This window comes from Chaetodon auriga, chromosome 14 (assembly GCF_051107435.1).
Source record: "Chaetodon auriga isolate fChaAug3 chromosome 14, fChaAug3.hap1, whole genome shotgun sequence".
In the NCBI taxonomy this organism is placed as follows: Eukaryota; Metazoa; Chordata; class Actinopteri; order Chaetodontiformes; family Chaetodontidae; genus Chaetodon; species Chaetodon auriga.
Window position 1 is genome coordinate 14,324,151 of NC_135087.1, and position 284,127 is coordinate 14,608,277.

Consider the following 284,127-nt stretch of genomic DNA (forward strand, 5'->3'; position numbering starts at 1 on the left):
TAATCATGCATTTTTCTGCATGAGGGGAGAACTGGAGTATCTGTGCCGAGCTGGCTCCTGTGCCCCACAGTTCTCCGCCAGCCCAGTCAATCAATAGTGCCCATGCACCACTGTGTACACAACATGCACATGCACACTTAAAGACACACAAGCACACAAAGACCGATACGCACAAAGAGTTTACCTGTGTCCCATTTAGGAGCCCATGCTTATTCTGTCCATTATTCAGGCCAACATGCTTTAAACCATTTCCTTATTGTCATCATGGTTTTTAATTAGAGGAGAGTGGGAACTAGTGGATGGGGGACCATACCTCAATAGTTCAGCCTTCCAGAGACTCAGGGACAAAAGGGGCATTTTTCAAGGTCTAAACCCACCCTCCCCTCATACGCACAGCCATCTCTAAGTCCCCAGCCACCCTTGAGAGGGAAGTACAGCCTTCCATGTGCATAAAGTTGAAATAAACTGCAGTCTGTATTTTCATTGGGGAAAGTGAACCCAATTTACACGCTGCTCCATTGGAGATGAGCACTCTAGCGTACCCTAGCTGGTAATCTTGCCCAGATTCCCCCTTTGTGTCCTGCATTATTGTTGAAATAAATAACCTTTCACTGCAATCAGTGTGGGGATCTTCACTTAAATTATCGCCCCACAGATAGCTCACTCATGATCTGCTTCTATATCCATTAACTATCTGGGAAAAGTGATTTATTGGTGAAGGGTAAGAAAAAAAAGGAACGAGGAGGAAGGCAAAGGAGTCGGTTTGGTTAGACAATAGTGCCCTCTACTGTTTGCAAAGTGGATCTATTTGACAGAGGTGGAAACTGTCACTGATAACATCTTCAGCACTGGTGTGCATGAAGTTGTGGAAAGGGGATCTGTATGTCTTACAGCCAAAAACCAGTTTAAGAGAGCCTTTAAGCACAACTATCTCCAATTACAATGGCCAAACTGAAAGAGGGGATGATTCAAACAACAACAACAAAAAAAAATCGGCATCCAGAATACAGCACCAGAAAAGCCGATATAAACAATTCTCTGCTGCATGAAAGGTATAGTTCAGATGGAAGTGTAGACATGGACATTATGCCCTCTCTCAGCAGCAGTTCAAGCCAGGGCTCCAGTACCTAACCCCCCTCCATCCCTCCATCCCCTCCTCCGCAGTCCCTCCTTCCCCACACTCCTGTGATGTGTCGTTACACGCTCGGCTGGCTCCTCTTCCATGACAGACTGTTACTTCCTGGAGCGGAAACGCATTTGATTGTTAACATCTGGGCCATTACAATTGCAAACTAGGGCTCTGTACATCAATCAGGAAGTGATTTCAAAACAAAGAGACCGTCCTCCAATCAATCTATTGGGAAGCGGGGGCATTACATGCTCCTGTAATCCCGGCTAATTAGCGGGATAATGGGAATGAGATTTATGAATCTGCTGAGGAGAGTGGAGGTGCGAGGGCACACTCAAATTAGCAGGGATGCACGCCAGCCAGGGCTGCAATAAGGAGGATGTGCTGTTGGTTTTTATCAACTTCTTGCTGCCTGGCCACCTTTGGCTCAGTGTCACTGTGAATAGAGCGTCACCGTGAATAGAGCATCACAGGCACCATATAAAGCCAGCACTGTTACAGCACTTGAACACTTTGTTGACATCCACCTGTTGTTCAGATTTATTTGATCAAACAACACATTTAAACTAACACCAATGTTAAGTGCAATAAGAAAGGTCTGGTCTAAGAAGAAAATAAACCATCAGTGTCATAGGTTACTATTGTATGTTGCTGACTTTAAAATAAACAATATATAGAAATGGGAGAGGTGTTACACTGACAGCTGCTTCCTCATCTTGTTTTTCGTGTATGCCAGGGATGAGAAAACCAGCTCACATAGACAAGATGTTGGGAGCAGCAAAAGGCACAGAAGTTATGAAGTTAAATATGGATGTGCTGTTGATAAAATGTACAGTGAAAAATGAATTTTTTGCAGCACTCTCAGCCCATCCTTGAGTTAGCGATGACACCCACAGCGGTAGCCACAGTTCCTGATGTCAGTCAGTATTGATGTGAGGATAGCACCTGGTGACCTGGTTGCCTGCAGTTAAATGATCATCTGTTTCCCATAAACTTGCCCATCTTTCTAGACAAGGGGCAAAAAATAATGTAGAATATAATTGAGAAAAAGGTTGATCTTCCAATTTCACTCATCCATTTTCGTCTGACTAACTGAGGTATTTTCAACAACACAGCAGAATGTGACGGGATCCACATTCATCCCTCTCCCAGAATTATTTGCAGACTGGATGCATGAGGGAGAGTGTATGTTCAGCACTGACTGTGAGGCATTGTAACCCTGGAGGTGGCTGCCTCGGTGCCACCCTGAAGCCTCTTCCTCCCCAGCGGCCCCAGGCCTGACCTTGCCCGCTGGCGGGGGACATCTCCCATTAAAGCAGCGCATTGTGATAAGGCCATTTCTTTTCCTTCAGCATCCCTTTAATGTCATCCCTGAAATATGAAGTCATTAAGCGATATTAAAACAGTGCTGACAAACTAATTAACAGAAGACATTATACGGGATGGGCTCGATTAATCCGCTTTAATTGCTCTTTTAAATGGGGGCTCCAATTAAAATTAATAAAGATTTACTGGTGATCACACCAAACTACACCAAGAAGTGGTTGTCTGAAGGGCAGCCTAAAGTCAGCGGCCTCCATTCTCAAGTTGCACTCCCTTTTGCTCCCTGCGCCCTCCCAGTGTGAGCCTGCCAAAAAGCCAGTATCTCTGAGCAGGAGATTAAACAGAGGGACTGTCCCAATGCCCCCTTGTCCCCCAGGATCAAACATTCCTGAGCTGGAGACAAAAGGGTCTCCAGCTCAGGGATGTCTGATCCTGCCTTTGTCTTTCCAGGACCCTGCTAAGGAGACACTGGCTCATTTTCCCGTTAATATTAAACCTCAGATATACACTGACTGTGCACAATCAGCCATGCTCTTTTTTTTTTTTTTTTAACTTGTAAATGTATAAAATATGACGTTGACAATTATAAAAGATTTCACGGTGTCCGCCTCCCTCAAGTCCTTGCAGAGCTGTGTTGAAAGTGCATTTCAGTTTCTATACAGGGACAAGTGCACCACTCTGTGGAGAGTATTGTACATAGCAGATTAATTTCATTTAAAGGCTTGAAACTGATTTATAATGTATAAAAGATTGCTGATATTGGCTAAAATGTTTTAAAAAACACAATTTATAAACACCAAAGAATATGATACTTCCACATTTGGAGACAAATGAACATGCTTTGATGCGAGCTGGGCTGTGGGAGTTACAGAGAGGATCACTAGATGATGCTGTTACTCTTTTCTGTTCATCCATCTCCAAGAAGTAAGCAGCTCTGATTGAAATTCTCTTTATTTTGCCTCTTTCAGTGTGAGAGTGAGAAAAGGAAAGCTCAATCAAGATGTGCATTTTGTATAAAAGTGTCTATCCAGGAGGTTAAACACAGAACACAAAGCATCCGCTCAGACGCAGTGTTTTTGTTTGAATTTGATCACGTCCTGCTGCCTTTTGCTTTTCATTTCATCTTCATTACAGAGCATGCTTTGTTTTATCTGAGACTCTAATACAGAATGTAATTTCATCTCATACTGTTTAAGTTGAAGCCTTGTCAGCCAGAGGCAGTGAAACAACTGAAGGTATTTTCTTTGTTTTCTTTCATTATATCAGAGGTGACCAAGTCTTGTTCAGAAAATGTTGCACAACAAATTAATTTGAGCAAAGCACTTTGGTTCGACCAGAGGCATTTTAATTGAGTTGAGAATGTAAATCAATTTGCTGAAGAAGAAGACAGATCTAATTGAAAAGAAATGTCCATTAAAAGATTAGTGAGGTTTATTGTCTCCAGTCTTTGTCATCAGCCAATCCAACTAATGTTTTAATTTCCTTAATGTTATCATTTCTGATGTAATTGGTGCTTGGGTGCCTAACAGGTTTTCCAATTAAATGTTTTGGTTTTGGGCAATGACAATGTAATCTCACACAGTGACAAGAAACAGTGTACTTTCATAGAGGTGGATCATGCTGTTATGCATGGTGCATACCTATCTTTGTTCTTTTATTTTAAAGGCACTGTGTTGCCTTTTTGTCAAGGTTTCAGTTCTGAGATTACTTTTAAACATACAATAACAGTGTTTATGTGCTAAATACTCAACGCTGTTTATTGACAGTGAAATGTACAATTGGAATTTAATCACATTTAATTCACTGCTGTGATTTTCCGGTTTGCGCTGAGCTCAAGGCATCAAAAGTAGCTCATCTGTGATTTTTGTGACATCACCAAACTCTGTGTGTGTGCGTGTGTGTTTTGCGATCAGTGTGCTTTGAGTGGGTGCCTGGAAGAAAGCGTCAACGGGTTTGTGGAATTTTGCTTTGGTGGCACAACTGCGATATGAGGTCACCTCGGGCATTAGTCATTAGGAGGGAATGCATTGTGGCTGTTTTTAAGACATGGCAGTTGTCTGTATCCGCAGCGGCCGCACAATGAATGCAGGCCTTAGAAAGTTGACTTGAATTGGCTTGGGTGAACAATGTGAACAGCATAGTTTGGGGGACATTTAACAGCTGGCTGCTGGACGTGGATTAGAGGCACCTTAGGGGCTTGGCAGTGGCACACAGTATTTTCATAGTCAAACATTTGCACCTAAAAACAAAGGATTTACCTGCTGTGTCTTGTTTCTTTAAAAGTGAGTTGAAGTAGGGATTCTCGATGAGGAAGACCATCACACACGAATTTGATATTATAATTTAGTGCATCTTTAATTTCAATAATCATCCAGTACAATGTCTGTGACTGAAATGTCTGAAAATGATTGTACTTTACACGACCTTTATACATGATAATAAAACCCATGACAGTCAATGGCATTATTTTCACATGCACATTCTGTCAAGCTAATAGTTTACAACATAATCATAGAACATTACGCAACATACGACAGCGGCACGTGTACATTTACACAACGCACACAGCTATGCAAAGAAATGCAATTAAAAGCAAAGTAATACTGACGGTAATGCCCCCCCCCCAAAAAAAACCTCTTCCAGTTCAACTTCATCAGGCTACACTATAGTTTAATAATATCAAAAAGCATGATTACACGTTGTAAACATTTTTACACACCTACAAACTCAGTTACTCTCAAAATGTGTTGAGGCAGATTATATAAGCAAACACCAATAAACAGAGTAAACCACAAGAGCATTAATATTTATCTGCTTGTCGATAAAAGTAGAACATACAGAATTTCAGGCTAAAGATAAAATGGTGTGTGTGTGTGTGTGTGTGGGTGTGTGTGTGTGTGTGTGTGTGTGTGTGTGTGTATGTGTGTATGAGTATGAGTGTGTGTGTGTGTGTGTTTTTTTTTACAGATCTACAAAATAATTAATTATGCAACATCTACATTTCACCTCACTAAAATGCACTATAAGAAAGGATGAAATAATACTGCCAAGTGACTAACTTCAATTCCTTCACTGTTATAACTCTCCTCTCACTTCGGTCTATAAATAGGAAGATGTCTTGAACTCCTCGGGGACGTCGCTGTCCAGTTTACAGATCACCTTGTATATGGCCTTCTTCCAAGAGGGGTCTGAATCTTTGGTTGCAGAAATGGCATTGTAAAACTCATGCAAGGTGATCTCAGCAACCTCCAGGAATCTGTCTGGGACCTGTAACAGAGGGGAAAAGTAGAAACTTATAAGTGAACTCAATCCAGTTATTCTAATCGTGAGAAAGTATTTCATGCAATGTTAGAATCTGTCTTCGGCTTTCTCAAAGTCAAAAACACATGAAATGAAGACCTGTAGCACAATTCTTCAAACACTCAAGCTGATGAAAGGGAGCTCATCTCTTTGTTCTCTGCACACATACAATAAATGCAAGACTGCAATCATTAACTTTCATTTAGAGGCCTTTTTGATTAGCTCATCTTGTTTTCTTGAACATAAATGGACCACTGCTGAGAATTCTTCCCAGGGATTCTACGCAGCACTGTCAGGACGAGTCAACAAAGCATGATTATGAATTTCAGCAGGAATATGGCCAGAAGCTGAAGATTAACGTGATCTTTGATAGGACTTGATAGAGTGGTTAGATTTAGGTGCAGGCTTCATGATAGTTGTGGTTAGGTAAAGGATCTGGTGTGGTTAAAAATGGGGTAAGAATCTAGGAGTGTTGGCTCCAACCCTCAGCGATGGTCACAAGGTTTGGGTAGTGATTGAAATGATGAGACTGTTGATAAAAGAAGCAGAAATGAGCTTCCTCCATAGGGGGGACTGGGCTCAGACTTAGAGATAGGATGAGGAGTTCAGACATCTGGAGGAGCTTGGAGAAAAACCACTGCTCCTTCTTGTCAAAAGGAACTAGTTGAGGTGGTTGGGGCATCTGACCGAGATGCCTCCTGGGCGCCTCTTCTTGAAGGTTTTCTTCACATGTTAGACTGATTAGATATCTTATCTGGCCTGAGAACATCTCAGGATCCTCCAAGAGGAGCTGGAAAACATTGCTTGGGAGAGGAACATCTGGACTACCTTGATTAGCCTGCTGCCACCCGACTAAGAAGATGAAAATAAATGGATGGATCGATGAATGGATGGGTGGATGGAATCTGCGAGAGAGCCATAACTACAGCAGGATCCATAAAAAGTCTAGATGCAAGGGGTGCTGGGAGAAAACCGCCCTGCAGCCCTTGTTTCCCATCCACTGACCAGTTAGCACAACAGTTGTTGGCATAAGTTATTTTTCTTTCCCCTCATCTCCTGACACAAAAGCATCCCTGGGAAAGGAATGTCTTGGTCCCAAGGTAAAGAAAACGGTCTCGTCCCTTTCCCACCAAACGGCCTTCTCCCTCGGAATCCACAGCGTCTTTCTCAGCATTCCGCATCAGTAGCAATCTCAGTCTCGCTCAGGCGTACTGGTCCTCTAATCCTAAGTTGTTTTAGTGGGATTTTGCGGCTTCCTCTTCCCACAGTTTGATAAAGCATCACTCTGGAGTTTAGATAATGGCTGTAAAGGCTGGCCAGCCACAGGTGCAGTGTGACAAACAGGTCAGCACACGGACATACGTGACCACAGCTACATGCTGACAGGAGGACATACTTCAGTAGGTTACTAACTGCTGTGATGAATGTGTCAAGTCCAGTGCTTTAGAGGAGGAGTTCAACATTCAACACGCTTATTCGCTTTCTGGCAGAGAGTTAGATCTCTCTCATATCTGTCCATTAAATATGAAGCTGGAGCCAGTTAGTTTATCTAAGCATAAAGACTGGAAACAGGAGGAAACATCTAGCTTGGCTCTGTCCAAAGACAACCAAATCGACCTAACAGCACCTCTACTGCACCTTAATCATATAATCATTTGTTCAATCCGTGCAATTCATGAGTGCCTGGAAAATGCTCAGGATTTAAAAAATTAGCTACAACGTGTTCATTACTGAGCTCCAGATGTGGTGCATATTACTTACGTTACTTTTGGACAGAGTCAGGCTAGCTGTTTCCACCTGTTTCCAGTCTTTATGCTAAGCTAGGCTAAGGTAATTGGCTGCTGGCTGTAGCTTCATATCACACGACACTCTCTCTCTCTCCGCTCAAAAAAATAAGCCTACTTAAAAAAAGATTTTAAAAAAATTCCAGATGGATTACCGACAGAACTGAAACAATTTCTTCCAATTAAACAAAACCTTGTTAATCTGTCCTACAGTGTATGTACACAATGAGAGCAGGACCTCCTTTGACAAAACCTCATGAGCAAAAAAATCAGCTAGAATGATCTCGATGCAAACAAAACAATGGGCAACATAAAAGAATGGATGAGTAATGAGTGACACTTACGTGGAAGTCATTGGCTTTATTGTAGTGCATATTCAGCGCCCGGAATAGCTCTGAGTCCCTGCTAACTGTAATGTCTTTGACATCGCTGATGCCGTCAACGATGGACTGACGGGCAAACTTCTCCATCTGGATGTAGTAGAACTCCCTAAAGTTACTGAACCACTTGATCAGCTGAGAGGTGATGCAGCGGTTGAACTGGAAATAGAGAGAGAAAAAAAATACTTCACTTAATACTGCTCACAAGTTTATAGCCAAAGATTAAAGGGACCATCCAGCAAACCGAAACCCCTGCATTCACAAAAATCTGCTCAGCTAAAGCATCCCTGAGCAAAACAATGAATATCCAGCGGCTGCAGGAGTACTTTTATGACCTTTGATCTCCCTGTGAAGAGGGCAAATGAAAGCACAGATCGTCCTTTTCAGGATAAATGAAATATGTAATTTCAGAATTCAGAATTTCAGTGAGAGCACGCAGAAATTTCAAAATATTAATCTCAAAGGCCTTTCAATTAAAAACCAAACCCTTTCCATAATTAAGTGAAAACCTGCGTTTGGTACCTGTAGGGCAAAACGCCACCAAATGGTCTGTCGCTCTACGCGACATTAATTGTTCTGATCCTTTCCCACCAATGTTCGGGGTAAAAAAACATCTGTCAGAGCTCTGTATTTCTAAACTCAGTCTTGACATTAGTCTTGTTATTCTATCTCCTCATCCAGAAAGACAGAAAAAAATGCCTAAGGGCTGGGCAGGCATCAAAGACGCTTCTTCTCTCTGGTGCGGTGGGTGAGAAAGCGGCAGCATAAGGACAGAAGGAAGCTTCCCTCTCATTGACTCGGGCTGATAGGATGGAATCAGACACTGGGATTAGGTGCCCTTTTGTTCAGTGCCACTTCCCACCACAGGATTGTAAGCAAGGAGGAGAAGTTCGCAGGGCTGCAGCGACAGCATCCTCCCCCCTGACCCCGGGGGTCAGAGCAGATTGAGAGGCAGGGGCCCGCACTGGCCCAGAGACCCAGGGCCGTGGTGGAAGGAGAGGTGATAGGAGAGTGGATCGGAGAGAAACTTGAGAGGTGTTTGGAGAAAACTAGAAGGGAGGCATGAGCGGGAGCTTGTGCTGTAAGCGGGAGTGATATACCGTTCCTGCTGGAAAAGACTAAAAGGAAGGGAGTGGGGATAAATAGGGTGAATGAGACGAGTGAACGGCAGGACACAGATAAGGAGACAAGAGAGAAGACAAAAAGAGGAGATAGAGGAGGAGGCATGACACGAGACCAAGGCCAAAATACACAGGATGTTGTGTTTAGGGCCAGCTCACCGCCGCCTGGTTGCTGCCGCACAAGTCTCTAATACCAACTCTCTGTTGACACTCAATAGTAATGCCTTGCCTACAGAGTCCTTTGTCACTCCATTTGCTGACTGGAGTGGCTTTTTTAAAGAGAGAATGCCCCCGTATCTCCCTCTGCCCCCAGGACACACTAGCAGCTCAGTGGCTTTGTTATTTAAACCCTCTGCGTTTTTGTTTCTCTCCTCCGACACACTGCTGAATTTTTCTGTCCCAAACACACACTGACAAGTCGATACCGGGGAGCGAAACGCAGGACAAACAATCCTGTAGGTTGTGTGACGCGTTCAGTAAAACACTTGTTTTATATTTACATGTAAAAGCGTACCTTGACATCAGGGAAGAAGGTTTTCAGCACATTGGAGCTGGGGTAGCGGGTGTAGAAGAACATTAGCTTTGCCTTCTTCAGATGGCTCGGGGTGAGACCCTCCTGGATGTTCACAGTTACGTTAAGGCAGAAAAGCTGACAATTAAATAAAACACAGTGCATACAGTCGTGTGCAAAGTGACAGCAGACCAGAGTATTGTGTTGCCTCAATCTTCAGCTAAATTGAATTTCCCTAAAGAACAGCTCGGCATTAACCAGGGAGTCAATAATGACCCTAACATGTGCTTATTGGCAAAACAGAATTACGAATTAGATTAGGGATTTTTAATTAGAGCGCGAAGCACTTCATGCCTGGCAGTTAAGGCGGCTTGTTTTGAAATGTTTTGAAAAAGGAGCTGACTTGATTTAAAGGCGACATATGTCACCATATATATTTTCCTGGGAAAAAAAAAATGGGAAATTTGGTCAAATGTTGCAAAACAAAAAAAGATAAAATTAATATATATTTTAAATTGTTTCTTGGGTTATGTGGTATATATAAAATTGTGTAAAATTGTTGCTCAACAAATTGGTGTTCAGCACATTTTAGAATGTATATTTCCTTTATTGCAAATACGAATAAATTCAATACCTTCTCAAGTTTTCCCCCTGTGGCAATGAAGACGCTCTGGAGCATTTCCTCTGTAGTCCACCACCATGCCTTAGGTCATAATATTTCCTTATCAGGTCACCACACCATACATTTTATTAGGGAACCCTACCTTTGAAATAAGGAAGTTGGGATGAAAGATTTATGTGGCATTGTTCAAAGAGAAGCAGAGCTCTTTGCACTGTAAAGATAAAGCGAATCCTGAGAGGCACCACATAATATTCCTCTCTAACACAAGAGAATCACAAATCTGAACACTTCTGGGAGAATTTAGGATGTTTTTCTAAAACATCATTTATGTAATAATGAGAGATAGAAAAGAAATTAATTGTTTAATTGAAATTAGGCAAAGAATGGTGAAAAGTAAATATTATTAAGATCCTGTTGATCATGCATGTCAACATCCGCATAAATTAAAAAAATGTAATTTCCAAATATTGGCCAAATTTTTCCCTGAATAGATCAACTTACAGTATTTCTTTGAGTTCCTATGAGGCGGAATACTGTTATCCTGCAGTCCATTTCAATCATGTACATTCTGACAAAGGTATCCAACAACAAATGCTCAAGACAAGAGCTCAAGTGTTATGGTTGGGAGGCACTTTTGATTTCCACCAGCACTCAGATGTGACCTTTCAGATGCACCCCTATCACTCTGATGATGGAGAAATAGATCCTGCACCTTTTCAAGTCTGAAAAAACGACGCTTCCTGAAACAGAAACCGATGCTTTCTCTGCCTTTGAAAAATTGGCTTTTGTTCCTGGCAATTCTTATCAAAGCCTTGTATTCCTTTTTATTTGTCTTTTTCTAAACTTAAAGTCATTACTCTGCTCAGATTAAAGAAGACGCTGTAATTTTCTATGGGGTTAGCAAGATCAAAGAAAAAATTCTCCTTGAAGTTTGTTACTGGAACTGCCCATGCTGCAATGAACCTCAACCAGCCATTGTTCAGATGAGAGCTGGAATATAGAGAGTTTGTTTAAAATAAAAAGGTGGATTCAGTATATAAGACATTATCAAACATACTCTGCTGTAATGAGGAGTGTAGAGAAAACTATGAGGTTTCCACTGCAATTTTTTTTCCATTTTGTGCAGGTAGATTTCTGAGTAAATTAATTTCTAATAAAATGTAGTCGCTCTGTAAAAGCTGTTTTGCATTTATACAGTAAAGTCAAGGTTTTTTTAACATCACTGCACTTTCAACCCACATACATGTCAAAAACAAACGCCTGACTTTCTTTCTTTCATTTTTTTTTTATCAGTATTAAACAAAAAGCAAAGGCACTCTGGCTGCTATTTCTTGTTTTAAGTGAAAGGATATGTTGAGTGACATGTAGGGGTTTCGTTCAGCCATGCTCTGCAGTTCACCGCACTCAATCTTGACGTGAGGGAGACACAGATTCTCGACTGTCACTGCCCCCAGGGCGGAGGGACGAGGGTGGTGGCCGAGGTGGCTGGATGTCACCTTGGACCTCATGGCGATGGTGTCCCAGGGCAGGTCCACTGAGTCTGGGGAGGTCCGGTCCATTGATGGGGGCATGCAAGGGAGACCACCAAAGTTGGAATGGGGCCCGTACTTAAGTAGATGCTCGAGGATCTGGCTGTCATGCAGAGGGGTGCTGTAATTGAACTGAAATGGCGTCTGGTGCAGAGGATAGGGTCTCTTCACTGTCGGGGTGACTGCGCTCAGAGGGGTCACTGCAGGCTTGCGGACCACCAGTGACAGCGCCTCCGTCTGGTCCTGTGGGCTTTGAGCCTCGGAGCTTTCATAATACTCCAAAGAGCGGGGTTTCACTGCTGCCTCCTCCGCCTGGGGCTGTTCCTGGGTGGAGCCGGCCTGCTGGCTCTTCCTGTCCATGCCCATGCTGATCTGCATCTCTGGAGAAGAGCACACGCGCTGCTGAGGGGACAGGTCCAGCCCTGTGGAGGACACCTTCTTGAACACCCTGTCCACACAGTCATTCACAGCCCTGGAGAGCTCCTGCTTCAGGGTGTCTTGCAGGTTCTGACTCTCTCTTTGGTGTACCAGATAACCAACTACTTTCATTCGGTCCTTACACTCTGCAGTCACTCTGCTGTTCTTCCTCTCAAAATCATCTTCAGTGCTTATGTAGTGTGAGGCTATGCTTTCTCCCACAGTGTCATGCTCAACAGCGACCTCCGTCTCGTCTCTGTCGTTGTGTTCAGGGTCTTCCTGGTTGTAAACTTGAAGGAACTTTTCCTGGAGCTGACGCAGGAGCCTTTGCATGCTGTGGAGCTGCTCTCTCAGCTTGTGACACTCCTCATCCTTGGTGTTGCAGGTATCACTACTGCTGCTACCTGGTCTTCTGTTAGCCGGTCCTCCAACACTGTGTTCCTGATGCTGAGGCAACCTCTGTTTACGTTTGTTCTCCCTGTATGCTTCTCTGGCCTCTCTGGTGTCTCTGGCATCCACATCAGACCTCTCACCGTCTCCATGCTGCCTGCTGTTGGGAGAGCCTGCCATGACCCTGATAATGTTCTCCACCCTGGCCCTCTTGGCCTGCAGGTGGTCAGTCATGGGATGCTCCCCTTCTGGGCTGGCTACCGTAGAAATGTGAGCACTGGGAGAGGCAGCTTCCACCGTGCTGTCCTTTGAGGAGATGCTGCTCTGGTCTTCCTGACCGGAGTCAGCAGCAGCGGAGCCGGAAAGGTAGAAATGGCTTTCATCTAGTGCCCTCTTGTTGTGGATTGTCTTGCGGAGGAGTTGAGAGATGATGGATCCGTTGGAGTATGAAGCCAGAGACTCGTCATACATGTTTCTGCGGAAGCAAGGCAACATGACGTCCGGCTTGTCGTCGTCTAGGCAGCCTTCACTGGAGCTGTGCATGTTCTGGTCGGGATGACTGAGGTTCATCCTCACTGAGAAAACTGGTTCAGGCTTCGGCTTCACACGTTGCAGAATCAGAGCTCTGTGAAATGCAATAATCTGAAATGACAGAAAAAAACAATTGAGGTCATAAATAATGCAAAAACACATTTAAAAAAGACAAAAATGATAGCCTTCACTATTTTCAAATCCTGTCATTTTTCTATTTTGCTTATTGTCTCCTTTACATTTCAAAGGAAAAAAAAAACATCTTACTGTTTTCTCTGTATTTGCCTGCATTCAGATAAACATGACGATCGCATGTAATGTCTCTTGACGCTTTATGTAGGTAGCAAAGATAAAGTCTGTTCATTTGTAATGATAAAATGAATACATTAATGTAATAGACACAACATTCACAGGTAATTTTGTCATTTTGTTTCTAAGACTTGACACTACAGTTGTGATTTTAAAATTGTTATATTAGCAAATGTTGAATAAATACGACAGAAAATCAAAGAACCCTAAATTATTGGAAGACACTCGGTTGTGTAAAAAAGAACGAAAGAAAGAAAGAAAAGTCCTTGAACTTAAGCAAAGAAGGTGAGCTGTCTTTTATATCATTTCATCTTGGGGTTGCAGTAATGGTTAACATAAAGGATAAAAAGAAAAATGTGATGTACCCATGAAAGGTCAATTTCAGCTTATGAAAGCCACAGACCATGCACAAGAAACGGCTCTATATATGTATTATTTACAAGAGAAAATATCATGAAAACCGCTTTATTTTTCATGGTTTTCATCTTAAGGGATGATCAAGAGATGATCTTCAGAACTACAAATAAAAGCTTGATAGTCTGGTTCTGCTTCATTCCCTTTAACTGTTTAAAACATTTTCTGTGCTGTAACACAAACTATACTCACACAATTGGCTGCATGTGCATTGTCAGACTAATTAAAAATACTTCTGCATGAAATAGAACGGGCGGACTTGTAAAGAAAAGATTGTACTTTATGTTTCTACAGTAGACAATTGATTTTATATCAGTCAGCCTTTAGTTTCTATTTCTTACTTTCAATATAAATAAACCTTTCATTAGAGAGACCAAACTGCTTCGGAAGAATATGTAAAAAAAAAAAAAAAGAATAGTACTCACTTTTCCCACAAAGCAAAATCTGAAATAATTTAATTCTCCTACAATTTCTGGAGAAAAGGTGTAATTTGAACGTTTCCTTTGCTACTACTGTGTGAATAAATGGTGAATTAGCTGATATCAACCGCCTGAAGAGGAACATACAATGTACAACTTGAAACTAATTTAAGTGAAGGTGCAGACTGGTTTGAGTGTCCAGTTTTATTCAGATAAAAATCAACTATACATGAACCCAACAAGCAAATCAAATAGGCTGTGTTTGACTTATAAAACTTCAAACACTCACTTAGCCGTCAATGAACACTTACCGATAACTAATTTAAAAACTCACCAAGCAAGTGATTATAGTTGACAGCTATTACTGTAAAAGCATGCGTGAGATTGTCAACAATTAAAAGAAAAGAAGAAAAAAAAAAACACCCACAAGTGCAAATCTCTCTCATGACAAACCATGAAACTGAGGAGGCTTTTGAAGCGAAGTGAGACGCAGGCATGCACTTTGGCACAGTCCTACAGAGCTGCAGTGTAACCGCAGAGTGAGAGATGCTGGCGGGACCTTACCTGTTGCGCCGGGACGTGGTGCCGAGCTGCTGGCCTGCGCAGACTGTCAGCCGGACAGGAGCAGTGCAGGAGAGTCGATGCATCACACGGAGCTGGGGCGTGGCCATGTGAAAGCAACGAGGTGGTCGCACGCCACCCACCCACATCATGTCAGGAGGAGGAAAGTGTGTGTAAGGTGTTGGAGTGACAGTCTACTCATTGTGGTGAGCCGGGGGCATTCAAAAGCCTGCAATGGCAAAGAATAATAGTGGCTGAGGCTGTTTGGAAATGTGCATGAACAACTCTGTCTTCCCTCAGGAGTGGAAAATAAGAAAAAAGTCTCAGAAAAAAGTCTATAAATATAGACTCTGCCTTTCATATCGCTATTCTTTAATCAGGTAATCACTGTATTTGTCTCCAATAGACAGCCCAGCAGTGAAAGAGAGACAGGATATAACACAAAGCACACATACACACAAAGAAGACAGGAGTGGAAACCAGAGCACACAAGTTTAAGAGTTTGATTATGAATTAAAATGGAACCGTCCTCTGTACTTTACAGCATCTTTTTAAAATTGTTATTATTTTTTATACTGATATGGGCCCATGAGTCTGGAATAAAGTTGTATTGAATTTGAGGGTAACAGCATGATTAGCTTTGTCAGTTGAAAAAGTTATTTTAGCTTATCTTTTCACTATTCTATTCTATATTTTTACATCATTACCTGCTGGCATTATCTTATCTTATCTTATCTTATCTTATCTTATCTTATCTTATCTTATCTTATCTTTTCTGTATTCTATTCTATGTTTAACATTGGTATCTGTACACTTTGTCTTGTCTCTATTCTATTCTATTCTATTCTATATTTTTACATTGTTACCTGTACACTTTCTCTTATCTCTATCGCAGTGAGGACTCCCCCTCCCCCCCCTCCACGGCGCACTTGGTTTATCCCATACTACTTCCTCGGTTCTTGCGCGTGCTTGTCCTAGCTTGTCGGTGTGACCATAGTTTCCCTTCCGCTGGTAGGCTGCTGTCATACAGCCACCATGTTATCCCATTCCCGGTGTCTCACCAGGAATTTTGGCCGTTCCCTCTCTGCCATCCGCCAGGTAGGGAACAAGCAAATAACACGTTGTCGTTGCCACTCGCGACAGTCCTCCTGGTTGTCTTTGGCAGTGGGTGAAAGTGCAGCTTCTTTCTGTTCCGCTGTATCCGAGCTAGCATTAGCATTAGCCAGCTCGTTGCTGTAGGCCACGGACAGGCCGCCGTAACATTGCAAGCCAAGGACAGTATGACACTTTCCTGTACAAGTCATTGCTGCAGTCTGTATTAAAGTTAAATGCAGTGCCCTCTGTGTTGGGTTGGCTTCGAGTTTTGACAAGGAACCTTAGAGGTGTTTGGCCAAAGCAGAAAGTAACTGGTCCATGTTCAAGCAGTTAGCACAAACTTATCTACTATTATTTATGTAGCTAGCAAGAACATGCTAGCTGTTAAAGCTAAGCGTACAATTAGGTTAGCTAGGCGCTTTTAGCTGTCATGCTGAGGTCATATTATGGTTAACTGAATGGAAGTGTACAGGTTATGCTTTTTTATAGTGCAACTTTCTGTAGCTGCTGCATTAGAAACTAAGTCAGCAAAGTCAAATGCTAGTAAAGTCTTAGATCACATAGTGTGTAATTGTCATCTTGTTTTAAAGATTAGCAGTAAAGCTAGAGAATTAAGCTGTGATGAACCTGTTCAATTAACGGCTCAATTATAAATGTTTTCATTGATTTGGTTGGCTCAGTTCTCATGCAAAGCCACACAAGCCACTTGTTTGATAGTTACCTTTATTGATTATGTCAAAGGTCATCGCCCAGCTTGTAGAAGTGACCTTTGACCGATAGCACTGACTTCTGTCCTCCTGTTGACTCTGTTGCAGTTTATGCACAGTTTTAACTGTATCACTGGTAGACATGGTTGTTTAATTTGTCTGTAATTTGAATTTCTGAGCTATATTTACCCGGAAATGCTAAGCTTGTGAAACGGTAAAGAGTTGTTATTCTGCACAATACTTAACACTTAAAGGTTGCTGGCGTTTTGTAATGATTTACTGTACCTTTTCACAGGGCAACAATGTGTTAGCTCGTCGGGCCACGGCAGGTAAGCGTGCTTACTGTTCAAGCATTAAATCTTAAATCCCAGTCTGCTTTGGGTTTGTTTTGCTGCGAGAATTTATATTAACACATTGCTTTTGTCCATTTTCCTGCAGCTCTATCAGTTAGCCATTCTGTCACTGTCAACAACAACGTGTAAGTACACTGACTAATTCATTTTACCATTCATAGTGTAGACATGAATCAGCTGTCAGCCCACCAGTTGTAGCATTTACCACCCATGCACTGAATGAAGCTATTTTCCAATTATTAATCAAATGATACAGCAAATATAGCATGCACCATTCCATGCACACTCACCAAATCTGAATAGTATTTTTTTTATGCCCTGGATGATAAATGAACTGTTTTTTTTGTTTTTTATTACTTGTCTGATTTCATTTTTTCTGTTTTCTTCAGAAAAGTTGATCCCCGGTCCAGCGTCTTCCAAATCCAGTACTTCAGGACGTCTGTAGCCTACAGTATGTTTGAACCTGCATGCTTTTAATTTTACAGTTATCCAGATTTGAGGCACCACCGCCGATGTGTGGCCTGACAAAATTTACTTCCTTTCACTTGTCTTTGTTCTCCAGGAGATGAAGTTGTCACAGTTAAGACCCCTGCGTTTGCAGAATCTGTCACAGAGGGGGACGTGAGGTGGGAGAAAGGTAACTTCTTTTAACAATGAGTAATCGTTTCCAGCCGAACCACAGCCAAGCTAAACAAAAGGCAGTCACTTTGTACTCAGATGCTAAAACATGCTTCTCCTTACAGCTGTTGGAGACACCGTCGCAGAGGATGAGGTGGTGTGTGAAATTGAGACTGATAAGGTAAAACATGTACTAAGTTAATGTCACATAAATTCCCAATAATTATGTTTGCTGGTAATTGTTTGGGTTGTTTTTTTGTTTTGTTTGTTTTCTTCTCAAAAATAGCATCACACTTATTCTTAGTAAATTTGTATATTTTATTGCTGACTTTGTGGGAGAGATAAGAAAAAGGGCAAATCATGACTTAAATGTCTCCTTTCATATATGTCTGTATATATTCTCGACTGTGAATATTTTTTCAATAATGGATAAGAAGGTGTAACAAAAGCATTGAGCTTGCGATGATAGTTGGCTTAACACTTATTGTAAATAAATGCATGCATTCATTAGTTTGGCACCAGCCAAATCACAACATATAACAGTGTATGCTATTCAGATAATACCCTAGAACTTTTTACATTTCTGTTTTAAACTTTTCTTTTACACTTTTTATTCTGTTCCTTGCAATTAGACATCAGTGCAGGTTCCCTCTCCTGCTGCTGGGGTGATCGAGGAGCTTTTGGTCCCTGATGGAGGGAAGGTGGAGGGAGGAACTCCTCTCTTTAAGCTTCGAAAAGGAGGTCTTAAACATTATATTTTTATGGAAAACATTTTTTTAAAGTGTATCAAGATAATACTCTTAAGTCAGTTTTATCGTAACTGTTCATGTCTGCATCTTTAGCTGGTGCTCCCAAAGCTGCAGACGCTCCAAAAGCTGAGGCCTCAGCCGACGCAGCCCCCCCACCACCTTCTGCTGCTCCTCCTCCTCCTCCTCCTCCCCCTCCACCTCCTCCCTCCTCAGCTGTGGGCCCCATTCCCACCACTATGCCCCCTGTGCCACCTGTGCCAACACATGCTATGGACACCAAACCAGGTTAGTTGTAATAAAACAGACGGTCCATGTCATGTGAGAACTGTTTTGCTTGACATCTGTGCTCTTGACCTCTACCTTTCATGATTAATCATTGTTTGGCTCTCTGCAGGCAGCGGCTTTCGCCAGTTCCACTAAGCTGATGTCTCGAGATACTAACTGCTTCTTTATGTCTTTTTCATAGTTTCTGCCATCAAGCCCACTGCTGCTGCAGCTGCACCAGCGGCCCACGCAGAGGGTGGAGCTAAAGGTTCCAGGACAGAGAGCAGGGTAAAGTGCAAAAATGGCTAAACTGAAAATAATATTTCAGGATATCTGCTGACTTTAACATTTGTTTTATGGTCTAGTAAATTAGAGTCAGAGTTGGGAACTGTTCACAGAGTCTGATGATTCTTGTTTTTTGATTTAGGTTAAGATGAACCGCATGAGACTGAGAATTGCCCAGAGACTGAAGGAAGCCCAGAACACCTGCGCTATGTTGACCACGTTTAATGAGGTTGACATGAGGTAGGAAATTCTAATTTAGTTGACCTACATTATTCAGCTCTCAGTGCTATTTGAGATAAGAAATGTGAAAAGTGCTCTGCTACGTTAACGCATATAAATAGAATCCACTGTGGAGAAAAGACTTTACAGGTGTAGGCATGAAAAGCTTTTAAACATGTTTGTAAATGCGCTTTGTATGTAGTATACAGGGTGTATGTATGTTGTGTTACAAGCCAAAACAACACTTGCACAAATGGTTATAGATTGGAATCTGCCCAATAGGAAAAGCTTTTTGAAACCCGAGATCCTCTTAAACACTGGAATGTAAATATTTGGTCGTAATGTCATCTAAAACGAAGATAAGAATTGTTAAAACAGGTTTTATTAATTTACAAGGAAATATTATTGTCTGCACTTGCCCCCTGTGCTGAAGAGGACACTTTGAGGATTTCTTTTCCCCGCAAATGTGTGGTGTCCGCTTTCAGCTATTCAGGGTTTTCTATGTATCCTAATTGGATTGACATTGACGGTCTGGAGGAAGACTTCCCAGGCTAGGGCTCATCTGGAGCCGAAGGAGCTAGTCAGAGCAGGAGGCTGGAGCATCTGTAGGGGCCCACAGAGACCTGCGCTCTGAGTGAAAGAGCTGCCTCAACCGATATGGGCTTTTATGACAGCCCAATAAGATTTACAGGCTCTAGAAAGTGAAGATTTTTATCGCTTCTTCTCTCCTTTCTCGTAGAGTCTGTGTCTTGGGAGGGGCTAATTGTGTTAGTGGAGAAACCCTAGAGCTTCAACAGGGTTAGAGACAGGAAAACAAACAATTAAAAAGAGAGATACAAGAGAAAAATGAGCAACGGTGAAACGATTAGCAGGCCAATTTCAATAGCTTTAATTCACCGTGATCTGTACAGCATTCTTTTATAGCCATGAAAATGCATATATATAGTTTTTTTTTTTTTACTTTAAAATTGTTAAATTTGTATCTGTTGTAACGTGGTTACAATATTTGGAAAAGTTGTCCTGGAGTTTGTGTTTTCTGTGTTTGTGTTTCTAGTGTATCTAAGAGTTTAGTAAACCTGAAGGCTTCTCTATAAACATGTGACCTGTTTCAAGGGAAAGATTATGGATCCGCTTATTTTTGCTCATAGTTACCAGGTTTTTAATCAGAGTTTTTACAAATGCCTAAAACCTTTAAAACCTGTCGAGTATATTGAAAATTATTTCAATAACATGATAAACCGTTAAACATCTGTCTGAGGCTGTAATCGATCCATCAGTTTGATGAAGCACACATGATTGGTGAGGTGAATTTCAGTGATTCACAGGTAAGGCAGACATCTTTAATAGAAAATTATGGAGGGGGGTTGCTGTTAAAAGTCATTCTTAGGTAATGACTATCATGTTTGGTATGAATATGTATAAATCCCCAATTCTGTTGGCCCACAGCTTTTCACAGCTCCTATCAAATCCAGTGTCCCATTATCTTCACTTCCTCCTGTTGACTTAATGTCAGATTGTCATTTGATCCAAGTATTTTGTTCCCTTTCCCTGCAGCAACATAACAGAGATGAGGAAGAGTTACAAAGACGCTTTCCTGAAAAAGCATAACATCAAGTTGGGCTTCATGTCTGCGTTCGTGAAGGCTGCTGCCTACGCTCTGGCTGACCAACCTGCTGTCAATGCTGGTATAGATTTCGCTTCGAAAGACTTCGCTCTGCGGTGTCACTTTGACTGTGTCTTTGCATGTCTAGTATCAAGTCATTGCAAGTGTGTCCTGTGAAGAAAACGATTTAAGTTTCGGTATACTGTCAAACCTCAAAACCAGCACTAACTTATTTACTGCCTTTAGACCACCCTGACCTACTTAGATAGACCACAGTGAAGCAGGGGGTGGTCTATATTGCTGCCTTTTAAAGAACTGAAATAGTCTGTGGGTTTCACCTTCAACAGCTTTACTTGCTTGTTACTGAAAATGGCACATTTGAAAAGGAAATCAATGTTGGTGGAAAATTAGTAGCATTAGTGTCGCAATGATTTACAGTTTTTGTAGAGATATGTTTATCTGTGTACAATATTAATGCTTTCTTTGTGTTTTCAGTAATTGATGACACAACTAAAGAGATTGTGTACAGGGACTATGTCGACATCAGTGTTGCTGTGGCCACGCCAAAAGTAAGACAAGTGCATTATATTGTTATGTTCAGTGTAAGTGCTTCATAGCCCACTTGTCTCTAATGTGAAGGGCAGAAAATCCAGTAATATGACTTCTCCGGCAGGGTCTGGTGGTTCCTGTAATCCGAAGCGTAGAGGGAATGAATTTTGCTGATATTGAGAAGGCCATCAATTTGCTGGGAGAAAAGGTAATATTTTATATTGTGTATTCTGAAACATTTGATATCACATGTTTATTGTAGTTGTTAGTTCTTTGTTTAATTTTTTGTTTGTTTGTTCTTTCTTTTCTTTTTTTAAACACTTATTGTGAAAGGTCCTTCTCGTGAGATTTCCTCATGATGTGATTGGTATTAATTGTGGATGCGTGTTTGTTTGCAGGCCCGTAAGAATGAGCTGGCTGTTGAGGATATGGATGGAGGAACCTTCACCATCAGCAATGGTGGCGTGTTTGGGTCCATGTTCGGCACACCTATAATCAATCCACCGCAGTCTGCTATCTTGGGCATGCACGGCATCTTTGACAGGCCTGTGGCAGTCGGTGGCAAGGTTTGTCTCATCAATGTTAAACATGCAAATACACGTCATTTTCAGCTTCCTCTTTGATGCTGCTTACCTTCTGGCACCTGCTTGCTACCTTTTTGTAAAATCTCAAACTCACCTGTGCACTGTTATTGGCTGAGGGCTACACACCCGCTGCCCAAAGCCTTCAGCCCAGAAATGTCCTAACCACAGCAAAATAAAAACAAATCCAGGCAGAGGGCAGAGTCTGTGCAGATTAATGCGCTGCTACCCACTCTACTGCATCATAAGGGATGATTGAGAGGGATTCCTTTTGTATGAGTCTTATTTTTTAGGAAAATCCTGCGTAGTGTGCCTTTAACTTGCCAGCAATTCTGCGCCCACTTAACAAGGAAAATACTCTGAATATTCGAGTTGAGCACATTGCGAGGTCTCGTGTGCTTTCCAAGCCGACCAGTGTGAAACTAAATGTTCCAACCCTGATTCAAAGATCGCATGATAAATATAGCTACAAAGGTTTGAATAGTAGACTTAAGTCAAGTTTGCTGTATCCTACTTATGACCTCAGGCTCAGCTTGAAGAAGCCAAGCCTTTTTCATCTTTTTTGCCTATTCTGTTCAGCATATTAGAATTAGGTCTCAGTGATTTTCTCGTGTGTAGGTGGAGATCCGTCCCATGATGTATGTTGCCCTGACGTACGACCATCGTCTGATTGATGGAAGAGAGGCTGTCACTTTCCTGCGCAAGATCAAGTCAGTGGTGGAGGACCCCAGGGTGCTGCTCCTCGACATGTGAACCCCTGTGGAATCCAGGCTCAACCAAACAAACCACCCTACACAAACAGTGGCTATACTCACCTGACGAACATTACCGTAACTGCAGTTGATGTTTTGTTGTATTGGTTAACTAGAAAAAAAGGATTTTTGGAGAACAGTTGGGTTGTGCAATGGACATTTGTGAGGCGGGCAGGGATAAAAGGTTTGATGCTGTTGTGGACAAATGTCTGGGTCAGGGGTTTCTGTGGTGCTGGTCTCTAGATCAAAAAAGATATTCTATAACTCATGTGCGCCATATGTCATTTTCTACATACAACTGAAACGTTTTCAACTTATTGTGAGATGAATGGCAAACATAGACAAAACTGCTTTGTATCATTTCATTATTTTGGTTGAGAGAAGAACAAGGAGCACATATTGGGCCAGAAACCAAGAAACAAAATGTTCTAAAATGTCCAAAGTGAATAAATCCTGTGAATTTATGCCACCTGTTTCACAAAAATTCTGGATATGCTGTGTACGAAACACTATTTAAGAAAAAGAAAGTTTTAAACAATAAAAGCTGCATTGCTCGACTGTAGTTTTTGGTTTGGATTTTTTTTTGTGCTGTCGTATTGATAGTGTGGATTGTTATATTTACAAGAAGGAATCCAGGACATTGATAGGTTTAGAGGTGGTTCATCACATAATGCACAGGTGGCTGATGTAAAGTCAGTTAAGTCTTACTCAGGTGGTGTTAGGCGATGAACTGCTCATCTGAGGCAGTGTATCTGAATGGAGCTTTTGCAATCTGACTCCATTCATTCAGGTTTTTCATTTGATTGATAGGATGAAAAAGGTCTTACTGCCTTAAATGAAAGTTTCACCTGTTAACTTTTCATGATAAGGGTGGACCAAAGACCGTGATGTCCAAAGAGGCAAATTCTTGTTTGACTCAAGTTTGTATGAGCAACAACTGGCTTTAGATGAGATATACTTGGTGCTGGCTGTCCAAGATTTTGATAAGGTATGAGGTTTATTTCTCCTCATCTTAGATCGACAGTGATAAACTGTCAATGGTATCAGTCCTCTTTGGGACATACAGGCTATAGATGAATTGGAACACATATAGAGAAAGGCCTCAACAGTGAGTAAAAACCCAGAGTTAGAGAGGAAGTAACAATTTATTGCCTAATGTCCTTGTTTTTCTACAATATTTGATGGCAGACAATCCAAACATTTGTAATAGAATGTAAAATAATGTAATAGTATAACATCCATTTGTTTCACGTTTTGAAAGGAACACGGTTCACTGGTTCTGTTCATGTTTCAGTCTTTATTACGTGATTTTTCTTTGGGAAGCACAAAATGCAAAGGAAACCAGGATCTGGTGCTGCATCCATTTTGGCCACACAAGGATGGTCAGAAAGTGAGTGTTCACTTCCAGTGCAGGACGGAAGGATAAGAGGTGCAGCAGCTGCACCTGCTAGCAGCTCAGAGCTTTCCAGGAGACGCCGCTGAAGAAGGGATGACACTTGATGTCACTCACACCTCCACCTCCAGAGCCCAGGCGATAGCCAGCGTCAAACTGAAGCAACTGTGGAGCAGCATAATGGAAAGTGGAGACACACAAGATTAAATTACACTGCGTGTGCTGTGATTTCATGTCAGTCAGCAAAATATTTAGAACAGAAGCCTTGCGGGTGCTTCAAGCCTTAAATCCGACCTCAGTAAGCAGAGACGCAGCTGCAGTGCTCAGGTGGTCAGGGATGAGCAGCTGGGTGTGGGAGTGGATTCCTGCAGGATGGAGCTGCCACAGTGGCTGGAGGCACATTAACAAGAGTGTGAGAGAAACCATGACCCAGTGACAGAGAGTTTACTCTGTAGGACTGAACATGCTTGTAGTGCATTCGCTTACCATTCCTGTAAGGAGTTCAAACAACAAGGCCCCAAGACTCCACCAATCACATGCCTCTGTCACCCTGGAGACTCCACCAATTTCTATCAACATACAATGAGCTGAGTTTAGTTGCATTCATGCACAACATTTCTTTATCATCACATATAATATGCTGTATGTTGCCACTTATTCAGAATAAGGTGGACCAACTAAGTCTTGCCACTAGGTGGCAGGTTACACCAAGAAACATCCACTGGTTTCAGCTGACAGGAATGCACATATTTACCTGGGGCACAGTACATCTGTTCCATGGCTTTGGAGCAAACCTCTGACTGAACCTCACTCCACTGGCCAAAAAATGTCAAACACACTTTCCCTGTAAAAACATTAAAATTAAATTGGCAGCAGAGTGGTTATTGTACATGACACATAACTGCAATGTCATAGGTTCAATTCCAGCTGGGGCCTTTGTTACATGTCACACCCCACACACACTTTAAGGGTATTTGATGAACTCACCGTTGCTGGTGAGCAGAACATTTCTAGGGTTGAGGTCTCGACACAGGATGCCTTGCTGATGGAGACTCTCCAGGGCTAGCAGGATCTGAGCCCCCCACACGCGCACCTCTGCCTCGGGAAGCCCCCAGCAGGTCTGCATGGCCTTATCTGCTGGGGAGGACTTGACAGGGAACCGAGGCAGGTGGCACCAGCCATCCACCTCTATGATCTGGTCTTCCCCCTGCCCCTCAGATCCTTCTGATTTAAGGAAAGCATCCATGTCCTCTCTCCTCCTGTGGGGTGGGTCTCCACGGGGGCCAGTCGAGAACCAGCTCACAAATGATCTCTCTTTAGCAGGTGCCACTTTCTCTCTAGGACCCAATTCCCAGGCCTCCTCTACACTCTCTGTTGCCTCACTGGACCGTGTTTCCCCTTGGTACTTCAGGCCTGAGAGGGCCAGGGGAACTCCTGATAACGTCCCCTGTTTTCCTACAATGCTGTGGCAGAGGAAAGCAGGGGAGGGCCAGGAGTTTTCTGAGGTGGTCCTTGTGTCTGTGTGGTCAGAAAATACTGCCCTGTCTGTGCTTCTGATGACTACCATTCCATTTCTTTCCTCTGTGGTAGGACTGCTGCTGTCATGCTTTGAGTCTGTAACCATATCTGCAGAGGTACCGCTCAAAACAGATCCTTGGTGGCAGCCATTGGTATCCCATGATGCCCTGCCACGGATCTGGGTTTGGCAATGGAGAGGAAGATGCAAAATGGCAGGTGACGAACTCAATCCATTTTTTTCACTGTTCAGTGATCCTGCTTTTATAAATGAGGTCTGATTTGTATGAGGTGCAGTTTGTCCTAGCGTGCGATGTGAATGACTGTCAGTCACTGCATAGGGGTTTGTTTTCTCACAGTTTTGTGCTGGATCGGCAGCTTTCCAAGCCAGTTCAAACTCCGAGCTGCACTCTGTCAGTCCCATTCCAGCTGTCTTTGTGCGGCATTCTGACATGACATCGAGTGCTAGACTGACACGGGCGCAAGAGAGAGGAAGAGCAGGCTGTTCCTGAGTTTCACCGGAGTGCAAACACAAACTAGGAGCTGGTGGATGGATGCGGGTGTTGACCTGTGTCCTCATTGAGCCGGAATGCAGAGTTAGCTGATCGAGCTTTGTATAAAACGATGCTGCGGAGCGTGTGTTCTGCAGACACCCCGTCTCCTCGATGTAGGAATGAGTCCCGCAGCTCTCCAGTTGCTGCTGAGTCTCGTCCCACGACGTGGGGAAATCCGTATCTGGGCTCTCGTCACATAATTTCTCTGGAATCACTCCTGTGCTCCCTCTGTTGTTGTGCTGGTAGTCTGTGCTGATTGTGGGTGAGGTGTAGCTGGTCTTCAGCTTGATGCTGTGCTGGCCAGAAGTGAAGCATTCTGGGTGTTCCTTGGCCTTCTCCTTCTTCAGCTTGTGCAGTTTGGAGAAGAGCCTCCCACCTAAGACAATAGAGGAAGGAATACTAGATCAGCAGATAATAGGAGCAATGATGCTTTTCACTGCTACTAATGCACAGTGTAACCTTGCTTAAATGCTCATTATGGGAAAAAGACCCTCAACATCCACCCAACATTGTCCATCAGAACTGAGGACAGAGCAGCTGTGGGTGAGCAGCTCACCTTTGACATGCTCGAGATGCAGGTACACGGCATCCTCACTGACGTAATATCTTAGCAGCTTAACCATGTATGGCACCCCCTGAGGAATGATGGTTGGCTGGTCCCTGCTCTCCCAGCTCGACTTCACCAGACTCTGCAAGAACATACACATTGCAACTGATCTTTTTAAAAAGGGGGAAATTGATGTATTAATATGCAAAAACTCTTTATTAAAACACACTGATTAAAAGTAAAAGAAAAGACTGACTACTGCTTGGATTGCCCCTTTAGAGATCAGTGTTTAGCTGCTATCGTGTCCCTCTGGTCACTGAAATTTGAGGTGCACTTGCACTGGCTAAAAGGGTGAGAGCTTCCAGGCAGATCAATGCTGGGTGATACTCAGGAAGACAGGATGGAGAGAGCTCCCATCGACTGGCCTGCCACAGAGTACAAGGACTGGCTTGCTGCCAGACGGCAACCCCCAAAACATCTCCTCTGTTAGTGGATAGATGTTGGCCAATGGACCTGTCTTTGATTTAAATGGAGTATAACTCAAATCAATGCCTAATTATTATTTTACTCTGGACTAATTTTCTTCAGTGGAGAACTAAACTTGTGGAAGAAAACAGACTACTCACCTTCACAACAAATGTCTCCTTGTTGACCATACTTTGGACAATCAGGACCTTTTGAATGAGAAATAACATTTTTAGGCTGCTGTAGCAAAGCAGGTACAACAAAGCCAGTGCTGAGACACACAGATCGGGTCTCACCTTATCTGTCACTCCCACCACTTTACACATCTCCAGGTCCTCCACAGGCGAACTCAAGTGTCTGATTGGACGGAATCTCAGACTGCTGTAACCCTGGTGGGGAAATCCACAGAGGACATTAGCGACAGTACACTGGAGCATGTCGCAGAGCAAGAAATGCATCTTGTTTAGATGAATGAGGCTCTAGTGTACATATCAAATTATATAGTGTATAAAGGCAGAAGCAATAGAGGAGGTGCTCTTTTATGTTCTTATCAACTTATCAATATTAGACTCTATTATATTTTCTCGACACTACACTGAAATTATATTCACCATACATTTTGAACAAATCAGTGATGTCTTGAAGTAGCCAATAACATTTACTTTTCATAAATGATCGTAAAGGATGATTGTCTTACCCCTAAATGAGAGCTTCCCTTCCCGAGGTTGTCCTGCAGATGTGTTATGAAGATTTCTTCAGCTCTCTTCAGATACTGGGTTGTCTTCCTCTTCACTGCCTCCCGACGATCCTTGTTTGGGTCCACTGTAAAACAGTTATGCTCTATCAGACACTATTCAGAAAAACCTGTCCTCACTAAACCTTGGTCTTTATCTAGGAAAAGGTCTGGTAACACACAGCTACCTACTGACACCATGGGGAAAATGTCTGGCCAGCAAGGAAATCTGTGTTTAATCTTTGGTTTATGACTTCCCCTTTTTATTTTGGTCCACATGCTTCCATCACATGCCTTGTGCAAACACGCCTCTTGAAATTCCCCATTTGCCGAATCACAGGGCCTTAAATACTTGTTTCAAAGATGAAATCTTTTCCACTCACACTGAACCCCATTCAGCAGCAAGTCCACCCCATTCTTATAGTAACTGAAAGCTGCCTCGTAGTCCTCATTGACCTCGCTGTCCAGCGCCATGCGGATCTGCTTGGCCGCCTCCACCAGGTAATCCCTCTTTGCCATCGCTGCCTTGTTTTGGACCCGTCAAGGACCAGATGGGCCTGAGCACAGCTTAAAAAGTAAGAAATTACTGTTGATTTCAGCTGGGCTAAATTGATATATGGCAGATCGTAGAGGGAACAAGCTACTTCACTAAATTAGAAAGAGAAACTAAATCTAAAGCTGTTCTAAGTGAATCACATCGCTGCTGCTGTTTGGCTCTGAAAGAGGCTCACCTTTGTTCATCAAAAGCAGGACACATCTCTATCTGTTGCCACCAGGCTCGGTGTGTGTCTGCCACCAAGGCTCAGGTCTTTGCGGCAGAGCATGATCATCTGAGCATGCAGGAAAAAACAAAGAGTTAACATCCAGAACAGGACAGGAAGTGGGTACAAGCTTGTACCGACTATTTCTGATGAATGGAAAGAAGCAGAGTTGCAAACGTACAAGATGACAGGGATGACTCACAGCACTAAGGCACATTGTGGGATGTGTCTGGTGAATTACGCAGGCATTTATTCCTCGAGGATGATGGAAACCTAAAGTGTACACTGAAGAAGGTGTCGACACCCAAATCTTAGTTATTCCAAATGTAGGCTCCAAAAAAACATCTATGTACTCTACACTGCAGACACACTGATACAGTCAACAGTGTGGAACCCACACACTTAATGCAAATCACATGACATTGATTATCTCTAAGCAAATTAATATATTTGCTGACAAGATTTTTTTTTTTTTTTTAAATCACTAGTATTATGCAATTAATCTTTATGCCATGATGCAAATGTATTACCAGTCAGGTGGTGAAGGCCAATGCTACAATAGCTCTCACGGATGTTAAATATAACCGTTTTCCTACAATTCGGCTACAGAGTGGAACACAAACATCACACACATACACACCCCGTCCTGGTTACAGTCATGGAGGCGACATCATCTAAGGAGTGTTATGAAACACACAAAGCCATCCTCAGTCTCCTCCACCATCATCCATCATCTTCTCAGCATGCACCTCCACAACCGGCTGAGCAATCCACCATAGCAAATAAATGAACAAACAGCACAGAAGACACGCTCAAATACGCACACTGTACCTGATGTGAGGCGAACATGCCCTGGACCCTCCGCCCCAGCAGCATCAGCAGCATCGGCAGTAGCCACCCGTGCCTGAACGCACTCGTCTCAGAGGCAGGAGAGGAGGAGAGAGCTCAGGCGAGGCTGCCGATTGGCTGAGCATGATGTCACTTTAAGGTACCATTTCATGCAAGGCACTCTCTTCCCCCCCGACAGATGCTGACCCATTTAAAGACACAGTACTGTTTTTGTGCGCCCTTGCTTAAGACCCTGACTTACACTTCTAAAACGGATTGTGTTTTGTTTTGAGTGTAAAATGCTCAATTTATTAAAAAATATCTGATAAATTACTGTATTTTTTTTAATGCCTCCCATCCACTATGAATGGAGGGATCACCCTGCCCAGAATCCTTAATCTGCTGACTCTTGGTGCTCAGTGCCAGATGGAGCCAGGCTCCAACCACAGCACAAAGGAGAGTGGTTAGCCGCCCTCCCAAGGGAGGGCAAACCTACGGGGGGGGGGGCTACAGCATGGAACAGGATGGGTTGGTGGTGGAGGGGTGTAACTCTAACCCCTAAGATGTATCAAGTGCTGCAACCTTATCCAAAAAGGATGGAGTCTCATTTATCACAGGGCTGAGATTATTTTACGGCATTCTCAAATGTTCATTCGTCCTCAATACCAAATGATTTCTCATCTGTCTTTGCAATGACAACTTTACCCACATACAGTTTCCTCTTTTCACTCAGTTTGTACTTTAATTAGCTCGGCCTGTTGGTTCAGTATTAATCTCAAAGCTTTCATTACACCCTGAAGAGGAACTGAAATGTAATATAAGTCTGACAAAGCAGCCCATTCTTGAATCACTGCAACCCTCTAGATTGGAAAAGCAGCCACTGACATGTGGACTATGTCCACTCTGTGTGCTTTCAGAAAGATACGGTGATTGATGGTCTGCTGAGGTGCATGCACATTTTGTACTTGATTTCACATCTGTAACATTCTGTGCATCTCTGTTCTTTTGGTTCTGTTGCAGTATTAGTGTGTGTGTGTGTGTGTGTGTGTGTGTGTGTGTGTCTCTGTGTGTCTGTGTGTCTGTGTGTGCGTGCGTGCGCGCGTGCGTGTAATTTTGCAATTGCACCGAGTTAGACCTCCAACTTACCCTCATAGCTCACCAACTGGAAGAGTGAAAAAACATGAAATAGCATGATGATGTTGGGGTTGAAAAGCTCCTGGTGGCGTCTCTCACACTCCTCTAGTTGCAGCTGCATCTTGATGAACTCCCGACGTGTCGCCAGGACCACATTCTTGTCATAGGTCTTCTCCAGCCTGTTCAGGGCCGCCACCATGGCTGTGATCTGAGCAGAAAGACATGGGTCGGTGGTGGATTGGCATTATGTGTATCTGATTGATGCAGTGACCGCCGCAGGATGCATGCAGGACTTACCTGTATGCGCAGAGACTCAAAGACAGTGGTGGAGCCTCGGATGGAGAGCTGCAGCTCTTTAATCAGAGCCTCTGCTTGTTTCATCTCCACCTTTGTGTCATCCTTGTCAGCTTCATTGTAGGCATCAGGATTCCTCTCCATTTCTTCAATTTCTACTGTCAGCTTTATTATCTTTTCTGCATACGCTGTCATCTTGGTTTCATAGTCTTGCAGCTGAAATTAAGGATAAAAGAAAAAACATTTTACACATTTTTATCTAAAATCATCATCCTCTATGCACATGCTTCTAATGTGCCTGAGTACCTTTCCCATCTCCAGCTCCAGTTTGTGTGAGATCTCCTCCACTGTCTGCTGCACCACCACCAGGTCTTTGATAGGAAAGGTAGAACTGGGCAAGAAAGCATCACAAGTGCACCTGTCCCCACTGCTACCTCCTGTCTCATTCCTCCCCTCGCTCCACAAGCCTACACGCTGAAGAACAAAGGGTCATATGAACATACTGTAACAGCTTACCTCTAATGTGGAAAGAGCCCCAAAGAATAAAGATGAATCAGATGATTGAAGTCATGCTATACATACCCCCCACGCCATCATGGAGCTCAGCAGCGCTAAGAAATACAGAGAGCCGATCATTGTGGCGCAGAGTCGGTATGATTAGGATAGCTGCATCTCCGGGTGCTTTATATAGCCTGTTTCAACATCTTTGGTTGCAGCACCTGTCCTAGTTCACAGCATTGTTAGCAAAGCCACATGCCAGGATATAACACAGCAAACAGAGAAAAAATACTGCAATGTTTCATAAAGTGATGCATCAATGTTTGGGGATGTATCAGAATTCAGATAATAAGTGATTGGTGAGTCCATCTGACAGAGTTACCAAGTGTGGACCAATGTTTTGTTTCCCCAGATGGCCCATCTCATTCAGTTTCCTACTGAATGAGATGTTGACTGAGACACAAAAGCTAAATATGACATGTATTATTTTTAAAGATTAGATGCAAGATGAATAATTAAAATCTAATTTTATTTATTAATTGTGTTTAACACAGCGACCAACAATGTCAGGCAAAAAGAAAAACAACATTTCACAGCATTATACAGAGTGTGGTTGTCATTTAACAGTTTGTGTTGCATTCTTTGAGCCTTTATCCACACGTTTCGTCACTTTCTTTTTCTTTACTTTCTTGGTTTTGGCTTTAACCTCTGGCAGCTTGGTATTGAGAGCAGGCCTGGACCTGGTGAGGTGGTTAGCAGTGGGGCTCAACTTGCTGTGACCCATCTCTGGATCAGAGTGTAAACCCTGAGCTGAGATGGATTTGCTTGGAGCAGAGTGAGGGGAGTCATCCAGCAGGTTTGGCTGGGAGTACGAGCGCATAGCTGGGGAGCTGGTGGGACGGTAAGGTGTGGTGCCTCCCAACATTGGCAGGTGGACGTGCTCATTGCTCAAATTGGAGACAGAGTAGCGACTGCTGTTGGACATGACGATGTGGTGCCAAGAACTGAGAGGTGTGGCAGAGAAGTGCTGAGGTCCACTTGAATCCTCTTTGGTACCTCCTGGAGATATGACCATGGAGCTGCGTGGTGTTACAGCCTCTACGGCACTCTGGAAGGTCTTGAGGATGCGGTCACTCTTCTGCTTCTCTTTCTTCTGACGGGACTCAACCTTCCTCAGCTGGCGGCGGTGATCCCTCATCATCTGTTTCCTTGTATCTGCCAGTCCCCTGCACAGAAACATCAAACAACCCTGTGAACCTCTTGAACTTCTTTGTGGAGCCAAACATTAGAACTGCAGCCAGTTTACTGCAGGTTCCTCTCTGTGCCATACACAAACATCACTCTTTTGCAAAGCTATTTGTGAATGGTTACGCAGGGTGAAGATGTGGACAAATTCCCAGCTCATAAATAAAACACACTTTTTAACTATGCCATCATTGAAACTGTGGTCAAACAAGTGGCTGTAAAAATTCACAGCAGCAACATTACTCAGTGTTCTGTAACAATAAACCTTAACACATTACAGGCCTGCTCTGTATAGCTTATGTAGAATGAGCAAACAATGGGAGACGTGCTCACCTATAGTCTACCATTCCCGTCCTGTCACGATCAAGTCTCTGAATCAGCTCCTCAATCTGGTAGCGATTCAAAGGAATACTTGATTGCTATGATGGTTTCACAGTACAGAAGGAAACAGAAGGAAAATGTCAGTCAGTTACAAAGTTTTGTCTTTCTGTACTCATTACAGTATACTTTAACTGATTCACTGCATGCTGTTTGTTGGTCAATGACCGGCATCAGAAAAGATTTGTGAAAAGGACAAGAAGAGAGCTCATCATGCATCATTTGCGAGGACGATTTCAAGATATTCTGTCCGTGAACTTCATCTGCGCACTGCTTCCTGCAAATGTCACTGACTCTGCACAGTTCAATAAATCAGTCAACCTGCACCGCCTTCCTGAAGTCAGCGACAGGGACTCGCATGGTGCCATCTTTGTCAATGTTCCGAAAGAAATCCCACAGGCGTAGCTTGCGTTGATCCAAATAGTCCTGCAAAAACATTGGGAGAAGATATTTTGAGAGTTTGGAAATTCATACACGACCAAACAAAGAAGAAGTTGCCGTCGGGTTTCCCAAATTAATGAATGGCTAACATAAGTATTAGACACTATACATGAATATGAGTTTGCATTTATTACCACTTATTTCAGATTTTTAGGACAATTGATTCTCATTAGGTGACCAACCAGACCTGAATGACTTTCATTGGATCAACACGTTTTGGAGGCTTCTTAGCGATGAAGCCTCCCACCCCTCCATACTGTACATCCAGCCCAGGATGCTCCTGACACGTCACCTCCAGCAGATGTACAAAGTTCTCGTTTACCAGCACATTCTACTTGGTAAAAAGGTAAATAAATAGATAAATAAATAAATAATGGTGAAAGATGTGATTTGTTAGAACTGAGACCATAAACAGATTAGGATATGAGATGGTGCCACAGTGACTTACACATATGTTGATCTCCTCCAACGCAGTTTTAGGTGTGTTCTTCACCACATTAACCAGAGCCAGTGCGCCCTCTACTGTTAAAGAGTTGTAAGCCAGCTACAAGAATGGAAGAGAATAAAATGAATCTGTAGCCATGTCGATGATGCATGCAAGCTTAATACGACCTAGTCCACCTACCAGAAGGACTTGGAGAGTGTCATTAAATTCAAGACCCCTGCACAGCATGGCGACACCCTCATTGGTGAGGCGGTTGTTGTTGAGGTTGAGGTGCACCAAAGTGTTGTTGAACTTTAAGGCCTCGCCCATGGCCAGGGCGCCTTCATTCCCAAACCCGTTCCATGATAAGTCAAGGTGTTTTAACATCATATTCACCTAGGTACGTAGAAGGTGATCAGATGCTGTATACTGAGTCAGTGATGATTCCTCATACAGCACATACCTTGAGTCCAGCAGAAAAAGCCACAGCCCCTTTCATTCTAAGATGGTTCCAGCTCAGATCCAGCAATTCAAGACCCTCATTGTTTGCTGAAGAAATGGAAGGTTAAGTCAGAGAAAAGCACCGGGATCCTGTGTCCACTTTTACTTGGTTCATAAAGTAAAACAACGCATTTGAAAACATCTACAAAGACATTAGCTGAGGGAATTTTCACCTTACCCAGCAGTTGTCCCAAATGTTCCCCTCCTTTTCCACAAAACTCATTATGGCTCAGGTCTAGTTCCTTTAATCTGGAATTGGTCTACATGCAAAAATATTAGCAACATATTAATGTTAAAAGTAACCAAATAACTTACTAAAATGTTCGGATAACTGAGTATTAATCACTTACAGACAAGGCGTCTGCAAAGTATTTAGCATCATCATCAGTAAATCCATTTCCTGTTGGGACAATTTATTATATTTTTAAATATAATTTTCCAATTACTGTTGTTAAATTCACTGCTCTTAAGCACAGGGTCAACCATGACAAGCAGCATGATCTGGTTGAGATACACTGTTTGATTATGGACTCAGTGGATGCTTAAGACTATATCCATCATTGTGTCTGGCCTGGTTTCAGTGCAGCATCCTACAGTTCAACGCTGCAAATGTACACAATACCTGAAAGCTTCATAGATTTTAATGAAATGTTGTCCAGCAGAACTTTAGCCACACACTCAGCTCCTGCAGACTGCAGACAGTTGTTGGACAAATCCTGAAAGCAAAATAGATGCTGGTATAGTACACTTGCTGTAAAAGACAAGTAAAATGTCACTTGAAAACTACTTGTGCCCTCTAGTGTTAGGTTTGCATTGTGACATACCAGGTGGTGAATGGTGAAATTAGCTCTTAACATCTCCAGAAGGTATTTGGCTCCCTCAGCTTGAATGTGATTGTCTGCCAGTTCCAGAGTGTTGATATGCATATCCGACTAAACACAAGAGCTTGTCATAAACGGCCTATTTAAATAAAGTGACCTTCATGAACACACATGCATTTTTAACTTACCACTAAAGCAATAGCAAGTGCCTTGCACCCCAAAGGTCCTAGCCCATGGTGGCTGAGGGTTATGGTTGCAGACTCAAGGTTTCGTAAAAAGTAGGAGACTGGCACCACACCCACCAGCTTGCAGGCCTGGAGGTACAATTCCGATATAGACATTTCCTTGTTGCTCTCCTCTTTTTCTGGAAATGAGCAAGCCCATGCATGAGTGTCACTATACTTTATAGGCCCTTGTCTGTAAGTAATGAATGTGTTTCTCATGGCAGTGCTATGTCAAAACAAGCCATTTAGTTGAATTATTTCTGGAAATTAGGAATGGAATTCAATGTACTTACCATCTGACTCTAAGTCTGTGTCAAACTCATCCTCCATGACCTGGAGTTGAATTGGGAATGAACAATCATCATCTTTCAAGCAGAGGGACTCAAAAGACAGTGTCGACATTGCCGTCTGCTGCCAGAGCCTATGTCCTGCCTGAAACAATTCCCCAGGCTCAATGCCAACAACGAAGTACAGTCTTCAGGTTGTTCGTTCAAGTATTCCTGTTAGTTCTGTATGCGCTAGCCCTGTGAAATTAAATAGGCGTATGCATGGTCAGCCCGTAATTCTACCCCTTAGGTAAGGTGCTGTGTAGTGACATTAACAATTTATACCTCAGTGTGGGTACAATTGTGTAAACTCCAAGCAAAACTGCACATAAGGTGTGACACACTATGTGAAATATATTAAGTAATATTGCATTTTAGGATATTGTGTATTTCATAGTATCTTATTTCTTTTTTTTTTTTTGGTGGTGGTGGTGGGGGGGGGGCGTTATCGGAATAATACAATTAAAAAATAATGGGGAAAAAAAATATGAGTGAGTAAACTGTGACATTTGACTGCACCCCTCTCATGTCAAACCACAGACCTATCTGCAGCCCTGAAGGACACGCCCACTGCTTGACCTCAGAACGCGCATGCGCCGACCACAGTACAGAAACATGATTGGCAGTATGTTATTTCACATGCTCTACCCGTTATCCCGGTACTTTATCAGTCGACCCTCAGGTAAATGTTGCAGAGATAGCCGTGTTTAAGTCTTTTAAGTCTCAGGGTCGGCTGAGCAGCTTGTGTTTAAATCAAACTTATGCGTGCGTTTGTCTCCGGTAGCTGTTAGGAGCTAATGACTGCTTACGTCAAAGTGAGGTCGCTGCTGACTGCGCTGTTTGGTTGAAATGTGCGTTTGCCTTTAAACTTGTGTTTCATGGCGAGCTTGGTGTGACACGTTTCTAGCGGTTCTCCAGTGTGCCTCCTTTGGAAAAACAAGAGCGAATGGATCATTATGTTGTGCAGTTTAGCTAACTTAGCTAACTTGTGAACTTAGCTCGTGGAAACGTTAACATGCGTCTGTTATTAGCTTGCACTTTTTCGGCGTCCCTCATGACGTCACCACGCGGGACCGTTTTGCTGTATGATTAATGTTCAGTACAAGAAAAAGGGATTATGAGACTTATGTATACATTCATATATGTTTACACTTATGTTTTTATGCCTTTATCTTTTAATATCGCAACTTTATATCCTATATATTTATGTGCTTATATTTTGACTTATATGTGCTATTTGGTTTCCACCTCAGTTCTTTGCACAATATGTATTTGTCAATAAATAAGAATTTATGTTCAACAAGACAAGGTTTATATGTGGCATTTAATGCTAGTTGTCATTATTTCAGAAAAATCAGTGATGCAAGATAAAGAGCTCAGTATGTTTCAGAGTGTAGCCTTCACTGTTTTCTGACTCTAATCTTGTTTTCTAGAGGCCTCAAAGAAGGATCTCCCTCCTGAAGTGGTTAATGGCAGGGCAGTGTGGGATGGTGGTGCTGTCACAACAAGGACGTTCACCCAGTCTCAGACAGCCCTGTTGGACCAGTGTCTCAGCCCCAGCAGTGGGACGACGGGAGAAACGAAAGAAAGGATGACAGAACCAAGCCCAGAAAAGGAAGACGATAGAAGATGTGACTCGGACAAAGAACAGCTGATGGCTGTCCTACATGGAGACAGAAAGAATGTGGCTGCTTTAAAGAGGAGTGAGGTGCAACCTGCAGTGAATGATAACGAAGCAGAGGCCAGAAGTGGACCGCAACAAGACAAAGTAGATGCTCAGAAGCAAGAGGAGGGGGAAATAACAGTTCACCATGAGGTGTCCCGTAGGAAGGACATTAATCCAGAGCAAGAACTTGTGGCACAATTAGAATGCCTGCAAACAGATGAAGACTCAGTAACTCCAGCTGAACGCAGAATCCAAGACACCACTGGTCCAGTACAAATCCAGATACCAAGCGTGGAGGAGTCAGTGACTGCAGCTAAAACTACAGCTGCTACAGCAGCAGAGTGCTGGGATGAATATGTACTTGCTACTGCTAATGACATGCGTGGTGGGGAAAGCTCTCACCTGGTATTTGCCTCCCTTCTCTCTCACACTCATTCCCACTCTACACTCAGTGGGAAACATGATACACAAAGTGGCTGGCATTTTCCTGCAGGACCTGGCCTGGCAGAAGAAGTGCATTGCCCACTCTGGCAGTTTCCACCAGTGAGCTATTACCCACCAACAGAGCCAACAGTGCCATTTGAAGGTGAGGATCTGAATCTTTTTACAATTATAATATTTCCACTGACTCACCAGCAGTTTAATGTCCAGCTGTTGCACGGACTCATATGCATGTGTTTGTTTTCCATCCAGTAGTGTGGAGGGTGTGGGAGGGGGTGAATGAGAGTGCCTCTGCAGCTGAGCCTACCCAGATGCTTTTCCCTTTCACAAAACCCTCGATGGACTTCACTGTTATGTCCTACAACATCCTGGCGCAGGACTTACTGGAGGCTAACTGGGAGCTGTACACACACTGCCCCCTGGAGGTGCTGGACTGGAGCTACCGGTGCAGCCTGCTGCTGGAGGAAATAACGAAATGGACACCAGACGTGAGTCAATTGTACATTTTTGTTTCTGAAACAAGCTACATTTTATATCTAATCTGTGCGCTAATGAGTTGTTTATTCCCCCTTTGTAGATTCTGTGTCTCCAAGAGGTTCAGGAGAACCACTACCATGAACGCCTGTATCCAGTCCTGTCTCAGATGGGTAGGTCATCTGAGACAATGTAGAGGAACAGTGTTGTTGGAGGATATTATGACAAAGACATTATAGATATTATCTTCATGTTGTCACTCCAGGCTACACCTGTGTGTACAAGCGGCGTACAGGGACCAAGACAGACGGTTGTGCTACTTGCTATCGTAGCAGTTGCTTCTCTGAGCTCTCAGTCACCCCACTGGAGTTCTTTAGGCCTGAGACGGAGCTGCTGGACCGGCACAACGTTGGCATTGTTTTGCTGCTTCGGCCGGTGGTTACCCGGGGGTCAGAGGTCAAGGCGAAGGGCTCACCTTTGTGTGTGGCCAACACCCACCTCCTCTTCAACCCTAGGAGAGGTGATGTGAAGCTGGCTCAACTAGCCATAATGCTGGCAGAAATCAACAGCGTGATCAAATCCTGTAAGGCCAAAGGCGAACACTGTAACCTCATACTGTGTGGGGACTTCAACTCTGTCCCCCAGATGCCTCTGTACCAACTGATCACCACCGGTGAGCTCTGTTTTGAGGGTTTGCCAGCGTGGATGGTGAGACTAAAACACTGCAAAGACCAACAGTATGATCAGTACCTGGAAAATATCTAGCTTCTCCCACATGACTGTCGAGACTCTGTTTCAGGTTTTCTGACACAGCAGTTGAAGGAATGTCTCTGTAACCATGTGCGTCTTCACCATATCCAACAGATATCAGGTCAAGAGGACCTGTCCCACAAAGTCCATTGTCACAGACTGTCTGCTCCCCTGTGGCCCAGCGGGCTGGGAATCACTGACACCTGCCAGTACACGACTGTCAGCGAGATTTTTAAGAGTCAGAGTCAGAAACCAGGTCAGTGTTTAAGTCAGAACGTAATGTGAGCCAGACTAACTCCAGATACAGTCGCAGATCTGATCACATCCCAATCACAGTGCACTCACACCTTGCATTAACATGCATTTTTCCTTATCTGGGTAACGTGTGCGGATATAGATCGCATTTTAGTACCAGGTGGTGTAAGCCTTTTGTGCTTCATTTGTTCTGTCACTTCACTTCCTGTCCTGTATTTGTCCTTCTTTTGCAGGGAAATGTCAGTACAGCCACGACTTCCTGCTGCAGCTGCGCTTCTGTCCAGCTGCATGTGTCCGTCCTCTGGACTTGGAGCTGATCCCGGGTGTGACTGACAACACACCAGGTACAGTCTGTAATACAGAAACCACAGCATCACTTACAGTTGTTCAACCGTTTGAATGTCTGGATCTTCTTTCTTTTAATGCTCAGATTCTTCGAGGGGAAATCATCCATATGATAAAAGGTCAGTATATCATCAGCCAGTTTCACATGACACTCATCACACATAGAGTAAATGTGCAATGTGCAAAGAAACAAGATATAAAAAGGGGGAGTAAAGGCTCTGTTAGGTGGAATTGAGGTGTGATTTAAATCATAAACATCGTGTCGCAGGTTCAGCCACACTATCAGACATCAGTTAGACTTGGAGTCGGTCTACAAACACATTCTTCCAGGCTCCGGCAATCCAGAAGTCACGACCCTGCACTCTGAAGGGGGGGCTACTGTCGACTACATCTTTTACACTCCAAGACGCATCCTAACTGCTGATCAAAAGGGTACGAGGACATGACACAATGGACAGTGTTGCAGAAACTGTAGATAACTCATTTCATTTCTGTTTTTTTCTTCTCAGCTGGTGCTCACTTCATGAGTGCGGGTCTGAAGCTGATTGGTTCTCTCTCCCTCCTGTCAGAGGATGTCTTGTGGTCAATGAATGGCCTTCCCAATCACTTATTTCCCTCCGACCATCTCAGTCTTCTGGCCAGATTCCAGCTGGACCTGACTGCTGCATGAGTGAAGGAGATGTCGGAGGATAAGCATATTTCCGTTCAGATGATTCAGGTCCTGCTCTGCACATTTGTTTTTCTTTCTTTCTTCTTCTTCTTTTTGTTAGTATGAATGCCATTTCTTGTGGTTCACTCCTGGCATCACAGCATCATAGTTTTCTAATTGAATAGAAGTAAATGTTTTTTGTTCTAAAGAGCCAGGAAAAATAACGGATGCCAATATTCAGTCTTGTTTGGTGTGGTTTTCATTAGGTTAATGATGCCGAGCTATGACTGAGATATGACAAATCTTAGTAATGATGATGCTGTAATAGTTAATTTAAACAATGAAAGCAGTGATTGCTTCAGCTCGTACTGATGTGATAATACCGTGACCTGTTCATTTTGCCGTTGACAACCACTCCAGCATGTTTTAATTTATTTTAAACTTAATTTTCAAACCGATTAGGAGTCAATTCTATTTTTTCAGATGGAAAGAAAAATATCAAATAAATATTTTCCATTAATTTGTGGCTCCTTTGTGATTCCTGCTCGTTAGCGTGTTAGAGAAAGCTCAAATTCCGCCTGGATTCGTAATGTCGCACTGTCAAATGCACCCACCGGCACTAAATCCTCCACTTGGTGTCTGGCTCCCTGTGTATCCTGCTCGGTCTAGCGATGAGCTTGTGACCTGAATGTTGGCCCTGCCCCTGCTCATCCCAACACACTGAGGCACTCTTGTTTGCCAGGGCCAAGATGTCTGTGTTTATGCGGGTGTGTCTGCTTGATGCACGGATGAATAATTCATGTAGATGGTTGAATGTTCATGCATGATGGAGCTCAGTGAGAGACCTTTGTGTTATGTGTGAGCTGTAGGATATCTGCGAAGGTGATTCCCATTAGTCTTCCCCTTGTCTTTGTGCTTTGTAAATATGTTTGCTGTATAATAGTCATCTATAAGTTGTAAACTTTACTGTATTGTGAGTTTCTTTACTCCCTCTGTCGCCTCAGATGCATGCACGTTAACAAAGTAGGTCAGTAGGTTTTTTCCCTTCTGTTTCTTTCAGATACAAACACTGGTGGACACAATGTTTGACATCTGGAATACACTGGAGGGGAGCATAGGGATTTGTTTATCATTACTTCTATCTCTTCATAATTCACCATTGGCAGCTGCCACAACATTCAGTCTCGATTCAAGGGGCTCACTTCAGATCTCGCCACGCTCTCTCCCACAGGTGTGGCTTTACAGTGGTGCAGTTGTAACATGACTTTCAGAGGTACGTTACTGGCTGATGAGTGAAAGTGGTTCCTTGCTGGCTGGTTTTCATTGAACGCAGCAGCCATTAAGCCGTATTAGCAGATGGCTGTGATGCGAGGTGGACTGGCATCCATCCGCTCGGGGATCCATTTAACAGCAGGATCCCTGATCATGTGAACACATGCTGCCAGCATACTATTATTGAAATGACTGCAGCACTCACTGACCACCGAAACAGCATGATGAATGGAATAATAATGACAAACAAACTCAGCTTACTTTTGTCAGCACAGTTTTTCCACTGCAGCTGCTGCGAGGGTTTGATAGATCTGAGATCTGGAGGGTGAACATGTCAGGACTGTCCCACATGGTCTGACTGAGTGTTTTAATTCAGTTTAGCTGCACACAGAGGCTTTTTCTTCCCTTTTAAGGGGCTGTTGGTGTTACGTTTTCTTTGTATAAACCCAATGGGTGGTGCTATGCGATCTCCCCAGTCTGCTCTCGTCATCAGTTGCCCTGGTGGCAAAAGCTGCCCTTAAACCGAGGACACCCTGTGATCAGTTTGAGAGAAAACAGGCTTATTCACTACCTGAGAATTAATTACAGCATACATACTGACTTTTTGGACATAGACATCTCCAATAAAGGCAGTAATTACATCAAAAATCCCCTTTATCACAAACTGGAGCAAAAGAGCGAAACTGTGTTACTGCGATCCAAGTGAGTCTTTATTGTGATCTTGTAAATCAACAGTCTTTTGGTACAAAACAATTGTGTTACAGAGCACTGAAATAAAAGTGGACAACGCCTAAAGTCCTGTGCACATGAAAATGTTGACTGTGGCAACATAATCAAAACAGTGCGTGGTAAATATGAAGTGGTCCACTGGTGGTCACCGACACTGAAGGAAGTATAAAATGACAGGATTTCTGATTAAAAAAAAAAAAAAATACAAAATGCAGATAAAAGTGCTGTAAACAAACGTTCTCACACCTTAAATGGAAGTCAGTTGCTCTGATACCGCTTAAGGCAAGTGAAAAATTGGGTAAAGTTGCTACAAATAAAAGTCGGAAACACTGTATATAGAAAGCAGTTATACAGTACATATAAACTGAGTTGTCGTCACTTTACATCTACATTAAATGCAGATCAGGTCAGTCAGCTGCGGTGCCCTACGTCATTTTTCATTTCCTGTTTCTCATATTATCACTCAACAGATGTCTGTATACTCTTAAATACACTTCTGTATATTGTGTATTCAATCCCATATTCAGTCAACTTCTCAATAAGGTAAATAGCATGCTAAACATACTAGCGTCTGGATATTAGACAAATATCCAGACAGTCCAGATATCCAGATATTAGACAGTCAAAGAACCGTCTCACACAATTCATTTCATCCACTTTCAGTGTTTTGGAAGAGCAGAGATTACACTGCTTTGTGTTTAGCTATGCAATGACAATAATGGGCTGGATAGAAAAGAGTCGTTTTCTTCTCTTTGAATTTTCATACAAGGCACGAGGGTAGTGGTTTGCAAACTAGTCACTACACAAGCAGTTGCTGCCCAGCAGAGCCTACGTGGATTTAAAAACACATCACATGGATTTGCACACTTACAGTACGACGATACAGATTGCAGACGAGCCTTAAGAGCTTACAGCTATACAGACACCTATGATATGTTCAGTAGCAGATTTACACTGAGTGGTAGTCTTGCCCAGCGTCAGAGAATCATGTTTCTCATTGTGTTGAGTTAGCAAAACTCTACAGTTAATTAAAAATCTTTACAAAGTACTGCACATTAGACACCATTTTATAATGTGGGAACTTTGCCAGCACCAACTGCTATCTACAGGACAGCTCCAAGACACGCCTCCAGTAACACAGACACGGGGAAGCTGAATGAGGCGTTTGCTCTGAGAGGAAAAGATGCTGGTGACCTACTCAACACTGCATCCTGTGAATAGGCCAATGTGTGTACAAAGAATTAAGAGTAAAACAATGGCCCCACGAAACAAGTGCTGTGGTACCTTGTGACTTTACAAGCGAGCTAAAATTCTCCTTCAGACTCGAATCTGGTATCCATTTAGGTCTGCAGACGGTTTTTGCTCCAAAACCTTCTTCTCTCCGGAGGGACTGCAACAAAACAAACACACAAATGAGACAAGACAATGAGTTTTATTCACACGAGAAGGAAACTGTGACTAACTGATACAGAACTTCTCCTTTGCCTTAGATCATGAGACCGTTGCAGTCTCAATATTTTCCAGTGACTAAGAGCATTTCACGTCGGTGGACTGTATTCTTAGAGAGGGACCGAGCTATCTGGAGCACATGATTAATCATACCGTCTCTCAACGCGGCTGATCCTGCGTATGGGGCTGCTTTGTCCTCTGAGGGGGGAACCCATGCTGTTTCTCCTGTCTTTGGTGGGAGAGGGCGGTGCAGGCTTTCCTATCTGCAAAAAACAATTCACACATCACAAGTTGCGTCACTTTCAAACACCACGTACGGTTAACTACGCCCGTGTCCTTGCTGTACAGGGAGAGGCTCGGCGTCAGTGTCTGAAACCTCTCTGTGATTTTTAATGTGATTGTGCAGAGCACTCACTGTAAGAGATCGGCTATTGATGGACTGAGCCAGCCATGCATGAGGCACCGCACAGCAGAGGCGAGCTATCGCATTAGCTTTATTACACACAGAGCTCAGCATCAAGGCTGCCTTCATTATGTTAGCATGATGGGTGATGAGGGAGCATCGTTTGAGAGAAGTCTCTCAGCGAGCAGCAGGTCAGCTCGGCGTCACTGTGAGCGAAGACACAGCACATCAACAGGAATCTAATAAGCAGTCAGGAGAGGCAGCACCTCTGCTCAGGTTAACTTATACTTCTCATTGTCTTTAGTCCCGCAAGAGCGCCACCAGCTTGTGCTGTTGTCAGGCCAGCAGAACTTTAAATATGCACAATTTTAACATTTGATTTAAACAATGCAGGAAGAAATGACAAGCAAAAGCTAAACGTGCATCTGCTTTATGTTTAAAATACAGTTTTCCGGCACTGCCATTCACAGCGGTTGTGACCACTCCACCATCGCGCTGTACCTTCAGCCTCATGTCTCGAGTGTGCCTCTCCAGCTCCTTCCTTAGCTCCTCCTTGGTCAGCTTGTCCACATCCAGTACCGAATGCTTCCACTCTATCTGCTCCACGCTGTGAGGGTCGTGCGACACGTACTGGCCGATCCTGACCTTGCGCAGGGTGTGCCAGTAGCCCCTGTAGGCTGCTTCAAACTCTTGCACCAAGTCCATCAGTGTCCGCAGCTCCAGGGGCTTGAACATGAGGTCCTCCCTCCGGCTGATGCCCAGCGCGCCAAAGCGTCCCCCGCTGTGGACTCCCAGCACGATGTGGTGGAAGTGGTTCCCTGAGAACTGAGACTGAAAGCTGAGGGGGAAGCGCTCCACACCTGGCATGTTGTTGGTGAGGTAACTGAGTGAGAGGTGGGGTCAAGGAGTCTCGAGTCAAAAACACATGACAGCCTATTAACAAACCGCATCTGCTCAGTGCATGTGTGAAACAGTGGTGTCAGCCTCTACAGAGATTGCAATGAAACATGCAGCAACACAACTTTAGTAATTTTCCACAGGGGCGTCCAGGTGGGTCCATACTCCTACCCTGACTGTAAGGATACATCCCCAGGATCACCGCCTCCAGGCATTTGATTGGCAGAGCCTCCCTCGTCATCTCTTTAGCAATGTCCATCAACCTGTGCAGAACAAGAGAGCAACACTTTTACTGCTTATCCACGACAGAAGACACTCACACACTACTGAGTGCACTGCGAATGACGTGAACACAACGTTATTGATTTTCATGCAGTCAAACAAAAACATTTCCCATGAGCCAGGGAAATGAAATCTGTCCTACTAAATCTAATAAAGCAGGGATCTTAAAACTGTTCCAGGCCTGTGCTGCTTGACGTTAGTCAGAGATACAGTTAATCCACACGCATCAGCAGCACAAGCTATACCATAAGAAATCAACAGACGCCGTCACTGACATCCCGTGACCGCTGCCACAAAGCTGCATGAGGCTATCGCGGATGATCAGCCTTGGGTTAAAAATAAAAAGTGCTTACGCAGTAAGAGGCCGGCTCTTCTTGATTTCAAAAAACTGTGTTCCTGTGTGATTGTACCTGTAGGGCACAGTTAAGGTGATAAAACAGGGAGAATGCTCTGCTGCATGCAGCGGGGAGGAGAGACGACCACTTAAAGTGCTTTGTGATATTCATAGGCTGTTGGTTAATTATGGATGAATCTCTGCTCTGACTGGAAATCAAGCTTAATTTGGAATATAGTATCTACAGTGGCCTACTTTCTCATGTTTGGCCCATATTTGTCCAAGTGTGTGAAAACAGTGTGTCAGGGGGATTAGCAAAGGGTAGTTTTTAATCATTGTGTTTATATCTTACATCCATTTGAGTACAATTAGTGGGTAAAACGTGTCTTTCTGACTGTGAAGACAACTGCTTTAAGCCCACTGTGCAGCCAGTACCGACTTAGTCAAAGGATACTGCAATTCCCTGATGTATTTCTGTATGGCTTCCAGGCGCTGTGGGATCGTGGTGGTAGGTTGGTATGTAGGCACACTCGGTATTGGAATCTGCAGGACAGAGCATCCAAACAACTGCATTACAATGACACAATCCCAACATGCACTGCAGCTCCTGCGTGACCTCTATGCTCCTCTCTGCCCAGCATAGCAGAGTTATCTTAGTTACTCCTCAACCATTCCGATGAGGAACCAATGAAAAGTCTCATTCTTCTGCCTAAAACATCTGTGGCATTCAAGTGCACTGTGAACAAAACAAGCAGTGTGTTTTCCTACGACCATGTCATTGGAAAAAAGAGGTCAACGAGCATAAATAATCACTTACAGTGGAGTGTTTGAGGCTGATATAGTGGCACATGGCTGTCTGTATTTCTATCAGCCATGTGGGACTGCATAGTAACACTGTAGCTCACATGCGTGGAAAATTGCTTCACTATGTGCAGCCAGTTACTCCTGTCATGTGGCATCAGCTGCACCTTTTGCACATCCATCACTTTTACCTTGGGCAGGTCGGTGGCACCCCGGATCTGTTTCCCCACAGCCTCACCATTGGGGTGTATGCGAGCCACATGGCGCCACATCCTCTCCCAAGTCTCCTCATCCACCGGGAGGCCTCCTCTGTTCACGTAGAAAGGCACGCCTCCGTCCCTCAGCTCCTCTTCACCTTCATCCTCCTGCTCCTCGTCCCTCTCCTGGATCGAGCCCCCGGTGGCCCTCAGCATCCCTCCTCCGCCGGGAAGCCAACTGAGTCCAGGCACACAACGACTGACTCCCTGGACCTCTCCGCTGCTTAATCTGCTTGCAGGTTTAAATAGGTTCGCACAACAGATGGCCAGCTCATGACACCCAGCAGCTTGTGCCACCAGTGTCTCAAAACAAAAGCCAGTGTCTGTGCTCTCTCAAATCTAACGGCGATCTGCTGTAATGAAGAAATAACTCACCTCTATGGTTGGAGCAGCTGGAGATTTCACAAGTGACGGACGAAAAATACCTTTCTTTTGGGATACAGAATGATTTTTCCGGAGGGACTCAGCACTTTGGGGAAATCTAGTTGACCACAGGCCATTCAATAATTACATATTCAAGTCAATAAAGGACTTAAGACACTGAGGTGGTTTCGCCTTTAGATGTGGAGCCTTTTCTGATGACGATGCTGTGAAAGTTCATCCACAAGCAAACACAAGCCCGCCGATGTACCGCTGTCACAGTCTGTAAGAGGATTGACTCTGCAGACAACAAAGTATTAGAAATTCCTAATTCCCTGCACCGTTAGAGGTCATCCACACTCCAGATAGCCCGCAAATCTCTGCTGCTGGTCAGTCCCATCACGTCAACACCCCGCAAACGTCCGCTTCAGCTCCGCTTCAGATCATTTCCTTCCAGGTGAGCCGGCCGGCCGGTTCATTGTTCACAGATGCTCCTGGGTTCAGACACGGCGGGCTGGATTCACGAGCCGCTCAGACACTCCCAGACCCCCGTCTACTGCGCATGCTCACTACCGAGCGGATGATCTCAGCCGTGACAAATGCTGCATTCAGGTGCTCCCCGAAAGGTGATTATCCGGCAAAACGCACGATTTCGTGGTTTCAATTGACTAATCTAACAGTATAGTGTTTGGTGCGTTGGTGAAAGGATGAAAAAACACATTTCTGACAGTTCTTCAAGATAACATGAAAACCACTGAAAGAGACATGCCAGAAGAGATGCCAAAGAATTGTTTTTTTAATCGATTTAAATTCCAATATACTCTGGTCATGTCGCAGTCCACTTAATTAATGACTGTCATTGATATATTAGTTAAACTAGTGTAACACATCCCCAAAGCAACTAAAGACCTTAAAAAAGTTAACTACGTAACCTAATATTCGGTTATGTTTTGATGGTAAGTTAGCATCTTTGCTCATAAACATGCCTCTACACATACGGAGTGTTAAAAAAAAAATGAGACTGAAGACGACGTGCATTGCAACAATGAATTTAATCTTATAACAAAATGTTTTATAAGAACCACAAAACTGAAAAGTATTTCGCAGTTAGATCAATCACACCCCATCATCACCAAATCAAACTTCAAACCTCACAATAGTTTATATATAAAGAAAAGGAACATCAAACAGAAACAGGTCTATTTACAGGTCTGGCTCAGCTGTAGAAATATTAAAACCTTGGGGCACCATAGTCATCAGGCATCCGTTCAATATTGTACCTGTATGGGGAGAGGAAAAAAATTAGTATGAACTGTGTTTGATGAAGCACGTACTTCCTAAAATGTTACGTTTTATGCAAAGAAGGCAAACACAAAAGGGGCTGCCGTGTCTTTAAGGCTACATTTCAAACAGTGTTACCTGTGGTTTGAGATGTACATGATGGGCACGCCGGGGATCTTCCTGACCCTTCTCTTTAAATCTCTGTCCACAGTAGCCAGGATGTAACACTTGTGCTGTGAAAATATGTTTATGTAATTAAGATCCAAAACTACACAGTTTTACATGACATACATTAACCACTATGAAATGATGACTGCTGTGCCACCAGCGTTTGTTGTCAGTTGGGTGCTCCGATTTGTTACATCCAGCCTTTTGTCAAATCTGTGACAGAGCAAATATTGCCAAGTGTCTTTCACCTACAATCCAAATGACTTTATTGGAGTAGTATATACACTTATTATACTATACTTATTACTGCTGTTATGTGACTGTGGATTTTATGAATCCTTAATTTAGTTATCTTGCCATCAGTTTATTGCTAACCAAGCTAGTTATCATACTAGCTAGCTGTCTGAGGCTAATGTGTTGTGTATTCATCTTAGCCTACATACTGTACACGAATAAACATACACTCTACATATTTGCATGTTTACTAGCCTCAGTACATGCTGTGTTGTTAGTCCCTTGAAGACTTTCACTGGTGAGTCTTTATTTCTAGCATGGGAGACAACATAATTTGATAATTTAACAGCTAGTGTTAGGGTGCTAAAACGCCTAACCTGTTTAGTTCAGCTGACATGGGCTGGTGTGACAGTATAGTATTTCATTTTATCTCATCTTTATTCACTAAAATTGATTTCACACCGATCAGTTCTAAAAATTGCTTCCAGCAAAAACTTCAAAAGCCAACAAGTCTTCAGCCTTTACTGAAAACATGTTTAGCTTCACACATTTCTGCATGTATTACTACATCCGAAATGTTTTTTTTTTATATTTATTTATTTATTTATTAATTTTAAAAGTCTGATAGTCAACATATTCCGGTGTTCATAATGAAGTGTACAGCTACAGCTGTACATTAAGCACGTTACCTGTGTTACTCTTTGGACTAAACAGTCATCAGCGTATGTTCCCTTGTGTGTGCACGGCAGACGCTCAAACCTCGGATCCTTTGCTATCCTGCAAAAACAAAACATGCGAATAATGTAATAATATGTTTGAAAAAAAAAAAAACTCATAAAGAAACAGAATAGGTTCATGACACTATATATTTCATATTTAGTAGACTGTACCTGAGTGCGACTCTGTACTTCATTCCAAGCTTTTCAATCTCAGCCATTACACAGTCGGTGATATGTGGGATACCTGGATTGGACAAAATTTCAGGGGAAAAAAAAAAAAGAAGAAATTTCTATCTTCATTCAGTATTGATTTACATTTATTATAAAAGGTTATTACTGCAATTAATACTTCCCACTTGGCAACAGCACTTACATTTTGCATACAGGCAGTCCATCATAGACTGAACAATGTCCAGTTTGGCCTTGATGGAGAAGTTGATGAAATTGGTGTCGACTAGAATGTGGTATGGTGGACCCAGCTGAGTGTTGTACTGGAAGAACAGGCATGATGGGTGTTTCGGTCTGTGCAAAAAGTTAAAAGAAATCAAGTTAAGGAGCCTTCCACCACAAGCTAGCATCCAATTCAAGCTTTTGTGTGGCCAACTTACACTTCTCTCTGCTTCAGCTCTGATGGATCCTTCTTCTTTTTCTCTTTTCCTTTTGCACGGTCTTTCTCTTTTCTACAAAACAAGCCAATAATTTGAGTGCTTGCACACAACTTTAAGATCCCCACATGACTCCTGAATGCTTTGCATTGTTAGTTTTTTTATGTAACTGCTATCTGGATCACGATGCTGGACAGAGCTCATGAATGAGATGGTAACACTAAGGGTGACAGTGGCCAGAAAACAGACTGTAATTATTGAAACTCACATTCTATTATCTTTCAGATTGATCATTCTCTTCATCGCAGCAAACTTCTTTGTTTTCTGCTTCCCCTAGATTGAACAAGGTAAAACACACATTAATTGGTTACAACCAACAGGATCTTTTGTTTTGTAGCAGGAGCAGAGGTTGTTTGAACTGTGTTAGTGGATGGATTGAGTCTACCTCACAGCAAAAGCTCTCTATCGATTCAACAGACTGTCAACTACCGTTTCTCACAGTTTACTATGAGAACTACTACTACAAAACGCTGAAAACCTAATTTAGGCCACATTTATGGCTACAACAGTTTAGGGAGACAAGTGCCAACTGAAATTCATAAATGTCGTGACCAAGATCTTTAGTGATTCATCTAAATTAACTATATATTTAGATTTATATTCCATTCAGTAACGTTAGCTGTACGTTTAACTTAGCTTAGTTAGTTTACTTAACGTTTAGACGCTCGGTTAGCTAATTTAGCTAACTCAGCCAAAAAACTTAATCGTCGCATTAATACTACACAAAATTGCAATCTTCAAGGGACACCAACAATCCAGACAGCTGTGGTGTATCTGTAACACAGGTAGAGGTTACATACCATGTTTTAAATTTGAGAGAACAGAGCTCATTCGTAGTGTAGAAATTGCTCCCCTTCCCCTCGTGTATCGATGCGATTACAGCTGACGTCATCAAAACTCGACGCCTATTCTGCGCATTTTCCGGCTGCTAAGCTAATGTCTGACAGACGAAGGTAGATGCAGTGTTTAATAGCATAGATTAAGGACGTTTTTGCATTTGCAGTTTTGCTCTCGGTAGCTGTATTATTGCAGGCGCTGTCTTATGAATGCGTTGTGGTGTACATCTTGATAACCGTCATGAGTTGGCGACCAGCTTTCTGAAATTACGCCGACATTGTTGGCTAACGTGGCTAGCTGTTAGCATTGTGCTGTCGTTTGCTAGTCAACTGATGCTACTGTAGCGGTTTGTCAGCACCGTGCTAACAGTTGTTAGCCTACAGCTTTACCTTGCGCTCCTGGTGTCAATAGACCAGCGAGAATTGATGATGTTGCAGCTAGCCTGTTGTTCCTCTCCCGGTGTTTTCTGGTGTTTGAAACGTCGTTGTAACAGCTGTCCGGTAAACTTAACTAAAGCTGAATGTTTGGATATGTTATTTAGTTAGCTATGTAATTGTTTATGATAGTGGCAGCGGATGACATTTGGAAACGTTTTGACACCTGAGCTAGCACGTCAAGACAGCTCATCAATATCAGCACCATCACCATCATCTGGACGATTGTTGTTGAATGGGATCTGGATTGTAATTAGACTGCAATTGACCTGGCTTCTTTGATTTCGATAGTTAGTCCTGGCTTAACAGATGCTCGTGAGAGTTTATGACTGTTCTGTAGCCAAGTCCTTCATGCATATTTCAGTGCTGTGGATTACATGTAATGTTATTCTCCCATCAGAGAGCACTTCTCCAAGGTGACACTTAAATATTCATGCTTTCTTCGCAGAGCAGGTTATAGTGAAGCTTACAGGTTTCGACAAATTTGACTAATGCTTCTCATTAGAATCCATTTGTTGAAAATTGTTTTGAACTTAAGCAGTTTTTTCTTCAGTTGTAGGAGTTCAGACTAGCCCCCTGGTGAGTGGCAGTCGTCCTTTGAGCCCAGAGGGGACAGAGTGAAGGCTGAAAGATGGTCTGATGGACCGCCGCTTCTTCCTGACCTTCCTCTTCTGCTCAGTGTCGTGGATCTTCTTCTGGGAAGTTCGCTGGAAGAAAGGAAAAGAAAGTCAGATTGAGGAATGGCTCCAAGGACATAGCCTCTCTCAATACAGCTACTTATTTGAAGGTCAGTGGGTTGCAGTCATCTTCACTTGAGATTTACCTGACCATTGCATCGAAGAAATTTGGTTGATGGTCTAATCCAGGATGGAGTAAGCAGAGGTAGCTTCAGTGACCTGCACAATGACACTTCTGCAAGACAGGTTATTACTGCTTGAAACTTTCTGGCTATGATGGTTTCTCTAACCATGAGCTTATCCAGCACCTTTCAGAGCTTTTTGTAGAAATACCAGAGATTAGTGTCATGTTTAACTGGACTTGAACTCTTTTTAATACAAGTAGATTGTGTTGCTTATTACTTTGACTCTCGTCATATTTTGGTTTTGAACACTGAAGTTTTAGGCTTATGAAATACATGTGGCATGCATGGACAATCAGTGCAGGCTTAAATACTCATTACAATAGACTTTAATGAGTATTTAAGCCTGTGCTGGGGCACTGCTGATGCTCATTTGTTGGCCGGTATGTGCTGGGGGATTTTCATGTGCTGTTCATGTGTCATCCAGATGTACAGACACTGGAGGAACTGAGTCTGAGTGTACTGAGTCGTCTGGAAGAGGTGGTGAAGGAACAGCAGCGCTGGAGGGAAATTGCAGAGGCCCACATCCAGCTGCTCCGAGACTTTGCCTTCCAGGAGTGGCTTTGCTCCCAGAACCTGGAGCACTACTACCATACGTAAGCATTGAAAGGTCCTAACTTTAACATTTACACCAATCTGGCACCAGTCATGCTCAGCTTTCCTTTTTTTCTGGAAATAACTACTCATTGGCATGTCATAAATGCAGGCTTTTCCTGGCATGCTTTTTTTCTTTTCTTTTTTTTTTATAATGTCTTCAGTTGGTTATGTGGTATTGGTCATTATCTATGCTGGTTCAGACAGGCTATATATATGTACGGCCACTTGAGGGCACCCTTGCCTTTCATGGTTAGCTGAGTTTGCTGACACTGAGCTGTGGAGGCTGCAGTGTTTCAGAGGGTCACTGCAGTAAAAAGTATTCTTTAGAGACTGTCACTGTGAGACCCTGCAGCAATGCAGATGTTTGTGTACTGTGTGTGTTGGGTGCGCTCCGCAGAAGGAGCTGTGATAAGTAGCTGTTGATGTATCAAAATGTTGCCCTTTTGCCCTGCTTCCCCTAAACGGAGAGCCAGCTGTAATGTGTCTAAAGGTCAGCTGTTTGTCTCACATAATCATGAGATAGTTTTATATTTTTAAGGAAAACATTTATAATGAGGCACAGTGTCACATTTCTGAAGGTCATGACTGTCACACTATCACTACCTGTGTTGCTATTTTGACTGAGTGAACATTCAGCCTTTATTGTTCACATAATTCTGGCTGAGCCTCCATTCAATGACCAACTGTGTTGTAACAGAAGATGGTCTTTCATTTGTTGGCTAAAAATATTGCATACATGCGGAAGTTGCATAAGCCTCTCACTACTTGTCAAAGAACGGAGAAAGAATGAAAAAAAGATATGATTATATTAAAAAAAAATAATTAAAAGCACAGTAATTGCAGCATGCAAGTTAATTCACATTTTGTGTCAGGAAGTTGAGCTTTGTTGGAAAAATTCCTGTTGCCAGAGGAAACTGGCTATTGGGGGTGGTGTTTTCTGTGTGTTAAGTCACTAATACTTAAACATTAAATATACTGTCTGCCCTGCTGTCATAGTTAAAGAGTTAAGCTTGAGCTTAAGTTTGAGGTTCCTCTTCATTCAGAGTTTCACAAAAACCAGTCTTTGTTTTGTCTTTGGGACAACCTTTTGTGCAATTTAGCCTGCAGACTTGCTCAGTAGATGTGGCGCAACATTTAGCAGTCATGGTAGGGTTGTATTTCTAATGGCTGTACCTAAAATAATTAGGTATTGCTGCCATTTATCCGCTTCAAATGCTTTCACTTTCGTTTTCTGCTGCAGGCTGAAAACCTTGGGTTGTATGAATCTGGATGATCTGTCTCAGTTTGACAGTCAACTGCAGCTGTCTCTAGCTGCCTGGGGCTACTACTACGACGACTACATAAGGTTGTCTACAGGCATCAAGATCCTCCAGACATCCAGGGGGATTCGTGACCAGGACTACGAGATCCGGCTGGTGCACAGCCTTGCTGAGAGGCGTCTGAATGAGAAGTGGTCAATTGGTGAGATCCATTAACATTTAACCGGCAGGCTCAGAGCAGGAAATGTGTATTGCCTTCATTTTAATTATTCTTTGGTACATTGTCTACTTGTCTTTTCAGCGGGAGCTCTCATATTTGGCTGTACTGTGGCACTGTGCTTCTTGATAAGGGACCTCATGTTTTACGTGATTGGTGAGTCCTGTGTTGACTTTCTGAATTGGGGTTGATATGGCTGGTTCTGGAATTGCCACTAAGTGAACCATTTTTATTCTTCCTGCAAGCATATGCTTTGATCTTGATGTGGTACTACAGGATTTACAAATTGTGTCTACAGCCTAAGGTTTTGTTCTAAACTTTTGGTCCCATAAACCTTTGTTAAACATCAAACTTTGCTGGGTTTTAGTGGTGAATCAACTTCTTTCATAGCCAAATAAATACCTTTCATTTATTGCAAACACATGTTCCAAGAACCTGTCTCCTTTGCTTCTTCCCTTCTTGTTTCAGGTGGAATTACTGTTTCCATCATAGCGTTTGTCTTCACCATCAAGTTCCTCTGCGAGCTTGCAGCGAGGGTGGTCAGCTTCCTGCAGAATGAGGATCCAGGGCGACGCGGCGACCGCAGCATCTACGATTATGTCCGGGGCAACTACCTGGACCCTCGTTCCTGCAAGGTGTCTTGGGACTGGAAGGAACCGCAGGAAGTGGGCCAAACTATGAGCTTCAGAGTTCAGGTGATAAGTGATTCCTCTTGTCTCTTGCTGAATGGATTTTCTTCTAAGTGGCTCATGCTTTCAGTAGTGTCAATATGTGGTGAACAAAGCGAAAAAAATCTGTTCTGTTTCTGTCTTAAATTGTACCCCATTTGTGCCTGTGTCTTCTCAGCTGTTCTATAAGAATGGCCAGCCTTTCCCGGCTCATCGGCCTGTGGGACTGAGGGTCAACATCACCCACATTGAGTTGGCTCTGGACATTCCTGTTACACAGGAGGTTCTGCAAGAACCAGAGTCAAATGTAGTCAAAGTGGCCTTCACGGTACGCAAGGCCGGACGCTATGAGGTTGCTGTGAAGCTGGGTGGCCTCAATGTGGCCTACAGCCCTTATTACAAGATATTCCAGCCAGGTATTAGTACTGTTTCAGATCTCTCTCATATTTTGCTGTATGTAATTATTGATTTAACACCTTTGAATCACTGATTGAGTGTTTTCTGTTCTTTCCTTCACTTCAGGTACAGTTGTCCCATCCAAAACCAAGATAGCCTACCATTTCTCCACACTGGTGCTAACAAATGGCCAGCAGCACACTTTGCAGATTGAGCCCAGGGACGAGTATGGAAACCCCACCAGTAACTCCACATCTCTCACAGATGAAGCCAACTACAGCGTCCATGTGCACTCTGTAAGGCAACAAACATCTTCTCTATTATACATTATACTGTAATTTGAAGATTTATTTCTTGATTGCCATTCTAAAAATGAAAGCCAGCATTTCTCTTCCCCCCTTCTGTTGCCAATTGCACAGTCACTAGCTTCACAGTACAGCAGAACAGGTTCTTACTGGTCATTTCCAAAAGTCTGAGCCGGGAGTCATTTTAGTTTTCCTGTGTCTTCCAGCTGGGCACAGTGGATGATGACAGTCTGGAAGAGTACTACAGTAAGTCAGTTTCACTCAACAAGCAGCAGTGCCAGGTTCTGCTGAGACTGACCCTGAGGAGGACGGGCTGTTTCAGGGCCCGCATCTCCTACAAGGCCCAGCCGCTCAGCAACGGGGAGTTTGACATTATTGTTCTCAATGGTGAGCATCCTTTCCAAGCTGAAATGAAATACTCTCTTGTGAAAAGACTTGGGCCCATAAATGCAGTGTGTTTGATCCAAGTCTGATCCATATTCTCATTGCATATTTCAGAGAATGAGAAGGCCTGTGTGGAGAAGAACGTGTCCACTCCAGGCATCAGTATCTACTTTGAGGCATACCTTTACAGCAGTGGGAACTACAGCAGTTCCTCGTGGCAGTTACCAGCCTCCTCTTTGCTAGCTCCCCATAGGAGGCCCTCCATGGGAGAAGAGGAGGATGAGCATGACTCTCCTGTGGAGGGACAACCTGAGAAGGTCAAGAAACCAAAAAAGGTCTACTGTTACATATCGCCAAAGGTAAGATCCGACATGTAAGGGTCAGGGTTAATAAGTATGGTTTTTCTTTTGGGTTTGTGAACATAAAAAAGTATGTTTTGTATTTGAGAGGGCAGAACTCAACATGTGTTAATGGAACATGACTTGGACTTTTATGTCAAACAGCAACTCTCCGTGAAGGAATTCTACCTGAAAATTATTCCGTGGCGCCTTTTCACCTTTCGAGTATGTCCAGGAACGAAGGTGAGCAGAGCTTATGTCAGAAAAGCCTGAAGAACGGCTCACTTTCGTTTGGTTTGACGCTCACTGTAATCTCCTGTTCTCTCTTCAGTTTACCTATTATGGTCCTGACCCGGTACACAAGTACCTCACTCTAGTAGTGGATGATGGGATACAGCCTCCTGTTGAGCTCAGCTGCAAAGACAGGAACATCATGGCAGCCACTTTCATTCGCTTCCTGCACAAGAACATTGGTTCGTCTCAGTCTGATGTGATCACTGTGGCTTGAGCTGCACCTAGTAAAAACTGTCTTTTGTGGGGTCTGTAGCAGTAATTTGATGATGTTGTCCATAGGTGGCTCTGAAACCTTCCAAGACAAAGTGAACTTCTTTCAACGTGAACTCAGGCACATCCACTCCAAGAGACCTCGCACCAAGACCTGCCTAAAAATCACTCGACACTCCATTCTAGATTCGGTGAGTGCTGCTTTACTGTGTTATGAAGCAGTTTCATAAGCTGTGCATTATGAAAGTAGGCATGTAATCACAACAGTCATGTGGCCCCTGTGATAATTTTAACTGTCTCATTTGTCTGTCCCACTTGCTGTTGTTTAGTCCCTGAAGGCTACAAGGAACTTCTCTGTGTCAGACTGGAGTAAGAACTTTGAGGTCGTGTTTCAGGATGAGGAAGGTAAACAAAACATCTGAATATAACTGAGTGAGATCCAAGATGGCTGCACTGTGTGTTAGGTTTAAAGGGAAATTTCAATATTAATCATCCTGAACCCTAATTTTCCCATTTTTGTGTCTTAGTTACGAATGGGGACAACAATTTTTAAAATCAGTCCAGTAGTGGACTTTGATAATGTCACTGCTTCTTTCAATGGAGTCTGGTGGCTTTGAGGAGAGTAGCATAACTGGTTGAACAAAAAGGATTTTCCTCTTGAACAAAACGCTCTCTGTAGGGGCCGTGTCCATAATGTTGCCAGACACTTTGAATAACAATCTGAGCCTGTCAGTGGTGAAAACAAGCGCTTTTACTGGATGAACTGTGACGATGTGCGATTGCCCCGAAGGACAGAATTGCAGCCCGTTCCGTTTCGCTCTCACTCAGTACTGGAACGATTTCAAAAATGTTTGTCCCCATTAGGCACACAACATGGGAAACAAGTTTTTGCTGTTGCAGCAAGCACTTAAAAGCAAAAAGATCTGAAATGACATCCTAATGAAAGGTGACCACTAAAACATTAAGTTTCTGTACAGCTTTGGACTGGGGAGGGCCTCGCAGGGAGTGGTTTGAGCTGATTTGTAAGACCCTCTTTGACACCTCCAATCAGCTGTTCACCCGCTTCAGCGACAACAACCAGGGCCTCGTAAGTTAGGCTGTTTTTACCACTTAAGCCACAATTCAGAATCACTTGTCAGATGCTGTTTGAAAAATAAGAGCATGCTCATCTTCATTTTCCAGGTGCACCCAAACGCTGACCGGCCAGCCCACCTGCGTCTAAAGATGTATGAGTTTGCAGGTCGCATCGTAGGGAAGTGCCTGTATGAGTCAGCTCTGGGTGGGGCCTACAAACAGCTGGTGCGAGCTCGCTTTACACGGTCCTTCCTGGCTCAGATCATTGGCCTCAGGATGAACTACAAGGTATGGAACATAGTACAGGTCATGTTTTGATTGTTTACCTCGTGCTGTCGGCTGGTCCGTCTCATCACTTTAACATTCCTCACAAAGCCAAGAAACCTGACGTGTTTCTTGGCTTTGTTTGTTTCATGGAGAACAAGCCAGCATGTTTTGCTGTTTATCCAACTTCCCAAGATTCCAAAGTTGAGAACTAAAGCCGGCCCAATCATCTTTTTATCCCGCCACCGAGAAGATGAAGCACTGTGTTTATTTAAAAAAACGTCATTTTCTTTGTGTTTTCGTTTTGTTTTCGACGCGCAGTACTTTGAGACAGACGACCAGGAGTTCTACAAAACCAAAGTCTGCTTCATCCTAAACAATGACGTGAGCGAAATGGACCTGGTGTTTGCCGAGGAGAAGTACAGCAAGTCAGGACAGCTGGAGAAGGTGAGGCAACACTTTGGAAGGGAACATCCGCTTTTATCCCTGATGTAATTTCACAGGAGATAGGAGCAATAAACCAAACAAAAGAAACCATATTGATTGTTTGGCAAGTGTCTAGTTTTTCTTTAAGGGGGGGGAGTGGTGAGTTTACATAAAGGTGGAGTAGAGTCGAGTTTGGCACCCTCGGCCATTTTTAAACTTTGCTGCTGGCAGCGTAGCTCCCCGTGTTGAAACAAAGTTTAACCTACTTGTTTTTAATGAGAGACATATTGCTCCAAGCTGACCTTTTTTTTTTAGACTTAGATTAATTGCCCAAACATTTATACAAATTCTGACAAGTATGTGACAGCCAAACACACCCGCGCGTTAGACCTGCATAAATAGATTTGACAGATCAAGAAGTTTCTGAACTCTTCTTGAACTCATGTTCTACTTCTCTGCCGTCTCGCCTCTTCTGGCCTTTGTGACCCACAAAATAATAAAATTTAAAGCTCTTTCATGTCTTTTGTTGTTTTCCTGTTTTCCATGTTTTGTCTGACATGTGTATCCGGCCATGTTCTGTTCATTGTGCAGGTGGTGGAGCTGATATCAGGGGGCGCTCAGATCGCTGTTACCAATGAAAACAAGATGCATTATCTAAACCTGCTGGCTCAGTACAGACTTGCCAGCCAGGTGAGAGATGAGGTGGAACACTTTCTGAAAGGTAAGGAAACTAGCACAGCTGCACTCTGACATTTTTTTGCTAATATCCCTCATTTGAGATCTCCGGTAATGCACATAATTAGCGCAATTTCCTGATTAATTGCAGGTTTGAACGAACTGGTTCCAGAAAACCTGCTAGCTATATTTGATGAGAATGAGTTGGAGGTATGTGTGATGTTTATAATAAAATCCTGTTGATCTTTCAAAGGCCACTGGGTAATTCCAAGTTTTCTGTTTCATCTCCTCAGCTGTTGATGTGCGGCACAGGTGATATAAATGTGCAGGACTTCAAGGCCCACGCTGTGATTGTCGGGGGATCGTGGCACTTCAGAGAGAAAGTAGGCCACGGAAATTCTCTGTTTCTGTGCTCTTTGAGCAGCAGTCCAGCGATGAAAATGTCTGAATATGTTAATTTTGTGCACAGGTGATGAAGTGGTTCTGGGCCGTCGTGTCCAGCTTCACCCAGGAAGAGTTGGCTCGTCTGCTGCAGTTCACCACCGGCTCCTCTCAGCTTCCCCCCGGGGGGTTCAACACCCTTTGCCCCTCCTTCCAGATCATCGCCGCTCCCACGCACAGCACCTTGCCCACTGCACACACGTGGTGAGTAGGAAAACACACAGATACACTTAAAGGATGAGATGTGAGGTTTTTTCGGGCGGCACGTCAGTCTGTCAGCCTGCTAATCGGTTCTACACGAGCAGCTGTTGTACAGACGTTCATGGTCCTCAGAGGATGACTTACTGATTTTGGTGATTACTGACTTTTCATGTAGTGCCAACATGGCTTGGCATACAAACTTTGCACAGACATTCGAGGTTCCCAGATGATGTATCCTAATGATTTTGGTGAACCTGTGGCTTTTCTCCAGTGCCATCATAGATAAAAAAAAATTTTATTTGTCTTTGTCGGATGGAGACCGTCATGCTCTCCCTTGATTCCTGTCGTCTCTACTCTATCCCTGTTCAGTAGAGCCATAAATAAGCCAAAAAATAATTTTAAAAATTGCGACATCGACCCTCAGATGTACTTTGTGTTTAGTTTAATTAACAAATTTTTAGCATGCTAATACACTTAACAGGGTCATTATGCCTGATGAACATCAGCATGTTAACGTCGTGATTGTGAACGTTAGCCGATGTTAGATGTTGGTACAGCCTCACAGAGCTGCTAGCATGGCTGTATCTCTTCTTCTCTCTTCTTAAAAAAGTTTCCCAAAACAGCTGGGCACTGCAGTTTGCAAAACTTACCCAAAATGAGCAAATAGTGTGCTTCTTCTCCATCTATTTTCAGTGGTGGATTTATACATATGTGCTGCTGTAGTGTGTATTTTCAGCAGCAGGTTGGTGTGTCTGGTAAACGTGTCACCCAGCACAACAGTGTGGTTCATTGTTTTAAATCGTTTTTGGACAACGGTGGAGCTCTATGGCACTGACAGACCCAGACCGGCCAGCGGCAGCACCGGGAGAATTCCCAGTGGCCTGACGAGCTGATTGGCCTGGAGTGTCTGGCCAGTGTTAAAAATGCTCAATGAAATGGTTAAAGGAAAGAGGAAACAGGGCAGCCACAAAACTGTAGGCCGTCAGTTTAACCCTGATGGTTTGATCTGTCTGTCGTCACACACGTTTGGTCACACACATGTCAACACAAAGTTCAGTCAGTGCATGGAGTGCGCATGGCCGCACGGTGTACATTAAAAGGAGAATAACCAGAGAGGAAAGTGCTGCTGCATGCTGTAAAATGACTGATATCTTCACAAGAAAGGCACGTGGTTTAGAAGAGAAAAAAACGTACCAGCAGGGCGACCCAAAGCACGCCATGTCACAGCTACCTCTCCTGAGCTCATTCTGTGCAGTGGTGGAAAAAGTATTCAGATCCTTTACTGAAGCAAAAGTACTCATACCACACCGTGAAAATACTTCACTAAGTAAGTAACAGTCCTGCATTCAAAAGTTTACATTACAAGCAAAATGTAGTTAAAGTATCAAAAGTACTCAATGTGCAGTAAAGTAGTCCCTGTCAGTGTTTTACTATTATATATATGATGTTTTTGCTTTAATATTACTCCTGCGTTTATGTGTTTTTTGCGTTTTACTGCTGTAGATGTTTAAGGTTGAGATCATTTCAACAACTTAATACACTGATGGGTAGTTTAATCTACAGCAATGCATCAAATTCTACAAGATCGTCATATGTTTGTATTGTCACTGTCCATGTTGAACCGTGTATCTCTAAAAAGTCAACACTTTATAGCCCTGTTTTCATTTTTTTTTTTAAATGTAATATTTCTATGCAGGAGATATATATGCATGGGAATATTCTGGAAAATAAAGACCTGTATACTCCCTTCTGTCAGGTGGAAGTATCTTCAGTGACTCAGAGCTCCCAGAGCTTCATGATGATAAACACAAGTCCAGTCGGAGCTCTGAGGAAATGCCAGGTGCAAAACAAACAAAGTGCACAAATATGATATAGATGAATATTTATTCCTGTTGCCTGAATTATGCAATAGACTAACTATTGAAACTGAAGACACCTGGCTGCTTTTTAATTATTTTGGAATTAGTTTTTCGACCAAAAGAAAAACATATGTCACTGGCATAAACAGTAAACAGAAAAACTATTTGAACAGAATGCTTACAGTATGCATGGTCTGCTGTGAGCAGGGGGAATGTGGAGATTGGCCTGGACCAGGTCGTCATCCCAGTCCGCCCCTGGTCACAGAGGTACAGGACGGATCAGGCCAGGAAACTTACGATAAAGCCATCGCTGGTTTTGGCCTTTTCATCGGATTTGTCAACAATAACAGAAATATAGAATATCACCCGACTTTTGATGTTTAGATCCGCGAATGTTTTGATCGCACGTTACGTCGAGGATAAATGTTATGTAAATGTTTTATCAGGATCTAAACATTAGCTCACTGCTCCGTGGTCCGCTCTTCTGTCTAGTTTTAACCAGCTGTGCCTCCCTACCTACGACTCCTACGAGGAACTGCACAAGATGTTGAAGCTGGCCATCAGCGAGGGCAGCGAGGGCTTCGGCATGCTTTGACTCTGCCGTCGCTGGCAGCGTGGTTCCACTCGTCCAAGAGGGGACCAGCACTGCCCGCTCCGGTGCACCGGTTCCCTGCATTCATCTGCGTTAAAGAGAGGGCCAGACTCCCATAAATACTCTCTCCGGATCAGAGGGTGTCACAGGAAGTCCCAGAAGGCTGACCTGAAACCGGGACTCAATCAAATGAACTGTCGTGCTTCTGTATGTATATAAAATATCTCACTTTTGTAAAAAAAGAAAAAAAAAAAAAAAAGGAAACCACGAACTGCTGAAGAAGGTGAGGTTTGGGCTAGTTTTATTTCTTAATGCTAAAGTATTGCTTAGTTTTATATGTTTGGAAGACATGACGCTAGAGCAAAGGCCTTGAGTATTACCATATAACTGCTTTTTCCTTTTTTTTTTTTTTTTTTTTTTTTTTTTTTGTTGCATTATGCATTTTGCAAACTGAGGAACACTTAAGTGCAACAGCAGCCTACATGTGATGTGGGTGACATGTGCATCGACAGCACTTTGGCCTTAATCGATCAGGGACTGATGTGTGTATGTAAATATATAATATCTCTCTTTTATTTGAATACTTGTACATAGTAGTGTGTATACATAGGTTTTCATCTGGTTACCTTTTTGATTTGACCTTTGAGGAGAAGGGATTTCTTTATTGTTGCACGTTTGATGGGTTGAGAGTTTATGTAATTTCTATAAGCTTTTTTTTTTTTTTTTTGGGTCGGAAATGAATGGGTTTTAAAAGAAGCCAAGTAATTTCTATTGTTTATACATGTTTTTAACTTATTGCGTCTTGAAACCGATATTTGTGTTGACCCCTACTGTTTAAATTATGTTCGTCCGGAGCGGGAAAATGTTTCTGTTTTGTTTTATAACCTGCCTTATTCATCATACCCTTTGCCTCTGATTGTATCCAGAGAAGTGCGTAGGTGAGAGAAGCGTAGCCGACAGGTAGTAGATGCGTCGTGACATTTGTCCTTGTACATGCAGGGGTCACTGTGGATGCGAGAGCCCTTATATAACAAAGGTTTTGTTGTATATGCTGTATGATTTTTCCTTTTCCAGTCACAGCCTTTTATGGGTTTACCTCAGAATCTCCTATGCCACCTTTGCATCCTCTGGCACATGTTCAAGCACACGTATAGCAAAGCATACACATATAGTTCGTTGATAGTTGCCTCCTTCCAGTCCTCACTCTACAACCGTTAGCCATATTGTCTCATATTCTCAGTAAGATAAAGCATTCGATCAGTTGCGATTGTGCCCTTTATGTTAATGTAAACTAAGTATATTTAATGCTGTTAATATTGACAATATCCTGAGCCAACAGAGTTGTTTTTTCCTCTTGATAACTGTGTAGCAATTCCTTTGCTGTTCCAGAGTTTACATGTTCATTAGCCATTTTGTAATAGTGTGTGCTGCCAGTGGGAGTGTTTGTAGATCGTTTAGGGAAATTCATGTTTAGGTTCAGAAGCAGGAAGAAAACATTCACGAATGATTCTTGTCAATGGGGTTTTGATTGGGACACGAGCACTCTGGATGCAGTTTTACTCTTCACGTTTTTCTCTGGAAGCTTGACTGAAGAGCCACGAAGAGATTTAAGTTTCGAGGCAGAGATGTGTCATTTTGACTGCAGGTTGGGATTAGCTGCATTGATCCACCCAAGACAATACAGCGCCCACCTGGGATCTGATGAGTATTAGCTTGTGCTTTAGCTGGCTTTATACAGTGTCAAGAGGTTTATAAGAGGGTTTATGGATTTGTGTTTGTTTGGGAAGTGCAATGTTGACCTAATGTGCTGAAGAGAGCAGTGAAAACGTTTCGTTAAGGGTGTGTTTTCAGCACCGATACCAATGGCTGATGTATTTATCTGAAGTAAAGGTAGTCTAAGCATTATGCGTGTTAGTTGTCCCGTTAGATATGTCCATTACAAACAAATATGAAGGAGGTTTGTCTAGTTTTATGTTCTTGTTTAATGTTTTGTTTTCATGAGCATCGACTATGTTTTATGTTTGGTTGTTTCTGGGTAAAATGACCTGAGTGTGACTTTTAGCAGTGTAGATATTGTGAAATATTTGCCTATGACTTTGAAGCTGGGGTACTTTTTTCTTTCCTTTTTTTAATGGCAAGTCTTTGCTGATGAATGTTTGAGATTCTCTGCACTGCAGGCCCTTTGTTTATGGGAATAAATAATGATGGACTGAACTCTGACCAGTTTATCTCACTTTTTGTGCATCTTGGCATATTTTATGAGGCCATTTTATGACCATTTGAACACATAAAAACGTGTCAGCTAAACCGTCATCTGTATAAATTCCACTTCATTTCTTGGCCAGCAGAGTGCATATTTTAGACACAAGAGGGCAGTGGCTCCACGTGACGTGAACAGAGGACACATACTTTCCCTGCTGTCATCCCTCGGGACATCTTAGCGACAGTAAATCATGAGGAGCTTTCCTGTCTTCATCTCACCCTCCACACTTCAACACAGAGAGTAAAACTGAATCCCCTCCTTTTCAGACATTTCTCATTTCCCTCACACACTTACAATACATACCTCAGGAAGACATGAAAATAAATAAAGTTCATTCAAACCTGCTGGTTTCACATAAGCTGAAGGTGTAATCAATCTTTTGAGAGCGCTGCTGTTTATGGAATGTGATCATACCTGGAAATCAGGGGCTCCCTTTCCTTTCACCGTACGCACACGGTGGCATTACTGACAGCCATATCAGCACAAGACGTGATGAGAACACACTGCTGCACGACTGAATGTTTGCTTCCTGAGTAATACAGTGTCTGATAATGGACTCTACAAGTAAAAAAGCTTTTTTAATTGCTTTGCTTGAAGGCTGTGGACATGCAGGCCCCATGACCCTCCGTGCTACGCCCACATGTTCCTGGCTTGTCTCCTCACACTGTGGTCTGAACATTATCAGAAGCAAGCAGAAAGGCATCTTGAAGTACTTGGAGGCAGGAGTCCAGTTATTTGGTCTTGGCATGCACCTGTGGATTTGCATAATGGTCTCGCTCAAATTTCCCCCAGGAATGCTTGCTAAAGAGGGACCACAAATCAGAAAGTCATCCTCTGGCGATCACTTCGAGTAATGTACCATGTTGGAATGGTTGTCCTTCCCCAGAGAACCTGAGGGAGATCACTCAGCAACAATACTGTGCATTTTACAAATTCATCCGATGATACTAATGCCCTGGGAAAACATGTTTCTTTGACAAATTTTCCATGTACTATTCCATAAACATCTCCAGATCTGACTGCAGCTTGGTTTTGGGGTTCAGGGTTGCCAAGTTCCAAGGGGAGTCCACTTATGGGTGGTTCTCCTCAACTAAAGAATTTACATAATCAAAAATGCAGAGCCTCGTTTCCCATCTCTGAGTCAGACACCCTGCCTCTGAGGAGATGTCCATCAGTTTCTCTGATCAAAGACAATTTCACTGCAGACGTTGATCTCCACAAGACAGACAACACAAATGTGGCACGCCTTAAGTATCTTCAGAACATGACCTCTCAACAGCCGTGGGGTTGTCTGCTTCCCATTCCAACATGCAGGTTCTCATTACCTGATTGGACGCCACTGATTAACTGCCAACTGGATTGGCTGCAGGTATTCATCATCTGTGATGATTGGGCCGATTTAGAGGCCAATCTTAATCAGGGTTGTTGAGGGACAGGACAGCATAGCTCCAGCAGCGGGCCTGGACTGAAGCTCTCCTCAGGAAGTTTACTCTTTTACTTTGTAGTATACCGACTCCATGTTAAACGTGAACGGTCCTTCAGGCCTCAGTCTAAACACTGGCAAACATCAGGGCTGTGTGTGAGCATGCAATGTCCTCCTCCAGAGCAACCATGAAACAAAGACAAAAGAAAGAACAGTTCTCCTGCTTCTTTCACAACAGCTGACCACTGAAATGGCTTTGTCTGTTTGGCTTTTGGGGGGAAATTTCTGCCTCATCCATGTCTTCTGCAGTTGCCGTCTGAGCTGGCTCCTTTTATGACTGGTGACAGTGTGGTTCTGCAGTCGACATGGCTGTGGATTACGTGGAAAATCGTTGCGAGAAATGATAATGGTCTGGCTTCTAAGAGCAGCAAAGGAATGTATGGATGGGATGCTGCTACTGATCAAAGAGATTTTACCGCCTATATCTTGCTATTTCACAGATTCTCCATTGCCCCTATCAATCCCCTGTGATTTAAGTGCTGAGACCTGGCTCTCAACACTGGAGCTGGGGTGCTGCGAGTCCACACCGGACAACATGTCCAAGCTGCCACACACGGTTGAAAAGACCTCATTAAAATACATTCCTCTATCAGAAGGATATAAACGTCCACGCTGAGGTCAGAGACAAGCAGAAGCTTACAGCCGCAAGCAGTCTTGGAAAACTGCTAGAGTGGAGATTAAGTGTCCCCGAGCTGATGGCTGTCTGTGTTATATATGATGTTGGAGAGAGGCTATTGATTCATGGGGTTAGTTGTTCTGCTGGGATGTGCAGCTGCATTACATTCGGTGTGTCGGCAAACATTTCAGTCCTTATATTTCCTCTGTGAGGACAGGGCCTCTTATGTAGACTGTCCAACTGTATGACAAACACCACTGTGTCTCTCCGCCCTTGCTGTCAGTATGGTTGTCATCATAGCAGGTATGCAGTGAAGTGGGATTCATCCTGATCTCTAGCTAAAAGAGCATTTTCATCCTCCAGCAACATGCAGCTGAATCGGGTTCTTCTCAGTTTGTGGACAGCAAACTTCCAAGGGGAGAAAAAGGGACTCCAGCACACTGACTGATTTGCAGCCTTTAATTGTGCAAACAATTAAAGTCAGGGAGTCGTCCTGTTTTCTGTCATCCCGATTCCACCTGTAAGTGTACAGCGTGACTGCAGCAAAGACTCAGTGCAGAGGAAATGTTTTTAGTCATGCTAGCAGCATTCCTCCAGGGATGGCAGTGTGAAGTCTGTAGGTCTGCCAGATGAAATATTTCAACATGTATTTCTAAGATTGCTGTGAAATTTTGTACAGACATATATGGTCCCCAGAGGATAAATCCAACTGACTCTAGTGATCCCAAATTTTTTTTCTCTTGCTACATCATGAAGTTGTCGTTTTTGTTTTTTAGTGAAGTATCTTGACAGCTGTTGGATAGATTGCCACAAACTTTTGTGCGAGCATTAATTGTCCCCAGAGGAAATCCTACTGACTTTGATGATGCCTTGACTTTTCTTGTAACATTACCAGCGGGTCAGCGTTATCACTTAGGCTCTGAAATATCTCAGCATCTATCACATGGACTGACACCACACAGTGTGCAGTCATTTATTGTTCTCAGAGGATGAAGTGTAATCTCTGCTGATTCCCTGACTTTTCCTCGAGCGCCACCGTGAGATTTTGTACGGAATATGTAAGCAACTATTTGGATGGATTGCCATAAAATCTGGAATGGACATTCAAGTCCTGCTTAGGATGAATGTTACACTTTTGGTGATCCCTTAACTTTTGATCTAGTGCTGTGAACAGGGCAACATTTTAATTTGTGCAATACTTACAATACCTGCAAAACTAATGACATTCTCATCAGTCTCGCCTGTGCTTTGTGTTTAGTGCTAAATGTGAACATGCTACTGAGCATTTAGCTCACAGAACCACCAGCCTGGCTTCAGACTCTTAGTCCTGTCTGCCTGTCTGCTCATAAACTTCATCATGTCAAATTGTCCCTTTAACTGTACATGCATGTAAAATTCTTCATACAAATCCTGAACCACAGAGAAGAACAGGGTAGTTTCCTCTACATCCTTCCAATGTGGTGAAAAGCTCTGGCTTAGGGTCACAAGGTCAGCACCAAAGTCATTAATCCTGACTACTGCAGTTATACACATCGAAAAATAAGCAAGACTTGATGGGATGTTTGCCACCCTGAAGGTCTTGAAATGTGCCAAAGTCTGGTTGGCATTGGCCTTCTTTCCAACCACAGCAGGCCAGTAAAGAGCTCCAGGCCACTGGTTTGATCCTCAGCACTGTAACTCCTTTCCAGGCCAGACTCTGTCTCCAAACAAATCCGGCTCAACAGAGTGGTCATATTTGGCTCTACATGCTGAGCCAGGATGCTGTGTTTGTGGAACTGTCCAGTCTCTAGTATGTACATTGATGCATACGTTGCTAATTTGTGAATTTTTAGGAATACTTACCACAGATCATCGAAGGGTAGATGAGTATCATCTCAGACAGAAGCCTTAAATGTATGGAGCTCTTAAGAGTATCAACAGATTTAACATACTGTTTATTTGAATTACATTACACATTCATTACATTGCACATTAAATTTTAAGAGTTTGTTATCAAGCCTGCTGTTTCTAAGTTACCTTCCTGCTGTGAACCTAATAAAATAGCTGGACATGGAGTATCACACAGAACTACACCACAATACCTAAAGCTCAGTATTTGTGAATGAACCACTGCGTTGGTCTGCGGTTTGGGCTACATCACAATGTGGAACTTCTACAGCTTTTAGTCATCATTTGAGCTTAAAGTCATCACAGAGTTTGTCAACTCAGAGGGGAATTAATTCATTCATACTTTCTCCAGTGAGAGGATGAGGTTTTTAAATGGCTTCCACTGACCACAACCGTGCAACCACAACAAGAGCAGCCACATCTGGCCTCCACATGTGGCATCTCTTTTTGTGTACAGATCAGCAATGGCCAGCTTACAGTGTGTTTACAGTGCAGAGCCACATATCACCTTCACCTCCGTGCTGTGAAGTCGAATCTGCTGAGAGAAAAACAGTCTGACAGGATGGTAATAAGACTTTGCATTGGCACACATTTAGCTTGGCTCAGAGATGCTGGTCAGGGTGTGCTGGCAACACATGCCACACTACATACTATTAGGTGTACTCAAGGGGAACTGCCAGGAGCCAGTGAGCTGAGATATGGATGAAAGAAAAGAGAGGTACAGCACACCTGCTGGAAACTGCTGATTGAGGGAAGCGTGTTTCTGTCCTCTGCCAAGAGATGGTCAGCACTGTATGGACCACCCCGGTGAGAGAGGGGAACAGGGTGAGGCTCTCTTCGGACTGACTGAAAGATTGACTGCATCCTATCAGCTGCTGCTTCCAAAACGCGCCCGGCTCTCAGTTCAGATAATGGCAGGCTGCCTCCCAAACTCTTTGAAAAAGAGAGCATGTTTTCAGCCTGATTTCATTTCAGCTATGTTCTCATGAACAGCAGATTCACATGACTGTTCAGGACAGTGATTGCTGCATGTAAAAGTCAGATTCAGTGTATGTATTCATGAGGAATAAACCTCATAATATTTTCACAAATCTGCTCTTCTGCAGACCCCCCCTTTCATGAAGTTATCGCGTTCCAGGTGCAAGACAGCCTGAACAGGATATGATGTAACTCATCCAGGCTCCTCTGCTCTCTGTGTTAGCACTGTGGGTCATGGCAGGAGTCCCTTCCTGTTTAAGGGTGTCAGCCACCCAACGGGATGATGAGGATACCATCCAGGACACTCTGGGGAGGACATTAAAGGCCAGAAACAAGTGAGGACATGAGAGAGGCCACGGACATGGCAGAGAGTGTTTGCTTTGCTCTGGGTGTGAGCTATGCGAGGATCGGCCTGTATATTTTTCTTTTTATGGTGACTGGTTGAAACGAGGCTCCGTCGAGGAACCCCCATCAAGGGTCACCACAGTGCTACACCAAGAATATCAGGGAGAAACATGTAAACAAATCTGTCGTTTTAACTATACCTTTAAAGTATGTGAGTTTAAAGACCTTTTGCCTCGTCTCATTTTCTGAACACATGACTTCACAGATTTGTTTACATGATGAGAAATATGACTCATTGTCTTTGAGTAACGAAAAGAGCCATTTGTGTTTTACGCTATAAGCAAGAGAAGTTATTCTGGGTCTTTGTGAGCAAAGATAAGAGTCATGTGGTGCTAACAAAACAAAGAATGCATTTAAGCTTAACAGTTTTCAACACATATCAGCAAAACAGAATGCAACAGAGTCTGATTGAGATCCAATAAGAAGAGGGATTGTTGCTGTGAAATTCTGCACAAGGTCAGTCAAAGAAAATACAGATTCCCCCTCTGGCCTGATAGACAGAAGAGAGACATGCTGACATGTCTTTGATTTATTTGCTTCATTTGGACAAAACTGAGGATTAGGGAAGAGGGCCCGACGGTGACAGTGTCCAGGTTGTGAGCGCATACAAAAACACATTTGTATTCATTGTATCTTCTGCCATTATATTGTCATCATGGTCAATCAGATTGGCTATTAACATGTTGAAGCCCCCCCACCCCCTCGTTCTTTGCCTCTTCCCCAGCTCTAGCCTTCCAATCACCCAGCATATTTCAGGGATCTGATGGAATCCCCCAACCTTTGAAGGCATCCATTCCGGCCTGCTGTCATCATTTCAAAGCCGCAAGGACATACACATTTAGTCAGATACCCAGTGCTGTCCAGGGGCTGTGGTTGAGATATTTTCCATCCACTGAATTGATCTGTGATCTTGTTGCAGTCATTAGAGAATGCAACAGCAAGATTTTTGTGGCAAAGTAAACATCTGCCCAGAAAGATGTGTCCGAGGTTTTGCATGGAAACAAACTTCTGTGAAAATACGTAAGTCTTAAGTTTTGTCAAAATTCACAGACACCCTGTATTTTTTACCACATAGCTATGAAACCTTCCATTTTCTGTCGTTTGTTAAGTATGAAAATGATATAATAAAGGCCGTTATGCAAGTAAAGGAGTTCCTGGGTGTTTGTGACATGAAGATTGAGCTATTTTCTGTTTAGGTTTGTGATTAACAGCCCTCAGGTTGCCTCCAGATGTGGCTTGGCTGCAGACACACACTGAGTAAATTTTTTTGATCAATTCACCAATAAAAGAATGACCCTACACGACACTATCCATCATCATAAGGGATGACGCAGTGATCTAATAAGTAGATCCGACTCCTCGCTGCAAACATGGAATCATTCTTTATGCTAAATGGTGGACAGATGGTTGGGCCCTCTGCAAGCAATCACGGCCAATGATTACCAAACTTCTCATCACACACTATCAACTAGCAAGAGGAAAACAATAAGGTGGTGGGAAACAGTAGTAGGGCTAAGAGGAATTTGACCATCACAGCCTCTAATATTAACCAGGCATTTTATGGATAATATCACTGACTGCATCTGTCTTTGCTGTTTTGTTAGAGCGCCACAGAATCTGTTTGTTTTCAGGGGGAGGCTTAAAATATTCGGGATCAATCTACAAACAACAAACACAGACTGAGTTGTTTATGAACATCAACTACACCCTTCCATTCCATTCTCTATTTGCCCATTATGAAATCTCCTGCAGCCTTGGACAATTTCGAATTAAAAAATAAAAAAACTGGTACGGAGCAAAATATGCAGGATTTTAAGCCAGAATTTGCTCTGAAGCATCCCACGCAGACTGAATTTATATTAAGGTTGTCATGCAGGTCTTAATATACAAGCCCTGTGATTGATTCCTCTAGGTTACCTTATCTCAGGGGCCAGCGCAGTTAAGTAGAAACAGTTGAAGGACAATTTGATGGCGTAATCCTTTGTTAACAGCTCTTGATAATTGTCATGTTTGTCATCATGTATTTTTCGATTCGGTTGTGATACTATTTTTATTCATTTAGTAACTGACCTCTTGGATAAACACTGGTCTAGACTGTGCCAAGACTATCCATGAAGAAAGGAAGCTGGGTACTCATTCTGCACAGAGAGCACGTTGAGAGTGCAGAAACAACACTGAGATCAGTTATCATACTAAATAATGACAGTGTGATTAAGTACAACCTTGATATGCTCTTGTGTTGTCCTGTTTCATTACATTATATATTGCTGCTGTCTTGCAGCGTCACATTTGTCATGGAAAACAAACCAAAGCTCCACTGCGGAGATCATGTTCTTATCTTTGGACTGCAGACTATAATTTGTTTAAATAAAAAAGCTGCTTTTGGACTTTGTTGATAGATATGATACAGTTCCAGTTCAGTTTGAAGATGAAAAACAGCGGTGGAATGTAACAAAGTCCAGTTTGCTCAAGAACTGTACTTATTTATGAAGGAAATATATACCTTTCACTCCTCTACATTTATCTGACCGCTATAGCTTGGCTACTTGTTACTTTCCACATTTAAGGAATAGTTTAGTATTTTGGGAAATACCAGTATCTTGCCGAGTTAGGTAAGAAGATGGATGCCACTCTCATGAAGCTACAGGCAGCAGCTGGTTAGCTTAACTGAGTACAAAGATTGGGTGGGCTGGACAGCTAGCTAGCCAAGAATAAGTCTAGCACTTGTCATGTTAGGCTTGTCATTTCTACACTTTGTTTAACCTGGTAATTAGTGAACATTAGAAGTGTTGATAGCCATTTTTATTCCTTAGTGAAAGACAAAAGCAGGCTAGCTGATTCCTCATGCTTGTCTTTGCGCTATGCGAAGCTAACCGACTGCTGGCTGTGCCACTATCTGTTAAAGTGAAGGTACAGCCAGCAACTGGTTAGCTTTGTGCTAATGCTGCTTACATTTCACACTCACATGGACTGTTCTGCTGCATAATAGGTAGTTTTACTTTTTATACTTTAAGCACACTTTGCTGATATATGTACATACTTAAGTCAAATCCTACATGCCAGACTTTTGCTGGTAATGTAGTATATATATTTATTATTTACTTTTTATACTATTATATTGCCACTTTTACATTAGTAACAGATCTGAATGTTTCTTCCAGTGCTGATGAGAAAATAAGAGTGTGACAGCTGATGCTGGTTTACATTCAATAGCCTGCTGGGAAAATATTTTTGGACAAGTGGATGATGAACACCTGTCACTCTCTTTGCCCTTTGGCAAGACATTTAGGCTTAACCTAGAGTGTAGCTGCACTGAGCTGGTGTGAGTCAACTTTCACTTGCACTTATTTAATGCATTTCACATACTTAACTCTCTGACCTGAGGGAAAATGATGTGCAGTTGGTGACCACTGGGTCATCTATATAGATGCGTTGCTCATGATGCCATGTGAAGTCACGAGGATCAGCAGGATAAGTAAACTCACCTCTTCTGGCACTTGAGGCTGTTTAGCAGCATGTCTGTCTGCGGGCTTATTAAAACTTGGCTCCCTAATGAACATTCGCCCTTGAAGCCTGCTGAGTGCTTAGTGCTGCTCAGGAGACGGGGCTCTGGACACACGGGGCCTCTCTTCCTGCTCCCTACGGAGCGCTCGAGTATAAAACTCAGCTGTACCGGCAGGCTGGGGTAGAGTCATATAAACACTTTTACATTACAGTGAACTGGAATGTTAACAAAAGACAGTCCGCAGAATAAATTCTGTGGTTCTTCCTCCATGTTTTATTTTTGCGGAAATTAATTTCGCGAGCTGGGGAGAGCAGTTTTATTGGCACTGCGACTGTTTTTTGTTTATGGTTTTGTCGTTGTCATTTTGTCATCTTTGCCTTGGGTGATTTAAACCCCACTGCTGCGGCATGGGAGAGTGGGAGGAAAAGGCAGTTCCACATGGGCTGACTGAGAGCTTGCAACCATGCCATGACTTCATACTCCATCGTGGACATGCCAATTTATGTTTGTGTATGTGTATGTGTGTTTATGTGCAGGCAGGACAAAGCTGAGCGTGGTGTGGGCTTGTAGACAGAGTTGCACAATAACACGTCCAACTGAACAGCTCCCTCAGGGGCGTGATTTACGAGCTGGGCAGTGACGGAAGACATCCAGGAACTAAGGCCTACTTAGCAGACATGGAAATCCTATTCCGAATAATCTACTTGTCTGTCTATCCATGTATCTATCTACGACTCTGGAATTTATCTATTTCATTGAACTTCTGTGGTGCTGGCTAAGACTAGTTCCACACGAAAATAAAAAAAGCAGTTCAAAGAGATTCCTCAAAAGTGCCATGATGAATGGGGCAGTTTTCTGAAACATCTGTCAGAGGCCTTGGTGTGTGTCTGCCCGGGGGGCTCTTGCAGACAGGTCAGCGCAGTCAGAGAGGCTTCCTCACACGCCTATTCTTCGCCTCAGTCCTGCTGCTGTGGATCCCATGGTCATAACAAGGTTTCATTGATGGCCTTCGTACCGGCTGGACTGAAGTTTGGTCTTTGTTATATGCTGCTGTTGATGTTACCCTATTGACCCTCACGCTGGAGGGATCCCCACCCAACACTGGTGACTGATAATTAACGAAAGCCCGTGGCAGAAAACACTTTGAAGTCATCTCGGCTAATTGTTGTGTCATCCCCTTTTTCCTTGAAGCGTGCTCGCGGTAAGCAGAACGTAGGTTACAGCAGGCCAATGGTTTGTTCTGACTAAATGGACTATGGGGAAAGGGTTTAATGGATTGAAAAATAACAAATTTATCATGCTTAATAGGAAGCTATTCAGGTCAAATTGACCTCATGCAGGGGGTTAAATCGCATCATAACTTTCTGGCGCTCGACCTTCACTGTTAATTGGGGGCAGTGAAGAAGATTTTTCATTCACCTAACTGTTGCTGAGGAGAAAGCACATGATTCTCTGCTCACAGCTAACCAAGCATGAGGCCCATCCAGCGGGACCAGCAGCCATCAAACAGGAACATAGCATGAAACTCAACGCTACATATGGGAAGGAGAACACTGCTTGAAAACACAGCTAGCAATTAGTTGGGCCCAAACTACGGCACCATACCAAGCTGATGTGCTGTCATGTCAGAGGCTGGAAGGCACGTGTCATCAGTGAGTCAACCAGCAAATGTGGTTTATGCATCATCCATTCCCAGCAGAAAAGGTAAACAGACCTCAACCTGCATTACTCAACAGACTGCACTCTAATATCAAAACAAATGACAATTTGCTAAATCTTTCCTTTATCCTGCGTGCGGTCAGACGGTTGAGTGGGTAGCTCAGGGATCAAATGAAAAAAACTGTTTTTTGTTGTCAATCACAGTTTCTGTGCCACAAATGTTTGTTCTAGAAACCCTAATGTAATTTTGTAAGTCTAGACAAGCGAGAACATACAAAACCTTCACTTCCACAAAACTGCCAGGGTTGAATTACAGCAGACACCGTTGCAAATACACTTAGATTACAAGGCAAATGTTTGGGCATTCAAAATATAGGTTTTACTTTGTACATGATCAGCTTTATAGGCTGTTTTGTTGATAGCTTCTTGGTTGAAAATGCGCTGAAAAAGGACTGACCCTCTGGAGGCATTTAGGTAGTTAAGTGAATGGAATATAATGTTTCTGTGTAAGTGTGAACAGTATTTTTACAGGTCCTGGTTCAAAAATAAAGCCACTTTTATAACATCTCCATGACACTCATTAAAATTAGATATAAAACTAGGAAGCACTTCCACTGAAGCCTGCTGACTTGGTGAAAAACTGGGGATTTGTTTTACAATATGACCAGAGAGGCTTCAAAGAATCCCTTTGCACTTTACTACACCAGTTCCATGTCTGAAAATTGTGCACACCGGATTTAGATGGTTAACTACCGGAAAGTCATTGGCAGTTTGGTGCCAGACAGTTGGCCTGAACTCAGAGGTGCCTGTCTCACCTTTGCCCCAATTTCTAAAATATCCCATCTAATATTGCCTCTGCATCATTCATCTAGTCTGTTATGAAACTGTGTTGAATAGAGCCATCAGTTAGTACTTTTGCGAGATAAGTGTGTGGAGCCTTTTTCTCTCCTGTGGTGGGAGGGGGATGTAGGGTAATTGGAGCAGATATCCATTTCTATCCTCCTGGTAAAGCTGCTAATGTGGAAAATGCTTGACCTTGATTTTCCATGGTCGGTTGGTGGAGACACCGTGAAACAACGTGAGCAGGGACTGGGGATCTATCACCCCTTCAGGACAGAAAGCAGCTGAGCCGGTCCAGCAGGCCTTGTGGCCAGGTCCCAGCCAGAGGGACCAACAGGAGGAGAGCCCATGGGGCCCGGGCCAACAGCTAGAGAGGCACACTGAATCGAGGGTGAAGGGCCAGGAAAATCGAAAGGGTAGGGGAGAGAAAAATGGGGAGAAGGAGGAAGAAAGCTCCGAGTGAAAAGCCTGGATGATCTATCACACACATTAACCCCTCCCTCTGCCTTTTCTTTTGTCAATTCTTCCAAGAGCCAAAGAAAACACGATGACTAAACACTCAGAATTTACAAGAATTCATGTCGAGAGGGCACAATCTCCATCCCACACTTATTTAGACATTACTGCCAGTATTGATTTATGCTGTGATTGATTTCATGTGATTTTGAATGTTTTAGGATACATCTGGCTAATGATTAGAAGGCCCCACATCTTTGGAAAATGTATGTTGTCTGGAAAGTTATGGCAAGTTCTTATTTGACTTAATTGGCTGCCAGTATGATCCACCCTTTGAATCCACTCCAGTGGCATTTATCATGCAGTAGCGTGACATCATTCTGTGTATTGTTCATATGAGACACCCTTAAATCAAACTTCAACAGACAGAAGGACTACACCACAAAATTCAAGGCTGAAGTGGAGGATTTAGAGAACATTTACGGAATTGAGCAGTAGATTTTCTAACTGACCAGAGCTGAAGACATTAGCCAGTGTGCATTTCAAAAGCCCACCAAGCCTGCCATGGATAAAACAATTTTAATGAGATAAAGTAGAACCATAAATTCTAATAAATCCACAGGAATCTTCCTCCTTCTGTGTTTGAACCAACTGCCTTGCTCCAACAAATTTCACTTACAGTTAAATGTGGAGAGAAATGGACAGTGGTGATCAGATTTCTTGGTCATAATGTAATGCAGTTTCCTGAATTACATTTCAAATAACAGAAATGGTTCTGTCAGCTAACCGACCCTGATACAACATGACTAATGAGAGAACTGTTTTTCGTTTGGCATATTTAGCCCCTAGATGGAAGCAGAAGGACAGCATCTGCCTCTCTGTCTATCTTTCTTTAAATTCCTATCTCAGGACCCAGCGACCATGAGAGCAAAGGTATTCGGGGCACCAGCTCTGTGGGGGTTCATGTGCCAGTGGATACCAGCAGTGGCTGCCTTGCCCTTGTCCACCACACAGTTTATTACACCAGCAGAAAACACACAAATCTGCCATCTGAGCCCCTTCTGACTAACCCTGAACTTGTTTAGCCGCCATCAAGTCAGGCAACAAACTATGGTTTCGACCTCATCCTAAACCTTACAGACCCATACTGATAATATCACTGATTCATATGATATATCAACAAAGCCTGCAATACAGGATGATGAATTTAGTCTTTCTTGTTTCTCCAGCATGACCTCGGACATTAGGCTTGACTTCATTTGATGCAGTTGGCACTCGGTTGGCTATTCTTCTGCTTCAAGTCCATCCATGTAACAGACTGTGCTGTAATGCATGATGTGTAATGATTTCTGTATCAAAGCCAAAACCGCTTGTCCTCTGGTAAAGCTTTTCAGAAGGGCCAAATGTGTAATTTGTAAAAGGGAAGTACTTAATCTCATCTTTGTTTCAGTTTTCTTGCCGATTTCTTTTAGCGCTGACATCCCAGGCAGCTTAAAGCCTTTGTTAACTTAACAACTCACACCCATAAATGAATGAGCGATCATTCAGCCGTGAAGTCATGCAGGGTGGATGCATTGCCAGTGCTATGACATGCATCAGAAACATAGCCAGTGGTGCTAAAGTCTGTCTAACTTTAACATGTTTCTGGATGGCTCCACCATTTGGAAATGTGGATGGAGTTCATAGATTTTCCCTTTGTCTCCAGTATAACGAATAACAATACAGGCTTGCATGTCCAGTGTGGCTTTGAAACACACACATTCAATTCTCAAATTTTTTCTCAAGTGTTTTACAAGTTTTTTCAAGCCAGCACTCGCAACACTCATATGAAAAGAAAAAAAAACAAAAACACAAGCATGAATATCATGAAAGGCAAAGTGGAAGTGCCTGTCTTAAATAACGCCCATATGACCTACTTCTATTACCCAGCTGACAGCACCTCATTCATACAAGCTGGGAAAGACCCTGTAGTCCTTGGCCTAAGCACATTACATTTATCCTCCTCTATCTTCAACTGTTTCCTCTTGTTGCGTGAATGCCTGTTTTATATACACTGCTCAATCTGTTGCGAAGCATGGTGGAGGTCTTCTGTAACATTCCTTCCAAGGGAAAGCTGTCATGTTCAATGAAAAAAAAAAAGCCTACATTAATAAAGCACATAATTTCAGCTTTTACGAAGTGCTTCTGTGCCAAATGAACCTCCCTTTTCCACGTTTTCCACCAGGTCCTCACGGTTGCCCAGTCTGAACAATGTCAGTATTATGTTAGCTCCTGGGCAAAGAGGAAGGAGAGCTGAGGGCTTTGATACAAATAGAAAAAGGTAGCTGACGAAGAGATTGACGTTCCTTGTTGGTTCTCCCCATTGAAAGTCATCACAGAGACCGATTCACATGGATCACTTAAAATTCTGCAGGCAAGGCTAAGAATACACTGTTGATACTTGCTTATAATGAGAGCCCTACATTCTGGGTGTAATGATACTGTTTGGCTTTCTAATGGGTACACTTGAACTCCGACCCTTCACTCGCTCAACGGTGACGAGGCAGTCACTTTCAACTAAATGGATGCAAATGTGTCTCTCTTGGGAAGTTCTTGCTGACAGGTAAAATGTTGAGTTTGTTCTCATTGATAGGATTCATTAGAAGGCATCAAATCTGTGTTCAGTCGCTTCAAAATATTTGCCTCACGACTATACACTGAAAACCATGTAGGAAACGGAGCAATTAAAAGCACTAAGTAGTCTGGAGACAAACCAAATCCACCTTGAGCTTTCTTTGTCAAATACACACACGCATACAAGTTGTTTGCATCAGTGTAATTGTAAGACTTGGATATTGTTATTGTTACTACGACCCTGTGCTTTGTAAGAAACTGTGCAGTGTAATGCAGTTATATGTCTGCTCTGCGTTTGAAAGATGATAGGAGTGGCTTGGTTGTCATGCCAGAGTTTTCAAAGGACTCTTTGTGTAGAAGCGTTGGTCATAGCCAGAGACATCCTCCTGGTATTTATTCTAGAGTTCCTCCAGATGCTGCAAATTGTATCAAATTGGGCCACATTAAAGACCACTTTCATAACATGGATAGCTGCTCCACAGATCTTCAGTGATTCCCTACCAGGGGGTAGTTCTACAGTAGCCACAAGGAACATGAAAGACTGCTAAACAGCTCAAGTTATTCATTAAAAATACATCCACAGAGTGTGTGAAAAATAATAGTTAGGTAAAAGTAATAGATTAATAGTTATGTAATGTAAATGGATGAATGTTGAAACTATTTTAGCTTGCTAGGGCAGCTGGATTCACAAGCTCACGCAAAATCAAGCCAGATCACGGCAGGTGAGCTTGTCAGGTTAGAAATAGATAGGCTAGCTAAAAAGTAAATTGAATAACATTTGACACAGGCGGGTGAGCTAGTCATAGGCAATGAATAAATACTTAAAAGTAGCCTAATTGATAAGCACTTGAAACAGCTAATGTTAAATGTAATGGATAAATAGCTGAAATACTTGAATGTCATTGGTCAAATGGTTTAAATAGTTAGCTAGCTAAATGAAGCCTAATGGATAAGCACTTTAAATAGTTAGCTAGCTAAATGAAGCTTAATGGATAAACACTTTAAATGGTTAGCTAGCTAAATGTAGCATAATGGATAAACAGTTGAAATGGCCTAAAATAATGGACGAATAGTTGAAATAGCTAAATATAATTGGATGAATGGTTGAAATACCTAAGAGTAATGACATTGTTGAAATACACTCAGTAACCAATTTATTAAGTCGACCAAGCAAAAACTGATTTAGCCTAATACAATAGCCCTGCAATAAATCATCATCCCATGTCGCTTACACTTCTCATTTTTTAATTAAACCATTTTAGAGATGTGTTGATTCAGTTATTTGATCATTTTGTGGTGCTGTTGAAATGTATATGTTGAAGTGTTTATTTAGCCTACAGCAATTGAAAGAAATGAGGTGAACAAAATAAACATCTTTCGGTATGACGCAGATAGTGTCAATATAATAATACTCGAAAATAACTGAAATGTCCAGTCTATGTTACTCCAAGTAGTAGTAGTAATAGAAATGCAAACTCAACCGTATTGACAAAATCATATGGAAATATAACTCTACTTTTTTGTACTTAATAGTGTTAAACAACATCTTGTTAAAAGTCAGCACAAATGAACACATTTGGAACGTGACAGGTGGTGTTGATGAACTTGGATTCTACATGCGGAGGAAAAGCCTGGGACCCACCGCTCACTCATACACAACATAAGGCTTATAACATGATACAGAAACAGATTAAGACACTGATTGAGACTATAGTACAGAAACAACTGAGCTGTAGCCAGCTGCTCATTCACACAGTCACTGAGCAGATAGCCCTCGTGGATTTGTCTGTGCATGCCGTGGTTACCCTCAAGGATGCTGGGAGCAACTGGCCATGATCTACGAAGTCGACACCAGCCAGGCTACATGCCTGGGGGTGGAGTGAGACTGTTGGACAGTCATAAAATGCAGCCTCCTACTCTAATTAGATTTCTCACGGGTTGCAAGACAAGCTGTAATCAGCTGTGGTGCCTTTCCCGAGTCTCCAGACAGATATGATGTTTCCTTGGAGATCTGAAAAGAAGATACCGCTGTCTTCTCAAAGTGTTCATTCAGAAACCTTTTTTTAAAAAAAGTTTTCCTAGTAAAAATTCCCCTTTGAGAGGTTTGTATATCTCAGCTGTGGTGGGAAGGAGAATGAATGGGCAGACTACTAGTCTTCCTCTCCGCTGCTGTGTGTTTTGGATGGCAGTCCTGTGAGTGGTAATGGTGCTCGGGGACTACTCATGAGAGAGACAGGCGTGCATCTTTGTGGGTTAAATGAGAGGAGGGAGCCAACTCTCTTTGGGTTGTTTAAGATCTTATGGAAGAAGAGAAATGTGTTGTTTCCAGACAGTCAGAGGGAAAGTGATGATGCAGCATGGATGAGAGGGGGAGATGAATGGGATCTGTTACATAACTTGACCAGTTTTCCAAGATTTCAGTTTGAACTGTGAGCTTCCTATACCTTTTTACTGCTCAAAGCACATCTGTAAGCCAACAAATGGCCAGGATGCACATTTCTGCATGTTGTAATCTATAAAAGTTGAACTGCAGCATTGTAAATTGAATTCAAAAGGCGTCACACTGTGCTGTGGAACTGTAATAAGACGAAATAATAAGCCCACACTCCATTCAAATCATCATAAAAGAGAAGGCATTAACTTAAACAATCCAGCAATCAGTGAGTCTTAAAGCAAAACATCTGGTTTCTAAATTTTTATGATATTGCAGTAGCCTGTCAATTCAAATCCAAATTGAAGGTAACTATTAATGCAGCTGCACTCGTGATCATTCCAGTAGTCTTGTTCAAAGGAATCAGAGAAAAAGGCGCTCAGTAACATGATGTAACTTGGCAGAGAAAGTGCGTGTGGGCACATGGACCGAGCGGTGCCGTGAGTGAAGCAACAATGCAGCCGACAAGGGGGAGTTTCTTCTTGCAAAGCGCATGCAATCCCTACAAAAATTCCCGGTGACTTCAGATCCAAGGAGGTGGTGATATTCATGGGAGCACGATTCAAACTCTCTCACTTGGAGTAGGAGAGCAGCTTCAGCAGCCCTGGAGCCAGCGCGCTGCTCTCTTTGCGCCTCTCTTCTTGTTAAACATAAACTAAAACAGATGGATTAATGCTTGCTTAAAATAACATTTGTTTCAGCGCTGGAAGAAAAAAGGTTAGAGGTTCTCACTTTGGACTGAAGTTAGGTGCTGATTTGACAACCTGAAGACATTCTGCGCAAAGTCTTACCTGGGCATTATGAAGAGGTATCCAGGCATTTTTCATTCATGGGAGAGGATGCCGTCTTGCTGAACTCGTGTAGCCTTGTCGCGTATTTTTTCAATTTGCTCATATTTCAGTGGCTGTCGCTAAAACTGTAACGCGATCTGCGCTTTTACGCGGTAGTTTCAAAACTTTGCATGCCCAAAATGGACCGTGCAGGATTTACCGTGTTAATGGTTCTGGCTGTTGCACTGGTGCGACTGGGTGACAGTCAAAAGGACACAACAGGTGGGAGGAAAGAGGGTGCAGGGGCAGGCCGGGAGGTCTGGGACCAGCAGCATTCCCGGCTGAGGAGTCAAGGTCACTCTCCAAGAGGACCAGAGGACGGTGCATCCTCCAGACCATTCGGTGAAACTTCGCCCGGGTCCAGCCGCTCTAGGCTTCTGGTCCGCTTGCCTAGAGGCACCTCATCCCAAGGGGATGGCAAGCATACATCCGTTCACGCTGCAGGCGCCTCCCGGGAAGACCACGTCTCTGCGCCGCGGGATGGTGCGCTGCGCACTGCCAGACACCCGACCAGCCAGCAGCACAGAACCAAAGTGAACCGCAGGCAGAGCAGCAAGCCCAGCTCTGCCAGCACAAGGAGACTTGTTGGGTAAGAGTGACAGCCATGTGCTATACAGTCTACTATAAAAATGTTTTACTTCATCAAGCTGTTCAAGCCACTCAGTTTCATTGTATGAGTATCAGTGCTTTCTCAAGAATTTGTGTGACCCGTTTTACTGTACATGAGCACATGTGGTTTACTGTAAAGTGGCGGTGGCCCACTTCAGCAGAACCTCTCTTCCTGTAAGGCAAACCAAGAAATGATGTAACATAACAACCCACAGAAAATGGCTACAAAGTTTTGCTCCATATTAATACAAAGCTTGGATACAGTGCATGGAAACTGTCATCCGGTAGCTGAAAGAGCTGCACTCCAACCAAATGTGAATTACTCTAATATATGTATTTTGTCATCAGGGTTATGGCAGGACGTGGAATAATGACTGAGGTTAAATACTGTGCTGATTACTGATAGTGGAAGCTTATACTGTAATGAACAGCAAATGTATATGAATGGGTGAACTGCATTTGAACTGTTTTGAGACTAATGCAACTCTGCATTATCACCATTTCCTTCCATTACTACACATTACAGTATATTTTAATCGTAGTAGGAGAGTGGCTGCAGACTACTTCATTGTGTGTGCCCCAGTTTTGTACTGTTGCCTGTGGCCAAGTATTGTAGTGGCTCAACCGGAGCCTTGGCTGGTGAACATTTGCAATTTTGCCTAGTGATCAGAAACACCTGTTTCTCCGATGGCCCTCTCTCAGTGCTGCAAATCCCTATTTATTTTTTTCCTTTTTTTGTCTCTATTAAACTCCAAACAGGACGATGGGTTGTTTCCATATTAAAGCCCTTTTATTTTTGTTAAATGAACCCTTGTGCCTCCAGTTCTGTTTGTTCCATAGGGGCAAAGCATGAGGAGGGGAGAGTGTTTACATAATAATCAGAGAGGGATTTGAATGGCTCACCTTGGGTTGCAGACACTGAAATATAAATGAAATATTTCTTTTGTGTGTCATAACAGAGCCTCCTGCCTTTGGGAAAAGGATTATTTATATGGCCAATTTATGAGGAACACTTTACAAGCAGTGGGAGGATTCAGCCAATTGGTTCACCATCTGTAGGCATACATATGATGTGCATTCACCTGCCTGAAGCCTAAACCATGATGAAAACCAGGGGGAAAAGCACTAATTGACTATGCATTTAACTTCATACTTAAGTTTTAAGAGTCCCCCCCTCTCCTTTCTGCTAGCTTTCAATTCTTTCTGTTGAGATGGCTTAGAGAAATGATGAACAGGGGTGTTGTCCAGCACCTATATCTGCATTTTACTGACTCTCTCTACGGAATAAATGTGTCACATCATTCACCTTTAACATGCCCTGATAGATCACACCTTAAAAACAACATTTCTCAACGTATACGTCAGTCAGTCAGTTGCACTTATGCATGGTTGAATTGAGGTGCTGTCTATTTAAAGCTGAGCATGAAGAAAATAACTGTCTTTAGTATTAGATCCAACATGCTTTATTGCAGCACGGGGCCAATGCCTTGCTTGACGTTGCCAAAAAAACATACTCCAGTGTTAAATGAATGGGGCTCTTTGAGTTTCAAAGAAGCATAAAGGTGGTGTTACGTACAGTAACTCTGCAGGAACATTACCTTATAGTAGTCTGCACCGTAATTTTAACACTTTGACTCATTAGCTTCAGATGAATCATCTGCTGCTTGTTAGAGAAAGTGTTTTCATGACACATTTCCTCTTGGAATTCCCACTCAGCTTAGTCTTTTACTGTACCCTCCGGCACCGGCAGCACTGGGTGCACTTACTCTCCTTTACATTTGCGTTGACTCAGTATGACTCCCTTTCTGTTTTCAGTGCACCTGTCAGTTGTTTGACTGATTCAGATAGCTCAGCGGTGAAACAAAACTCCACTGCCTCATGTTGGTATTTAAAGAAAAATATAACTAGGTGTGAACATGGTGTTATCTATATTTTAACCTGGGGCGTGATCCTCATTATGTTGTATAAAGTTATCCGTTACATACATATATATCCCGTGATGGAATCTGAATGTGATGACTGATGTCTTTGGCACGGGCCTGGCCTGATGTGTTTGATTTATGACAAAGGTAAGCCTGCCAGAGGGCCCAAACAACTCTATGTTATCCCTGTGACGCCTCAGTAATACTCACAGAATCTAATGAGCGCAATCCAACTGAGGTCAACGAGTCAATTCCCGTTATCTCCTCGAATCACCATGAGTCAGACATCCACTTACTGTAATATCTTGTGAAAAGATGATGGGGCACAGATCCATGCCAGCGCGTCGACTGTTGCCCTGAAGTTGCTCTTGCGGTCTGGTGCCTTTTCATCTATCTCGCTGCAGAAATTGGCCTGCGCTGCAAGTGCGGATTAAAGAGTGCAAAGAATCCAGTTAGAACTGTTTAAAACTTGTCATCTCTCATTTGCTCAGTGATTTATAGAAGATGCAGGGTGCTTTTCATGTCCCGTGTGTCTCGCGTAATCCTTTCAAGGCTCGGATAACTCTGTATTTGTTTTCGCTCTCAGAAAGAGGGACTTGTGGGTCCACATTCAGATAGAGTTTCGTGACTTGCCCTAAAATTTTTATCGAATAAAATGCAATTATAGCGCTGTCTCCAAGGTGTTCATATCAGTAGGCCAGCCACATCAGAGTGATCCGAAACTATAACAGCGCTCGCAATCAGATCAGTTTATCATGCAACGGTTTGAGGCCTTCCGCCCTCAGTGCTATTTCTCTAGGATTATGAGGCCCTCTGTATTAATGCATGCTTGACACAGTACAGTAATTGTCTCATGTTAACCCTGGTGTCTGTATATGTCTTCCTCTGCTCAGGCCTAATGTCTGTGGAGGTCATCAGTGCTGCTCAGGCTGGGCTTTGGCACCAGGAACCAATCGCTGCATAAAACGTAAGTAAAGTAAAAAACTTAACCTATCGTATGTCAGATTTAAACATATTCTTTTTCATTCAGCCACTAAACACAACAGTTTTATTCTTTACATGTTTATGAAGTTTTGAAGTACAGGCATGCTGACAGGCATTATGTATATTAGAGCTAGTAAACTTCGCAGACAGAGAGGTTTTACAATTCTAATGCACACAGACTGAAAAATAACACAGTAAATGGCGACTAATGACTATCCTGTCAAGTGGAATTGCCCAATGAAAGATTTCCTAGGGTGTTATTGCCTCCATGGTCATGTTCGTCATGTGGTGTTTGCCTTTTCTTTTCATGAGAGATCCTCGCATGGAAATTACCACCACTTAGCACTTGGCTCTCTTTTTGACACAAGCCCTTAATTATGGGTGGAACTGCTTCTTCTTTTATTTGACCACAGCAGTATTGGATATCCTAACTGCCAGATAATTAAAAGTGCAACAGAAGACACCGGCTGTGAATGAATAATTGGCTGCTTCTTTAAACGCAATATCGACCTAGAAAAATTGTTACACCATTGATATTCTTGTCTTTAACTTGCATGCAGACTGTCTTATGTGTCTTATCGTTGACCTGACTTGATAAGGGACCCAGTTCAATACAGAAATGGCTTCAGTTTTTGCCAGACTTTTCTGTTGCGTGTCGTGTTTCAATTTCATGTTTATGACTTCCATTGTTTGCTGCAGACTGAAATAACAGGTTGGAATTGGAGCTTTTTTAGAGAGAGTTATCTTTAAATTTTACGAGTGAAGTAAAACCCACACAGCAGCTGGCATTTATTCACTAACACACTTGTCTTTTGCTTTTCCAGTCTCCTATTATCTATCTATCTATCTATCTATCTATCTATATTTATTTTTTACTTTTTTACTGGTTTCCGTGTTTCTTCTCTGCTAATTATCCCCCCACATGCACATACAGTTAACACACATTTCAGTCACTCGATTACACAACAAGCTGATTGGCCCCAGCAGCCTCCTAATTAGATCTCCTTCCCTCCTGCCCAGTGCAAAGCCTCCTTCCATTTTTTCTCAAGTCCCAGCTAAAGGCACACTTACCAAGGTGTAAATTACATCTAACATGGAGCTGCAGTTACTCAAATTAAAAGGGTAAATACTTTTAATCTGCCAGAAAGTAACAGGTCCAGTCTAATGCGCCTATGTTAAACAAGGAAGTGCATCTGCGCAAGCCAGGGGGCTGTCCAACCATCTGGACCCTCTTACAGCTTGGCCCTCACCCAGGTCTGACTGGAGGCTATGCTATCATCAGCTGAGTGAAGCCCCACGGCCGGCAAGGTGCCAACACAAAGGCCCCAGACTGGAGCTGGGACTGGAAGCCCCCACCTAGAAGACCTCCGTGGAGGAAAACAGGCTCAGGCTATCTTTATTCCATCCCCGCCTGAGACCCGGGCTGCTTTATTAGGAGATGGCAGCATGAGAAAACATGTTCACAGTCGGGGAAAGAAAAGGAACAAACCTGTCGAGCGGGAGCATAAGTAAAAACATATAGCGCCTGAGCTGCGTCTAGGAAATTCTCGCTGAAGGGATTGAAGTAATGTCTAATATTAAAAGTGTCAGCTGCAGGCTTCACCCGTGAGGCTGTATTGGGTGTCTAGAGTTATGGCTTCCTAACAATACCTCCTTGTTCAATTGGGTTGAGCTCAGAGCAAATATATGACAGGAATTGGATCACTAGTTGTCCAGGGAGTGCGCCTACACATCCTTAGAAATGTGTTTATAGAGCGGTCTGCGTCTGAGTCTCCGTGGGTCTGGTTGGAGATTGTTGTCTGGCTCTCTTAAGGCTCGGTCCTGCCCATGGCCTGGCAGGTTTGGTGCAGACTGTCTCTGTTTTTGGCTTCAGGATGGATGGTTAGCAGACTTGTTTGTGTATTAAAGTAAATTCCATGTGCTGAAAATAGCCAGGGTTGTGTGTGATAGAAAGCTTTGATCCATTAAGAGGAACAGAACATTGCATTTCCACTGCTGCGTCATGTTTATTTCTCCTCTAGTTAAGTTAACCGCTGTAATTAGAGATAGTAAAACTTCATAGGTTTTTATGACCAATGTTTTACCTGACCAATATTGATTTTATTAATGGTGGCCAAGAACCAAAGGTGTGTGTGTCTTATGTTTGGCTAGTAAAGTGAGGCCAGGTGTAAGCTTGGCTGCACTTCCGTCTGTTTACTTGCAAGCAGGATTGAAGCTCCTGTCGAGATGAATGGAGCATCTTGTTTTTAGGTCAGCACTGATACTTATTCCCCACTGTGCTGAGATTCACATCTGGTCATCCGAAAGTATTGTTGCTAAGAAGAAGAGCAGAGGGAGGTCACAATGTAGCCTCACCCAGTAACTGTCCAGTAGTTGTTCTGTCTGAGTTATAATAGAAGACCGTCTGTCAGCAGCATTACTGCAACTCTGAACTCTGTCTCAAGACAAAAACTGATGAAAGGTTCATGCAGATCTCTGTGGATGCTCAATTCAGTGGCCAAAATGTCTTCAGCCCTAATGCATATCTCTCTACTGATTCTCATGGAAGCAAATATCCCTTTGAACTGCAAGAGAGCAACAACATCTCTCATAAAATACACTTGTAACAGCAAGGCGTGGGAATGTTGCACACCTGATAATAATCAGCAAAAAGGGGGACCAGCAAGTTGGCTCAGTAAAATTTCTACCATCAGTTTGCATTGGGAGCAGCCACAGAAATCTGTTTACAAAATAGTTAGCGGCTTAGCTGTGGAATTAGGATGAAAGTTTGAATTGCTGACAAGTTTTAGGATAAATACAGAAACCTTCAATTAGAAGTGTTGTACATCAGTGTCGAATTACTGTTTTGAAGTTTTGGTTTACAACATTTCTTGGAAACAAAAAAAATCCTTGAAAAATAAAGTACGAAAAAAAAAAAAAAACATTCCTTGGAAAGAAACCAAGTGAGAACTTGTAAACCCACTGTGACCGGAGAATAGATTTGAATGCTACCTGTTCTCTTTTGTGTCTGTTTTCAGAGGCTTCGCTCTTATCTTTGCACCTTTAAATGCAGCTTTCACTCATACCTTGAGGTAAAAGGATTCTTTGATAAGCTACCAGGAAGAACACAGACAGTCTGAGCTTAAGGAGTTCTTTGGCAAATGCACTGTAGATACAATACCTACTACTTTACAATGAGTCTACAGCAAGCAAGCAACTCTGAGGCTTATTGCAGACACTGTGGTGCTTTGAGCTAAATGCTAATGTCAGCATGCCAACATATTCAGAATGACAACATTGCTGATGTGTAGCCTGTTTAGTGTTTACATGTTCACTAACTTATGTTAGTGTGTTAGCATTTGCTAATCAGCACCAACACAAAGCACAGAGTTTCGCAGGCATTTGGCCATAAACAAACATTAGACAACCTAAAATTTCGACCTGACGGTGGTGCTCCATGACAAGTTACGGATCACCAAAGTTCTTCCAATTCATCCTGAGGGGGACATGAAAACGTGAACCAATTTTAATGGAACTCCATCCAGTATTTATGTTGCTAAAAATGACAAATCAACCTCATGGTGGCGCTAGAGGAAAAGTCAGGGAATCACAAGGGAGATGTGAGCTCATTGGGGACACGAATTTCTATTTTAATTTCAACTGAACTTAGTCAATAGTTATCAAGATATGTCAGTCTGGACCAAAGTAGTGGACTGCCTCTATAGAGCATGTTGCTAGCATGGCTGATAGCAAGGAATGCTAGGTGTTGGCGTAGCTCATACTGACAGAGTCACTATGCATCAGAGTTACGTTGATCTGGCTTCCTCGGTTGACATGGCTGTTTTAGTAATTGGATTAATGGCATGGTCTACCACACACAGAGTTAATGCAGGGGACAATATAGAATACCTCAGACCGGGGAACAGAGGGAAAGACTCCCTGCAGCACAGACAGGAACTGGCTTCACATTCAACCTGAGCTCATAGTGCTCCCTAAAGTGCAGGCTTCTAGATTCTACAGACGAATTCATTTCACCACACTATACATCACAGCGTCTTGACGAAAGCATGTGGTACATATGGCAACTTGCTGCAAGTATAGCCAACAGTTAGAGCACGACCCTCCAGAAAAAAAGCACACAGATGGCTCTTGATTTAAACGTGTTACTGTCTTAGAGAGTGCAGATGAAAGGTGCATCATTCACGTGGAGGAATAAAGTTGTTTTCAGTCTCTTAAGCAGTTGGTGATTGACAGAGTGAAACGCGGTGGAGAGGAGTTTCTTTTTGATTGCCTTCCAGCTTTCTTTGGCCTGCTGTGCCGCTCAGGGCCCCATCCCTAACCCTAAAATAACTCCTCAGGCAGAAAGTCTCTCGCTCTTGCTTACCTCTTTCATCACAAGGTAACTTTCTCCGTCTTTCCAAACAAATAATACCATCATGTCCCCATTGTAGTTTGAGTAGTAGCGTCATGTACAGTAAGTCATGTTAAGGGCTGGCCTCAGCTGTTCACCATGAGATCATCACCATCACAATGTGGGTTTTATGTGGATTAATTAGTGAAGTAATAGTATATTCATAGCAAAAGTCTAAAATCCACCCTTTTTACTTTATTTGTTGAGTCATTTATCACAGTTGCTCTTTAACTTAAGACTTAAACTCGATCGTGTGTGTGAGACACATTTTTTTTTTCTTTGCTACAACATGTGTGAAGCAGCTGGTAAAGTATCAAGGACATAGATGTGGGAATGTTTTCTGACCTACAAAACAGCACCCTCAAAAACCCCACCTTATAGATACAGGCCATCTCAGTTTGCTTTTTGTTAACCTCCCTAACACACAACAGAATATTCACATATACTGGCCCCTGTCTTACAGTAAGACTTGTCCTCATTCAGATGAAAACTCATGCTGCACTTCAAGAAATTAGTTCAAAGGCAGCTGCACATCAATAGGGCCATGATACTTGCTCTCATCTACACTAGTCACATGTGTTTGCTTTTAATGGTAGAGAGGAGATTTGTTGTGCATAACAAATGTTTCAGCTGAACTGTATAGCGTTTATGGCATGTGCGCTTCCTAGGATAGTGACACGCAGCTAGAGGTCATGAGCCAGAGTCAAGCACATGATGCCGTGTGCGCAATGATCCACTGAGTCACCAGGACACCAATTACAGCCTTGCTAAATACATTAGCTTTTCAGTGGAGTTACTCTAGATATGATATGAGTCATTATCCTGCGGAAAATGTGCTGTTAAATCCACAACATCCGATGGGCAGCTGAAGAGATCAGACTTTGCTTTTCGGTTCATATGATAGACATGAATTTTACGATGGCCAGCAGTGATTAAATCATACGCTTGCTATTCTGTAGCACTGAGATGTTTAAATAGAAGCAATAAAGAAGAAACATTGTTTTCCCAAAGGTAAAAAAGAAGAGAGACCTAACACCGATGAGAGCCATGTCTCCTGAGCGACGTCCTCTGTTTTACAAGAACAGGAGGAGGCTTTTTAAAAGGCTGGCGTCTCTGGTGACGTCATTGAAATTACTGCTGCACAGACAACCACAGGGCCCTCCTCAGCTTTATATGTCGTGTGTGGATTTGTGGGAGTTGCACAGTTCACAGTTCACGGGCATAACACTCCCTTGGCAGCCCTGTAGAGAGTTATGGCCCATTAGACAGATCCTGTAATCAATACACACCCCATCATCCCAAAACCCATCATTAACATGGACGTTGGACAGCTTGCTCTGAGTTTGTCTCCCTGAAGCAGGAGTGCTGCTTTCTCCGCTCCAGCTGGTTTGTCTGTTTGTAGGTTGGAATTGGGTCCTGTTTTGGCCTCCTGCACCACATGTTTTTCTAATTGCTACCATAGACTAAAGTGTGGTGAAAATGAGGTACTGCTCTGCGTCTGGACCTTTAGATGTCTTTCCCTTGAATTTCTGCCTTGTTTATATGTCTTTGTTCATGAGATGTTATGATACGGATATAATGAAGAGAGCAGAACAAACTTGTCCTGGGAGAATATTGAAATGTGTTCCTCAATAACATGTTTGCTCGTCTTTTTTCACCGTGTCATGGTGCATAAAAAGAAGACACACTCTCACAGATCTCTGCGCAGTAAGTCTTAAAAGCAAGACTCATCTTGATTGACACTTACAAAAGAACATTAAAAACAAGTGCCCCCCTCCCTCGGTCACACACACGCTTAGGGAGGCCGCAGTGTTTTTAGGGCAGCCCATAGCCAGCCATACATCATAGCACCCTCCTGCTTAAAGACCATATGGAAGTTGTTGGGATGTGATCCCTCAGGAGGATGGGGTTTGTGGCTTTTTGGTGAACACCACGTCTCACAGAGTCAGCTTTACAAGTTGCGGGCACACACCCCCAGATCCAGATATCCTCCGCAGAGCGCCCCAGCATGTGGCTCATTAGAGGCTGCATGTTGGAGTTTGAGGGGTGCGGTGGAGGCACGGTATAGCGTGGCTGAAAGTAATGTACACAGTGTCATGGGTCAGCTGTAGGTTAACAAAATCCCCCCACAGAGCTGAGGTGGGATAGGAGAATAAAAAGCTCCAACTACTGTATTGGACCAAAAAACCCACAGTGTGATTGAAAAATGTGCATCTATGACAGAGGCACCTTAATCTGGTGAAATACAACCCTTGTAAGATTCACCACAAAGAGAAAATAAATGATCAGTCAAACAGTTTCAGCGTCTCCCCCCTTCTGGTCCTGATTAGAACAATAGAGAAGTTTTGATTCTGAAGTTTAGAGTTACGGTAACAGCACTTTGGTTGGAGACAACAAAGTTAGCGTTTGGCAAGCCTCAAACGATAGCACTTGCACCACCAACCATGTGGAAATCACATGTTGTAAAGAGATTAACACTCACTTGAAATGATTAGCATTGGGAGGCAATTGTATTAACTGCTCAATAGACCAATCCTTCCCTCTCCAGTGGATAGTGAGTCTGGATGAGAGGTGAATTTTTCAGCTTGTCCTTCTCGGCTGCCTCCCACAATCTGAAACACTTGACCCATTTCATGAGATCTGTCAGGTTCTGTGGTGACTCCTAAAGAGAGGCTCCTGCTGTCATCACAGGACTTTTACCAGACTACGTTTTCAGACAGGAGTTTTACACTTGTCTGTGATGTTCTGTACACTTGTGTGCAAAGTTGTAGCAATTTTTATAGTCTATTTTAAACTAAATCAAGGCTTTAGCCTGCCACATGCATGTATATACACACGTTCTGCCTGCAGTGTTAACATGAGTATTTTGACCTTATCCACTAGAATAGATTCAAAAATGACCACGCTACAGCAGCCTCTTATCAGAGGTAAGTTGCTGCAGCCATAATTTCTGATGCCATTTTATCTTTCATTTTTGTTTCCCATTTCCTGTCTCTCGATTACAGGGTTTGAAAGGGCCTTTAGTGAAGCCTTTTGTCATATTCTACCAACTTCTAATCTCCGCAGCAGCTCCCAGCCTCGAAAATCTCATAATGGCACATAATGGGCTCAGCCTGCAGGGAGTCCTTCAGTCCATGAAAGATTATTCCGATTATGCTTTCATTATCAATATTATTTTCAAAAATGTCAAGTTAGGCCTGGTGACACCGTTGACCTGCGTAAAGTGAAGAGATTTCTCGACATGTTTAAGTTATTTCAGATATTGGTTTCAAATTGCTCCTCGCTGAATGAAATGACTGTAAAGGTTTGATGGGTTCTGTTACTCTGAGTCAGAGAGAGGGGAAGGTGAATCTCTGGTGGATTGTAATGGACTGGAAATGAGCTGGAAGTTGGAAATGAGAGTCCGGTGCAGGGGGGACGAGAATGGCAGTTCTCCCTGGATATACCCGCACGTGCAAAGCGAAGCTTGTAACAGGTAACTGTAACCCACTAGAGAAATTATGAGGAATACTTACCTCAATAAAGACCCCGGGGTGACTTTAATATAAGTGCAGAATTACTGTGTGATTGCATCAAATCCAACTAAGAACTTGGACAATATAAATAGCTTTGTTTTACAGTCTATATTATTGGAAAAGTAATAATTTAACCCCCAAATGAATATGCTATTTGCAGAAGGATGGATACTTGCACTAACCATAGCTGCCAGACATCTCTTTAGAGATGTTACTGGTAGTAGAGACTTCTGTAAACTATCCTTATGTAGCTGAAGGTTAACAAGACTGGAAGGAGAAGAGATACTCAGACTTCACTTAAATCTGAAGTTTAAGACTTTTTAGTGAAGCCCAAAGAAAATGCTTCTATATTAATTATGTGTTTTATAACTGATTCGTCTGGATCAGCATGTTTGTTTGGTAGGTTCAAAGCTGCCAACAACAGTCTAATCGTCTCCCCTTTTCAGATGACTGGATCTGGACACAGTCTCCCAAAACTTGGCCAGGCTGTCTTAGTCGTAATTAAGGCTGAAATGGCAATGCCAGGAATGTTTGCCATTTCTCTTCTTTTATTTCCGATGGATTCCCATTTTATTATTACTCTCGCAAAGTAATAATTGCTGCACATATTTGTGAAATGGATGGAATGTGAGGCAATTAGTTTTAATGATGTGCAAGACAAATCTGCATGACAGCAATTACTGCGACAATGTGTGCAACAGCCCAGAGGCAGGGCCCAGAGACAACACAGACAGGCAGTGATGGTGTACGCCATGGCCACGCAACAGGCTTCATGTGGGGCACATGTCAGACCCGGAGTCACTGACCTGTCCTCTCTATTGTCAGCACAGGCGACACGTTTGTCTGGTGTCAATTCTGTCGGCGAAAAACGGGTCACACGTCACACGATTGAGCACATATCCCGTCGTAAGTCAGCCGTGAACCTCCATTTATTGGGTTATTTTTTTCTGCCCCGCGCTGTTTCTCATTTCAGACGGTTTATTTGAAGAATGCAGTTTCACACATTACCGAGTTCTCCCCCTGCAGCATAATGTCACAGGAATCTGTGGCCTGTTTGATCCGCCGCTTCATCCCCAAACTTGAGGTTAAACAGACTCCGGACAAGGCGGTGGCACCCCGCCAGCCCGTACTTTAGTTAGATGATGTATTTAACTCCTTGCCAAACAGAGCTCAGGCGATTCCTATTTTATCCCATGATGGAAAATTCGGATCACATACCAAGTTATACAAATCCACAACCACATTTCTCTAAATGTGTATGCTTCATCAAAAAAGGGGCTACATTTTCCTCAGAGCAGTTAAAAGGAAATGCTTGAATGAATTTGTTGGTTTAGAGAAAAATTGCTTCGCCATAAAGCAGAAGAGAGTGGTGATTGTCTGATATTTAATCCTCAAATTGTTAGTTTTTCTCATCATACCACAGGCTGACGATACCTAATGCAGCGGTCTTTCAATTAGCATGCATTGTGATCTGAGAAAACTTAAGTACAGAGCTTGATTTGGCTTCCTTTGTGGGAATGTGTCTGTGGAAATACAGCCGTTACGCAGCGCTGTCATGCTTCCTTCTGTCACTTCAGTTTGGAGCTCATGTCATCGGGAACAGCGTTTTTGGGGGCGTGCTTTCACTCAAGACTAAAACAAACATGAAGTGGCCCCAGAGTCTGAGCAGTATCGCAATAACAGGAAGCGTGCAGCAGGTAGAGCGCTGTTCGCACCCAGTGGGGCCCTTTTCGACTGCCAGCACTCCTCATTGCCAAAAGCTGTGGCAGCGTTCCTGCCTGCGATCTGTCAGTGTCCACAGCATCTGTGTCAATAGCATTCCATAGCCCTGTTGACAGAGCGCCGCTGTTTGCTTTAGCCACCACAGGCCAGTGGCCTGATTTACTGTTTGAGGACAATGTCATAAATCCTCAAGTGCCGTCCACTACATACATTTGTGTCACAAGATCGAGAGCTCGTTTACTTTAAATTGTGTGCCGTAGGTCTTTCGGTGCTTCAAGTATCTGGAGTGCGTTGGGAGGATGTGGGGGTGGGCTGGTAGAGTGACACAGATTATTTTTCCATGACCGTGAGATGACCTCAGCGCTGTGTATTTGTAGACTATTGATAAATATTATGCACACATCCCTCTTTTGGGTACAGTAAGCCCCTTCAGATGTCGTTTGTTTTTTTCAGGAAAGATGCAGCTCTGCAGGCCACCGCTCTGATGAAGTGTCAGCTATTTGCACTTGGCCCTCAATAACCAGTTTTTCCCATTCGCTCATTTTTTAATGACCTTTTGCTTTTATTGCCTTTTTAAGCTGCTGTGTTACAGTGAAAGCACACGCTGGATTCTAGACCAGTGACCAAAGATATTTTTAGGAAGTCGCTCCGTACAGAAGTGCCGGCGGCACTTAACTGAGCCATGAGGAGTATTAGCTTTACCTCAAAGAGAAATTGGATAAGGATTTAATGTAAGTGATCATATACATTTTGTCTAAACAGGGCAGTTAAAGACTCAAGAGAAATTGAACATGACAGCCCCTCCAGGCTCTCTGCTGAATGAAAAGGATAGACAGAGTTGAGAAGTGAAACTAATGGCCCCTTGATTGAATCAATTTAAAGTGAGCCCCAGTGTTGAGATCAGGGAAAGCCATTTCTGCTACTGCTCCTTCATACAAGGGGGGCACGCTCTAACACGACCCACTGAAAACTTGATCTCCATCTGTGGTCTCTCTTCAGCTGACTGCCAGCCCCCCTGCCAGAACCGTGGCTCCTGCAGCCGGCCACATACCTGTGTGTGTCGCTCAGGCTTCCAGGGGCCCCGCTGTGAAGAGTTGGCTCCAGAGCAGGTGTACATCCGTGACGGAGGCAGCCTGAGGCGCGTTCAACCCGGGACCAACCCTTTCCAGAGAGACCAACCACGGAGAAGGCCCTCAGAAAGGCAGGCCATCGATACCACCAAGGTCCAGACCCCACGACCTGCGACCACCAGACAGCCTGGCCACACTGTGTAAGTGATGCAGCTGTGCTTCCCTACCTTTGCCTATTATAGCCTGAAAGCTTCAGCTTTGCCAAATAAGGATGAGTCAAAAAATAACATTTTAAGTGAGGTCTCAAATCAACTTGAAATTACGGCCTGGCCACAAGAGAAAGTGGTGACATATTGCAGGTAATTACTGTAGCTGGCGAGCTAACGGCTATCACATTACCAAGCCAGGACCATGCTAGCACATGTCAGTCACAATCACAATCACAATTGTTCTCATGATTGTACATTATTTCATGAAAAAAAAAAAAAGGTACTGAAGATGGTTAAAAAGCTCTCAGAACTAGCTAGCTTGTCATCTAGGTAACACTGGTGCTAACTGTCAAGAAAGCTTGTTGCCCGGGAGTTCATGCAGTTTAGACGTATTTATACCATCAACTGTCTGCAAACCTTTCCTGTTTTGTGGAGAAGTTATACGTCGACAAAGAGGGATAAATAGAAGTGGATGGAGGAACACAGCTAGTAAGTTATGATAGTTTCCCCTATTTAAGGCTCTTTAACACTCCCTTCCTTGCTGTTCTTGCTGCTCAAATCTCACTACTGTGGTCAACGATTTGTGAGATTTGAACTTGATAGGAAATATTTTCACAGATGGCAGCCATTCCATTAAAATGAACCGATTTAAAGGCTGGAGCGACTGGGCCGTTATGCTCATTTTGCATTCAGTATTTGTGGTTCTTAAGTTGTCTTTCTTATTGTGGTTTTGAGCATGTCGAACTTGTAAAAATGATGTGACATGAGACCTTCTAACATGAGCAGGGTTTATATTTCCTGTGCTGTGCATCATTTAAACGTACATGATGATTCTTTATTTGACAACGATCCTATAGAAAACCGCTTTTTTTTCTGAATACATCTTAATAGACATCAGTATTTTTTGGGTTTTCACTGCTTCGCTTTAGCTACCATTACTGTCACACAGGCCGGCTTACACAAAACAAATTGGTACACTACTCTATTAGAAATTATTTAAACACTCTTGAACAAACAGTAGGTCATTACACTCACACTGTTCAGCACTGGCTGTGTTTATTGTTATAATAAATCAGACCAGATGAATGGGTTCACATGTTAAATCTTTAATACGCTCTATGAAAAACAAATATGAAGTAAAGCAAGTGAGCATTTGCTGCCCTTTGCTGCCATGCTTAAAAAAGCATTAAAGTAAATCGGCAAAATGTAGGAAACTATAACATGATTTACCAGACAGAAGTATTACACCATGCTATTTGCTATGAAAATAGAGCAGGAAGATTACATTTTCTTTAGGCTTTCAGTTTTTGGTTTTTTTTTACTGTGACTATAATGCGTCCAGCTGATAATTGCGCAGATGAAGGCCTCTTCCAGTGCATTCAGCAAATTCTCCAATGACTGCTAATCAGACAGGCCTAATAGTTTCTTGGCTTGAACATCTGACTGTTTTAGTTCCAATCTTGTTGGAAATAACATTTTGACTTGATTAATCTCTTAACCGTGGCTAGAACCATATTGTTGATCAAGGATGTTGAAAGGGAGTAATTGTTTCCGGGAATATTTTGATGGACGGTTATTGCTTACAGGTTCAGACTTATCTTGTCAAATTGTGCTCCATTTTGGACTCGCGCCCTGTGCTTTTCTAATCCGCTCGCAGTCGGTTAAAGAGCCATAATTTGTTTGGGCACTGAGGTCATCTTTCACTTTTCAGCCAGTTTGTCATCTGGGTAATTTCTCTCCACCAAACCACTTAAACATTCTCAATTACATTTGACATTTATGGTGCCCCCATGCTAATTGGGAGGGTCTTGTGTCATTTTTGTGCTTTTGCTGGTGTTATGAAATTAAGCCGGATGAGCCATCCGCATGTTTGTGGTAGCTCAGTGAAACTCGACTAAATGTTTTGGCAGATTGTTCATGAAAGAGTTTTAATACATCCTCCTTCCCATAATGATTATTTTGGAGTCATAGTAAATGTTCTCATCAATACAAGACCTCTGCAGACTGCACAGTTGCTATGCATATGTTTTCTTTGTTCTTGACTCACAGGACATTTTTGCGTCCTGAGTCACAGATCTGGGACAAATAGACAGAAACGAGGCTGCAGGTTCAACACTGTAAGAAGCAGACAGTGTTGTTGAGTCACAAATGCTCGTGCTATGACTGTGTCCACTTTTCATATTCCTGCTGAAGCTGACTAACTGCTCTGTTAAGTTCAGGATAACTCATTTCCCTCCCGTCTGAAGTACAAAACATTTCCAAGAAAACAGCTCAGACTAATCCAGTCATTAGTTGTTGTAACTGACAGATTTTTCAGAAATTTGCAGGAGAGAATAAAGACAAAATTGCAAAATGTCTGCATTTAAACACAAGCCAAAGAATTATTGGAATACTTAACTCTCTTTCATTGGCGCTTCCAGAAAGCTATTTGAGCACTTGTGTAATTCACATTTAAAGCTCAGCCCCTGTGAACGGCTGCAAATGTTCCGCATTCTCTGGGCCCAGAATGATCTTTTAGGGGTGGAACAATGTTCCCCCTGGAGAAGTGGTGGATGCAAGTCTTGGTTTCATATATCAGGCTGAGGTTCCACTGTTCGCAAGGCCAGGAAAGCACGAGCAATGTGAGGTCACAGAGAGTGAGAGGCAGATAGAGAGACAAGACCAGTGCCAAGCCTCAATTAAGGAGTAAGAAGAGGAGCAGGGAGGACAGATGCTCGGGCTCAGATAGATATTGGTCTTGCACCCACATATATACTCAGGGAGCAAAGGTCAGCCCGTACATGCAGCACCCAGACTGTCTCCTTTCATTTCTCCCCACTAGAGAAGGTGTGAGGTACTATATATGTCTTTTTTGGAGCTGACTCGGCTTATTATGTCAGCAGCACCCTGTTACTGACCTAGCCTGTCAAGTGGTGCCAAGAACAAGAAATAGTGTAGAGAAGGAATGAAAAAGACAAGGAGGGAGAGAACAAAAACACTGATAATAAGAGAAAACGTTGATTAGAGAGAGACAAAGTCATCCGTTCAGCTGAGAAAGGTAAAGTGATAGTTTGGTGTCAATTCCACCATATAGTCGAAAACCAGCTGAACTGGTTTGTGCTTTACAGACCTCACCGTCCAGTCAGCCGTGGTTCACAGCTGTGAAATCCCACCCTGTGCACATGTCAGCGAGTGGCCAACACGCAAAGTTTAGAGTCTATGGTGGTTTTTAAGAGGTTTGTCAACAACACAGTAAAGATGATGCTGAACTGGATTTTCAGTAGGCCAGCACCACAAACTGGTGCAGCTAGAACGCTGATGTTTTCGATCAGGCATTGAGCAATGAAGAGAGATTTTATGGTCGGGTTGCTCTATTGAGGGTAAGTGTTTTTTACAAAACTATTCACACAATAATCAAATGAAGAGGATTTCAACATTTTCCTGCTGTCTCCATGGTTGCCAGCAACAGGGCTGCTTTGTTAACATCTGCTTGAAGTAGCTCTCTCTTCTCTTTGGCATGGCTTTGTCAGTGTGTGTTTTTAAACATCCTTTCTGACACACTGTATATCCAACCGAAAACAGTAAAAAGACAGCATGTTAATGTGCTGTAGTCTGATGAGGACACATTTCAAATAGTTTTTGGAAATCATGGACGTTGTGTCCTCTGTGCTAAACAGGAAATCCAGATTGGCAGCGTGGCTTCAGAGTAAAAGAGTGTGGGTACTAAACTGAGTGCCTGCAGTCCAGATCTGTCTCTCATTGAAACAGTGTGCTGCATTATGAAGCACAAAGTGTTGAGCACGCGACTGCTGAGAAACCGAGGTCGTATTTCTCTTTCAAAACTTCCAGTTAGTGTCCTCAGTTCCCAAACACGTACTGAGTGCTGTTCCTCAATCCTCAGTGCCTTGCCATGTCTCACTACTGTGTGTGTGTGTGTGTGTGTGTGGGTGTGTAGTTGTGGGTGTGCACATGTACATACGGAGGGTGGGAGGGATGGGTTTTCTCTGTTTTTATGTTTTCCTTTATAATGTTTTTAACTGTTGTAAAGCACTTTGTGTTGCATTTTATCATGTTTGAAAAGTGCTATATAAATAAAGTTTGATTTGATTTGATTTGAAAAGAAAAGCTGATGTGACACAGTGATAAAGCTTGTCAGTTTGAACATAAAATGAGCATCTCGTCTTTGTGCTGTTTTGTGTTCTGAATCACGATTGTATTGGGTTGAACAACATTCTCATGCATCATATAATTATAGGGTCCCGTGGTCTTGTAGTAGCCATACTTTTTGACAATTACCCAAAGCAATAATTCAGAATTCTAAGATTTATGGTACCTCGCCAAAATGTGGAAACAGCTTTTCGAAACATTAAGATGCTCAGATTGTATGTCTTCTGTCCGAACAAATCTTCAGAATGATTTCTCCATCCCCTTTGGCCACATCCACAGTGACGTTCCCGTGCCTCCAGAAAACGTTTAACCTCTCAGTCCCAGTCAGCATCTTAATGACGACTGACGTGCTGTCAGTCCTGTGTGGGCACAGCTGCCTTCTGAAATGTAATTTTAAAGAATGAACTGTTTCATGAATAGTCCTACTCAATGAATCCAGCACATTTATGAGTGACTGCCGAAAATAAAAATCCTGTTGGGATGGACAAAACATATGAGGAGTCGTCTGTTTAGTGGGATTCTGGGACATGGGAATACAACTGCATACCCTACTCCCTCTTGTTGTATTCCTGTCTTCCACCTCTCCTCTGACCGTTTCTTAACTCGATCTCCCAGCTGCCTCGTCTGTGGGATTAAAACTGTAAAATTTAAAATAGGCACAACCTATATGCAGCTGGCAAACAAATAACTGCTTCCTCCTCTGTCTTCCTCTGTCTTGCTGTGGAGCAAATGCATTTCACTGTAAACCAGCGTTTCCTGTCAGCGCTGTGCACAGCAGCAGTGAAAGGCTTGTCCCTGTCGACGCAAGATCCTGTAGATCACAGTTTGCCTGTCAGCTCCCAGTATGAAGGTCAAGGCCAGTGGTGAACACTCCTGGCTAAGCTGGAACTGCGCACAGAGGACGTATTCAGCACCTCCTATGAGTCCTTCATATCAACTCCATATCCCCACCGTTCTCTGACATCAGTGCCCTGCAGGAAACAGAGCCAGGCCGAGCAGGATGTGTGTGTGCGCAGTGTGCAGGCCGTCCCTCCAAAGGTCGTCTCTCTCTGGTCTCTGTTACATAATTAGACCAAGGACAGCCGGCAGCAGCTACCTGGGTAACAGAACTGCACAGACATACTGCATATACTTCAAGTTGTCATGGTTCTTGTAGTAAACATACAGTAGATTTGATACTAGGGATATGTTATATTCACCTGCCTAATGCAAATGTATTTCATGATGAGGGAGGCACAGGTCAGATACTGACCTCGTTAAGTTGATTGGGTATCTGCAATTACCAGTGCACATTAAATGTAATTTCTTCACACAACAGAATTTAAATTTGGGCAGCGCAGCAGATACCTGAGTTGAGATATTGAATCAAAAGAGAGAACGCTGAATCAGTTTATTTTGATTTATCACCACTGGCTCTTTATTTGAAATGTTTCAAATTGAATTTTAAGGCTTCGGTGTCTTACTTAAAGTAATTGCTCTGTAGAATTTTGCAAAGTGCAATTTGCTTCAGGAATGATTACAAATGTGGTCACACCCAGTAACATTTTGAGATGTTGAATAAAAACAAAAACACCCTGTTACATGGAGCAGAGCGACCCTAAAGAGGGTGATGCATACGGCGTTCTCTGCATTAACTGTTTTGCTTATATCAGCCCCACCGTTTGCCCGGTGACTAATAGGGCTGGTGGTTATGTGGCTTGTTGACTCAAGGCTTTGCACATAGCCACACTGCCGTTTCTCAGAGGAAACTGTGGTTATAGTGGGAGTTCTCCATGTTAATCATGGATCACTGGTTGCTTTCACTCCCACTCCAGACAAACCACACCACCAGCGCTGACGGGAGCCACTGTCAAAATCCTCTGGGTGAACTCAGCACCTGTACAGAAATACTGTTTTGCTATCATCACCAATGTTCTCGGTCGTAACGATGACTGAAGAAGCTGAGATATCAAGTGTAACAGAAACCCAGAGCTTGAATAAAATATGATCATAAATGTTGAAAGGCGGGAGTGGAAATTCGCTCAACAATGTTCTCATTACTCAGCTGAGAGGATAATAAATTAAAAGAGTAGCCCAAATCCCACAGTAGCTTTCCATCTCATAATACGCTTGATGCCTCTGACTTTGATCAGATATGTGTATTCTTAAGACTGAAATATGTCTCTAAACATTCAGCCTGGGAAAGTTTTCCTACTGTACCACCTGGTAGTCTGCTTTGCTACTCATAGAGGACGTGTCCAGAATCATCCTCTTGTCTCCCTGTTTCAGCTGCTGCCAAAGCAGAGGAGGCCTGCAGGCGGGGAGTCTGGCTAAAGTAGAGTAGAGGGGTAAAACGCAGGGTAATTCCCACAGGTTGTATGTGCTTCCCTCTCCTGAATAGGGCCCTCTCTCGCCTCTCACCCAGGCATATGACAGTGCGTCTGGAGCTGTGATTTGTATCCCTGCATGGGCAGACTGGGGATGAACTTGAACAGGGTCGGGTTAACTGGCTTTCTGCTTGTGGACTGTAGGCATGTTTATCTTGCGTGCCGCCTCTACAAACTTTACCTTTGCCCTGACCCCAGTCCCTGGTGAGCATTTTCACTCGTCTTATGAATAGGATAGGGCTTTCCGGAGCATGGTTGGACAGCTTCTGCCATGGTTTTGTGGTGTTGGGGAGGAGGGGGGCACTGTGCATCTCTGCTGCTGTGGGTATAACATCAATAAACTGCAGACTCAGCTGTGGAGGCCACCCTGTCCTCAGGTGAACTCTCACGCTACTAAAGGCAAAGCATTGTCTTATTTTGCATAGCATATGATGGTAGAAAATGAACCAGGACTGATCCACCATATGCTTTAGACTTTATAATACGTGTGTCTAAATCAACTGTAGATTTTTGAATTAACACACAATGATATTGACCGGCCAGGGCAGGAAGAGTTGCTGTGATTCTTTCTACAAACGCAGAGCCAAACGAGTCCCATGAGTGTTTGGCTTCCTGCTGGGCCAGAGGGAACAAAGGACCATAGAGAACTCAGCATTCAGCTCGGGACAGATATGTCTTTCACTCTCTCCATCCCAACTCTCCAAAGCCCCATCCGAAACACACTCTCTGAGCCGCAGTGCCAGCGCGCTCGGCGTCCGCAGCCAAATCCTTCTCATCAAGTGCGCCTGTACAGATGCAGCTGTTGGAGGGACAAATACTGTACAGTAGTTACAGGAAGAGGGATGCCTATCCCAGAATGCACTTCAGCCTCCAGCTCCGGAGCTGAGGCAGATGAAGACAGCATCAATCAGGCTCATCTCCTAGATACTGGCCATGGTGTTGAAAGCATGAATAAGTAATATGGCTGTGCATGGAACCACTTAATCCAGTCAGATGTCAGGATGTAGAGTTCCCGTAGGGGTTGAATGGTGGAGAAGACCACCAAACACACACACCCAACATACTCAAGTCCCACACACATGAATGTCTTCTTTCATATCCAGACATCAAAACTCAGCTTCGTTCTGGCCTTCTTCATGTCTGTTCTACTTGAACCTCTGCTAAACTTTTTATTGCTCCTTAAACTGATGTTACAGGCCTGTTCAAGACTTCCCTCAATGCCTTACTGCCTTATTGTCTGACATATGACACTGACCAGCGTCGGCACAGCCTCAGTCAGCACTTTGTAATGGCTCTTCCTGCTGACCTGTCTTGTGGCATTTTAGTAAGTGAATGATCAGAGCAACTACAATAAACTAGAGAGTATTGAATAGCCTCTCAGCTCACCATGTCTCCAAGCATTTTGATTCTGGTCCCCAAACCACAGCAACCACACTGCTTTCTGGATTTCTTAGAGCTTGAAAACCCCATCTTAAGAATGCTGATGTGAAAATAGGCAGATTGGCACTGCTACTGACCCCCTGGAGATAAAAAAAGCAACTGTTTATTTCACAGCTTTTGGCGTATGATCGAATAGATGGCAGTAGTCGTCTGTTTTGATCACAGAGTGTCTGAAAACCTCAATGAGGGCGACTTTACAGAAAATCTATTTTCATGCAGGCAGTGGGGGAAGTTATACCTTTGAAATTAAGTGGAACTTCATCTCTTCATTTGTCTGTGCAGACCTTTGGCTGATCCAAATAATAGTCTTTGCTAAATAAATTTCTCAAGAACCTTTGCTGCTTTCAATTCTGCTCTAGGCCCAGTTGTTGCTCTAATATAAGCCTCATCCCCTGGGGCAAGAAAAAGAAAGCTTTCTGAATCAATCCAACCCCACTGTAATTCATTTCACCCAGGCTCTGGCTGCTACTTGCGGGATTCCTGGAAGGCCGTCCAGACAGAGAGAACATGATTTAATCCAGCCTCTGTGGCTGGTGCGATAAGCCCTCAGACACACCCAGATTTTCACAAGGGGAAATATTCTGCCAGGACCCACAATTATCCAAGTCATAATGACTAGAGATGTTATCAAAGAGAGACTGGACCTTAATTGCTCACTGATGTTTGGCCTTATGCGGCCACGTTTTTGAGAAGAACTTGTCCTTGTTTCAGGCGAAAGGAGCTTATCGTTAAAGCGCTGCACATGTTTCTGTGACTAGGTGCTTTCCTGTTATTCCTGGTTTATTGTATGGGACACGTTGGACTACTGGCAATGTCAGAGGACATTTCCATGGAGCATTCATTTAAAATTCCATCATTTCATGTTCATTTTGTGTATTCAGACGCTTCACTGAGCACTAGGAGATGACATTATCTCTTCATTATTTATGTAGCCAAGAATAAATTCTGCTGTTGTACGCCCAGACATTTTTTTCATTTTACAGTCAGCCTTATAGTAACTATCACCTCTCCCAAGGGTAACCATAGTTTAGTTTGATCACACCACGATAAGGCTCATATATTGTGAGTATCTACTTGCACCCAGGTGAGAACAGTCACCCAGCAGCTATTCAGCTATTTACACCTGTCACCAGGTGATGTAGTATGAAGAATGACGAAGTCTGTAAAGGGAGGAGGTTGTGGTGGATAAATTTCTCAAACGCAGGACTTTCACTCATTAGGCTGGGGTTTGTATCCGACATGAAACCAAAAGTCAATGCTTACTTCTTTTTTATATGCTTATTATTTTCAGTTTGCAGTAATTTGATCAGGTTTGGGCACCAAAAACTACTTGGTTAGGTTTAAGCAAACAAAACTGCCCAAACGTTTTTGGAAATATGCTTGTTTGCTTTCCTGTCGAGAGTTAGATGAGAAGACTGATACCACTCTCTTGCGAGGTTTAAATTTCTCTAATCTGTAAAAAAAAAAACAAAGTTTTAAATTGTCAGTTGACTCTTTCACAAAAAGTTAGTGTATTTGCTGGACTATTTGGCTGAAGTCACAGCTCCAGGCCTAGAAATAGTCCAGCACATAATCACCCATAAAACCACAATTTGTCACTTTTACTCTAGTTTTTATGTGGATTAAACAAACAATATGTATCATGTTAATTAGTGAGTTTTATAGATCCTGGTTGACAGATATTTTTTTTTACCTTTGAAAAGAACCAGGCTAGCTGTTTCCCCTGTTTCCAGTCTTTATACTGAGCCAAGATATCTGCCTGCTGCCTGCAGCTTCATATTTACCATACCAGCTTGAGAGTGCTAGCAGTCTCCTCATCTTAACTCTCAACAACAAAGAGAAAGAGTGTATTTTCCGAAATCGCAGACTATTCCTTCAAATTATCTGCAGCTTTTTCCAGTGAGTTTTAACGATGCATGAAGAAGTTCACGTGCAAGTTTTAGGATTATCTTGCAAAACAAGCTGTGAGAAAAGCCAGTGGACGTTAAAGCATTTACTACCAGGGATTAAACATTCACAAAAAGCTGTAATTTAGGGTAAGACTTTAATGTGACAGAGGCTGGTGTCGAGTTATTTTTGAATTTCCAAGGAACACAAACTTTACTGCCATGCCATTGCATGACCATGTTGCTATGAGGAACACACAACAACAGCGAGATGAAAATGCCCTTGGGATTGGATATTATATTTATTGGTGCATGCAAAGGTTCAAACCTCAGGATTTTATTGAAAGAAACACACAGGGACCTCAGCGGTGAATGATGAATGGATGAGGGCGTTCTGCATAAAGCCTGAGGAATGATATGTATGACCACAGTGGGATTTGACCACTGGTGGTGCAGATGGTTCGGTGCACTGAGTGAGTGGGTAAGAGAGGATTAATTCTTTTTCAGCCCGCAGAGACTTTTTTCACCTCCTAAAATACACCAAGGCTGTTAAGAAAGACCAAATTCTGAATTAAACTTTTCCCCTCTTTGCATGTGGGCCCTGAGAACGTGATCAAACATGGGAAAACAAACCCATCCTCTCAAAGTACAAATAAGACTTAAAATATCCAATTAGTCATTAATTTCTTATCAAATATCAGATAGAAAAGCTGACATTTTGCTAAATCAAATTCTGAGGCAAATAAGTCATACTTGGAGCAGGACTCCAAATCAACCTGCGATCGGTATCTTTCCTGATAATCTGGAATGTTTTCTCTTTTCATAGCGACATCATATTTAATGTCTTGGACGTCACAGAGATTCATAACACTGTTGGCCTTTGAATAGCAAAACATGAACAAGAGTCAAGTGTGTGTGTCTTTGCTAATGTTCTTGAATAACACCCCCTGGGACCAGTTTCAACAGTCTGCACTCTCCTTCCATGTCTGCAAGCTTTAGTCTGTGAAATGTAGAACACCATCTGTTGTTGAGCTTGTTGCTGAAAAACATCTCTCTCTTGACATCCTCAAATTTAAAATCAAGAGCAGAGTCTCTGTCCGTTTGGAGGTGTTAACGGTGGTCTCCTTTGAAAAGTGTTTTGGGAAAGTCATTGAGCTGCATGGCTGCAAACCATATCTTTTAACTGTTGCTTTGCTGCTCGGTAGGGAACTCTTTGCTTTGGAATAGGGCCAACATGCTTTGTTGCATCCAAAAACTGTTTGTTCCCCTCACACAGTGCTCCTTATAGCTCGCAGTCCTCCCTTTTTTACTACAAAAGTGCATGTTGCAAATATGCTCATAAATCTTCTCATCCTTTGTTGCCAGCAGTGTTTGCAGTGGTTGTGCAGTACAAGGTTTTCATTGTTTCAGCTGCTGTTTGGACAATTTTTTCGGTTTCTGCTGTTCCCTCCAGTTAGACTGATGATCTGCGTATCCCGGCACAGACCTGGAGATGAACAATAGTCTTTAACGCTTTCCCTGAATGAGATGAATGTGTGTAGACTTTGATTTTCACTTAGTCTTTGATGACCGTCATTTACTTTCCCATTTACCAAGTACCCTTCAAATTGCCCTAATTATGTGCAGTTCTTATGTAATAAGGGTTTTTTGGCTGACGGTCCGTGTTGGAACGAAGTAAATGGAACCATTAAACATTTTGTTTAAATAAAAAGAATAATGACTCGGTTTTCCTCAGCAGGATAGAACAACTTTTGTGTTGATTGGTCGTAAACCTGCCGATGGTTCCAGAGGTTTGCCACTCGTCACTCTAGAGGTCATGTCCAGTCCAACACAAAGAGACCTGTGACGGAACAATGAGCTATCAGGTTGTGCGGTGTGACCCAGACTGGGATGCTCATGCCAAACACTTCTGCCTGCTGTCAGACTGTCTTGTTTAGACAGCCTGCTCAAAGCCAAATGGCTCCATCCAACAACGAGGCAAGCTCTTCATATCAGTCTATTTTCTGCATTAGCTGCCATAAGCCAACAATCCAAGCCATTAGATGTGGGTTTGGACTTTGGTATTCTCAAACAAATCAAAATGAAAAATGAGCTTTGCCAAGGTAGACTTGTGCTGAGCCTCAAGAGCTGAGAGAGCTGGTGAAAAACCATTTAATATCACAATCCTTTACCTCCTTCCAACCTATTTGCCATGCTAAGCCCCAAAAAACTAACTTCTCTGTCTTAAATAGAGTAAATGTAACTGACAAATGCCCTGTATTTCATATGGAGATTTATAGAGAGAGAAAATACTGAAAGCACCTCAGCCTAAAATGTTAGTGAATGAATCCACTGTGGCCCATAGGTTACTGTGCAGTGCTTCACATAAACACTTTTCTGGCCTCGTCATGCAGACTGGGCTACAGAGATGGTTTAAGATGTAAACAATAGGCCTATTCCTGAGGATCTGGGTCACTGCGTGCGTGAGTGTGTGAGTGTTTGGGGTGAACAGGATCAACAGATAAATCCAGAATTTCCCTGTATATCTAAGAGGAAGAGTAGTGTTTTCCAAGCCCCCTCAATGGAGGGTTCCTGGCACTTAAAGCCACCTAACTGAATTCATCACCTAACTGAATTTCTCAACGTAACCCTCCCCCTCCCTCCCAGTCAACTTTCATCAGAACTTGAAAGTACACCAAGCGTTGTGCTTTGCAGTCTAATTCATCAGGATCCATGAACAACATGGTTTATGTACAGCATTAGCAGAAGCAGCAGAAGAGATCAGAGGGTTTGCAGCCTTTTTGACCCTCCTCCAGTTCTTGGTCCTGGCTTGTCTTTCCACAGTTCTTGACTGTGTGCTGTTTGTGCTCTAAAACTGCCTCCTCTCCAACTGATCTGGGTCAAGAGGCGCAGCTGGAACTGCCATTCATGCTGCCTGTCATTCCTTCATGAGAGCTAATATTCACATGTCGTAATACAGAGATAAGTTCAAACATACGTAGCAGTTAAGTGCCAAGTTATAATTTTGCAATGCATTGGAACCCTTACAGTTGTTTCATGCACCATGTGCATTCTTGGCCATCATTGTGATTTGTAATTTCCTCAAATTGATGAGGTTCACTTTGAATTGCTTTCCGTACATAAGAAATGAATGATGATGATGAGTGAAAATGGACAGCGCCAATAGCTTTATGTCTTTATTGGAGGCGTCCTTTGCTATCAGATGTAAACTGATGCTTTGATCAAGTGTTTGGACTGAGATTTATTGGTGTATATGAACTGATTGTTTATCTTTGGATGTAATTATTCAGCAAATGCTCTGAAAGTGAAATAATAAATGTCATGTCCTAAACGCAGTCAAGCCTGACACTTTATGCAAGTAATCAGAGTAAATAAATTATACAACTTAATTTGGCCTCGTGATTTCAACATCACATGTGTCTATAATGCTTTTTATTTGGCCATTGCTAATTTATTTCATTACAGAAATTGTTCATTTTTGGAAATTTTCTCCTGCACTTTTATTCTTAGAGTTAGAGCTGATGACTGATGCCAATGTCGTGTCTGTGTGTCAAGTATGGAGCTCGAGCCAGGTGGCAGTTAGCTTAGCTTAGCATAAAGACTACAGGCAGGCTTAGCTTTAGCTGGACTTAAAATGTTCTTTAACTAGTTAAAATTGTTAGTTAGTTAAAATGTTAAGAAGCAGGTTAGTTTCTCTAAAACCTCAAATTGTTGTCTTTATAGGTCTGTTAGCTAGTTCTGACCAGGGAGTATTTTTCAAGGTGTATTTTTGAACCTTGGACAGAGCTAGGCTAGCGGTTTCCAGTCTTTAAGCTAAGCTAAGTCAATGTTGAATGCCTCCTGGCTCCTGCTCGGTCTCTGATGCACAAACTTGGAGGGAGGTATTCATTGTCTTCACCAGCTAATGCTTCTGGCTAACTGGGTCTTGCCTATGCTGGTCAAAGCAATTTCACCGACAGCACTGATGAGAGCTGTGAAAGTTGCAGGCTGTAAAAAACAAATGAGCCAATGAACTCTCATTTCTGCATGTTTAACATCTGCTCATTCAGCAGCTCTCTTATCAGCACCATCAGGACTTTAATTAAAACTGTATGGCCATCATTTGATACCCAAAACATATTTTCCGTCTGTTCTGTCTGTTCAAACCATGTTCCACGTAATCTTGGCAGAGGTCTTCAAAATTGCTTTCAAGTCATCCAGAACAAGGTGGGGGAATGGTTCCTCCTCGGATCGCCTTGAAGTTCCTAATGATGACATCAAACACTCAGAGCAAGTCGTGCTTGCCCTTGCCACCCCCCTGATCTGCAGGCAGAGAGGGCAGTGATGAGCTCATGCTGGGAGGAAGTCACTTTGCCATTGACAGTGAGAGAGACAAAAAGAGCAACATCTGGCTGAGCCTAGGAAGTCAGGCAGGATGCTTCAGGCCAGGTGTCACTGTTAGTGATGGAAAAACCCAGTCATAATTTGGCGTGCATGGTGTATCTGGGTTTAGCCACCTCCTGTAAGTCCTCACCACCTTGACACCAACACCTCCTGTTTCCCTGTGTCACATCCTATCCCCAGGCCCGCCCTGGAGATTCAGGATCTGGGTCAGCAGCTGTCATCTTTATGTACTGCCTGTCATCTTTTGAAAAGATGACGTGAGAAAGCATTATCAAATGTTTGTCTCCCTTCTTCCCTTCTCATTTAGTGTCCTGTTCCCCTTGGCAGCAGGAATGCAGTTTGTACTCTGTGAATAAAGAGACATGTATAGGCTTGCGCTACATCAGGCACAGCTGGGACAGGGTGTGTGTGTGTGTGTGTGTGTGTGTGTGTGTGTGTGTGTGTTTGTATGCAAGTGTGTATTCATTTCTGTGTATCAAGCACCCGTGTGTTTATTTGCCCGATTATTGTTGTGTGTCTGTGGGTCGACAGAGCTGGTTCAGTGAGTAAATACGTGGTGTGTGGCTAAAAACCACATGTAATAAATGTTAATGCATGGTTTATATTCTCATTTGAGGTTTGATTACAGCCTCAATTACCTTACAGACCACAGGTGTGCTTTGTAGAGCTGTTCCTCTGATCTACCCGCCATGGTCCGTCTTTGTCTTGCTCTGCTGACTGTCTGTCAGGGTAGATCAGTGGGATCCAGATGTTCTTTTTTTGCAGGGCTGAATCACAGCACTCCCAAGCTTTCTGAGACCACCGGAGCCAAGGTAGTCCCGTCTGCCTGTCTGTCTGAGAGGCACGCGCCTCCCCCAGGTTGCTCACATGAGCTCAGCTTCCAGGTCGTGCAACACAGGCTCAGCAATTGACCCAAATCAAATGCTCACCGGTAAAAACTGTGGCCCTCGCAGCCCTGCTTGAGCTTTGTTCTTCGACCCTAGGTTTAATACTTCCTCCAGCCCGGTGCAACACTCGGGATGTTGCTCCCTGGTTGGCCACAGTCAGACAGAATAGGGAGTTCATAATCTAGTCAAGCAGACACAATGGGTGATGGAAAGGTTTTGTAGTCCTGATGGAAAGATCTAATGTGTTTAATCACACACTTCTCTCTGAGGCAAACAGACCAGCCCCACACACACACACACACACACACACACACACACACACACACACACAAAAGAAAAACCTGAGTCCTGTGAGTCTCATTCCCTTTGGTTGCCTGATATTTTATTTTTTGCTAATCAGTGATGAAAAATCTTCTCTTGCGAAACTCCTTTAATGTCGAACAGAATCTCTCAGTAATTAGTGAGGTACAGCAGATGTTTGTTTTGAAACCTTATGTGCTTAAAGAATGATATGGTATTATTAATTTGATTAAAACAAAATTATTTCCAAATCAATGTGTCTCATCTATAAAATCAATTAAGCAAAGCTATGACCTAAGACAGCGTGTTTTGCTCTGAGGAATATTATTTTCTGTTGCACACACTGACCACGCTTAAATTGATTTCACGGTGATGCACATACGTTGCTGATGGGTGTATCATAGAGAGTTTATATATGTGTGTGTGACATTAGCCTTTGAGGTCATATGTTTATGGTCTTGTGATGATGTGATTGACAGGACCCAAGTGAGACGGGGACCCCCTGACTCCTCCCCTCAGCAGACTGGGACCTCCCGTACTGTGAAACGTTATCCATCATCCTCTGGGCCTATTACCTCCAACGCTATACCCAATGGCAATGGCTATGCTAACGGCCATGGCAGTGAGCACAGGAACTGGTACGGACACAGGAATGGACACAGCAACGTGCAATCGTTTAACACTCACAGGCCTGCAGGTGACAGCCAGCTCCAGGGACAGTTCAACAATGTGCTATTACCAGCAGGTAAGAACAAAAAGCTAAACCTGTCTATCGCACCCTGTGAAATGAATGTCAGAAAACTTGGATCTGTTGCCACTTAACATGCATATTTACCATTTCCACTCTCCCTAGCCACGTCAAAACAAACACACAGCACTCTGGCTCAATTCACAGAGGCTACAATACATACATACACATCCTGTGGTGTCATCGTTAAATGGAACATTAGCCACAAGAAAAAAAGTTGGCAGCTTCTCAGGCTGAACTTCCCTTCTACCAGTGTCCACCCACCCCACCCCCTCTGTGGTCTGCATCACCAGACAGACAGACGTTTGATATCAAAGCTGTGTGCAGTGTGTGATCATTTGTATGTGTGCTCTGCTGGTCCACAATCTGCCAGGGAGGAGTATGAGCAGCGTGTGTGTGTGTGTGTGTGTGTGTTCTTGTGTGTTTGCACAGTTACATGCTTTGATATCTTTGGGAATCTGCGCTGTCACCTCTCTGACATGACAGGCTCTGAATCCTGGCGCCTCTACCCACAACAAAAAGAAATGTGATCTTGTCTTTCCTAATTTTTATTTTCCCTTCACTACTTCATCCTCCTCTGATCCACTATCCAGCGTACACAGCTGTCTGCTGTTCAAGCTTCTCTTGTTTTTTAGCCCTGCACCAGAGCAACGGCTTTTGAACGGCTTCCCACCATTACACAACGTTCACTTGCACTCACGCTCTCTTTGTCTCCTTCACACATACACACATCCAAAACACCTTCTTCCAAAGATAAAGGGCTTGGATTTCAGCCCAATACCTAATAGTATTCTCTCCCTCATTTGCTGGCCTGTGGCACATCGCTCATTCAGCTGCAGCGTGCCACTGGCCAGCCGTCAGCACACACCCCGCACACTTATAAACCTCCCTTTGCCCAGATGGGGAGTGTGTCACATTTAGGCTGACGGAGGAAGGATGCAGCTTGTCTCCAGCCTGCCTCTGCTGCTGCTCCCTCTCATCCAGGTGTGTGTGTGTTTTCCAGGGGCCAATCTCACCTCCAACCTGGACCGCATCAAGATCGTCTTCACCCCCATGCTGTGCCGCAGGGTGTGCAGTGGCGGGCGCTGCTACAACAGCTGCGAGAAGGGAGACATCACCACAGTCTACAGTGAGACCTCGCAGCAGCAGCAGCAGCAGCAGCAGCAACAGCCAAAGAACCAGGGCTTCCGACTCTGTGAGTGTCGACTCTGGGCCCTCTGATTATCATTAACTCTTCTCTTTCCTGTCTGCTTCCTCTCGTCACTTGTCTACCCTCACTGTCTCTCTTGCTTACATTTTGATTCTCACACACCTCCCCTGTGTCTACATCTGACTCTCTCATTCCGTTTTTTATGGGGTGCGCTTGACAAAATGTGCTCCCAGTAGCATGCTGTCTGTTCTGAATACCAATCTTGGAGAGGAGGCAGAGTTGTGGAGATGAAAGCCGAGAGCTATGCTAAAAACTCTCACTGTCACAGAGAAAGAGAGACAGGGAAAGCAGGAGAGATGGGGGTAGACCAGATTAAAAGCGGGCTCTGTAAAAGGGGGCTAATCTCCCCTTGCACACACACATACACACACACACACACACACACACACACGTGGAGCTGGTGGTCCCACGCTCCCAACACTTAGCCCCATCTCTTTGCGGTTTACACCTCGCGGTTGGCCCCGCCGTTAACCATTTAACGTGCTCCCTGGGAGAGCAGGAATGAATGAAAGAGGAGAGGGAGAGGCAGAAAGAGAGAAAGAGTAGCAGCATGAACAGGATTTTATAGGGATTACATTAAACCTTCCATTTATCCAGGGGGCTTTGCTCCAAATTCACACAGGAGTGTCCATGGGAAGGGAGGGGGCGGTCAATGCCAAGGGGAGGGTCGTACCCCTGCATGTTTCTTAGTTTTCTCATCAGTTTTAAGGGTCCAGCTAAGGCTCAGACTAATTACTACTTGTGGATTACAGAGTGCACATACCACACACATACACATGCAGGTCCTCTCCAGTCACAACTCACATGCATACAAACTCAAACAGTCATACGAACATGCAACTTCACGTGGGTGCAAAAGGCTCTTTGGGGAGGACCTAGCTGACTTATGAATATATAAACAGGTTGATGTTGCAGATTTATGTGCCCATTAATGGGGTTTGGAGCATGGAGTAGATATTCCAAACACTTCATCGTCCTGGCAGAGGCCACACACAAGATTACATTCCTGGCACCTCCGCTTCTTCCTGAGCAGTGGTGTGTTTTTATGCCCCATTTTCAATTTTCTAGACGTCTCCCTTCATTATGTAAAAGCATGTGTTCTAGAGAGTGTTAAAAAGAGATTGCTTTCCATTTAGACTTGCATCCTGTTTTTGCTTGGGTGTGCGTGTTCATCGAGGAATGTCAAGTGGACAGCAAACAGTTATGTCATGCTGTTGTTATGTTCCTTAAACGGTGCAGTAAAATCTGCCTGGATAATTACAACAGGCTCCCTTGATACGCACCCTGTGTACGACACTTATTTAAACCCTGATATTAGAGTGGGTAGAAGTCCTTTTTATTGAGTGAGAAGTGTGTGTGTGTGTGTGTGTGTGTGTGTGTGTGTGTGTGTGTGTGTGTGCGTGTGTTTGGTTGTTCAAGGTTGTTAAATGGACAGACAGATAGGCAGACAGGGAGCGTGGTGTGCAGTCGACAGTAGGTTGTTGTCTAAGAATAGTTCCTGCCCCATGCTGGGGTGGGACCGGCCTGACGCAAACCAGTGCAGACCTGCATCCCACAAGGATTTAATAGCCTCCTTGAGCTGATAATTTAACCAGCATGTCTAATCACACGAGTGTGTGTGGACACCAACCCTGGACCTCTGTCTGTCTTTCCTCATCAGTCTTCTCGCATTGTTTGTTCCCTCTCTCTCTTTTCTGTTTTCAACCTTTTCTATTCACATTCTCCTCTCCTAATCCCTTTCATTCCGTATCTGTTGCTCTTCTATTCTTATTCCACCCCTCCCTCTTCTACCTCCTCCAGACTCACTGTTGTTAATGCTCTGTGACAGGGAGCTCATTCCCTACATGCCATCGAGACTGTCCAGCGTCTCCCTGCTCCCTGTTTTCTCCCTTTCAGTGTGTTACAGTCTGTCTCGATGAGGAGAGGGGATGCAGCTCCCAGCATGTTTCCATCACTAGCGTCCTCTTTCATCTCGTAGTATGTTGGCCATCTGTATCTCCAACTGCCTTGTAAAGTAGTAACTGAAAAGTGCAATGCTTCACTTTTTCATCCTTTGTGTCCCAAAATTGTTCTTCACGGTCGGATAGATTATTTTCATTCGATAGTCTTTGATGTTTTGAGTTAGGTGAGGTCAGGTCAGAGGGAATCTGTATGCGAGCCAGCCCAGGTATGTAGGGCTCTGGGCTGGCACCCATCCCTTATGCCAAAAGATAAGACCAATGAAAAGGTTGTGAAAGCAATACTGTCAAACACCATCTGGCCAGTACCGGCCTTTCCTCTCTTTCTCTCCCCATGCTAAATTACAAACTATAAATCAAACTGTAGCACGTTTTGGGATTCAGTTTACTTACATGGTTAAGAGCCAGTTGCCCTCCTTTGAAGATTTGATAGTTTGGGAAATTCTTGGTTTCTCTTCAGCTGCCAGCCAAGCGAGTATCCACACAGATATTCATGCACTTGTTATTTTCTCTGTATTATTACAGGATGAATCATCACTCATCACTCCACACAGGAGTTTGTATTTACTGATGTGAGGCAAAACGTGCCAGTGAAGGAGGTGCAACACGAGACAGTGCCATGGCTCTGCCCTCAGAACAAAGTTGAAACTTTCTAAACGTCATGTGGAATGAGGTGTCTGGTAGAGTCAAAGTAGAGAACAGCGTGACCATTGCTAACCATTTGCAAACAAAGCCTATCCACATGAAGCCTCAGCACATGCCCTTCCTATTAGGACTGCTCCTTCTGTTTCTTATTAGCGGATCCATCTGTATGAGGATGCATAAATCTGTGCAATTAAATGTCATGTGTTGTTTAAGCTAACGAATCTCTCACCTAAGGAACCCCTTCATCCTTTTTTCTTGGCCTCTGACCCCTGTGTTTCTCCTCACTTCCTCTCTGCAGTCTTCTGTCAGATACCCTGCCTTAATGGAGGCCGATGCATTGGCAGGGACCTGTGCTGGTGTCCATCTAACTCAACAGGGAAGTTCTGCCATCTGCCCGCTCCACCTCCTGTCAGACCCACTCCTCACGGCCACAAGGATGCCAGCCGCCAGGGACCGAAATCTCCCTCTCACTCCATGTACACTCTCCCGCTCTCCAATCAGCAAGGTAATTCCCCAACTCTGTGACCAATGGGAGGCCAGCCTTTGCCCTCCCACTGACTTATTTTAAGGCCAAGTCACAGCAGAAAGTGGGACGGCAAAATTCATGAAATATGTGGCCCACGAAATATAAGCATATGGCCTGTTGGCGGACTACTGTAGCTGGAGCGCTAGCCATTATCATGCTAGCACCTGTCAGTCTCAATATCCTTTTTCTCTGCACAGTTGTGTTTACTACCCCCCTGATATTTTATTCTGGGGATTGTACATATTGAAGAGAGCAACATAAGTTCTCAGATACTGTCAGTTAGCATGTCAACAACTGTCTGCAAACAGTTCCCCTTTTGTAGAATAGTTTCTACTCTATTAGAGGGTTTGAAGGGGATGGTACAACACAACTAACTCACTTGTCCCATTTGAAATTCTTTGGCTCTTCCCTCCTGCAATTTCGCAATTCCACTGAAATTAATTTTGCTTTTTTAAATGCTGGTGCGGTGGGGCCACACAGACCGCAAATGCACACTAGCCCACTCCTTGATTTTGAACACTGTTTATCATGTAGTGCTCTGCCTTTGCTGGCGAACGGTGAAGGCCAGACTCTATTTTCAGCAGATTAAGTAATGGATGAGTCAGTGGAAGTCCTCATTTTGTTCACACAATGCTGTTTTTATCAAACAGGAGTGGATATTAGAAACAGAGCACGGCAACATCATGAACTTATAAGAAAGAATAGAAGAGAGAGAGGTCTGTTCACTTTCCTTCTCGATCAACCTTGCGTCTGACTCAGCATCTCGCTCTGTCTAAGTAGAAGCAGAAGCTTTGTTTTAGATAATTTATAATCCAATCAGAAATCTTCCATCCTGCTCCATTTTGAAGTAAATTGCATAAATAATGGTAATTAAATGGCACCAGTTCAATGTCTGTATTGTCATGTAACACCAAAGAAATTATCTTTCCTCCCTGTATACCTTATATATGCACAGAGGCAGTTTTGTGTCCAGGCCTCTCGATAAGGTCGACTTCTTCTACTTGGACTCTCCTTGCCGTCTGTCTGTGAGACAATGATTTATGAGAGTGGGTCAGGATTCTGGGAAAAAACCCTGGCACTCCCTGAAGATAGATGCTTCCCCTCTGTCAGAAGGACAAAAGAGCTCATTCTCCACATTGCAACATCTTCTCAACTCCTCAACAAATCTGTTTTTGGTCTTTAAAATGATTTGATTTAAACCAGAGAATCCAAAACTCTTTGTGTTGTTGTTGTTGTGTAGTATCTTAATAACGTCTTCTCTGCCGGGAATTCCCCTTGTAGAGCTTGTAACTGTGATGAAGCAAGCTTAAGTGTGTGTTGAACAAGTGTGTGCAGGATGTTCGCCGACAGCTCACAAACTGCAGTATCTATAGCTTGTAGACCTTGGCTCAGGTTGTTTCCACTTTCATTATTCAATATTTTAAAAAGATAAACTATCCACCGCACTGTTTGAACATGTGGATGCCTCCTCCTTCAGTGTCTCTCCACCCATCCTTGGTAAACGTCCACATTCAGCACCCTCCAGAGGCCGAAGTCCACATCCACCAAGTAGCTCGGGTCCAGCCTGGGCAGAGACCTGCCACCACGGAGGGGGCTCATTCAGTCCAGCAACGCTCGCAGCCTGGCAATGGACATGAACCCACCACTGAGCTTAGCAGCAGGCACCCACACACCAATGGAAATGGTCATGGCCACGGCAGACTGCACCACCATCAGAACGGACATGTGGGAAGATGCTTTCAGGAAACAGTCGATGGACAGGTATTGCGTTAAGTCATTAAGACACACCATGTACACTGTCAGCACTAGTTGATGGAAGCCATCTGGTGTATCCCATCCCATCGTAGGTGTTGAAACCACTGAGAGAAAATGTTATTTTACCACAGATACCATTAAGTTCCCATCCCACCACCTTCTCTGATACCTGCTGTCTCAAACAGGATGTGAGCCTGTGGCTATGATTTATGTCATGTCCAGAATGTATGTTCTCTGACCGTGCTGGTCATCTCATGTTCTACCAGTTCCCCCAACATAGGCGTGTTATGAGTGCATCCAGAGGACAAAGGTTAAGTTTGAAATTTAGCCCATATGCTCCTCTGTAGTTCAAATGGGAAGACTTTCGTGGTCTGTATGGCACCGTGAATACAGTCTGGCACGCACTGCAGATTTACAGGACCTTGCATGGTCAGGATAATGTATGGATGTCACAACAGTCATGCATCATAGGGGAAGAAGCTAGCAGAGACAAGGCCTTAAGTGGCAGTGCGTGAGCTTGGCTAATCTGAGGCGTGATAATGCATCTGTTTACTTGGCTGTTATGAGGCGTTATGTTTGACTCTTAGCCTTTAGGTTTGCAGTTGCAACAGTACAATGATCTGCAGTAGAGCTGTTTTTGCCAGCATTATTCCTTGTTTGTGCTGAGCTGCAACTCCCATTTTCTCTACTCTGGTTTCATAGAGAGCTTGAAATTAAACCTTCCAGTCAGTAATTTTTCAGAACCCTAATAGCACTTCCTCAGAAAAGGAGCGTATAAAAGCTTTATCCTGTAGTTTTCCCTCTTCTCCTGCCAGTATGCCAGTGTGGTGTTCTCCAGAAGAATGTCCTCTCTGTCGCGTCTTTAATTTCATAAATGTCTATTGGCCAGAAATCCAATAAGTAAGATCTGATAGGAATCTCTCTTCATAATTAGCCAAGTGACTTAATGAGGCATGCCAGGAGGTTCATAGCTGTTCTTGAGACACAGTGTTTATGTCCTCCACCAACTAACTAGTCTCAGATGTGTCTGGTTCACTTTGTCCTTCCCGATAGGTACACACACACACACACACACACACACACGCACACACACACACACACACACACACACACACTCTGAGACGAACACATGTACAAATCCTGCCCTTGCCAGCGTACACACATTATTTTGCACGCAAACAAGCATGCATGCACAAACATGTAACACTCATTCTCAAAACTCATTTCTTAGATTTAACACAGATGTGTGTCGTTTTAGTGTGGCAAGCCTCTGCCAGGCCTAACCAAACAGGATGATTGCTGTGGAAGTGTGGGTGCCTCCTGGGGTCTCAACAAGTGCCAAAAGTGTCCAACCAAACCAGGTAAACCCTCCTGACTAAAGCCATCAGATCTGAGCAATTTTTTTGTTCCGCTCTGTTCCATTACATACTTAAATCGAATCTATTCCTAATCCAATCGAATTCTGTTGGTATTATGTTCTGTTGTGCTATTGTTATGTTGATCTCTTGGTATTCTTACACTGTTATTCACATTGGTTCAAAACAGCAAGATGCAGCTGGGCTCCTCTTACATAGTGCTGCATATTAAGGTGTTTAGTCAGTAATGCCTGTTATATTCCTTAGCAGCAGTTGTTTATGCTTGGTGGATTTTTACAGCATTTATCACAGGCCTAAAAAATACTGAATTGATGATTGCCAAGTAGCAGTCTTCACTGGATTTCTCAACTCCTCTGAGGTGGCTGTGAGATTCGCCCATGCACCCAGTTGTAAAAAGGAATTTGTCTTTGCTTCTATTAAACCACCCTAGGAAGCAAATGAAAACACATTTAGCATGAAGATGAGAGCCTGGCAAGAGTGCCACCCACCCTGCGGGCAGATTGAGCCAGCGTGGCCTTGAAAGAGTGAGGAAATGAACTGCTGCAGTTCAGCTGCCTCTCCCAACAAAGCTGCGGTAGGTTTGAGAAACAGCAGCAGGGTGGTGGTACACCAGCAGGCAGAGTGGGTGGTGACACCCTTCACTGTAGGTGGAGGCCCGCTCTGCCTGACAGCTCTGCGTGTTATTTTAAGGCCTCTCAAAGCAGCTTTGGTGGCACATGGGGACACTCAGCTTTTTCCTCACACTCTTACATACAGTCATAGCACTGCCATGCCTGCAGCTGTCAGTTGGCTGTCAAAGTGCTTGAACCATGTTTAATGTCTGACTGGACCTTAATCAGAAGCAGACATCATCCCTCTCTGTCTCCCCCATCTATCATAGATGCTGATCCATTCTTTTCCCTCCCACTTTCTATCTCTCCCAGCATGTCAGATTCCTGCTCTTCCTAAGTCCCCGGCACGATCTCTTTTGGCTCCCAGATGTTTTCCTCTGCTCCTTCCTTTGAAGTTTGGGGGAGAAGCTGAGTGAATACTCCATTTGCTCATTTTTGTGGATTTTTTTGGGGGGGAGCATACTGTAAGCCCAGGTCCCAGGTCGCACGCAGGCAGGGAATAGAGAGAATGAAGGAGAGGAAAAATTAAGTCAAAATGAAGTCATGTACTATGTCCCAGAAGTCTTGGAGGGAGCTTTAATAAGAGAAATGCTTTGAATTCCTCTGGAGTGTTATTGTTCTCAGTTTAGACACTTGGCGAGATCTTTCAGCTGCATTCCTCCCCTACTGGCCAAGACCTATGCTTTTTTACGTGTTTGACAGCAATGATATACAACCTGGAGACAACAGCCCCTGAAAAATGATGCTGTTCTTTTCATTTCATAGTGAATGAGCCACTCGTCGACTTGCACTGTGGGGAAAAAGTCATATAGCTTTATAAGAGTCTCCTGTGTCTCTTGTTGAGTATGTGATAATGATGTCATGAAAGCCCAGTTTGTATTTAGGGGTGTAACGCTACCATAGGTCAGTTTATGGCTGGTTACAAAGTGCACTGCTGACTGAGAGCAAGCATTGCTACTTCATTTATTTTATGACATTTATAGATGCCAACATGACCACACTATGACGGCTACAATTCTGTTACAGACAGGGTTTTTAGTAATTCAGATATTTCTATTATCCTATCCTAGGCCCAGTCCACCTCCACATCGCTGTCAGTGTATTTGCATCAGCCTCACTTCATATAGTGAATGTTACAGTGTCGACTGATAATCACCACAGTGATTTATACAAATAATATGAACTCATAATATGTTGAAGTCTGTCTCTTTGTGAAGTCTGTGAATGTATATGACGACATTATATAGCTGAGTATTATTTATTACTGTACACCATGGACTTTATGTAACTGTTGTGGCAATATGGGAGGAGATTATGCATGTGTGTGATGTGTGTGATGTGTGTGTGTGTGTGTGTGTGTGTGTGTGTGTGTGTGTGGAGGGCTGACGTTATGGAGGCATGAATGCCAGCGTGTCCCATCTCAGTGGGAGCTGAAGCCTTTAGGAGCCTTTAAAAGTTACATGCTGAGGATTCCTTGGTCGTAATGAGATCCAGATCAAGCAGAGCAGGCTGCAGTCAGCTCCGTCCCTCTGGTTCTGATGATGAGGTGGAGTGAAAACAGCCTGCACTGCAGTTTTAATCTAGTTCAATCTACGTACAATTGCACCGGATGAAGTTTTCATGATGCGATGACCAAAATATCATGGTATCACTGTACACAATATTATATTATTATTATTATTTTTGTTATCAGTTACAATGACCCTGAAAGGAATGTGTTTTTTCGGTTCGCAACACTTCATTATTTAAGCTAACCAGTGGCTTGATGAGTCAAGTGAGTCGGTTGGTGAGAGGTGCAGGAAGCAATTTGGTTGTAAGTCCTGTAAGAACTGCATGACTGAAACTGAGAGGAAGTTCATTCTTGAAAAGCAAAAAGCCAGCATAGTGTCATTTGTGCAACTCTGGAGATTACTTAAGGATCCCTTTCGATCAGTGAAGTAATCTGATGTTCTGATGATGATAAGACAACTGAGGGCCATTTGCTGTGGCCCTAATCTGACCCATACTGTAGTGCTGGCATAACTGTGTAATTGTGCTGGCAGCCCCTCCCTCACTGCGAGTTTCACAGCTAATGGAATTCCACAAGCCGTTTGTCTCCCCATCTGTCATTGCTGGGCAGCTTCCCCCTCTGTGACTCTCCCTGTCTGCGATGCTGGGAGGCTTCCCAGGGAGCCAGATCAGGCTTCCCCAGGGCCCGAAGTAACCACCACGCCCACAGGAGCCTTGGCTTCTTCCTCTAACTCTGCCTCCCTGGGTCATCGAGGTCATTATGATGTCACTGCCCTCGCGCTGTCTTTGCCCGCCCTCTATTCCACCTCTGTCTGTGGGAGTTGTCTGCCTGTTTCACTCCCCCCTCCTCTCCTTATGTCTCTGTAATGAGGACACTATTCTTCATGAGGTTTAGATCAATAAAGTCAGATGAGGCAAAGAAGGAGGGGGCCCATAGTGCTCTACGACTTTCAGATCTCCCATGAACTCATCCCCCCTAAATCTCCCATCTATTCCCCAGACATTTAATCTGATATCCATCGAGGGGCCAAAGCCCGTGCATATTGCTTTTTATTAGCACTGATCAAACATGAACACTTGTTAATGACCAACAAAAACCAGAGATGCAATGACTTTGCCTCAGAAATAGTCAGCTCGAGAACAGATGCACTGGAACAGCTCCACAGCAGCTTCTTATGGTGATTAGATAGAGACGTCACATATCTTTGACAGCATTTGATTCATTGATGTTGACTTAGTGTTATCCCTTCACGACTAGAATTATGGAATCCATTAGCCGGGCAGCAGTGTAGCTAATCAGGACTGAGCAGACCTAACCACTGCGAGAAATAAAACCCAGTTGGAGGCACATGGATATGAAGTTTGTGTTGCATTTCTTAATTGGATACAAGCGAAGTTAAGCACATTTTTATTGGGAAAATACCGTGGCATGCCTTCTTTTGGAACAATCCCAGGTGGTTAATATACCACAGTGAATTGCAGATTATAGAGGAATGTGGGTCTGTTTTAAATGTGTGTTTGATGCGGGTTGCTTTGCCATCAGCATCTTTGAGAAGGGCGTTAAGCAAAATTGTCAAACTACAAACAGAGATGTAAAATGCATACTTTCATGAATAGAAACAATGAAAAATATGTTTTGAGTAAAGATTTAATGTTGCAGAAGAATAAAATAATCTCTTCAAAGCCTTTTTGTTGCTGCTTTACATGCGCTGTGGCATGGTAGCATTGAAGCAATGTGATACAGATACACAAGTGAGACTGTTAATGATTGTAGCTTGTATGTTGGTTCTGTGTCTATGTTTGTATCAGCAGGAGGATGTTGATATTAGTCCCATGTGTCCTAACTGATTAGCCTTTGCTTCACTACCAGCGACACATTATTTATAGGGCATGTGATATGGACCATGCCAAAATGGCAACTGTGGCGCGTGCCAAGAAGACATTCTGTTTTGACAGCAAATGACTTCCCTCTAAGCTGTTTGCTCCAATCAAGCATTGGCTCAAAGGCCAAGAAGAGATGGCTTTGCCATCTCAGAGACTCAAAAGACCTGAAACCCTCCACGGTGATTAAAGAGCTCTCTTTGCTTCTGGTTTTCTCTTTGCGGCACCAGTTTGTCCCATGGCGGCATGTCAGAAAGTAAATTGCTGGAAAGGGTCCTGACGAGGACTTGGCTTTGGACGTGGGTTGTTTTCCTATGAGTGGCCCCCAATGGAGTGGAAAGGAAGTCTCCTGTTCCCGTCCTGTGGATGGCATCAATCCCTCCTCTCTCTTGTCTCCCACGCGTTCTCAGCTTTTCCAGCAAGCTAAGGGGAGAAGTCCAACACTGAGGTTGCCTCCCAGACAGGTCCTTGGGGATGCTGGTGAAGGGCTCTGTGCCCTGTGATTGATGGACCAGACTTCTCGATCTCCTTAGAAGAGCAGCCCCCGGGCAGGGTGGTCTGCAGAGTGATTATACCAAATTAGCAATTAGAGATTTCTGTACAGCTGAAGAACATATAAAGTTTCTCCGTTCTCAGCCTCCTGCCTCCTTCTCTCTTTACTTTCTCTCTTATTTTGCATAAGCTGTCCTTTCATTTGAATACCCTTACCCCTTAATGTTGAAAGGAGACTAAAGGGATTTATTCAGATTTAATTTTGGACTGCGCCACTAATCAAGAAGCTCCAAGGAATTTGAATTACATTTTCAGGTCAGGGAATTCGAGCAAATATTATTGAACAGTTGCCAGTGGAATGCACAACACAATTGAATGGAGACGGACAATAAATTAGTAAGGGGTGACAAAGTCTTTTGTTGAACAGGGCTAAATGGATAGACAACAATTGGGAGTTTCTGTCTGTACCCTCGGTGGATACAGACCAGTCGGGGTCTACAGTCTTTGTAACCAAGGGTGACGCTAATGATGCGCAGCTTGAGCTCACTCTTGCAAGCCACTGCCTGTAGAACTCTGCTTTCTACACAAATGACTGTAGAAACTAGCATGAGAACGGGCACATCATTAAATCCTCCTCAGATAATGTAATTCTCAGCTTTTTGTACAACAATGAAAATTGCATGGCCAAGTTGTCCCTGATTTTTAGTCCTGGTGCTTATCAACTTGAGGTGAATGCTCAGAAAACATGGCTAAGACTGATTTGCTGGTATAGCAGCCTCGGAGTCAGACATAAGACTCAACAGCAGTGATTTATCAAACCTCACTCCAAAGTTATAAAATTGCTGAATTAATCAAGCAGCCAAGGCTCTCTGTATCTTCTAATAAATGCATCCTACAGAAGGCCACCAGTATTTCTGTGGGCTGTGGTTAGGGCTGTGGAGTTCAGGCAGCTGGTTTTTAAAGCTTACTTCAAACAAATTTCCCCGAGGGAACAATGCAAATCTACTGAATTGAACTGTGATAAAAGCATTTTTAGACCCAGGATGCACATGAGGAAAGGTTGAGTACAGTCTGCCAAATTAGATCCAATGTGCAAATTAAGTTTTGCAAACTGTATATACGTCTGGTGCATGGGGAAACATGCCAACTTTATATCACTGTTTAATGTCTATGCAGTACTTCTTACGTAATTAGTTTTAAAGCTCAAGACTTCGGCAACATCTCGTTCTTTTCTCTCGAGCCGTTTTAAGACAAGTTGAGTTTTGAAATGAGCTGTCTCTCAGATTCATTTTTAAATTGTTACTGACTGCAGAGGTCCTCACCTCCCTGCTAATAAGCTTTATTGAGACACCCGGACCTCCCCCACTGGGCTTCCCTTGGCATGTGCGCCCTGCTGTCACTCAGACCAGACTTTCCCTGATCCCATCGCTGCAGGAGGGCGTGCCCACTGCCCTACCACAACAGCTCATTACTCAGAAACTTTGAAAGGGGGATTAGGAGCGTGCGGAGGAAGATGAGGAGGTGGGCAGACAGGAACAGGGGCGTCGCTTTGACACAGTTCCCCCCTTTTCACGTTGCCCCCTTCATACTGACCCACTTCTGCTTTGTCAACCCTCAGGTACATTGACCCTGCCTGGTCCACTGGGTCACAGCGGGACCAAAACATAACTCAGCTTCCAGGACTGTGTTCCCAGAAAGCCTCTCTGTGGCACACATTCCAGTCACTCCTGGGAAAATGACACAAACTTATGACTGATTGCTGGGTTTTGCATTGATGCTAGATGTTTACAGGATGGCTATGTTGGTATTCTGTACATACTGAAGGATGATAAAGTCTTGTTTTCTTGCCACAAGGTTTGGGACCTCAATCCATACACTACCTAATTCTTTCCACTTACTCACAAATGTATGCTTGTGGGAATTCGTTGAATGTGTTAGATATTGCTTCTAATGTCTGGAGGCATAGGTGGCTGAAGAGGACAGATGGGCTTCAGAGATGCGATCTTATCTAGTCCTGCTTGCACACAGTCAGACATCCAGATCACCATTTACATCAGACCAGAGCTCCCTTTCAGTCGCTCACAGGTTTTCTGCAGCTTTGGTCATAAACACAGTGAAACTTTTCTCCCTTTCCCAGAACACTCTGCCAGGGAAAGAGATGTGTTTTCTTTGTGGCAAGGCTATTACTGTAGTTTCTTGCATGCGTCACCTCTGTGTTCAACCCTTCGTCACTGTGGCAGCAAGTTCAAAGCAATGTTGTACTTTGGTAAACTCGAATTTTTTCTGGCCATCATGTGAACCCAAAGATTTTCATCACTGTCATTTCTGCTTTCTCTGAGCCTGAAATCTTGGATACTATTTCTCTCTGCATTTACTCTCACTGAATGATGATGCAAGTCAAAAGGAATGTGAAGGTGTGTGTCAATCAAGGTCTGTTTCATGTTTTGGAAAAGTTAAATGCCCATTCATGTTCATGAATTTGAAAAGTCTGCATGATCTGAGACATAACAAACTTTGTTGTACATACACCACCAAATATTTTTTGGAAATCTTGGCAAAAACGACATTTTTCCAGTTCATTTGTGGGCCCTAAAGTGAAAAACAGAATTGTGGCTATCATGATTAGCAAGGTTCTACCTTCATTGCTGTAAGCTGCCTGATTTATGACTGTAATGTGAGTAGACTGTAACAGTGAGAAACAGTTCTGTCATTCTAATAAGCACGTCATTATTCATGGAGCTTTCCTCACCCAAACACACATTTTTCCCTCCAAAATCAGAAGTTAGATCATCTCCTTTCAACATGATATGAAACCAAATTCTTCATCTCAGTTTATGTCATGGAAAGATCTGCAGCTAATAATCACCCTGCCTCTGTTTAGAAACCTATAGAACCTTGTACACACCAGTTCTTTCTCTCAGTCAAACACAAACAGAGATTGGCTCTTTACCATATGATGGCCACTTTGACCTCTCTGTGCATTTAACATAGCATGCTGGGGCTTCGCTGGGTGCCGAATGAGTAATAACATAATGTTTTCAAGCCTCTGTCACTATGACTGCACTGGGGCGTTAACAGACACACCGTGTTATTTACTGCAGGACTTCTGTGAACTTCTAATGTACACACCTGAAGCACACACCACATGAGTTTTATTGCTTTGCCAAAACAAGCAAAAAGAAAAAACGCTTGGGGCAGTCACCTTCCTCTAAGTCGTACATTAATCGTCATTCTATTCCTAGTGTGCGTAGTTAAAGCATTTGTCTCTTGTTTAAGTAGATTCGCACTGTGGTTGATGATTAAGGTCAGGGCTGTCACGTAGGTTTCCTCAACATATTTATGATGTAAGCACTTCCTTGGTCTGTCCCAAGGGGTTGAGGAGAGTTATAGGTAATATGATTATAAATGACGTCGAGTGTTATCGTTACATTCTGCTGGATGGCAGTGCTGTCTTATAAATGTGGTTGATGGGGATCCATTTCCATACACTCACTCTAGAGTCCCACGAGGCCCAGCTGTGGGTCCCCTCATTTTTCCCCTTGCCAAGATGCTCACATCTGTAAGTTATATGGTCCCCTCCTAAAGCTGCGCTCCTCTCCTCCCTCTGCAATGAATGCAATGCTTTGTGACAGAGAAGCACGGTACTGGAGGATCATTGCACTCTTCTTAAGCTGTGCTTTCTCTTTCTGTTTGCAGCATACGCAGTGATTGCAAACGGACAAGTGGAATGTTCCAAAGGTTTTAAAAGATTGAATATCACACACTGTCAAGGTAAGCCATAAGAAAGATAAATATGTTGAAGAATGTGTTCAGTATTTCCTGAATGTTATCACATGAATCAACCCCCTGCATATTTTATTAGGTAGCTTACCCATAACAAAAGTATATTAAATATAATGCCGTAGATGAAAGCTTAGTGGCCCTATGTTTCCATGCTTACATGGACCCCTGGGCACCTCTCTTAAAGTATTCCTTGCTGTACGTATGGCCTCTATGGGAACGAGGTCATGACTACAATTAGCCTTGGTCCGGGGTTAGAGTTCAGCAGCCAATAAGCACCTGGGGCTGCTGTTTTAATTGGTCTTTGTGGTTCTGAGTGGAGACTGGTACAGCAGGCTGTGATTATGGTAAATGTGGCTCTCTGAGTATTTGGAAGGGAGCTTTAGTTGCAGACCTGTTTGTTGCTCAGCCTTCCTAAACTGCCAGCTCACCCAGCCATTTGTATGTAAAAACAAACTTAGGTCGCTCTTGAACATACACTATGTTTTCCTCTATTGGAGCATTTCAGAGGTGTTTAGTTGTCAGCTGGAATTCAGTTCAGTAACCACCCACAGTGTCAACACTGTAGATGGCCTTCCACAAGAGGCTTTGGGCTATTTATATTTGTTGGTGGTATTAGTATACATCACCAGAATTAATAGGAATGAACAAATAAACCTCGGCTGAAAGAGGCAGGAAAAATGCGCTGCTTAATCTGTGAACAATGCAACTGATGCTGACACTTTTAATAACAATATGTGGCCTTTCTGACAGCCTACTTGAGCTGTGTCAATGACTTGATTAATGGTGTCATAATCCAAAGGGCAATGCTCACTGAAGCCTATTAAGTGCAACAACATAACGGTCCAATGGACAGCTTTGACTACATCTCTAACAGGCCTCTTCCACTGGTTCAGCAAGTTCAACATGTTTTCTGATCTGCACATTACAGGCCTATTGATATTTTCAGGTAACGATTGAGCTGGGAAACATATTTTAATAAAACAGGGACCTGTGGACAAGGACGCACTTATTTTCCAATTGTGTGTCAACTAGCCAACAGCTGTGGAAATGTATCTTTCTATTATTCATACTTTTCATTTCTGATTGTTTCAAGATGTTCTTCCTTTTCACTTGCTCATTTGTGGAGTTCCAAAAAAGCAAAGCTGACAGTTACCCACAATATTTACTGGAGCGCTTTAAAGAATGTGTCCCGTTCAGCTGCTCCAGTCCCAAAAATTATTTCTAATTTCAGTCTTGCAGGAACTGCCAACGAATCCAAAACTTGCCTTTTCTGGGATTTTGTCATCATTATCAAGATGGTGTCCCAGCTTGCCAAACTGGAGCTCCTAGACTGAGCTGTTTGCAGTGTGTTTTATTGGAACACAGCAGAGCTTGACTCATATTCGTTAACAGGCATGATTTACCATTCTTCCTTTGTACACTGACCGCAAAGGGTCAGTGACGGCCACGCTACGATGCGATAAGATGCCCCATCAGAGCCCTACACTGCTCTCTGACTTCAGAGACATTTCCTTATCTTCAGAAGCTGCTACTCAGAAACTAGGTCAGCTCAATTGTGCTTGTTAGATGAAAGGCACACATAGATGCATGTGCAGTCTCTGTTGTGGGTGGTAAACTGGTGCCGGGAGCAGGTCATATTACTCATACACCACTTCAAAGAAGAGATGATGGAATTCTTGCATAACTCTCTTTTGACATTTTGGATCAATGTAATAAAAACTATACACAATTTTGACGTTTGACATTCATCATATTGCACACTGCCTGGGTCAACAGGTTGATACTTCGATATATTAGGTTATACAGTAGGAATTTGCCTCTGAGAACATACTTCTCCCAGTAATAGCTGCTTTGGCTGTATTTTGAGTATGTTCATTCCCTCTATTCACACTTTCTAAATGGATGCATTTTTGGCCCCATAACTTATGTCTGGTTTGAGACTTCCAAAGTAGTCATAAGGTACTCCCTTTGGCCATAACAGCCAATACGTATTACGAGAGTAACGTTGCCAATTTCCTTTACAGTGTCCATAAATAATTCTGCTGGTGTTTATTTGAATCTTGGTTTTTCCAGAAGGTAACAATGGGCAAGGTCAAGTAAGGTCGCAGCACACTGGCTGATGGAGAGTTTGGACTCTTTTGGGGTGTCTTGCAATCATCAATACGAATCATCTGACTATAAAAACAGCCGTGATGAGCCAGGAAGGGACACTTGTGAGTTCCTACAAGGACTATTTGTCACCGAGAGCAGCCAAGCATAGATTCAAAATAGATGTCGAGATTAGTGCTGGTCATGACAGGCTGTCATGGAAGTCAGTTTCAATCCTGATCAACCCACCAGCAGACTGTAACAATAGCACTAATCTGGGACTCAACCGAACCATGGATTAAAGACCCCATGTGATGAAGACTGAGCCCAACGCTGACCTGAACTCTGACCAGATAGCATGCTGCTTAAACTAAAACCAAGTCCCCACAGTACCTGTGTACAGAATATTGTTGTTCCTAGCTCTTTAGAGCGTGAATATCAACAGAGGCAGACACGACATCTGTGGTCTGCTTCATTGTCTTCACAGTATGTGTCTCATCCTTACTCATCTAAACAGGTCCCTCTTCAGAACAGAGACGCAGGCTTGTTTACATTGTCATAACAAAGAGGCTGGAGGCTTTGTCATTGTCAAGGCCAGCTTTAGCTCTAAAACAAGCTCCTCCTAAAACAGATATAAAAGTGCAAGGAGAAACGGAAAAACAAAGGACGACAGAGATCAGAAAAGAAGGAACAACTAAAAGAACATTGAGGCATTCCCTGGATTTACTTCAGTCCACAGAATTTATCAGCCTCAATCCCTTATAAACTCACTTTTTCCAAGAGGAAGCAAAACAACAAAACAAGAGCAGATTAATTAGAATTGGGAAAATCTGTGGTGGCAGGCTGTCGGGTTCCAGTCGTCAAAGCAATGGGAAAAGACCTAATGATGTACTCTTTGTTTAACACGGTAGAAAAACAAACTTTGCCTGGTCCCAATGTGATCGCATGACTAAGCGCTTGAAATATGTCCCCCTATGCTCCTGGCTGGCACATTAACTAGCTAGCTTGACTCCATTTGGCTTAGTGGCTCAGGAGCTGTTGGAGCAGTAAGCAAACTCCACTGGCCACTGTGTGCTATCACTCCAGCACATGGTTCAGGCCAGACAGAGGGGAAAAAAAACCTCTTAATGACTTTCACCCATTGACGTAGGCTGCTGTAGGATGCTGTGACCCTTATTGGACACTGTAAAGGAAAGATGCTGAGGAGGATAATGATCCAAAACATTCTGCTATTTCCTCTGCATCTGGCTGACTACCCAGATTTTAAAGTCAAGGTCACCGCAGCCCTAAGAGTTTAGAGGGATAGATGACTGAGTATACTGTAATTCATTGTGCATGTTTCCTTTCTTCATCGAGTGGTTTTGACTACATGATCTATTTCAATATTTTGTCACCTTTCTCTGCTGGTCTGCAAGCAGGAAAGCTTTGTATATCCAATGTGAAATGCAGCACACCGCATCAGTTTGCTTGAGGGGTTCACTGGGAGTTCAAAACAAATTTCTTGTCGGAGGAAAAACATGACTTCATGATATTTCCATAATCAGGAAGTGTACTAGATACTCCACGACTTACGTGCCGCATGTTTTGCAGACATCAATGAGTGCCTGTTGTCTGGGATCTGTAAGAACGCTGAATGTCTCAACACCAAAGGAAGCTACAGGTGCATGTGTAAACCAGGCTTCATGTTAGACCCTGAAAGCAAGCACTGTGTCTGTAAGTATTGCCCCTTTTTCTCTGAATCATAATACATCATTCAAGGCTGCGGCCTTGATGTCCTGTGTGTTGCATTAGAATCTGATCGATGTCTCGACTTCTCTCCACAGCGGACAAGGCTGTGTCTGACCAGAGGGCATTCTGCTACCGGTCGCTGTCAGCAGGCGCATGCTCTCTGCCCCTTCCTCAACACATCACCAAGCAGATCTGCTGCTGCAGCCGAGTGGGCAAGGCCTGGGGCGCCGAGTGTGATCGCTGTCCTTTGCCGGGATCAGGTACAGCCCCAAAGAGTTACCCTGTACTTGCTGCTGCATGTCCGGAATCCTCCTCCACGACTCATAGGCTGTTTAAATTCAAGATTTATCTTGTCGTCCATCTGCAAACGTAACCTTCCATTTCTGGTTTTACTGTACTTGCTGAAAAACGATTTGCTGGGTTAAATACTTTTGCAGATTTAAAATGTCACATGTAATCTTATGCAAGGGATAGCAATGGTAGTGAAAGCACAGGCAAAGAATATTTACCATTCAGTCACCATTGTGGTCTTTGCCAGGTTTGTAAAGCAGTTCAAAATAACCAAATGTGTTTTGAGTGGAAAGGGACCAAAAACATAACAGTTTTCATATTTTGGAGGCTACATAATAGTGGGAGTCAGTCTTGTGTTATCACTCCAATCCTCAGAGAAAGACCCCACTAATAGACCGGCAGAGCTTCACAGCAGAAATAAATAGCTTGGCCAAGTGAAACATGGGAAGTAGTTGTCATCTTTTTTTTTTTTCCATACCGATCTAATCTTCAAAGTCTCTGAGAGAAACAGGCTGGTTTTATGGAGTGTCTGTACTGGCCAGTGATTCATGGGGATTGTCATAGATCAGATATCACAGACACAGACCTCCATGGTGCTGCTCAGCCAGGACTGACACAGTGCACAGACACACAGCCTCTGATTATTTCGGATGCTGGCTTTTGTGTGGCCTGACAAGCTCTTCAAGCCATGTTCTGAACAAAGCAGTCAGGCCTCGCGACTTCGTAACAGGAGCTTGTTGACTTTCATTCCATATTTACTCCGTTTCCTTTGATGTGGCTCCTGATCATGTATAGCCCCATTTCCCCCCACTTTAGATTCATCATTCAGTAGCCTATCGTATCCACGTTTCCTGCATTTATGCAAGCGTTTACAGCAACCACATATCTGTCATTGCTCGTATCTCTATTCCAGACTCTTTTGGCATAGAGTTGCTGGTTTCAGGTCAGGTAGGGGACACAGTGCTTCTCACTTGTAATGGATTGACCATTGCTGAGGTTTGTTGGGCTCTGACACAAAGAGGTGCAGTCTCCCTCCTATTATCTAGCCAGCCAACCCTCCATTAGCCTCTCACTCACATGCCTCTACACCAAAAAGTTCAAAGGTCAGTCAGTATTACATGATCCTCTACTTCCCCCACTGGCATGGCTGTGTCTGTTTGAGTGTGCAGATATCCCCCAGTCTTTCCAAATCCCCTCGCTGGTAGCCCTCTGTGACAGCTGTCACTGGCCTGCCAGCTAGCTTGTTCTGCAGAAACAGCCAAAACCCGACCCCCTCATTCACAGCACACAGTAAAACGCAGCATGCTCAGCACAAGAGTATTACACGGATGGCTTATAGTATTGCTACAAACATCAGACAGAAATATGACCTATAATTACACTCTGGCAGAGTTTTATGTAGCTGTAGGAGCCCAAGAGAAGGATACAGAGGTGATCTTTTCTATGGTTCATTGTTTGCCGCTGTGTGTTGGCTGCCCTGCAGATCACTTCAAGGAGATCTGCCCAGCTGGTCACGGATATACCTACTCGCGCTCTGATGTGCAGATTTCTCTCAGAGTGCTGGGGGAAGATGATGTGCAGAGCACGGGAGTGTCATGGGAGGACCAGAGCCCCACGTACCCTCAGCCTCCCTCCTCCCACCCATCACTGCTGCTGCCGTTCAGGCCACAATACCCCAGCTACCCACAGACACCACAAGTACCCCAGTACCCTGAGTACCCTGAGACACCACAGGTACCCCAATACCCCGAGTACCCTGAGACACCACAAGCACCCCAGCACCCTCTGACTCCACAGCAGCCTCTCCATCCCTCTCAGCCAGCCAGAGAGACACCTAAACGGCAGGAAGGTGAGAATAAAATGTTCGTTGCATTAAATCTCTGCCAAGTTGACATTAAGATTGGTAAATGTTTACTCCGAATGGCAAAGAGATGAATCTGTCGCTGCTGCTAAATGCTCTCTACATATTATGCACTTAGGCTTTGTACTTATCCAAACACGGTAACCACTTGCATATTTTTACCACAACCCATAACGTAAACACTGAAGGGCAGCTGAGTGACACACAATCCATTTTTTTGGGATGCAGGATGCAGATGGATTACTATTGTTAGAATTTTTTTTGTGAGAACCCAAACATCAACAGCATGTTTTGATCCCCATGAATAAATGCTTGATCCAACATCGAACAATTCGGAGTAGTACTCACATCCCTCATCCATCAAAGTGAAACTCCTCTGAGCATCACAGCAGCGCACACAAGTAATCCACATCGGCCATACATCTAAATCCCCAGGATTTTCTGTAAATGTACCCTCCTGATTTAATGCTTGTGAGATACTTTTTTGGCAAAGCTACGCCATTTTGAGTTATATGAGGAGACAATTCTGTAAATATTTGTGGATTTTTGTCTCCATTATCAGAGATATCTATTTCCTTGTCTCTGTGCATTTTTCCTTGGCCAGCGGTCTGCACAGCTTTTCTGATACAACTTTCTCTGCCTGGCTTAGAGGATAAATGTGCCGTAAGCTTTGTTTTATTAGAAATAAAGGCCTTCAAAGCTGCAAGTCAAGTGACTAAGGAGAACGTGGGTCGTTGTATATGCTGTGTGTAGTCAGTAATGGTACTCGTTAATGCGAACAGAATGTCAACTTTTGCTACTGATAAACTTTTCCTCTTCCTTCTGCAGATGTGGAAATTCTGAGCCCGGTAAGTTCTCCCTCCCTGTCAACCTCTTGGCACATGCTTTTGAAATGTTTATCTTAGAACGATATGCTCTAGCTATCTCAGCTGGAGGGTTTGTTATGATTATATAACTTATTCAGACCACATTTTGGTAGATACACACACCTAATTAGCACTGACTATGACGGCAAAAGCAGACATACTGTACGAACATGAATGTGGTGATGAAATGTAACCAAAACTTGTTTGCATGTTTTCTAGCCAGCTGTTGTGACTGACTCACCACTGAAATATCCAGGTATTTTTATCTTGGCTTTACTCTCACAGATCATCCAACGCTACTCAAAGATTTGTCTAAATGATGCTTCTTGTGGTTTGACTTAACATTTCTAAGCCTGCAGGTCAGTAGTTGTTTCAGTCAAGCGCAGACACGTGATGCGTTTTCTATAAATTGCTCACTCCTGCGCAGCGGTGGCAGTCTCAATCCTCGTCTGCTCTGCCCTCAACGCCAGGGAAAACATTGACATTAAAGTCTGAAGGTTGATTATATTCAATGAGTCTACTTGATTTATTTTGGTCATTGCACTGTTTTTAGCCTGGAGAAAAGAATAGATCATTTTTATATAGCTGCCCAGTGAGTGACAGCCAAGGCACCGGCGGTTGGGAAAACAAGCAGTGTCTCGTTTAGGTTGTAGAGAATGAGAATTTACTACGTGTCACAATGTTGGTGGTTCACTGTGTTCGCGCTCACCCTTTCTCAATCCCTCTTCACAGAGACTTCTCCAGACTCCTCCATCATCAGTCGAAGGCCAGATTCAAAGGACACAACCCACACAGACTCAACCACAGGTAAAACATGCTGTACATCACTGGGGCTCTCTTGAAACACTGGATTCATGTCTAAGATGTCCACCAGTGGCTGATGACAGGTGGGTATGGAGCTGCAGAACAACCAAGAGCAGCACAGAGCTCAACTCTTCATATTTTATGCTCTCAGTCAACTGCTGGCAGACAGTAGTGCGTCTAATTTTTTCAGGCTTAAGCCGAGGAGAGCTTGTCATATGCTTTTATTTGACCCCTTTTCTCAGAGCCAAGTTGGCTTGAAGATGCTGTGCTGCGCAGAGGGTGAGAGGGCGAGAAACCAAGAAAGAGTGTGCCTCTTGGAAGGGGAAGCGATCGGCTGAGTGGACGAAGGCCAGATTTATGAAAAATGGAGGGAGAGCGGAAGACGGGGTTAAAGTGTGTTTGGGTGACGGAGAGGGTGCAAGGAAGAGCGATCGGGAGATAAAGGAAGTGAGGAAAATTTACAGTAATCCTTTAGAGGGAGACGTACAGCAGTGGGATTTTTCCTCCCAGTTCAGTGTCTCTGTTATACCACAGTCCATTTGGATGGAAAAAGACAAGAACAACACTAACGTCAGGCTCTACTGTGCATGACCTGTTTCTCGCCGACCCCTTTGTAAGAACGCCATACCACCTGTTAGAACACTACAGCACTGTAAAACCTGTCCTCTCATCCAAGACCCCGCCTATAAAACAGTAAGACGGGTTCCCATGGAAAACAACATGTGGTAGTGGAATGCTGATTTTTTTTTTTTATCTTTGACAGAGTCTATATTGTTGTGTAACCCTAGGTCAAAACTATTCTTGTCAGCTTTCTCAGTCATGACTGTGCACATCTCTGGGGCTTTTCCTAGGTATCGACACGTGTGCCACCTCCCCTGCCATATGTGGCCGTGGGAAATGTATTCCCGTGCAGACTGGCTACACCTGTCACTGCGAGCCAGGATTCAAGCTCAGTGCACTGCAGACCAACTGCATTGGTAAGCAACAACGGGAGAGAGAAGGAGATGGAGTAAGACAGGGGGAATGGTGGGACACTCAAAGGAAAGGAGGGGTGCACAAACACACACACATGCTGACAACAGAGGCCCCAGCGGTTCTGTCTATCATCATTTCTGTGCGAGCAAGTCCTCGGCACCAAACATTACACGGCACAGAAGCCTTGAGAAATGAAGCGAGCCAAAATGAAAGGGATCCGTTTGTTTATGTTGACCTATTCCGTGATGCCTGACAACAGCGCACAGGCCATCCAAAGAGCTGCCACGGTGCTGTGATCCCTTACCTCACGGTGAAGGCCTTGGCTGCGGCCCCTGCTCTGCCTCGATTGGGCTCAGGCCCATCACTGAAGAATGCCTGTGCAGTAGAGGAGCTCCAGAGTCAGGGCTTGGAAAGTGAACAGTCTCTCCTTAACTGCAATGTAATGTCACATTCGATTTCTTATACTTCCCTTCTCTGACTTCTGCCTATACTTTCTTTCGCCGGCTCCCATCGCAGATGTGGATGAGTGTGACGAGGACCCATGTGAAGGGAAAGGCCTCTGTATGAACAACTATGGCTCCTATACTTGCCAGTGCCACAGCGGCTACAGCCAGGTGATCACCCAAAACAGGAAGTTCTGTCAAGGTGAGACACAGCCCAAATGACAGCAGGAGACATAATGTTTCCAGTGGACGAAAGCCACCTCAGGCTGCTGTTAGCTTTCTGACTTTTAGGGCACTGTAAGCTCTTGTCTGTCAGCGCAGTTCATTTAAAAAGCGTCCTGCCCTAATTAATGCTGTGGAACACAATAGTCACTTTCTTTTCCGTTCTCCTTGGTTTTCATTCAAACTGGCAGACATTAATGAGTGCAGCATGCCCAACAAGTGCCAGAATGGCAAATGCGTCAACACAGAAGGATCTTACACCTGTGAATGCAACGGTGGCTACGCCAAGTCTTGGAGAGGCCTATGCGAAGGTGACATGCATGCACAAGCGCCTACGCACACATAATCAAGTTCACGTAACAGCACAATCCCAACCAGACCTATTTGTTTGCTGCCATGAGTTAATGGGTAGCCCAGTAACAAAACACATGTATTTTCCTCTGGTGGACGCCAGAAAGAAAACTATGCTCACTTCGTGACTGTGTGTTTGTATATATTAGAATTTGTGCCCTCACACTCTCTTTCCTCCCTGCATGTGCACGTTGTTTTAGTAACAGCTAATTCAAAGGATTATTTTCGTGTTCCACCTTCTCCCTGAACAGATGTAGACGAGTGCAGAGATCCCAGCTTCTGTCCCAACGGTGTCTGTGTCAACACTCTGGGCTCCTTCCAGTGCCAGGGTTGTGGCCCGGGGTTCAGGCCTGCCGATGACAGATGTGTGGGTAAGGCAACCCCACACCCCATCATAGCACAGGAGCACCACCACCGCCACTGCCCGAACTCCCAAAGGTGTTTCCCGTTCCCGCATGGAAATAAGCCGGGTTTCCCTCGTACACTGTAAAGGCTTCCTGTATTAGCTCATATTTACGTAGACAAAACTGCTGCTCCCGGTTGGCATCACCAAAATAACCAAGGCAGCATGGCACCAAGCCGCACTGTTAATGACTTCCTGACAGCTTGTGATGCTGTACAGTTCACCAAATAGCACGAGCTGAATTAGTACCATTGAATGGGGACACTCTTGACTGCTGATATGCATGGAAATTATATAAAATAAATTGCATTTTATGCTTCAAGAGTCTTATATTGGATGTTTTATGTCCAGTGTGGGCCACTACTGGGGCCACTCGACAGCCCAAAACCACAGTGATGATGACTATACTGCGCAGGCTGTGCACAACCCTCCTCTCTCTCTCTCTCCATTCAGTGTTTCCATGTATGATATATCAAGTCCTCCACCCAGCAGCTTCTGCATATCCCCAATATTGTTTAAACACATTCACCGTGTTATTGCTGATCTTTCGATATCACTGGCCTCCGTAAAAAGATTGTTTATAATACTTCAATTTGGGAGAGTCCAAATATTTTCTCTTGGCCACAGCCTTGAACAAACAGCATATTATTGTTGGAGAGCTCTGGCCACTGTACTGCTGGGCCCAGCGGAGGCCAGCGAAGCTTTATTACCACTGCTGGCCTAGGTGAAAGGACCAAGCAGTCACAGGAGATGTATGAGAGGGTCTAAGGGTCAGTTCCCCACTGCAAAGAGGTCCCGACTCGCAAACAAATTCTCTCACTCAGCCATAGTGTCACTGCCGATTATTAGATCTGAATCCACAAATGGCCAACAAACTACATTTGATGTGTGTTGTGTTTCGGCTAACTCTCCAGCAGCTCCCAACCTGAGAGTGGCCCTGTTACGTAAGAGCCTGACTGGTGTTACTTACCATATCCCCTCTCTATGACCTTGCACCCCTCTAATTTGTTTTGAAACCTAAGCTCCTGGACTGAGTATTCCAGAAATGTGAAAAGCTGAAAGGCAGAACGAGGATGGAAAATATGGAAATTAGCTTTAGTAGAAATTTGGGGATCTTTATAATCGATTTCTCAGCAAGTCTGATGACTGATGCCTGAAGTTTAAAATCTCATGGTTTCCTTGCCTCCAAAGAAAACACCACACAGCTACTTTCTGTTTGTGAGTCTACTGATATTCTGTGTAAATCTGTGGTGTATAAATAGTAACTGAGAGGAACCATGTAAAAGAGGGATAACACTGGAGGTAAATATTTTTTCTCAGAACATCCACCCAGGCAGCGCTAACAGGCCTACAGTATACGCCTGGCGCTGTGGGAGTCACATAAAACATGAGCACTAGGTTTCCAGCATTTGCTTCAGTCAATTGACAGTAGCACAGTGGTTTGGGCCCAATTGGCCGAATCCTGGATAAGCCTAATTGCTGGTGTGATAGAGAAAACAACTCCACTCCCTTGTCAGGGCTTATCGCGGAGGCCTGAGAGATGCCGGATGATTGCAGAAACAAAGCAAGGGGCCACGCTGACAGACGTCTGGCAGTGCCCACGGCTAGGCAAACAAAACCCAGTCCGTGACTCGCTCCCAGTGTTTTTACTGTGCAAGCTCTCTGTTTCAGCATCGCTATCACCTCTCTGTAGTGTCCTCTCTCCCCCTCCTTTGCAGAAAAATGCTTTTCCTTTCTCTCCCCCCTTTCTCTTCCTTTTAAGATCTTTTTTTGGTCTTTCTTACACTTACATAATCAGACTTCACTGCAGACTTTTTCTTCCCACACCTTCACCTAACCTGAAATATTGCCATTGTTAACACTTGATAAATTGCACTATAAAACATTATTTCTGTGTGTGCTTTTCCACAAATATAATTCCTTGGTAAACTTTTCAGACCCCTGAAGTGGAAAAGGCAGCTACTGCTGCAAATAGTAAAAGACCATCATGAGTGAGGTTTGGGTCTGTGCACTGCTGGAATTTAATGACTGCTGTTTCGCTCTCATTTTGCACACTAATTATGCTGTAATTGTCTCCCCTTTTCTGCTGTACTGTGCCAATATGACCCTTAGTTTGTATACACATCTTTATTTGTATTTTCTGTATCTTATTGTTGTTTCCTGCTGTAATGGCCCAATTTCACCTTATCTTAAAGGTTTTCTGCACCCAAATTACAAAAATAACACAATTCCTTACTTACCTCTAGGGCTATCTAGCCATGCACATAGTTATTTTTGGAGACTGTTGGCTTTTACAGCATTAAAAAAATAAATCATACGCATTCAAGAGCTCATTCAACATGCTGCGAAGACTTCTTTGGAACGACTAAGAAAACTTCTAATGTAATTTCTCTGGATATGCTGCTCGTGAATGCTTTAAATGTCATGTATGCTGTAAACACGACAACTAAACTTTTTATTGTGTTGTATTGGGTTGGCGGCAAAAATCTCAGAGGTGGATTTGTCAAAGAAAAAAACATCTGCATGTCTAGATACCACTCGAGGTAGAGGAAGTGAGACTTTAAATTTGGGTGAACTGACCCTTTAATTACACAGTGTAACTGTGGCAGGATGAAATCTACAATCACCTTCTCACATATGCTGTGTCCTGTCCTGACCCCTTGTGTCCTCAGATGTAAACGAGTGCTTGAACCAAACAGTGTGCGGCCGTGGGAGGTGTGTCAACACCGAGGGCTCCTATAGGTGCAACTGTTTCCAAGGATACAAACTCTCACCGGACAACGTTTGCCAAGGTAACAGTCAATCAGAAGCTTAGTCAGACATTATTAAGACATTATTGTGAATTGTTCTCCTACCACAGAAGCCTCACAGCACTATTTATGGTTTATGAAAAGGCTACAAAGAGTTAGCGGCGATCTTTATGCTCTGAGACCCCCCTTTTCTTCCTCTGCATCCTCTCTCCAGATGTGGATGAATGCGTGCTCCCTGGAGTCTGTCTCCACGGCCGCTGTGTCAATCTGGACGGCACCCACAAATGCACATGTAACCATGGTTACCAACTCACCTCAGACAGCAAAGCTTGCGAAGGTCTGCAAAGGATTATCTAGAGCTGTTGGGTGTAACTCACCACTGCATACTTCTCAGCTCGTGGCGCTCTCTCGACAGCAGAATAATGCCTTCAAATTATTTCTTTTCGTTAGATGTCAACGAGTGTGCAACCGGTAATGTGTGCCCCGTGGGAATTTGCATCAACACTGCAGGTTCCTACGCTTGCCAGAACTGCAGGCCTGGGTTTGGACCATCTGCTGATGGACTGAGATGTGAAGGTGTGAAATCGACTGATTTGCACTAAACTGCAGTCAGTAGATAGTGATGATTTTTCTGCCCAGTTGTGGTGAATTTGGTATTTTTTATTTCCAGATGTGGACGAATGCTCCCAGGGTGACTTGTGTCTTGGTGGGGTGTGCGCCAACACGGCGGGATCCTACACCTGTACCAGATGTAAGGCCGGCTATAGAGTGTCTCAAGACCGGCAGAGGTGTGAAGGTAAATTCAATCTCCAGCTGTGCTCTTCATTCAGTGAGAACCATTAGCACTGTGACGATTGTAAAAGACCTACTCAACACGTATGGGCGGTTTGTCAGCTCACCATTAAAATGTCTTTGCTGTGCAACTGAATTCCCTACGTATACTATTCAGTATTTACTATGCATGCCTGTACTGGTGTTTTGCACGCAGATGTTGACGAGTGTCAGTCCTTGTCTACCTGTGCCAACGGGATCTGTCTGAACTCGGAAGGCTCTTACACCTGTGAGAACTGCCCCACTGGGTACAGAGTATCATATGATGGAGAGCTCTGTGAAGGTTAGTTTATCCAACACCGCTCTTGTAAATGAACTCCTGCATAACACCACATGTATATTGAATTCAGCCTGAAAGAACTAACACTGGTGGGGTTTAGTGGTTCTTGGCTCTCGTTACGAATTTGCATCTTTTTTTGTCTTGGCTGTAGAGACGTCCTGCAGTGAATGTCTAACAGTCTGTGTTGTTTGACGCCAGATATTGATGAGTGCGCAGTGGCCACTACGTGCCCCCAGGGAACTTGTACTAACACAGAGGGTTCCTTCAAGTGTATCGTCTGTCAGCCTGGTTTCAGAGTCTCTGAGGATGGACAGCAGTGTGATGGTGAGGCTTTTGGCTGTGTTTGTGCAGGAATATGCTTTTGTTATGTTTGTACACTTGAGCACAGGTGTGTGCGGCTGCCGCCTCTTTTCAGAAATGCCAGACCTTGTCTTAGAATACCCAACAAACTTGTGGTTGAGGGTGAATGCGCCAGCTGGTTCAGGTTGTAAGTAAACAGCATCAGGTGTGGCAGCTTTGACCCCCAAAGCCCCATCATCTGGGCTCAAAATCCCAAAATACTCTTTCTAGACATCACATCATAGCTGGATCCTGGACCCCTCCACGTCTGGCACTGCTCACAATGAGACACCAGCCCTCAAATAGAACAATGATGTCAGGCAAATGTCCTGCAGATTGCTCAGCTAAAAAGATAGAGGTGTCGACGTTTGTAATTCCTAGTTCCAGTGATTACCGTTTGAAGTGATTACAACTGGCAGGCTTTATTTATTTGAAGCCAGAGATGGTAATCTGTGCTATGATGTATCCTTGTTTTTGTGTCCAGATGTGGATGAGTGCTTGGTGGCTAACATGTGCCCAGGCCAGCTGTGCTTGAACAGCCCAGGATCGTACACCTGCAGGAGCTGTGGAGCTGGCCTGCAGCTATCGGTGGATGGTCGTGGCTGTGAAGGTAAAACCTCCTCTTTGTTTACCTACCTGCTTGGAGCAACTTGGGCTGTCACTGTGGTAAACATTGGACCAATGTTACAGTAGACCACATTAAGAAAGGAATGCATTAGACCAAGAACATGATTACAGAAAATCTTCACAGCGCTCAGTAATTTGTCGTGACATGATTTATGAGATCGATGCAGTGAAAGGGCTCCTTTGACGAATCCAGGGAGGTTAGATCTGTCATGACTTCATGGGAAGCAGAAAAGGAATGATTATTTAAATGGATTCAAACATGGCCTCAGTTAGTCATACTGTATATATTGCAGTGTGTTTTTGAATGGAAGTGTGGATCTAGCCCAGGAGGAAGATCCCCCACTGATATGTGTCTTTGTGCTGGGAAAAAGTTTTATAAAACAACTTCAAGTCCAAGTGGACCTCTGATAGGATTTTAATGGATGCCTGTGATGCCATGGAAAATATTAAGGGCTTAATTTGAAATGAAGTCAACCACTCCCCAGCCTTCCACGTACTGCAACGGGCTCGCCTTGTTGAACTCGCTCTGTTCACCCAAAGGCAAAACGAAGCCGTCTCAATCACTTAACAATGGCCCACACTATTTTCTCTGTAAGAAATACAATCTGTACCGGCTCGAGGAATTTCTAATGATCACATAACAGCGAGCCAGTGACTGTTTGTAGATAGAGTAATTATACGCCACCTGTAATAGCTTGCTGTTTTGGATTCAATGACCGTCCCGCATACTTATCTTTCCACCCTTTTTAATAAAACACTGTCAGAGCGATCTAATAAAGAAGGCTTTGCTTACTGTATGTTAGGCTGAGTCACAGCCATTAATCAGTTTTAACAGGTAAGACAGTGAATGATCAAAAAGTGGACTCTTTAGAGGTTCATTTGCTTAAGATGATAACCTATAACGAACCTTTTCTTCTTCTTCTTCTGTCCCTTAGACATTGATGAGTGCCAGACCCCAGGTATGTGCCCCACGGGTGTTTGCACCAACACAGAAGGCTCCTTCTCATGCATGGCCTGTGACCCAGGCTTCACAGTGGCAACCGACGGGCTCTCATGTGAAGGTACAGTGCAGTGGGTGGTTCACTGTGGTCACAAAAACTTATGATTTCTGTGCAATAATTTTTCACAGTCATTCGTTCCAGCGCAGTATGACCTACCACAGTAAGACTAAGTCATTACTCGCTGGTGTAGATGATGCATGACTTTTCTGACGTGCTCATTGCAGTCTGAGAGTTCTTTACTCCAACGGCAAAATGGGCACAATTGAAGTGAGACCCAGTGATTTACAGCTGGTGTAAGTGTGTCATGCTGATGACGTGTGTAAATGTGTGTGTGTGTGTGTGTGTGTGTGTGTGTGTGTGTGTGTGTGTGTGTGTGTGTGTATGTGTGTGTGTCAATACAGATGTGAATGAATGTGAAGACAACAGCCTGTGTGAGGGAGGCCTGTGCAACAACAACGTCGGTTCCTACAGCTGCTCCTGCCCTGATGGGTTGGAGCTGGTGGACGGGACGTCCTGCAGAGGTATACACACACGCACACGCACTCTCTCACACACACACACACACACACACACGCACGCACTCTCGGTCATCTGACGCATGAAATATACCATTAGTGGTTCACTGTTTCTTGCGGCTTGCCTCATGTTGGCATCTTGACACAGCTGTACGTGTATATTTGTGCTTGTGTGTGACAGATATCAATGAGTGTTTAACCATTGTGGGGATCTGCGGTGAAGGAGACTGTCTCAACACTGAGGGCTCCTACACATGCATCTGTCCTGATGGATATACAACCATTAATGGAAGGACCGGCTGCCAAGGTACAGTAACACACTGCTGCGAGAACAGTAATGGCAATGGGAAATTATTTTTCTCATGATTTTATGGGCTTTGTGTAATTGGGTGAGGCAGCATCAAAATTGGAGAAAGTTGGTAATACTGCAATAATGGTTTTTAGCCCGTATTGCTCAAGTCATTTTACAGTAACCTTGTTGGCTTGCACAAGTTACTTCATCCGGTGCAGGCAGGCTGACAGACAGTATCCTCACTTTGCTGTCCTGGGTGCTGAGGCCAGGTCTCGGACCCCTGGCATGGGTGCTTTCTGCGTAATGGGCCATGGCCTCTTGTCTCAGCTCAGTCTCTCTCTGCTTAGACATCAGTTTGATGTTATTCCAGCCGCACCCAGTGACCCACTGGCCATAATGATGGAAAAAAAAAATGGAGCCTGACCATCAGCTAAGCAAGGCTTTTCTTTTCAACAAACTGGGGCATTTGCTGTCAAAATACATGATATAAGTTTGGCTCGGATGTCAGAATTGGATCAGTGTTATTGCTGGTGTGTCTTGCAGAATAGTAAGAGGTGAAGTTAAGTAAACTGCAGGTTGTCTGGCAGTGAAATATCTTGCTGTGATGTGAAGCAGGTAGGTTTGACTAGGGTCAGTCCTTGAGCAGGGACATGCTTCCACTGAGGCTTTGGCCTTGGAGCACTTCAGATATCGTCCACAGGCTAGGAGCAAACTGCCCAGTCTGCATCAGGTACTTTGGCTGCCCGCCACTACAAATACTGGCCTCTAATTATCCTATAAATCAGCAGCTGTCATATACTTTCTTGCAGTCTGCCATTGTGTGTACAGTGCTGACACAATAAAAGCCAGACCCCTCTGACATGAGCCTGCAGGGGGAGGTGAAGGGAGGATGAGGGCATGTGAGTTTATGAGTGAAAGATGGGTTTAGTCAGGTGAGGCCAAAATGATGCTTGGCTTTGACCAGAGCAATCTTTCAGCAAAAACAGAACATTCGTAATAAAGGACTGACAGCAGAATGAAACACAGCTCAGTTTAACCCAAATCAACAGGTTGTACCATAGCCTTGCTGTGCCTTTCAATACAGACTTTGAAGTCCTTGAATTAACTCCAAAACTATCCAGTCATAGCATATTTATGTGTTTACTTAAAGTCTGGGATATTGTTTTTTCTTCCTATCTTTGCAAGTGGGTGTTTACCTTGTCGTCTCTGAAAGATTCATCTGATTATCAAAGGTTGGAAAAGGAAGACAGACTTTTCCCCAGCGATGAGTTTCCCCCGCTTTCTTGCCTTTCCCCCTCTTTTTACCCCGGGTCCAAGTACCTTACAAGTTATGCTGTAATGCTGCAATTATCCACCAATCTACGGCTAATCAAGCATGCCGCATTTATTATTAATTTTTACGAGTCAGAGGAAAATGTTCTCCGCTTGAAAAGCTGAGGTAGATGCAATGCATCTTGTGCTCAGACAACCGCTTGATTACACATTCTTTTTGTGAAACTTATGAAAAGGAGTGGTGTTCCCTGTGGACTTACAGAGGATATATGGGGATATTTAGTGATAATCAATAGGTAATAAATCTTGACCAACCCTTTCTCTAAATATCTATTTTAATTTGTCTGCCTCTCTTTTCCCCTTCTCTCTGCCTTAGATGTGGATGAATGCAGCAAAGACAACGTGTGCAGCCGGGGACAGTGTCTCAACACTGATGGCTCTTTCTTCTGTTTATGTGAAGCTGGCTTCAAGATCAATGCTGACATGTCTGACTGTGAAGGTAAGACAGAATAAAACTCTGTGTGAGATGTCCTGCTGGGTATGGGTTTCTACTCTCGGAGTAAGCCAGCATGTCAGCATTAGCTGTTTGATTGTCACGCTACATTTAGGCTTAAGCGTACTCAGTATAGCACAGTTGGCTATGATTGATTATCTATAGCCAGTGGTGACTGGGCTCCAGTAAAAATGTCCAAGCCTGGCTTAGAGGCTTTCCTCCATGGTCTCAGGATTGAGGGGTGCCTGGCTAACATGGCTGGAGCCCTGAGCTCGCTCTCCCCTGAGGGAAGTATGAATGACCCCATTGTGAGCAGGAGGTGTTTCTCCCCCTGGAACGTCTCCCTTTAGCTCCTTCACAAGTTCTTTGGTTGCTGTGATAATATTGTTCTTGGCCATTTCTGTTGCCTGCTGCGTTTACTGAGGACAGCTACACCACAGGCCTCCTGGCCAACTCCTGCTGTACAGCTATTACACTGGAAGCAGAGGAGCAGTGGAGGGAGTATAAGTGTGCGTGCGGGGATGCATGTGACTGTTTTTATGTCTGATTGCACCCGTGTTTGTGTTTGTGTTTGTGCCTGTGTTTGTCACTTACTGATCCGTCTGTCACTCTCTCACTGTATAGACCAGAATGAGTGCAAGGAGTTTGGAAGCTCAGTGTGCGGTACCTGGCGCTGCGAGAACACCATCGGCTCCTATCGGTGCTTCATGGGCTGTCAGCCTGGGCTCGAGGGAGAGGACGGCACAGACTGTGGTGAGTGGTTAAACTGCGCATAGTTATAGTTAATTATGTTAAGAAAAAACAGGCAGATCTTGAGGCTGTCTACCTATTTTTGTGCCATACATTCAATCCATTTACCGTGTGGGCTGTGGTTCAAGATAGGGAAGAGTGTAGCCTCAAATCAACTCAAAACTCTGCATTCTCTGCAGGACTCTCCCTTCGAGCATAGATAATGATATCTGTTTGGCATGCAGACACAAAGAGGCTGATGTGAATCAAAAGCTATCGGGTACTCGAGTTCTTCCCGCACAAGGGGCCGTGGAGGAGATGAAGAGAAGTGGCCCCTGAAATTGGGGCACTTTAGAAAGAGGAGTGCACTGTCATTGGAGGCGGTGTGTGAGGCCAGTGGCTGATAATGGTCTCCTCCTCCTGACATCGGAGCAAATGGAGCGCCTCTGGCAGAGAGGGACGGTGGAACCTGATCACTGCTGTTCATGTTTTGAGAGGGGATAGGATTGTCAGGCCCTTACCTCTTTTTCCTCTCTATGGAGGAGCCTGGTCACCTGGGTTGACTGGCTAGGTTTGTACTTATGCTACATCTGGGTCCACAGCTGGCCAACAACAACGGACACATGTCCATGACCTCCAGAACACATGAAGCCTTCTGTGTTTACTGGCAGGATTAGACACCTGGGGCTTGAGATATTAGTGGGGTTTGTTGCTCAAGGATTTGAGTTTATTACTCTTTATTTTGTAGCACAGTTGTCTTTGTTGCTCTCCTAGCACCATAAAACAACAAGCCTGGTTTATGAGGACTACGGGAGATACAAACAAAAGGCCAAATATTTTCCTCATATTAAGACAGAGTCCAAACAGACACTGGAGAGTGACAGGCGAAGAGGGGAAAGCAGTCTGAGAGCATCACAATGGAATGATGTGTTGGACTGCAGATGGAAGCTGTGGGTGTTTGCGGGTGATCGTGTGTGTATGTGAGTGCGAATGTGTGCGTGCATGTGGTTAACTGTGGGTTTTTGCATCCTTACTTGTGTGTTTGTGTTAGAGAAAGAGAAGCACAGACCGAAACCGTTGCAGAGATGCACTCGGATTGCGGCGCGGCTTCGCATATTCTCATGACCCTGAGTTTTTATTGGACTGTCAACAGATGGAGATCAGGGGGAGGATATGCTGCTGCAGTGTTGATCAGTGACAGATCAGACCCCCGCCCCCTCCATCACACTGATCCCTGCTACGTGTGGCTGCCTCTTCACTGCACTTTATGGTGTTGTCTGTCTGGCACCAGCTGAAGAGTGCAGGGGCCTGCAGTGTGATAAGGGCAGATTGAAACCAGCTGCTCACCACTGCACTCCTTCAGTGTCAGAGTCAAAACCCTGCTAAGCAGATCATATAGGCTCAAATCAGTTAAGTGCTTATTGGTGTGTGATCTAAAAATGCATCCCTGATAACTGTATTAAGGGCCAAAGACCTCCACTGTCATGCTATGTGCGAAAAGTTAGACATTTTCTTACCTGACATGTCCTGTGATGGAGTCTTTAGGCGGGACCTGATTGAAAAGCTTTCACATTGTCCCCTGTGGTGCAACAAAACTCCCATTTAACTCGCCTGAATGGGTGCCCAGTTATGACCGCATCTGACCATCTTTCCCCTGTTGCTATGTTGTGACGCCAGCTGCTCGTATTTTCTCTAGACCCCACAAAACAAACACTCGTACAGCTCAGCATTGAGTCACAGACCCAGTTTGAGGACCAAGCCCTCTTACCCTCAGAAGCCCAACACCACACACAATAGTGGCTTGTTTCACCTCACGATGGCAAGTTGTGGGAGATGCTGCCGTCACCCCAATAAAAGTCCAGGGAGGGAGCTCAATTACTCCGGGGCATTTTTGTCTGCTTGTAAAAATCATCAAATATTTAAGAAGAGGCCAGACACTGTAATTTGCCATTTCTGTGAGGGGCGTTGTTTTATTTTTACTCACCGGCCTTCGAAGGGGCAGCGGTTGTCTTTGGCTCTGCTTGCAGTGCTCATTTAGATTTAGAGGCCGTAATACAAAAGGGAAAATTGGGGATTTTTCCGCAGCATTGTGACAGCTGCAACTGCACTGCGAGGGCAGCATGTGTGTATTCACAGGTCATTGTTTTTTAGCTTTAATTCGCCATCATGCTCATAAATTCCCTCAAGCTATGCCTTGTCTTTAATAAGGCCTGCCCAAGGCCGGAAATTGTCTGTGGTCACACTCTTGCCAACCTCCCACCACTTTAAACATATAGAAATCTAAAGACTCTACCATGTGCACGATTGCTCATGCCATTGTGCAGATGTAAGAGGTTTTTCTTAGAAGACATGATATGACAGTTCAGCCTCCATTGCAGTTAACCCAAGACAGGTTGTAGATATGATATCAGATAAAGTGCACAAACATGCTTCACTGCAAACAAATACCTCACCTCATCCTTGCCCAGTCGCGTGTGAAACAACCTGGGCATATGGGTCCAATCAGACAAGGGGTTGCCCAGAGAATATGGGAGAAGTGTGAGCTGCGGAGGGTGAGCCAACAGTCACTGATTCCTATATTCTTCTTGCCTGCCACCATGTGCTCCAGATTAACACAGGGCACAGAGACCCACACTTAACCCTCTGCACCCCCCAGTTGCCACATCACTGGAACCAGGAAGCAGGTCCTCCTGGGTCAGACCATTAGGATGGGTGCCTGTTAGGCCGGGTCACGCTGTAACTCCTCACCCACTCCTTCTTTCCTGTGGGCAATTTACAGCTCAGCATGTGTTGTGACGTAACTGATTATTACATGGAAAGATTGGGAAGGCAACCCCACGTCCTGCGGGTGGGAGACTACCTCTTGGTGGGGTTACCTCATTTGGTATTGCTCGTTTTTTCCCCACCAACCATTAGTGGTGTGATCAGAAAGCTCTGCTTGGATGACAGCTTCTAAATGGCTGGTCCGGTAATGCTGCCACTCAAACACAACCAGAGACAGATTCACAGAAAAACAAAAGCCATTAAAATTGTTCTGCTCTCGATGCTCTCATTTCTCCCCGGGATGATACTTTGATTGCATCCCATCACAACATGTGGTTTGCAGCAGATTTTGTTCCATGTTGCACATGAATGAAAGGCTGCCTTCAGACACTGATCATTTCATAAATTAGCAAAGACCTTTCATCGCTTTTGTCTCAGGCCTCCCAGCTGGTGGCCGCTGTCTTTCCAACATTCCAAACTCTGCTTAAACTCTTCACACTACGACAACTTCCTCATACTCTGATATACAATACTTTTCACCTCACTGCAAATTCTCTTGATTGAGCTCTGGGAATATTCTTCTCAAAAACGTGTTTTTTAATTGCACGTAATATCTTACAGTATCCAAAAAACATACATCCTACACCAGTTCTGCATTTGAATCCACAGCTGCAAAATGCAAATCCAGTGGGTTGGCGGTTTTCAGTATGTGTCCATCCATCCTCCATCGTCCATCATCCTGCAGCCATTTGAGCCCACAAGTTTCAGCATTTCCTGTGAAAGGTTTTACAAACAACAAAGACAATTTTGTCTCTGCTGTTTTATTCACTTGTGGGAGCCCCTGTGTCTGACCCCGGAGGCATGTTAGAGAAGTGGCCAAGTTGGGACAGGAACACTGACAGAGTTGTCCCCCAGCAAGCCTGAGAAAGTACTTGTCTTGTGTTGGAGGGGAGGACAGAGCCACGGCCAAGCCCTCGGTTCAAATCAAACGGCTTGTGGCTTCTCTGGCCCACTTTCGTCCTTTCTTCAGTTGATGCAGCCTTTAAGTGTGCTCAGAGGCAAAATAAAAATGCTTTAGACAATACATGACAGTGCTGTTCACTATGTTAACAAGTTCCTTTTAAACATCTGAGGTTTGAGACTGTTTAGTGAAAGTGATAAAAATGTCATTTAAATATTCAGGTTGTTGTGATTTTACTCTCTGCATTTTTCCATATTTCAAACAAGCCTTCATGTTTTTCTAAAACTTGTGAGCACTGCGGTGGAGTTTCTCTTAGTCATGGAAACTTTGAATGGAATGATCATTGAGGGTTGTTATGAAACTGAAAAAAAAAATCTAATCATGCTTACGATAAAACAGACATAGTGGTGTGTCCTCTAATTGCATTAGTGCAGTTCATATCAAGTTACAGGCCCGTCTGTCATAATGTTCCCGACTTAATGACTTGCAGGAAATATAAAAGCGCTGACTTAATTTTATCTCTGACTGAGACTTTTTTTTTTTTTTTGGAGACTTTGTTTTTAATTTCTGAACTGAAAAGAACAAGATGTGTTTTCGAACATGAATTGTTGAACAAATTTCTCATAACGGTATCTCAAAAAATGCCAGACCACACCAAGGCTGCAACAGATGAGCAGGACATTTTGTATGGCTGTTTATGTGCTTTAGGACATTAACACTCCCTAAAACGAACAGTTCAGCACAACTGATAAACTGACTGATGGTGGTTCTGTCACAATTTGCTAACTTGTCCAAATACAGTTGGGTTAACATTGGCCAGTAGCAAGCCAAACTGACCAGAGAACAGCTTCACGTGACTAACGTGTGATCGTTAAACTCTCTGATTGTTTTTTAAACAATTATAATCAGACTTAGCCTCCAGCAGTATCAGTCTTTGGCCTCTCTGCTGTACTCAAGATGCCAAGAAATACTAAATCATCTATGTAAGAAATTGCTAACAAATGTTGCCTTAAAACAGCAAGTAGTATTGAATCAGCACTGCTGTTACATGGTCCAGTGTTAACAGCCTCAACATTCATGTCTCTCTCTCTCTGACATATAGCATATAGTCTCTCCATTAAACTTGTTGCATGATTTATCACCATGCAAACAATCCCTGCCAGATTTGACCTATAACTACCACTTTTGGGCTAAAATCAGATCCTATGCTCCTGAATCCTGTCGTTGTACCATTCTAGCTTCAAAGGAGCTCTACAGCTGATGTCAAGCACATTAAAATCGGTTTAAACATGTAAAATGCTGAGTGAAAGCAAATTCCTGTCAAAAGGCTGTTACAAAATCTCTTGATGCCAAGCCATCTTTCTCCAACTGCTTGCAAAGCATCTGGGTAAATGCTGAGTGCCGGCTGCATGCTGGAAACTCCTCCATCTCTTGCATTTTGCCAACATCCCAGTGACCTACGTGTCACTTCTCACTCCACTGACACAACCAGAGAACGTTGACTTGCACGTTTCCAGATCTCACTTTCACTGTGTTGCTGCAGAGAGGAAGGCTCCCTGAATTATTTTACGACCACCAGAGCTGGAAAAACATTTAAATGAATTAGCTAAAACTGTGGTGACTATCTGTCTTGGAAAACCGCCGTGTTTACCCTGCCAGTTTGTCTGTTGTGCAGAGCGAGACTGTAACTGTTAATGTCGTGCTCACCTTTTGTGCGCCTCACCTTGCAGATATTGATGAATGTGTTAACGAAACCATCTGTGGGAACCACGGCTTCTGTGAGAACACAGACGGCTCCTTCCGCTGCCAGTGTGACCAAGGCTACACCAACCCGCCAGGAGATATGAGCAAATGTGTTGGTCAGTGTCCGCTCGGCAATAAATATTCATTGTACAGTACTGCTTAAAAGTGTTGTTTTTCTAAGAATCCTATGAAAAAAACAAAACTAGAATGATTCATCACACAACTTAGCAGTATGCAAGTGAATGTTGACTCAAAAGTGAATCAATCAATGCAAAGAAATATTGTGCTGATACTGAAGTTATGAATGACTTTTTTTTAAGTTAGTTGGATAGAAATTGCTCTTCCAGTAACGAGATGATAAAGGTTATTTTGCGTGACCTTGCCCTGGACTTGTGGAGCGCATGCCTGTGTGTACGTGCCTGATCCTTTGCTGACCTCGTGCCGTCCTCTCCCGTCTTTCTCAGATGTGAACGAGTGCGAGATGAGCTTGGCGCTGTGCGGGGAGGCCCCGTGTGAGAACTTCGATGGCAGCTTCCTGTGCATCTGCCCCAACGACAATGAGGAATTTGATCCCATCACCAGCCAGTGCCGCTCCCTGGGTAATAGAGCAGGGCTAGCACTCACAGTGACTCACAGGACTTAATTCTCCATCCCATCATTGGGAGACGGAGTTTTCCCTGATTTAATGAGCCGTCTCTCATTATCCAAACAACAAGGGTGATGAGGTGGACATGACTTACTCCACATCTCTTAGAGGATCTTTTGACCTGGCTGTTTCCATTTGTTTTATAGGCCCCGTCTATGGTTGGGTGGGTTGCCTACAAAAATTTGTATTAACCTAATCCCTCGAATGACTGATGAAGTAACTCCTCCAGTAGAGCCAAGTAAATACCCAAAGGACCTAGTTACTACAAACCCATTTCCTCACCAAGACAAACAGGGATAAGGTGTAGCTATTGGCCATTAGCGCTGAAGACACATTGCTCTCTTCCGTGCTAAAATGATCTTGAGTGCAGAGGTTACGGATATGCAATACACTGCGATTTGAGAAGGACAGAAAAGGTCCTTTGAGTCATGGAAATACCATCACCTCTTCAGCTAGATAGGCCTATGTGTACACAAATTGGCCGTATTTACATTATTAAGCGGCGCGCCCTCAGCGGGGATGTTTTTTCTTCTGCCTGGGCACTAAACCCCAGCTATGCCTTTGTGTACCTTTTTGCCACATTCCGCTGTTTGCTTTTGACGTGTGTTAATCAATCATGTGAGAGTGAATGGTGTGTTGACTCACATGCCAGTGTTTCCATTTGGCTAAGCCGGCAGCTTAACGGTGAAATGCCTGAGCCCATGCCTTTGGACAAATGAGCAGGCTCAGCAGTGGCAGGCTAGGGTAATGCACTACCTGCTGGAGGATGAAGAGCAGTTTTACTGTGTGATAAAGTACGACTGAAGTGTAGCATCTACTTTCTGTACACAGGGATCCCACATTAATAGGGAGTTTTGAGTTAAAGCAGCTCTACGAGTGAGCATTTGCCCTCCTGAAAATCCCTTCACAGGTGCTTTTCCGTAGCTAACCGTGACCTCTCACCTCCCCTGGCCTAAACACAGGTGTGCTTTCTTTGTTCGCCTACAGCTGATATCGCCACAAAACCTGCTGCTGGAGTCCCTCCGTCCAGTCCCTCAGCCGAGGAGAGGAAAGAGTGTTACTATAACTTGAATGTGGCCAACTTCTGCGACAACGTCTTGTCTCGAAACACCACCAAGCAGGAGTGCTGCTGCACGGTGGGGGCGGGCTGGGGAGACAACTGCGAGATCCACGCCTGTCCTGTCCCAGGGAGAGGTACAACAAGAGGCTAATATATCAGAAGAAAGGGGACTAACATTGTTCATTGCATTTCGTAATATGTGATTGTGACACTTTTCACTTTCCAGATGATTATAACCAGTTGTGCCCTCATGGCAGTGGATTATTACCCCGGCCTGTTTCCTCTACACAAGCTCTGGGAGAACAGCGTGCTTACATAGGTACTCTCACTCTTGTACACACTAACTTATTTTATTGACATTCTTGAGCTCGTATAGCTTCCCTTCACACACAACTTTACATTGGCACAGACATGTCAGCCTGTTTTATTTCCATCTGTACACACTTTTAAGCCAGATGGACAGACATAATCCCTGATGACATTTACGAGTGTCTCTCTATAGTTAGCCAAGTCTTAATGAGATACCTGCATATCTGACTAATTACTGTAACCTTAATGTGTCCTTACACGAGGAGCGAATGACATTTCAAGCAGGAAAACAGTATTAGGTTTCAACTGACCATCTCACTTAGTTAATACCAAGGTGTGAATCTCTCTCTCTCTCCTCTCAGATGCAAACGAGTGTGAGATGTTTGGGTCGGACATTTGTAAGAATGGACAGTGTTCAAATCTCTTTTCTACCTATACCTGCTACTGTCGCAGTGGCTTCTACTATGACAACATCCGGCTGGAGTGTGTGGGTAAGAGATGACACCCATATTTAAGTTTCTGGCAAAACTAACTGGCAAAAATGGATTGTAAAGGTCTTCAGAAGCTGCCAGTCAATTTTTATTGCTGATTAAAATGTGGGATTTTGCTTCTGGATCATTTCTACCTCTTTTGAATGATCATTTCTTCATATTGTAATGTTTGTGTGCCTCTCTTTGTGTCTTTAGATTATGACGAGTGTGGCTTTGGAAGTGCCTGTGAGGATGGAGTGTGTGTGAACACAGCCGGGTCTTTCAACTGTTTCTGCAGTCCTCCGTTAGTCCTGGACAGCACACGGCGGCGCTGCATCAGCCTCAACACCACAGAAGGTGTGACAGAAGTCTACGTTGAAGTGTTTCACAGTCAGAGCATTTGTACTTGCTTACACAATCTTAATTCCAAAAGTCGGGACGCTGTTTAAACCATTATGCAATGCAATCATGAATGCACTTTTATGAAGGCAGAATAAGCACATATTTACAAAAATCCAGATCAAACTATTAATCGCTAAATTAAGACAATGATCTGCAGATTAATCAGTTATGAAAGTTATTGTTAGTTGCAGCCCTGGTTCTGTTAGGCTTTGCAGAGCTACTTCCTGTTTCATTTTTGACCCAGCGTGCTTTGACAGATAGTCCCAGAGGATTGTCCCAGGAAGGACATTTGTTTTCATAATCTGCACATGTTCATGTCTCACAAGAAAAGCACACAAAATCATGAAACAAATACATACTGGCATAACATCAGGAGCTGGGGGACAACAAAGAGGGCTCTGAGTTTATGAACATAATGTCTATAATGAGATATGTGGATCTGTGAGCCCGTTGTTTCGCCGTGGATGGAGGTGGAACTCAGTCCAGTCCTTAGAGGTGCACATATGCAGTTTTCAGTGCATGACGATTGTAATGGACAGTTTGGACGCGTTCACTTTTCTTTTCACTACCACAGAAGGAGATTTAGGTCATGTAGACAGCTGTATCTTTGTTTTTTTTTTTTCTCAGTCTCTTTGTGAATCCCTCCTCTTTCTATCTCCCAGAAACTGTAGAGCCTGATCACGATGTGCACATGGATATTTGCTGGCAGCATCTGGAGGGGGACAACATGTGTTCGCAGCCCCTCCAGGGACGCAGAACTACATACACTGAATGCTGCTGCCTGTACGGCGTCGCCTGGAGTGGACAGTGTGCCTTCTGTCCCAGGAGAGAATCTGGTGAGAAGCAGGATGCGTGTAACTGTTAATAACTCCTGCCTTTATATAAACACATAAACTGTTGTTAATATCCAAAGTATAACTCTGCTCTGTGCTGCTGTATTCAGAGGACTACGCAATTATGTGCAACCTGGCTCGTAGAGGAGGTTCAGACAGTCTGCGAGAGCGGCCAGGATATGAGTATGGTCTCGAGGGGCCGGAGGATCCTGCAGAGCCTTTTGTTACTCCATACTTTGACAGTTATGGCAACCAAGCAGGACCCTATGACATTCCTGAAAGCGTTCCTCTCTTCACCGACAATGACTACAGCGTTCAACAGCCACCTGCCCGTGTCCCCATCCTACGACCTCAGGAGCACCAGCCACAGCCAGTGGATCCCTATGCTGGTGGGTATATGCATCCTTCTTAGACAAGGATGTAATGTAAGGGTTTTCATCACCAGTTCATTGATTTGTATGTATAATGTATGAATATTTGTAATGCAGAGGTAAATAAAATGTGGGTAAACAATGAGCTTCAGCTTCTGATAATCCTAATGTTAAACAGTTGCTAATATTTGATCTCTAAAGACTGCTCATAGCTGACCAGTGATGGTATTACCTCTAACTTAAAGTGGCTATAATTGATATTTTAATTGCAAAGTATCACAGTGTAACTGTGGCGAAGTGGACGGGGTCATTAGTGACAAACCTGCAGAAAGTTCTCACCCAGATCTGCTTTATGGAGTTCAGTGAGTTTCAGCTCATTGTTCAGCTGTCCAGCCTTCAAACTGGCTGTTTGGTTCTCTCTCACTGCTCTCATAGAGTTGTTGTTTTGGCTGCAGCAGGAAACTGTCACGCACTACCTACTCAGACACAGTTAGCGACAGGCTGATGAACATAGATGAGGATAGAGGAGAGCCAGTATTTTCCCTCAGGAGTTGGTAAAGACCAGAAAGAAAGCTAGCAGAGAGTGAAAATCCGACAGATAACAGACACATGACTCACAATGAAAGCTCATGTTGCTGTCTAACTGCTGGATCCGTGCATAAGCAAATGTTTGCTACCAAGTTTCCCAGTTCAACTTAAAGGTGATGGTAGGTCAGTGTTGTGTTCACACCTTGTTATCTCTGCCCCCAAGTGGCCATAAAATCAGCTATACCGTCCGTATTCATGAAGACTCCTTTTACACTTTTGCTGAGTAGTTTAGAACAATACTTTAAAAGCTTGTGCTACAAATTAAATATATGTGCTGCAAAGTAATCACTGACTTTAGTAAATGTATAATTTTATACAGATGCAGCTTTAATAATTCTGAACTGTATAGTTTATGTAAATACTTAAAGACAGGTGGGTGAGCTCGCCATTAACGGCCCCCTCTAACTGAACTGGTTGTGTACTCTTCAGGAAACCTCTGAGTTCATGCAGTTCTTCATGAGGATTTCACGAGGATTTAAGGCAGTGTGGAGATTAAGGAGCCCATCCTGCCATGAGATTTCCCACCAGCCTCTGACCTCCTTGTAGAACGAAGCAAATAAGAAAACGAGGGTCTTTTCCGAAACAACAGCAACACAAGATTTCTTTCCATGTTTCTTTATCCAATCAGAGCGCTACGATAGCTTCGAGGGTCTGCGAGCGGAGGAATGTGGAATCCTGAACGGGTGTGAGAATGGCCGCTGCGTCCGTGTGCGAGAAGGTTACACCTGCGACTGCTTCGACGGCTACGAATTCGACCTGAGCAAGATGGCCTGTATAGGTGAGTTCTCTGCCCTGCATCTTTTATATCTTTCTCAACAGACCACCCACATTTAGTTTTTCCAAGTAAAAATGTTGAGGGACTTCTTAGAATAAATGCGGAATCAATCACTTCGTTTAATCTGGTTTCAAAATGTGGTGTTGAATCTTGAAATCAAACCGCAGCGAGCTTCAGGTTTAAGCCTTTTGGAGCCAGGTGGGATTAATTTCAGTGAGGTAACTCGTACTGTATGCTCAAGCTCAAGGAGAAGCTTTGAATTTAACAACCTTGCATTAAGCTATATTTTATGGTTCACTAATGAAAGCAGTGTACTCTTCAAAACCGCTGTGTGTTACCCTTTGGCCTGAAATTCCCTTGTCACACACTGCCAAGAGTAAGGAGGCCTTGAATCGCAGCCACTCAGTGTATTCCATGAGATATTGTATCTTTTAAGTGTGCTCTGTTTGTTTTGTAGGAAAGTGAGACTGTCTTGTTGTAATGAAACACTATGATTACAGTATTCTTTCTGCATACAAGCTTATCAGCTCCAAGGCCAGACGTTTTCCCAAGGAAAATTATTGAATTCCAACACCGTGGAAACATGTGGGAGCCATGCAACTTGTGCCTTGCCTCCTTTTAGAAATATCACCACTAGCGATTCCCCTGCAGAACATGACATAAACAGAAGGAGGGTCATTTGAGATTGACTGCCATGAAATGACAATCAGACCTCCCATACTGAACAGGGGGGAAGAAAAACCGCTCGAAGGCCAAAAGGAAACATAATCCGATGCATTGTTAATTTTTACCGTCACTCCCAACAGTTCAGCGCTCGAGATGGCCGGGAATTCGAGTTCACATCCTATCCAGCCAACACGCAACATGACTGCATGTTTGACTGAAGATATACAAGATGAGATATTATGCAGCATGTTATTGGGCTGAGCGAAAGCCGCGTAGCGCCAAATGTGAACTTCAGTGGAACAAATTTAAACACATTTGTTTGTTGCTCACGAGATCACATCAGGTTTTCGGCAAACTCACATGCAGATCCATTCAGGAGCTTTTGATCATGTGACATGATCTTTAGCAGCACATGGAGTTTGACCAGTTGTCAGGGATTTACACAGGAGTGCAACTGTTCTAATTATTTTCATAATCAATTAATGTGCCCATTATTTTCTCGATTCATTGTTTAGTCAAATTGAACGTCTTGTTTTGTCTGATCAACTGTCCAAACATCCCAAAAAACTCACTTTATAATTTACTATAATGTAAGATGAGCAGCAAATAGTCACGTTTAGGAAGCTGAAACCAGAGAATATTCTAAAATATTGATGGATTATTCAAATAATTCTGATTTGAATCGAAATTTCTTTTGGTCAACTAATCAATTAATCGACGCCCAAACTTCCTTTTCTTTTGGGCATTTTAAGGACTTTTATTCCCTGTTAGATTGACAGTTTCAAAATCATTGATTGTTTGAGTTTTGACTCCATCTGCTGATGACGTGCTGCGATATGATTGAGAGCTCCAACACAGCTGCTAAATGAACCTTGAGGTGAGGTTGTATCCAAGGTCAAGACTGAGAATGAGCTTTGTAATTCATAGAATGAAAGATGGGGAAGAAGGAAGGAAGGGAGGAGGGAAGGAGAAAGGATGGAATAAAGGCAGGAAGGAAGGAAGCAAAGATAAAGTGAAACAGAAGGAGGGAAAAAAGGGAGGAAGAAAGAAAGGATGGAATCAAGGAAAGAAAATAAGGAGGGAGGAAGAAAGGAAGCAAAGAGTGTTAGAGTGAAATCAGAAGCCCAAAGTACTTTAGCGTTCCAGTATCCCACCACAGATGTGGCGCAGGCAGCTGTTTCAGCTGTGAAATCTCCCCGCTGACTAACTCGTCATGTCTCCTCTTCCTGCAGACATAAACGAGTGCGAGGACATCAGCGACAAGGTGCCCTTGTGTCAGAACGGGCAGTGCACCAACACGGAGGGATCGTACAAGTGCACCTGTTTGCCCGGCTTCGTGGCCTCTGCCAAGCCACACAAATGCATCCCTGCGATCCCAGAGTCCGAGCTCCGGGAGGCAGGAAACTGACGCAGTGACTGTTGGAGCGCCGGCTTCTCCTGCTCCCTCAAAAATCACCTTACACCCCTCTGCCCTTTTTCAGGGCCTGGCACGAAACCTCCAACAGTAACGCTGAGACGTCCAAACTCGTTTCCCTACATGACACACACACACACATGCAAAAGCACACACACGTACATTCAGCACAGAACACATTCAGATGCCCCTTATACACACTCAAGAGGACCAGGAATTGTGCAGTGAATGTATTACATGGGATTTAGTATTCACCAGATATCCATTTGCCTTAAAGGGATTTTGTGGACTGATTTTTTTTTTTTTTTTTTTTTTTATTCAGTGACCCCAGGCAATTTGATATGCAGATATATTTTCCACATTATTTTCTCTGTCACTTTTTTTGTTGTGTTATTTATTTCATTTACATGACGGGCCTCTGCAAACTAAGAAAGCGACCTTTTTCAGAGGGCACACTCGATTCCTCTTGTTTTATTCGTCTCACCAGTTAACCTCAGACAGCGTGGGGAGATAATAAATGTTTTTTTTTTTTTTTTTTTGTCAAAGAAGGAATGTCATAAGAATTCAGCCACTCATAAATCAGCTTGTGCTTCACTGTCAAACCCTCTCACCAATGTTATCTTGCTCAGTCATTGTAATTAGCATTGACTGTGGACTCGATGGATGCCAGGGCTGACACAACATCAGAAATTCACGAGAGAGCTTTTCCCACAGCGGCTTTTCCTTTCTATTCTTCAAGATTAACTACGAGCTGAAGAATGTCTGGACCAAGAACCGGGAAGTCAACGTAGCCAAACTATTAAAAACTTCAGCCCTTACGTGGACCTAAAAAGACTGTAGATGTATATGATGATCTATGTAATGCTTTGAAAAAAAGGTGCAATAGGTATGACCTGCCTTCCTCTGTTTGACACCATTTTTACAATCTTAATACCAGCAATGAAGTAGGAAAACATGGACTCAGTTGCTGCTCCTGATCTTTTTTTTTCTTTTTAACAGTATTAATTTGTTTTATACTTATACTGTAAAAACCGCATATGTACCATGACTTAGCGAAGTTTGATTCCAGGTTCGAGCCTAACTTCTGAAACGACAGGAAGGCTATTAGTTGAAATTATCCACAGATATCAGTGCTTTTATGTATCAGTGTCACACGGGCAAAAGGATTTTTACATACACCTGCAATGCAATCACATCCCAGATCTCACATCAGACCATTCCCATGTGTGCATCTCTGAATGCATGTAAAGACAAAGGCTTCGTTGGAGAGGTTTGGTATATTTTGTACAGATCTAGTACTATGTATTATTTTTGTTACATATTCTCTTAATGCATCATAGCACAACCAATATTTTGTTTGACATAAAGCATAAAATGTAAGAAGAATCTGGCATTATAGCTTTGTAGATTTATACATGTCTGTAAAAATGTTTTTTAAAGCATATCTTTTAATGTATGAGGAGAGTGGCTGACACTGTACCAGAGGAACTGTGTGTATACCCTGCCCTGTGGAGCAGAATATTGAAATATATTTTTTGGAAGTGGCAGCACTGTTCTACTTGCAGACATTTTGTCTCTTCAAGTTCATTACAAAGACAATGCTTTTTGAAATGCAAGCACCAACTTCTGTGCATCACAACTTTACAGCTAAATCTTAGTAATTGTGAACATTATTTCTTTTAGTCTCTGTTGGATCCATATGTCATGAATGTATCATGGACAGAATCGGCCTCCTCATTTGGTTTCTGAACTCCCACTCATCATGGTTTTTGTCTTTTATGCTCAGGTGTAAGAGACTAATGGCATTATTTGTCTAATGGACTGAACTTCTCTCAAGAAATCTCAGCAGCACAGAAACAAAAGTCTAATTCTAACTTCGGTCAGTGACTAAAGCTCACATGCATTCATAACCTACAAACCTACAGGTGTACAAATGACGTGTTCTGCTGTGTTCAATTCATCGCCTGAACCGGACCAGAAGTCTAACATTTAGGTAACAGATGGAATATTTAAAGTCTTTCAAAACCACAAATAACTTGAGATAAATGTCTTGTTGTAAAGCTTTGGTCATTGGAAATATCATGCTCATTCATTTTGTTTACCTCTTGACTGTAATCACTACCAGTCATCAAAATAAAAACATAAAAAATACCAATCTCTTTGACAACTTCTTCTTTTATATACAGTTTGTTACAAGTACAAGTACTCTGTTACAAGTAAAAGTTCTTTACTCGAAGTTATGTAAGTAGATTAATTGTATTTATTACTTAATTTAAGTAAAAGTGCAGAATTGCTAGCACCAAATGTACTTTAAGCTATCAGAAGGATTTATTATGCAGAATGACACCTTCCAGAGTGTTATATTAGTTATTCGTAATGTTATTAAAGTATCATTTGGTATATTAGCATGTAAGCAAGATTTTAAAGTGGGAGCTGGTCAAGGCAGACCTAATTTTACACTTAATGTTCTGTTGGGTAGTTTTAATCTATCACAATGTAAAATCTAAATTTGCAAGTGGTTATAGCTGCCAACAAATGTAGTGCAGGAAAAAGTACAATATACAATAAGGGTACATCAAAACTGTACTTATAGTAAAGGTGTAATTAGTTTCTTAGACTTTATATCCTCTATAGTCTCACATGTGGACTGGTCCCAAACAATTGTATTAATAAAATCACACATTTGAATGATTTTAAAGAGAAAGAAAGAAAGAAAGAAAGAAAGAAAGAAAGAAAGAAAGAAAGAAAGAGACAGCATTAAATGATTCCTTATACTATATCTCCCTCTAGTGGCTAAATAGAACAGCACATCACAGATTCCGCCTTTCCAGCTTTTCCATATCGTTTCCTCATTGGTTAACCGGGAACGAGGATATATTCCAGAAGGATTCTGGGAAATTGTGTTTATCCTGCCACGGCGTGCCCACATGAATAACACAGCGGAATACACCTCCCAGAACCCACATCGTTCCGTACGTGTTCGGTTGTCACGAGCTGCGACTATGGATGCGTAAAGAGCTGCTGCAAGCTCTCATGCTCTCGCTGTGTTGCTAATGTACATGTTTGAATAATAATACAGAAATTTGAGGCGACAGAGACCATTTGTAGTTTGTCAGCTGCCATTGTTTGGAATGACGCCATTGGACGAGTGGATACTCTGTTAGAAAGCAGCAAGCGACGATAAGCTGGGATAAGTACGTTATTGATGAAAATGTCTTGATAGCTCGGCAGCAGTGGCACACATACTATGTCTGATCATTTCAGTGGGAACGGTGTGACGTTCACTGTCAGCATCGCCTGTTTTGGCATACAGTGTTAAGAGCAGCTACTTTGTGCTAAGTTTGTTAATGCTAAATGTAGTTATTTGTCCCAGGTGGCACAGACCCATCATCCGGTTATCACTCATTAACCAGCTCTTTTTATTATATGATAAGGTAGTGTTACCAAAACATCGGACTTACCTGTCTTGGAAGAGGGGGTCTGGTCATTTTATTACAGGTTTATCTCCTAATGGCAAAAGAAAAATGCACAACACAATGGAACAAAACAGGGGACCCCTCAACCCTGCGACACAGAAAGATTTGTCCCACCTCAGAAAAGACTTCACTCACTCCTTTGTCAAAGGACAGAAACAGTCAAACTGCCGGACACTCATTAGGAGGTGACACCCAGTCCTCAAATGGGACATGTGCTCAGTTTTCCAAAGGGAATGTCAGTAATGAGCCCCCAAGCAGGGTACTGCTGCTGTTGGTGCTGGGTCTGTCTCTGTCCACACGCCTCTACAAGATCACAGAGCCCCCCCATGTGTGGTGAGTAACACTGCTCTGTGTATGTGCATGTCTGCAGGCTTTGTGCATCCGGAGTGTGCCCTTTTTTTTTTCTTTCTTTAAATGTACACTCATGGTGTTGCAGCTGGGATGAGACGCACTTTGGGAAGATGGGAAGCTACTACATCAACAGGACCTTCTTCTTTGATGTCCACCCTCCTCTTGGAAAAGTGAGACAGCAGACCATCAGAGTAATAAGTGTCTTCAGGGAAACCTCTCTGCCATGAGCGCTGATCCTCTCTTCTCTGTTGCAGATGCTGATAGGCCTCGCCGGTTACATGACCGGTTATGATGGAACCTTTCCTTTCATAAGGCCGGGAGATAAATATGAACACCACAACTACTGGGGAATGAGAGGAGTAGGCCACTTTCCCGCACTAGAAAACCTACACTTGTCATTAACCATGCACTTCGAATACATACACTCACAGACATGTTGAGCTGCTGATGTGTCCGTCCTGCCTCTTGCCTTCCAGTTTTGTGCCGTGTTGGGCTCCTTTCTCCCCGTCTTCGCCTACCTCATAGTACTGGAGCTGTCTCAGTCTCACACTGCTGCTCTCATCTCTGCCACCCTCCTCATATTTGGTGAGTAGTCATTTAATTCTTTAAAAAGGCTGACAACTCAAAAACATAAATACACATACAGATTTTTGGAGTGGAGAAGCAGCTGTTCAAAATGGCTTTTGTGTCTTTTGCTGATCTTACTTGCGGTGCTTTTGATATGTAAGGGCAGTGTCAGATCATTCAGAGCATCGGGTCATTTATCATGCTGCAATAGGGAGAATACATTTTTTACTTAATCTCGCCCTCCTGACAGACACCGGCTGTATCACCATTTCCCAGTACATCCTGCTGGACCCCATACTTATGTTCTTCATCATGGCAGCAGTGCTGAGCATGGTCAAGTTCAAGCAGCAGAAATACAGGTAGGACACTGCTAGAGCTGTTATTTGAGTTCTTCTACATTGTCCCATGTAATGCAGCAGTGAAACGGTTAGTGGATTGATTAATTAATTAGTTGGTTGGTTGCTGCTATTTTTCTGACAGAATAAATAGTTTTAAGGCCTCGTTTTGGACTCTAGTGTCTGTCTTGGTTTTGTGACTAAATGAGAAACTGATCACTAGAAAAGATTAATCCATATGATAAGAAAATGTTCCAACAGGAACAAATCTTGCTTTGTCAGAAGGTTTAATAGGTGGTATACAGGCATAGCATGAACTGGAACTTTTGAAGCAACACACTCATTTGAGTCTTCTTGCTTGCTGTTTCTTACAGACCCTTTACCGCCTCCTGGTGGCTCTGGTTGGTACTGACAGGTGTGAACCTTGCTGGGGCATTGGGGGTGAAGTTTGTGGGTCTGTTTGTCATCCTGCTGGTGGGACTGAACACAGTCTGGGACCTGTGGAGACTTCTGGGAGACCTGAGCCTGTCACTGGTAAACAGCAGCATATATTTAATGGTGCTGGTAACTGATGGTGTTGATGAGTAATGCGGGAGGTTTGACCTTATTTTCTGGCCCCAGGTGGACATTGCCAAGCACTTCCTGGCTCGGGCTGTTGGACTTATCCTGCTTCCGCTCTTCCTCTACGTTACAATATTTGCAGTCCACTTTGTTGTGTTGAACAAAAGGTGTGTCTCGTTGTTATGTTGTGGATACAGCGTCATTGCTGCTCCTCTCATAGAATACTGCGTGATGACGCCGATTCTTTGTCTGAGTAATAATGATCCTCTTTTCTCACCAGTGGACCGGGAGATGGTTTCTTCAGCTCAGCCTTTCAGTCCCGTCTCATCGGGAACAACCTGCACAATGCGTCCATGCCGGAGTGTAAGTCCCAAACATACATGTGACTAAAACCACATGATGCTGCAGTTGTGTTTACTGAGATACTAATATGAAAATGGAAAAGGAGGTCAATGAGAAATGTAACTATTACCTTAGTATGAATGAGTCATGTCTTCACAAAGTGACATATCAGGGGTCCTGCAGTATAATAGGTTTGTGTTATTGTTTATCTTGTTTTTTAATGATGTGAGGCAATATCTAGTTGTTCTTCTGATGCAGACTTGGCATATGGGTCCACCATTACAGTAAAAAACCTCCGTATCGCTGGAGGCTATTTGCACTCTCATTGGCACTTATATCCGGAGGGAGTGGGAGCAAAGCAGCAGCAGGTCAGGCTACAGAGAGCTAAGTGTGAAGCGTTCTCAAACAATAGTAAATATGCTGATATCTGTTATTTATTCTATATCAAGTATTTTCCCTCCTGTTTCCTGACAGGTGACAGCCTATCTCCATAAGGACTACAACAACCTGTGGCTCGTTCACAGGCAGGGTGATAATGAATGTGAGACCATGGGGTTGAGAAATACCAGCAGACGTCATAAGAAACTAATATATGAGCGTCTTACTGATAATCTATTAATCTCTTTGCAGCTCGATCTGGGACGCCTGATCTGGTTCGTCATGGGGACATCATTCGCCTGGAGCACAAAGAGTGAGCATCACGACTCCACAGAGCAGTGAAATGAAAAAAAAAAAAACATTATTTAATGATTAAATGATTCAGTGCATGTCCGTGTTTTAATCATGTAACTTTTCCTTGTCCTTTCAGAACAACCCGTAACCTTCACAGTCACCTCCACGAGGCCCCTCTGACCAAGAAACACTTCCAGGTCACAGGCTATGGCATCGTGAGTGGGTCCGCTACATAAAGCCGCACTCAAAGGAACCCTTCACTGCTGAGCTTTCCTTGCCATCTTCAGCGTTAATAATATAATAGACTCTATGTCACATCTCCACCTTTTACATGTTCTTAGAATGGCACAGGCGACACCAACGACCTGTGGCAGGTGGAGGTGTGTGGAGGCCGGAAGGGTGACCTGGTGAAGGTGCTGCGTAGCAAAGTGCGATTTCTGCACCGAGCCACCGGTTGTGTGCTTTACTCCTCCGGCAAGACTCTCCCAAAGTGGTAAAAACTGGTCTCCTCTGCTCTGACTTCACCTCCTCTTCTGTTCAAGGTTGATTGTGTGTATTGACAGAAAGTTTTGTTTGTGTTCAGGGGCTGGGAACAGGTGGAGGTGACCTGCAGTCCCTACCTGAAGGAGACTCCAAGCTCTCAGTGGAACATCGAAGATCATATTAATCCCAAATGTACGATAAATACACTCCCTGCTCTCCTGTTTTGTTTTTTTTTGGTATGACATGATGTCAGACGCTAACCAACGTGTTTCCTCTTGTGTGTTCTGGCAGTGCCCAACATTAGTTTGTCTGTGCTGAAGCCCCATTTTCTGGAGATCTTGCTGGAGTCCCACATCGTTATGTTAAGAGTAAGAAACGATGAGAAAAGTCCATCTGTGCTCAGAGAACGTGTTACATCAGAGAGCATTTATTGACACAAGTAATGTCTTTTTAGGGGAACAGTGGCTTGAAACCCAAAGACTATGAGATGAAGTCAAAACCCTGGCACTGGCCCATCAGCTACCAGGTGGATTGAATGATCTACAGGATAAAGTTCATTTTTGTAAAAATTCAGATTAAATGCATAACTGCTTTTAACTGTGAATGGTTCGTTTGTCTGAAGGGATTGAGGTTTTCTGGAGTGAATGACACAGATTATCGTGTTTACCTGCTGGGGAACCCTGTAAGTCTTCATTTATCCTTTTGCTACTCTCGTCTGACCGAAGTACATCAATGCGCTGATGATTAAACACTGGTTTTCAGGTGGTCTGGTGGATGAATCTGGCCAGTTTGGGACTCTATCTGATCATGGTGGCAGTCGCGTCTGTCGCTCTCCACAGAGGTTTCTCACTGAGCCAAAAAAGAATAGGTATGATTGTTGGCAGTGGTGCGATGGTTGCAGCATCATTACAAAGAAGATTTGAACATCAAGTGATTGTTTTGTTCTTCACTCTGTCTTTCAGAGCACTCTCGTGTGCTTAAGAGAGAAGGAGGACTGCTGCTCCTCGGCTGGCTGCTGCACTATGCACCTTTCTTCACTATGGGCCGTGTACTCTACTACCACCACTACTTCCCTGCAATGCTCTTCAACAGCATGCTAACAGGTACCAAACCCCACTGCGTTTTGGTTACCTGTGTTATACAGTAGACCCGATTTATTGAAAGTGTGAGGGAGAGTCGAAGGGGGAGGGCGGAGGGGGAGGTGTGAGGCAAAGATACTACATAAAGTCATACTTCTTCTCTGAGTCACAACCTCACCGCCAGATATCATTAAATCCTCCACACTGGACCCTGAACTCAGAACTTGCCTGAGAATCATCACATTTTTAAGTTTTGTTCAATTTCAAAGAAACTCAGTGATATTTGTCTGTACGTCCACAGGTGCATTGTAAACAAGAACTGCTAATAGCTAATTCTGCATACTTTTGATCATCACTTTCACCTAAATCTAAACAAATACTGCTTAAAAATGTTAACTACAGCTCACTGACTCAAAGGCAGCATCATACTACCTGTTAACATTCCCTGTTTACTTGTTTTAGAAACTGTAATTCCAGGTAGCATCTTGATTTGCCTAAATCATAACAATAGGAGTGGCAAACTGTCTTTAATAATACCCTTGTTCATGTTGCAGAATGAGTGTGTATATCTATCAGTTTTGTCTGGTGGGGGGCCCACAGGGTCACACTTTGAAAAGCCCTGATACAGACAAAGCAGTGGTGTTGGTCATGGGGTCCTGCTTACAGCATTCTGTTTGTTTTTCACAGGAATTACATTAGACGTTCTGTTTGAAAGCGCTGACCTGCTGCTCCGCCCACCTTATTCTGATTGGCTGCAGAGAGTCGCCCTGACGGTACTTCTGTTGAGTGTTCTTTACAGGTGAGATGACCTGCAGAGTAATTACTGTGAAGGAAAACATTATTGTAGTTTGTGTTTGATGCCTGTTGCATATTATGAGGTTTCTTGTGATTATACATCCCCTGATACACCTGAACCCTTTTAAAAGCCCCCCAAAAAACATATCTGCACTCCCCTCTGTCTGCTGTGAGTGTAGATGAAGAGTGTAAGTGATATTAAAGTAATAGTTTTACATAAGATTTGTCTGAGCTGCAGTTAGCTTAGCTTAGCACAAAGATTGTAAGCAGGGAGAAACAGCTGGCGGGGTGCTGTCCAAGGGTAAAAGAAAAAAATCAGCCTACCAAAACCGACTATTTAAAGCTCACTAATTAACACGTTACTTTGTATTTTGTTTCCATTTAATCGGTAACAATTGAGATAAGGTATTAGTGAGCTAACTGATTAGCTTATAGGCCTCCTGATTTTACCGTTGAGCAGAGCCAAATTAGCTGTTAGCCCCTGCTTCTGGTTTTTAAGCTAAGTTAAACGTTGTTGTAGCTTAATGTTTAATGTACAGATATGAAAGTGGCAGCGACCTTCTCATGTAACTGTTGGCAAGAAAGCGGATACACATTTCCTTACCTATTCCTTCATCAACTGTCACATCACTTAACACTCCTGTTGTTTGTCTTTACTTTTTATAAATAATCATTCTCTGTCTGTCAGTTTCTACCTGTTCCATCCTCTCTCCTATGGCATGACGGGTCCCCTGGCACACGAGCCGGGCAGCGCCATGGCTGCCCTGAGGTGGATGGACTCCTGGGAATTTTAATCAGCCTTGCACGCAGAAGAAAATAATAATGTGATGTATAAAAACTGTTCTTATGGTCGTAGAGGGTTTACACAAACATAGTTTTCTTAAGGTACTGACTGTACACACTACTCTGAATCTCTACCTGTCCAGGTATTTGTCTTTACATTTCCAAGTGTTGTCGTCTGTAATGTGTAAATAACACTTTGTAAGACAGACCTAAATCAGTGCAATATGAATGCCAGAGTGTTGTGGAGTTTTTGAAAATAAAGATGTGGAAACTAATCTTTTATCGAGCTGCCTTAACTCACAACACATCTCACATACTGGACTTATACTGTATTTGTATGTGTGGATACTGTACGTCATAATGATAAGCTGAAGTGCCTGAAAGGAGGAAGTGAAAATACATTTGAAACGTTCTAATGCTGCATCTCTCTGTTGGTCAGTTTTGCAGAGACTGTATTTTTGTGTGTGATTGTCCTGATCTTAGTGCCCGTTGTTTTTGTATTAGTACTGTCCAGTACTGGCTTCTGTTTTTACAGTATAACACTACTTTCAGTGTCATATGTACATCTCAGTATGATTAATAAACTATGATATTCTCGTAGTCTGTTCTTATATTCATGCCATCAATAATTAAGCCTGAAACAAGCTACTTCAGGAAACCTTTTTTTATATATGTATTTGCTGTACTGTTGCATGAAGTATGCATTGTTATTACTATTTTCTTTAACCAACTTATCTCTTCTTATGTACCTTAAAACAGCATAAGAGCTGTCTAAACCAATAAGCAATAAGACCAGTTCTGATTGGTCTGACTTAGCTGTGATCCTTAAATTATTCTGGACTGGTCTGTCAGTGTGGGAGTGATGACAATTTTCATTGTCAGTTACAGCTGGAAGGGCAGAAGCAAAAAATGGACACACACTTAAGTGACTGAATAAAACCAGCAGGAAGTGTAAATTTCTGCTCACAGTCTGATTCTGTCTGAGATGCCGTTACATTATTTATGAGTAGGGAATGTATGTATATACCACAGAAAATAGAAACATAATTCAATAGCTAAAAAACATGAAAGGAGATTAGATTGCTTGACTTGCTGCTGTATTAACATTCGTGTAGCCAAAGGAGGCGGTTACGCTGTGAATGTCAATGTACAAAATCTATTTTTACACCTCTGGCTTCACCTTGACGCTGTCTCACCTGGATGCTGGTGTTACTGCCAGTAAACCAACGGGCCCCCTGGTGGCGTGTTTGTGAAGTACATCCGCACACGTCAACTCCAAGGACGGCTGCTGTTATTGGTTGTCGTTTATCACGTGTTTATTCTGAAGATGGCGTCTCCAAATGGAGGTAAATTCTAATTCCTTACCCTGCTATCCTGTGTATAAATTGTAAATTTGAGATTATTAAGGACGTTAAATCGTCAGCGAACTCGTTGCTGTCTTACACGAACACCCAGAGACGACGGAGCACACTTGTGAACGCTGTATTTTTACTGTTTGGAGATGTTTTTTTCCGTTGGCTAAAGCCTTCACTAGCCCCAGTGTTGAGTCTAACCAGTGTACAGAGACACACCGCAGACAGCAAGCTGGGACCCTCCGTCCGGTTTGACCCACACAGCTCAAACTGTGGCTGCTGCTAGCTTTAAGCTTAGCTACCCGCGGAGGCTCACTGCTGTACTATACACAGACTGAATCACCTCTATTTACATTATGAGTAACAGTTACAGTGTTTGTTTCACAACATGGTGATTCATTATGGGTTTTAGTGGCGGTGGTCTCTCACGCTTTGCCTCGCACATAACCGTATTGTTTTTATTACAGACTGTATACTCGTATTGGGTTTTTAGTTCACGTTTTCACAGTGAAGTACTGTATATATGACATTAACCCGTGTTGCCTTCATGCCCCTGTTAGGATGCAGTTGTCTAACCCTGGTTACTAATCGATTTACATAAAATCAGAAAAGCAGAATATACATAAATGAAGGCCAGCGGTAGAATGTAACTGAGTTTATTTACTCAGGTAACGTTACTGTACTTGACCACAATTTTGGGGTACTAGTACTTAACTTGATGATCCAATTTTATCTCACCTTATATTTCTACTTCGTTTATTTAATAACTTTATTTACAGGTTACTTTGCAGGTTCTGGTGAATAATACAGAATATAATCCACAATTCAATTGTGATGCAATCTTGCAGATTAAGATAAATTTTTATTGATCACCAGAGAAACTCACAAGCTACCCACCAGATAAATTACATGAAGTATTTAAAATAAACCCCACCTTCAGCTGCTGCACCTTAAAATGATGTACACATTAATGCATTAGTAAGCATCATAACCCAATAATATCATTAACATTATCACAATCTGCATAATGAGTGCTTTTACTTTTGGTACTTTAAGTATATTTAGAAGAATACTTTTGTAACTCCTGAACATTTTCTTCATAAAAACTGCTCCACGTTCACTTTGTTTCATGACTGAAGTGGAGTTTTCTCTAACTTCTCTGCTTTATTTTTGGGTGTCAAACTGAAACTGTTAAATCAGTTCAGTGTCACAAGAGGTAATTAACATGTTAAACTTAAATTTTTATGAAGATTAAATTGTACAGTGATAATATTCAAATGACTAGATAAAACATGGGGATAGTTCAGATTTTGCACAGAAGCAAAGCAACATACTGCCGTGAATGGGGTCAGCAGCAAAACATGTTTTAACCACCTAAAAAAAAAGGCTCACCTAAAAATCTCAATATTATTTTAAGTGTGAGCTATATTTAGAACATTTTCACTGTTTTTCCTTCCTGTGACACAGCCCTTTTCCTTTTCCACCACATTTTCTCAACCGTAGGACCTTCACCTTCCTACGCAGGCCGTGTGCTCTGTTATCAGCTGATCAGCTGTTTAGGTCAGACTTTCAGTGCTTTATGGAAGAGACAACAAACACAACAAAGTAGAAATGAGCGATCATGACAGCAGCAATGAAATGATGTTGACTGTGGACTCTGGAAAGCTAGTTAGATTGGTGAAAATACTCTAAATATTGTGTTCACTTAAACTGATTGTTATTTTTTAGATGGGCCTTTTTTAGGCAGCTAAACAAACCCGTGTTGCTGCTGACATTGATCACAGCCGTACACTGCTTTGCTTCCGTGTCAGTACTGTCTGCTTCCAAACTGGGGATGTGCCAGCCGCCACTCAGACAATGGATAAATGAAATGAAATGAAAATGAATGAAATGTTAAACATCCAAAATGCTTTCCGTGTCGTGACAGGTGATGATTTTGAGTCCTCTTTGCTGAGTTTTGAGAAGCTGGACCGAGCATCACCAGACCTGTGGCCGGAGCAGTGTAAGTTTAATCCTCCCCGCTCTCCACTTCTTACTCACTCTTGAAATGTGTTTTATGTCGTTAGAATCTTGATTCTCCTGTGATCTCTCATACAGTGCCTGGAGTTGCAGAATTTGCTGCATCTTGTAAAAATGTGAGTTTGATTGACAAACTGGATAATTAAGTAGCTTCCACACACTGTAATATATATATGCCTGATCTATAAATCTGTCACGAGTTGTGTACTGAGACCTTTGTTGTGTATTACATCACAGCCCATCACGAATTCACCCCCCAAGTGGATGGCTGAATTAGAGAGTGAGGACATTGAAATGTTGAAAGGTAAGTGTTCGTTTGTCACATTTTCTGCCCACCTGCAACAAGACTGTGGACGGAAACAACATGTCATCAAACATTCTGCTGAAACTGCTCAAAGTTACACGTCACGAAGAGTTTTCATGATGGTCGCTGTTAACTGTGTGTAGAGCTCGGGAGTCTGACCACCGCCAACCTGATGGAGAAGGTCAAAGCACTTCAGAACCTCGCTTTCCAGCTGGGATTAGAGGAGTGTGAGTACACGAACAGCACAAACCACACAGTGTTCACCACAGACTGAATTTGTGAAACAGGTGCAGAGGTGTTGATATAATTGATTTCAAAGGGTGTCTGTTTGTTGCCTCTTCTGATAAAACCTGATTAAAAAGCTAAGTGACAGGAAAGCAAACACACGGGCAACATAGTCTCATGGTACCACTAGATGGTGCTCACAGCCTTTCCGTGTTGACCCAGTGGATTTCACAGCATCCTTGTGCGCTCATTCAGAATCCAAACAGTCTGACTGCACATATGCGTTTTTATCAAAAGAGAGAATGAATGATGTTGAAATCAAAACTTGAGACATTCAGAGTCACACACCTATCAGACATCAGCGATAAATTGACTCTGAGGTCTTAATTTAGGTCAAATGTTTGAGGTCAGTGGTGTTAATTTGGAAAATGGTAAAGAAACAAGGGCATGCCCGCAAGAGCCCATACAACAAGTGCTCAAGCATTTGATGGATGCAAAATCTAGTTTTTAATCCATTCCCCACTGCCTCCATTGTCATAATCCTTATGGAGTGTGGATTAGAGAGATGTAGCTAAGTGCTCATATTTTCCAAAGAGAAAAATGGGTTTTTATTTTTCCAGTGAAAAGGCACATAAGCAATAAAGAATTGTGGTATAGGACCCCTCTTACTGCGGTGACATATATGAATAAATGCACATTGATTTTTTTCTTCCTAAGTCAGTTTAATTCAACCAACATGCCTTTACAAAGTACAGGGATATAGACAGTGAGGTGAAAGAGCAGTTGAGATGTTGCACTGCGGTCTGCTTGTAATGAGCGCACCGCTTTGTAAAACTCTGTAAAGACAACCTGTACTTGATAATTTGGAAGGGCTTTCATGAAATTTGAGAGATGCATAAGGTGGAACTTTTTAATTATCTCAGGAGTTGACTCCAGAGTGACTGAACTGTTATGCACAAATATCCAAATAAACAGACCACAGGAATCACAAAAGCCTAGATAAGAGTAACTACATATTCACAGACCACAGACTGTGTTGCATGTGTTTTATTAGCATAAGCCACAAGTCGCAAATTCCTTTTGCTGAAAAAGCATCTAATCTCCCTGACTTCCCCAGACCTGGAAAACCGTGTAAACTGGCTGGTAAAAAGTTGTTCGCTGTCACAGATGCAGGCCTGCAGGCTTTGCAATCATGTCATGTACCTCGGGATGACGGGACACAATGATGGTTATTATTGGTGTCGGAGCAGGCCTGTAATGGGTGCCTGTTTAATGCTCTCTGGTTTAATTTTCTCCTTTTCCTGGCTGTCAGGGGAGGCCTTGTAAATCTCAGCTACTTTTTCATCATGTTTGTGCACTCTTCAGTACCCGTAAACGAGACTCCGCAGAGGCACGGCAGAGCGAGGGCAGGGGACAGGATTTACTGCCCCTCCCCCTTCAACATGTGGACCATTAAAGAGGAAGCTGGTTAATGGGCAGAGCACAATCAAGCAGTGAAAAGTCACCCACCCTGCTGCAGTGAGAAAGGAGACCTGGACCAAACGTTATTACAGGACCATTTTCATATGCCTAAGCAGCAGTGGTGTTGGTTTCTGCTTTTTCTTGCAAATTGTGCAAGGTGCACATTCTGCTGTATCCTCATGTTTGTACATATGTACTAACATGAAGAGGGGGGATGTAACACATCCGTAATTCCCCCCAGCCCACCTCCCACCAACACCCCCAGTGATGGCTGCGTGACGCTGGCCCGGCCAAGTCCCACAGGGGCTTGACGCGTGCCTCTTCCTCAGGCCCCAGCTGTTACTCCACCCCATGATGAATGCCCCTGTCGTGGGCCACTGAGCACGGGCATCAAGCCCCGAGTCTCTGGGGAAAGCTGAGGACTCTGATAAGTGCTGTTATTGGAGGTAATTGAAAGCTGAGTGTTCCTTTGGGATGAGCACCGAACTGCAGGAGTTGGTGATGGTGCTCTATCACACTTGTGGGCTCAAGGCTACTGAATACCGTTTAACACTTATATGTCTAGGGCATGCCGTTAATTAGGAAAGGTTTCAACTCTAGACTCGAAGATGGGACTCTTCCTTTTTTTTTCCTCATATAGACTACCTGCCAATCAATATCAGCCAGCATGAGTCTCATGTTTTACCCCTAAGACTCACGTTTTAATGCCTTTCTTCATCATCTGTGATGTGAAAACATCAGATTTCCGCCCAGTCAGAGAAAGTGAAAGCATGTGTCCTGCTCATAGTTCAGTTATAAAATCCCAGCATCTCTCGTGCTGGGCTGCTGATAGCGCTCCCAGCCGAAGAGTCAATCACAGTCGACGGCAGTAGAGGAGGTTGTACCGCCATCTGGTCCCAAAGCAGTGCAGCCGACTTCACTGACGCTCATCACCGAAGCAGAGAGCGTCAGAGCCGCACGCCCCTGCCACACGCTGTCCGGCGTCACGCTCCCCTCTCTTTCTATTGCCCTCCTCTGCTTCTACCACAGTGAGTTTTGTGGTAATTTTTCAGCCTGCCGTGCTGTTGCTCCTAATGATGCAGCTAAAAAACAAAATTGCGTTAACTCAACTGACAAAGTGGCCGTCGACTTTGGGTCTTCTCTACAGATCACTGGAATGATTGACTTTTAGGGGGCGGCCCCTCTCAACACATTAATTTAGATTTTTGTTTTACAGAAAACAAACTGAAACCAAGTCCAGAAGATTACAAAACTTCTACTGACAATCTAACTACAATGACTGTAGGCCTGCGTAAAGTCTGAAGTTTACAATTTAGGCAGAAATTGTCACAACATGTATATAATTAAGATTAAGAGTTTAAGTGAACTGTGTGTCACATGACATGACTGGACAGGGCTTGAATAAAAGCTAAGAATGTACCATTTATAATTAAACACATTGTAGTAAAACATTAATAAAGGTCCTTAAATCAGTCCTTACAAGGATAAACACCAGCATTTAAAATGTTCAATTTATCATGGCTGAGTCGCTTCCTGAGCTGATGACAGTGGCAAAGCTGCCACTCATAAGTGTTACTCATACTAAAATATTGCCTGTACCTTTTGGTAAATGTTAGCTGGATTTTGCCACCTTGAGTGGTACCAACATCTTGTCTTTTCACCCAGAACACATTAAAAAAATATACCACTTTTTGAAGCCAGAAACATGCAGGTGACGTCACCACATGGTCAAAAACGTGGAGATCAAGCTAAAAACAGCGTCACTCAGTGTATTCTGGGTGAAGGACCACCTGTTGTCTCTGATGCAGCACCTGTGATGCCGCCCGGCGTAGACCCAGGCTGACCCCTGTTGCGTCTCCCTGTGTGAAGGTGAGACTGAAGGTTGCCCTGTCCTGACAGCTCCTAATGGGCCCCCGCATTCACCACCACCACCACCACCTCCTCCTCCTCACCCTTGGGATCAATCTCGGGCCTATTAGAAGCACGCTGCTGCTGAATATGATTGCATTCACTGGGCCCCACTGGTGCTAATGTGCCTCCATCAATCCATCAGGCAGGCTGACCGTGGGGCGGGCGGTTATGAAGTGGCTGAGCTGACAGCCGCTGAATGAGGAACAGGGGATGCCTCCCCACTGCCACCACCCTTCCTCCTCCTCCTCACCTCTACTACTCCTCTGTGCTCGTCTTTCCACCTCTCCCCTCTCTCTGCGTGGCCTCATAGCTGCAATGAATGTCAGTGTGGTGAAGCGCCTTTTTGAAGGTGACACCTCGGCTGGAAGGAAAGTGAAAGAAGGATCTAGGATGGCTCCGTTTTTATAATCTGAATATTCAGTAACCTTGGGCCTCGAGAGGTTAGTTCTCTCAAATTGGCTCCCATCTTTTTAATTATCAGACGTGCTATTTCGTAATAGTGTTGCTGCTAAAGTGATGCTGCACTGTTGGAAAATCTTAAGCAGCTCCGCTCATTATCTGCAACAGAATGACACGAGTGGTCATTCCTTCCTTGGTGTAGCAGGTTGCAGCTGCATCTGATGGAGCCTGTCCATATCTTAAGCAGGATCACTGTCGGAGCTGTGTGAAAACAGAGGCAGGCAGAGCTTAATGCACACACTCACACTCACACACCGCTCCTCAGTTCTGCCTGCCTGCCGCCTCCCTGAGCAGATCGGAAATGACACCTCATTTCCATAAAGGCATTAGGAATTCATTGGATTTTCTTTCCCAGCTAATCATAGCGCGGGTGTAAAACCTTTTAGGCTTTTTAATGAATGATTTTTGACTGATTGCCTATTAATAAGGACACCTCTTGAACAGGCATAGGCAGGGGCAGGGGTTGGGAGGTGCAGATGTGTTTGTTTTGGTGTGTGAATGTGTGTGTGTGTCAGCCAGGCGAAAATGCATCGGAGAAGGAGGAGGAGAGGAGGGGTGGGCCCTCTCGGTTGGGACATAAAGAGGAACCAGTGGCTCCCCTGGGAAATCACAGCTCGTGTCTGCATCTTAAATATCCCTGTGAAGTATCAATAAGTGGGTAATTGAATTTTGAACACAAACATGAGCGTCATGTGTATGTGTTGCAGGACGGGGAGGTGCTCGGGGGGGTGTACGCCGAATGTGTGTGCCTATAAGTGTTTCTTTGCTTGTGTGTTTGTGTGTTTCATCTCCTCTGTGTCTCCCTTGTCCCCGGGGAGGAGGGCAGTGAAAGAGGATGTTAAATCCATTAAATAAAGCTTACAGGCCGTAATAGCTGAGCAGCGCTCTGAGATGGGCAGTGAGGGTCAGATAAGTCCTCTTAACTCTTAATGAAAGTGAATTGGGGCAGTCGGGGCCGGGGTCCAGGACTCCAGTTAACCCAGGTGGTCATCTGTCTTTGGAGCTAACAGGGGTCCAGCGGCTCACCGGGAGCGTGCCATCGAGACGGGGGGCTGCGGGGGTGCCAAGTGATGATTACTCTCATTTTATACACAGGGGAGTGGTGGTGGGGGCTGGGAGTGGGCTGTGACAATGACACCCAGATCACTCACCGTAAACGAGGGGAAAGTAAGATGTTACACTGCCGCATTTCCTCCGCATTTACATTTGAGCCACCTGGGATTTTCCAAATCAAAATGATTTGCCCGTGCAGAAAAGATAAATTGCAGAAACATTCAGGTTGCGCTGCAGATTTTCCTACAGTGTAGTTTTAGTCACTGCTGCATAATTGTGGAAAAGGGCAGCATTTTAAATAGCCTCAGGGCATATTTAGCTGCTTGCAGATATAGGTCAATCCCCATTGTTGCAACCTTAACAGCAGTAATCAGGCCTGAATCTGCAGCCAGAGGATTAGTGGGCTGATGTGGGAACTGGGGGGGCAGAGGAGCCTTCAGCAGGCTTCCTCTGCTCCACACTGCCAACATGTCCTCAGCCCCCAATCTGATCATAACCTGGCTAAGCCCTGTTTGTTTACATGTTGTGTCTATTTATGGATGAAGCTGACTTCAAATTGCTTAGATAAAAATGGATTGCAGTCAAGCATGGTAGAATATCTAATATGGATAAAATGATTATATCCAGTACGATGTGGCCGTGTTCACTGAACTGCTCCTTGACTGTGATGGAATCTCACACCAGTTCAGGCTAAATGATAATTAGATAGCAACAAATCAACAGGGCAAGGAGATGGCTCACAGAATCCATACGGTGTTATTTAGTATGGATGGCAGTCGTAACAAGATGCTGATTAACTTAGTGCAAAATTAGTAATTGACCTTTCTAATCAACTAAACAAATCTCTAAGTCCCCCTAATCAGTATTGATCTCCCCTGTTGTATGACAAAGCTTGTGTGTGTGTGTGTGTGTGTGTGTGTGTGTGTGGTTTGAGACTTTCTAACCTCTTCTGTTTATGTAGGTTTTACAAAAATGTACAATCACTGGTGACAAAAATAACTATAGATTTGATGAAATAACGTAAAGCACTGTCACAAAGTGGTGCAGCAGCCTCCGCTCCAAGTGTCAATAATAAGTTAACTGTGGCTGAATTCCATTTAGCAGCTTCAGTTTCAAGGTTCTGGTTTTGCATGCTGACAGTAGCCAAGCTTCCATCCAAATGTAGCACAAATTATGAAAGAATTTGCAGATAATCAGCTGAAGAGAATCAATGCATGTTTCCATCTTGGACTGTTATGCAAACATTAGGAATCGGGCGAATCGAGATAAACAACTGGTGGCAATAATTCTCAAGTCGGGTGCCATTAAACCATTGCAGAAGAAGAGCGTCGGTCAAACCTCTAACAAAAGGAAAAAAAACAAGCCGTTCATGTTTGTTTCATGCATTAATTTGAGGATCTTTACAGTTTACAGGTGCAGAGCCTTCAATGATCCCGCTGCTTACGGCGTTAGTTCGAGTTCGTCTTGCGTTCTTTCCAACCTTTAATACACTGCGATAACCTGCTGAGGTTTGAGTTTTGGTTGGGCTCCTCACCAACACGGAGCCCACCTTCACCTTGCCAATCACAACACTTTTCCCCCATACTTCCTTTTTATAAAAAGAGAGCCACACATCATAAATTGAGCACTGATTTATGTTTAATGGGGTCTTTAATGTGATGGTATCAATGATATTTCTATCTGAGTTGGGGGAGGCTGATCTGCGCCGTAATTAATGAGACGTTCAGTGGGGCGAGGGGTCTCGGGAGGAGTGGCACAGCCATCCTTGATCTGTTTTACAGTTTGGCCTCATCAAGAGATGGAGAAAGCGATAACAAGAGAGCGAGGGGGAGAAGCATGACACATTAAAAATCCAAAATATTAACTGCTTCCTTTTACCGTTCCCAGTGTAACTGCTTCTAATAAGAAAGTGACATCGAGGTACTTGCGGCTTTAGGGTCATCCCAATGTAATTGCTTTCCCTCGCCTAATTTTGATGGCTTGATTTCAATCTAAAGCACCCTCTGCATGTCCAGGGGTGCCTTGATGACTTTGTTTAGGGTGATTTGAAGAGACAGCAAAGTGCAAAATGAATCCATCCCATTCCAATTAGCATCATCTTTAACCTAATGAGGGACACCTCAAGGTGACGTGGCCCCCACGCCCAGATGCACCATTATCGTTCCACACTGGGCAACTCATCTAAATTACTAACTGGCCCGGATTTTTCATTAGCCGCCGTGGGCTGGGGGAGGCGGGGCCCCTCACACCAGAGCACAGATCCTGATCACGTGCAGGCATCATGAAGGTGGATGACTTTGTGCTAAACGCCTGTTTGAAATCCGTCCTCTGTCTGCTGCTCTGTGCTCTCATATTTGTGTGATGTACAAGGTTAGTTAGAGACTGAACGGAGCCGCTCAGGGTGATCTTTGCAGCTCATAAACCTGCAGCGGAGCCGGGAGCCTGATCCTCTTCTTATCTTTAACAAAGAGTAATTGCTGTACCTGTATGGCACCTGTGCAGGGTTTATGATGATGCTGCAGACAAGTCCCTACAGTCTCCATAGTAACACAAGGGTTTGTCTGTGACAGAAAAGCCTCTGCAGTGATTGCTCTCCCAGTGAAGACCTGTTCCACAGCGGGCCTTGAGCAGGGACAGTTCTATTGTAGGACTGTCTAGACACAGAGTTAACGCCGCAGAACCTAGTTCACTGGATCCCACCCAGACATGTCGGTGTTTTGGGCCTTTAACCATTTTAATAATGTGTTTTACTTGCATCACAGATGCCACTGGAACTCTACAGGGTGTGAGAGAGTGATGAGAGCTGGGAAATCTGAGCATTCAATACCATAATGCCAATTATGTAATTGCAATTACAGCAGAATTGTTGGTACGTTCATTCACAGGGGTTTGTAATATGGTCTATGGGGAAAAGTCTATGGATATTATAGCATTTGATTGTAATGAAAAAGCCAAGGAAGCACAGTTGGTTCTGCATTGTCTCCTATTTTATCAAACATCTCCTGACCCCTCAGATTTCTTTTGCGACCCCTTCGTGGGTAAACCACTGGCCTAAAGGGGTAATTGCTGTGATTTATGTACTTCTTACATGAATATTGCTCCTTTGCCTTTAAAGTGGTTCCCTTATTCTTATTTTGTTCGTCATTTGTAACTTGACGCGCCCTTATTCCATCATCACGTTGAGTTGAGGCTAATGGAGACATTTTGCTTTGTTCTCTCTCATCTTGGTGGATTGCAGACACATGAACACACACTCGCATGTACTGAACTTGTACCTCAGAGACGGCAACCAAGCAAATCATAAGACTCTGGTAGCTACATCTCCATTTTATGTTGCTTTCCATGTCCTGAATGAACAGATGTTTGTATAAATTACCTCCCAGTGTGACACTACAGATATTAAATACATGCTTTGCATTACTAAACAACACTCTGAGGTGGTTTGAGCTGCAGGCAAATGTTGTGCAAGACTTCTTTTTATTTTTATTTTACCAACTTATCAAAGGTGTGAAGCAAACTAGAGTCAGGCGTAGGAATAAAAAATCTGGTCCTTTAGCCTGTGCTATGGTTTATCTTGTACATGTGATGTTGTGTCTTCTTGTTTTCCAGCCAGAGAAATGACCAGGGGCAAGTTTCTCAACATCTTGGAGAGGCCCAAGAAGTGACTCCCCCCCCCCCCCACACATACACAACAGGACATGTGGGACTGCAAGGTGAATCTGATCTATGCCTTTACCAATATGATCTGAACATGTTCAGACCTTCACAACAACGTTCAAAGACTTTGCACTCAAACCGTAAATTGAAGCAGAATGCTCACACACACACACACACACACACACACTCACACTGAGGTCCTCGGTGCATCTGTTGTCCTCCTATAGATAGATGCCTTTACATTTATGGAAACTTCAAATGATTTATTACTTCCTCACTGAATTTTTCTGTAGCTTGTAGACCTGCTCTGATTAAATGTTCCCTATTTATTCTCATTTCTATTTTAAACATGATTTACATTTTTTGCAAATTGTGAAGTTGTATAATAAAGTTTTAAAACAAAAAGGTGATTGCCTTTTATTCAAAACCCCCTTGAATAATTAGGTTTCCAGTCGAAGCGGCTAGCTCTGGTGATGCAACAGTTTTCGGAGACTGTTCAACTTTTAATCAGGGCAATAACTTCATGCCTCTCATTCCACAAAGTGCAGCACCTCTGTGGCTGTGGACATGTAAGGAGCTCCGACATGAGAGTGCTTTCCCGGCTACCAGGGCATGTTTTCCATTTAATGAGCATTGGAAGCAGGGTCCCCTACACAAAACATTGCGTAAAAATAATATTGCTCATTGTCATCGCCTTTAATGAGAGTTGACATAATTACTAGGACCATTTCTTTTCTAATTAGCACACTTCGGCTTTGTCGGAGCTAGCGGCCGGGCAAAAAGAGAATCAGACAGGCATGCCGAATGGGAAACAAAAAGAAGTCCATCCGCCATAATTAGGTAAGACAATGCCTCGGACTGTTCTCGGCTGGAGATGTCGCTGGGGCTCTGGCCACTCACTCCCAACAAGTTACACTTCTCCCCAGGCCACTAATAAGCCCCTAATCGTCTTTCCGATTCACACGGACAGAGGCCGCCATTGCCTCAGTGGCTTCACCCCCTGCCTCTTGCACGGACCCTGGTTCACCCCTTTCAAAAAATATGGATTATTTAAACAGCTCTGCACTTTTCACACACAGTTTGTGGATCCTTGAACGCAACATGGCCTGGAAGCAGGAAGATGGGGGGCCAGAAAGTGGTTTCATGTGTCTAAATAACCAACTGTAGTTTGGAGTTCTTTTGTTTTTTTTTACTTAGGCTTTGTAAAAGTACAATAGGCGGTCCAAATACTACTCCCCCCACCCACCTCCCCAAATCATATTAATAGCCTATAACTGACAAACTGTCCTGTAAAATACAGAGTGTGCCATTACAAAAACTGAATCTTTTCTGTGTATTGTTACATAAATAAGTATGGATGCATTACAACAGCCTATGAAAATTCCTATTCCATTTTCCAATGTGGCACCCTTTATACAGTGTTTGTAAGCTGCAGCTCCAGTCTTTATTAATGGTTAATTAAGCATTAATTAATTCTTTGTACTAATCAATAACAAACCATAAATGAGAAAACGTTTGGGTTTCCCAAGCTGTAAAATTTCTTCGGTCGGCATTCATCCTCCTCCAGCATGACACTTGCTTTGGCATCAATAAAAGAGTTGTAGAGCAGATAGACCAACGTCCATTTATAACAACTGATACTCCAGCCTTTATGGATTTGTGTGTGTGTGTGCGTGTGTGTGTGTGGGTATATTTAAACATATCTGCACACTTGATGGCTATAAAAAGTGAAAAACCCTTATTAATGTATTGCAACTGTTAGAATTTACAACCAAGTAGAAAGTATAAACAACATCAAACCTGGCAACCCAGAAACCAATTTACAGTTTAACCAGGGCCGGAGGAGGTATTCAGATCCTGATGTAAGTTAAAGTAAAAATACTCCATTACAAGTAAAAGTCATGCATTGCAATTGCTACTCAAGTAAAAATATTATTAGCAAAATTTACGAAAAATTCAAGTCTTGGCTCTGCAGAAAAATGACCCTTAGTGTTATCCTGAATATGAGACCTATGGTTACATTGCTAATTGGTTATCATATTATAGAAGACCTTATGTTTTCTACGTAAATTCTTCATTTGTAAAGTAACTATAGCTCAAATAAATATAGTGCAATAAAAAGCACAATTCGACTCTGAAGTGTAAAAGTGTGAAACACTGTCTGTGAGTCAAACCCAAGTGAAAAGTTTCACTCTGCACTTTGTGCAGCCGTGAATGCTGGAGGTGACCCCGCTGTCATTGGGACTGGTTGCCTGAGGACACTTGTTGCTGCCCGGTGATGAGCATTCAGTCTGCGGAGCGTTGACGTGGTAAGCGACCTGACATCCTCAATATGTTGCACGCACTAGTGGCTGCCTGTCACCCGCAGCCTGCCTCCAGCCGAACAGCCTCGTCAAGAAGCGGGTCAGTCCCCTGCAGAGCTGGTCATCCATATGGAGAGGAAATCCGAGCTTCTGCATCCATCCATCCATCCACCCATCCGCAGTGCGTTACCTTGACCTCACATAGCCTCTGTGCCCCGACAAACGTCAATCCAATGTGCCCCGAGTCCTTAAATTAGCTGTCAATTAGTGCAAATTAATCAACTCCTCGCCTAATTAAGCAATGCCGACGGGCAGCTACCAAACATGCCATTGTGGAGGAGCCATGAGAAAGCTGCGGGGCCCGCAAACTCTTACTGTAACCGGGAGGAGGAGGAAGAGGAGGGGGAGGGAGGCAGGGGGGCATCGCATCACATCACGCCCTGCCCTGCTTTGGGAAAGCAGAGGCTCTGGCTGGGCTTTAGTTTTTCCCCTGACTCGGCTCCACATGTGTGCTGTCATCAAGTTGCCTGCACCCTGTTCCAACACCGAGGATGCAGCTGGATTCAGCACACTGAACCGAAGACTTTCGCACCGCTTTGATCCACCTAAAGAAAATCGAGACGCTGAACGCACCAGTGTTGCATGAACACAAGTTCATATATGGGAGGATAACTGAGGAATACATCCAGCCTAATGTGCAAAATCTATGTGATCAGTCATTGCATTCAGGTTTATTCCTGCTGTGACCTTCGCACAAAGAAAAAGTTTTCTGCGTCTTCATTATCACAAATGCGTTTCAAGCTTTACCAGTCGCATCAGCCAGGTATGCTATTCATTACAGGGGGCGGTTTCTGCTCACAGCTGCTTATGAGTTTTTGACCTGCCGCAGTTTGAAGGTTACAGACTGGATGCGTTTATCACTGCTGATTTCTGAATCAGGTTTGAGGACACGCTGTTCCTAATTTTTGCATGAGGCCTGAAAAACGCCCAAACAGGGGGAGTGAATGGAGCAGAGGCAGGATGTGGGGTCGGAGGAGGAGAAGGGGGGGTGGTGGTGGTGGGGGGGATAAACAAAAATTTCCCAACAGCTGTTTGCTTTTTAATCTGCGGGCGTCAGATCCTGCAGGTCTTTGATGGGCAACCCAATCTACACGAGTGACTGAACTAAATCTTCCCTTAATCTAGAGCCTTATTAGGCGGCCTCTCTCGTGCATGTAAATCAGCATGCAGCCTTTTTCCAGGAGATGGGTTATTAAAAGCCACACAGAGAGGAGACGCGCTGCACTGTCAACAAACAGAGGAAAAAACCGCCTGTATAGATTGCGGCAGAAGTGATGATGGAGTGAGAGGGAGCGGCAAGTTGCCTGTAATTGACGGGTCATCCTGACTCACAGCCTTCCATGTTAATAAATGACTTGATCCCAACAGGCTGATGTGTCATTAGCATATCCTGATAACATTGATTTCTTCATTAATAGAATTTCCTCTAAATAGGCCCTAATTAGTTTCAACTGGCCAAGCGTTAATTGCAGCAGCGATGTTTTTCTCCTTCTTAATCAGCAGCTTATTTCATATTGTTTGATTTAAAATATGACTTTTCTATGTCCCAGTCACAGTTCATGTAGTTTTAGGTTAACTTGATGATTGATGGTTTTATGTATTTTGTAGATCCACGCAGCTGCACGGGCCCGGTTCCTCCCCGTCTTCTTCTTTTGCTCTTACGTTCACATGATACCTGTGTGTTTATTTATTAGTCTGCTTTAGAGTTTCCTTATTGCATTATTTTTGTATTTTCACTTTGCATGCATGCAGGCGATGTATGCAGGGTAAATCTGTTGGAAGCCACACTTTGACCATGTGTGCAGAAACTGGGCCAATCCACCTTTTGTTTTAAATGTTTCCCAAACGAATTCAATGAGATAAACACTAAAATTATACTACAAGCACAGAAAACAACAGATATTCATGTAAGTCCACGAGTTAAAATTTTGGCACAAATATGTCAAAATTAGCTTCATGATAGTGAGATTATTCTTTCTTTTAACCCCCAACACTCATATTTGACACTGAAACACCAGGATGGTCTGCATCTTTAATAGTTTCAGAATGGAGTTATTAAAATAATCACGAGACCCAAAATAGGCACGTGTTTGTCTTTTTTTCGTCTCCAATTATGCCACAAAACAGGCAATTTCATATTTATTATTTTCTAATTAGAACTAAATGCAAAGAAAGACGCCAACTAAAAATGCAAATCCACTAATTGCATTAAAAATATCAATAAACGAGCATGTTTCATCAAGTCCCTGCCATCATTTCACTGAAGTTAATGTTTTAGGCCCATACATGACTTAGATACCAGGCATAATTAGCGTTATTTCAGTGTAATGTTCAGATGAGTTGGAAGTAGTGATCATGCCTGTATTAATATCATCATATATAAGCAAAAAAAAGGCCGGTTAATTATTCATTAGTCTTGCACTTGGGTACCATATTCTGTATGATTTTGCATTTCCTCGGAGGAAACATCCCAGTGATTTAATCTGCTCTGTAGCCCGTGCTGCTGCTGCTGCTGCTGTGGGATTAGCGCCGTGCCGGACCGTGCCGCGCACACCGGGTCCAGACCGTCCAGCTGGCGTTTTTTTTAGGGAGAGCCTTTGATTTGCGTGTGATGAGTTTCCCATAGCATCTGGAGATCAATTATCCATTCGTGTGAGCTAGTGGTTGAGAGATCTTACTTGGCTCTGTGTGTGTGTGTGTGTGTGTGTGTGTGTGTGTGTGTGTGTGTGTGTGTGTTTGTGTGTGTGTGTGCAGTACATACTGATTTATACTAAGAGATTGAGGTAATTTTCTAAACCATAGCATAGCATTTCAGGGGTAAGCAAGAGGTGTGAAATAGACGATTTAACTAGGCCTGACTTCCTAACGAAAGCGGATGTAAGCATTGATATGTCTGCAGTGGGTTTCTGATAGCTTGAGGAAGGTGTGCTGTTTGTTGCTATACGTCTAATATTCATATTTATTGTCTCCGTGAAAAGTGAAGGATTCAGGTTCTCTTGTGTGCAGTAATTAAATTTTCCTTCTCAGCCTCTCGCCTTTCTTCCTGCAGCCTGTAGTCTTGAAGAAAGTCGTTTCGTTCCTCCTTTTCTTTCAGTAACCCAAATCCCTTCCGCTTTATCCATATAGTCCCGAGGAAAAATGCAGATATGTATCCGAGAGGGCGTATAATGCATCCATGATCCAGAGGAATCCTGAATCCTTGCAGCTGATTGGCTGCTGGGTCCTGCCTCTTGTTGGGATGGACCTGTTGGATAAAAGGACCATTTTCTAAAGGACTCTTGTGTGTTATACAGAGGATCATGCACTGGGGACCCTCCCGTAAGACGCTGTAGAGAGAAAAGGGCCTTTGATCGAAGACATCATGACGGGGAAACAAGGCGCCGTGCTGTCGGAAAGTTTAAATCTGTCGGAGAAAACCTCTGTGGGTGCAAACGGAGGGAGTAACAGCCACCAGCCGAAGAGCAGCGCGACCCATCCGCCGCCCAGGTGCACCGGCTTTGGCATCCAGGAGATACTGGGGCTGAATAAGGAGCCGTCCGCGGCCCAGAGGAGCCCGGGCTCGCTGCCGGCCGGGACGCACCTGATCACCGCCAGGTCCTTGCTGGGCCCCGTCGGGGTGGGTGTGGGTGTCGGGATGGGATTAATCGGCCCTGGTGGAATTCCGTCGTTTTACAGTCAGCCAGCGTTTTTGGAGACGGTGCTGTCGGACGCACAAGATGTTCACCTGCAGCCCCACAGCAGGTCCGGAGGACCGCTGGACACCAGCCAGTCCGCCAGCTCAGGTGATCTGCAACCACTTTCTAATCAGAGATAATAAATACTGATCTCACTGCAGGATGTCTGACTGTGTCATATCTCCAACCGGGCTGCTGAGCATGCACTGCCATTTGTTTTTGTGTTTTTTTCCCCACTGTATTATTATTATTATTATTATTATTATTATTATTATTATTATTATTATTATTATTATTATGCTGGTTTATTTAAAACGTAATGATCAGTTATAAACAGCAGAGTCGTGTCATTGTCACCAGGGTTTATTGTGATCATTCAAAATGCTCTCATGGATGTTATCAGCTTTAACGCTTTCTTCTTGTTTTAATCCAGACTCGGAGGATTTATCTTCAAACGAACGAAAAGTCTCAAAGTCATCAATAAGTCAGAGCAAGAAACGCAAAAAAAGACGCCACCGGTGAGTGAATGATTCTGCTTCATGGCATTCATTCTTAGCAATTTCCAGCCCGTAAAATAAAGTGAAAAGTAATAATTTACAGTAAGAGTTTGTGCAGTTAGTGTTCATTGGTAGTGGGTTGTTGTTTTTTTTTTTTTAGTTTTTGATATTTTTATTGTACTCTTAATAACGAACGAGTCCAGTCACTGATATGCAGTTATAAATTGGCCCTAGTTTGTCTGTATTTTCAGTCATTACTGACATGAAATGTTTGGCTTGTCCTGATTTGGTTTGCTAATTTTTTTTTATTACATCCATGCACACGAATAATAAAAGACTTACTTTAGTGAAATGGTCTATTATTTATACACATTTAATCAGTTCTGTTTCACCTTTTGCGCTTTTATTTCGGTTTTGAAATAAGGCTTGGCTTACCCTTTACTTTGAACCAGTGATATCTGCAGCACACCATATATTAAAATATATTATTATATATAATTATATATATATAAAATGACACCCGTCTCCACAGGACCATATTCACCTCGTATCAGCTGGAGGAGCTGGAAAAGGCCTTCAACGAAGCGCACTACCCGGATGTTTACGCCCGAGAGATGCTGGCCATGAAAACAGAGCTACCTGAAGACAGGATACAGGTGACAGGCTGCTCTATTGCACCGTGTGTGTGTGTGTGTGTGTGTGTGTGTGTGTGTGTGTGTGTGTGTGTGTGTGTGTGTGTGTGTTTGTTTGTTATGATAACAATATTTAAAATTTGCTTGTCGGTTTTTGAGCATGGATCATCCTGTTTGCTGGAGTCCTGGATATTTTTCGCACATACACAGTTTTTATTGTTATAAGAGATGCGTCGCATTAGTTTGCTTCATATTGAGCCTATTTGAATTAGATGCCTCCTTTAATCCGCTCTTTAACTCATGAATTAAGCCTTATTTTAAATGTCAAGGTGTTAGAAGGTGCTACTTTTAGCCAGTTTTGCTCATAAAAATGCTGCATTTTAAATTAAACGCTGGCTATGAAAAAAAAAATTCCAATAGGTTCGTAAAATTATTATTATTATTATTATTATCACCATTATTATTATTATTATTATTATTATTATTATTATTAGAAGCACAATTCAATCTATATTCTCTTTCAGATGCAATATGTATATATCCTATTTCTGATTAATTAATGGCAAACAAGGCACCTACACGATAATTTCAAAGCATGTAGTGTTTTACATTGCTAATTTCATTGTATTTAAGAGATTCGACATAGTCTAATCATAATAATAATAATGATAATAATAATAATATCCATCTATTTAATAATTATCTTCAGAATGACTTTGCAAAGCATATCTCATCAGTATATTATTTAATAAAAAAAAAAAAAAAAAAAAAAACAATGTATTTCTGAAATGATGAGCCTAGCTGAGCTGTGTGGGTATTAGAAGGTAAATATTATTGTTTTTCTTATGAATATGCGCCTGTAATCTTCTCCGTCAGCGCTCATAAGCTCCTGCAGGCCGCCTCAGCTGCTCTCTGTTTAAGGGGTGGTGGGCTCTAAGTGAGCCCCCGCAAATCGATCAGCGGTGCTCCCCTCCTGTCTGAACAAAGCCCGCTCTCCTCCAGCATCCTCGCCAGGATAGATCATCTCTCCCCGGGCTGCAGTTGGATGTGAAACAATTTGTTCTCGGAGAAGGAGCCGCTAACGACCTAATCAAGCTATCAAGGCGGAAGAAGATTGCGGTGTGACCTGGACCATCCATCTGCCGGGGCGCCTTTTAATCTCCTTCTCATTACGGGCTCGCAACAGTGCAGCCGCGAATAAATAATAAAAAGGAAATAAATAAATAAGGCCGGGCCTGCTCCTGTCCTAAATAAAATTAACACCCAATTTTCTCATCGAGTGTAATTAGTTAAATCAGACGAGCTCGGGAGGCTGGCTGCTGGAGAGACGCAGGGAGTTCAGATGAAATAACTACATTGAATTTATTAGCACGGGTCAATGGCGCTGCTCCCCCGAGTCCCGGTAGTTTAATTTCCCGTGATATTTGCCCGCCTGCCCGCCATCGATTGGGCCTGAAATTAACTTATTTTTCAATCAGCCTCGGCGTGCCCCAGGGTCACTGCTCCTCGCAGCTTCCACACTGGCTTCTTTTGAGGGAAGGAGAAGCAAAGGGGGAGAAAAAAAAAGTATCTTATATGAAATAAGGGTTATCATCAGAATTACCAGAAGAAAAGACAGAAAAAAAAAAGGCTGAAAACGGTTTGATCGTTTTCAATTTAATATCTGTCCCCTCGCTTGAGTCCTCTGTGCGGCCCCCTCCTCTCCTCCCAGAGCCATCAGAGCTGCCCTGAGTGGAGTGTTTAACAATCCTGTGTTGTGCTATACAATCAATTTGGCCTCTCCCTCTCTCTCTCTCTCTCTCTCTCTCTCTCTCTCTCTCTCTCTCTCTCTCTCTCTCTCCCTCTCTCTGAGCTGACAGATAGCCTGCAGGGCCTCAAGCAGCTGTTGGCTGTGGCCGAGTGAAGTGTCTTGATGTGTCAAACCATCTATAATGCCACAGCAGGTAGCTGGAGATCAGCTCTGACAGGAGGCAGAGATCCTTCACACCTGTGGCCGGCAGGTTATGGGAAATCAATGGACTGAATCCAAACGGAGCAGTTGTTATCTTAAGTTCCTTTGAATCACGCTGCAGATTCCCAAAGAGGTCATCTTTAAAACAACTGCTGAAATGCTGAAACTGAGTTTTCATGCCACTCTCTAATAATCCATCCTTCATTAAGGGTTTATAAGGTGTAACTAATGGCCCCAGTGATGGTTAATAAATCATTTACTGAGGCTCTACAGGTCAATTAAAATCCATTAATATCCTGGGTTGCCAGGTTTTGAAGGTGTTTATCCTTTCTAATAATGTGCTTGTAGTAATAAATACTGAGGGGTTTGCACTTTTTAATAAGCCTTCATGTCTGCAGTTATAAATAATATTAAGTCATCAATTAAGAGTTTTTACCACAGTCTGCAATATGTCATTTGGACCGATTGGACCACATGAGCACCTACCTTATGGAACAGACTCCAAAAGAAAGGATAAACAGCTGCCACATGGATTTTCCACAGTCTACCAGCACAAACTTTAGTATTGATGATAGCTTACAATTGATGTATGAAGAATTAATACGTTATTTCAATAATGAAGCTAAGGCCTCTTCGGGGTGCCTTATTAGGAAGTGGTTGTTGTTGTTGTTGCATCTTGCAAACAAGGAAATAGAAATTGCAAGCTGCAGTTGGACTGTTTGCAACCCTTAAAAGACAAATGAATCCTTGAATTTACTCATTACCTTCACTCTGCTGAGACAAATCTCCTCTGAAGTCAAAGGACCACTAATCTCATGTGGTTCCATCTCTGTCACCCCTTAATGAGCGGGAACATTGTCTAGTCTGTGCCATGTGAGTTAGCAGATGCACCAATCCTATGTAGTTCTATCTCATGTATCTGTGACTGACATCTGGGTGTCCTCCTCTCACAGGTATGGTTTCAGAACCGCAGAGCCAAGTGGAGGAAGAGGGAGAAGTGCTGGGGCCGTAGCACCGTGATGGCTGAGTACGGGCTGTATGGAGCCATGGTGAGGCATTCAATTCCCCTGCCAGAGTCCATCCTCAAGTCTGCCAAGGATGGCATCATGGAGTCCTGCGCCCCCTGGCTGCTCGGTGAGGCTTGATGTCTGACTGTGTGTCCAAACATTCAGTGTCATTGTCTCATATATGCACCATGATTCAGGAGTAAGAGGACAGCATTTTCAATGTGGTAGTTCATCAAGATATACATGCGTAATCCCAACACTGTCGGTGTTTCACTGCAGCAGTGAAGGACAAATTGCAGGCACTTTTGTCTTCTTTGCACAACTTTGGTAGATGCTTCAGTTTGCCATTTAGAGAACGTTTTGCATTACATGAAATAGTTTCATCCTCAGTGCTGGTCATCCATTCAAACATTACATTCTAAACCGGAACTATTTTTGCTTGCTATTTTCAGTCCAAGATGGCTTACCAATCAACAGACGCTATTCTAAATCTGAATACCCGCAACTCTTTGCAGGGATGCACAAAAAGTCCGCGGAGGCAGCAGCCCCCCCACCAACAGGAAAGTGCGACGCGCCGCAGCAGCCGAGCTCTCAGAGGGCAGAGGAGGCTGAGGCGGAGGAGAAGAGGTCGGAAGGCAAGTCCACCATTTCTAAAGAGGAACTGAGGGAGAACAGCATTGCTGCACTCAGGGCCAAGGCACAGGAGCACAGTGCCAAAGTGCTGGGGACGGTTTCTCACGACAGACTGCCGGACGGCAAACAGCAGAGACAGGCGGCCGAGGAGAATGCCAGCGATCGCCTGAGTCCAGCAGAGGAGGAGAAAAGTCCATAGAGGCTCTCACCCTCCTGAGGACTCTTATTCTCGAGAGCGAATGCAATGGCCTGGCTGCTTTCAGCATGTGTCGGGCCCAACGTAGCTGAGCGTCCGGCAGGTCTTCATCCCTCACTGACTTCGCTAAACTGGCCCGCATCTGGACTTCTCTGAGAAGACAACTCACCTGGCCCTCTCTGGCTCTGCGCAGAAGATGCAAAAGCACTTTCTCTGATTTACTTCCAAACGTACAGTTGTTGTAGAGAGGATTTGACTGAGTGGGAGTAAAAGTGTTCATATTAGTGTATATAGATCCCACAATTATATGTAGAGCCAGATGAGCAAAGTTTTATCCAGTATTATAACACGTTAATTAGGACTACAAATGACCAGTGAGCGGTCAGTGCCTGAAGGTCTACATTTCATTGTTGGCATTCATTCTTAATGTTGCTTGTGCTAAATGGTGACATTTGAAATAAGAACCATCCCAGCGGCAGTGCTCTTTTAAGAGAAGGGAAGTAGTTGTTGTCCTATATGGCTTTGTATATAATTGATATATTAACCTCTCTCACTAAGGCACAATTTGAAACATGTTTTCTTGTAGTCTTAAACAATGTTTGTGTTTCCATTTTGAAATATGTATAACTCGAGATACAAAGCATAAAACAGACATCACCTTTTATTAAATGTGGCTTTTTGGTGTCTATTCTGCTTTCCTTTCAAACAGTGCTCTGTACAAATGAGTTCATTGTCGAGGCATGGCTGGAACTCCTCAGCGGCGTGAAGCTGCTCTCCTTGTTGGAGTGGCTACTTGTTGTCACTTGATGCTCCGCTGGCCGGGCTCATTAGGACAGAGTCCACAGCTGCATGCTTGGGTTAGTCCCTATAATCCGTCGCAGTTGAGAGCCTTCAATTTCAGATTAAACTAGGGGACCAGTGCTTTTGGGACGGAAGAAAGAGTGAAAGCACCTCCCCAAGAAGGGTGACCTCAGCCCGTTTTGAAATCACTTTAATAGATGCTATTACCAGCCGACTCTCAAGCTGTTTCATCCTCTTATCGAAACACTTAGCCGGAGTCTAACAGCTTTATTTGTCGGCAATCTTGATTTTTCCACGGGCTGTTCATAAAACGTTGCATCAGGCCACTTGAACTCAGCTTTACAACACGTCTATGTGTACACATTAGCTGTAATCCATAACACATTTTACACTTCCTCCTCAGTTAGTGACCGGGCCTTCCTAATGAGTTGAACAATTGAGTTCTACTCCAATTAAACAGGGAGCAATTTCAAAGGGCAAGGGACGACTATTATCAGTATGCTGCTGCATGTCTCAGCGCTGAATGGCTCTCAGATTGGAACCATAATGTCACCAGATGGGAAAAAGGTTGCTAATTACATTGTTGACAGAGATAAGTATACATGCAATAATTAATGGTGGCTGGGAGATGGACTGGAGTGTGTCAGAGTAATGAGAAGTGTTGAAACATGAACCTGCGAGTTACATTGATGGGTGTGTTTTCAGGATGATGTTTGACCATATGAACAGTGTGAGAGGTAAAGAGTGGCACACTTAAAATTTATAGGCTGAATTTGTGATGGACAGCTCCTGCAGCGGCATTAAGGAGAGTTTTGTTGTACTAAAAAAGCTTACATTAAAAGAGTGGAGGGTTTCGGACACCATGCATCATCACCCTTTAACAAATACACTTTTGTGGGTTTATTTTGAGGAACATAAAATCAGACACACAGCTGTCTCCCTGAGCTGACAAAGATTCAGCAACTTGTTAAGCAACACTTCAGCACAGAAAGTGCTTGCTCACACATTTTCTTGGACCTGACATCAGTGGTTAAAGGCAAATCTCATTGCTTTCTCGTTTCACCATCCTGCAGCTAAACTACATGTGTATTCTCTATTTTCTAAAACACCAAAAGGGATTCTCAGCGCCGGTCTGTTGGTCAGTCTGCTTGCTTGGTGTGTCACTTTGGTTCAGACTGAAATATCTCAACAACAGTCGGATGGATTGCTGTGAAATTTCAGGACAAAATTTCAGCTCTCCAATACTTCAGTTTCTGGTCGAATACCTGCAAAACTTACGAGATTCCCTTCGGCCTCAGGTGTACCTTGTGTTTTTTATGCAAATTAGCATATGTTAGCATGCTAACACTTAACTAAAATGGTTAGAATGACAGATTAAACCCGCTAAACATCGGCGTGTTAGTATTGTCACTGTAAGCACGTTAGCATTTAGCTGACAACAGTATGCTAACATGCAGGGTGTTAGCATGCTGCACTCTTTGTCTTGTTTACTGTTGATCTGAGTCAGATCCGTATGAGGCCCAAAAACCTCACACCCCAAACCTTGGCAAAATTTAAAATTGATCACTTGTAAAGGATATTTAAATATTTAAACTAGCACAAGTTGGAAGACTTTGGTTTAGTCCTAAATTTCAGAGGAATTAGATTCACATTTTAAGCAACAAAGATCATCATAAGAAATCTGATTTTGCACATCCTCTTTTAAAGTGGAATCCTCATGGAGCCTGGTAACGATCTGAGGCTGCGTGACTGAAATGATGTGCAATAGAGCGAGTCCTCACCTCCACAGACCCTCCACCCAATTCAGTTATTGAGGCCAAGACACATACAGAGTGAGGATTATTCCAGTAAAGTGCAAAGCTATTTAATCCCCCGAGAGTGGACTAGAAGGATATGATAGATCAGATTTGCTGAAGATCAAGCTGGTTACATTGGATATGAAGAGGTAATTCACAGTATCCCTCATGATGGACAGTCTGCTTGTTGAAGACCATCATAAGATCATCTCAATCCATCCAAAGTGAGCTCAGAGGGAGGTTTATGGGAAGATTTCGACTAATATAATATTAACATTGAATTTACTTTTTGATAGGGTTTAGAGCAATATGATTTGGTCGGTGAGATTAAGTCCATGCAGATCATTTTTGGAGGGCTCCTGGCTCTGGATGCGTGCTTGAGTTCAGATGGAACATTAAATGTAGTTAGACTGAAGAGGACTGAAATGTGGTGTTGTTCTGCCCTCTGCTGCATGGAGTTATCAACTAAAGCCTGGTCAACCCTCAGTGGAATATAGAGCTGCTGTTTTTACACTGAATCCTAAATATGCATTTAGTTACTGCATAAATATGATATCAGAGCCATGAGTGAATGAACTGAACCTTATGCTTAAAGTCTGAAAATACTGACACAACCACCACAAACAAAAAGACTGAAGATGTGTAACTCACAGGCAGTTTGGACACATTGCTGAGTTGAGGGAGAAAATCAATTTATCTGGGGCTGACAAAACAATCTCACAACAATTAATAGCTGTATGTTCACCTCCAGTATAAATATACTGAAAAACAAGTTAGTTTGGAGCCTGAGAGCTCATTCTTAACCTTGCCAACAGCAGAAAAGTCAGTAAATAGAACTTGTTGGTGTTTTCTTGTGTACCGTGTAGAGGTGTGTGCCTTTGTTTCCTGTGTGTCCTGTATCGGCAGAGGCTGGGCGTGGTTCTCCAGGTGACTGGGAGCTGGCTCCAACACAGCTGGGACTCATCACAATCAAGCACAGCATAAAGACTGTGGACTGCAGAGGACTCGAGGCCAGATTGTTTCCGCTGCTGAGTCGTATTGTTGGTGCTTTCTGAGAGTTTAAGTGTATATTTAGTTTGTTTCTCATGTGTCCGTTACCAGTGCCTGGTCTCCTGTTTGTCCTTCTTGACACCACCTCCCTCAACCCTCAAGTCCACAACCATCACCATCTAGTTTCACCTGTGCCTCTACCACCACATGCCCTCTAACCAAACAAATGTTTGTGTGTGTGTGTGGGGGGGGGGGGGGATTCTTTATGTATGTATGTATACACAAACACACAAACATACATGTTTCTGACAGCACATGCACATACATTGGATAATACACACTTGCATGAACAATCTATATGTGTGTACATGATTTTTGCAGTGTGTGTGCTTTAGAGTATTTATGTATGAGTGTGAGAAGTTACACTTATGTAGACTATGTATACTTACATTAATGAACAACGCATTTGCAAGAGCTTTATTCATTATGTTAATTCTGCTAACATTTGATGTTTGTGCTCATGTCTTTTAATCATCCAACGGATCTGACAAAAATGCGAGCACGGTATTAAAACACTGAGTGTAGTGTAACATGTTGTCCACATGGTGGCAGTATTGAGCTTCGTTCAAATTCAGATCCTTTGTCATATGCGTTCCTGTGAATTAAATTACACCTTCACAGTCACATCTTTTCTGTTACACGGTTAGTAAAGGAACATGGTGGTGCTGAAACATCACACACGTCTTTCCATTGATTCATATCTGTCAGGCTGTAAAAAAGGCTTATGTGCGAAGCTTTCGAGCAGACATGATCTGATATCTTGATCAATATTTGTCATCTCTTGTCAGTCCTGTGGTGCTCTCCGTGATGAGGCTGTCTGCTGTGGGTTAATGGAGACTGTATTGATACTGTGGCTAAATGATCTGTCCTGGCTGGGGGCTGATTTCATCTCCAAGGTTCATTTTTTTTTCCTTGGTTGATAACACGCAGCCAACCAGCTCCCTGTTACCCCTTACTGGATAAGAGCCGTCATCTCAACGCCTCCAACTAGCTGAGATAATCAGCATTCAGAGCTTGTGCGGGGCATTAGCGCTTTATTTGTGAAATAATAATGCTAATTTGGCCCCACAAGCCTTTTGATTAAACAGCTGATTGAAGTCTGCTGTTGATGTCGGTGGCCTGTTGAATACTGCTCTGTGCTTTCATTAGGATAGATTAAAGTCTGACTACAGCAGGAGAGGAAACAAGGAAGTTATGTAATGGAAAGTAAACAATATTTTATTTCACCTGCTGGCCTGTTGGCGTTTCCTTCAGCATTACAGCTGTAAAATCAAACAGTGACATTCATGAACTGTGTTGATATTGGACATCTGAAGCGTTCAGTCCCTCAAAAACATATGAAATATCTATTCTTTTTCCAGAAAAAGGCATTGAATCTGAAAGCCCTTTAAATATTATGCATCAGGATTATGGGGTTAGACCGATTACAGTAGGATGATGGGAGCTCTGTCCCTGGATAACCTTTACTGTCTGCGCTCAGCTTCACAGACCTACACTCCTCTCTGTCACTGCCTTGTCTAGTAACAAACATCGGTTATCTCTTGAAGTTGGACTTGACTGCTTGTCCCAGAAAGATTTATGATGTGTGGCACAGCACCACCAGCCGTCCACTGCAGCCACCCTCCAGCCCTCACTGCTTGGTATTTTCAGCAGGCCATCTGTGGCCAGTTTCACATGCCAGCTCCAGTCATATGGGCAGACATAAACTGTGTTAGTCCACCTTTATTTCAGTATTATCTCACCAGCCTTTATTTCTTCCTGCTTCATTTTCCGGGTGGACATCATCTCTCCTGTGAACTGTCTTGTACCTGGGATGCAATTAAAAACCTTTATTAGATGCTTCTGCTGGCACAAGACAGCTGTTTTTGAGGAAAAAAGGAAGCTTAAAGCAAAAAAAGAGAGAGAGGAGGGGGAGGAAGGTGTCCAATGTAGACTTATCAAGAGAAGAGAAACATGAACAGATAGACGCGTTTCCTTGTTGCTGAAGAGTGATAAGTAAAGCCAGATGATGAGGCTGTGAGGCCCTTATCAGTCCAGAGTGTGTCCTGGCACAGAGAGAGACATGTTGCCGTGCAACAAAGGTGTGAGGGCAGATAAGCATGTATGTGTGAAATGCTTCAAAGATGAGCTTAACTCTGATATTAAAGTGGGGTTTGAAAGGAATAGGGAGAGAGGCGGGGGGGGGGGGGGGGGGGGGGGGGGGAGAGAGAGATGGGTTTACAAAAATGGATGCTGACATCTGTTGTGCTGTAGGGCTGTCTTCATTTCCTCATGCACACTGAAAAAGTGCTGTGGAAACGCCTGTTGGGAATCCAGATTGGTCCTGCTGAAAATCCTTCTGTGGAAGTGTGCAGGTATGACCAGCTAAATGCACTTAAAGCATCAAAAGTAAAAGTACTCATCCTGCATGATAAATGGCCCGTGTGACAGATACACTATTATAATTAACGTTGTTAGATGTGCACATGTGACACTGCTGCTAACTTGTAGACACAAGGGTTAATGGGTCACAAGCTAAAAATGTTTCAAATAAATGTAATGAAGTAAAACGTGCAATATGTCCTGCTGAAATGTTGTAAAGTAAATGTATGAAGTAGCATAAAACTTAAGTACATCCATCACTTCAGCTAAGAGTTATTAGATTGAATCCCTCAAGAACACCATCAGAGGGATGCAAATGAACCATAGCTGGCATTATTATTTGATAAATAAGTTATTTTGTTGCTCAGATAGCAGATCATTATGTGATCCCTGGTAAGGATGTTGATTTTTATTAGATCTACAGTAGATGAGTCTTTGTTCTTTCGCTCAACAACTGGATTTAAACTAAGTTACCTAAATGTATTTGAAGCATAAAGGGGCCCTGGCAGGAGACCGATGGAAACCTAAAACAAATCATATTGCTCTGCACCTTTAATGGGTCACTAGTTCATTAAATTACAATCCTGTGAAATCAAGACTGACTGCAGTAACATGCTTTTGGATTTGGCTCCAGATATGTTAGAATACCAATATCTGAAACTCCCGGCGTGTTGAAATGCCGAGTTAGTACCATTATATGCTCATTACAATTCATATCTGCATGTAAACTATTGAAATCTCAAAGGGCATCAGACATGAGTTTAGCTCCATCCACTGCCATGTCTTTGTTGCTGCTGTTGAACTAGAAAGTGTCCCTGGAATAATCAAATATACATTAAATACATCCGCCTGCATGGAAAATGATCTCTGGACGAACTTCAAACAGCATGCAAGTGTCTTGTCATCTGCCAAATTAACTATGTGATTCTGATTTAAGATCTGTCAAACAGCACAGAGCCAAGAGGTTTTACACTTTTACCAGATAACCACTATTTCCCCCAGTAGTTGGAAATTTCAGGACACTGTTTCCACACTCCTCCTTCACATCCTCCCATTGTGCTTTCGGGTGGTGAGATGCTGCGCATGCTGAATCTCATTACAGTATTAGTATTACACTTGATTTCTCCATCCTTTTCACAAGGGAAATTCCTTGATAGATTTCCAGGATTTTTTTTTTTCTTCAAACCATCAGCAGTCAGTCATCAGTCTACATTCACACCATTTTTTTTTTTTTTTTGTAATTGTTGCAACCACTTCAAATAAATTCTCTGTTGCAGAGGCATAGCACAAACTGAAGATATTGTTTATGCGCCTGCCTTCCAGGAGCAGAGCAGTGACAGGTATTTCATCAAAGCAACAACAAGAATCTGATAAGGCCTTTCGGTCGCATGAACAGTCAAGAGCATCATGCTCCTTATTAATGCGGCACTCAGCTCTAATGTCTTTTTGTCTTTCCACTCCCTTTCAGCGTCTTATCCGTTTTGTTTCAGCCCATTCATCACTGCTTTTCCTCTACAAATGTTTCTCACTTTCGTTTCTGTGCACAAAGAGCCATTCATTCTCTGCTTTTGTCACTTGCTAGATGTGACAGTTCGGGGTATGACTTTGTCAAACTTGACAAAAGCAGACTTTTGGTTAATTTTAGACACAGGGATTATATTTAGAAACACAGCAATGACTAATAATCCTTTTAAAGTGTATATTACACATGCAGTAATGACCACATTATACCTATAGTGTGCACATGTAATGAAATATACAAAGAAGTTTAGATTTAAGCTGCTGCTGCCTCTTGGAAAGTTTTCATTCTCGTGGGGGCGGATGACTAATAAAATCAGTTTGCTTCTGGTGGTCTGAGCTAGCTATGGATGCTGTGAGCGAGTGAGTGAGCGAGCAGGCGTGGGTGAAGCTTCCTATCTATTGAGGGAGAGAAAACACATGCAGCGCTGCACTCGCTCGCAGAGTGAGCCCACTTCAGCACCCCATACAGCTCCCATTGATGAGAGCAGCACTTTTCGCCTCCATCTCCCCCATCGAGCCACATGCATTAGAGGCTTGCTTTAAGAGAAGCTGCAAAAGAGAAAATGGACAAATATCGGAGAGGACAGGCTGTGCAAGCTCTCCTGTAAGACCTGCTTACCTTGCCATCTGCTCCATTTATCCTGTTGCAGTGAATGATAAGGTGTAGTGAGTCTTTTCTCCTCTTTCTTGAGCTCAGTACGTGATCAGTTCTGTCTGCAAGTTGAACCTGAAGGGCTCTAAGTAGTTTAGGATACCATGGCTCCAGAGGTGAGTGTTCTGATTGGATGGCAGATGGGGCAAGAGAACAGGATGTGCATGATGGTCCGTCCAAGTCCTGGAGGGGAATAAAGTGCTGCTCTCATTTTGTTCTGACATCCTGACTTTAGAAAACAGCCATTGTTCTTGACACTCACAGCACTCTGGCAGCTAAAGTCACCTCGAGGCTAGACAGTGACTGATGCCAAAAGACGGAGAAGAGCCATGCCAGTTATAGCAAAGGCTGTAGTCAATATAAGGCCGCGTGATCGACAACGCGCTCTGACAGGCCTCGCTAACCATACAATCCATGACTTGTTCAGTGGTTCCCAGTCTTTGTTGTCTGACGTACGCTGACAGCCCCATCAGTCGAGCTCATTTACCCCCTCATCGACCCTCGCCATCATGTTCCAAATATATTCTTACTGTAAGGATTAGAAACTGGACGTTTACGTAAAGGTTCCTGTGCTCAGCTTTGTGCTTGGAGTGACAGAACCCTGCATGTTTCAACTAGCCTGCTTTTAGCTGACTACTTCAACTGTTTATCCCTCAGTTTTATTTCAAATGTTTAGCAATTATTTTGAACCACTTTAACTGTTTATTTAGTCTATTACTTTTAGCAAACCATTTCAACTGTCTATTACTTATGGTTGTTTCTCTGCTTGCTTGCTAATGTGGTTTACAACTGACTCCTTTTGGTGGGCAGTTTATCAGCATCACAACAATTTGTAATCATATTTGTCTCTTTATTTTCAACCTCTAATACAAATATGTGGATTAAAACGCTTTCCACATACTTCCTGGCAACTGCAGAGGTACCCCATGGGGTAAAAGTGCCCCTGAAAGGCAGACACAACTCCTCTCAGAGACAAAGAATGAAGAGGATGAGAAACGTGGCAGAGGATTATTCATTATTCATGCCAAATGTATTTATTAACTAATTTTACGGTTCACAATAAACACAAATAACCCTCTTGACTGCTGCTCAGCAACTTTGTTTACACTGTGAAAATCACCTTTGTTCTCTTTCAATTAAGGGTCCATTTCTGTCTGTTTACTGACTGGATCATTTTCTGGTATATTCCTTGAATAAACAATCACATAAAAACCCACCGGCTGACTGTTTTTCCAAGAAATTACAAAGTGGACAATACACAACCTGCAATAGTATTGACAGAGAATACATCTACTATAAATCTAAAATAAAACTGCTGTAAATGACTAATGTGGTAAAAGGTAGGTAGTTCTTTACTGCTATGAGCTCAGTGTTTTTGTCTAACATATAAGTACAGCATGGCCTTTGTGGAAGAGTAGTCATCACTGTTTGTCCTCTTGGTGTGGTGGTGGTGGAATACCTCGGTGGGAGTGTTTCATCCCAGAAGTAAAGATTCAGTCTGGATGCAGTCCAAGTAATAGGCTACTCCATCCACGCATGTTGTTGTATCTTGTTTTCTCTCTCTCTTTCTGGTCAAGTATTTTCTCTTCATATAGCTTCGTCTTTTCACAGACAGCCACGCAGCAGCTCAGCCACACGCCTTCAGGAGAAGTGATCTGTCCTTCCTCATCTCTTCCCTTCCTCCCCTCTTGCTTCCTCTTTCTCTCCATCTTCCCCCAAGCAAAGCAGTCCCAGTGCTATACGTGTCCAGGCTTGGACAGGTAGGCTATGAGGGCCACAACCACCCCCACATACATCCCTGTTCCAATGGTGATGGAAAGGGCAGCCAGGAATAGGGCTCTTCTGGAGCTCATTCCTGCTCTGGAGAAGTCTCCCTTAGCGATGGCCTTGCCAGTCTGACAAAACAAAGCAGAGAGTGAAATGAGCCGGTGTGTTACTCATCAGCACCGAGTGTATGAGTAGGTGTTAAGCCACGGTTAAAAGAGAGAAAACAAGAAATGCTCTTGGGGAGCCATTAGTTACCATGGCAATTAGGTCATTATCCCTCTGACAGTGACAAATGTGTTGTTTGGGTGTTTTGGTTTCCTATCAAAAAATGAACCTGGCCTTTTATTTATTCTTCTGACACATTATTTGCTGCTCCGGTATAATTGTCTCTGCAATTACTGTGGAAGATGTTGCAAAACCACTAAGATATGCTGTGCTTTGTTTGAGGTTGCAGGGCGTGAGCCTTATCTTCTCGGACCATAAACATACTGACATTAGCGGAACCTATGGTGCTGCTATAATTACAAGCACACTCTCAGCTATGGATGCAGCAGCTTAACATAATGCAGTTGCAGTGCACTGCTCACATGGAACACACTGCAGACCAAATCCTCAACGTTAATGGTTTCCTAAAGTGAATATGAAAGACTGACAAGAGGGCCAAACCTGCTGAATTTACGTAGTCAATCATGCGAAATAACTGCAAGGAGGGTCACAGGGTGGAAAATGGGCTGCGGTAGCACCGAGTCTGAGTGCTTGTGCTCGCTGACCTTAAATAGAATGCAGTGTAATCAGAGTTAATGACAGGCTTGGGGTCTCTGGGCCTTTACCTTGTGAGAGTAGTAAAAGGCAACGATGCCCAAGGGCCAGAAGCAGCAGAGCATGGAGAAGATGGCTAGGCCCAGGTAGTCCCGAGGGGGCAGCACGATGAAGTTGTCCTCACTTTCACTGTCACTGGAGCTGTCACTCTGGAACACAGCGAGTTGATGAAGAATAATTAAATGTCAGAAAAAGAAAGGATGATGCACTTTTTACTTGACTTCCTGTTCTGCTGTATAAAATCTGCGAGGCAGACTGAACATTCACAAAATGAGACAAAAGATGAGTGGGGTGATCTTGATATTGACGCCTAAGTAATAATTGAGTAAGGTTGACATATGTGGATAGTCAGATGTTCTTTGGACATCTTCACAGCGGTGTTGCTTGACACCCCCCCCACCCCCCCACCCCCCCAGGCCGGTGTATCTGCCCTTGTTTCACCACCACCCAGGACAGGATGTGCTCAGCCAGCCAGAGAGGATTTGGTGCCTCTGTCAACACCCATGAGCGGCCTGACAGATAACACAGGATTAACGGATTGTTCCATCATTGCAATGTGACAGGGGAAACAGCAAGAAGACAGCGTCATTTAGGTGCTAAATTGCTTCTACATCACGAGAGACCTCTACCATTTCTCCTCAATTCGCCCTGCGTCTTACAGGTCCGCAAGTGTTCAACAAGCTCCCAATACTGAGCCTCAACACTCGAACTCAGGACCACAAGAGCTGAGTGGGCTAACGAATGATAGATTCAGACCCCACTCAGGCCACATTGGCACATGGTGCCTGCAGCAAGGATGGCAATGTGACTGCATGGGTGACCTTTAAAAGGACGTCGCCTGATACCTCTCTTAGCTGTCCCAGAGATAGAGTGGATGTTTGTCTGAATGAATAGCCTCGATGAGGAGCAGGTTTCATTTGTTGGTCTTGCTGCCTGCGGGGATCAATCAAAGCTTGGAAAAGGAAGGAACAAAATAGAAATCAATATGTAAGGCAGGAACTGAACCAAGCATTTTAGAGGTAATTAAAGAACAGACAGGGAAGAAGAAAGGAACCATACTTTTGCACTGACATCCACCAAATTTTAAGGATGTTGTGCACAATTTTCTCCTTTAGCTTCTAATCTGATCTTCATTTAACAAACCACAGGATCTAACTGTAATTATGTTGTGCTATTCTGAGGGGGTTTATGTGTAGAAACCTTATTTGCCTGGCTGTTAGGGTGGAGGAGTGCAGTGCTATACAATCCAAACCGTTTCCAAACCCTAGCCAAGAAAAAAATGATGAAGCTCTCTGTTATCTGCTTTACAAACACTGTCCACCTGGACAGTCGGGTGTGATCCATCAAAACAGCAGCTGGTCATAACCACATAATCTGACATCACATGAATAAACTGGTGGGAACAAACAGCTGTAATCTCCTTTTATCTTTGTAGCTAGACCTGATAACAGTTCTGAGTGACTGGTGCATTCAGTCCCACTGACAGTCTGCCTGACACAGAGTCCGGCCGGCGGGGACACACTCCCAGTCTGGTCTGATGCCAGTATAACTGATGGGGCTCCACCAAGGTACAGTGCCTTTAACAACCCTGTCACAGCTCTCTCTCTCTCTCTCCGAGGCCTCGTTAGAGTCTGGAGGGGACAGTGGGCTCTACAGCAGGGCACACACAGACCCCTGCACCCTGTTACTCGGGGCAGTCACAGTGGCACCGACCACATTCTCTTGTTACTCTGGTAGCTGCAATTTATTTTTTTTTCTGTCATGTAGATGTCAAACATCTGCTGACAAAAACTAGCTGTGGACTCGTAAAGTTGTTTTTTTTCTGTGCTGGCTCTTCAACAATGGATGGAAGTATACAGTGATGATACGGCTTGCAGTGAAACAACAAAACATGGATTAGGGTTTGAAACTGCCACAGACTATATCCTGGAATGTGTGTGGGACCTTCACCACCTCAACTCTCTCCTTATTTTTAATCTTCATTGCTGTGAAAGTCATGCAAATGTTTCACATGCGCATCAACAAACATCTGGCACTGTTTGCGTGTTTTTATATGATGCACAAAACACATGAAACACACATACAGACACACACCCACACAGGCAGGGAAAGTGAAGAAATGCAGGTGCTGTGCAAAGACTTTCATATTCCAGCTGGAAAGCCAACTTTCATCTGAGCACCGTTCATCAGATTCATTTGCTCTTTTGAATTGACATGGAATAACTTCAGCTCCGGGCTCACCTGCTCCGACAGCCATGCATCAGCAGAGTCCCGCTTAATACCCTCACAGCACGGCATTACTTATGGCATTAATGGCAGTCGCTGCCACATCTCTATCTATCTGCCAGGCCTCCGAGTGACAAGTGCTGGCGCGATCATCAGCCCAGTTAGGTTGCAATACTTCTTCCTCTGCCAGCTCAGAGCGCTGGGTATTTCACAAGCGTCCCTGGATGAAATTAGATTTTTGCTACTTCTAAAAAGACTTTTGCTCTTTTGCTGTGACGGCTTCCTTTGGAGAGTGAAGTTATATTCCCTTAAAGAACAATAGCTTTGATAGATAAACTCAGATGTGTCATTTTCTTAGAATGTAATTACAGAAAAAATGTACAACTGCACTGCTCTAGGTTTTGAAAGACTTCTAGTAAATTGACCATTTAGAGAACAGAGTGAGAAATGAGCGTGAATCACACTGGCAGTCTATTAGAATGAAATAATGAAATAATAAGCATCATTATAAACGCCATGACTCACTTTCAGATGAAAGATGGCCCTGACAGTTACGAGTAAAGTGTTGTAACGCCTTTAATTTCATATAGCGACTCAATATTCTAATTACTCTGTCAAACACTGCCAAATGGCTCTTACTTGCATCAATTTGCTCTTCAACATGTGCAGTTACACCAATTATCCTCATATAGCTTGTAGCAGGAGGAAGAAACTTGAAGCATACTTGTTTCTGCATCCGCGCACTTAGAATATAAACATGTTTCAGGCTACAGTTTAAACATATATTGCTTGCAGGGACCTAGATTATTACACATCTCCAAATAAAATACAGCTAAAGCTTAGCAAACCGCCATATATGCAGAGGACTTATTCATATTTTTCTTTGGCATGTCGTCTGACCTCATACTCAGGACCCTGCTCCTCCTCCACCTCGTACGACACCGTCTGGATCTTCACATCCTTCTCTCCTTGTATGCTGTCCAGAGGATTTTCTGTGGAAACTCCATCCAACACAGTGTCCTTACTCTCTGTGAACGTGGTCTCAAAGCTCTCGCTCTTGGAGTCCTTGCTGTGAAGACTGACGTCGTCCTTGTACAGGATGAAGTTGGGCCTGTAGAAGGCCTCCACAGCTAGATGCAGGGACGTGGCATCCAGGAACTGTTGAGTCTTATGCTTGCCATTAGTCTCATTGTAGTAGTAGCCGATGAGGCTGTCCTGGTAAGGCTGGCTTGGGTAGTCACACTGGTAACCCTGGTAATCGTTGTGCACCACGTGTCTGCTGGTTTTGTCTAGCAGGGGGTTCTGGAGCTCGCTGAGGCTCTCCATGATGGCAGCTTCAAACGTCTAGTGGATCAGTCCAAAAGATTTGGCAGTCTGGTAGCTGGAAATACATGTTAAGCACAAAAAAGCACAAAAACATTAAGAAATAACAGGCAGTTCAGTTAAATCATGTCACATTCTTGGCAGCATGCAGTTAATCTAGGTGTGGTGAAGCTATCCAGTCAGACCCAACACTGGGTTCTTAGTCATGTAATCATCGAGGACATGAATTCAAATATTTCATCTTGTTCGGTAATTAGCATTCTTCTCGCAAGCTCTCATCACGTTGAGCCATAAAATCACCATCTGCTGCATGTTCAACTGTTGCATCTCCCACCCCCACATCCACATAACCATGTAGGAAAAAAATATATATTCCACACATCACAACTGCCTATATTGAAAACCAGGGAAAGTGTGGCAGGTGCTGCTGTACTTTGCACTGAATACTGATGACTTTGACTGTCTGTGAACTGGCCGCTGCGACTCCTCCTGAAGGTTTTCAAATGTAACTGACGAGTGGGATAAATGAGTGGAAGATCAGTTAAAAAAATCTGTGCTTTATGTAAAAAAAACAAAACAAAACAGAAAAAGAACAAAACAAAACAACCAAGTTACGCCTGTCAGGAGAGGCCGTCACTAAGGCAACAAGTCTGCAAATGAGAAGCTGTGTGTTCTGAGCTTGTGTGGAAGCAAATACATTATTTTGTTTTGCAAATCTGCCACCATTGGCCAGTCCCTTCTGGCCAACGCAGACCTCATCCGCCAAATTCATCTTGCATCCTTGTCTTATGATGAAATAAGATAATAGCCACTGAGCTGCAGCTGCACCGTATTTTAGAATTACTAAAGTAGCAAATCAAGTAATTTCATGCTTTTTTGTTGAAAGTGCTGTGGTGAGAAATGAGCCACAGGGTGGAAATACACAAGAGGAATTAGAGATTTTTTCTCACATTAGAAAAAATGAGTATGGCAGGGCTTGATTTATGAGGTTTGAGAGTTGATTGAGATGAACAGACCCGGACACAAACATACAGGGGCTGGACAAAATAACATGAACACCCAGAAAATGTAATGCCACATAGTGCATCGACGTCACAAACTACAGCTTCAGGACCTCAACAGTAAAAACCATCACACAGCTGATATTCAGTGCAGAACATGTATTTGTGTGCACCATATTGCCTTGCAATGATTTCTTAGCCTGTGGATCTACAGCAGACCTTTGGCCTCTGTGACCCCTCCTGAACAAAAGCTGGGGCTGTCACAGTAGGTGTCAGAGCTGTTGGACGTGGAGAAGCATGAATAATGTGGGCCAGTGGCTGAATCTGAGCCCACACACCCAAGTCTCAATATCTTCGACGCCTGTCCGGCCGACTCCATTCTTACATGCTTCTGAGGCTGAGCCACTCTCCAGATAACAGGGAATTCCATTACACACTACATTAGACAACAAAAACCACGTCCCACATCCACAAATAATTCATCTGACACGAGAAGATGTGCACTTAGCACATGCAAGTGTGTGCTCAGACTCCACAATTATTAATGGTCAGGAGCTCATTCTCTCTCTCTCTCTACTGTCTCTGCTTCTGTCCATTTACTACAGATTATTCATATATGTATGTTCATATATACATATATTCATAAACTCTCTCTCTCTCACACACACACACTCACAAAACAATCTTTCTTTATTTTGATGACATCACACCTTTTTTTTAACCTTATAAAATTGCAAATACTTCATTTACACATTTACTGAGCTGATCACGAGGGAAATCTTCCTATTCTTTCAGTGTTTTGCTCTTTTCTATGATAGAAACATCTCATATCTGCTCAGGAATAACAGGCTAAGAATATTTTTGCATATTAGAAGCTAAGCATCTCCTAAAATCATCTTACCTGTGGTGGAAAATCCTCCCGCAGCTTTCTTCAGCATCGTTCCTCGGCGCAACTGAGTCGATGGAGACGGACGCAGGCACCTTTCTACTTCACATTATCAATTTTGAAGAAACTACCATCGTAGCACAAAATATGGCATCCGCTAAAAAGGAAGTTATTCCGTGGGTGTAAGAATGGACTTTGCTCGCTGAGCTCTGCCCGCCATGGCACCGCTGCTGCGTATGACAGGTAGATTTTACGCACAGTATCACACTGAGCTCAGGCTCCAAAACAACTCCGGCTGAGGCTGAGCTGACTCCAGCCCACTGATTGGCTGTGTGAGGCGCGCTGTAAACTCTAATAGCGACCACGGATTTGACATTTCCAAACTCTACTTGTCTTGCCTTCCTCCATCCCTGTGTCTCATGTGCTGGCTGAGGGCTTACGCTCCCCCAGAAGGGCTATCTAGCAGAGAGTCCTTTGGAAACAGGCTGGGTCCCTCCTGAGGTAACCACAGTTTTAGATCACATCAGCCACTTCACAGACAGATTTGTATCCTGAAACATCTGAGCTTGCATTACTTGCACAACTGCTTAAGTGTTATTTTGCCCCCCCGAGACCGCCCACTAACACATAACATCTTCACAAATCATTCTTATGAAGCTCTCCTGCTACATTTTAGGATTCCCCCTTTTCACATAATTTCAGCCTTTATTTTCTTTCAGAAAATATGCCAGCCTTACCTTAATTTCCTCACCCCATGTCTCTGCAATATGCACCCTGAATTTGTTCCAAATATAGCTCAGGAATAATTGCCACTATTAAATTCATTGCACATTTATATTTGATTAATATTTCAGACAAATCCCATGCATTTATCATGAGCCTGCCAATTTGGATGTGCCTTTAACCCTGCTCTGCTAAGCTGCTTATGATTCCATGCCGCAATTTATCATTGTAAATGCTGTTTACATAACATTAATAGAAATGTATTTCCCATACAAGCAAATGGGTGACATAATAGATTCCACACAGCACAACTAAGCCTAATTTATTTTGATCCCCCTGGATAATAATAATGACATAACTACAGTAGTTACACGGCCACCGTCTGTAGTTTAGGCACATGCAGAAACACATGGAAAACTGTGTCCATCAGAGGTTGCAATGCTATGCCAAGAACTAAAAGACTGATATACAGAACCCTGGACACATATCTTATTCAGAAGGAGCACTCTGTTCCACAGCCTCATAAAAATGTCTAGAGTTAATAATGTGCAAGCCCAGGCTCTGTCACTTTCACTGGGGTATGCATTAAGGTGCTGATGGACATTTTATAGGAGAAACATGGGGCTGCATTTATAAGACTGGGCACACATGAGCCACGTCCCTCCCAGAGTCACCTTGTGTTCGCATGCACGAAGCGATGTGGCATAACAGCCCTGCCGTCTCCATGATGGATACCACTCCCTCGGGAGTATGAGTATATTAGATGTGGTGAGGAGGGGGACCAAAACCTGCAACCATTTCTCCATTATTCCCTTTTCTTTCTCTCTGTCTCTGTCTGTCTCTCCATCAGCGTTTGCAACAGGATTCAGAGTAACATGTCCTAATGAAGATGAAGACACCATGAAGGCGTAACCAGTATAGCTGGTGCTACATTAAGCATAGTGTATGAGCAGATTTCTCCTTGGACCAGGCTTTTTCCTTCTTTTTCTGTGGATGGACTGTGAATATTTATGGTCCTCACTGTGCCCCCTTCTTCTGCTCCATTTTCCACTCTATATTTAGGCACCGTGTCACTACAGAGCAGATGCACTATTTGTCAAGCATTTTCTCCTCAGAGTCTTGTAATTTGGAGAAACAAAAAGGTGATTAGAGCTGAATGCGCAGGTATTCATGTGCTCTTGATTGACAAATAGCAACACTAGAGCAGAGAGTGTTCTTACATAGACTTATTGATGTTCCTCCACCCCTGTTTGAAATCGCAGCCACCTTTTGACACCATGAACTTTCCTAAGGCCCATTAACCAGCTTTTAATCATTTAAACACTTTTGGGAATTAATCAGCTTAATCCGATTGGCAAGGAAAGTATCAAACCACTTAATTTGATCTGGCCTGGCCGGCTTTTGCGAAGAAAGAGAGGATTTAAGCAGCTTTTCCCACATGGCCATTCTGTGCATTATTTCCTGTTTGATTAAACATTAACAGACTGTATACCAATAGAGCTCCTCTGACCACTGAAACAGCCCAGTGGACTAAGAAAAAATACACAATTAAATCTATGTGGATACATCATAGTTCATATTTGCAGCATGATTAAAACATATCTGTGTATTTACAGCACACGTTCAAACCAACATTGTATCTGTGCCACTCTGTTCATATGAAAAAGAGTCAAGCAGTTCTTAGATTGGTGGTTATTTTTATTGCAGACATCAGGTGCTGTGTGAAGACCTCATCCATTTGGCCAAAGAGGTCAGTTTGCAGAAAACAGTGGGACCTCAATCCCTGCAGCGCCAGGTTCAGGTGCAAGAACAGGAGGAGGTTCGGCATACGGGAAGGTTTGGCAGGAATGGAGGCTGGAGCTCCTTCCAGACCTGGAGGCACGCTGCAAGCCTCCAACTGAAAACTCACATGAGAACAGCAAGCCGCAGCTAAATACTGCCTCATATTCACCACCTGACTCAGGGGTACAATGAGCTGGCCAGGAAGGCAATGACGGCATCATGTCCTGCTATGGGCAGAGAGAGAGTATTTAAATCAGAGTTGGTGATGAATAATAGTGGGTAGGTGGGGAAATAAATAACCGATCCAGCTGAGGACCTTCAGGCAGTGGCTATTTCTTCCAAGCAAATTGAGCTTAAGAGCCGACAAACACAACAAAAGCTCTTCTATATAGCTCACTTTGTTTATCATGAAAAGCTGCTATCAGGCTCCCACGGAATTAATTTCAGAGTGCTGTATTACAGAACTTCACTTTAGTTATTTGTCTGATAGTAGAGCCAGGCGGTCTGCAGGGCGTTAAAGGAAATGGATTTATTGCCCTCTTACATCCAGAGAAAATGAAAATGAGTTTGACTCCTACAGTAGGCTGTCATAATGAAAAACATAATAGTCGGTGAATGCCAACATTATGAGAAGCAATTTCATTAAAGTGTTAGAAAGTTGCACAGTATGTGACTTTTCAAGGTCCTTCTACAAATGTCCAATCAGAATATTAACAGTATGTGTCTGGGAGTTGGCCCACGTCTGTGTGCAGGGGGAATGGATGTGCGGGGAGTCCCAGGGGAGCGGCGGAGGCTTTTGGCTTTGCAATTTTCCAACACACAAATGCAATATGTGTCGAATTAGCTGAAAGTGCTCCATCAGGAGGCAAGAGGTCGGAGTTTGTCATCCACAGTTTCAGACAGAAGCACCACTTTGTAGCTCTACCCTTCACCTGTAAGCACATATCCGTATAGCAGTGCATAAAAAATGCAAAGTGTGCAGCTTGGGAGAGATCCGGTGTGGAGCCGCAGTAGTTAACGTCAATCATAATTGGACTTCCTCCCACATAAGGAAAGTGAACGAGGACGGTGGGGAGCTTCTCATCTTCACAGATCGCTGGCAGTGGTACAGTAGTCGACCGTTCCACTCCGGAGAGACCCTGCGTGCAGATTAATGGCATCTTCCGTGGCGAGATTCGAAAACTTCCATTAATGGAACACCAATGATAATTTATTTGGACAGCCGAGCTCCTTCTCTGTGAATAATGAAGTGGCCTTGGGATCATTAATATGATGGATTCCCTCTAATGTGGTGATGCTGTGCCAGAAGTCCTGTCTGTAAAAAAAAAAAAGAAAGAAAAAAAATATAATAGCCGTGTTGTTTGCATTATTGATTTGTAGAATGAAAATAGACATGATTTGATACGAACATGTGACACATTTGTTCAGAGGTAATACCTCAGAGGATTACCATTTGAAACATTAGCAGTCCTAATGAGCAGCACGTTAATCCTGCAGAGAGCGTTTGGTATACCAGGTGATGAGTCAGCCAGGCATGACAGTCTGCTGTATGACTTGCAGGGATATGCTTTTATTCACAGTCTATCTCAACAGTCTAATAAGAATTAACAGTACAATGTCTCCAGCCCTGCCAGAGCTGAAAGCCCCGGTGTATCACAGGGCCAGCCTGCATATGTTAGAGCTCCCAGCTTTAGGATTTTCCATTAAACCTATCAAACCACCCATTAAACAGCAGAGGATTTAGCGATGTGTCTTGCTATATGCTGCCGAGCAAAACAGAGCTGAGAGGGAGCCAGATTTCCCAGTCTGTTAGTGGTTTGTGGGACGGCTGTGGAAGGGCTATAAATAGGTGATCGTATAGGAGTTGCTGCAGGTTAAGCAGAGGAGCTCGCTGAGGGTCGGGGTGACTCATCGCCCTGTCTCGTTGCATCATGTCAGTTACCTGGTGTCTGCACCTGTCACTGCACCCCCTGCCACCACCTCCAAACCACTGACTTGCACGCAAAAACAAGAGTCTGCTGAAGGCTTCGTCACTGAGCTCTACTACACAAACATTTGGCAATGTTTCGTTTTCATGAAATTTTTAGAATTACAGTGAATCAAACTGAAAGAAGACAGGAGTTGCTCTTATTGACAAACCCACACAGAGTTATTTAGTTCCACTCAGATCATTTTAGCATCTTTCAGCTAATTGTTTTGGTTTTGCAATCCACAGCTACACTGTTTTGGTTCGCTCTCTGGAGTTATTTAGTGCCACAGCAGGCAGCTGTTTTCAGCAAGAAGCTATAAACCCATTTTATGCCACCTGCCAAGCACCAAACAGCAGACAAGGTTAGCCACTAGCTGGGGAACATAGTGAAGCATTTACCAGTGAAAGAGCCACATATTTCCATCAGGAGACCAAAAGATGGCTGGAAAAAAATATATCAGTCATCAGATGGACCTAAACCTGCCTCAAAATAAATGCTAATGTTGCTCTTTGTCTGCTGCAAGTGTAAATTGGCAGGTGTTCGGCTACAACATCTTTATATGTCAGTGCTGTGATCACAGCTTACAAAGAGCCAAAAAACCCAAACATACAGTTATTGCAGGTTTAAGAAGACTATAATCTTAGCAAAGCTGTTTGAAAAGTTAAGCACAGTGGAAACGTTATCTGCTGAAGCTTGACTGCTTTGTCTTGAATTGAGACTTAGCTAGCTTTGCTCCCCGGCCTTATTGCAGTGCACTTCACAAGATTGCCAACTCTAACTCCTCTGGTGTATGACACATGCTTTCACCTTCAGTCTCATACTGCCCAAACGATCCTCACACCAAAACACTGTCGTCAGTGAAGTCTAATTTCATGAATTTATCGGGTGTTACTCAAGGTTATGGTCAGCAACACATTCTTCATTTGTGTATTACAGTCTTTGTCATGCACATTTGGGACTGTGTGAACAATAAAACTAAACAGCTGATGTAAAGATTGTAGAATGCATAATCTTCATATTCTGACAAAACAAAAGCCGTAAAACTAATTATTTCATTTCATGTGGCTTTCATTATGCGTGCGCAGTAAAACCCCTCTTCTGCCTCCGTCTCTGATTTGAATCAATAGCCACACGCTCCCTAATGTTCCTCTTTAATGTTCTTCTCTGAGCTGTAATTTCAGGTGGGTTTATTATCCGAGCGTTGGCAGGCTGCCGTTTGTGGCCTTATTTAAAAAGCTATTTTCAGTGCGCACTGTCACTGCGGCTGGTGTTGTGACTAATAAACAATACAAGAGACCCTGGGATTCCTGTGAGTGTCGAAAGGTCAGGATAGACTACTTGTTTGTGTGTGCCATCCTGCCTCTCATTTTCAAAAGCCTCTAATGGGCCCACAGGAGATGCGGGTGTTTCACGGTGAAGGACCAATCCGGACATAATTACAGTCTGCCAGAACGCTATGATGCTGTGCCACACGATCGTTTTCTGTCAATGGCGACTCTCAGCTGCTCCACAGGATACGTGTTGACTTGGACACCCTTTTAAGAGAATCAATGCTCACATGTGTAACCCCTGGGAGAGAAGTAATTATCAGGATCTAAGATGAAGAAGATGAATTTCTGTGACTGCCTTTTGAGTACTCTGGTCCAAGACTTTTTAAATGACCAGTCTGTTCTGCTATATTAGTTTGGTCATCTATCCTTGGAGAGCTGTCTGCTGCAATAGAGTGATCCTCCGAAAAAGCAGTGCAGCAGCAGAGCTCATATTTTTCATCCGGCCATGGTCATGGAGTTCAGTTATTTCATGACAGGAGTATTTTCTCTAACTCAGGAGGATAGTGATCCACTTAATGTAAAGCCATGAAACAGGCAGTAAGATCAACACAGCATTGACACAGCTGTTCAAAAAAATGACACCATGTGACAAAATGTGAGATTGATAATGAAAGCTTCCACATCGAGCTGTAGGAGATGCTTGACAAGACGTCTGTGCTATAATTGACATTGCTTTCCCTTGTTAGGCTGAATAGTAGATGCCTCACTATGCATAATTCATCTGAAATGCAGCATTTGTGGATTTTTTTCAAGGCTGGAGTTGTCACGGTGCCTGTCACTGTGTCAGTTGTTTACTGTCGACATCGAGAGAAGAACGGAGGCTATCTCCAGGATGTTGCTAATAAGAGCATCACACCCACAATTTGAGGAATCAGAGCACACTACACCGCAGAGTAGGTGTCGCTTTTGTTGTTTTTCCTCCTCTTTGTGTGAATTATAAACCGAAGATTCATGCATGTGAATAGATACAGGCGCCTGTGCACTCACTGAACAGATTTATAAGGTCCATGACAAACTAACTGTGACTCCAGAGATGCTGGACACTGAAGTTTAGTCTGTTTAACACTGAGGACTGCTGGAAGTATACATATTTTATTGGCATATCCATATTTTATTGAAGCGCTCATTATGTTGAGTGATGGCTCGGATGGAGATTTAATCACGTCCTTTTTAATCTCTCGTTCATTTCATAATGACCTATTTCTCGCTTGACATTGAGTCAGAGGTGGACATGCTGTTTTACTGTGCACTGAAAACTGCCAGGAAGAAAGTTGGTTGTAGATTTTCACTTTGCAAGCAGGAAGTGAAAAACTATTGCCAGATACTGATGTTTTATTGACAGCTGGATAATCCAAGGACTCCCCTTTCATTTCAAGGACGGAAGCGGAATAGAAACTGCCAGGGCTCAGAGCAGCAAGGTGTTCTAGTCGGATCATGTTTTTCTTTGCTTTGCTAAATCGGTGATGTAGCGCCAGTGAGAAATGTTCCTGCTGTTTTATGCTTGTTTGATCCTGTTTTCATCTATCTTACTGTTAGCTATATAACACATTATTCAAGATTAGTCTTAAAACGTCACCGTGCTGACATGCTGTTTCATTTTTACAGTGTTCACCATCTTAGTGTAGCAGGACGAGCAGTTTGGTTACCTTAGTTCCGGTATGCATTAAGGTGCACCGGTATAAAAGCGGTAGTCCGCCAACTGTCTCTTCCTCTGTGCTGCTATCGTCACCGGTGTCATTTCCGGGTCAGCGATTGTGTGTCCGACAGGGCGACTGTTGGTTGGCTGCCCCGTGCTCACTGTGATTATCTGGCGGCTGCCTGGAGTTCTTTTGCCCCCCCCCTCTCTTGTGAGTGTTTTTGTGCTGCTAACCAGGTGCTATTTTAACCCTTTCATCGGGCCGCTGCTGCTTTGGGTGGTATCACGTTTGTGGCGTGTATTCGCTGCGGCTGCCTGCCGTCACGGCGTCCTGTGGCCGTCAGGGGATTGGTCGCCGCTTCCTCTGCACGATTGCTGGGCCGCACGCCAGGACCGGGCGCGATCTTTTTTTTTTATCTTTTACTGGGGATTGAACCCCTTTTATTTTGAATGAGTGGACGTGTGTGTGTGGCTCGTTTCATTGTATTATTATTTGTAAGTACTGTGCTGGTGTTTATTTTGTTATCTCATTTATGTAATTTTAGTTTGGTAATCCGGAGTTGTTGTTTTTTTTTTATAATTGGGGTAACTGAGTTTGGTTTTGTGTTCTTTATTTATTTATTTTTCTTCTTTTCCTTTTCTTTTGGTTATATTGGGCAGCCATTATTTGATATATTGTTTAGTCTGCGACCTGCCCATAAATTGTGGTTTCGTTTTTGGTGTGCAACCTTATTAATTGTTTTGTTTTTTTTCTTTTTTTTCAGTTGCTGTAGGCCGGTGGTGGCGGTGCTGGTGCTCTGGTGGTGGCATCCCCCTCGTTTTGTCTTTTGTGTCCCTGGGAGTGGGTTTTCTTCACGGAGAGTGTCTGCCACGTGTGCCTGGTGATTTGAGTTTTTGTTTTTTTCCTTTCTTTGGTGGATCCTTCCCCTGCACTAGCCTTTGCCAATCCCATTCGGCCCCAGCCCTGATTAGGTTTGCCTTTTCCTTTGTGTGAATGGGGTTTTTTTTTTTGTATTGTTTTTTTAGAAAATAATAAATTGCATTTTAACCTTGGAACCACGTCTCGTGCTCTCAGTAACTACGAAACCTGTGTGCCTGGTGTCTGACCAGAGTAATTCCCTGGGTGAAATTCCCAGGGTGGCGTTGTCGAGCTCTTTAGTAATAATAGGAGGTGTACCTATCCTCTTTATCATCTCCTCGCCACATTAGTTTAGTGTGTTAGCATGTTAACATTTCCAAGGGAACAAGCGCTAAACACAGCGTGGACCTGATGGGAGTGACAGTCGTGTATTTAGTTGTAACTCAGGTAGGCCTATTACAAATTCAGATTTTTCAAAAGTTATGAATCACCAGATGTGTCAGAATTCATCTTGAGGCGACATTAATGTGTTCAAATTTCATGGCAATTCATCAAATAGTTACTGAGGCACTTCACTCAAAACCTCAAAAGCCAATCCCATAGTGGTGCCAACGGAAAAGTGAACCATGAATGTGTGTATTAAACATGGCAGAGTCTTCTGAGCCTTGAGCTTGAAACATCACAGCACTGGTATGCGGATCTATTTGTTTCAACTGCTGTTTCTTTGATCCAGCAGCCATCCTCTTAGGCACTGGAATGTTCGTTTCTTTTTCTATCATGTCTTATTTAACATATTTTGTGACAGTCCATCCAGTAGATGCTGCAATATTTCACTGGATATAAGGGAACGCTTTGACCTTCTCACACCCACTCCACACCTTACTTGTCACCTGCTCTTCCTAGCCATACCCTCCTTCCCTCACCTGAGCTGCCCACCTGTGTCTTGTCACTCATTAAGTGAGTATATAAGCACTGTAGTTTGACTGACTCTTTGCCAGATTGTTCTCTGTGGTTATGCAAGCCTTTCTAGCGCTCACCTTTGCCTCTCCTGTTCCTGACCTGCTCTGTTCTGCTCTCTGGTTTCCTGCATCCAGACTCTCTCCGGTCTGTTGGCGTACAGACCAAATCACCCACCATGGGTAAAAGAGCTAATCTGTTACACAGTGTTTGGTTCGCTTCGATCCAAATCTTTCAGAGGCTTCAGGTCAAGTGCCTGCACTGACAGAGTTAATCCGTCTGGATTTCAAACTAACTCAGCACGGTACACTCTTGGCCCGGTTTCCTGTTATAAGAGCTGTCCTGTCCTGTGCGTTGGCTGTACTGCAATTGGGTTCACCATCTGCCTGTTACAGACCTGCTAGTAGCCCAAGAGGAAAACACAAGGGAGACATTGGGTAGGGTGAATATCTCTTCCAAATCTGATGGCAATCCATTCAGGAGCTGAGACATTTCAGTCTGGACCAAAGTGGTGGACTGACTGACAGACCGGCATTGCCATCCACAGAACCACACAGTTAGTGTGGCCAAAAACCATATGAATAAGTGGGTAAAATGAGTTTATGTGTAGACCTCCACTCCATCTCAAGGAAAATGTCTGTCTTGATGAGTGACTCGTACAGCCAACATAACATTTCCTGGTGCTGTATTTACACTGCATGCGCTATAAAGAGATTAACATGAATTAAACATTACATAACTGAAAGTATCAGCATGACAAATGGAGCAGCTTCCTCCTACAAGGTGTGTGAGTGTGTGTGATACAGTAAGGAATGTTATTTTCTTCAAAAAGGTTGACAATACGATACCTAAGCCCACCATGGTTACCAAATATGAGAATGGGGGAGGGGAACCTGCAGAGCAAACATATGGGATATCTGGGTTAGTACAGCAAATTTTCATATATGTTCTACAGCCACAGAAAGTGGAATATTTGCTCTATATGTGTGTCTGTATAAGTCCAGATTTGAAGCAATAAATCAGTCAGAGATTGCTACAAGAGTGCTAATATTTAGATTAAAGATGCTAAATGGCTCTGTTCCACGTAAAGGTTCCTATCACTGCCGGCTTGCTCGCCAAGTTACACTGGCAAGCAAATATGTGAGAAACAGGAAATCACAGAGATAGCTGTGAAGGGAAGAGACACATTTTCATCAGGAGTGTTTGATTTTTTTTTGGAGAAATTGTCATTTGCTTTGGTAAAACAGGATGAAAAAATGTTCTTTTTCTGCAAAAATATGAAGTGAATTCGCATGCAGAGAAGCACATGCTCTCACCACAGTAGATATATTATTTTGCTGGATGTTCACATGTTCACCCCTAACCATTCATTCATTGACAAATAAGGTTTTTTTTTTTTGATATCTCAAAAATATAAAACTTGTACAAGATAATACCATAGAATTAAAGCAAATCCTGGTATTTTTTACAGTGTCATACTTTGATAACTTGGGTTCATAACTGGTTGGAAAGAGTAAATCGTCTACATATGAGGGCTATCTAATGATATCCTGCATGTTGTCTGAAAGTGACTCCAGGATTCTTCAAATGATAATCTGGCTGCATCGTGACCTTGTTTTTGCTCATTATTTCTGTTGTTTCTTCTCTCCCTGTCCACTTCCTGCTCCAATTTTATAAGTAAGGAACTCTTGCTAGTAATTGCAACACTGCTCAAGTCCAAAGTAACACATCCTAAATATAGGTTTGTATAACATGCTGGGAAAAATTTCACCAGGCAACAACATAAACTACTGCAGATGGGAATGTACAACATGGGAGATGGGTGTTCTTAGCCGTTTGTACCCACATATCTTCTCTCATCAAATGCCCACCACTTCAGGAGTCGACGGGGTCTGTCCCTCAGTTTATGCAGCATATTGCACCATTCGCTGATTCCACTGGGACGTGACAGTTCGAGGTTTTCTGACATGCCTGGAGAGAGGTTCCCACAGGCGATGTGATGTATAAATGAAGAGCTGTGGCTGCAGAGGTCTGAGCTGTCTACTCACATTATCTGCAGGCATCCTCCTCTCGTGCAGTCGACGAGGATTGGCGAAGGTCAGGAGTCAGTTGTATCTCTGGACCTTGTGGGTCGATTGAAAGATTAGACCTTGTGAGCCGCTCCCTGACCCGTGTAGTCATTACCTTGTCGCAGCAATTTCACATAAATGACTGACGAGCAGTACAGGTACGTCTCGGTTCAGGTCTGCTGATCAAATCTACTCCAATCTGAAACATCAAAAAACAAAAGAGGGACCATCTTTCACTTCCCATTATCCCGTTCTAAAGGAAGTGGCTATTGCTAATGGTCACTCTCCAGGGACGCCTGCAGGGAGGAAAGCATCAAATCACTTTAATGTGAACAGTTGGCTGCTCCCTGTGGGTTGGCTGCTCACAGATGGTGGAGAGTTGTGTGTGATGTGTTTAACTTCTCTCAAGTTGACCCAAATTAACTTGCGCCCATCACACTACTGACTCCAGGGATCAGCAAGGTGATCCTTGATGAGTACAGTGAAAATTAATGGTTGGAGGTAAGTCTACAACAGCAGTCATGCACTGCTATTGATTCAAAGCACTCATGAAGGTGGATGACCAGACTCTATTAAAAGATAAATATATGTTATTTGTTAACTCTGTTAAATATCTAAATGATGCATCCATCCTAAATAAATAGATTTACATTGTGGGAATTTTTTTAGGTCCATGTTTCTATGAACTACAGTTAGGTTATCTTAGCTTAGCATAAAGACTGAAAGCAGGGGGAACCAGCTAGGTAAAGGTAAAAGCTAGGCTAGTAGAGCTAGGCGACCCAACTGAAGTGTGAAAATGACAAGCTGTTGTTTTCCGTGAGATTGTGAGCAGGAGTATTTTTTGGCAGGTGCAGTGGCTCAAAAGCGCCTGTACAGCCACAGTTTCACTTTGACACTATCTGTAAAGCTGAAACAAGAGATAACGTGTTTGTCACTGGCCCATCTGAGTAGTGCATGCATGAGTGACTGAGGATTAGTCATAGGGTTAGGATTACCAATCAGTCAGGCGTTAGAGTCTGAACTCGTGGCTGTAGCATCATATTCATCATACCAATATGAGAGTGCCATCCATCCTCTCATCCAACGCTTGTCAAGTTAGCAAATAAGTGCATTTCCAAAAACCTTGAACTATTCCTTTAACTGATTTATACAGAATAGAAGTCCCCTGTGATCTCCTGAACACTAAGTAGTTCAACGCAGTGACTCTGACAGTAATAAAGGAATGTTTCACTCATGCGCCTCACTGGGAGACTGACTGCAGTGTCAGTGCAAATGAGCACCTACGAAATACATGACACATCATAGCCCTTTGAAATATCTAGACAAGTGTTCCAATGCCATCTGTAATGACCTGATTTCAGCAGATATTTGTATTTTTCATTCATCTTGTGGGTCATTCCCAATTATTGATAGAATTGTATTGTATAACTCATATTCAGTTATTTTAATATGCATAAGAAGCCGGTTAGTTGGAGAGATACGAAGAGACAGAGTGGTGTACACATAGTGTTTCTAGCATACTTGTATTTGTTGGACTGTGAACTGCTTGCTGGTTAACATGCCCTGACGTGTGTGAGTTTCATCAGTTGTTTTGCCCAGCCCTGAGGATGGTCGGCTGTTGCCGAGGCTGTGGATCCTGCTGTTCAGGCTGCAACAGACTGAGATAGGTCTGGGGAGCAGGACAGGTCAGGAGCTGTTTTCACTCTATGCAAGGAGGTACCGCTGTTCTCTTTCTTCATGAGCTCCAGCAGTAGGGCCGCCAATGAACCTTAATGCAAGCTTCCTTAAAGAGCAAATGAAGAAAAAAAGTGCACAGGGTTAACCCAGACAGAATGGTTTATATTCCACAAAGGGTTTTCTGTGTTTGATGTGGAAGAGAGAGTGAGAGTCATAGTTCACCTTAGACTCACCTTTTTACCAGTTACTCAAGTTTAAAGGGGCTCAAAACTGTGTTGGGTACTGCATAAAGTGTTCCTCATATCATGAGCCTATGGTGAAAGTTACACAAATTAGACACGGAGTCAAGTAAAAGCAGCTGGGTTTTCAACAGAAACAGTGCCAGATTGCAATCATTTTTTATTTATTTATTTTTTTAATCATGCACTGACTGTACAGCTTCTCCTTCACACTTTTTCTCCAGGATATCTGACCTTCAAAGTGAATATAGAGTAGATGTTTGGAAGGAATGATAGAACCATGTCTATGTCTGACCTTTAAGTGATGTATCGCCACTGAGCAGGAAGTGATATCAATGGTTTCATGCCATTATGATGTGTCAAGTACATATATCACCGTATCCTGCAGGCATTGAAGGTAAACTGTGCTGCATGCGTAGACATGTCCTTATGTCTAGGGTCATTGGAGAAATCAACAGAGGGTGGTGGACCAGGAGCAAGTAGCACACTCTGAAACAGCCCACTGGCCTTCATTAAAGTCCTGTGGCTATCTCAGCCAGCCATGATGGAGAGGTGTGGGACTGATGGTGTGAGTACACAGACAATCTCACACACTCCATGTGTTATCGTTGCAATCATTATACATAGATGTACAGCTGAGGCTGAAATGTTAAATGAAGAGCCTGGAAATATCGGCCAACTTCAAACTAGGGCCCAATTAGAGAGTTAATCCATCAGGGACGCATAACTGAATATGATACGCCGCTCGCTGCCACTGTTTATCCTTTCTCTAATAGTATAATGTTACATCTAATTTGTATTTTCACTTTTTATAGAGACACATGCAGCAGTTATTGTAGATGATACATTTTATGTGCTGTCACACTGTGCACAATATATTAATCTAAGAAACATTGCTCCGGTTATTAAATTTGTCCTCACAATTCAAATTTTCTGTCTACTTCTATGATCCCCACTATGAATCTGCTCCTGCTGGAATACACATATTGGAGCAAACTATGATTGTTTGGAGATACTCTGTGCAAATATACAGTCTAGGCTACGGGTTGGTGTATGCAAACGAGGTGCAGCAGCTGCAGAGGTCTTTCCATAAGGAAAACAATAAAGTCCTGCCAGGACAAAAATATGAGAAGAGATCTTCATTTGAAGTTAATGTCCTCTTGTGTTATTAAACATTGTATGCCTTGTAAATAAGTGAAACTGAATCTACAAGCTTGTACATAATGTTATTGTCATGTAAAGTGACCAAAGACACATCGTCATGAACACAGGCTCTGTACGGATGGCACATATCAGTCCTGATTACAATATCTTAACAACTATTGGATTGATTGCCATGAAACCTCGTGCAGATATTCATGCTCCCCAGATGATGATCCTCTGAATTTGCATCCACTGCAGCTATCAGGTCAAAAATCTAATTTGTCCAGCATGTTCGTGACAAAACTAGTGACAGTCCCAGACAGATATCGCCCACAAGAGTTGGTAGATACAAAAAACAGTGGTGGTTTGAAGAACTTTGGTTTTCCTGTGTGCTTTGTTTCATGTGTGTCCTTTTTTGGCAGAGGCTGGGCGTGGTTCTCCATGTGGCTGGGAGCTGGCTCCGTCACAGCTGGGACTCATCACAATCAGCACAGTATAAAGACTGTGGACTGCAGAGGACTCAAGGCCAGATTGTTTCCGCTGCTCAGTGGTATTGTTGGCTGTTTACCAGTCTTACGAGTGTTAGTTATTATTTGTTCTCCAGTGTCTTTTTCCCTTTATGATCAGTGAGTTCTCCCGCACTGATCTCTAGCTCTAGCCTCTTGCCTCCACCTGCCTCAAGTCTCAAGCCTTCAATCACTGCCACCTTGCTTCACCTGTGCCTCCAAGACCACATGCCCTCAACGCAAGTACTCACAGCGTTGGGCTGCGTGCTCTAGCGTCTCTTAACTGCTCACCACCTCAGTACCTCGTGTCTCACTGGCTGATCCCAGCTACAAATTTCCTCATCGCTCTTTCAATAAATTCATATTTTGCCCTTACTCCCTGTCTGTGTGTCTGCTATTGAGTCCTAATCCTATCTGAAATGTAACAAACAGAGCTAAAAGGGGGTAAATATTGGGCATAGAGTCATCAGGGGGCAGAAATATGATTCCACATGAATGCCAGTTTAAAGCAAGTGTTTTATAAGTCTTTCTTAAGGATCCTGCAAAACAGGCACACTAAGTATTAGAACAAGATGAGATGTAGATGCATGGGGGAGTCCAACTGTGTCCCACTGCTCAGTGGAAACGGGAGATGTTGAGTTGAGAGGGTTCAGATACAGACCGGCTCAGACCAGTTCTTGATTTGCTCAGTCTTACTCACCTTCATAAGGGATTCTCAGTGGGGGAAATTCACTCTCCTCCTGCTACTTCCTCCCCTCCTCATTCTATATCTGCTCCTTTGCTGCAATGCTTTGCTTCCCTTTCCTTGATCTCAGCAATGTGTTGTTTCAGAAGCTTCTGCTGATTGTCGAAGGCGTTCTGGTTGCAGTGCAGCACCTGCTATCTTTCAGTTCTCGTCTAACCATTTTTTTTTTTTTTTGCCTCTGTTTCTCACCCACCCGTATCCTTTTTTCATCAATAAATCTTCCTCTAATGCAGTTTGTCTTGGCTTTATTTGCTCTGTTATGTACCACATACCCTTCAATGAGTGGGTACTTTACATCAATTGCCATGATGAAATTTGGCAGCTTCACAATGGACAGTTTCTTGGCTTAGGCAGCATGAAACATAATAACAATAATAAAGTTTATCTGTGTAGCACCTTTCATCCAAGACATGCAGCTCAAAGCGCTTTACAACAAAGAAATCACATGCACCAAATGCTTCACATAAAAAGACATAGAAGAAAGATAACGACAGGGATAGAAAATGAATGTAAAATAAGATGGAGAATAAAGCCCACTTTTATAATAATAGAAAAGATAAGCTAAAAATACAGATGAGAATAGAGTAACATAAGATGGTAAATAAAACCCACTGACTTGGAATAATGTTGCTTGAAACCTCAAATAAACCAGCAGCAGATGATCGCAGTGTTCTTGAAGGCAAATAATAAACAAGGGAGTTAGCCGTGTAGCTCTGTCCTGGCACATTAAGGCCTTTGTATGCCGGGAGGAGGACCTTAAAACCAATTCTAAATGTAACAGGAAGCCAGTGCAGAGCAGCTAAAACTGGACTTATGTGCTCTCTGCACTTGGTTAATATTGTAGCTGAGCTGCAGTTTGAGTTTTGAATGAACTGATGTAAATAGTACCTTACAGTAATCCAGTCGTCTTGAAATAAAGGCATGAATCAGTTTTTCAGCTTCTGTTTGATTTATAAATGGTTTTAAGTTGTTGTAACCTTGTTGATGTGGGGCTTGAGTCTCAGATCTGAATCTAGGATAACACCAAGATTTGTAATTCACATTTAATCCAAGAAGTTAATTTCCCCAGGTTATTAAACAGCAGTTCTCTTTTTGTTTGAGGGCTGACTAGTAGGATTTCAGGTTTGTCCTCATTGAACTTATTTTAATGTTGTTTACTGTTTGTATGGCTGGTTAGCCTGTTCAATTTGCCGCAAGCACGTTCTGTGGCTAATGTGGCTATTACCAGACCCACATGCTGGAGCAATGTTGCTATATTTCATACTGACGGACAGTCAACAGAAACTGTGTGAGCGTTAAGCCTCATTCAAAGCCAGTTTAATAATAGTAGGCTGGATGTGGGAAACTGTTAGTTTCACGTTGTGTATGTGTGTCTTTTGCTGCTGAATGTGAATGTAGTTGATAGACGTGTCCCGTAGTACTGACTGTTGTACTTATATTTGGCAGAAAACCCAAAGTTTTCTGCCAAATAAATGCTGCTGAGATGCCTCATGCTACCCCACATCTAACTCTGAGAGTGAATCACATTACATTTACTCACTAACCTACATTTAGGGGCAGGCTAGTCCTTCCAAAACACATGTAGGCCTATACCTCATATTCATTACTGTTTGGAGCCAATAAACACATCCGTCATTTATTATTATTGTTATTATTATTATTATTATTATTATTATTAGTAGTAGTAGTAGTAGTAGTAGTATTTCTTTCTGATGGTATTTTCCCTTAGATTACCAACAGAGTGAAAAGAGGTAGAATCATGTTTTGAGAGGAGTATCCCTATTTTTTTCGTAATACTGTGATATTGTACCATCGCTGCAAAAAACACAACACAAAAGACACAAACAAACAAACACCATAATATAAATTTTAGGTCACAGGTCTAGTCTGAGGCCGGTACCATTATTAAAACATGAAACAAGACTTAGATATTCAAACAATCTGCTTTTCAATTCAAGCCAACCCAAAGCTGATGCAACACGATGCATTTATTTCAGTGCAACTGCAACATTTAAAGCTGGTTTTCAGTTTTTTTTTCTGCCACCAGTTTCCATCAAAGTACACCTTGAGGAGCAATAACAGGGTCTGAAAATCAATCAGAAATCCTTCTGACAGCTGCACTGGTGGATTGTGTATTAACATAAATCTCACATTACCTTAACAACGTGTAACTCCAAGCTGCATCCTGTTTCCTTTGTCATGATGTGCATTATTTACACTGTGACTAACAAGTCACAGGAACAAGCGGTCTTAACTATGACAGCATGCACAACACAACCTAAATAAGGGATGTGGTTTTGACTTTTTAAATGCATCATCCTGTGAGTGTTGCTTCTTTGTATTCAGCCAAAATATATGCCTGTGCCAAACGCAATGGGGAGTCATTACTATGGGATGAGAAGTTGCATTGTCTGGTATGTCAGCAGAGAAACACTGTGAAGCCACTTCATTGGATATAAAATTCTGGACCCATAGATTGCTTTATGTCTGTACACAGCCTTACTCAGCCAGAAATGTAAACTCATGTCTCTTTGTGGGTACTTTCACAGTCAACAGTGTTGCCCACAAATTCATTACCCTTGAATCAGCCTCAGGCTTCGCCTCCTCTCTCTTTATCCAACATTTACCAGGGAGTGATAAGTGGATTTAGTCTGCATTATGAAGCTCAAACTACATGATTGTTAAAGGCCAAAAAGGGACACAGCTGAGCTATGATGTTTCTCTTGGCAAACTCCTGTAGAGCCCCTCTCTTGTAACACTCCTCCGCTATCATCAAGGTTAATTAAAAATTTCAACATGGCTTCACACAATTTTCAAACCACCTCCGGAAAATTTCCACCAAATGTGTGTGTGTGTGTTTCTCTTTTTCCTCCACCTCCACTACAGCCTCTCTCTCTTCCCTTCCACAAGGGTCCTTTGGCCATCATTAGAACTTAATGAACTCAGTTTAATAATCAAGGGAATTAGTGGAGTTGGGTTCAGCAGTGGCGTCTCTGTGTCCTACAGGCATTGTGGTGGTGGCTCTTCCTCGTATTTGAAATGAGTGCCGGCCATGTGTAAATGTGTTGTGTTCTCACTGTGTTCTCTGTGTCCCACACTGTGCTATCAGGGGGATGTAATGGGATGTTCCACATCTTTCCTTAATTAGTTTTGGACTGTGTTCATTAAACTTAGCAGATTTAGTTAACTTATGGGTATCTCACAATGGCCCAATTCCCCCAAGTACACTGATGTCTGGGTGATAAATCATCTCTCTGCCTGTTGTAATTATGCAGGCTGTTGAAGTGTCATATTTTTCTCTCAATGTATGGAGAGCTGAGTCATGCAGTTAGGCTACATACGTCTTGCAATCTCCCTCCGACTCAAATGCACCACGATTAATATAGTTTACATTCTCTGTTGGGTTTGTAAATGGATTTTAGACTGATGAATTTATCTTTATGATCACTACTTTAACATGTCAGTGTACATGCATTCGTTTGTTCAAGCTTGTGTTATAGCTTTGATGAGGGGAAAAAAAAGCATTGTCCCTCGAGTTTAACTCGTGTTCCCTCTGTCACTTTCTCTCAGCCAGCCATGATATTGGAAATTATTCAGCATTAGTGTGAACTGAGCCTGGTAGACTTGGGGTGTTACTCCCTCGCAGATGGGTGTCACATTCAAATAGAAGTAAATTAGCTGTCACCAAGGCTGGGCTTTGGAGCTGCTGTTATGCCTCAGAGACCATCCTTTTTACTGGGTCTGTGCTCGCTGCCGAGTCAATGCAAGGCAACAAGTCTGCAAGAAATGAAGAAGCTCAATATAATGAGGGTCAAATGGCTACCTGACGCTGAATTCCAACTATATGACTGTACATGCAGAATCACAGCACGGAGAATACATTGTGTAAAATCACCTGCTGTTTGCAGAATCGCCCAAAGAAAAGCTGAAGGATCAGGTACTTGGTTTGAATCTCTGCTTCTCCAACAGCAGACAGTTGCCCTCTCATTATCTACAGGCCAACATTAACTGTGGAGCAGGACTCATTACCAGCAGCAAATCCCAAGGGACAGGGCAGATTGGCACAGTCTCCAGACAACAGGGTGACAGTCTGTCTTTTAAGGTTTACGTCTCACAAATACATCACTCCAACATTTTATAGATGCTTCGCTTACAAGATATTTCTAAATATTTTCAAAAATTATTTAAGTTAACCACAACCAATTAGAGACAAGTATCTAATTATGATGATTTTTTGTGCTCTAATTTGACAGAAATAGTCTGAGTTACACACAGAAAACTAATTAGAGTGCAGCATTTATAGTACAGGTCCCCGAGATTATGAAAACTGAACGTCAATATTCATTAGCGTGAAGCTGAAGAAATATGATGAGGCTTTAGTGACCCCAAGTGGTCGAACTGAGTAACACAAGCAATGTTTCTGTGTGGAATTTACAGCATTTATTAAACAATATGGGAACAACACTGAGATAAAGGATGAACCTTGACTTAATTAAGATGGCACTGTGTATACTTTGTATTTACAGTACATTACACACATTACAAACACATGTCTTGACTCCCATTCACAGTACACCACTGCTACAAAGGACCACACAACAATAAAACATGACATGGCAGCACGATAAAAATAAAAAGTATCAATATGATGTCAGCACACACAAGCATAAATAATTCACTGAGAGTACCAGCATACTGTACAAAATGTTCATTTAAGTTACTCTCTATATGAACTGTGTAGTGTTTGACGTAATAAATATGAACAGAAGCACTGAAAACATGTTGTGCATTGATAGGAACAGGGACAACGATGTGGAGCAACAACAGCTCTGTACATCTGAGGCCTAAAATCTGTGCACCCTCCTCATGAATAATAATAATATTAAGAATAAGAATAAAACATTCTGCTTTAAAATACTGCGCTCCTTCATTCAATATCTTTTCATGTCTCTATACCTTTAACACTGACAACTCTGTTCCAACTCCAACTTCATCGCATAAAGTGAGTAATGCTCATTGCAATGATTTTCATTCTTCTGCAAATGGTACGATACAGTGAGGAGAACCTTCTTTTCTTGGTGACATGCTAATTGGCTTTTGTGTGTACCATTAGCATTAAAACACTGGCTATGTGTATTGTATCCCACTTAATATCATATGTTGTCATATTGCCTGGTTCTTGTTATACTGATAGAATTCTTGCACTGCTCATGACCAATAAGTAAAACATCTGATCCAGATTTACTCATGCTGCCATATGGGGGCAGCACCAGTCTCCCTGGAGGAGGTCCGGTGCATGTATCTGTCTAGGAGGAGGAGTCCTCCTCCACAGGGTGGAGAGCGTGCCTCTTCAGCAGTGTCTTTAGTATTTCCACCTCACGCTCTGCCTCCTTCAGCTTCCTGCGTAGTGTCTCATTGGCTTTGTGCAGCCTCTGGTTGTCCTGGGGGAAACACATAAGATTTTTAAGATGTACAGTAACTGTGGTGCATTTAAGTACTGTGCATCTGTTAGGAGGAAAAGTGGCCCCGACACTCACTGATTCCAGAGATTCATAGGTGGGTTTACTCTCCTCTTCTGCCTCCTTTGGCACAACAGATGCTCTGTTTTCCCACTTGGCACAGTGTCGCTGTTTTCTCTGGGGCACGGGGCTGGGACACGAGGTGAGGGTGGGTGCTGCTGGGATCAGCAGAGGCGGCTGAAGGCGGCTGGCCTCAGGAGCTGCAGAGGAAGGCGAGGGTCCCTCTGTCTGGGTACCACTGTGGACCCTCTGCGGCCTCAAATGAGAGGTGACCGGGGAGTCTGGGCTCCAGTCTTTGCTGTCATCCGGCGGGTAGGGAAAAGGACAATCTTCTGAACCTGCAGAGTGCGCCATCATTAGCAATTATTTCAAATGAGAGAAGAGAAGATGCAGATTGTTAATCACGATGAACTTGATTGGCTTTTTAGCCTTTTGAAGGACACACTCACAACATCTAGTCAACAACCAAGAAACAAAATGACTCAAATCATTAATGAAACACAAGTCAAATAAGCCATTTGTGAAAACAGCACGTCATGAAGACTCATTTGAAGAGGGGCTGTGTTAATATAGCCCCCGTGTTTTTTGTGTCAATCCATATCAAGTAAAATTGAAAGTTCTTCTGTTCTGAATATAGTTTCTTTCTCACAGCAGGTGGGTAGCATCAGTATAACTGTAAGTGAAACAGTTCCTAATGACAGCTGGTGGGAAATCACCTTGACAGTAGATACCATGCTCTAGACCTGTTTTCTTTAAGCTGCAGCAAACTGAAGTGAAATGATGTAAATTCAAATTTTTATTGTTTTCTGCACAATGTGGCAAGTGGTGATTACAGGAAATCACACTGCTTACCTGATGAACACAGGCCTGACAAAGAATCTGCCACCAGATGGCACATGTCACAGGGACTTCATGATTTCTGTTGCTAAATGAATGTTATTGTCTTCATACTTCAGGTGAGAGTGTACCTCTGTGGGAACTTGCGTAAGACTAATATATTTGTTGTGACTGTGCAAGGAATAATACTGTGTGTGTGTGTGTGTGTGTGTGTGTGTGTGTGTGTGTGTGTGTGTTTATCAATGGGACTCTTTATGCTGGGAATGAACCATGTCACTCATCATCAAACCCACCCTCTGAGGTGCCCATGGTGACGGGCGTGGAGCTCGGTGTTGGACTGTCGATGCTGTTGGTCACTTTGGTGTTCTTCTTGCACTCAAACGCCACCTGGTCCTTGCACAGCTTGTGGCAGTTCATCCCGCAGTCTGAGCAAGTCAGAAGAATGCACAACATGTCAGAACAGGAACTGGTGTCAACAAACTGACTTCTACCGACTTTTCTTTGAAGACTATCTATTCTGCAAATGCAGATTCTCAGAGCTTTGCATGCTTACTGTCAACCAAACAAATAGTTCTCAGATCTTTTGAGGGACGGGGGAGGGGGAAAAACTGTGGTTCTGTCTGCAGCCTGTTTTTTTTTCATGTGCTGCAAGGTTCAGCTAGCTGTGTGCAACACAGAAAACCACACTACACCTCCTTTAGATAGCTTCACTTTACCTGCTCCCCACAAGACACTGTGTGTACCTCTCCTCATTTTTAAGCACTGACTGACATTTGGCCAAAGACAGACATGTCAAAATTGCACAAGAGAGAGTGCCATAAGTACCTTTGCATCTGTAGCCTTGCTTGATGACACCCCACAACTGTGGCAAAGAATATGGGGAAAAAACATGACTGAATATCAAGGAGCAAAAGCAAAACTACAAGCAAGATTACATACTGTTGGAGAATTTGTAGACCATGACATTGCAGTTAAGCAGTTTCTATAGGCTGTGATTGTGTGGAGACTTACAAATCCTGAGCAGTTGTCACAGAAAGTGGGTTTCATGTAAGTGGTCTCCTGGAAGTTGTGGACAAAGCCAAGACCCAATTTGGAGCAGATGACACTGGCCCGCATGAAATAGGCGGTGATCTCCTCTCTGCTCACGAGGCCCTCCCTGGACAACCACAACACATACACGGCATCATTTAAGAGAGGAAACAGAGCTGTAAATGATACAGTATATATAGGAAATAACACCTTGACAGACCTTTTCAGATGTGAACTTCATATTTGATGTCTGACCTGATTTATTCAGGCATACACCCACCGATCTGCCCCATGTGTTAAACACTACACCACTGCCATTGTGTAATGTGAAAACAGCACCAACTATGGTGGCTTTCATGTTTAGGTCTAAATTAGAACTCATATGGTTTTCTGGTGGCTGTGAGCATGCCACTGGACGTGCATGATATATAATACTGTGAACATGTAGTGGTGGGGGTTATGGTTAGTTCTGCAGCTATTTTATGCTTCCTGTTGCTACACTTGTCAGTACAAACACAGCTTTTTCTTCCTCTCCTCTGAAGTCACAAATGAGCTGAGTGCATGACCTGTCAAACACTCACTTCTCTTTGTCCATGACACAGAAGGAAAATGGAAAACTAGCAGCAATTTTCTCAAATTCCCCTTGAGAAATGAAACCGTTCTCGTCGTGATCATAGTTCTTAAACACGGACTGTGGAAGACAAAAGGAAGACACCATTGTTACTCGACTATTTGTGAGCTGCAAGAGCAGGCTGTCAAAATGGCAGCATCCAGAAGAATAGTTCAAATAAATGCTCATGGTTGTACAACAGCATTATTGTGTCGCTGTCACTTGAAAAAGGGAAGCACTCACATCCACCATTCTCTGCACATGTTTGCTGATGGTTCGTGGGTCAGGTTTAGGAGACACTCCTGATGCCCAGTCCACAACCACTGGAGGTCTAGAGGGGGTGGCTGGCTGATAGAAAATTAATACATTGTTAAAATTGTCAACTAGCTGGGAGTCAGATCAACTCGAAGATGGACAACCAAATTTTTGAAATTATTATTATTATTATTCTCTTTCTTGCAGAGAGTTAAATGAGAATATTGATCCCACATGATAATCTCATAGCTGTAAGTATGTAGCTGGAGCCAGCAGCCCATTATCTTTTCTTAATGTAATGACTAGAAAACAGGGGGAAACGGCTAGCTTGGTTTTGTCAAAAACAAAACACAACACAACAAAACAAAACAAAACAAGAAACAAGCAATTTTTTTTTTTTTTTTGCCATTTACACTGGTTATGTGTTGGACCAGTTCCCAAGGTTTTTACACTTTGGTTTTTATACGTATTAAACAAATAAAATGTTAATTAGTCATCTTCATAGGTTTTGGTAGATGGATTTTGACAGTGCCAGGTTAATTGTTTCTCCCTTGTTTCCAGCCTTTGGCCTAAACTAAGCTAATGTGGTGTTAGCTTCATATTTAGCATACAGGTATGAGAGTGGTCTCAATCTCCTTATCTAACTATTGAGAAGAAACATATTTAGTGTGCAGTATTTCCCAAAATGTCAAAATATTCCTTCAAGCGTTACTCAGCTTTAAATAATTGTATTTGACTGCTTGCTAATTCGCATGCTAGCTGCTTCCTCTGGTTTACTGTCTTTATGCTAAGCTAACTGGCCGCTGGCTGTAGCTTCATAGCTAGCATACAGACATGGGACTAATATCAATCTTCTCAACTCATTTGGCAAAAAAGTGAATGAGCCTATTTCCAAACTATTGCTTTAAAGCCAGCTGGTAAAGTGTTGTTAAATTCATAAAGGGTCTCTGCTTCTATCACTCACAGGTGCTTTGCAGTTCTTGGGTTCCCTGGTGTATGAGAGTTCATAGATCTCATCCTCAGTGTAGTAAAGGTCCAAGGACAGCTGTAGAGAAGGAGAGAACACATGTCAGCACATGGGAGGTAAACAGAAAGAGCTCTCTGCAGCTCGATGTTTCTCCTTGAAACATGTTTTGATGAGGGCAGAATTAGGTCACAGGGTAACTATTATCTCTTCATGGGCATTCTGTTGTTCAAGTACGACTGAAGCACTGCACACAGATAACACAACAATACAGCAATCTGAATTCACTCTCATTCACACTCAGTTCGTCACCCACACACTCATAGATCATAGACTCTCATCACACCCACACAAGCGCGCACAGCCCACATGCTGTAACGTGTCCATTTGCATCTGTGCTTGTGTCCAGTACAATCCACTGAATCACATGAAGACACATAACAATTTACAAAGAGTCTAGATGCAAAGTTGCACTGAAGGGCGCTCTACCGTCAACAGATGGACCAGGTCCTTGTTGGCCTCCAGTCTTGGGGGGATCTGCTGGAGCTGGATCAACTCATTAATGTGGCTGTAGAGTGCCTGGAGCTTCTGGACATTCACCTTGTTGTCCTCCACATAGTCTGACATGGCCTCATTGACCGAAATCAGGTCTTTGAGGTGGACGCCCAGGATAGGGATTTTAAAACCTGTACACCTGTTGTAAGCTTGTCTGTAGTTGTCATAATTTCTGCAGGAGGACAGCAGATCTGTCATCTCGTTCAGTACCTGGGGAGTGAACGGTTTTGTAACACTTAATGTGAGGATGTTTTGGTTAAATTATCAGATGGATCTTACATGATTCAGAGTCATTTACCTTGGTGACCTCACTGGGTACATGTGAGGTGGTGTCCTTCAGTCTGGAAATCGAGCTGTGGCACAGTCCTCCCACCACCGCCATTAGTGTGTTGTAATTGTGCATAAGGTGTAGACACTGGACAATAAAGCACACATATCAGTCCATCCACGCACACACACATAAACATGCACAATTAAACTTGTTCCAGGTAGCCCTGGTTATATAATCCACAACACTGCAGTTACATAAGCCACTTATATTGTTGGCTTTTTCTTACTGTGCTCTGATATCTCACTCTTTTTTGGAAGTGCTTTTCCCTCTCTTTTCAGTTCTCTAATTCGTGCTGTCACTGGAGCATTATGGTGTGAAATTCGTTTCCACACCCGTGGGTTTTGAGGTTGACAGCAGTGAGCAGCAGCAGACTGGTGCATTAGTGTTACAGTGCAAGAGGTCCTCCAGAGTACAAGCCCGCCTAACAGCTCCCTGAAGCCAGCACCTCACTTCTCAGCAGGCTGCATGCAGCTTCACATTGGAGTGGTTTGAACAAGTAAGGTTTGATCAGCGACTATGCTCACGAGTCATTTCTCTCTTTTCCACTTCCACAAACTCCTCAGTGTCTGAGTGTTTTCCACTTGATGACTGCATTAGCTTGCATTCAGTTAATATTTTTCGATTGGTAAAACTTTGAATACGGTAAAAGCCTGCAGCACAGCTCTTGAGAATCATTACCAGCTCTCTGTGAATATGCATTATGCAACTACCAATTATGTAGCATCTATAGCTTTGCTCAGAGTGTGACAATAGACCGTCATTAGATGCGGTGTGTGAACAGTAGCACGTAGATGCAAGCAAACAGACAATGTGTCAAATAGAGTTCCATTTTTCTTTTATGCTAAGCCAAGAACAGAAACTGTAAGAGTAACAGTGACGGGTTGATTAAACCACTACCTGGGCCACGTGGATAAACTTGGTGAAAACCTCAGCTCTCAGCTGAGCGGTCGGTCTACTCAGCACCATTAGCTGAACCCACTGGGAGATACCGTTACACAGGGCAATGGAACGCTCCATCACGGGGATGTCCTTCATGCAGCAGTTGTGAATGTAATTCTGATAGTCTACAAACTGGCAGAGAAGGTAGAGAGACAAACATAAACCGCTGCACTGAAACTGCGAGGCATTTCCCGTGGGGAGGAAACACTGAATGGTTTTTAGTTCACAGAGATACATGTGCACGAGATAAGATGTATACACTTAAAAAGTGTGTATTCTCACTGATATCCTGCAGAAGGACTTGAATTCCAGGTAGGTGAGATGCTCAGCCAGCTCAATGGGCTCCAGGTGATCAAAAAGAAGAGAGACCTTCCTCTTTTTACTGCTGTTAGCTTTGATCTTCTGGCTGGCCTTCCACGACCAGTCCCGCTCATTTCTACAACACACCATGGAAAATAAAACAACCACAGTGATAATCAGTAAAAGGTCAAGTAATAGCATGATTTACATAAAGTGGAACATTACAGTCATACATTGAACTGATTCATGACGAAATGATTTGTGTGATGGTTTGGAATACTTGGGGTTTATTGTGTGCTGTGGAGAGGTGTGGGGCTTTGTTTCCTGTATGTCCTTTTTTGGCAGAGGCTGGGCATAGTTCTCCAGGTGGCTGGGAGCTGGCTCCAACACAGCTGGGACTCATCACAGTCAGTACAGTATAAAGACTGTGGACTGCACAGAACTCATTGCCAGATTGTTTTTGCTGCTTAGTGGTATTGTTGGCCGTTTACCAGTATTACGAGTGTTAGCTATTATCGAGTGTTTGTTCTCCAGAGTCTATCCCCAGTGTCTCATCTCCTTTGTCTTTTTTTCTTTTGTTTTTGGAGTCACCAGCACCGATCTCAAGCTCCAGCATCTCTGCCACCACCTGCCTCAATCCTCCAACCCTCAACTACCACCACCACCTTGCTTCACCTGTGCCTCCACCACTTTGTGCCCTCAACGCAAGTACTCACACCACCCGAGAGCTCCAGCATATCTCTGAACTGCTCTCCACCTCACAACCTCGTGCTTCACCTGCTGTTTCCAGCTACTAGTTTCCTTGTTGGACATTCAATAAATTCCTATTTTTCACTTACTCCCTGTCTGTGTGTCTGCTATTGAGTCCAATTCCTACCTGAAACACAACAGATTTGTCTATTGACAGAAAATTAATTTGTAACTATTTTGAGTTTTTAAATTCCATTTTAAAAAACAAAAAAAAAAAAAAAACATTTTTAAGCAAAATTTCATTTCAACAATTTCCAACTTAACATTTGCTGGGCTTTATATAGTCGTCCATGATAATAAATTGAACATATTTGAGTTCAGGGCTGTTGGTCAGACAAAAAAAACGACCTCTGAGGATGTCGTCTTGGGTTCTGGGAAATTGTGATGTACATCTTATAGACTAAACAACTCAATTAATTAATGGAGACAATACTGGGCAGATTAATCAACTGAATATTCCATTTAATGCTACGTAATCAAGTGTGACATATAGTAAGTTAAACGATACACCGAAATGAGATGACACAAAGTACAGTATGTGTGATTCAAACGGTGTGAAATCTTACTTCTTTGATCTAACTTTGAAACTACACTAGCAGCCTAAAAGTTATGACTTTCACAGTTCAAAGTCTGCATTCCTGATCGTGATTGATTTCAGCGTTTTCCATGATTGAACAAACAACTGAGAGTTGTGTAGGCCTAATGTCAGCTGCCAGCTGGTCAGAGATTAACACTTACATCCATTTGGTCTCTAGGAGAGAGCAAAGATGCTCCTGTCCCTGCTCCCTGATCAGCTCCCGGAACTGTTCCAGGCTGTCTGACAAGCTGTGGTGCAACCGGAACATCACCCAGAATTCCTGGATCCAATGCCTGGAGGTCAGACATGATACAGTGTGATTGGAGAACATGAAATTAAAGTAGAAGTCTGTGCGTCCTCTGCATCCATGTGTTAAACTGACCTGATGAAGTAGCATATCCTCTGGCATTCTGTTAGCTGCTCATTGTCCATCGCTGTTTTAAATGTGAGGGCTCTGGTTAAGGAGCTGATGTTGACTGATTGTGATTATGAACATGAGTGCAGCGTACGGTGTTGTCTAAAAGTTAAATCTGAGATTCACATCAGGAGTCAGCAGTGTTTGAGGCAACACAGGTGAAAACAGCTTGTCAGTAAATCTGCTGATCTTCGACATTGTTCAGGACAGGTAAGTATGTTTTGGGTAAACCGCGAACATATGGTTGAGTCGACTGCTGAGTTTCTTAAGTGCAAACAGCTCATTAATAAAAACCACAGCAGCTAAACGAAAAAGACGAACAGAAGTGGCATTTGGCAATGTGGGAGGAGGCGGCTGCATGAAGCAAAACTCTGATGAGCATCACTGAATCATTCTGGCATACAGAAATAAGTGAATAACAAAATGTACAAAGAAAAAAACAAGAAAAAACACAATCAATGCCTCATATACTGTGGAACAACTGTTGATTTATCTGCATTGTTTGCTGGAAGGATGTTTTAATCAATGTCTTGTCACTATTCATTACTACTGTTGCTCTGCCCTCCGTTTGGCAAGTTGACCACAAAAACACTGCCTCATCAATCTATATACAGTGCAGACAAAAGTATTTCCTCGGTATAGGAAGTAGCTTCTATAAACAGACAGACACTATAGCTCTCAATTGGCAGAAATCAGTGTGAAGTGATGCACATAAAAAGGCTAATTGCGTCATGGGAGCAGACGAACCGCCCACGCAATCCCAAGGCCAGACTGTGATGAAGGCTGTTAATGGCCCCTGTGTCTCTTCCCTGATCCTAACCCACACACTGAATTTATTTGATGTATCCTTTTGGGTCTTCAGCTCAGAATGAGAGGGTTAAAAATAGCAGAGGGGCATTCGGCGTTTCGCGCTCTGACGTGGGTTCGTGTGAGCAGGGGCCTCTTTAAGCAGGAGAGGGTCTGTGTTTATATATATAGCTGGAGAGGACTTGTATGTGAAAGAGGCAGAGGTAATTAACACCTGAAACCCCAAGGCTGCTCGCCAGGCCAGTAGGCTCCTCTGAGAGGCTTTGTGACGCCACTGCTGCTTCCTGAATAGAAGCCTGGATTACAGGCCCTCCACTCAAGTCATGAGACACGACAAAAAAAAAAAAAAAAACATGCTTTTCTCTAGGTGTGAAGTGTGGAAAATGAAAGAGATAGAATCAAACATTTTAAAAGAGATCAAACACACACTGGTAATAGACTGGCTGTTATTGAATGCATGGGACACAGGGCTCAGAGTGACGGAAATTCATACAGACAGAGATGTAAAAGGTCTACAACTGACAGCAGGAGTAAACACGAACTGCCACTCGCCTATCACATTTTGCACTGACAGCTACAGGCTGCATTGTAAGCCAAGTACGAGCTTGATTTCCCGTTGCTGTTGACAACCACAGGAAAGCAGCGCACGGCAGAGCCAGTGATCTGTTCCCGTCTTGCATTTGGTGCTTAAAATTGGCCAGTGCGCTGTTTGAATCATCTGTCTGTTTTGTGATGGCGGTTACGGCATTAGTTGAAGGATATAGAGTGGTGAGTTTGTCCAGCAGATCACTGGAGGAGATGAGGAGACGGTGCATGGTCAGGCTGATGTTCAACAGGTGGCTGCTCCCACACACACAGCCGTCCGAGTCTGTAAGACAATATGCACACACTTCAGTTTACCCTCGCTGCTACGAAGTGGAGGCAAATTGTCTATTGCAAGGCAACACGTCATCCCCTTAAAATAAAAGCATCAGTGGCACGAGGTTTCCCTTGTTTGGGTGGTCAAAATGGGATTCAAGAGCTACTCCGCATGCACTAAATGGCCTGTCCACCTTATGGTAAGCTTATTTTGGACCATAATAGACTAAATAGTCAACATTTTAAAGAGTAGGGCCTTCTCAACAATTCCCATGAAAAACAAAACCAACATTGTTCACTGGTTCATAACGAGAATGTACATCTTTCAAATTGGGTAACAAATATGTAGTTTTGTATGTAATTTCCTAAAACAGATTTTAGCATTCAAACAGATTTTACTCAAACAGTGGTAAATAGTCTATTTGTTGGGGACTATTTTCAGCTGTGGATTAATTCAGAATTGGTGTTCATAATAAATAAGCGACAGTGCCCATGTTCATCACAGTGAAGAGCCGTGTCAGCCAGTGTGCTGTGGCTCACTGATGTGTTTTCTGGACAACAGTGGAACCCTGTGGCTCAGAGGAGACATAGATATCAGGCTTTGGATATACTGGGAATATTTGCTACCAGGAAAGATTATATTTAGATAATGTTTTATTGAATTCTGCACTGGATTGAGGACAAGTAAAGAAAGCTATAACTCTTCTCTTAACTGGCTCCTCAACACTCAATAACCCTTAAGTGTTACCTGTGAAAACCACAACACAGACACAGTTCTTGCATCAATGGACGGCAGAGGGTTAGATTCGGGTTGGTTCAGGTTCGACTGTAACATATCATCTGACAGTAAACAGGACCCACATTTCTCATGACTTGCTTTTTTCTCCGATTGTGAGAACCAATGCTGCTTGCTTGTCTCACTGACTTTTTTCGCTTCCTTTTTCCTTGCGTATACCTCACTTCCTCTCTTTGTGACCAGACCACCTTTCCTTATTTTGCTTGTCTGACTGAGAAATATTCTTGTCAGCCACTTTAAAAACTGAGTGTGTATGTGTGTACAAAATATTTCATAATGTCACAAAGCCAGATCTGCCCATTTAAGCGAGGCAACACACCACTTATCTTCTGTAAAACTTAAAACCACTGCTACATGCAGTGAATTAGTGGTTGGCATACAAAGGAAGGGCATTTAATTGCTTATATAAATATCATTTATATATCACAGGACATTTTAGGATGGTTACATCTTCCTCCCACAATGTGTAGAGAACGAACAACATTTGTGAATCCTCAAGCTGAGCTCTGTTTCCCTTTAAGCTGCACCAGATTCTTGACACCATCAAGGACATCAGGCATCTGTGGACCCACTTTCTAACCGTATCACCTTGGAAATACCTCGGACGCCATGGCAACATGTTTTCTAATCTTTGTTATCTGTAAGCAACTCACCACTCCAGCCGCAGCTGACTAATCCAGCCCTCATATCCTGCATGGGGTGTGTTTCTGTTTGTAACACACAACCACTACCAGCTAAACCCAGTGAATGTCAATGATCTCACCAGTCATGTCAATATGAGAGTAAAAGAGACAAGTGAAACAATGTCTTGTGTTCAAAATGACAAGGCAGGTAATGTAGCAACACTTTGATGCAGTTGCGATGTGTGTGTGTGTGTGTGTGTGTGAAAGAGTGTTTTATATATATAAAACACTCTCACACACACACACACACACACACACATATATATATGTATAACAATACCCACTTCTCCTTCTGACCTGTCTGTGGTAAACTCAGCTATAAGCCTGTTTTACTACAATGATCAATTTACACCGTTTTAGTTCACAATCTGGTAACAATCAGGTGTGAATCAGCCAAATTCAGACCTATGGCAAAAGCACAACAGGAAGCCATGACTCTCCATTAGGTAAACAATTGCTCCATCCTTCTTTTCACAACTTTCCAACCACTAACCCTCCCTGTGCAGGGTTAATTGCAAGAGGAAATCCTCTCCGGACTGTCTGTTCCTGACTGGAAAACTAGGGAAGGTGCCGCCCTTTACCCTGGAACTGTATGATACTGTATGGTGATAAACACCGCTGAGGGCACAGCGCCTGGCCCACTTTTAAGGTTATCTTAGTCATTCATCAGCCGTCCACACCTATGTGTCACTTTTCCTTGTTTTGACGGAGCGCATCAGGCTGAATGGGTTCTTTGTTTTAGAGGAATCAAAATTTCATACAAGGTGATGTGTATCTCAGTGTGCTCCCAATAAACTGCTCCACAATAATCAGGACACACTGCAACTTTATGGACTATACTTTAGGGCATTCAAAGTCAGGAGTCCCATGCTTGTACCCCAGGAAATAGCCTGCCTCCGCAGTTGCCTGGTGGTTGGACTGTAATAAATAATAATGTGATTGTGAAAGATTGTGGAGTAGCTTGTCTGATTTTACAAAATGGAAGCTTGTGATTTGACTAAAAAAATACATCCACATATCGAGTCAACCATATTACTTGGACTTCACATGACTAAGAGTGACAGTTAGCTGAATGTAAACAATAAAGTTGAAACAGTTAAGAGAAGGCTAATTGATAAGTGGTTAAAAAAAGCTAGTTGAATTATTTAGCTAAAAGCAATGGACCGCACTTGAAATAAGCCTTATGTAATGGATATGGTTGAAATGGATAAATGGTTCAAATAGCTTGTTAACCTTGTTAGTCTAGCTAAACTTATTGAATAAACAGTTAGTTAGCTAAATGTTACTGATAAAATGGCTAAAAGTAATGGACAACAATTGAAATAGTTAGCTTAAAGTTCTAGATAGTATGACTGAAACAGCAAAGGGAACAGTTGAAATAGCTTAAAGTAATGGATAATATGGGTGAAACAGCTAAAAGAAATGGATAAATGTTGACATAGCTAGTTAGCCCAGCTGAAAGACATGAATAAACTGCTAGTTATTGATAAAATAGCTAAAAGTACTGGATTAGCCTAAAGTAATGGATAACATAGGTGAAACAGCTAAAAGCAACAGCTGAAATAATTAGCTTAACATAACAAATCAGTGGTTGAAATAGGTTAAAGGAAATGGGCAAATGGTTGAAATACCACTCCAAGTGAAAATATTCTGATAGCAATCACTGACAGTTTGTATGGTGAAAAAATAGTGAAAAATCCATATTCACTTTTAGATAATAACTGGTTAAAAATCATATTGTTTGATATGCGACGTATTATATAAATTATATCTAATAAAAATTTAAACCTGTGTAAATACAAAAATTAATTATAAACTGTATTAAAAACTAAATATATAAGAATTAGGTTGACACTGGGCATGTTCAGAGCGGGCGGTGCAAGCCGGCTCAGTGTGGTAGACAGTGATGATGTCAACAGCTATTGATCCACACCTCACAGTGCTCTGCATTTCAAAGGCTGGTCAGCATCTGAGGACCACTGTTAGGGGAGCTGACCTTTCGGCTCAACCGGGCTTGAAGCTGCCATCAGGTAATCCTTCAAATAGCTCTTACGTGCACTCTCACATTTGAAAAGGTGGCAGGACTCGTGGACCTTAGGGGTTCGCCTGTGATGTGGGCCAGGAGGAGCAGCACTGTGCTCCATTTTATCAAGAGAAACTGTTCAAGGAAAACCCCAGTCATAAAACTGTACTGCGGGAGATAACATCTTGAGCATGTGCGTACGCAGCTCACATTTTTGCATAGTGACACTGAAATGGCTTTTTTAAGGAAGTGTTCAGAGCACTGTATGATACTGTATTGCAGGGTTCCTCAATTCTTCCAATTAATTCTGTTTCCTTCATGAATCTGAAATGAGCCGCAGGCTGTCATTACTGCCCGCTTCTACCTCTCCACAGATAAATGTAGTTATGGGTTGTCATTTTATGTGCAGCCCATTGTAACACCTCTCCATTGCTCTTGCTCCATTTGTGTAACCAGGCAACAGCAATTTGAAAGCTTGTCTCTTCAGAGACGCAATCACCATAACTCTGAGAGCACTCCAGACAACTTGATGAAGCCAGTGATCATTGCTTGATTGATCCAACTACAGCCTACTCAATCACTGCTGTTCGTTTTTCCATTTAGAAACCCCTCTGCAGATCTCGCAGTCAGTGAAATATTAACATGAATCAAAAAATACAGTGCAGCACATGATTTTGAAAACATAAGAAACACAAGACAAGCAATCTACTGTTTTCAACATTTCCAAATTGCACAAATTGCACAGGCCTGATTTCATCTTCAAATCACAAAAACATATTAAGCAATAATAATAAATGCAGCTGTGTTAAGAATATTTATTTCACTTTTAAAATGCAAAGCTTCTCCCCACTTCTGCTTCGAGGCGTGCCAAAACATGTTGGTGACTCGCTGCAAAATGCCAAGAGAAGTGATGGGAAAACAAAGACTTCTGGGAAACCACAACAGTGTGTCATCTCATCAACTAAGGCTGAGTTTTTCCTGCCTTTAGGGCTTATTATCTCATTGTTTCTCAATAGCAGAGACAGTCCAGCTGCAGGAAAGAACCAAAATAAAAATAAGAGGTTTCGGTGTTACGCAGGCATGAAGCAGAAACACCTGCTGCACACTTAACTGCAGTATCCACCTTGTGAAACTCAACACTGGAGCTGTGGCAAGTCAGCATGGACTTACCGAAGGACTGCAAACAGGTCTGGATGAGCTCCTCCCAGCTTGCCCCCTTGGTGAGGTGTCCCAGGGACATCATGGACTTACCCGGGGCGGTCTGGGCCGGGCTGGGTTTGTGGAACCTGTGAGGGCGGCCTGGAGGAGAAACTCTAGACCTGGAGCTGCATCCCGGAGTCACCCTCCTTGACAAACAGAGACACAAGAAGAGTGAGGGGGAGGAGGGCTTGTCGTAATGTAAATGTGCGTTTCCCTATTTGCATATGAGGATGTAGAGTATGTGCATGTACATGTGTTTCACACCATTGATCCTATGAAAAAACCGCAGATTATTACGCATGAGACAGCCTGTGTAACTGTCACAAAAATTGGAGCCATTGTTTGAACTTAAAGAACCCCCCCCCCTCAGGATTTAGCTATTCATTGTTCTCATTTCCTTCCTTTAACTTGGGGAAATACCGGTTGATTGCGGACATCCACTTGAAACTATTGAGTGACCGGTAAACAAGAAGGAATTAATCCGAAACGCGCATTATAAGAGCAGCAGGTCAGAAAGTAACAACAAATTCACGTTAAAGATCGTGTTTACCCATTGGGCGTTTGTGCGCAAAGCAGTTGGGTGGCATCACTTCACTTTTACGCACCTTTACGGCACAAATTTAAACACAGCTATTTATTTCCCCTAACGACAGCCCGGTACTATAAGTGAAATCATCAACTGTTACAAGTACGCACATTTTAGCCCAAACCACACCTGATGCTCTTTTTTTAAGACTGTAAAAAATAATGATCAGACTCACGCATCGTCTTTTCCCTTTTCGTCCGACGGTAAGCTTTCGTTTTGGTTGTTTTCTTTTGATTGACATCCCATGGCGAGGTACTGGGCGACGAGCGGCTGAACGAGGCTGTCCATCTGTGTTCTCCTCGATGGGAGCATTTCATCGCTCTGCTCGGCTAAGTGCGCCTCCGCGGTCTCAGCAGCATTGTGCTGACTCGTCAATGAACATTACACAATTAAGAGTCACCCGGCTTGTCTGTGAGTGGGCGGCCGTGGTGCCGGGCTTGTCACTCACACAGTGTGGGCTCAGCGCTTCATCAGTCCTCTACGTGCGTCAAAAGTCGAGATCCTTCAGGTTTATCTTTTACAAGTTGAATCTGGGATTGAGCTTGGTTCCTGAATTTTCTTTTGAAGGGAAAAGCTAACGCAATGAGAAGCAGTTAATGCCAGTTAATGCCTACATTTCACCGTCATCTCACTCAAGGATAACTCATTTCATCATAGATTTCAGCCTCCACACTGGCACGTGTCTGCTGTTCCATATCAACTCATTTTCAGAAAGAAAATCTCATTTGATTGACACAAAACCAGGGTCCATGTCTCCTGGGGGTCCTGGACATGAATACCTTTAGGAAAATCTGTGGGATGTCATCCCTCTTGTAGTTTACTCAAACTTTTTGTTTGTTCAGTCTGCAGAACAGGAAAAGGGTGGACCTTCCTCTGAAGATAACACTGGATGTAGGTTCCATTATGGCTTATATGGGGGATGAAGTTATTGTGGCATGCTAGGTGGTCCCCAGAGGATGTTTCCTGAAGTCTTTCAGCTGCTTTGAGAAGTTAACTGAGTCTTATCACGCGTATTCGGGTGGAGAACAGAGCTTTGTGATAAGGCAGTCATTCCATTATGCCACTGAATAAGAGCACAGTAAATGATGATATTCATTGGCATACTGTCTACATTTGATTGCGAAAGTGACACACAAGGACCATAAAAATATTAACTTAAGGACGTTTAATGTGTACTTGATAATGTTATTGTTACTTCAGAACTACATGTGGTGTGTTAAGACATCTTTCCTCAAAGCAGGAACGACTCTCACACACATCAGTTTGCCTTACCAAAGCACTTTACAAGCGCTTATCAGTTCTCACCTGCATATGCGCCATGCTGTAATAGATAATATGACAAGTATTACATACAGTATGATCTAACTGAAGTGCAATTACTCACAGCTTTTCAATGACCATAAAACTTTTTGCAAAAAAAGGAATGTTGCTAAATTATCTCTGGAGCTCCACATTTGCCACTTTTCACATGACTTTAACTGAGTATAAGCTCAAGAGCAGCAATACACACCATAGGACAAATGATAGAAGGTGCATACAATCTGCAATTACATCTCAGACAGCTCCTGCACCCCAGAGCATCCTCCCTTTGATTGGATGCCTCCCTGTGTGCTGTCCACAGATGTACAGTTGTTTGAGTTCATGTGTTTCCACAGGCGGAGTGAAGTCATGAGAACCTGTGTATTAGCAGCTGGCTTCTTCCGATAAGATGGCTTGTCTGCACCCTTTTCTGTGTCGCTGCTGTTATCAGAGCAGTCAGTGATGCCTGAAGCCCGCCCCCATGTGGCTAAAGGCACATCTAAATCTGATCTGATTTCATTCATATGACATCCAGCCCAACACTGCTGACAGAAATGCACTGCTCAGACAGAAATAAATAAAAATGATCACACTTTGTATGATTTTTCAAGGAGTGAAGCAGCACACATTACCATTTGGAGTTTGTGTTTCTTGTGTGGCCATTGGCACTTTCTGAGTCTCCACCCAACCTTAGACCAATAACAGACACTGATAAGAAAGGTAGAAGGGTATTACACATGCACTTCCACTGCAGGAGTGCCTTGATTCATCTTAGTTCTCCCCTGTTACACTCATCTCACTGCAGCACTGCTTCTTACATTATATGATACATTTGGGTGGATCACATTTCTACATCTGCTTACAATTATGCACTCTGAATGACCTCAGGCAAAGTTAGTTTCCTTAGGAAATTAAAATCTCAGAATAAGCGACCAATGATAAACAAATGTCAAAAGCTTAAAAGAATGAATAGTTTTGCGTTCGTAGCATAAATCGTATGTTATGACTGATCTTTATTTGCATTTTGCATTGTGAAGGTAAGATTTAAATATAAAATAGACACAGATCATTTAAAGATGATCATGTAACATGTCGAGCATTAGCCCTGTGGTCAGATGCAAAATATGTAGCATGGCAAATTAGAAGTCAGCCAGTCACTGCTGCAGCTGGCAGCATGATGATTTATGTCTTTAGGGCGCAAGTAAAAAGGGCAATGAAGGTTTTCTTGATAAATTATCGAGATATATTTAAACGATATTTCAGTTTTCTGGTCATAGTGGGCCTCTTTAAGGATGTCCTGTAGGCCTACACAAGGCACTGACACACTGTACACAGACAAATGAAAAATGGTCACATGCACACACACTGGAATGTGGATAAAAATGTGCTGCTGATTTTAGATAAAGTGTCATTATCAGGTTGAAACTCACATTTCTAAGAAAACTCAAGTCAAAAGAGTGAAAGACCTGGGACCAACAACAATTAGCTCAATGCCTGGGCTGTGACCACCCCCTGGTGGATATATTGAGTTAACTCCTGACCACCTGGGAGCATAGTGGTTTTTTGTAGTTACTGAAAATTTGCTTCTTTATCACATATAAGAAAAAATGGATCACTCAAGTGTTGCATTACTCTGTAGAGACTACATACTGAATGAGCTCTGCCCGACTGTTGTCAGTCCACCACCAGACTCTACACTAATTAGGAAAGGCAGATATGAGCAGTAACTGTAAAACAAATCTTTCAGAATCAGTCTGTAAACTTTGTTTTTCTATTTGACAAAGCAATGTCAGTTGTAGATTACCATCTACATGGCCGACTGCCACGTTTTATGTTTTTCTTCCACTGGGGGGCACCAAAGCTGGACATTTTCAAATTATTAATAGTTTTACACAAAACAAATTATATGCTAATGTGCAGTTAATGGAGTGGGAATTATTTAATAATTTCTGTTATAATGTCAGCTATTGCTTTTAGAATTCATCTTAATACATTTATGGTTCTATTTGGCTAATTTTGATAGTGTTCGGCAGAGACGAGGTAGTCAAGTATGAAATTAACGAGGAGCTTGTGAACGCAGCGTTAGATGATCGGTGGTGTAACGCTCGCGCGCTCAAGTGACAGGTGGTAGTAGGCCTAGCTAGGCATTGTTGTGGCTAAAGGAAACGCGGTGGCAGCCGGATATTTGTGAGCTAGCAGCTTCACCGTTTTTATTCGCTAGAAACAGCTCATACATAACTTCAGAATGGTTTTGGAAGACGTCAAGTTCCTGAATGTTCTGAAGGGAAAACGCATCAAACTAACCCTCAAGACGTCTTCCTACCATGGCGTCCTCGAACGTATCAATGCCAACAAAACGTTGGTTTTGGCTCACGGTTAGAGAAATGTTCAGCGTGTGTTTTGTATAGTCAACACCAGTTGCTCAATAACAATGGTTGTAAAAGCAATTTGCTGTCTGTAGGCCAGAAAACGTGAATGTTTTGAGCTAAAGTAACCATGTCGTTTCAGTTACTGGCAGTGATGGCTCTAAGATACCAGGCTTGAAAATGTTCTTTGGGCACGAGATAATGAATGGTGAGTTCTGAGCTGAATAATCAGGGTACTTATTTTTCAATTAGACGTTTTGATGTCTTACATTACGTCTTTGTATCATTTAATTAACAGTGGAATATAGCAATGAAGCAGACACAGTCAGAGGGTAAGTCATAAGCAAAAAATGCTTCACTGTTGCTGACTCTGATTTGGTCATTAACTGTAACATGTCATGTGATGCACAGAAATATTCATGACCGCACACTTGAAGAGAGCTCAAATGTGGAAGAGTTTCAGCTGGACAGGAACACAGTCACATTGGGTAAGTTTTTTGTAGTCTTTTTCTCAAAAGCAGAGCTCTATTGATACTGAAAATTCAGCATACTTGCAGCTTCAAATTCATGTCTTCCAAATGGAAATCATTAATCTCTACTGAGAAGATCCTTTCTTGCAGGTGAAGATGAAGAGGAATATATCAACTTTGTGGTCATTGATGAGTTTCACGAGAAGTTTGGACCCGCTGTAAGTTGATTTTAAGTGCCTTTTCTGTTGCGGAAATCATTTAAAGGCTCTTCCTCTAAACGCAGTGTTTGCAAACTCATCTTCAGGTGATGCACATCAAGAAGCAGGATGTGATTGGTGTGGGAGCTGATGGAGTTGAGGTGTTTAAGCATGGGAGACTGTGTTGGCTGCAGGTGAGAAGCTCTGAATTGTTGCTTAATTGGGTCCTTTCAGATGGCATCCACGTCTTTTGTTTTTCATTGCCTTCATCATAAGATTGAAAAAAGAAAAAAATAACCTAAACTGCTCTTCATTTATCTAGATTGCCACTAAAGACAAAGTGTACCTATTTGATATCCTGCTACTCGGAGCCTGGGCCTTTAAGAATGGGCTGTCTATGATCCTGCAAGATAAGCACATACTGAAGGTGAGCAGTGTAAACAGGCAGGAATTACCATTCAGCCATAGTGATGATTTTTAGATCTGTGTTGACTGTGCGTTTGGTACAGGTCATTCATGATTGCAGAGCCATCGCTGGATGTCTGATTGCTCAGTTTGGAGTACAGCTAACCAACGTCTTTGACACACAGGTATATGTACAGTATGTATGATGGCTTCTTCTCCTGTAGGTTTACTTGCACTGAGGTATTTCCTGCTTTTCTCTCTGCATGTGGTAAGGTGGCGGATGTCATGTGCTTCCACTCAGAGGCAGGAGGATTCCTTCCAGACAGAGTCAGTACTCTGCAAGAGGTGATAAGTCTCCATCTGAAGGTGCCCTGCTCCCAGATCTTACCTCTTAAAATGAAGTCCCAGCTTAGCAAGGTACAACGCGTGGCCTCATCCGAGATAGTTTTATTTCCTGGATAATTGTACGTGTATGCGCTGTAATCACAGGTGTGTGTTTTTACAGGAGGAAAGCGAGATCTGGCAGAAGAGGCCCTGTCCTGTACCCCTGCTTAGGGTGATGGCTCTGTCAGTGACCCGCCTTCTGCCTCTCAGACTGGTGCTGCTGGATGCTCTTATGACAGACTACATGGCCATGGTGGATTCATATCTCAACAGCAGCTACTACGCACCTGATGAATTGGCACATGTCAACATGGTGAGTAATTCACAAATGAGCCGTGTTTTTGAATTCCTTTTACAAGTTGTGCTCAGAGGAAAAATCTGTCACAACGACACAAATGCACACATAAATAAACTAGGTAATAGAAGTCTACGGCTGTAACCCACCGAATTTTGTCAGCTTCGATTTGGCTCTTCAGTATGAAGATTTTCCTTCCTTCATCATCTGTGATATGAAAACATCAGATTTCCACACAGTCACAAAAAGTAAAACCATGCGTCCTACTCTGATAAACAATACTTTAAATTCATCAAATTCACTCCGCCATGTTTCCCATTGCGACTCCGGAGGAGGAGTGACCCCGCATGAGCACGGTTTCCATGGGAACGCAGCCGTCAAGGCTTTTGTCATACAGAAGTGGCCGTGGTTTCATCTAAACTGGGTTGGAAAAAGACACGCTAGGGAAAGCACCAAGAAGAGCTACAGCTGAACTTTATGAATAAAAATAGAACATAAATTCATCAACACATGGAGAGATGAGTTCGACTGGCTGCATTACACCAAAGGCATGAAGAGGTTTGTTCTGTGGGCTCTGCTGGGAGCAACCCAGCCTGTCTGAAAAGTAAAATAAAGCCTCTACGTTGGGGTCTGACTGTTCTAAGACTCAAAAACAAAGAGAATTTATAGGTCCATACACACCTAAACACCTGCAGCAGAGAGTAAGAGAAATACTTAGGGAGAGATAGAGAGTCAAAGAAACAAATGTCCCACTAATTCAGCCTGGTACTCCTGATATTATTGCAAAACAGTTGGGAGAGTATTGCATCATGCCTCACATTGCAGACATGTAGTGGTGCATTCTTCTTTGATTTCACACGTGTTTTTGTCTGTGGCTGTAGTGGAGTTCACGTTGTTTATGTCTGTGCCGTCTGCCTCGTTTCACTCTGTCGTTAAAGTAGCGAGTGGTTTACTTTCTGTAGCCTAATGATGCTTAATTGCACCTGCTGTGGTGTCCATTGCTAATCAGTTGTGTGAAGGAGTTTGTTATTGTTGTTGTTAGTTTGGACACCATTGATCTCAAGTGTGGTGGTGTTTCATTGGTGCATATGTTGATATGTTGGTGGATTTTATTTGTTGCCTACGTGTGTTCTTTGATTTAATATTACTATCATATAATGTTATGTCCATACTGGTCATCATGAGATCCCCTCCTAATATTTTTTTTCTTTTTCGTCCAAATTTTTTTAGTGGGTTTTCCAACAGATAATCAGTGAAGTGATGACAAAACAGAAGATCGCTTAACCACGTTAACAAAGTACAGGAGCTCTCTAATCTAAGAGTAATGGGTCTGTGGAGCAGGGAATTTCCACAGAATCAGGCGTTTAGTCAAGAGTTACCACAGTGATAAAGTTCTTCTTGTGATTTTATATTATGGGTGTGACAGTGACTCCGAATGAGGCAGGGATGATGGTTTGACAGAGACATGATTTGTGAGCGATTTGTGTCCAACCAAAAGAGAGGGATGTGCCCAAAACATATAAATATAGGCACATAGCTGGAGATTGATGACATCTATCGCACACAGGATCAAGATCCTCATATGTTCTTCATAGTTTAACCTTTGTTAAATGATGATCCCATCCTGATAATGATTCCAGTGCTTTGATCCTCAGTCCTCATTCTGTGAAAAAGCCAATGTAAAGTTTAGCTGAAGCTGATGAGGCTTTGGCAGCCTGAGTAAGAAAAATCGGGCACATATCTTCCAAGTTACAATCTTTTTAGTACAAAACTGCTTTGTCCAAAAGTGAGTGTGGACTGTGAATTTTGTCTCACATTGAAATTGTGTTCTCAATTTTGAAATACAGTGCAGACAGAAAAACTTTCAATCTCCATATGGACATGTGATGTGAACCCTAAAGCACATCAGTCATACGTACATTTAGAAGCATACAGGTGAACAGTCTACCCGTTTGCATCTTCAGGAGAGTGTGTTGGAGTTGCCTCCAGAGCTCAGACAGCTGGAGCAAATGCGTCGTGAGCGGCAGGAGTGGGCTGCCAACCACTACCCCGTCACAGAGCAAGGTCTGCTGGCTCGCTTCAACCCCCGAGTTCAGTCTCCACCCCAGACCCCAACTGCAGCACAGGCAGATTCCTTTAAGCCTGCAACTGTAGACACCCCATAAGTAATGCCCCAGCCTGGCTGTAGTGCAGGTGACCTGTCGAAGAGTTCTTCAGGCTTGAGAAGAGTCCATTGTACACAGACACCCCAGCTCCTCTCTCTCAGATATCAAAGGAAGTGTTACCATGCCGTGTAAGTTCAGCATGTCTTCATATGTTTGCTTTTCCATTGTTTGTGATTTCCCATTGTGCCCAGTAGATGGCAGTAAATATTCTGTTTTGTGCAAAGGTTTGTTGGATACCAGGTCTTTTATGTTTGGAAGAAAAAAAAAAAGAGAAACAGATTTTGTTGGTCAGATGGTTCAGGCCAGTTTAGTAAAATATCTTTCTGTTGTTTGTGACTACACACATGCCTGTCTGCTCCTTTATTTGTACAGTGCTTCATTTGCACCTGCAGGCAATTCATCTCAGTTTTGATTTGATTGAGTGATAAAAAAGTGTATCAGTTGCTATTGTAATGTGTTGTTTGTTTATTTCTATCACGCAGAATGTGTTCTGATTATGTTACAATTCCTGAAATGGCCAAGAAGTGTTAGCTTTGGCTGCTAGAGCACAAACTATGCCCAAAAACCCCTCCACATGCCCATTACACCACGATGTACTGAGCTTACTTTGATTGATTGCCGGTACAGCTTGAGCTGGGCTTCTGAGTTGCAGTTAATTGATCGTGAAAAGTAGAGAGAGAAAATGATAGATTTGCTGTTAATTGAACAAAAACATCACTGGCTGATACTTCTTTTGATCACGGATGACCAACCCAAAAAGCATTAGACTACAGTGTTCAAATATACATGATCACACGTGGATGACACCTGCCATGTTCTGCAGAAGCATATCTATGCATCTAATTTGCTGCTTGAGCTGCCATGCAGACTTTGCAGAGAGGCATTGTAGAGCCATTTAAGGCTGGCTCGTCAGAGGTTGATGCCTGGGATCGAAACGAGGCATGCACACAACAGCAGGGCATTGCTTCAGCCCGCAGCGCAAATGGGCCCCCGTATTAATCACATCTTATTGCTGTGGTTATCTACATGCAGAGGCTTGGGCCCTTTCCAGAGCTTTCTAATTGAAAGCATGAAATGGATAAAGTAGGATTTTAATTAACTGGGAGGCAGCCCGGCACAAAGCCTCACATCTCTCTTAGCAACCAGCTCCTCCTCAGCTTCTGCTAAACACAAGCAGGGTGGATCCTACCCATATGCCTCCTTTAACCCTTTGAAATGTGGTTGTTGCTCAGTGTGCATGTGGGTGGGTTCAGCAGGGAACAAAAGGTTTAACACATCACCTCAAAGCTGATTCACTTGGTGTTATCTTTGAGCTGCTGCACTCAAATCTTCCAGAAGTGAATTTCCTGTGCAACAGCTTTTTAACTCGACTGGGACTCGACTGCGTTGAGTTTCTTTGTTTGAATTTATTTTACACATAGAGGTCCAATATGGCGACAGACTTGTTTTTTTAATATCTGCGTCACTCAACAGTGTAGTTGTGTGTGTGTGTGTGTGTGTGTGTGTGTGTGGGATGCAGGTCTCTGTGGGGCTGTGGAGGACAGGCTCTTGTCATTGACAGCCAGATTGGGGCTCTTATTTTAGAGGACCTTGCATTTCCTCTCCGTCACAATAATGCCTTATGTGCAGCACTTCCTGTTTCTCAGGCCTGGGAGGAAGGAACAGGGCGCTTGTCACACGGTAGTCACCGCTTCCTCCCCCCCTCCCCCCGCTCCCCCTGCTCCCTAACTTCAGACAGTGCTGTGTCCTTCAGAGGGGAAAGATGACTGCACCTTCAGCATCACAGCAGGATGCTGCCGAGCTATTTTTAGACGAGAAGTCGGAAAGGTAGCGGACAGACATAAACACAAACTTTAGGATGTCCAGCTGTGTTGATTTAGCATCCTAAAATGGAGGTTCAACTGTGTAAGGCCAATTATTGTTTTGACTGAGCAGTGGGACTCAGGAGGCCTGCTGTTTGCTCAAGGTGTAATTAGAATAGGTCGCCCATAAACAATGATTATCACTTATAAATATTGCACACGTTTTCCTATGAACCCTTTTGAACCAGACAAAAAACTACAGATATTTTTCGTAATCAAAGGTGATGTTTTTGCTCCACTATTCAACCACACAATATCAGTAGGCAACAGAGCCACCTGGACACGTGCCAGACTGCATTATTGATCATCTGGGCTTGTGACGCCCTCCTGACAGCACCCAAAACCAAGGTATTGTGTCCCCCCCCCAACCCCACCGCCTTATTTACTTTCTGCCATATTACTGTCATACTGCAGGGGCTCCGGTTACCAACAATACCAAAGCGACAAGGTATTCAGAACAGGCCAATGCTCCTAGGCAACCATCCCTCCTCCTGATGAGTGTTTGGCTACAGATTTGTTCATAATTAATAAGCTTTTGTTAATTATTGAGAATGTACGGATAATTTACCAAAACCACTCCCTGTGAATGGGACGTGTTAGAATTGTCTTGTTGTTTGCTGGTTTGCACTCGGAAGCACATCATTAAAATTCATCGTCAGGTTTGCTGACTAAGTGCACATTCAGATCTCTGCTAACGAAGGCAAGGGAAAGCTGAGCACAGTTCGGACCACTGGATCGTCAATAATCAGATTGTTTGTGAGCTTTTTAAATTTGTGCTCATGATTGAGTCCTGCCGCGTTGACATTTCTCAGGTAATTACAGCCTTTATTTCACCCGGGAGCTGCTTTAGCCTGAGGTGGCAGACTTGGCGAGGAGCGACTTATTTGATTGGCTTGTTGAGAGAAGTCGATCTGTTGGTCTTACCTGAGTAATGCGGTACAAAGAGGCAGATTGATGGGCTGCATTCATCAGTTCACCGCTGTGGCACAACAAATTAGACATGTCAACAAAATAATCTCAATTTCATTATTCATGTAACCACATGTAATCCCTTTGTATTCATGGACTGTGGGGACTATAATCAGATATCAGGTTCCACTGTGACACTGAACTGTATCCCTGCAGCCAATCTTCCATCTGTTAGGAAAAACCTATTGTTGAATCCCTCCCAGCCCCCCCTCCTGCCAGCACCACCTCTCCCTCTTTCTTTCTCTCACATTACAAAATGACCCTCTTTTGCTCTCCACTGGTCATATTCAACGGGAGGATGAATATTTAACGTGAGAAAGGCCGACCTATCCAGATGGCCTCTCAAGTACAGCAAAAATGAGAACAAAACTCAGTATCAACATTGCAGCCAGCCTCACTAAAGGTATGTATTCGTCCCTGCAGTCAGGAAACCAAAGTCAGGAAGACCCCTCAATATGCACACATTGATTAAAACACCGGCATGCACAGATGCAGGCACACAATATGCATCTTTATGAACTGCTGCGCCATGTTTACTCAGGCAGCATGGCGCATCGGGACCTTAAGGGCCTCTCCAAAGGAACCAGCCATATTGTGACCTTCAGCTGGGACAGAGGAGCTCAGTTAGAGGATGAGTGGCAGATGAGGGTGCAGAGGAGAATGTGTTTGATGCAGAGAGAGCAGGCCTGAGGAATGTCAGTCCTCAGCTGGTCTCACTGTGGATGCATAAGCACACGAATGAACACTTTTAGCCACGCTAGCAGCTTGGCTCCACGGATGGTAATGCTGGTTGGTTGGTTGGATGACTGCTTTGTTCCAGACTGAACTATTCATTGGATTTCAGAAATTCATGGTCTCCAGATGATGAATCATATTGCCTTTAATGATCCCTGACTACTACCTGATAAACGTCAGTATGTTAGCATTGTCAGTGTGAGCATGTTAGCCTGCTGTTAACATTAAGCTCAAAGCATCACTGTGCCTAGGTACAGCCTCAGAGCTGCTAGTGTGGCTGTAGACTCTTAGTCTTGTTAATGAGTCCGCCTGAGACGGTCCAATACTTTATTTAGAGTCATTCATATTGCAGTTAGTTCTTCAGCCACCAAAGTTCTCTAATCCTCTTTGTAGAGGAAAAGTTTGTCCTCTCAACCATAAGCTTAGCTCAGGGGGAGAGGGACAGAAAGTCTTCGTCACATCAGAAGAGCAGCTGAGCACTTCTGAGCATTTTGGCCATCACTTCACCAACCGCAGAGTCACTGGCCTGGCCACAGTCCCCGGGGCTCAGTGACTGCGCTCTCATTCACGGGAGATAATGACAAAACGAGCGGGATGTTAACGATTTGTGCAGTGAACATGGACGCGTCAATGGAAAGCATGTAAATTAATGACGCGAGACGGCCACCAAGCTTGTGATGTTCAATTTCTTTTCGTTGATAAAATGAGGATGTCAAATCAATTTAATTATGATAACTTTGGACACATCTTAAAATTGCCCTGTGTCACTGTGATTAATCTTCTACAGCATCAAGCACAACCTGTCCTCCAGATTTTTTTGCATTGTTGGCTTTGAGAGCTTTTTCAGGCTTTGCTTGATTGAGAAAGGCCACGATTGGTCAAAGGAAAAGGTGTTTATTCACTAGAAATTCTGGTAATTAGTTATTAGAATATTGGCAACCCCCTCAGATACAAATGTCTTTGATTAAAAAGATGGGAGATTAGCTTTTGGCAAGTTTGTCATAATTAAAGCCTGCATTGTGTTAGGTGTGTGTGTGTGCACGCACAGATGAGGGGGTAGTTGTAGCCACAGGGAGGGCCTGGAAGAAGAAGGGGTGGAGGGGGCTCCCCGTGGCTGGCTGAATTAGTGCCCGCTGGTTTGGCCTGGCAGCTGCTCTCTGAGCCTGGCACGCTGACAGCCTGGCACTGTGGCGCTGTGTTGTCAGAGCCAACCAGCAGACTGTTAGGGCGGCGGTAACGCCAGGCCCACCAAACACAAACTCTTTCACCATAGAAGGCTTTGTCTTCCAACCAGGCTGCCGTACTTGCGTTACTTGTTATGGCAATATCAGTGGATTAGTATGAGATTAAGTTGGGTAATTAAAAAGGGCAAATTACATTCATGTCATCAGGGAGAATGTGAATGCCATCCTGAGCCAGTTATGACATTTAGCCATAATGAAAAATGTGACCATTATGTTTTTTGTTTTCTTTTTCTGAAGCGGCGTTTGGTTCCAAACCAGTCAGGTATCACAGTCACAGTGCTGTGCCTTGTCCCATGATTGGCTGAAGTAAAGACGATTTCTGGATGATTCACTCAAGTGAAATTCAATTTAATTAAAATCGCTTTGTCAAGAATGCTTAACAAAAGCCCTAAATGGTCAATTAAATGTGATACACAAAGCGGCGCCATCTGTTTTAACACGTACTTGTTACTGCAGTCACATAGAAACCACCTCGTCAACAAAAGGGATTTCACGAATTTACAGAAGTCTTGACGATATTCATGTTAAACATCATTTAACATGAATACTGGGCTTCCATAAGAATGGCCAAGCGAGCATGATTTAACTATTTTGAGTGTAAGGGGACATGCTTGTGAGAAAAGATAATTAAACTGATCGCCATTTCAGTCATTTTTAGTGCCATACGTCTAAATACTTCATCACCATTGTAGTGACATACTGAAAGTGTCATCGTGGATCTGCTGCAGGCTGCAAAAGGTGCTCATTGAGGCTTTGACCAACCTTGTGTGGAGGGTGTCACTGGTGGGATTTGGGGAGGTTCTGGGCCTGGATGGGCCAGCCAGGGCCGACTGGGGCCTGTCTTGGCCCAGATGCAGCAGCTTCTGTCCAGGCATGGCACTGGGATATCTGTGAGGCCCAAGCACACCAGCTGCTATCTCCGTGTCACAGACAGCTGTATCTGAATATTCATACAAAGTGCAGATTAATGTGTGCTTGTTTGGCCCCACATGGTGTGCCGTCGAACAGGCCAAAGTAAGTCATAGGTGTAGAACCACAGCGTGAATGGAAAACTCCCACAATGCCTGAATCTAACCTCCGCCTGAGAGAGTGGGACAGGATAGAGGCGAGCAGTTTGGCATGAGAGCCTGAGAAACGTGCATCAGGGTTGAACTTAACAATGAGTTGTTCATTAACTATACAATTCAAAAATAGATTTTAGCTGCTGTGGCATGCTGGCACATTAGCCGTGTTTGTATGTTGGCCCTTTCATGTCTGGCTGTGGGAGGACTGGAGAGCAGCTGCCCATCTTTTTTTACCAGTGGCTACTCCTGTGGCTGTAACGCTCACACTCAGTCCAGCTTCTCCTTTGGTCAGCGCCATTCATCTCATGCCAGTAGGAGACAAGGAGCAAAGCCTCACACATTCACATTCAAAGCAATGGCCACCTTCCACGGCCATGGTTTGATCAACCTTGGCCTTCTTTAAGACACGTTTTGGAGGGAGTTTTGGTGGGTGTTTGGTCAAATAATCTGCTGGCGGATGGCAATAGAATCTGTGAATGTGCATTAGTGAGTGTTTTGAGAGTGGAGTTGTATAAAATGAGCAGATGGTCTTTACTTCCCTGCCTGAATAAGTGGAGTGAACCAGTGGGCACACAGAGGGAGATTTGTGGGTAAACTGTTTTACCTCCCCTTTCTTTGTTTTGTAATGGGGAAGGCAAAATGGTTGCTAACTGCTGACGGACAATGGCTCAGCCCTAATGAGAGCAAAGTGTGTTGGTGCTGCTGGTATAATGAGGATGAAGTGGGGCAGCTAATTATTGCAACCATCTGAAGTTATCAGAGCCAGACGAGCCCGTATTTTACTTACCACCATGGTAAAAAACAACTGATGTTATCGTCCAGTGTTTTCTAATTGACCAAAGTTGTGCATCCAAATAATGTTCAAATGTGTCTTTGAATATCACAGAAAATGAATTTTACATATGCTTTCTGAACAGTGTGTCTAGGCTTTCTCTAAAAAAGCCTGTTTACTATATTTATCTACTTCATATTTTTATTTATGTGCAGCCAATCTATCTTTAGGCTGTCCACATTCATATTTTGGGTGTCTATACTTATATTTCGGCCATATATCTTTGTATTGTGGCCATTTAGTAAATCTCTCATTTCAGATCCAGTGTGTAATATCCCTACTTGCATTGAATTCCTTTATTTGGCTGTAAGTGACCCGTTAAAGCAGCATTTTCTGACGTGTTTGGAATTTCATTGGCTATACGGAGTACCAGTCATCCACACAGTTGGTTGCAAATGGCTCTATATTTCCAAAAAAGAAGAGAATGAGGCACTTCTGTTCAACAAGGACTCTCATTGGCTATTGGCGGCTGTGGACATGACATGAAAGATCCTTATCAGTTAAGTGAGGTGTCAATCGGAAAGTCTGAGTGCAGTGGCCATCGTGAGTTGGTGAGTTGCCTCTGTTTAATGATCAGTTGTTTGTTTGTTTGTTGTTGGCATATCTTGGTTGGTTTGCGTCAATCCAGTCACAAGAATCTTATCTTTCCAATGATGTGTGGCGAGAGTACAAATGTACATGCAGGATTTGTGTCAATAGACGGGCGTCCACTTGACAGTCTGAAGAGGCAAACTGAAACAGAAAGGAGTCTCTTATCGCTTCATTGAGCAGTCTACTGTATGTGAATCCATCCCAGGATAGTAAAATCATCAGGTGACTGGGTGTGTCATTTATTGGCTCTGCCCTTATCAGCTGTCTGTCTGGCCTCTTGCTGACCCTGAGCTGACACAGTACCGGTAACACAAGCTGTAAAACCCACAGGCTGTAAAAACTTTGACTCTGACTGGTGAGGATCTTGTTGGCAGCAGTGTTTGTGCAGGAGTGTAAACTTGTTATTTGCAGATAATCTCCTTTTTGAATCCAAAATAGGCGATTTGTGTGATCTGTGTAGATCCCATGAGTTTTTTAAATGGGGGATCAGGGGATAGCCCTCCTGGTGGGGCACCCTAAAACCCACGACAGCCATATCTTTATCACTTTTTTTTTTTTTTTTACACCGTTTACATCCCTACTTTGTCTGGTGGTTGTCATGGTAATATATTCAGAAATGGCGTTTCAGTGTTCCTTTCCCATTCTACCCCGTGTCCTTCACTCACCCCCACCTGGGTCCCTATCTGACAAGTGTGTGAAAATTAGTGCGTGCACTCCATTAACAGCCGTGTTTTCCAGTCAACCACCATTTTATTGTACCACAGAGCTGATCTCTGCCAGTCGTTGGTCATTTGAATATGTTATCCAGAAAAAATGTGATTTAGTTTTCAATTGTGATGCATTACATCATTCCGCTCTAACTGCTCTGTAATGATCTCTGATAATAAGCTGGATTTTGCTTCCAGGACGTGATTGACTAATGGTTGATTACAGAGTGGGTTCTATCCTTGGATAAGCAGTCAGCATGGACAATCTTCTCATCAGCAACAAGCCTGCAGTGATTGCTGTACCAATGCCCAGGCCGAACCCAAATGGATGGCGGTGATTGCCCGAGTAGAGTGTGTGCAACACGTAAACTGCTCATTTGTAAACAAATGGGACCATTAAATTGAGCTTGTGGAGACATTGTCTTTGTATGACTCCAAAGAAAAATAGCTTCTTATACATTTATTTTACTATGACTCCGCAAATACTTAGTGTGTCTGCACATGCCATCTTTGACATTGGCGGTTTGCACATGGGACGACATTTGGCAAAACAGTGAAACTTTTTTTAAATGGAATTATAGAGCTAGTTCAAGCTGACTCTCCGTGAGAAGTTAGGACTTTCTAGAGTGTAGAGGTCACTTTTTTCATTCTCCCTTACATAGAAAAAAAACTTTATATTGTGTAAATAAAGATAAGAGCCACATGTTATTTCATCTTTTGAAATTTATGGTGGAGTGTGGGTGTAACAGAGCTCACAGAGCCCTAAAAGGAGACATTTTTGCAGAGGCTTTACAGTTTCCCATCAAGCCTGTGCCTTTGCTCCCCGTGGCAGCAGGGCCAGAGCACTTTCCCGTCATTATGAGGGCTCCAGAGGAAAAGGAGAAGCAAAATGGTTTCCAGGTTTTAATCTGAAGAGGGAGGGGTGAGAGGAGGTGGGGGCTCGGTCGCAGGTAGCTCCATCAACTGTGAAGAGACTGTGGGCTGTAGGAAACCAGCACACAGTTGTGGGTCATAGTGACATGACATGATACATAAAAAAGCTCTTCCCTGCATGTCCTGCACAGATACGCCTATACACTCAGCAAACACATACACACACGCATACATTTACTGTGTTTTGGACTACCTGAACATATTTCACTGCTAAGACTATCAGTCTTTCATGCATTATTCTCAGGTTGCCAACCAGAAGCAGCCATTAGAACAATGAGCATTGTGATGTCTGACAGTGACAAACCCCTGCAATTACACCGGGGGATGACACCCATGTGGGGGGAAGTGGGTGTAGATAAGGAAAGGAAATGACACAATTTCCAAATTTAATTTGACAGACAAAATGACAGTGGGGGTCCTGAGTTTCAGTAAGTTTCAGGTCAGCAGGTTCAAATAGCAACATGACATCATGACATTTTCCACTTCCAAAGGTGCTGTTTTCTTTCCTTTTTTATGTTTTCATACCAAACAATAAAGCAAAATGTGTGTCAAAGATGTCCCACAGTTTAGATAATGATCAGAAGTGAATGAAACGCTTCTTAAAGGCTGATGTTTAACACTTTGCATATAAACTTTAATTCAGCATACTCAGCAGGCAAGGTGGGTCCTCCAGCGTGGTTCCCACATTGTCCCCTGTCCAGAGGAGAGTCTTATTGTTTGAGGAGGAGCCACGTTGTCTGCAGAGGGTTCCATTCTCTTTTGTGCCCTGATAGGTTTACCAGCAGCAGCATGGAATAAGGAGTCACTCTCTCCCATACGACAAACAGGAACCAGTCTGAATGTGGCCCAGATGCTTATCTGTTTCTTATGTGACTACTGTCTGTGCTTTGGAAATCAAATGCCACTAATGCTATTTTGATAGTCCTTGAGTCAGGCTGTTTGACTCAGAGCCTGTAGGCTTACAACAGGAAGGGAAAAAGAAAAATAGTTTACATGGTAAATGTGAAGCTGCAGGCCGGAAATGGTTAGCTTAGCACAAACTCATTAACATCTTGCATTAAGTTCTCAGTCTAGATTTTGCATCAGAGCCAATCTGAGCCTTGTAAAACATCCACCTCACACATCTGGGATGTCCAAAGAGCTCTGAGCCCTGTTCCATTTGAATCTGTTTGTCCCTCCAACAGATACACCTGTAGCATCACATAAAACATCTCCAGCTTTAATGTTGTCACCCTGCCATCTTCTCCTGCAGAATACTGGCTGCCATGGTTACAGTTTTTAAGGAGCCTGATGATGGAACGAATCAGCCCTGCAGGAGGGAGCAGAGGATGACCATCTACTGCCACCAAGTCCAACATGGGACATCAGGTTTGTCTGATGTTCACACACTATGAAGACGGAATATGGAGACTTAGCTTCCAGACCAAGATCTCCATTTCTAGGTTGTTTTCATGGCATTTTTTGCTTTTACTTGATAAAACTGAGTGACAAGGATCATGGGAGAGAGACTTGAACTGAGGACACTGAGGATAAAGTGTTTTTGTGTTGTTGACCGCTAGCCAAACTGGACAACCCTCTCCAAGATTTTATCAAAATTAAGGGAGGCTATGGATAAAATACTGCCAAGAAAAATGACAGCGAAAGCTGAGACGGATTAGAAAAAGAGCCAAAAAGCACTGGAGCCAAACACAGTATGTCAATTGTTCTGGTGATGAGCTTCAATTTGTAGTGTTTTTCATGTCCCTAATGGCTGATTTTTGCTGATAAGGAAATCAAGAGATGCAGAGCTAAACAAATGCACAGTCATTCCAAATGAGACATGCTGTATTTGTTCCTGTACTAAACTGGAAGCACTCCTGTGATACATTGTGACATAATTTAAAGCAAACATGCTTAGCTTTGCATAAACAATCAAAGCCGGAGAACAATCCACTCTCCTATAAGGGAGGAACTTCCTTCTGATTTCCCCTGCACTTGCAGGAATATTGTTATTTTACAGTGGGGGAAGTTGTTTTCGTACTGAATCGCAGTCATTTTTCACGCGCCTGATGACTGCCAGGGTCTCTTTTCCCTCGAATTGCAACAGTTCCTTATCAAAGCAATTTTGTAAAACGGTTACTTATTTGGCTTTATATCAAAAGCTGTGTGAGGTTCTGTGTGTATCGAGGGCTAATCTCAAGGTTGTGTGCTTAACTTAGCTGGTTCCCAGCATAGTTCAGCCTGGCATGAGGTAGCAGCTAGGGAGCAAATCCAGCTGCAAACAGGGCCTCATGTGTGACCTGCCCTCACTGTCCAGGGGGGAATGACTACAGGCATAGTTTGGGGTGGGGGGGTTCCCATGTTACAGCTAAGGCCATGCTGATGCTGTAGGCATGCTTTACAGCGTGTTTTTATTTTAACTCCTTTGACAACCCTCTTGACTCTACAGAGGCCTTTAATTCCTGGTCCCACTCTGCTCACTGTCAATCTCTGCATCCCCGGGGGTCATTCCCATCCCTGGGAACATTGGTTGTGACAGTAGAATTCCCGGCGGGGATGGTAGAGAGTAGATCTTGACCGAAAATCACGGCAAAGTTCAGAAAAGCATAGTTTTGTTGTTCAAGAACGGAGGCGGTTTGCCGTTATAGGCAGCTCTCTGTGCTCCATCCAGAAGCGAGTCGAAGGATGTGTCACCTCTCCCCAGAATAGGTCACTGCTGTGGGACCTTGATGATATAGGTGAGAGCAGGAGGGCTGATTAAGGGCCAGGATGTGTGTGAGACATCCTCTGATGTTCAGGAATTTCCTCATTAAAGAGGGTCATGTTGATGGTCAATAGGAATCAGCCTGCGGAATAAACAGGGGTGGTGCCTCCAGCAATTTCAAATAAACACACTTTTCATTTAGTCAACATGGAAGCGGTCATCACAAATATGTACATTTCTTAAATGTGCCATTTCCTTTGTAGTAGGCCAAAGATCTGTGCGGCTCCCTTCATGTTAAAGGTCAAAGTACCAAATTTGTCAATTTTGCTTGAACTAAATGTGTAACATGTACTGTAGGCCCTCCGTACATATAATAACCTCTCACTGGAGACCAGGCTGTCACATAAAGTGATGAATATGAAAATGCAATGGAAATGAAATGGCATCAAGCATTCTGAATAAAGCGTAAAATTAAAAAATTTCTTCCAGTTAGCTGATAGTTAAACATTCTGGATAATATATTCTTTAAGAGCCTGAATTGCAGTAATTACAGAGACGTTTAACATATCTGTTCAGTGTATGGTTCAGTGCTGGGGCCACATCACAGCCCGGATTTTGTTGTTGTTTTTTTCCCTTTCCTGGTGCACCCCCTTCTCATGTCTGACAAATTGTTTCCAGCTAATTTACGATGGTCAAACTCTGGGAGAACAATACCCCGTGGACGTAACATGGTGCAAGCTCTACCACATGTTTCAGAGAAGAGCGAGGTGCTCGCAGGAAACACTTACTGAGATAACAAGATAGTAAGGAAAGCAGGGCCACTGAAAGGCCAAGCAGAGGACCGCACAGAGGACCGCACAGAGGAGGGCTATAGAGGAAAACGTCCACTGAGAGGAGCTCGCTTTAGGCTGACCACGAAAACTGAGCATCACATGCAAATGTACACGTCAACAGTGTGTTCTCCGTGTATGTAAACACGGTAAAAAGGATGTTACAGCATCCAGTCTTTGGTAGAACAAACTGTTTTACTGAGTCATAACTCAGCTGATTGCGATGTGAAATCACGGATGCTACCCTTGCTTCAATCGGTCACTTGGCTGACCATCAGAGTCTGTGACGTCAGACCAGCTAAAGCCTTTGCCAGGATAAATAGATCCCCACCAACATGATGGGGCAGCTGGGGTACGGCTCCTGCAACCAAACAGGGAACCACTGCCATGTAAACAGACCACTGTCACCGTCTCCATCTCCCCCCCACACACACACAGACAAACATGCACACACACAATGCTGAGCCCTGCCTCCTGGTGAGAATAAACATTTGATAAAACAGTTTAGATGTGCATCTGCAGAGGTTGATTATATGTATTTAGCCTAGATAATCATTTCTGGATCTCATGTGCACTATAATTACAGACAGCACCTGTGCTTGGCCCACCTGCAGTCATTACCACGGATGCCAAGCAGCAATTTAAGCATAATTATATCAACAGGGGGAAAAGGAAACATTCAGCAGCAGAACAACTCAATAACTTTACTATTAAAAATGCTGCTGTGTTTTCATCGTGAAGGGAAAAGCACTGTCTCAATAGGATTCCTGGAATAATGAACTACCAGAAACCGCTGCTTGAAAACATTTAACCCCCCCTCAGGCAGATCAGTAAATCTAGCCAGCTGGGTGAGGGTTGAGCAATACAGGTGACATGGAGGACAGCAGGATCAAGGTTATCAGTCAGGCTAATTGATGAGCCTACTTGTTTTCACTGAGCCCTAGTATACGCATGAGGAGGAAAAGGAAAGCAGTCGTCAAGGCTGCCTTGTTTGTGTTGTGAAGACAGAGGTGAGAGGTCGAGCAGAGCTTCGAGTTTTTTAGCTTATTAAACCGAAATGTCTGTTTGCAAGCGAGAGCTCCAGGGTGGTGAAGGGTACGTTTCTCATCGATGCACTCATTCTGGTGGGAAAAGAGAAACAGGGAAGTGGCAAGCCCTCTTAAGATCAATGAATGTGGTGGAAAAAGGAGTGGCCCAGGGCAGCCAATAGTGGCTGGGCCACAGGGAGCTGCAGGGAGATAACGTAAACAAGGAAACCACCTGATGTGAGCGGGGTCAGATAAATGCTCAGCCCTCCGCACAGGCAGGTGCTTCCTGAGTCCTGCTCTCTCAATCAGTCGAGTCTCGCTGCCCTCCTCACTTGCTTTTCCTCATTCTTCTTCTGTTTTCTCAATCTGCCACAAAAGGTTTTCCTAAAAGTATCGTGCATGATGGCCACGTTTCAGATCAGCCCACAATCACTGCCTGTTTTCTTCTTGCTGGAGCCAAAAGCAAACATTCAGGGACAGTAAAAAGCGGAGTGCACTGAGATTGACTGAAATGATGACGATCATACGGGCAGTAAAGATAAGAGCAGCTTGCTGTTTGTCACTAGGATAGCAGACGGTGCATCGTGGTTAGCATGTTTTGCAGTCTGTGTGTGCAGATAATACGTTTACCTTTGAAAGGGACACTCAGGTGAATACTGGGGACAATTGTGTGTGCGTGTGACTGAGACCACCTCTTCAAATCCAAGCTCACCCCTCCAGCAGCTCTTTCTCCTTCTCTCTCTTTCTTTTTCGCTTTGCTGGTTGGTCTGGGATTGTTCTGTGCTGTCCAATGAGGAAGGAAGTCGGTGTGAGAAAGTGCCTGTTTTTTTGAGACCAACAGGAATTGGCCTCATCACAAGCGGTTCCTTTTTTTGCCGCTGGAACAATGCACTGGCGTCACACCCCTCGACTGGACCTCGGCATTTCACATGGAAAAATGTTCCCAGAATTCCGCTCCCAGGCTCGGGGTAAGGCCGAGGATGGGGTGAGGGTGAGAGGGCGGGAGGTGGAGGGCGGAGGGTAACAGCTGTTAGCGGAGCGGGTGACATGAAGTGACCAGTGGACACTTGTCATGACCACAACCAGGGAAAATAAAGTGCCACACACATACAAAAAAACAAAACTTTCTAAAACTTTATACTTTCAGTGCAAACCTTGAGACACTGCAGTATCGAATTCTAGTTTTAGACCCTCAGTGCAACCCTACAACATAAAATCACGTTCACTTCCATGATATCACAAACATTTTCCTCCATGGATGACAGCACTCCTGTCAGGCAGACCTGACCGTGTAGCGTTGAGTCAGCATCGGACCACGCAGACGACAGGCTCAGTGAGTGCTGTATGAATGAATGCTCCTCACAGTGTTTGTTAGAAGTGCTGGACAAAAATGAACAAGAGATTCTCGTCTGCTTTTGCGAGCTGGACATGCACCAGGTCTGCTCTGGCACGTACTGTCTCCAGGAAAGAGCCATAGGCTCAGAAAGTCCAACATGACACAAGCTCTCACACTGATACATGTTTGCTGTAGCTGTATGAGCTCACTGATGAGACCCATCGCTGCTATAAACCCATATAATCAACTCCATCTGACAGCAGTGTTAATAAGTGTTTTGCACATTGATTTAAATACTTCTGTCATGTCCTGGTGCTTTCTTATTCCTGCTTCTTTCATGATGCAGCTTACTAAAGAGTCGGTTTATCTACTGGAAAAATAATACACACGTAGCACAATTATCACAGCAAGTAAAGCAAAACACTTCTTGATTACTATGTGTCGTATGATTATGTACCCTGCAGCTTATGATTTTGGGAGGATAATGAAACATGTTGCTTTATGTGCATATCAAGTTGGTGTTTGTGCACTCACACCCAATACTCAAATACTCTACATTTAGAGGTCCAGTCCTGCATATTACTGAGTCAACACTCAAACCTCAGCTCTAACATGCACAGTTTGTGAGCATTTTATGGCATAAAATAATAAAATGTTATATACTGATAGAATTTTATGAGGGAGATGGTGCAAAAGGCTGTAAAATTGTCTAGTGACCATTTATCACCCAGTTATTACTCATTCTTCCCCTGCAGATAGAAACATGGACAATATGGACCATTTACTTTATTGTAAGACATTAGCTTGAATTGAGGGTATTGACCTTTATATGAATAAACTTATAAACACACACAACTCTATGAGATATGGAGGGTATCACAGTATTGCACTGCACTCATTTTTGCTGTGGTCCTACAGCTTCAGGCTGCAAGATAAACAAATTACCCCTGCTAAAATGTGCAGGGTCAGCACGTATGATATCAGTGTCATTTATCACCCTGGCTAATAAATCATCAAGGAGTGTATGAGAACACAGACCCTTAACAGAAAGATTAATTTGCACAGTGCATTTAACTATTCATCTAAATCGGTTAGAAGTGCTCCAGCTTTGAAAGAAAACATCCAAAAAATCCATATGTATGAATCTAGGAGCAGCATATCGGGCATGGTTATGTCACTACGCCACTGCAGTGATGAGGAATCACCCCTCTGACACATTTGCTTTTTCCTCATATGGAAGAAATCGGTTGTTTAAAATGTGAACATTGCGCAGCATGAGGCATTTTTGAAATGAGGAAATATTAAAAGCATGCGTCTATCCGGTGAGTATGGTCTGGAGAGCACAGAGTTCTTGAGAGACGTCAGATATTGGACAGAGACATGAAAATTGCCTATGAGAGCCAAGTCAGAGGGGTAAGAACTGGGGCAGCTTGGGACTCACGGGGTCAAGTTGGAACAACACTCCAAGGCCATTAGGCCTGGCAGCGAGGGAGCTCCTCCTGGGCTGCAGGCCGAATGCACCGCCGCAGCAGAGCATATTCGTCACTGTAAACATGAAACCCGTCTACAGTCTCATCAGTGAAGATCCAACCTCAATGAGCCTTTACTAAACAAACAGCCTGCACCCAGACTCCTCACCACCCGGCTCCCACTGAGAGAATTAATCAACCAGCAGCATCCAGTCAGCCCCTGCTGTCTCAGTACGAGGCTGGGTAAGCATGGACAGAGGCCTAAATGATGTCAAACATGGCGTGAGGCCCACTTGCTCGTCGGCCACAGGAACACAAACCAGCCGCGGAAACGTATACATCTTCCATCTGTGCGGCACACTGCTGTTAATATCATGGCCGGGCCTTAAGTTGACTAGGATAATAATCACTCTACACAAAAGGATTTGCATCAGTTGTTTGTCCTGCAGAGTGGAGATGGGTTTGTGTGTATGTACACAGTGAGCAGTTATGAGGTCAACAGCAGTTCAGTGCGCTAAATGGAATCCAAACAAAAGGTCACATTTCACTGTCATGGCTGCAGAAAGCTCCTGATGACTCCAGGTAGGACAAAGAAAAGTAGGATTCTGGAGAGCCCACACTGCCTCTGTGCCTCTCACCTTCAAAGACCCACGTCCTCATGAGTCACCCTAAAACACAACACTCCCACGGACAACGGCAGCGGAGCGAATTCCCAAGAATCTCTGTTCCTGAAATCGAAAGCAAAGGTGGGGCACTCCATGTGCATAGACCAAATGGGAAAAGGACAAATAGGAATTTCAAATCATCAAAGGAAAAAACAACGGACCCTCCAAAAATACCTCTAGATCCGTCTTTATAAATAAACAATAATATGGTGTACTTTACTGTGGAGGTCATGTGCCTCTGGTCAGGAAGTGGAGGATGAAAAGCAGATTAGGGATCATTACGTCTCTGGATAATTAAACCAGAAATCACAGGCTCTTATCACACCAAATCACAGCATCTAACAGCCTGGCATGCCAATGTGAAATTACTGGACGCTAATCACGCTGATGGTGTCCAGTGATTGTGTTGAACTTCCCCGATGGTGACATTGAGGCCAAAATCCTTGCGACTTTGAAGATTAATATTCGCTCTTCCTTTGATGGAAATTTCCCCAGATTCACGAAGCCAAGCAAAGACAATTAATAGGAGCTCTTTAAAGCGCTGCCTGGGGCGCATCTGCGCTGCCAAAACCACTTGAGGACGCAGAGACCCCACAGTGCAGCTCATAAAGGGAATGCACCTGTTCACACCTCGTGCTAACAGGTAGATTGGTGTGTGAATTGCGGGCCCACGAGGCCTGAGGGCTCTGAGTCTCAGGCTGGTCTTCCTGACGGGCTCGCGGGTGCGTTTTTAACAGCCCTCTTCACACCAGCACGCTCTTCCCTCGCCTCCATTTATCTCTTTCCTTTTCCTGCTGTGAGGTTTTGTCTTGCATGGAGCAATGATGCTTTGACTCTGGCGGGGGAGGATTTCCTTAAGACTACAGTAGCTTCTTCCACTCACACACAATTAGGTGGTGATCACTCAAGAACTGCTCGGACACAAAAACATGTTTGGCTTTCGTGGGAGTGTCCTTCGCGTGTTTGTTTTCTGTTCAAGTGCGACACAAACAGCAGGGAGACAATGACAGAAAGACGCTATAAGAACGGAAATGCATCTGCTTGACTGTAGCAGGATGTGACACGGTTGGGAGTGACAGATGTGGTAATGCCTGCCCCTGCTGAAGCCCCATGTGTCAAAGGTGGAGCTGCTCTGTTCGGATCAATATCGAGTATTGAAGGGCCAGTGATGTACATGCTGCCGTCTCTTGACACACTGGCACACAGACAGATGTTACACACATGGCCTTAGATCACCCCGACCAGATTTACACACCTTTTTTTTTTCTTTTTTTTTAAAAAGGTGTGTTGTTGAGCCATAAATTACGCTGTAGACATGAATGATGTCACGATCCACCAGACGTAGTGATACCTACATGCATCACGACATGGTGTCAGTGACCAAAGGGTGTTGTTGGTTGCGTTGTAAGGGTAGAGGAGTGCTGACATGGCTGTGTTTTGTCAACAGCAGAACAAGAGGGTGGCTGGAAAGTTCCAGAACGGACCATGGCTCTTAGGAGGCAGCCAACCATAATGTCAGGGTGTCTAAATTGAGCCTAATGTCAGCTGAAAGTATGAAGCTTTAAACTGAGTGGAAACAGACGTCCGTAACAGTTTTCACACTGGGTAATTTATGACATACGCATCTTTAAGAAATCAGTTTTAAGTCCAAAAGTGACACATTTAATAATATTGATTTAATATTATATGCGTCTGCATGCTTTTAATGAACTGGCTTTGTCAAAGTAATTTACTGCGGCCCACAACAGACATGCAGTCCTTAACGGCAGGAAATTCAACATTTAATCCTTGAATTAAGTCCACAGTAAAGTTTGTCTGGGAATTTTCTGCGCACCCTGAACCTTCATACATATTTCCACAATTTAGGCTGAAACAAATATCTCCCAAAAAACTGTGCAGAGACAGTGTTTGATGGCACTATGAAGTCAAACAGGGCAGCGCGGTGCTGTGAGAGAAGGAAACCACCCCTTGCCTTTCTAATTGCAGCAGCAGGTGATTTCTCCTCCGAGGGCGACATGCTTAGACGCCTCAGATCCATTGGCAGCGCACATCAAAAGCCCCATTGATTGGCCGGACAGATTGGGGCGTAGAGATCAAATGCGCTGTAAAGAAGTGTTAAACTGCTGTGCATTAAACAGGGCAGATTTCGAGACTAAAAGGAGCCATCTGTTAGCACTGTAGCTAATTTCCTATTGCACTCGCCCAGATTGTTGCTGCTCTTGGAACAGTGGCCAGAGCCATGCAGGCCAGTAAAACAAGGGGAGGAATAAAGAGGAGAAGGAGGTCTGAGTGCATCTAAGGAGACGCACTATATAAGGAAAAGACAGCTGAAAAATAAGACAAACACATAATGACACCGCATAATATTTTCACATGTGACAGTAAACCAGGTGACCTTTCTCGTGTGACGTCTGGTTTACTCTATCAGTCACTTACTGTACAGTGCAAATTAACAGTAAACACATATTGGCATTTAGCAGAGGACAATTTAATTTAGGAAGGTCTTTGATCCCTGTTATATTGATGGGGGGCACAATAATCGCCACGTGTTTTGGAAATAGATAAGTATCAACAGTATGTTGGTGCGAATGTTGGCCAACATTTGGAGTAAATGTGTTTTGAGTCGCTTGCATTCAAAAAAAGTCCAGGATTGACGAGAGCCGAAAACATATTTCGAGCAATGACATTTCAAGCATCTTGTTAAAATCAATAACCTGCAAACGATGTGGAGAAGCTTTCCATTTGTCCGACAAAAGACCAAACAGTTGCATCAGGGAGTTTCTCACATAGCAACTTGCCTAATAAGTCCGAGTCCAGAGGCGCTTTCATACCTCTTCATTTCCCAATCAAAATGTTATTTTTAGGGTTCGAATAGAACAATCAGACGTCAGCTTCACCAAACACTGTCACAAAGAGTAATGATGTCCTATGCAAGGCTGAGATGGGACTGTGGTGGGCCGGTGTCTGTTTCCAAGGCTGTGTTTATTCTAGAGCAACACGGCAGAAAAGTGCCTGTTAGATTATTGTTTGCATTGGCCAAGAGTAAATAACCCATACGGCTGAAATGTCCTATTATTTCAGGCCAGGCTTTTTGGCTATTTATATACACAGAAAAAAAATAAGAGCAGATAAAATGAGGAGATTATTAGGTAAATATTAAGAAAGCCATGTGAGTGCATCACCAGAATGGTACCTCTCTGTATCTGATCCAAGTTTTTCTCCATGCTGCAGCAAGAAGTTCCAGTCCAAGCATCACTGCTTGTTTAGCACAGTCCAAAGCTTTACAAGGAATTGTAACCTGAGACACAGTTGGGAAACCCTAACCATGGTCCATAAAATATTAAAGTGGATGGATGTTTTGACGTGTATGAAGGGAGGGCAGGAGCATCATTACGCTGCGCACTTCTCTCTGCAAAAGAGATTGATTGGGCTCTAGAGTCCATGTCTGCTCTATAAACCAGTGAGATGCCTCACTGATGTGTGAATTCAAGTCATTTTACACACAAAGACAGAACAGCAATACAGGATTAAACCTCTGTGCAGGGCTGCATTGATCCTCCACAGGATCTGTGTGATTTAGTCAATGGTGGGAACGGCAAATGCTTCAATACAGCAGAGCTGCAAGATGTCCGGGCCTCTTAGTCACACTGCGCCAGACTCAATAGTCCATTGTCTGTGCCCTGAAGTGGAACCTCAAACCTATAAGTAAAAGGTGGGGGCTTAGAGATGAAGTCATCTCGGCAGGAGAGCTGCTCAGGCAGACACCTTCATGGCCAGGGAACAGTTCCTAAATCCTGTTCCCTCACTGTAAATCCTCCCCGTCAAGCTGGTCTGCTGCTGCAGGGGTGATAAAGGCAACAATGCCTGTGCCCAGCATGAGTTTACATGTGATAAAATGTATATGGCATTTGAATTTATTTGCTTAGCAACCTCTATATACAGTTTTGAGTTCATTTTTCTTTTCCCTCTTGGAACAATTATACATACGCTTGAAAGGGGATTTTTTTTTTTCTTTCCCAACTGGCTCTGGTGGATGTTAGTTCAACAAACATTCACTACATGTAGGATACAATCTTGACTTCAATTTATACAAGTAATTTGTTTTCAATTGAGGGTAGAATGAGTTATGATGCTAAATAAAGTGCCTGAACAGCTGGGTGCCTGCGCTTGTTATGCCCTCTTTAATAAGCACAATAAACAGTAACTTAAAATATAATATATGGTCTTCTTCTCCTCTGACTCTGCAACACCACATGCATGTACAAATGCTCTGTGTATATATCCTCAAAGGAGATTTCCAAATAATGACTATCCAGTTGTATATGTTAAAAATTAATAAAACAATTACGTTTGTTTAGGGCGTGTGGAACTATTTCCCATTAAACACATTCATATTTACTTTATCCTGTACAGTGAGCCTCGGACGGCTCCTCTTTACTCATTTACGCGCCAGGTTTTTGTAAAAACGCGGGTTCCTCGGTTGATTTATGTGTTTTGCAATAAGAATCCATTATCATACAGCTGTGGGGTTATCTCCCGCTCCATCCCTATCTAAAATAAACAGAAGAAACAAGGGAGGAGGCTGCGAGGTCACAGGCGTAAAAGGCGCTCGGGGCGTCCAGGCGCGTAAAGACGCACAAACAGTCAGTGATCTCTGGAGGAAAATGACTGATTCTCAGATATCTTACTTCTACTGAGCCTGAGCCTTTGGTTGCAATCGCTGAATTCACTGACCCTTTTGATGATTATTTTTCCTTCGTTAAGTTTTGCAACATCCTCTATTTAGGTTAAAGGGACGAACCATCTGCACGCATTCCGCAGAAAAGCGCTTTTTCTGGAGCAGGTGAGGCAAAGACAACCTCCTCCACAATTATAATGACTGATGATGATATTCCGAGCAAAAAGAAGGTGGAGAGGGGAGTGGGCGGTGTCTAGTACTGACTGACAGCGTCTGTAATGGCACTACACTGCGGTATATAAACTGGGAGGGACGTCAAACATCCTTCACTGGGAGTCACTATGCGCTGATGCTCTGCCACACGCCCGCATCACTGTTGGCCACACAAGCCTCGCATCAGCACAGCAAACTCAAACAACATCTGACCGGCACGATGGATGGACATAAAGACCGCAGACAGACTCACTTGTGGATATTGACGTTACTGATATTTGTCTAACCTCTAGCATTGGATAACTCGGTCTTTTCCAACTTCTTCCTCTGGATACGGATTGTGGAGCTGGATCTCGATCTTTGGAAGAAGGATTATATTTATTCCGATCACTTTCCTGGTCGTCACCCCGTTTGCGCCATCACCACTTGGAATAGGAACGTTTTGTTGGAGGACAAACTGATCTTTTAAGGATACGCACATTAAGCTCTAAAGGATGGCCGTTTGGTTCACCTCTGTCCTCGCAATAGTTATGACAATATTTACTCAGGTAGAATGTTTTTGGGTTTTTTTAATCTTTGTAAATTAGGAATGAATGATTGTATATAAAAAGTTGCATTATTTTCTTGTGCTCACTCTTTGTATTCTTTTAGGTTCTGGGATCAGGTGTATTCGAGATAGATCTCCATCACTTTCAGAATACTAAAGGTTTGCTGGCAAATGGACTTAGTTGCAGCATGACTGGCTGCAGGACTTATTTCAGGGTTTGTTTGAAGAACTTCCAGACGGTGGTGTCTCCTGGAGACTGTATATTTGGCAAAGTCACCACACCTGTTCTGGGCACCGACTCGTTCAGCATGCAGCAGGACGCCAGGCTGCGTCTGCCGCTCAACTTCACCTGGCCGGTAAGAGCACCTGTCCTCCCGTGCGCACTCAGGTCTTCGCATCAAACACATATGTAGGCGACACGTCACGTGATTTAGTAATGATGAGGAAAAATGAGACAAAAATTGCTTTTAAAAATATTTTTTGAGAAAAACGTATCATTTTATGCTCTCCATCAAATCAGCACAATCACGACTTACTGCACTGTTAATTATCGTTACTATGTATATTTAAAATGCCACAGAATGTGTTTTTACGCAATAGACTTGACAAACATTTTAGATCAGATTGTTAGAGGTTCACTGCACCTCTGCGTTGTCCACACTGTTCGTAAAGACAGAAAAGAGTGCAACTATTAAAGCATTCATTCTCATATACTTTCAGCTTGCGATCGTTCCTCTCTCATAATGCTGGATTCCTCTCCAGGGCCACTGGTTTACATCAGTATTTCAGCGAAATAAAGCTGAATTGACAGTAACTAACGAAATATGCTTTTAATACATTTTCAGGTGTTTTGTGACTTTTATTTCCTCCTTTGTCCCCACAGGGTGCTTTTTCATTAGTTATCGAAGCCTGGTTTTCTCCTGCAGAGGACCCACCTGGAGGTGAGGAGACGCGCTCTGCCTGTCCACCACTAGAGGGAGACATCCCATGAGTAGCATAGATGACTTATTACCTGTCACACGTTTCATCAATAACCCTCACTCAGCGTGCTGGCAAATGCATCTGGCACTTTCAGCGTCATGGATCCGTGTTTGTTAGGATGCCTTATGAGTCACACGACAATTCCTTACAATCAAATCTCTCCAACACAATCGCACTTCCCTTGTTTTATTTTTGGCATGCATGGGAAAGTGTACAGGCTCAAGTGAGAACACGAAGCCTTGCCAAAAATCCCATGACAGCCCTTTCCTGGATTTTACACCTTTTTTGTTAGGTCCTTCATAACAGGGGAATAATGTGAAAGGAAGAGGAAATTTCAGTATATAGATTGTGCATTGTCACACAAATCACTAAAGGAATAATTGTTAGATTTATCAACTACACTCCAAGTTGTTGTGGACTTTAATGTTTCTGCTTTAACTAATCCACAATATGTCTGATGTTCTGTTCCCAGACACCACCAACCCTGAATTCTTGATTAGTTCTTTTGCCATCCAAAGACAGTTGGGAATAGGGCATGAGTGGTCCCAGGATGTGCAGAGCGGGACGCAGACGGAGCTCAGGTACTCATACCGGTTCATCTGCAATGACAATTACTACGGGGACACTTGTTCCAAAATATGCGCTCCGAGAGACGACCATTTTGGCCACTACACCTGCAAGCCTGACGGGCAAATAGCCTGTCTACCGGGATGGAAGGGAGAATACTGCCAAGAACGTAAGCAAGAGTAAAGACACCATATGGACACTTTCCTTTGTTTGTGGTTAAAGGTCACAAGGCAGATTTTAGGCGAGGGTACACATTTCTCCTAAAGACAGCTGGCCTAGCGATCAGTTAAAAGTCTGTAGGCCCTAATGTACAGAACATAACATAAAAAAGATATTGTATATTTTAAACACACTTATATGAAGAAAAAGCCTTTTTTGTGCATTTTGTGGGTATCTTTTGTTTTATTCTTTCGCGATATAACAGTGAGATAAATAAGCCCCAAAGTGGCGCTTGGAGCTTTAATGTCTAAATGAGCTGTTACCTGATCACAGGTGTGTGTGTGTGTGTGTGTGTGTGTGTGTGTGTGTGTGTGTGGGTGTGTGTGTGTGTGTGTGTGTGTGTGTTCGGATGTGACGGAAAGAGGAGCTGTTCGGGTGACATTTGAGGGCAGAGCCCACTTACTGGTGCACGTTCTCTGTGGGCGCGTGCGGCTTTAATCCAGGGCGGTGGTCGCCCAGCAGCGCGCGCCGGGGTTAATCGCGGCATTATCGGCCGCCACGCGCCACTAAATTGCGGCCTCTATTGTTGAAGCGGTGTAAGGCGGCAGCTGCAAACGGGCCTCGAACTGCCCACCGTTAACAATGGGGCAGCTGTCCTGCTTTTTTTTTTTTTTTTTTTTTTAAGAACAAGCATCTGCTCTGCATGAACCAGCCGTTTAACACGATAAAACCATGAAAAATCAATGTCACATACAGCACAGAGCACGCGCTGCAAATTATGTTTCCTATTGAAATGGTCAGGTACCAGGTTTTATTGTGGGAAGAGAAGCAAGGTGATAAAAGCTTTATTAACAGCTTGTTATAAATGCACAATTAACAACGTTGAGCTTCATATATCCTTTTCTCTCTCTCTCTCTCTCTCTCTCTCTCTCTCTCTCTCTCTCTCTCTCTCTCTCTTTATAGCAATCTGCCTTGAAGGGTGCAATGAAAGGAATGGAAACTGCACATTACCTGGAGAGTGCAAGTGAGTATTCACTTGTATTTTTGTTGCCTGTTCATAATTATCTAATTAAATGTTCATCTCTGTTCATTGGCCTCAGGGGATCCACAAACTGCCAAAACATGTTGATTTACCATGACCACAGAAATAACACCTTCATTAAGAGCAGATAAACAATAAAACAATTTTAAGTACCCAATTATGTACAAAAAGGTTGATTTTAGGACGGATTTCTTTATATTTCTTCTACCTTAAATAATCTGCCAGAGCACTAAAGCTATGGTGGATTAAAAGAAAACAGTGTGAGCCAACAGTCACGTTTCATTGTTTTGTGTGTGAGCAGATGCAGAGAGGGCTGGCAGGGACTCTTCTGTGATGTGTGTAAACTCCATCCATCTTGTAAACATGGTACCTGTAAAGAGCCGTGGCAGTGCACCTGCAAGGAAGGCTGGGGAGGCATCTTTTGTGACCAAGGTGTGTAACTGCCTCTTTCTCCAAACTGCAAGGAAGCTGAGTGAAATGTTGGTGCTGCAGATACAATAATGTTTCCACCCGTTTGTTTACAGATCTGAACTACTGCACCCACCACAAACCCTGTGCCAACGGGGCCACGTGTATGAACACAGGCCAGGGCAGCTACACCTGCACCTGCCTGCCAGGCTTCACCGGGGTTAACTGTGACATGGAGGTCAGGGAGTGTGACAGCCAGCCCTGTCGCAACGGAGGCCACTGCCTGGTGAGTCCGGAAGTCTCTCTCTCTCCTTTCCCACAACACAGGCCTTCCTGTTTTTGTTTTTGCCTCAGTCTATCTGCTAGTCCAGGAGGATGCTATCGATTGTCAAGTCAGTAGATGACCCAGTTCACAGAGCGTGGACTGTAAATAGAATTCAAACTGAGGATAATGGGGTTCGTCGGGGCAGTCGTGAACAGGATATGATAAAACAAAACATCTGACAGGGAGCTTTTTGATAAACTTTATATCTTTTCCCCCTGCAGGACTCTGAGAATGGCTATAGGTGTGTGTGCCCGCGGGGGTTTGAAGGGACACACTGTGAACACAGGATGCTGACCTGTGCAGATACACCCTGCTTTCACGGTGGCAAGTGCAAAGAGAGGGACAATGGGCACAGTTACACATGCGAGTGTCCAGCAGGCTACACTGGGCTTAACTGTGAGAAGAAGGTGGATAAATGTACCTCACTGCAATGCACCAATGGTAATACATCATCCTCTGTACATCACAAACCTTCCCTTTCTGTATACTTGTGCTGGAAATAAGCGTCTGCATTGCTGTTTTTCTTTTGCATAGGTGGACATTGTGTGGTCCACGGTAACCTCCGGCTGTGCAGCTGCCGCTCAGGCTTCACGGGTCTGCGCTGTGAGATCAACATCAACGAGTGTGCCAGGAACCCCTGCGCAAACGGCTCCACCTGCATCGACCGCATTAACGACTACACCTGCACCTGCCCTCCAGGGTACACAGGCCGCCACTGTGACAAGCCAACAGATCGCTGTGCCTCTCAGCCCTGCCTGAACGGTGGGACCTGCACCATTGGAGCGAAAGGCCAGCCAAGCTGCATCTGCCCTGCCCATTACAGCGGCCCCTGGTGCCAGTCCGACGATGTGCCTTCACCCAACACCCCCATCCCCAACATAGGCTGGGAGTCCAATGACAAGCTGAGCTTGGCAGCCATTAGCTTGGGAGTCGGCCTGGTGGCTGTTCTGGTGCTTTTCTGCATGGTAGCGGTAGTAATACGTCACGTCAAGAAGCAGAGAAACACGGAGCAGGACTCAGAGACCATGAACAACCTCTCCAAGGGTGACTTTCAGAAGGAGAACCTCATCTCCACTCTAGAACTCAAGAACAACAATAAAAAGATCGATCTGGAGGTGGACTGTCCCAGGGAAAAGTCCAATCACAAACACATCAACCACTACCACCTGGACTATAAAACCTCCACGGGGTACAAGGATGAACTGTCCCTTTTGGACAAAGATGAAAACTGTGAAAAGACAATAGAAGAAAAAAAGCATTTGACTCGAATGTACAGGTAAGTGCACATGTAAGGTGTGTTATGTTCATGTTTCTGCCTCTGTGCAGAGTTGCTGACAAGTCAAGTCATCCTTTGATTAGAACATCAGGTAATCGATGGTTCTTGTGCTCAATAACTGACACAGTGTATCTTCACCCCACAGTGAAAGGCCAGAGTGTAGAATATCAACAATATGTTCTCCCAGAGATTCAATGTACCAGTCTGTCTTTGTAATAGCGGAGGAGAAAAATGAATGCATCATTGCAACTGAGGTAAGCTGTTCTTCATCATCAGTCTATTTTCTGCATGACCTTTATTATTAAATAACATTCTCTTTTCTGTTATGTTAGATGTCACATTTACTCCTGAAGTAGCCACAGAGATTCATTTTCATCTTCTCCCTTTTCAGGTATAATAAATAGAAGATATTATTCACTGTCAATCCTGTCCTTGGATTTCTTGTGGACTGTTTACAAGTGTGGAGAGACTGGGATTTATTTAAATGCAAGTTGCTGCTCTTGAAAACTTGATAACTGGATGGAGCCGGTGTGCTCTTTGAACTCAATAGACCTAAAGCTACTAATCTTTGTGAGAATGTAAAGACTGAAAAGACGGCGGGAAATAATGAGCGAATCTGACTCGTGGACGCGCCTTCGATGTCTTCGACTCAAACCCTTGTCTGCTTTGTCCAAGTTCATCCAAGGGCTTCAGGCAGAGATGTTTATGCCTGCATGTTGATTAGAAGAGGACTATCATGATGTACTCCTCTCCACCTTTTTGCAGTAATCAGCAATCATCAAATCAACTTACTGCCAACAAGCCTGTGGAAGGAGCGAGCCTTTTCCATTTTTTGTGGCCTGCAATGCGCTATGCAAACAAAAATCAGCATTGTGCTCAATCAAAAAGGGACAAAAACTACTGAAAACAGTTCATTTTTGAAGAATTTTTGGGGTTATCAGTTTTGTAAATCCTTTTTTTTTTTTTTAAATAAAGAATGTATGCAGCCTAGATCACAAAGCCTTATACATTGTGCCCCACCTTATCTTGATTCCCTTGCACAGCAAAATGGAGGGAACATAAAAGATCAAAAGATGCAATACGCTGTGGCTCCATGCAGGGAAACTCATGATAAGGCCTTGTTTTACTTTATGCAAGATCACCCTTAAATAAAGACAAAGAAATACATGAAGTGACTATCGTACCAAGGACGCCTTCAAAGGAAATTACTGAACCAATAATGTTATTTTGTAAGATTAGTATTTCATTAGTAATTTAAGAATATGAAGCACTGATCTTTCTCTTTCTATGTTTTATAAGATTATTTTGTATATACTGTATATTTATATGTTGAGATTAGAAGTATGAGCATCCGTTTTTAAGTTGACGCCCAGAAAAGGTGAATTTATTTTTAAAGTGTCGTCGGTGTTTTATTTTAATATTTTTTTTGTCATAAACAGAAACAATGAATACATATCTGGTACACTGTTTGTTTGTTGCTCTTCAATGGTTGAGTGTACATGTGGTCAAATAGAGATCCTAATTTAAATGTTGGAATCATCTAGAAACTTTTATGTGTGTCAGCTGGTGTGGAAGTGGCTTCATTGTCTATAGATATAGTCATATATTTGGCCTGGTAGCATTTCTGATGGTTCCATGTCTATGTCCATGACATCTGTGTCGGTGTGATGTGAAATCAGTGTGCTAGCAATCATTCAGTGGACAGTATTGTAATTGGCAGCAGTGTAAGAAATTAAACGAAAAGAAATATATTTAAAAACATCTGTATGTGAAAATAAAGAATCCTTGTGGTCTCTCTACAGTACGTGACTGCTTCTCTGAACTACTGTGTCTCCAGATATCATATCACTGAGGCTCTGAGGAACGAATCCTGTGATTTCTCATGATAAGTCGTCCCTTATGGAGTGAGATGAGATAAAACTTGGCATATGCTTGCACGTGTGGCAATGAGAAAATCCGTATTTCAGTAACTGGAGCGTGAGCACACAAACAGGGGCCCAGCAGACACCAACAAGTTACGCTGTCGCACGATCATCAGCAATCGACCCCCATCCCAGACACCATGTTAAGAAAAACAGCACAAGTGCCATGAAGTACCATATAGGCTGCATCATATGGAGGAAAATGAGTTGACCTCTAAATGGTGTGTTTTTATTACAGTGGTGTAGAATTCCAGAATAAAACGATTTTTATCTTAACCAGGGTTTGGAACTTTCTGTGTTGTGGTGCCGCTCTTTATCTCTTTCACACCTGTCCCTCAGACAGCCGTCACTTTGAACATCATCCCTTTCCTTCATCTGAGCTCCTGCAGCCCCCATCAAAACAGCACTGGAGTTTCAAGCGTTAGGAGTGGAGCAGTGTGTTGTGCTACCACTTGGGGGCGGTAAGCTTTGTGCGAAGTTGGAGGAAAAGAGTTTCTTCCACTTTCGCCTGTCGGCTCATCAGACACCGTGCAGGGGAAGAGACAGGCAGAGGACGAATGATCTCAAGCGGTCAGTCAGAGGAGATCAGCCTGTGTGGGCACAGCTGAATGCTACACAGACCGCAGCAGAACACAGACACTTAATGAGCTTAAGAGAGCACAGATATAACAGTCCCAGTTATTTATAGGCAATGTGATTACCTGCTGGACTAATGCTGTCTGTTTGACTCTCAAGGGTACAAGATGTGCTGCAACATTTTTTTTTAAGGAATACAATGGTACTAACAAAACGGGTTTACGAGCCTTTCACCGTGATGGGAAAAATCTAAAATGTTGTGAAAAGAGAATTCAAATGCCGCATTTATGTTTAAAAGGAGAGTTTTGTGAAAGAAAGAATATTTTTGTTAGCAGGCCTTCAGTTTTTTAAAACCACATTCTGAGAATGTTTTGGAGAATCTATCAGCTCATACACGTTTTTCTTCGCTACTTTTTCTTGTGAAACGAGGAAATTCTGATACTTGTTTGGTTTCCCAACGCTGGTATGAAATCCTTACCACTGAAGTGACTCTGATTGGTTTATCCTTTAAGCTAACCCCGCCTCTTCTGTGATTTAATTGGTCGAAACCGCCTCGCTCTGACGTGCTGTGAACAACAATTCCACGTGTTGTGTACATTAGGATTCATACGAGAAACGCACAATATCCACACGCCTAAACGATATTTTGGATCTCATCGGTCGACGCTTCTTTTTAGCAGACTGGATCCACGTTTGGGTGATTTTCCCCGCCTTCAGCTCTTTATAGGCACAGCAGATGTGTTGGAATGCATAGGACAGGGGACAGAAGAGAGGACATATAGGTGAGCAGCTCCTTGTTGACATAAACGACAGCCAGGTCATTACAATGAAACCTCAGGACACTATCAAAGAAAAGAACAGCCTGTGGATATTTGGGTATGGCTCCTTAGTGTGGAAACCCAATTTTCCTTACAAGAGGAGTAAAGTCGGCCACATTGTGGGATACAAAAGGCGCTTCTGGCATGGAGATGATTTTTATCGAGGGAGCAAGGAAAAGGTGATTTACTCCATTTGATTCAAGCATTTCAGCTCATTATTAATCTTTTTTCTGTATATTAAGTATGTTTCTGAAGTTGTTGTGTGATGTGCTGAGCCTTCATGTCCTCATTGTGTGTCCTTGCTGTCCACAGCCAGGCAGAGTGGTCACACTAGTGGAGGATCAGGAGGTAAGTGTTCTTGTTTTGGAAGCTGCCAGTCCATTTGATACTGTGTGCAGCACGCAGTCAGGGATTGGCTTTCTCCATTACCAAACTGAAAATATTATTTTTAGCCAATCACTATTAGTGAACATGAGCAACCATCTGACAGAATGTGTGAGGCCATTTTTTTCCAAATGTGCCATTTGCAAACACCCGCAAATAAGAACTATTTTATAGTCTTCTT

At 43.3% G+C, this 284,127-nt stretch overlaps 18 protein-coding genes across 23 annotated transcripts in view; 10 read left to right on the top strand and 8 right to left on the bottom strand.

Moving 5' to 3' along the window:
* Nucleotides 1-5,551: 5,551 nt before the first annotated feature.
* Nucleotides 5,552-13,076, bottom strand: prox2 (prospero homeobox 2). The gene is made up of 4 exons (XM_076749376.1): nt 11,523-13,076; nt 9,552-9,659; nt 7,881-8,075; nt 5,552-5,719 (listed from the first exon to the last, which is right to left on the bottom strand). Exons 1-4 carry the CDS (start codon nt 13,074-13,076, stop codon nt 5,552-5,554), a joined length of 2,025 nt encoding a protein of 674 aa, XP_076605491.1.
* A 2,635-nt stretch (nt 13,077-15,711) lies between these two features.
* Nucleotides 15,712-23,077, top strand: dlst (dihydrolipoamide S-succinyltransferase). The gene is made up of 15 exons (XM_076749003.1): nt 15,712-15,838; nt 16,838-16,871; nt 16,981-17,020; nt 17,285-17,346; nt 17,458-17,532; nt 17,639-17,694; nt 18,146-18,254; nt 18,356-18,547; nt 18,729-18,814; nt 18,954-19,051; nt 20,585-20,715; nt 21,129-21,202; nt 21,307-21,390; nt 21,581-21,748; nt 22,382-23,077. The coding sequence occupies exons 1-15, from the start codon at nt 15,776-15,778 to the stop codon at nt 22,514-22,516; spliced, it is 1,407 nt and encodes a 468-aa protein (XP_076605118.1). The 5' UTR covers nt 15,712-15,775; the 3' UTR covers nt 22,517-23,077.
* Nucleotides 23,078-23,497: 420 nt separating this feature from the next.
* rps6kl1 (ribosomal protein S6 kinase-like 1) lies at nt 23,498-29,423 on the bottom strand. Of its 5 annotated transcripts, none has more exons than XM_076748833.1 (13): nt 29,315-29,395; nt 28,686-28,768; nt 28,454-28,552; nt 28,106-28,289; nt 27,687-27,811; nt 27,286-27,378; nt 27,151-27,198; nt 26,534-26,666; nt 24,896-26,353; nt 24,663-24,752; nt 24,395-24,477; nt 24,203-24,298; nt 23,630-24,073 (listed from the first exon to the last, which is right to left on the bottom strand). In XM_076748833.1, exons 4-13 carry the CDS (start codon nt 28,239-28,241, stop codon nt 23,963-23,965), a joined length of 2,373 nt encoding a protein of 790 aa, XP_076604948.1. In that variant the 5' UTR covers nt 28,242-28,289; nt 28,454-28,552; nt 28,686-28,768; nt 29,315-29,395; the 3' UTR covers nt 23,630-23,962. The 5 variants fall into 5 exon arrangements, with proteins under 5 accessions (XP_076604945.1, XP_076604948.1, XP_076604949.1 ...); XM_076748834.1 differs by having other exon boundaries at nt 28,665-28,768; nt 29,308-29,395; XM_076748832.1 differs by having other exon boundaries at nt 28,665-28,768; nt 29,315-29,393.
* Nucleotides 29,424-30,440: 1,017 nt separating this feature from the next.
* olfm4.1 (olfactomedin 4, tandem duplicate 1) lies at nt 30,441-31,375 on the bottom strand. Its single transcript, XM_076749086.1, has 4 exons — nt 31,322-31,375; nt 31,046-31,213; nt 30,743-30,955; nt 30,441-30,653 (listed from the first exon to the last, which is right to left on the bottom strand). The coding sequence occupies exons 1-4, from the start codon at nt 31,373-31,375 to the stop codon at nt 30,441-30,443; spliced, it is 648 nt and encodes a 215-aa protein (XP_076605201.1).
* A 478-nt stretch (nt 31,376-31,853) lies between these two features.
* Nucleotides 31,854-35,673, bottom strand: lrrc74a (leucine rich repeat containing 74A). Its single transcript, XM_076749372.1, has 13 exons — nt 35,565-35,673; nt 35,236-35,411; nt 35,051-35,158; nt 34,849-34,942; nt 34,577-34,626; nt 34,405-34,486; nt 34,189-34,274; nt 33,927-34,121; nt 33,750-33,845; nt 33,489-33,632; nt 33,182-33,286; nt 32,816-32,901; nt 31,854-32,463 (listed from the first exon to the last, which is right to left on the bottom strand). Exons 1-13 carry the CDS (start codon nt 35,671-35,673, stop codon nt 31,854-31,856), a joined length of 1,941 nt encoding a protein of 646 aa, XP_076605487.1.
* A 512-nt stretch (nt 35,674-36,185) lies between these two features.
* angel1 (angel homolog 1 (Drosophila)) lies at nt 36,186-40,689 on the top strand. Its single transcript, XM_076747878.1, has 10 exons — nt 36,186-36,279; nt 37,031-37,849; nt 37,957-38,192; nt 38,282-38,351; nt 38,444-38,886; nt 39,043-39,184; nt 39,417-39,527; nt 39,614-39,647; nt 39,797-39,960; nt 40,038-40,689. Exons 1-10 carry the CDS (start codon nt 36,189-36,191, stop codon nt 40,196-40,198), a joined length of 2,271 nt encoding a protein of 756 aa, XP_076603993.1. The 5' UTR covers nt 36,186-36,188; the 3' UTR covers nt 40,199-40,689.
* A 1,443-nt stretch (nt 40,690-42,132) lies between these two features.
* Nucleotides 42,133-47,503, bottom strand: vash1 (vasohibin 1). The gene is made up of 8 exons (XM_076748311.1): nt 46,977-47,503; nt 46,536-46,830; nt 45,998-46,086; nt 45,563-45,619; nt 45,116-45,190; nt 44,532-44,913; nt 43,781-43,890; nt 42,133-43,568 (listed from the first exon to the last, which is right to left on the bottom strand). The coding sequence occupies exons 2-8, from the start codon at nt 46,755-46,757 to the stop codon at nt 43,496-43,498; spliced, it is 1,008 nt and encodes a 335-aa protein (XP_076604426.1). The 5' UTR covers nt 46,758-46,830; nt 46,977-47,503; the 3' UTR covers nt 42,133-43,495.
* A 491-nt stretch (nt 47,504-47,994) lies between these two features.
* Nucleotides 47,995-50,915, bottom strand: fcf1 (FCF1 rRNA-processing protein). The gene is made up of 8 exons (XM_076748312.1): nt 50,829-50,915; nt 50,237-50,301; nt 49,972-50,043; nt 49,737-49,885; nt 49,535-49,607; nt 49,334-49,421; nt 48,381-48,475; nt 47,995-48,241 (listed from the first exon to the last, which is right to left on the bottom strand). The coding sequence occupies exons 1-8, from the start codon at nt 50,829-50,831 to the stop codon at nt 48,193-48,195; spliced, it is 594 nt and encodes a 197-aa protein (XP_076604427.1). The 5' UTR covers nt 50,832-50,915; the 3' UTR covers nt 47,995-48,192.
* A 6-nt stretch (nt 50,916-50,921) lies between these two features.
* arel1 (apoptosis resistant E3 ubiquitin protein ligase 1) lies at nt 50,922-64,572 on the top strand. The gene is made up of 22 exons (XM_076748310.1): nt 50,922-50,981; nt 51,853-52,086; nt 52,586-52,754; nt 53,996-54,216; nt 54,316-54,387; nt 54,700-54,926; nt 55,078-55,315; nt 55,422-55,591; nt 55,807-55,987; nt 56,099-56,343; nt 56,488-56,565; nt 56,654-56,795; nt 56,896-57,017; nt 57,156-57,231; nt 57,804-57,913; nt 58,009-58,188; nt 58,486-58,611; nt 59,182-59,311; nt 59,417-59,475; nt 59,559-59,648; nt 59,735-59,910; nt 62,259-64,572. The coding sequence occupies exons 2-22, from the start codon at nt 51,939-51,941 to the stop codon at nt 62,359-62,361; spliced, it is 3,063 nt and encodes a 1,020-aa protein (XP_076604425.1). The 5' UTR covers nt 50,922-50,981; nt 51,853-51,938; the 3' UTR covers nt 62,362-64,572.
* A 17,517-nt stretch (nt 64,573-82,089) lies between these two features.
* LOC143331661 (latent-transforming growth factor beta-binding protein 2-like) lies at nt 82,090-162,960 on the top strand. Its single transcript, XM_076748761.1, has 41 exons — nt 82,090-82,913; nt 85,749-85,822; nt 96,466-96,736; nt 112,633-112,898; nt 113,905-114,096; nt 117,013-117,219; nt 118,718-119,001; nt 120,254-120,356; nt 128,561-128,635; nt 132,326-132,448; nt 132,559-132,723; nt 134,238-134,603; nt 135,444-135,463; nt 135,701-135,737; nt 136,214-136,288; nt 137,137-137,262; nt 137,777-137,905; nt 138,117-138,236; nt 138,528-138,647; nt 141,352-141,471; nt 141,644-141,766; nt 141,880-142,005; nt 142,100-142,225; nt 142,418-142,543; nt 142,739-142,864; nt 143,364-143,489; nt 144,442-144,567; nt 144,909-145,028; nt 145,204-145,329; nt 146,963-147,085; nt 147,704-147,832; nt 153,263-153,391; nt 153,740-153,874; nt 154,909-155,115; nt 155,208-155,300; nt 155,653-155,781; nt 155,977-156,117; nt 156,825-156,998; nt 157,106-157,384; nt 158,583-158,732; nt 160,628-162,960. The coding sequence occupies exons 1-41, from the start codon at nt 82,456-82,458 to the stop codon at nt 160,801-160,803; spliced, it is 6,321 nt and encodes a 2,106-aa protein (XP_076604876.1). The 5' UTR covers nt 82,090-82,455; the 3' UTR covers nt 160,804-162,960.
* Nucleotides 162,961-163,764: 804 nt separating this feature from the next.
* Nucleotides 163,765-170,853, top strand: pomt2 (protein-O-mannosyltransferase 2). Its single transcript, XM_076749400.1, has 21 exons — nt 163,765-164,618; nt 164,722-164,806; nt 164,891-164,995; nt 165,113-165,221; nt 165,454-165,562; nt 165,913-166,072; nt 166,160-166,266; nt 166,380-166,462; nt 166,700-166,809; nt 166,916-166,982; nt 167,072-167,132; nt 167,250-167,328; nt 167,455-167,606; nt 167,697-167,788; nt 167,888-167,964; nt 168,051-168,122; nt 168,219-168,278; nt 168,359-168,464; nt 168,559-168,699; nt 169,363-169,474; nt 170,159-170,853. The coding sequence occupies exons 1-21, from the start codon at nt 164,320-164,322 to the stop codon at nt 170,262-170,264; spliced, it is 2,292 nt and encodes a 763-aa protein (XP_076605515.1). The 5' UTR covers nt 163,765-164,319; the 3' UTR covers nt 170,265-170,853.
* Nucleotides 170,854-171,577: 724 nt separating this feature from the next.
* On the top strand, nt 171,578-183,089 carry lin52 (lin-52 DREAM MuvB core complex component). Its single transcript, XM_076747929.1, has 6 exons — nt 171,578-171,599; nt 173,533-173,607; nt 173,703-173,740; nt 173,862-173,928; nt 174,072-174,155; nt 182,647-183,089. The coding sequence occupies exons 1-6, from the start codon at nt 171,581-171,583 to the stop codon at nt 182,700-182,702; spliced, it is 339 nt and encodes a 112-aa protein (XP_076604044.1). The 5' UTR covers nt 171,578-171,580; the 3' UTR covers nt 182,703-183,089.
* A 5,220-nt stretch (nt 183,090-188,309) lies between these two features.
* vsx2 (visual system homeobox 2) lies at nt 188,310-194,335 on the top strand. 2 transcript variants are annotated; one of them, XM_076748913.1, is made up of 5 exons: nt 188,310-188,839; nt 189,165-189,249; nt 189,761-189,884; nt 192,765-192,945; nt 193,271-194,335. In XM_076748913.1, the coding sequence occupies exons 1-5, from the start codon at nt 188,419-188,421 to the stop codon at nt 193,648-193,650; spliced, it is 1,191 nt and encodes a 396-aa protein (XP_076605028.1). In that variant the 5' UTR covers nt 188,310-188,418; the 3' UTR covers nt 193,651-194,335. The 2 variants fall into 2 exon arrangements, with proteins under 2 accessions (XP_076605028.1, XP_076605029.1); XM_076748914.1 differs by having other exon boundaries at nt 193,334-194,335.
* Nucleotides 194,336-202,657: 8,322 nt separating this feature from the next.
* On the bottom strand, nt 202,658-210,412 carry LOC143332099 (synapse differentiation-inducing gene protein 1-like). Its single transcript, XM_076749364.1, has 4 exons — nt 209,866-210,412; nt 207,541-208,021; nt 204,426-204,563; nt 202,658-203,723 (listed from the first exon to the last, which is right to left on the bottom strand). The coding sequence occupies exons 2-4, from the start codon at nt 207,964-207,966 to the stop codon at nt 203,565-203,567; spliced, it is 723 nt and encodes a 240-aa protein (XP_076605479.1). The 5' UTR covers nt 207,967-208,021; nt 209,866-210,412; the 3' UTR covers nt 202,658-203,564.
* Nucleotides 210,413-229,905: 19,493 nt separating this feature from the next.
* On the bottom strand, nt 229,906-246,084 carry LOC143331690 (RAS guanyl-releasing protein 1-like). The gene is made up of 17 exons (XM_076748808.1): nt 245,697-246,084; nt 244,906-245,081; nt 240,138-240,243; nt 238,536-238,598; nt 238,315-238,446; nt 236,809-236,962; nt 236,485-236,658; nt 235,555-235,671; nt 235,191-235,466; nt 234,702-234,782; nt 233,726-233,830; nt 233,454-233,563; nt 232,855-232,999; nt 232,669-232,705; nt 232,137-232,268; nt 231,025-231,344; nt 229,906-230,928 (listed from the first exon to the last, which is right to left on the bottom strand). Exons 1-17 carry the CDS (start codon nt 245,831-245,833, stop codon nt 230,794-230,796), a joined length of 2,400 nt encoding a protein of 799 aa, XP_076604923.1. The 5' UTR covers nt 245,834-246,084; the 3' UTR covers nt 229,906-230,793.
* Nucleotides 246,085-249,065: 2,981 nt separating this feature from the next.
* Nucleotides 249,066-253,102, top strand: exd1 (exonuclease 3'-5' domain containing 1). Its single transcript, XM_076749087.1, has 11 exons — nt 249,066-249,195; nt 249,329-249,394; nt 249,485-249,518; nt 249,598-249,674; nt 249,807-249,874; nt 249,961-250,047; nt 250,176-250,280; nt 250,363-250,443; nt 250,532-250,675; nt 250,764-250,955; nt 252,902-253,102. The coding sequence occupies exons 1-11, from the start codon at nt 249,066-249,068 to the stop codon at nt 253,100-253,102; spliced, it is 1,185 nt and encodes a 394-aa protein (XP_076605202.1).
* Nucleotides 253,103-275,056: 21,954 nt separating this feature from the next.
* Nucleotides 275,057-282,442, top strand: LOC143332210 (delta-like protein 4). The gene is made up of 11 exons (XM_076749530.1): nt 275,057-275,489; nt 275,593-275,844; nt 276,372-276,429; nt 276,942-277,205; nt 278,159-278,219; nt 278,539-278,669; nt 278,762-278,931; nt 279,192-279,411; nt 279,505-280,246; nt 280,392-280,500; nt 280,638-282,442. Exons 1-11 carry the CDS (start codon nt 275,436-275,438, stop codon nt 280,641-280,643), a joined length of 2,067 nt encoding a protein of 688 aa, XP_076605645.1. The 5' UTR covers nt 275,057-275,435; the 3' UTR covers nt 280,644-282,442.
* A 461-nt stretch (nt 282,443-282,903) lies between these two features.
* Nucleotides 282,904-284,127, top strand: part of LOC143331709 (glutathione-specific gamma-glutamylcyclotransferase 1-like) — a 3,026-nt gene continuing 1,802 nt past the window's right edge. Inside the window, exons 1-2 of the mRNA XM_076748835.1 lie at nt 282,904-283,741; nt 283,875-283,910. Of these exons, the coding sequence (XP_076604950.1) occupies nt 283,571-283,741; nt 283,875-283,910 (207 nt within the window). The 5' untranslated portion in view covers nt 282,904-283,570. The remainder of the gene's footprint in view (nt 283,742-283,874; nt 283,911-284,127) is intronic.

Coding starts and splice junctions, on each gene's coding strand:
- prox2 (XM_076749376.1), bottom strand. CDS start 13,076: ATGAACCTCAGTCATCCCGACCAGAACATGCACAGCTCCAGTGAAGGC. Junction 9,660..11,522: donor ACCCCTACATGTCACTCAAC/ATATCCTTTCAC, acceptor GTAACTGTGAAC/ATCCAGGAGGGTCTCACCCC. Junction 5,720..7,880: donor ATAAAGCCAATGACTTCCAC/GTAAGTGTCACT, acceptor CCTCTGTTACAG/GTCCCAGACAGATTCCTGGA.
- dlst (XM_076749003.1), top strand. CDS start 15,776: ATGTTATCCCATTCCCGGTGTCTCACCAGGAATTTTGGCCGTTCCCTC. Junction 17,021..17,284: donor GTCACTGTCAACAACAACGT/GTAAGTACACTG, acceptor TGTTTTCTTCAG/AAAAGTTGATCCCCGGTCCA. Junction 19,052..20,584: donor TTTAATGAGGTTGACATGAG/GTAGGAAATTCT, acceptor CTTTCCCTGCAG/CAACATAACAGAGATGAGGA.
- rps6kl1 (XM_076748830.1), bottom strand. CDS start 28,241: ATGGCAAAGAGGGATTACCTGGTGGAGGCGGCCAAGCAGATCCGCATG. Junction 24,753..24,895: donor TGTTCTGCTCACCAGCAACG/GTGAGTTCATCA, acceptor ATGTTTTTACAG/GGAAAGTGTGTTTGACATTT. Junction 24,074..24,202: donor CTGCGTCTCTGCTTACTGAG/GTCGGATTTAAG, acceptor GCTGCTCCACAG/TTGCTTCAGTTTGACGCTGG.
- olfm4.1 (XM_076749086.1), bottom strand. CDS start 31,375: ATGATCGGCTCTCTGTATTTCTTAGCGCTGCTGAGCTCCATGATGGCG. Junction 31,214..31,321: donor GCTCCATGATGGCGTGGGGG/GTATGTATAGCA, acceptor TTTGTTCTTCAG/CGTGTAGGCTTGTGGAGCGA. Junction 30,654..30,742: donor TTGAGTCTCTGCGCATACAG/GTAAGTCCTGCA, acceptor CTTTCTGCTCAG/ATCACAGCCATGGTGGCGGC.
- lrrc74a (XM_076749372.1), bottom strand. CDS start 35,673: ATGTCGACACTGTCTTTTGAGTCCCTCTGCTTGAAAGATGATGATTGT. Junction 34,627..34,848: donor AAAATCTATGAAGCTTTCAG/GTATTGTGTACA, acceptor TTGTCCCAACAG/GAAATGGATTTACTGATGAT. Junction 32,902..33,181: donor ACTTCAGGAAGGCGGTGCAG/GTTGACTGATTT, acceptor AAACCATCATAG/CAATCAAGTATTCCTTTGAA.
- angel1 (XM_076747878.1), top strand. CDS start 36,189: ATGCGCCGACCACAGTACAGAAACATGATTGGCAGTATGTTATTTCAC. Junction 38,352..38,443: donor TCCAGTCCTGTCTCAGATGG/GTAGGTCATCTG, acceptor TTGTCACTCCAG/GCTACACCTGTGTGTACAAG. Junction 39,648..39,796: donor AATCATCCATATGATAAAAG/GTCAGTATATCA, acceptor ATCGTGTCGCAG/GTTCAGCCACACTATCAGAC.
- vash1 (XM_076748311.1), bottom strand. CDS start 46,757: ATGCTGAGGGCCACCGGGGGCTCGATCCAGGAGAGGGACGAGGAGCAG. Junction 45,191..45,562: donor AAGAGCCGGCCTCTTACTGC/GTAAGCACTTTT, acceptor TGTTCTGCACAG/GTTGATGGACATTGCTAAAG. Junction 44,914..45,115: donor GAGGCGGTGATCCTGGGGAT/GTATCCTTACAG, acceptor CCTCTCACTCAG/TTACCTCACCAACAACATGC.
- fcf1 (XM_076748312.1), bottom strand. Junction 50,044..50,236: donor AATCTGAAAGATAATAGAAT/GTGAGTTTCAAT, acceptor CTTGTTTTGTAG/AAAAGAGAAAGACCGTGCAA. Junction 49,886..49,971: donor GAGCTGAAGCAGAGAGAAGT/GTAAGTTGGCCA, acceptor CTTTTTGCACAG/ACCGAAACACCCATCATGCC.
- arel1 (XM_076748310.1), top strand. CDS start 51,939: ATGGACCGCCGCTTCTTCCTGACCTTCCTCTTCTGCTCAGTGTCGTGG. Junction 55,316..55,421: donor TTACAAGATATTCCAGCCAG/GTATTAGTACTG, acceptor CCTTCACTTCAG/GTACAGTTGTCCCATCCAAA. Junction 57,018..57,155: donor GACACTCCATTCTAGATTCG/GTGAGTGCTGCT, acceptor GCTGTTGTTTAG/TCCCTGAAGGCTACAAGGAA.
- LOC143331661 (XM_076748761.1), top strand. CDS start 82,456: ATGCCCAAAATGGACCGTGCAGGATTTACCGTGTTAATGGTTCTGGCT. Junction 120,357..128,560: donor AAAGTGTCCAACCAAACCAG/GTAAACCCTCCT, acceptor TTCTGTTTGCAG/CATACGCAGTGATTGCAAAC. Junction 132,449..132,558: donor TGAAAGCAAGCACTGTGTCT/GTAAGTATTGCC, acceptor TTCTCTCCACAG/CGGACAAGGCTGTGTCTGAC.
- pomt2 (XM_076749400.1), top strand. CDS start 164,320: ATGGCAAAAGAAAAATGCACAACACAATGGAACAAAACAGGGGACCCC. Junction 166,983..167,071: donor CAGGCAGGGTGATAATGAAT/GTGAGACCATGG, acceptor ATCTCTTTGCAG/CTCGATCTGGGACGCCTGAT. Junction 167,133..167,249: donor ATTCGCCTGGAGCACAAAGA/GTGAGCATCACG, acceptor TTGTCCTTTCAG/AACAACCCGTAACCTTCACA.
- lin52 (XM_076747929.1), top strand. Junction 173,741..173,861: donor TTGCTGCATCTTGTAAAAAT/GTGAGTTTGATT, acceptor ATTACATCACAG/CCCATCACGAATTCACCCCC. Junction 174,156..182,646: donor CCAGCTGGGATTAGAGGAGT/GTGAGTACACGA, acceptor CTTGTTTTCCAG/CCAGAGAAATGACCAGGGGC.
- vsx2 (XM_076748913.1), top strand. CDS start 188,419: ATGACGGGGAAACAAGGCGCCGTGCTGTCGGAAAGTTTAAATCTGTCG. Junction 189,885..192,764: donor TACCTGAAGACAGGATACAG/GTGACAGGCTGC, acceptor CTCCTCTCACAG/GTATGGTTTCAGAACCGCAG. Junction 192,946..193,270: donor CTGCGCCCCCTGGCTGCTCG/GTGAGGCTTGAT, acceptor TGCTATTTTCAG/TCCAAGATGGCTTACCAATC.
- LOC143332099 (XM_076749364.1), bottom strand. CDS start 207,966: ATGGAGAGCCTCAGCGAGCTCCAGAACCCCCTGCTAGACAAAACCAGC. Junction 204,564..207,540: donor AGCAGGGTCCTGAGTATGAG/GTCAGACGACAT, acceptor GCTGTGTTCCAG/AGTGACAGCTCCAGTGACAG. Junction 203,724..204,425: donor CCTTTTACTACTCTCACAAG/GTAAAGGCCCAG, acceptor TTGTTTTGTCAG/ACTGGCAAGGCCATCGCTAA.
- LOC143331690 (XM_076748808.1), bottom strand. CDS start 245,833: ATGCTCCCATCGAGGAGAACACAGATGGACAGCCTCGTTCAGCCGCTC. Junction 238,447..238,535: donor AGGATATGCTACTTCATCAG/GTCAGTTTAACA, acceptor TCTGACCTCCAG/GCATTGGATCCAGGAATTCT. Junction 236,963..238,314: donor CTCCTAGAGACCAAATGGAT/GTAAGTGTTAAT, acceptor GGTGTGTTGTAG/AAATGAGCGGGACTGGTCGT.
- exd1 (XM_076749087.1), top strand. CDS start 249,066: ATGGTTTTGGAAGACGTCAAGTTCCTGAATGTTCTGAAGGGAAAACGC. Junction 249,519..249,597: donor GAAGCAGACACAGTCAGAGG/GTAAGTCATAAG, acceptor TGTGATGCACAG/AAATATTCATGACCGCACAC. Junction 250,444..250,531: donor CCAACGTCTTTGACACACAG/GTATATGTACAG, acceptor GCATGTGGTAAG/GTGGCGGATGTCATGTGCTT.
- LOC143332210 (XM_076749530.1), top strand. CDS start 275,436: ATGGCCGTTTGGTTCACCTCTGTCCTCGCAATAGTTATGACAATATTT. Junction 275,845..276,371: donor CGCTCAACTTCACCTGGCCG/GTAAGAGCACCT, acceptor TTGTCCCCACAG/GGTGCTTTTTCATTAGTTAT. Junction 278,220..278,538: donor ACATTACCTGGAGAGTGCAA/GTGAGTATTCAC, acceptor GTGTGTGAGCAG/ATGCAGAGAGGGCTGGCAGG.